This window comes from Drosophila tropicalis, unplaced genomic scaffold, assembly GCF_018151085.1.
Source record: "Drosophila tropicalis isolate 14030-0801.00 unplaced genomic scaffold, ASM1815108v1 contig_1190, whole genome shotgun sequence".
Taxonomy (NCBI): Eukaryota; Metazoa; Arthropoda; class Insecta; order Diptera; family Drosophilidae; genus Drosophila; species Drosophila tropicalis.
This window is the reverse complement of record NW_027172561.1, coordinates 575,424-811,143: the sequence shown is the minus strand read 5'-3', so window position 1 is coordinate 811,143 and position 235,720 is coordinate 575,424. Positions and strand designations below refer to the sequence as shown.

Here is a 235,720-nt window from a genome sequence, read left to right as displayed (position 1 = left end):
CAGTCTATCATTTTCTAAGGACATACAAAGTCAAGGGCCTAGCTTGGGCTTGTCTACGTCCTTGTCCAAAGTTTTGTTTGATTTTTAGTTTTAATTAATGTGAATTTATGTTTAAAATCCTTAAAACTTTTTTATATGTATTTTCGTATTTCATGATTGATTTGTCCCTTATGCGTGAGTACTGCTTAATATCGCAAGCAGTTTAGTTTTGCAGTATGACATACAGTAAGAACGACACTGCTTGTTGTACTTCCGTTCCCCATAAACACTGCTTCTGCTCAACAAAAGATAACCAAAGAAGCAGTGCCCAGTTTGAATCATCCCAATCAGAGACAAAAAACAACAAAAAATTAATGCAACTTAATTTTTTTCTATATATATTTCAGTACCTAAGTAGTTAGGATATAATATTTTTCATGCTTAAAACTAATTAACAAAATAATTGCAAAGAAAAAAAAATTGGCTTGAAAAAAAATTGGGCAAAAAAAAATGTATGTATGTTTGTTTGTATTTAAGTATAAGTTGTTACGATACTGCACACTGAAATCACAACCAAAGGCCACAAAGTGAACTATAGGCCATTTATTTAGTAGGCCAAAATGGCTGAAATGCTAAAACTATTCCGTTTGGTGGAAGTGGTGGCCCGAGGGGAACTTGTCGGTGTATTTGTATTCGATGAAGTGCTCGAGGCGCTCGAGGAGCTGGCACTCGACGATGGTGTCTCAATGGGACTGATTGGAGCTGACAACATCAGCTCGGAGGCTGCAATTGCTGGAACTGGAACTGCCGGCCTGTTGTAGAGAGCGGCCAGGGGCATTATTGGTGGCATGGCCGCAGCGAAATAGGCATAGCTCAGCGGATGGGCTGGATGATAGGCTGCTGGCGGAGATGATGGTATGGGACTGGAGGCCTGGTGATAATAACTTGGCGATTGGTGTCCTTGCGAGTCCTGCTCACAGTCCTGACGTTGACGTTTGGCTTGTGGCGAATCACAGCTGCTCACACTGGAGCCATCATCGCCATCCGACTCCAGAGTGGAGTGCGAGGAGGAGTTGTTGGAGCTGGTGTTGTTCAGCTTGCGTTTGCAACGCGATTGTCCCGACTCGCGGAAGCCTTTGGCAAATGGATTATTATCGATCTTCAGCTTGGTGATGCGATCGTTCTAAAAATAGAAAAAAGAGAAGTGGAGATTTTTGTTTAGTTTTTCGGTTTGTAATACGATAGGAGACGGCGTCAGTGAGTCGTTGCGAAAAACCACTTGAGTTCACACTCAATAACAATATCCTCTTCTGTCAGTCTGTCTGCTGTCACTTCGAAAAGGCGACAATTTCTTAGTCCATTAGTGTTTGTTCCACCTCCCCCTGCAGAGTCTTTGTCTGGGTCTGTCCAGTCCTTCGATCTTGTTGAATGAAAGCTGAGAGAGAGAAAATCACCCACCTGATAGGCTGTCACGGCGACAAATTCCGTTTCGGGAAAGACAAACGCCTGCTGCGGAGCCCAGGGCAACTGGGTTAGTTCACTGCTGCGTATGATATGTAGGCGTGGCTGATACTTATGCATGCTGGCCAGAACAATCTACAGGAATGGAGCAAACGACCATGATGATTAGCCAACAATCCAGTCTATACAGAGAGATAGATTCAAAACTTACATGTCCGTTGCTGTCTAATGTATTATTGGTCAATTTGACCTTGTTGAAGAGCAATGCCTGCGATTGCCAATGGGCTCCGGTGGCCGGGCTATCTGGATGTAGATACATGCGCTGAGGACTCTGTGGTTCGGCACCCCCCGGCTGGCACCCACTGGGAGCCAGAGAACTTGTAGCGACAATCGCCAATGGGTACCATTTCGAGTAAAACGCAGTAGCTGGTCTCCTCCTCCAGCCCGCTCAGAGAGACACGCATCGAAGGGAACATGCGTCTGTTCAAAAGAGAAGGAAAAGTGAAGTTGATAAAATACTGCGTACATAAATCAAGGTCGCATATAAACGGGGCGGACTGTCTATTATTCATTTCTATTCTTTTGTACCTTTTCTTTTTTTGATTTGTGGCTTTTTTGGGCCTAACAAGTGTGTAATTATGGAATCAGAACAAGGCAAGGGCAGCATCGGCGTGGAAGGCGTTGCCGCAATATATCGATTTAAAAGGTAACGCAAACACAGTTCCTTACTGCCCTATACCTTTGGATGTACACACACACACAATGGACATGTAATTAATTGTGATTTGAAAAGATCTCGCTGAGGCCTGGCGCCAAGCAATTAGACAATATCTCAAGTCAAGTCAAGTCATCTTAACGGCTTCCAAATGTGCCACTCAATGCATGTCTAATGAGCCGAGAAAGTGTCTCTCGGGCTCCAACAAACTCGGACTTGGACTCGGACTTGGACTCCCAACTTCGACTCATAATTATGTTAATTTTCTTTCCCAACTCCAAGCTGCTGCTGCTCGGTAGTCGAAATTTACTATCAAAACTGTGCTCGTCGCTACAAATCGTAGACATAATACACACATATGCATATCTCCAAGACAATGTGAGACCATTGTGTGGGACAAAAACGTGTGAAAAGCGCAGGTAGAACGATCAGCAGCCCCGCAGCCGATCTAGCTGAGAGATCAGCTCACTATATAACGTTCCGTTTTCAAAAAAAAAACAACTCTCGATTGTCAACGGCTATGAAGAAGAGATTTTTATGAGCTAACCGGCGCCAGGTCGTCGTCGTCGTCGTCATCATCTTTCCCATCTTTTCTTTTTCATCTTCTTCGACTGAGTCGACCGGCACTTGTTGCACTTGTGTGTGGAATGTGTGTATATGCCTGTGTGTGTGTGTGTGTGTGTGTGTGCTCCTGCTGCGTTTTGAATTATCGCTAGGCGCCACATTAGGCCCGGACCGACCCGGGTTTAGGGCCCTGGCAAATATTTACTAGGCACTTGACTTTTCAAGTTTGTTGAAAAACTCGCTCGGTTTTTCTTTCTATTTGCATAGGATGCACACACACACACACACACACATACACATTGAAGGGCAACGCGAAAGATTTTATTTCTTGTGAAAATTGGTGAAAACTCCCTATATATGTATGTATATAGTTTATCTATATAATGTTATATCTTACCTGCCACTCTTTGTGATGATCATTTCGGTACCGATCTTGTGGAACTGTTGCCACAGATCGTTATTCTCCAGTTTGGCTTCAACGCCCGGCAATGAGGGGCGGCTGGGCAGCATGATTTGCGGCTGGGGCATGTTGAAAGGCGGCGGCAACATAGCCGGAAAGGGATCTGACAGCACAGAAGAGAAGAGAAGAGCAAAAAAGTTGTTTGGTTAGTTCGTTAGTTTGACATGGACTTTCAGCGGGAGAGCAATCGGAGGAAGATCTACCCAAAAAGATGGTGAGCTTAGAGCTGGGAGCCGGGACTCTCCGAGCCATGACATGAAGGAAGACATGCCATAACAATTTACATTCAAATTCAACTCTTTTAGATGAAAAATTATAATTGCTGCTGTCAAGGGCATAAGCATATATCCTAATTAAAAGTTTGATAACCATCTCTCTTTCTCTCTCTCTCTCAGTTTACTATATATAAGTTTGCCGTCGGCAATCACTGATAACTTACCTGGTATACGCTGCATAATCTGCTGACGATATAGCTCATGGGCCAATTGTTGTTGCATTCTCATATCCATTAGTTCATGCATGGAAAGCATTTTCAATATATTTTCACTCGGGACGACTTTAACAAGAAAAAATAATACAAATTATCCCGATCACCCACACACACACACACAGACAATCTCTTTGCTTCTGAGACACTTCACTTGAGATTGATCTTTTTCAATGTGTTCAGTTTTTTCTTTTTTCTCTCTTGGGAACGATGCGCTCTTGGGTTCTAGCACGCACGAGGTTTCGCAACGAACTGATCTTGAGTTGATCGACTTTGGTGCTTAGCTCAATGTGCGTCGTAGCCAGTTTTCAGACCGATCCGGCCGATCAGCCAGCTACCTGCCAAACCAGTTTATCCACAGACCAATGCTAAGGTCGTTGCCGATTGGCTGGGGAAACGACAAGGCAGAAAGCACCATATATTGTATTCACTCTAACAACGATCTGCGCGCCATTTTGTGGAGAGAAAAACGAGAGACTGGATCTTCTGTAGTGGCGAAGTTAACGCTTAGCACTGTTGATTTTCATCAGCCACACAGTTTTTCTGCGCCGTTGCCTTCACAACAGATCGGTCTACACCTCTCTGCCTCTCTCTGTCTCTCTCTCTCTCTTGATCTATCTGCTTCTGTCTATCTCCTTTGGCTGGGATGGCTGATGATCGTCTAAAGGCACTTTGCCACTTGAATGTGGCGTAGTTTGTAATTCAGAAGTGAGATTTTCCACAGTGTGTGCCCTCTGTCTTCTGTCCCAGCTGCTGCTGCTGCTGCCGTTGCTGATATTTCTTTCTTCTCGGGGTTTGCTTTTTGGAGCTGTCGGAAAATGTCCATTGGCATTTCCATTGCAGCCGTCCGGGTCCCTTCCGTTTGGCATGAGTATCTGTATCTTGAGTCCGGGCATATGCGTTTTTTTTTGTTGCCTCCCCGCCTTCTCCTTCTTCGTTGTATTCCATCGTGTCTTTGTAGTTTCTTTCTGTGGCATGTAATTAGCCCCTGTTAGGTGGGCCTCCATCTTGCCTTTGCCGGGCATTGTCTGGGCCTTTTTGTTGTTGCTGCTCTGTGTATTTATGTATTTTATGCAGACAGGTGAAACATAAATTTCATTTGGTTTTGTTGATTGCCCGCTTTGGAATTTCGACATTTGCCTGCCTCTGTCTGCCAGAGATTGTCAAGCTAAAATACATTAACAATAAAAATGTATAAAAAAACACACACACACACACACACACACGAAAAGAAAACGATTAAAATTAATACATTTTGTAGCTAACAATTAGTTCCATTAATTAGCGATTCAAAATTATTGACCAAATTTGCTTCCCAAATTCAAAAGAGATTTGCTTCCAATAATAGTTTAATTATTTTCTTGAATATTTTTCAACTGTCAAATCTAATTAATTTTATAATCCATTGAGAAGTCAGTCGATCCTATCCTGAGCAGATATGTCCATGAGAGGATCTAGGGATATAGCAGTAGATCTAGAGAATGCAATAGACTGAAAAGTTGTCAATAAAATTATAACTTTACGTATGCCTTTTGATCTAAAAATGAGTTATAAACAAAATTAGCTTCGACGATTCTTTTTCAAAATTTCTATATATACATTGCATACATTAGGGGGCAAAGTTCTCCCATTTCACAGCCTCTGATATGCCACTGAGAAAGTAGCAGCTCTTCTCATGTCTTTCCATAGTTAATTAGATTTTCTAATACGTTATTTTACAAAGAAAAAAGATTAAGATTGCGACTAACTTTACTCCTCATAAGGAAGTCGACAAATATTTTGCATTCATTGGTTTCTTAAGAATGATCAACATGGTATAGTCCTTTTTATTCACAATGTTAATAAAAGTAAGACCATATATTTTTATTTGACTTAAGGGACTCCGTCATAGGATCTGAAATGCATTCTTGATACCCCCAAGTTAGATTGAAATTCTTTGTTTGAGCACTTCTAAAGCAAACGACAAATTTTGAAAACTATTACAATATAATATAACAATTTGATTGCAAAGTATTTTAGGCAATGAGTTGCCTGGTTCCAGCATGATGCTAAGGGTTGGATTGGTTAGGATACCCAAGGACAGCCCCATTCTCACTTTGGGCTAAGCCTAAGGCTTTAGAATTTCAATCATTAGTTATAAGGCTTAGGAGAAATCTCTACTTTATGTGAAAGCTATAGATTTCTATATCGACATCTCGCTTAAGATGTCTACTCTTCTAAGGGTACTAAGGGCAGAAGCGAATTCGGAAGTGAATTCGGGATGGTAGATTCCAACAATTTAACTGGTTATTGGAAAAGATTCAGATGAACGATCTATCGATCCCAACTCACTGAAGGCTCATCTCTTAAGGGTCTCGCATTGCTAGGTTTTATAATTAAAGTACTTAGTTTAGGCAGCGAAGTGTCAGAAAATGTCAGTTGAATTGTTTTCCTGCATGTGCACATGCTCGATTCAAGAAGTTTTCTTTGTAGCCAACTCGTTTTAGGTTTAAACTTAACTTTTAGCATCCCGCTCTTATTTGGCATTGATCTTGAACTTGAATTAAGTAAATGGCTAACTTGAAGTTCTCACAATCAGACAGCGCCAGAGGAGACAAATCGTTCCCCGAGACAACTTATACAACTTCCCTTGAATCCATTGTATCCCTTGTCTACATGGATATGTAATTTCGAGCTTGAGTTCATTGGCAATCGACTAGAAAGAAAGTTGTTTCGAAACTAAATTGTGTCTCTTGGCTGCTCTTCCCTTAACACTCATTAAGTTTGCATTTCGTTGGCATTTAGCACGTTCGAGACGGCATATATCCGGGGCAAAAGATTTGAATTTGAATGCAGCCAGCCGCCAGTCGTCGGCGGCGATGACGACGACGACAACGACGACGAGCAATGCCAAATGGTCGGGCGCCAGTGCATCATAAAAACAGAAACAACAAGAGAAGGAGGAAACAAAAGTAACATTTGTGTGCGCAAAAAGAATTATAAAAATATATGGAGGATAGAAAATATTTGAGCTAGATATGTCCAACAAAAGATTGGAAATCGAGAATGCTTCACGCCTGCACTGAGACCGACAAAGGACTCGCCCGTGTATAGTCGGCAGCTGGGGACCCGTTAGACAGATACACAGATAGATAGGTTCAGGTGTAATTGCGTCACTAAACGATGCATGGCAAAATGTGACTGACCCAGCCAAACAGGGGATGGTGATGGTGACAAGTGTCGGAGGGACATAGAAGCGGCGACATTGGTCCAGCCCACAAAGTGACCAACTTGCTTCTGTCCTGTCGCTGTCTGTCTCTCCGTTTCTGTCTGTCCGTCTGTCTGTTTTCTTCTTCTTATTTTTGTGGCATGTAGGCGGGCATCCTCTCATCTCGCTTAAGATGTTTGCCTGGTCAAGGTCCTTCTTAGCTCTACCTGTTCTGCTGCTGCTGCTGTCGCCAAATTGAAGTAATAATTTTCTATTGTCTCTTGTCGCGCCTTCGTCTCTCTTTTTGGTAATAAAAATCGAGGCGAGCGCAAAAACAAAAAAGACGCGAACAAGTGGCCCATAGAAGTGGCAGGAGCAGGAGGCTGCTGTGGAAGGACTTTGCTCAAGTAGTCCATGGCGCCACTCTCTCCTTCGCCCTCTCTGTCTCTGTATGATGTCTCCAGGTTTGATGCTGTAGCTGCTTCTTTGTGAGTTTGCTATCTACCGCCATGAATCTGCAGATGTTGAACGGTAGCTAGGAGGATAAATGGATGGCAGCAACGACCACGACGAGGATGACGACGACACATGTCTGTTTAAGCGATAAGATTGGTCGACTACCTCATCGAGAGGGCCCACATATAACCCGAAGACATAACATGTCAAGCGTTTGCATAATTAAAATATTCAAAAACTCACTCACATTCATATTTCAAAGGCAAATGAAAAAATCATATAAGTATATACAATATATTAAAAGGCCATCGTTGGCTTATTAAAACCCATAATCAATGAGACAGGGCAATAGAAGGGGCCTGCTTACATGGCTAACATATCAATAAATCATGGATATAACCCTAATTAACCCAATACACACACACACACAGACTGTATATCTCTTGTCACCTGCTGAAAAAAGATTGTAAAGATCGCCCCCAAAAAAAAAAAAACCTACAATTTAGACAAAAAGACATATACATACATGGGCCATCATAAAATAATATAAATGATATAAACGACACTGTCTGCGACTAATAAGGCGTGGCACAATACTCAAGAGCCCATTTCCAATACCAATAATCCTGGGAAACGGCATAAGCATAAAGATGCAAACTGGATGATAAAGTTGCCCAGTGAGATAAAGAGAAAGAGAGACACAGACACAGAGAGAGAGAGAGAGGGTGGAGTAGGGGCATGGACATAGGCGCCTGCAACTAAATGCTAAACGAGTTAACTCGCTGATAGAGATCTTTACCCTCTGCTTTTCCTACGTTCACCTTGTTGTTGGTCTTTTCTCTCGGATCTCCGATAAATACTAAGCCGCAATATGCTCAAGGTGCGCTGAGCATCATTAAAAGGCAGATCCAACCCAAAAACAAAACCAACAACTGAGTCCCAAAAAATAACCAAGTAAAGACCCAACGATGATTTAATTTTCCAACACGCTTTCTACCACACCAGCATGAGTCGTCCGTCTCCGTCTACGTCTTTCCGTTTCTTTGGCTTTGGTTATGGTTTTTGGTTGTGTGTTTTTTTTTTTTTTTGTGGAATGATCGATGGCCTGTCGTTGAGATGATCACTTTCTGTGGCTGCCTAGCGGCTACTAGTTGAGATACTTAACGATGAGCCAAGTGGAATCGCCGTCTCCTCTCCATCTCCATCTGCATTTTTGGTCTCTGATTCCGGCAGACAGCATAATAATTTGTTAAGATGTTTGTACAATCGAACGATCCGATCCGACCAAACCAAACCGAACTAAACCGATCCATTGATCGATCAAAGAAGAAAAATCTTTCTCTTCTTTCTCTGCATAATATTTATGTATATTTCTCACGTTATGCAGCTCCCAGTTGGATATACCTACCTACATATGTATATATGTGTATCCCCCTCTACAAGTGCTTTTTACAACTACTAATAATGATCGCTTTCCTCTCTGTCTCTCTCTCTCTCTCTGTCTCTTGGTTTATCTGCTGTTATCAGTAGCTCGGCATCTGAGAACATTAAATGGCTACTTAAGATACATTTTTTCTTCTCAGCCATGGTAGGGGGCTGGGCGGCAAGCTATATCGATTGCAATAGAACAAAAAACTTTGCCATATCGATTACACACACACACACACACACACACACACATAAGGCAAAAGGCGGATGGTCGGTCGATCGGGCAATTGACCTGAACCACCAAAAGGCGCACAGAAGTCGAACTGTGTAATTGATACCCAACGATCGTTTTTGCCAAAAAAAAAAAAAAAAAAGAAAGAAGAGGGGCTTTGTCGGCTTATACTGTGATCTTTGGTGATCTTTGATCTATGATTTGTGATTTGCTATTTGCCTTTTCGTTGGCCATTTGTCAGTTGGGATCGTTGGGGATTGTTTGGCTTCATCCGCCATTCGCGGCTGGCGGATGATGGTAAGGTGGGCAAGGCGACTCATTGATTATGCCACTCACAGCTCGCTCGCACTAATTAAAATAAATTCTGTCAGACATTCTCGTTTAATTTTTTCGCGCACCTTCGCGCATTTGGTATGGCAAATCGTAACGAATCACAAAACTCGAATAACTGCCAAAGTTGAAGCGAGAAAACAAGCAATAAATACGTCAGCCAATACGTCAAACGCAGAGAGACTCATTCCCCGTTCGCGATCCTCGATGCGATGGACAATTAAAAATGCACATTATTAATTAGTTGTTATAATTGCATTTAAAAATCCATTAATATTTATAGAATTCATAATAAATAATGAGGCGCAGTCGCGACGCCTCTAAATGTCAAAACAGTCGGCGGTAGCAAACTGGACAGAAAGACGGATTGACCAATGGATGGATGGATGGATTGTTGGTTGGCTGGCTGCTTCGAGATACACTGGTCCACAGGACCATGCCCAAGTGAGAGACAACTGACTAACTAATTCTGCCAAAATTGGCAATTTATGCGAATGGCAAGTTTGGCAGGTTATATACCTGATGCGATCTGGACTGATGCGATGCGATGCGATGTGATGTGATGTGTGTGGCATATACTATATATAGAGACACGATAGCCATATTATATTTGAAATCGAGTCACAATCGCGACAACCAAAATGTTTGACAAATTCTTGCCAAGAATCAGAATATCAAAAACTAAACAAAGTGAGTTAGGTGTCTCGAACGACTTTGGTATACCATGCACTAAGTGAAAGACCAAATGAATGTTAGCAAGGGTAAGATAAGCCGCCGATTCCCCCTCTGGCCTAATTTTCCTATTTGATCAACTTGATCCGACGACCCGAGTCTACAAAACAATTTTACGTGGTTATAGCTCTAATAGTCTCCCTAGGTCTAGATGTTCATACGGACAGAAATGGCTACATCAGTATACTACATATACCATTCCACCCACTGGGTACATGGTATAAAAAAAAAAAAAAACTCAAACAAAGACATAAAACTGGAATGCGAACTCCACAAGTGGAGCATATTTCTTAATAGATGAATTTGGTCAACTGACAGATCTGAGGCTAAGGAAGTGATCGGTTTTGCCCCGTTCGAAGGAGAGAGAAGGACCTTTAGGATAACCCGGGAGGAGTGAAATAGAAATTAGAAGATTTATAACTACATTTCTATTCCAAAAGTTATCTGGCGAGCAGTTCTCAAAAAATGCCCGCTATAAAATTGTAAATTGCAAGTGTTATTTCTCTCGAATTGAGATAACCTTAAACCTGGTTATGCGAAACTGCAACGAATTGTTTATTGAATTTATTCAAAACTCTCACACCTGATAAGTTCTGAAATGTACCTGGGAAGGAACACAGTTGGTCTGAGCCGCCATCACTTGGGAAGACAGAGCATTCTCACTTCAATATGCATTTCTGAAGACAGGAGAATAAGAAGATATCGGGAGAGTGGGAGAGAGGACTATGAGTGAGAGAAATGATTGTAGAGGAGATGGGGGAGGATGTTTATAAATATTTATGTCTCGTCATTGAGACCAATTTTTTATAACGCATATTAAATTGTAAATTAAAAACAAATTTTTGTTGACTTTTCTACACTCCACTGAGAGGAGTTGTTATTGTTCCTTTGGTTGTTGTTGTTATGTGTTGTAGTGATATATAGCATAGGATATGGTTAGAGGGGATGGAGGGAGTGGAGGGAAGGGGTGGTGGTGGTGGTTATATGAGCATGATGGGGTATCACAATCAAAAACCTCGAACCCATAATTAAATTTTAACATTTCCACCTTTTTGTGTTCGCCTCCAAACGATGGCAAACGAATGATTCTCAGACCAGGATGACCCACGCTGTTTTCTCGTATACCGAATTTTTGTATTCTATATTGATAGAGGGAGAGAGGTAGAGAAAGAGAGAGAGGGAGAGAGAGAGAGAGAGAGAAAGGGTGAAATATATCACTGGCGCCAAGTTACCGCCCGCTGTGCCCCAATGTGGTAAATTTTTTATTGCAGCCGTTTAGGCGATCGCTTGACAGCCCAAGGATATCAATCAAAAAATTCTCTTTTTACGACATTAACAACAAAAAAATAAAGAAACGGGAAAGAAAATTGAGGAGAAGAAAGAGAGTGGTGATCATAATAATAGTAGAAGAAAACGGTTAGAGTGTGGGTTTTAGCTTTTTTGAAGGGGGAAAGCGTTAATATGATAATATGCACCTTCAACGCATTAAATCTCTTTGTTCTAACTAGCTTAAGGAACCTGCCATCGCCTTTGTTGGATTGAGCATTCTCTTTTTGTGTTTTTGTTGGTTTCTTTTTTATGAAATAAGCAATTAAAAATGAATTTGGGGGCCCCCAGCATGCTTGGAAGTTGACTCTTTAATGGCCAGCATTTAATTGGATTTCAATGTTGTGGGTCCTTTCGTCTAGAGATTTATATTTAAGCGTCTGCGATAGTAAACAATAATTAATTTCAACATTTATATTGGGGAGTTGATTAACCTCACTCAGCCCGGCCGGACTGATAACCGAACGCAGCGAGAGAAAAAGTGCCCTGACTTTATGACTTGATGTTTGATTGAGTTATGACACAACGAACCAACTTGTCACAGTGACGATGATCGTATTTCCACTTAGATGGACATGGCTTTCGCATGACCTCAAGATCAAATGATGATCCACCTACTTTGCTCTGGCTAACCATTAGTCAATCCCCTTAACTAGATAAATCCATTTGGAATTCAATCCCAGCTTCGAAACGAAAACACACTGAAGACACTGGATCAACGCCTACTAAAAGAAGAAACAACTCTTCTTTATATAATTGACTGGAAGGAGACAAGGAATAATGCAGTTGGTCAGTTGACGAGACTGGCGACGACTCGAACGGCGCGACGTCTTCGGACACGCCCCTGTCTCCCGATCTTTTGAATCGATGTGACTCTGTTTCTGTGACTGACTCACACCCTCTTCTTTTCGTTTCACGGGTCGAAAACGGTTTTAATATGTGAATGCGTTGATTGCCTCTGCTTTTTAATAAAATGATAACTTTTAGACCAGACAAATATTTCATTTCCTTTCCTCAACGATGGCTATGGCGACTTTGAATCGCAGGCCTTACCACACATACCTAACTACAGATATGCCAGGGGCGTATCGCAAATAAGAGGGGGGCCTATATATACCTAGATATATACATAGACTAATGTAGGGAGGGATGGCCCGTTATCCTTTTTCTATGAGCCGAGTAATATTGAATCCTTCCTAAATTGAATTTCTATGTGTAAGTGCCCCTTGGGCCCACTTTGAATGCGGACCTGTGGCATATTGAGAAACCCAAAAGTTATCATACAAGTAACCAAAACATGGAATGACGGCGAATGGCAGCAGCACCAACAGCGATCGCAGTCCATGAATGATCACTTTCCAGCACAAATTGGAGACTGGTCTGAACGTATTTGCACCTCTGAATTCGGTGTGGGCAACAGCAAAACCAAAAAAAAGATGAAAACAAGTAACTTGGCTCAGACGGACGTTAGCGCCAGTCGGCTGCCAGAGAAGGGCCAGACAGTGGAGCTCTGAGCCACAGCAGTCGCAGCAGCAGCCTCTGCATTTGGAGTTCGGAGTTCGTGCGTGCGCCGTATCACCTTCACCTTACCTTACCCTTGTTTCTTCTTCTTCTTCATCATCATCTTCGTTTTGGTTTTTTGGTATGTGTGTGGCATGGTGTGGACGGGCGGTGGCAAGATCGTTTAGCAGCGCAACGGCGCACTTCATTTCATCCCCCCTCCCCGCCAATCCCACATCATACATACATACATACATACATTCTCCATCGAAGCATATGTTTTAGATGTTGGCCTCTTTTCTGTTTTTGTTGGTTCAGTGTGTTCGCATTCCAGCCAAATTTGCTCGCAACATGTAGAAATTGCTGCTTATTTGTTCGTGCCCATGTCCATGCCCATGCCCATGCCCAATTCCCCTGGCCTCTTGTTGCAGTTGATTTCAGATTATATGAGATGGGGCCATTTCCGAGGCCGAGTTCGAGTCCAAGTCCGAAGCCTGGCGCCAGTTGCTGGACTGCCCAAATGTGGCGTTTAATGAAATTTCCCCACATTTTGTATATTATTATTGTTGTTGTTATTGCTGCTGCTGCTGTTGCCGATGTTTTGGCTTGTTTTTTTGTTTTTGGCAGAGAGCGAGAGGAGAGAGAGAGAGAAACCCTCGGGCTTACGAGACTATATAGTTAGCCATATATGTTGGTATGTATGCGGGTCTCTTGCGTGTATGCCAAACCGTCCAAACTCCGTCCTGGAGTAAAGCCAATTTTTGGTAAGTTAAACGATGTTGTTATAGGTCTTTTAAATCACGTTGATTCATTGTGAAGATCCGAAATCCAGAAAACCCAAAATTGATTTGGGGCTTCACCAAAGGAAACAGACTATACTCTCCTTAGCAGTTACAACATATTCAGAGTCAGGGCTTTAAGACTAGTTGGTTACATTAATGAAATGTTGATGGCCTAAAGTCGTTTCGTTTACAAAGTGTAAACATTTTAAAATCACTCAATTTTTGTTTTCGAACCCAGGAATCTATGGAATTTCATGATTAGGGTATGTTGGTGGAGATGTGGAGATGGGTGGGGGTGGTGGTGAGGGGTCGATCTAAAGCAGTTTATAGCCACTTCGTTGTGGTCTCACCAATTGCCATGTTTGTCTGCTGTTGGCGTTAACGAGACTTTTGACAGGTTGATTCATGCTCACGTCTGGTCTCTGACCTCCTCTCCGGCACCTCCTCGACTGACTTCCACCTTCAACTGAACTGCTGCCCCAAAACTGCTGATTGTTAACCATTTGTTTGTTTTGTCTTATGGACGCTCTTGTTTTGGGGAGTTAACCGAAAAACAAAACCCAAGAAAACCGAACAAACGGACGAACGAACGAACGCAAAGAGAAATACCATACAAAATACATTTTTATTAATGACCCCAACAACGGCGGTCGCCCCACACACAATTGCAATGGGCGCCAAAAAGGGCCACTAAGACGTCTCAAAGGCCGAACCATGGACGGAACTAACCACCAGCATTCAGCATACGGCTCACATGCACTGGGGGGCAGAACCGCAGCGCCAGTTTTTGAGTATGTGTTGAAATGTGGTAATTTGTCTCGCTTAGAGATGAACGATATGTGATATGGATGGAGGAGGAGTAGCAACAACAGGAGTACACATACATACATACATCGATACTAGATGGTGGTGGTGGCCAAGAGAAGAAAGAAAGAATCTGCTTCTTCATTAATAAAACATTTGTTCGCCTGAAGTGTAAGAGCAAAAGCTTTTGACTGAGAAGAGCAGAGAAAAAGGGAGAAAAACTAACTAACTGAAGACATGTTCCATAATTCATAAATGCCAACTACTGGTATTGAGTTTTTGTCAATAGTCAGAGATTAGAGGCCCACAGCTAGATTCTGTCAAAGCCCTTCCCCCCAGGCTCCATCCTCTCTCATCTCTCTGTCTGCCTCCCCAACCGTTGGCATATGTATGTTAGCTAGACAAACAATAAATTTCACAGCTTAACGCGATCGCATAATGAGCTACGACGACGATGACGACGACGATGAGGACTGAGAAGAAGAAGTTGCAAACGAGCAAACAGACCAAACGCAGCTCCAGCACCAACATCATCAGATCAACGGATTCAACACTTCCAACACATTGCTAACTGCCCATGATGATGATCATCATCATCATCATCATCATTATCTTGGTGACTGTTTGCCTAGTCCGCAAGACTAACTGATTGGGAGGCTACGTGTTTTTTTTTTTCATGGAACTCTGACTGCCCAACGACTTCAATAGAATTAATTTACGCCTCACGATAGCAACTGTTGCTGCTGTTTCTGTTGCTGTTGCTTTTGCTGCTGTTGTAACAGTTATGCAGTAGCTCTATAGCTTGTGGACAGCTGTTGTTGTTGTTGTTGCTCAGGTTATTTATAAAATTTATCAATATTGTTATTACTTACGGGAGGAGCAACAACAGCAGCAGTTAGAAAAATATTTGTGGTCCAAGGTGTTAAAATTCATTTGCATAAACACTTGAAGCGTTGTCACGGCTCATTTGGCCAGTTGGAATGAATGATGGAGTGGAGAGTACACAAAAATCGACAATATATTGTATTCAATATACACTTGTTCAGCATTTAGTGCCTAAGATTCAAATCCTTTTGCCGAAATGAAAGCAACTGAGAGTGCAACAAACTTTGACCTAGTAATCTCTAATTTCGCTTCAGAAAGAGATCCTTGCTCGTGGGGTTTTAATCGATTGTCGTGAAATGTAAAGCTAAAACTGTTTGTTCATTAAACTTGTGAAATCAATAGTTTGACCATTGGAGGGACATCTACCCTATGTCTATCTAAAATGACATTTTATTACCTAGATCCATCTTATCTTTGAAAAAGAGGCGAGAGGGAAGTTTTCATTACTAAAACTATGATGTCACCCCAAAACTGTTTGAATTTCAACAACCAGTAAAGATCTTCCCCCCTTAGATAGATCTTCCACTGGGCTATAATTTACTACTTTGTGTTAACTTTAACTTCATTATTAAAAAATGTCTTCAGGGGGTCTTATTTTTTAGTATAAACTTGGCATTGTTTCACATAGTTTTCTTGGAAAAACAATAACAATGGTTTTCCATGTCGAAACTTTTCTTTAAAGTTCACATATTCTATTATCTACTACACCTAATGATATAACAATGGATGAAAAAACAAAATCCGAAAGAAGAGCAAACAGCCAAACAGTAGGCATCCCCCAGGATACAATAGAGAGGTAATAGTAAATCCCATTACACAGCAGTAGCTCCACGCCTCAAAAGAACAGGAAATGTCTTTCCCCCCTACCTCGGGGAGAGTGTCGGCTAAAATATGTTAGAACTTCACACTAAACCATTGAAAAAGTGCGGCATGCCCAACGCCAAAACACATACAGGGAGAGCGACAGACTGAGCCCTTATGGAACCCTTGGCACTTGTCCTTGGTACTGAGATTGGTAGCGGCATTGACCAAAGACAGCGAACCAATTTGGCTTAAAATTACGCTACACTGATCAAAAGGCAGCTGCGCCTAGATAGCGAAACGGCGGGATGAGGATGACGAGATGCCTCGGTGAAAGTGCACTGACGTGTGGATCTCATGATGATGATGATAAGCCTTGGTCTGTTGCTTGCCATTGATCTCACCTCTAGTCTCATACCTGAGTGATCCATTTTACAAGGCAACATCACTCTAGATAACCGACAAAAAATCTCAATGTCTATCTCCTATCCTTGGCCTGGCTTGTCAATTGGGCGGACAACGATATTGTTATGCTTATTACACCGACACAGCTACCGAAAGTAGGCACTCTCTCCCTCACTCTCTCTCTCTCTCTCCCTCTTTTACTCCTCCTACTCCACTCCATGTCATCCATCCACACTACTCAGCTCTGTTCGGTGTATGTAGGAGGCATTTGGAAGTTCTGACGGTCGACCGACTGGGGATTATCTCTTTATCAGTCTTAATCTCAAGTAGTTAATAAAGTGCGATGCTTTGTACTTCAACCGCTCTTGCCCATTGTGTTTGCCTCCTACCAAAGACAGTCGACGACGAAGACGACGACAACGACAGGGTCGGTTCCTCCCTGATGAGGTATATATTCCTCAAGTGTGCGCCGATGCACATAATCGTTTGTGGTATGCCGAAAAACAGAAGAAAAAACAGAAACCAAAACTGGGAGAGTAAAAAGCATTGACGGGAGGGGGCGTGATTATCATAAAGGTAAAAAGTATATGAACTGGGAAAAGAAAGTAGGGTCAGCTAAATGCAGTGAAATGTAAAGAAACCCGTATGATATCTTTTCGTATATTGCATTTTCGAGAAACTTGGACTGTCCAAGAAAGAATCGCACCATATTGACATGAAGTAAATATAACTCTTTCAATCCTTATCTATAAGAAGCAAAGGTTTGCAGGTTTCGGAGGTTTGTGTTTCAAACTAATCACATATAAAATATATAGGATATGTCTTTAAATGTTTATATAGGTCGAAATCGGGGCACAGCTGCACAGAGGAGAGACCAGAAGAAATTGTCTTCTTAAGCCATAACAAAAATCCATAAGTAATTGCATGTAGGGCAAACAGATGACAACATCCCTTTCTTAAAGGGATCTGTCCCATTGCCCCCTTATCTTGTTTGCTTATTCTTCTTCTTGTTGTTTTTTTTTTTTTTTTTTTTTTTGTCGACAATGGCAAAATGATTGTTATCCTTTAACCAAACCTCTTGTGGTAAACCCAAATCCACGCACAAACAATTTAAGCGAAAATTGTTTAAGACAAAAATAAACGATATACAAGAAAATCTGGTCACAAAATGTACGCACATGTCCCCGTTCTCCTTCTACGTTCCCAAATACCCAAATTCCAATCTCTTTTTGAAAATCCTTTGAGCAAATCTTTTGCGACAAACAAAATGCATATCTATCTTTAAGGGAAATGAAAACAAACCGACAGATGAAAATGGGATCTCAGAGGCTGCGACAAAACTATGAAAACAAATTGCGCTTTGTTTCAATTATACAAGGATTACATGGCCCGGCGACATGCGGAATAGGATTCACAGTGAACAAAGTGAACTAGGAATAGGAACCAAGAATGCCCATCTCAAGTGGCTCTAGATATGGCGGCAGCGGCGACGACGGCGGCATTTAAACAATTTGCACTTGATTTTAAGTAGGTGATTTCTATTATGCGAGACATTAGCTGTCATACAAACGCCCTATTCAAACCTAAGGGCCAAGCATCGACCGACGGACGGACAGACAGACACACAGACAAACCTTAAGACAGAAAGACAGACCGATCGAAGCACTTGATTAGCATATGAATACTTCAAAAGTGCTTCACATGTGGGATGGTGGCGGGTCATAAAAATCTCAAGTACCTTTGGCATTATGCTCATAACGCCATGGAAGCACCAGCTAGCCATCCCTCTCTCTCTCTCTCTTCCCTTCTCCCTCTGGATCTATGTGAGTCTGTAGTAATAGTAATTGTAGTTAGTTGTCAGCTACAGGTAGGTATAATAATAAAACCGCAGGTCTTACAGCTTTACGCATTTTACGGATTTTCCTACAATGCTCGTCAATGGTTTTTGGTAGCGGGGAAATTCGCTGGAAATTCCTAACCAAAGTCCAGCCACCGGCCAGTCAGCCAGCCAGCCAGTTGATGTGCCATAAAATTATGGCGGCTCATAAAATTCATTAATCGCTGCTAAATGCGCGTCATTAGTCAACATGCGGCGCAGGCGCATTGCACTTTTCCAGGAAGCACTACACACTACCACGCCACAGGATCTCCCATATCTTTCTCCTTGTCTCTCCTTCGTGAGTGAATCTCCCATCTCTCTTGCTCTCTATGGCTCTGCGTCTCTATGGTTGTACGGTCTAACGAGTTGGGCGACAGGGCGTCGCGTGAAAATGGTGATTAATGTTTTTATAGCGTGGATTTAATATGGAACATGATGTTGTCTGACTGCCGTGTATGTGTATGTGTATGTGTGTGTGTGTGTGTTTACAGGTAGCCAAGATCCGAATGGGAATCGCAACTGGAAAGTCCCTAACAAGTGTGATTGATAAAGAGCGTTGGGTTTTCTTTTCCATCTCTTCCTTTCCCTCTAGAACGAGGGCCGAATTAAATATCCTAAAAAACTTTAAATTCGTTTTTCTAAATGAAAATAATCTCTGAAAACGTTAAGAATCTGTTTAACTCTTAAAGTTGTTAAAGTATACTGGCTTCTATCTATAAAATTCTTCCCAAACTACAAAGTTCAGTACATGGCAAAACTCTCAACAACTGTCGACAATTGCATCATTTATGAAACTTTATTATCCTCCCAGTTAAATCACTGAAAAGTGTGATAAAAATGGGAGAGATGAAGGTCCCTTAAAAACAGAAATCCATTCCATTTGATAGTCTCCCCTTAAACAATTGACATATTTACTTATAAATTTTAATTTGAATATTAAAAATGTTTATGGAAATGATTAGTTTAAGATAAAACTACATACGATCGCGAACCAATGCGTCGTATACGTAATGCATTTTCCAGTAAGAAAGAGATACCAAATGAAAACATTACATTTTCTTCTTTCCTACACATGACAGCTAATTAGTTCAACAAATTCAATAATTAGCCAAGAATTTCCACAATTTTCTACTTCTTGGACGAGAAAATTTTGGTTAATTTCATTTTAATAACTTAATAAATGAAAGAACTTTCTAGAGAAACGAATTATAATGACAGACACAAAGCAAAGATATAAGTTGATAGCGAGATGGAAGGGCGACTGGGGAGAGTCTTAAGCTTTAAAGTTATCAGAAGAAACAAAAAAAAAAAAAAGAAAAGATGCAGTGGCTACAACAACAGCAACAGTAGAGGCACTTCAAACTTGATTCCGGTCGACAGTCTCTCTTCCCAGCAGCAGCAGCAGCAACAACAACAACAACAACACAAGACATTAACGAGAGAAGAATTAAAAGGTGAATGGTGATGCGGGCAAAACGGGGTGTGAGGTACGCTTGAAGTACAACACCAAAAAATGTGTCTACTTCATTCATAAGATTTTTTAGTGGCGCCTGGCGCCAACATTTTTCACTTGCGTGCAGCTATCGTCATCATCTTGGATTGGAGTAGAGTAGAGTAGAGTAGAGTGGCATGGAGTGGAGTGGAGTAGAGTAGAGTGCCATGGTTTGGTTTGGTGTGGTTTGGTGGCACTCTGTGGCCTCTCGGTGGTTGTGTGGAGGGACGCATGCGCTTGGCTGCAGTTCGAAGCACTTGACTTGCAGTGCCAACATTTTCATTAAGTCAGACCCGATTCCCCCGCCAGCCCCTCGAGATTGTTGTGTTGCGCTGTTACGTTTGAATGCATTTCGTTGATTTAGCGTATCGCTCATAATTTGTTTTTATGGCTTTTGCATTAGACTCTTCCCTTCTTCGGGGGGATGCTGGTGGGGAGGGGTGAGTTCAAGCACGAGACTGATAATAATAATTATGATAATGAAGATGATGTTGTTCTTATTGCCCAGTCTTTTAGCGGCAGCTGGCCATGTTTTTGCTTATCGAATTAGAAATGGAAAGTGCCATCCTCCAGCTGCGGCTGCTTCGGCCACACACTGAACGCGTGTCGCCCCATAGTTTGGTGATAAGCTTGCCCACTCACACCCGCCCATTGTGTTGTTTATAATGGAATTTTTAAGGCCACACAAACACACACACACACACACACATGTACATATGTATGTATATTCAAAAAGATTTCCATTTTAACCAATTGTATTGCCAATTGCCAAAAAAATATCAAAAAAAAAATCTCTTTGTCGGAGCATGATGTTAATTTTAGTACAAATTCAATTCGAAAATAGCCCAAAATAATAAACATTTATCATGGAGAGAAGAAAAAAAGAGTCAAATGAAAAATATTCCACCTCCAACCCACGCAAAATATATACGTGTGTGTGTGTGTGTGTGTTTTTAGCCAAGTCATCGTTGCTAACTATTAACAGATCGAGAATGATGAATCTCAGAGTCCAAGTCCAAGTCAAACTCTCTGTCTGATTGTAGGTCTGGGTTTCAGTCTGAAGTTATGAGCCTCTTCTCAAGCCTTCTTGTCTGACTATCTGACTGACTGACTGACTGATTTTCGCCTCACATTTATGGGTCGCTGAGCCTCCAAAGCATTGGCCTATTGACAAATTCAATTTGAATGCTCCACTGGACGGACGGATGGATGGATGGATGGATGGATGGTTCAATGGATGGAGGGTGTGGAGTATTGTGCGGGGGGGATGCCAAAATCTTGGGTTACCGTCCAGTCAGCTCGTCTGCGGCGGCTGCTGCTGCTGCTGTTAAATATTTTTGTTATTTTCGTATGTAAATCTTATTTAACGACTCTGTATGAATTCGTATGTAGCATGGATATATTTATTGTGCCGTTGATTGAATATGCAAATGTATTTTCACACGTTCCCGGCCGCCGTTCAGTGCCGCCGAGGCAGCAGTCAGCAGACAAAAGTAAATATGGTCAGCTAGAGGCTTGAAAATCGCTGGATGGTTTATATAGATGGATGGATGGATGGATATCTCCACTCTAGACTGTTGATTTAGTTTCCTCTTATTGTTCAGTTTTCGTTTACAAATAACATGCATTACATACACACATACATACATATGTATGTATGTACATATGGATATGACATTTTGGGTGGCTTCTGTCTCTGTGCTTCCTCCGTTTGTTTTTCGTGTCCCTCAACCTTTTCTATACCCTTTTAGAGGGCAATGCAGAGAAGGAGATGTGTTTGACCCCATAAGCTATAATGTAGACAAAAAAAAAAAGCTATTGGAATCACCCCAATTTGGTGTTGAAGCTTTTTATTAACTCAGTTAAATAATATGTGAAAATCGTTCGGATCGGACCACTACAACAAATAGAGCTATCCGAAAAATCGGTGAAGGAGTCGGTGCATCTTTATGAAAAAGGGTGTTGAAATGGTTTATAATGTACACCATCATATCTCCAAATTTCAGTAAGATCGGATAAATAAAGCACAATTTATGGACAATATAAATCGGCTCTGCTCAAACGCTGCCAACAACCTACTAAGTCTTTGCTCAAAATGAGCAGAGCAAGCGTGCCGATCACTAAAACATACATTCGTATGTACATACATATGTGTACACATTCAAAGGACATAGGGATATAGAAAGTGACAGAGTAGGAGCTAGAAGGTTATGTACAATGTACATACAACTAAGCCTTGAGAGTCTAATTTGAGACACAAAAAAGAAGTTAGGGTATACAACTTTCGGCACTTCTTTGATTCATACATATATATTGTTTTGGTCTACAGCAGACAGCGTTGCAGGTGATAATGGGAGCTCCCAAAGTGCGGAGCTCTCGCTCAGAAATACACACACACACACACATTCACACCCAAATCTCTCACGTCGTATAAAAATTAATATTGCCTAATAAATCTGTCAAAAATTATGGCTAACTGGTCAACCCACGCGATAAAGGCATTTCTCTTACTAAGCATTATTAAAAAAAAGAAAAAAAGTGTATAAAAATGAAAGCACTTTCATCAATACTCTAAAGTTTTCTAAACATTTTTAAGTACTAATAAGGCAATAATAGTACCTATATTTTAACAACACTTGTAGACAGTTCACGCGTTGTTTAACACTTTTAATTATCCTCGCCTGCTCGCTGAGAATCGTTCCTATAAAGTGTTTCAAAAGTTTAAAATATTTAAAACCATTTTTGAAAATTATTTGGTCTTAAAGTTTCTTGTTCTTTCAGCAAGTCTATAAAGTGTGTAGCTATGAGAATATCTAGGACTAGGAATCTTCTCTTGTGTTTTGGAATCGGATGAAAGGTTTTCGGTTGGCCATAAACTCGTTCGGGTTTGGAGGGTATTTTGTGAAAAAGAAGAAAAAAATCACGGATTCACGGCTAAGAGGGGCGCGGCTGTTGCGATCACTGGGCAACGGTCAGCGGTTGAGAGAAGATACATATACTTTTTTTCCCAGACATTTACCTGTCAAATGTTGCACTCGCACACGAAAATGATGGAGTGAAGAGTTTTAATTTTATGACGCAGCAAAGGAGGAACCAGAACCATTCAACTAAGACAACTACAACAACAATTTTGTGGACGACGTCGACGACGACGATGATGGCAATGGCGATGGCGATGATGGCGCCAAGAAATTAACGAAATGCGCCATAATAACACATGGCTATATGATGCAGAAGTTGAAGAAGAAGGAGTCGTAGAGAAGCAGAGAGTCAGCGAGAAAGAAAGAGGGAGAGAGATATGAATCCTATAAATGTACCTTGATCCTGTTGGTATAGACAACAAGACCAAGGAGTAAGACCGCATACTTCAACTATAACCGAACTGACCCACACATGATCATCATAGTTCCCTGCGATAGGTGGGCGTTGTCCAAAAAAGAAAAAATTCCCAGAGTTCCCAGAGTTGTGTCCAATCTATTAACTATGCCAGCTAACTTTATTGTTATCTATAAACAGCATCGATCTTGTTAGCTTCAATTAATTGGCTGTGAAAGGTTCGATTCATTCAATAAAACACGAAATCTCCTAAACTCAATCAAATGCAAACAGCCTCTCAACACTTTCCCACCGGCAAACCAACGACAAGAAAACTAACTAACTAACTAACCCCAACTTCAGTCTGAGAGACTCAAGTCAAGTCCATTGACATTCGGACTATGGTCTGTGCGCATGCGTATCCCCGATATAATAACTATCTATAAAAACCGATACAAGATCAGTATCTAACATACATATAAATTGCCGCAACCGCAGCGTTACGTTTGCTTTGGATTGGATTGGATCGGATTGGATTGGATTGGATGGGTTTTCATGGGGGATTCATGGTTAATTATGCTCCTGAAAAAAAAAAGATACATAGATAGAAAACAAACTAAACATTTTTACGAGCGAAATTTGTAATCATTACCACATTCATATGCAAATGGGGCACATGTATCTAGTATCTCTCTATGTTGTCGCTGTCTCCCTCTCTCTCTTGGGTGACTATCTCTATCTCTATCTGGTATCTGGTGTAACTGGTGTATAGCATCTGTTGTTGTTTTGGGGCAGCTGCTCGAACGGCAGCTATGCGTCTGTCGCTTCTGTGCTGTCTTGGCCTTTGTTTAGTTGTTAGTCGTCCCCCTTTTAGTTTATATCGTTTTTGTTTTTTTGGTCTGGTGTTAAAAGTACCGTATTGTTTGCCATATATAACCACCAAACCAAGTTTCCCTCCCTCTCTCTCTCTTTCGTATCCCCCTTTCTGTGTGTTTCTCAGTCTGTTTTGGTCTTTTTTTTTGATAACGAACGCGCAGTGTTCGCAGAGGCTAATTTATTAAAGACTCTTGTTTTATTTTTTTCATTGTCTTAAGGTTTCTCTCTGTGTGTGTGTGTGTGTGTGTTTGTGTGTGTGTGTGTTGTCAACCAAAATCCAAACATAAATTTTCAATGCGACAAGTTTTAATTTCTTCTTCTACTCCCGCTTAACCATCTAGCCCACCATTCCCTCCATTCAACCACCAAGCTCGTCTGCTCCCCTCCTCATCTTTACTGTAGATTTCTCTCTTGGTCTTTGTCTCCTCTATCTATCTCTCTAGCAGAGCCCGGTAGCTACTGAGGTTGTGAAAAAGCTTAAATTTTAATCAAAATTAGATCTTTATCTTCCGCAATTTATTTGCCTTTTAACAAATATTTTTCAAGCTTTCTTACCTTCATCAGTTTCATCTTCTTGTTGCCTTCTTGTTGTTTGTTGCTTTTGCTAACTCTTATTATGTCCATAATCTCTTTGGGTTGGTTTTTTTTTTTTTTCTTTTAGTGTATCTCATTGTAAATATTTAAGCTTTTGACGCCTCACATGGGCTCACTTTACTGGCAAGCTCCCCTCCTCTCTCTCTCTCTCTCTCTCTCTGTATTTGTATCTCTGCTTAGTTGGAATAGTGCAAGTAGCATAAATTGTTTTGTGTTTTGTCTTAGCCATATTACCGCCATTGAGTAATGACTATGTTCTGTTTTGTTGACTTTGCGCCATATTTGTTGCTGTTGTTTGCTGTGTGTGTGTGTGTTAGTGTGTGTGTTTGGGGTATGCGTGCCAGGTTGCTCTTACATGCCCTATACATTGGGAGGTCGGGGTTGCGGCTGAGGGGAGGGTTGTGGTTTGGCGTGTAACGCGGTTGCGGCGCCAACTTCTACTTGTGGTTGTTGTTGTTGTCTTTGGAGCCCTTCATGGTGTGAGGGGAACTGCTAGGGGGGGGAGTGGGAGAGATTAGCATTTTAAATTGTAAAACAATGGAGATTAAATTAAGATTGGTTGCTAAATAATTGACAACGTTTTGTTGTTAACCCACTCTCTCTCTCTCTCTCTCTTAACCCATGTCAAAATATTTATCACCATTTCAATTTAGAATACCTATTTATAAATTTATCTTAATCACTTGGCTTCCAATTCTAATTTAAATCAAAACTTGTGTTCTCCAAATTAGTTTCTATTAATTTCCGACACCCAAAACTCTAATAAGGCTTACTTCCGCTGAGCTGCCTAAAGTTGATTAAGATATTAAGCAGTTGTTAAGTAGTTCCTAAGCAGTTAGCTAGCCGGCATCTTTTGACGGGCTCGAGAGAGGCTTGCACGAGGCTCGTTTCGTTTAGCTAAAACTAGTATTTGCCTATTCCAAGGACCAGGTGGACATTGACATTTGGTCCCAATAATCTCTTCAAATGCTGACCAGATCTTTATTCGCCTCACATGAAGCTCCTTTGTAACCGATCGACAACTGTGCCCAGTATGTGGTAAGCAGTTCAAACATTTGAGTAAATAGAGTTATTCATTCGAAGAATACTCTAAACAATATAGTTAAACTCGAGTGTACTGAGTACTCTAGTTATAAATTCATTCACTCTGGGACAGATCATTACCTAAAATATCTAGATAAATTATTTACTGACATACTACGAATACATTCATTCACATCATGACTATATTCATTCATATAATTAATATGGAAAACATGCACTTTGAATATTGAAAGTACTGTTAGTTATTATACCATACACCCATAGGGTAAAATGGTATATTAAAGTCGCCAAGGATCAGGATCAACAGCCGAGTCGATCTAGCCTTGTCCGTCTGTCCGTATGAACACCTAGATCTCGGAGACTGTAAAAACTAGAGCCACCAAATTCGGTATGTAGACTCGTGTAGTATATAAAGTGATCAAGTTTATTTCAAATTTTTGCCACGCCCCTTTCCGCCCACGCAATATTAAAAAAGCGTTCATATCAAAAACTATTCTAGCTAGAGACACCATATTTGGTATGTATATTTGCTTAGTAAATGCGCACATTATGTATGTGTAAAGATTTTGCCACGCCCCTTTCCACCTCCGTAATTTGAAAACTAGAAAACTCGATTATCTCACGGATTTTTCTACCTTATGCAATCAAATTTGGTACACTTAAATTTGATACTAATATCCAGACAAATGCAAAATGACAAATTTTATTAAAATCGGACAAAAAATAATCGAGTTATGCACATAAACGTTTTTTCATAAGGCAGGAGTTGGCCGTTGGCTGGTGGGGGCGCTAGGGTGCTCGTATGCTTGAGTGAGCGAGATAACAAGAAATGCTTGTAAAAAGCATGTGAAAATGCATTCGTTTAATAAAATTGAAATATTTGCTTTACTGGTGTATACATAAGTCGGCGAGGCGACTTACTTAATTTATTGATTAAAAGGATCGTAAGTTTGGAGTGTTCTTGAAAAACATTCGACTGTGTATTCGGATAACCATTTTACTTGAATTTAACTATGAGTATGTTTTTAAATGTATTCGAAAAGTTCAGTTTTAACCCTTCTTTTTGCTTTTACGATTTCGGACGTCATTTAAACATGCTTCTACTATAGATGGTAACTTGACCAGTCAAGGAGTTCTTTGTTAAAAGGTCCTTGAACAGAATGGTTCAATTTTATACCTCACTTGTGCAAAAGGGATCGAATCATGTCGAATTTTATGCATTTTGAGTTTTCCATTTGAATGTAGTCCATCATTTCTGGTCATTTGGTTCATATGTATTAGTTAATAATAGCTTCCATGATTCCCAATTATTTTAGAAGGGATTAACAGTGTCTTTGAAAAATGACAATTGAATTACAAGACACTTAAGGTATTTCTCCCATTTACATGGTTCCTACGCCCAAACGGTATCCGGCGGAAAGTCCAGCGCATTCCTCTTACTGAGAAAAAAACGATAAGATGATTGTAAATAGGGAGTAAATTTTTACTTGGTGCTTGGCGAATTTTACCTATTTTTAGTTCCAACCGCTTTGCTTTCTAAAATTCACTGTACTTACACTTATGTGGTGTGTGTGTGTGTGTGTGTGTGTGGTGTACACAATGTCGCTAAGAATAACAATTTTCTCATCACAACAAAATTCCAGTTAATGCATGCGCCAGGGCATGATTACAGATTACGAGAAAATTCGTAGAAACGTTTGCACCATAAAAGCGAAAGTCTTGACGCCATTAAGGCACTTTGAATGTGGCTCCTCAAGATCTGTCTATTTACTCTGGCCATGGCAATCAAGAATAGCAAGTGTCAACTATGACTAGTGCCATGAGTACACACAGAGACAGAGAGACATGAGATAGAGGCAGACACGCATAAGTGAGGATGGAGAGACGAGCAATGGGCTAATCAAATAGAAATATACCAAATAGAAATATAATCAGACTGGGGCGCACTTACACTTACATATGAACTGTCGTCTCCTCCTGCCCCCCTCTCCATCACCATCTCGTTCTTGCTCTCGCTCTATGCATTTGGATATGCCATCATCATGACGTACAAATCTTGCCTAGCCAGAGTGCCGCGCCATGCTGGATAGATAATGGACAAAGCCAAGTACATACATACATAGTTGTTGTAAATGTAGTTTAGAGAGAGAGTGTGAGAGAGAGAGAGACAACTCCATGTTGTTGTCACGAGATTAAGGCATTTCCTCTTTGACGCAAGCGCTCAAGAGTTTGTTGCCGTTGCTGAAGGTATTGTAATTACGCACTCATGCCTTGCCTTGCCTTGATCCCTGATTTGGACCAACAGCATCAACTTTGCCGAGTCCAGCTCTGTCCAGCTAAACGACAAAAATTACCCCGCGGGGCAAGTCGAGACGAGCCACTCAATCAAAGGTAAATGCCGACATTGCCGTTGCCGCCAACGCCACAGCCGTTAAAAATAAGGTAGCCAAAGAAGCCGTCAAATTGTTACGCATAATGGATGTTTTTATCGGGCGAAATGATTTTTCTCTCTCCCTCTCTCTCTCTCTCTGTCTCGTTATGTCTGTCTCTATGTCTCTTCTGTTATTTTTTTTTTTTGACTACTGGACTTTGCTAGAGTTTTCTTCTTCTTTTGTTATTGTGCCCAAAACCTGGCAACTGGCAACTGGCGGCATTTTGCCGCATTTGGCTTTGATGTCAACAGACTTGGCCATTGAACTTTATTCCACGCTCGCTCATCTCCATTTTCTTAATGAAATGCATTAAAAATTTCGAAAATTTGCCTAAATTATATAGCCTCGTCTAGATGGATCGATCAATCGATATATGGATGAATGAATGCTTGAGATAGATGAGGCCCGATGCCAAAAAAAAAAAGAACCAAAAAAAGTTTTGCTAAAAAACAAAACAAAAATCGAACTAACCACAAAAACGAAAACAATGAAACATGAAAACATCATTTGAATAATCGAAATCGTTAGCAAAAAAAAAGACAAAAATTCTTAACCATAATTAATGAAAGGTAATCTATAACCGATTTCTGATTAACTTCACTGAGTTCCTATGAGATCTAACGAGATCAATGACAACCGATTTCAAACTTTTCAAAATTTTAACTAAACCTTTAGAAACTAAAATCTAATTTATTCAAGTTTTATGACCAAGAATGATATTTGCAAATAGGATCTTAAGTTTATTAGGGTCAAAGCGTTTAAAGGTGATCATCACTTAGGATAATCTAATTATATTAGCATTAAGGACATTAGCTCACAAAAGTATGCAGTAATCCCTGAATTCGCTTTCTATAACATATAAAGAAGTTTCGGAACAGTTATGAATACAGTTGCATACCTAAAGGGGCCTAGTTCCGCCAATGCATTATATATTTCAGTTTCTATGTGTGTATGTGGCCTTTTAACATTCGCCAATAGTTTATAAAAAACAATTCCAACCATAAAAACAAACACCTCATTTGAATCCATGATCTTGTTATGTTACACATGCCATTAACACGCATCTTTCACCCCAAAAAGTGCCAGCTCAATGAGCTTTGAAGGTAAACAAACAAATATTATTGTAAAATAAGCGAGAAAGAGAGGGAGAGAAATCAAATGAAATGAAAAACCAAAACCTTAAATATGCAGATTCTCACTCACTCACTTGAAGGCAAAAACCAAAACCCAAAGAGCCCCTAAAACAAAGTCACAGCCAGAGCCAGTAGCACTTGAAACTTGAATATTATATTGTAATAACTCAAGGGTCTACACCAACAGAAGCGCCTCTCAGCGCGTCGCGTCGCCAGCAACTTTAGCACTTTACTTCATTTTTTATACTCTTTGTTGGCAGGGTATATGTCCTAGTCTTTGTAAGAGCTTTCCAAGTTATAGTGGTATCTATCTATCAATCAGGAATCATAGATAAATGAAGCCATCTTTACCACATAGTGGCCCCTGATCTAGGATCTGAATAGGAACAGACATGATTTCGAAACATCACTTTGCTAGGGTATAGAAAATTCGTTGATATATCCCTTGACTTTTGGTTTCTTGTTTCGTGGAGTTGAAGTCTGAAAAGTAGTATGTAGATACAGGCCAAAGGGACAGAAGCTGAGACTGACGATGAAGATGGAGATTTTAGGCCGTATTTGCTTATGATAATTTGAGAGCAAACAACGATCGAGGAAAAGGCTAAATCTTTTCGAACTTGAGTCGTGAATGTGCAGAAAAAAAAGAGAAGTTCAAAAATGAAACACACGATTAAACACCTCTCAATTATATGTATGTGGGGTGACTTCACAGTGTTTTTTAAGGGAATGGGCAGCGAGGGGTTGTGGGGGACAGTGTGGGGAGGGGGAGGGGGCTGGTTGAGAAGATTCGGAGGTGGGGTGAAAACCCATTGAAAGCTGTTAAGTGGGCTGCCCATGGACTCAACTCACATGATTATGATGCCGACCATGCCTCCTTTCGGACCGCAAACCAGATGGAAGAGATGCTACTGGTTGACTATGATTTAGCTGTTTTTTACCTTCCTGCCTCCCACCCCCGGTGATCCCCCCTGACTACTTGATGATTGAGTCACTTAATTTGCATACTAAAGTAGATTTGCATTCCGAGGCAGCAATTTCAAAGGTATTGAAGTCGATCTTCGGACGTCGTGTTGTAACAATGGAACAACGAATCTACGTCAAGTGCTAGGCCGTTAATAGTCTAGGGCCAAATCACAATACATCAATTCACAATTTTGAATGAATCGAGCCTAAGCTAAAAGTTTAAATCAATAATCAATTGCGCATTCGTTTCACTTAAACGCTTTATAATAATGAACAGAAAGAGAAAAAATTGAAATGGAATGGAATACCCTTGGTTTGCTTATATTTTCCATGGAAAATTACATTACCTTTCAATTGGTTTTTTATTTTATGCTAATTTTAATTTGAACAGCCGTGCGAGAAAAAGGCTCGTGCTTATCTATCTAGCCGCTTTAACTACAGCAGCTCTTCAGACAGTTTAGATTTGTTCAATTTCGCAACAGCGGAAAGACACTGAGAAAACATATTTACAATGTGACGATCGATCGGAAAAAAGAAGGGGGAATCTTCTTGCCCGAGACCAAGGCTGAGTCTCCAGACGGAAACTAAGACGGAGACGGAGACAGAGACCGCGACCGAGACTGAGGCCGAGACCTAGTTGAAGGTTGCAAGTCATTTGTGTCTATAGAATATGAACAAACCGATAAACAAGACTAGAATTCCACAAACGGTTTCCGAGGAGAACAAAGTGCTACTGAAAGAGTGCAAACTAAACAAGTACATACATACATTCATACATAACGTTTGTATGTAAATGCAATATATGTATATACTGAGAAAAATATGTTATGATCAAAGGCAGACTACTAGCTAGCTAATTGCGGCTACTACTTTAGAGCATTTTGTTGTTTTTCTTTTCTTCTATCAGCCGATATTTCCTTTCTTTTTTGAGTCGAAGAGAGAGAGAGAAATCTGCCCACCTGGTCACCACCAAGGGTGTCCAGACTACATAAAGGAAGACAAATAGATCTTAATATATAAACTACAGCCAACTAAATATTAGCTAAATAGGAAAAGATACATTTTTGTAGTAGAGGAAGAAGAAAGGAATCTGGAGCAGACTACAGAGGGTAGGAGATTGTATTCAAAGGTTTGTACAAGGTGTTGTTAGTAGAACATCGACTGAAGTCTGAAGAGACAGTGGGATGGGATGTCTACCCAGAGGGTAACTCGAGTCAATAACTCGGACGAGTCTAAATAACAAAAAGTAAGTTCTGAAACCTTAACTAACTAAAGGAAGCCTACTAGAATACGAGGACAAATTGGCATTCCGATCCGAGCTTAAACCACGAAGAGGCTTTTGTACAGATTCAACATTCACATAGTTACCATTACCACTTCCAAGTTCAATGCAGTACACAAATCAAACATTAAAATAGGTAAATAGGTAAGAGCGAATTCCGCCATTAAAAAAAGGGAATCGTTCTTGGATATCGAAATGATCTGTTTGGCGGGGAATGTTAGCGATGATCTGACGATCCGACACCGAATGAAAATATTGTGGACTTTTGCATATGCGCTTTCATCCTTTTTTTTTTGTTATAGGGGGAAAGCATTGAAAGCCGAAAAGTGTGGGACTTGGTATCGACCTTGATTAGAGGTCACCTAGCCGCACGAAAACCTACCCTACTTCCGTCTGCCTCTCGCGGAACCAACGCTGAAGTTATTACTTGACGAGGGGAATATGGCATGAAAGCCTCATCTAGATACTCATCTAGAGTTTGAATTCTGGCTGCAAGGACTGTACGATCACTGCAGCTAGGTGGCTAACTGCGAGCCAACTGTTTTGCGATTATAAAGTCATTGACTATATATGGCCTCCGAATGCCTTGGCTTGGCTCTTCCCGTTCAGCAACGTGGCGAATCGACAGAGCGCAGAATGGGGAGAATTTACTCTCCCAAAAAGGATCCCAGAACGATTTATCACCAAGCAAGTGCTAGATCCGCCAATGTATTCTATTTTCTAGATCCACCTTTTAACACGAAAAAAAAGTTTTCAGATTTTATTCTGAGTGATGGAAAGGACGCCTCAAATAAGTTTTTTGAAGAGCGTAGGTAATTGGAAAAAGATATTCAGTTGGTCAACTGAAGTTCATAAGGACCTTAATATACCATTTGTAAAGGATGAAATAGCTGAGTCTAGTGTTAGATATATTGACAGACTGCACAACCACCCCAACTCATTAGCTCTAAGTCTATTTGATAATATAACAACAAGAAGACTACAAAAATTACATATATTAAATCTTCCAAATAGAATTTAACTTTTGTAATAAATATAAATATAAATATATAAGCCAAATAAAATGAAACCCTTGTAAAAATGCACAGACACATGTATAAATACCTAAGTGGATTTAATTACTCATCTGTACAACTTACAATTGGAGTTTATATACAAAAGTTGACTCAGTGGAGCCGACTATTCCTGTTGTGTTTTATGTATCTCCAAATTTACTGAAAGTTGGTGAACACCGACAGAGCGATCTAAAGTCAAAAAGGACAAAACCCACTACTTATATCTATATAATGGACTATGTTTATTTTAAAATATTAAAACATACAAATATTACATGAAATATCCTAGTTCAGCTATTAGTCCCTAACGAGCTGACGATCAGTCGAGTCCTTTGTGAGATGTTTTGCAGTTGAGAAAAAGTGGTTTCGAGAAATAACGCAGAAATAACTTCCTCCAAGCGCAGGACTATCCAAAAATCATTTTAACCAAATATTCTACATAAGTTATAGATCCGATTAATTAAACAAAATATATATCTATTTCAAAAAGTTTTCGTATAAATAAGAAATCTCAATGATGTGTTCGGATCTAGGATTTTTTCTCCAAACAAAAAATAATTAATTTCTATGCATATAAGAGTCAAGATCCTCGATATATCCTAATACCCAAGGAGCCTAATGAATGCTTAGGATTGAAATATTGTAACTAAGTAGAAGTAATTTGTAGTTTTTGCGATAATATTTGCCCTAGAAGATAGCAACTATACAGAGATATGGTGATTCAAGTGTCAGGAATGCGTTTCTCTAGTTACGTCTGCGATTAGGCTGGACAGGACTGTCGGCTACCTGTTGGCCTCTATCGGCAATAGCCAAACGGAAGTAAAACCGAAAAGCATTAGTCAAACAGCAGGCAAAAGAGAGTTTAAGAGGCAACACCAATTAGCTTGGTGCTGACAAATTGCACAGCTATGGGCGAACCAAGACCCAGACAACAGACAAACTCAAACCCAAACCCAAACCCAGACCCAGACCCAGACCAGGAACCAAAAACCAGGATTCTGTCTAATTGTAAAAAAATAAAGGAAAATGAAAACCGGAAACGTGCGCGACCAAATGTGAAAACGCGAAGCATAAATTAATGCAGACACACACACACACACACATTTGACCAGAACGGAGGGGGAAAGGAATTTTTGGGCTAAATGCCAAGCTGCTAATAGTAAATTAATTTCAGTCGCCTTATCGGACATCCCGTGCCTATGAAAATAATGGGATTTGGATGTGTCAGGCCAGCAAAGTGCTGTGTAAATTGGCTTTTTTCTTGGCTAGAGAAGGTCTCCAGAAATTTCGCAGTAATGCAAACATAGATAAGACCGAAGAAGTAGTACACTTCTCCTTCAGCGGAAGTGCTATCTCAATGTTTGTCCACGAGCTTAAACCGGAGGCAAACACGAGACTTTTCTTATGGAGTAAATCACGTTTGGGACACCGCGAAACCGAAACCGAAACCGAAACCGAAAAGCAAAAGTTATTTATTTCAAACAACTACCACACACACACACACACACACACACCTAAGTAACTATCTTTTGTCAAGGTTAAAGTTCAATTTGGTAAATTATATTAATTAGCTCAAATTTGTACCGACGACATGCCGTTCCGTTGTGTTTTTTCTTCTTTTTTTGGTTTTCTCGAACAAATGTTTTGCCAGTCTCTCAAAAAGGTCAGAGCAGCTGCTGCTGCAACAACAAAAACATGACCATATCTGTTAACCGATAAAGATACTAGAGTACAACATACATAAGTGTGTTTGTGTGTGTCCATCCGTGTGTGTGTGTGTGTGTGTGTGTGTGTGAACTACTTATAGTAAGTTGAAGTCATCTAAAACCATTCGATGCAGATAGTTATTCACTAAATGTAAGTAAACAATAACTATTACAGGGTATAGATACACTCTAACAAACAACAAAACGACAAACACTCACACACACACTCACACTCATCTGAGAGTCTTTCGAATCGTCGACGGCAATTCAAGACAAGAGGACCACCATGATGGCTGTGAGATGGCTACAAATGGACAAAACATTAATATATGTATACAAAACCAACAAAAAAAGATGCCAAAACGTAAAATACAACAACAACCATCTAGAAATTCAATCATGATGATGATCATAATTAAAAAGGCAACACAAGAGGGTAAAAACGTAAACGCCAAAAGCAGGCAACATACAAGAAACATTGATGTTGCCTCCTCCGCGCTGACTGTGCAACTTCGCACTTCAAAATTAAACACAATTAGACAAGGAGAGAGCGAGAGCGAGAGCAAGTGAGAGACACTGAGCAAGACGTGGGCGGAGTTACATATGAAAGTATTGAGGAGACCCTGCCTAGTGTGATTTTCAAAATGGAGGTGCCAACACACATAGAGGGAGACAGCTAGCTGGCTGGCTGGCTAGGCAGAAGACCAGACAATCTACAGGCGGTTCAGCCAATGACGAGACGTGTCGATCTTCGACAAGAGGAACCACCAACAGCCGCAGCACCATCTCGATCGGCAGCAGCGGCGGCGGCGGCGGCGACGCAACAGGCGACGCAGGTAATGTCGATTTGCAATGGCTTGGCTTGGTTTCGTTTCGTTTCCTTGGTTGTTTTTTGGTTGAACAAGTCAAGCTTGTTTTCGTTCTCAGCTCGATCTTGTGGCAAATGGAACTTGTTCAGTTGAAATGCGAACTTGGCGAGCGCAAGACACAACCGTCGGCGAAATAAGACACGACAGAGCAAAACAGAAGCGAATCATCAACGAATTTATTTTACATCAACATACATACATATTTTTTTTTTTGCCTATGCATTGAGTCGAATGCTTTGACACCATCATAATCAAATTAACACCCACGCACCCACATAAACGAGAGGGAGAGAGAGAGAGAGAGAGCGAACTTAGCTGTGATTTGCATAATTAACGCTAATCAAAGTTTTCATTGTATGCGCCGTGTCCCGTGCCTCGTCTCGTGCCTTGCCCCGTCGATCCCTTGTTAAGCTTTTTATAATCTATGAGCGATTGAGTCTGTGTGTTTCTGTGTGTATTAATGAAACAATTGTGCAAGTGACAAAAGTTAAATAACAATATTTTTTTTAAGTGTGAAATATCTTTTGCTCAACGTAACCCAAAAAAGATAATACAAAGAGGGGAAGCGGCGGAGAAGTAGAGAAACGAAGCACGATGATCACCATGAACGAACTGGTGGATCTGCGGATGCAGCAGCACTTGGCCCACGAGATCTATCGTCAGCAGATAATGCAACGTATTCCAGGTGAGTTGGACATCAAACACACACACCAAAATGTAAATGATTTCAAAGATTACTCATACGCACCGTACAACCCTTATTCAGTTCTTTGGGTTCATTAGCATTAATGGATCGTTAACATGGACGGACTTAGAAAACATTTTCGGGAAGGGAAATTCAGATTTACGAAGACTTACTTTTCGAAAGACGCCAGAAATTATACGGATCTCCTTTGGATCCGTCCATGATCGTTATTGTATATATTATCTGTTTGAGGTGAATTCGAGGAGTTATATTTGATTGACTTTGAGCGCGCGAGCGACTTTGATTCACAATTTTTATGATCCATCATAAAAAAATTGTTGTACTCATTAAATTACGGATTCACATTACAACAATTGTGTTTGGTTCCTAATTACAACAAAATCGAAAAAGGCTAAAACTTGTTGTACACATTAAACAATATTTCAAAATGGAAAGACATTGATTAAGTACCAACTGATCGAAATTTGAACGTAAAACATTCAACTAATTTGAAAATTTCTGAGGAACCAATGTAGAGACCCTTTTAAAATGTCATTCTTATAGTAACCAGAAGATCATAGAGATCACTTTGCACTCCCGAATACTCATTTTGTGGAGCGTCTATCCATTTTTTATACGATTTTTAGAAACATGTTCGACTTGGAATTCAATTCACTTTCTTCTTACAAGGGGAACTTCACCGATTTGGATGAATTTTGTTAGTGTTCAAAGCAATTTTTCAAAATACACTTTTGGTGCATTTTCTCAATAGAATGACCAACTCAAAGCTATAAATTAACTCATTAAAAGTCTTTGCTAGCATTAAAAATCAAATAAAATCTGAATTTAGGAACGAAAAATCAATATATTTTGCCGCTTTACTTGAAAGGAAATTAGTAGTAGAAATTTCCGGTATTACGGTTTAAAAGTTTAAGTCTTCAGTTTAGCAATATTTTGTAAAGACTTTGTTTGAGGCTCTTTAATCCGGTCCTGAAAGGGAACCAGATCTCAGAAAACATAACATCTTTGGAACAATAGTAGTTTCGGTTATAACGGTTGATTGGTTTAAATATTTCCTTTAGCTGCTCTTCATTAATTTTAAAATGTATTGAAATTCAAATTTGGCACAGAACCGACACATAATATTTGCGAAACTCATTTAGCAGTCTTAGTAGTTTCGGTTATAACGGTTCTTTTAGAATGTATCGAAACTAAAACGTTGCTCGGAATCAAAAGGAAAACTAATTTCACTTACATATAGGATTCTGAGCACTTCTGGATATTTCCAACGACTAAACTAAAGTTCAAGAGTGAAAAGGATTTTGAAAAAGGATTCCAAGTGTTTATCTCAATGTTTAGAAGGTCCAAGAAGTACCTTCAAGTGCTCATCGTACACATTTTGTATCTCTATTTTGCATAGTTTTTTTGTTTAAAGCGCAGATTGCGATTTGACATGGAAACTCCGTTTCTTATTAATCAATAAACATTCGTGATTTCTCAATAATATGCCGTAAACGTGACTCTTGTTGATCGACACAATTCAATTTTGCATCTCTCTGGTTGTTTTTGGATTCTATAATCGAGTGAAATCAGCATGAGATGACGATGAAGATGATGTATTTCTAGAACTATTTAACACCTCTAATTTGGTTAAAAACTGTGACTCCAATGTTTATACAATCTCTTGACAATTCCTACAATTTCATCAGCAATAATAACTTCGATTTCTATATTTATTAGATCCGTTTCCCCCCATGCTGCCCATAGCCATGCCACGTCACGTGATAATGCCACCGCGTGTCACATTACCCGGCGTTGAGATGACATTGCAGAATGATGATCTGTGGAAGCAATTTCATCAAATTGGCACAGAAATGATTATCACAAAAAGCGGCAGGTAAGTGTTTGATGTATAGCATGATGATGGGGGGAAAATTGAGGAGGCGGAGGAAAGAGGAGTAGGAGGAGGAGGACAAACAGAGAAAATTCGAATGATGCATTAGCACGAAAGTGAAAAATAATACACATAGAAACATTGTAGGGCAAAGAAAACACACAATTGACTGACGATTGTAGAGAGCCGGATGCCGAATGCCGCCGACGACGACGCCGCTGCCGCGGATGAAGTTGAAGATCATCATAGGCTAGGGCTAGGCTAGGCTAGGCTTGGGATAGGACTTGTTGGGCTGCTGTTAAATGCTCATTAGATGCAGGCGCCTGCAAATTGTTTACAGCGTTGTCGCGACAACAATTTTCACAGGCAAACAAATGCGGAAGGATGGAAGGATAGATGGATGGATGGATGGATGCCGAATGGCAGAATGTGAAAATATGTGTGTTTCGTTTTCCGTTTTCCCGTTTTTCCGTTTTTTTTTTTTTTTTTTGGTGAAATGTCAGGTACACTGACTGTAAATTCTCCTCGTTCATTTCCCCTTACTATCTAGAGCAAGGCGTAAAGTGAACAAGTTCAGTGTCACTTTGCGTGTCCACCAGAAAGCAGATAGCTCGAAATCAAAGCCGTAGCGCCTAACAATTTAGCCTAGATAGCCTAAAGATATGTCTAGAAGAGAGATGCACATTGGAACCCATCTTGCATGTTGTATCTATCAGATGATCAGTATGTAACAACTACCTAAAAGTGTCCGGCACTTGTTCAAATGTGCGTAAAGTGGCGTCATCGTAATTTATTGTAGGCCGACTATGGACGCAGAACGCAGTGGGACGTCCGCTGGGTTCGACTGTCGGCTTTCCTTCTTCTTCTCCTTGTTTGTGTATATACATGTGTGTGTGTGTGTGCCCCGAATGCTGGCATAAATCTTAGCGTCAAGGATACTTTGTCGTCATCTTTGTTGCTTTTAGCGTTTTTATTGTGGCGCCTGTCTGAAGGCTATGGCAAAGGCAGCAGGCAGAAAAGAAGGAATACAAAAAACCAACAAACCCGAATTCAAAATTCGAAATGCAGGTTCCTTTATTCTGCATTCGATGGCAAAGTGTAAGTGTGTGCGTGCGTGCGTGTGTGTGTGTCGTATCTGTCGGATACGTAAGCGCATGCCGCGTTGACAATGACCACAGCTTGTCGACAGATACGAGCAATTTCACACTTGTCTCCCATGCGCACGAGAGAGATGCCCAACCGGCGATAAGCATTTTGGTCAGACAAGCCTATTAACCAAAACTTTTGGGGCTCCCGACCCCAAGATGAACGTAGACGATCGACAGTCGTATCATTTATGTTCCTTAGTACTCATACTACCTCTAATACATATAGCTACTCGTATATATACACACACACACATGCACATATAGTTAGTTGTATGAATTATTCATTAAAAATTTTGTATTTTTATGTCTCAAAAATGTTTTATGAGCCCCACCATGCAACTGTGGAACAGATTTCTACTTCTACTATATACGCCCCGAATGCAATCGATTTGAATTTTTAATGATTAGGCGCCAGAGTGCCACCGAATGATCGGCCGATCGATCCCAACCGTACAGTTGGAGGCCCATGGGCCACCACTTGGTGGCGCTCATAAAAACTAATTAGTTGCTTGTCTGGTTTCTTCAGTCTTGCCACTTGTGACCCATTCAAGCATTTTGGGTGGTAAAGCGCAGACGACCATTAAAGATAGATGATAGAACAAAGCGTATCATTTAATGCATGAGTTTTGGCTTTTGGGTTTCGGATTTGGGCTTTTTGTTAACCCAAAAGAAAAGTTTAATAAAATGACTTTGTCACGATGCTTTTAGCGTGTGGGCCACAGGAGAAGGGTCACATGGCTACCTGAATCTTTGTGTTACTTTCAAGCCACAGCCATTGGATAAATGGTTGCTATATTTAGAAATGAATCACCCACAATCTGCAGCAACAATATAACCCATGCCCCGAATCCAGGCGGATTAGATAGTGGCCAGTGCCGGATTAGCAAGTGCTAAGGGGTTATCAAAGCATTTTCGATCACTAAAAGTACCAATGATGTCTTTCAATCTGCCTTAAAATCTCAAGAAGTAGGTGGAATCGCCAAAGACAATTTTCAAAAGGAACTCAAATAAAGGCATACTGTCTTAATCCGGCACTGGATGCGCCCTGGCCCCTTTATCGAAGGCCTTATTTGTCTGTCCTTGCACCTGCTTAGCGCCAACCTTGCATGCCGTCAAACGCCCAAGCGTCCAAGTGTCCAAGTGGCCAAATGCCCAACATGCTCTCGTTCTCCTCCATCCATCCGTCTGTCCAGGCAGTGCTTCTGGGTTAATTATGCAGACGCGCCAAAGATATCGATCTTAACAAATCGTTTGTCAAAAATGCACGAGTCAGAAGAGAGAAGAGGCCAAAAAAGGCAAGAAGCATGTTGCCAAAAAGCAACAACAAAAAACCAACAACAGCCAACAAATTGAAAATGAAATTCTAAACCACACAAATGTCGAAATATTTCCCCCTCTCCTGTCTGTGGTCTAATGGAATTTAGCCACAAATAAACCCAAAAGAGAGGTGGAAGGGGGCAAAACGAAGAACGAGAAAAAACAACAACCCAGAAAAGGAACCAAGCAACCAAATTAAATGTAAGCAAACCAAAACGCCACAAAGTTCAATTAATTAATCATCGGTGCGTGTGGAGAAAAACGAAAAGAAAAAATAAAATCATTGCCAAAAACAAGGAAGGAACGAACTAACGAATCACTTGTGCTTCTCCATCTCTCTCTGTCTCTGTCTCTGTCTCTCCCCCTCTCCTTTTCTCTCGCCGCGGCTGGCGCCAAGAGCCGTGACCACCTGCTGTGCCTGTGGCAGGGTTTCTACTCCGAGATCCTTGTTAGCACAGAGTAAACGCAGGGCAAACGATCTCCATAACGATCCTACAATTCTCTCTCTCGCCCTCACTCTCCCTATCTCTCTCTCTCTCTCTCTCTCTTTCTTACTGTCTCTATTTGTCTTGGACTAAGAGGCTAATTATATGGCGCATGAAACAAGCCCAAGAAAACTCACAATTAAATATTTGTTACGCCCACAATACAATAATAGTTCGGGAGAAGGAGGAAGGTAAAGATTGATAAAGGGAGTCCCCTTTGAATTTCCATGACTATATTTGAGTATTTGTTTTTTGTTCTCGATAAACATGAGATTGTTGTCTTAAAATTTTCCTGGATTTCCTTCTCCCTTTATAGACGCATGTTTCCTTCGATGCGATTGAGTGTCGCCGGCCTGGATGAGGAGACCAATTATTGTGTTCTGTTGGAAATGGTACCCATTGGCGATTGTCGTTACAAATTCTCTGGGTCCCAATGGGTGCCAGCCGGTGGAGCCGAACCACAGAGTCCTCAGCGCATGTATCTGCATCCAGATAGTCCGGCCACTGGGGCCCATTGGCAGGCTCAACCGATACTCTTCAATAAGGTCAAACTGACCAATAACACATTGGACAATAGCGGACATGTAAGTGAAGTCAAAGCTTTGATCTTGTCTCCAATTACAGTTTTACTCTCCCTCGATCTCCGTGCAGATTGTCTTGGCCAGTATGCATAAGTATCAGCCGCGTCTGCATGTCATACGCACCGCTGATCTGGCGCAAATACCTTGGGCCCCACAACAGGCTTTTGTTTTTACCGAAACTGAATTCGTTGCCGTGACAGCATATCAGGTAAGTGAGAGGGGGAAAAAAACCATAGCATAGTGAAAGGGGTTGAATGTGTCTGCGTCTGTCCGCTTTTTGCCAATTCATTGAGCATTGAGTGAGTTGAGTGCACTAATTGGTTAATTTTCGGCAAACGTCGATCGCTCACGCCGTGGGTAGCTTGGCCAATGTCTTAAATTAGCATGATACGCCCTTTGTCTAGGTTAAGGATTGAAAATTGAGGTCCGAGAGGCAGGCAAGAAGTCATCAGTTTTCTCTGTGTTGTTTTAGGAAGTTGGATAGCCACATCCTTGTAAATTTGAGCGCCTTGCTGTGTTTTTGTCTAGGTCTAGGCCCATTGACAGGCGACGCCAGTCAGCCAGTCAGCCAGTCGACACAGTCGGCTTCTAATTAGCGTCGTCACAAAGTTGTCAAGTCATGAGAAGGATGACGTAGGACGGAGACGACGTTGAGGGCCACTTTTCGACTTTCGACTCTCTGGGACTGGTGTCAAGTGGCTCTGTTACTTAACGCCAGCTACTGGACGCCAGTTTCCAGTCACTCGCCTTGTCTCTCACTCTTTAGAATCGTCATATTTCACGCAATCTTGTCAACTGTATTTCTCTCGTTTCGTATCATTTCGTTATGTGATTTTGTTCTTTTCTGTTTCTCTGTTATTTTGGATTTTCACAGAACGATCGCATCACCAAGCTGAAGATCGACAATAATCCGTTTGCCAAGGGCTTCCGCGAAACTGGACAATCGCGCTGCAAACGCAAAATGTCTTCATCGCCAACAGATGAAGATCAAGATCAGACGCAATCGCAGTCACAGACAGGAATCGGAATGGGTATAGGTATGGGTATGGGCATGGGTATGGGAATGGGTATGGGAACGGGTTCGGGTTCGCTTGACATGTCGCCAACGAAATCGAGCGAACAAACAGCAAACAGCGATCTGGATGGGCCGCAAATTAAGCGCCTGAGATCAAATGGTTCCGCCAGCTCCTTATCATCATCGCTGGATGGCAATGGGCAAGAGACTGGCGCCAGTTCCAGTTCTCTTGGTCTCAGTTCACCTCCACCACCGCCGCCTCCACCGCCATCGTCCTCGTCGTCATCGTCAACAACAACAACTTCGCTGCCCCCCATCTTGGGTCATCGCAATTCCAGTGTCTTCATGCAGCATTTCCAACAGAATATGCAAAGCCTATTGCGACCTTCACTAGTGGATTTGGCCTGCACATACCTCGGACGATCCCCTCATCATCATCCTCATCACCAGCATCATCATCGTCATCAGCAGCAAGAGTACAATGGAAACGTCCCCCTACAATCGCCCCTTTATCCATCAGCGTCCATTTTGCAAGCTGCCTTACCATCACTTCCTGCTCTGCATGCATTGCCGCAAAGTCACATTTCCGGTGAGGCAACATTGCAGCAGCATCAGGCATCTTCAGATGAATCAGTGACAGATGAACTAGAACTGGATGTGGGCAGCGAAGCAACGGAAGAAGCAACAACACCAACTCCGATGCCCGCATTGCCGCAATCGTCAACCGGAGAACTGCCACCGGAGCCACCTTCAACGAGGAGGAAAGGTTTCAGCATTTCAGCCATTTTGGGTGGCAGCAGCTAAAGATGAATCGATCAACTGCGATTCCTTGCCTATTTCCTCTTCTTTCTCTTTAGATTTTTTTTTTTTTTTTTTGTTTTTGATATAAGAAAACATGTACAAATAAATATATTTAGTTAAACAAGGCCTGATACAGTTTAAGAGTTTTTTTGTTTTTTTTTTAATAATTATATTCTTTTTTTTTACTACCTACTTTTTTTATAGTCTTAACTAATGTTTAATCTCGAAATGATTTTAAAATAAATTTTAAGTTTGATAAGTAAAAATTACAAGTAATTGCAAAACAAAGAAATATTTAAAAATATAATTGAGATCTGCTCAGAACTTTTGTATTTTAATTTTGAAAATGGGTCATGAATTTTAGTCTAGATCAACTGTAATGGAGTTTCCAAGGGTAGGTCACTCTATGGACTCTCTGTGGAAGAGTAAAAGTCAAGGTCATCTCTATCGGATTCTCAGATTTGATCAAATCAATGAGAAACGGCTATAAAGTCGGGTCAATATCTACTTTATTAGTGGAATAGATTCTTTGGGGACTTCCATTGCTTGGAAGACGTATAGAAAAGTCAAGGTCATCTCTATCAAATTCCCAAATCATATCAACAAAGGGTGAAAAGGTTAGTCTCTAGATTTACTTCAATGCAATGGGGACAAAACTGATGTTTATAGTTAATCCAAAGTGCATCATCAGTTTTGTGGAATTAAATTTTTGATTGGCTAATTATGGTTGGGTAGTTCTCTGTCTACTTACTAACCTGCTGCGTCCAACTTCAAAGCCTCAACGCCCACAGTTTGCTGTAGGTAAATGAACATGTTGCTTGGTGGATGAACGAACGAACAACAGTTGGCATTATCATTGGCCCATCTATAGACAGAGAGGCAGACGCAGAAGAAGTTAAATCACAACTTCCGCTAGACATTAATCCCAACCAATTTACAAGATAAACGCTAGAATTTCAACAACATCATCAGCAGCAGCAGCAGCAACAACTTTAGAGGCAATGCAGCATCCATTAGCCACACACACAAGATGGGAGACTGCCAACGTCTAAGGGCAGGGAGGAAGGGAGGGAGGGTCCCTACTGAACTGGCCAGAACATAATTTGTTTGCAATTAAATAGCTCGACAAGGCATGAAATTCGGTTGCAGCCCTCCTACTACTACTAGGTACCACTACTCACTCTCTGCATTGGCAATGGCATCCCTAGAGAGTCATAGGGACTGTAAAATATTTATGAAATGGGCAGAGACTGAGACGAAGCAGAAAAAGAAAAACACACAAAAACATAGAAAATAGACAATTTGTTATGTAAGTTGGCTGTGGATCTGTTGTTCTATGTTAAATCTCTAGTGCAAGAGAGCAATCCGCCATACGGAACGAACGGAGCCAATGATGAAGTTTACGATGACATGCGTCACCACCCACGTCTCGACGAAAGGGAACTCCAGTTGGCGATGCCAAGGGATGATGCTACTGAAAGGAATGGAAGGGCGTGTGCGTGCAGAAGTCGGACAGACAGACGGACATCGTCTGGGCCCATCAGGAAAACAAACAACCATTTCAATTTACCAGCACATCGATTTGAAAATTCTCTCCTTATTGTTGTTGCCCAAGGGACTGCGGTTTTATAGAGTCACATTTAAAACTAATTTACCTACATTATGGATTACCATCGGCCAATAGCAGACCTGGGGATACCCTCTAACCAAACAAATTGTGGAACTTAAGTTGGATCTTGCAGAGGCTCTCTGATAACCCCATCCACGTGACTGTGATGTCCCTTAACTTTAAGGATAACTCAATGCAGGATCCCCTGAAACTAAACCTTAAGCCGGTGTTGGATTCAGCATAGATTTTATTCTGATTCTGACCTCTGTCAGAACTTCAGGATTTGAAATGAAAACTTTTTTGGCCAGTTTCCAAAAAACGTCTGTTGGAAGTCTTTCCAACCAAGAATTACGCCTATACTTAAATAGAATTTAGTCAATCAAAGGCCTTTGAGAAGTTTGCCTGTATATACACCGCGTGTCATCTCAATATAGCCAACTTGGTCTAGCAGACAGTTTACAGGGTATAAGAAATAAGAAATTCAAACGGGTGACAGATGTCGATCGTGGCCTCGACTCCTCTTGTTCCTCCTGTTCCCTGTTGGCCATTCCCCCTTTTCTGTGTGTATGTGTGTGTGTGTGTGTGAGTGTGTGTTGACAGGCGCAAGGTTGTTGTAAGTGTAAGTGCATTGGATGCCTCATTAAATGGTTGCCAATGGCTTGGCAGATGTCGCAGGTCTTTGGGATAATTAATGCATTCTGGCTGTTGCTTTTTACGCTCAGCCACATTTCATTTTCGTTTAATTTTTATGAAATTAGATACACTTTGCTCTTGCAACATTTTTTTCTTTCTCTGTTGTGTAAACAATACATTTTTGGGGTTGATCGAGAAGTGAGGGAAACAAGTATTTCTCCTAAATGAAAGATAATTAGTTTTATATATGTATGTAGGGGGAAATGTAAGAGGGAGGGCGGTGCTAATGAGTTGGAAAAGCATTTCACAGTGACGCGCACGCGTTTCTCTTCACCCCCCTCTCCCATAACATTTTCCATTCACTACTGAAATATAGAAGGTCCCATTTCATTTCCCTAATTTTCATGGAGATGGAGAAGAAGAGAGATAGAGAAGACAGACTTGAAAGCCACACAAATCCTATACCCTAAATATCGGCCCCGATCTTCGATCCTTTTGTGTGTGTGTGTGTGTGTGTGTATGCGCCCGGCGTTAAGCAAACACAGTAGAGTCCTCGTAAGAACAATGCGAATGGTACTTGAGTTTTTATTGTTGGCCATGCAAATATATTGGTAGCCAGGAGAATGCAACAAAGCAAGGCAAAGAGAATGGTAACTGCTTCCTTTTTTCTCAAAAGGCATGTCGCCGGTGCCAAGCCATAAACTGATTCATTTGGCCAAAAGATGGGCTCATTCTCTCTTGCTCCCTCTCCCTCTCCCTATGCCTGTCTAACGGTCTACCTTATTTAAGCCATGCGGGTCTTTAAACTAGAGCAGAGAGCAAAAATAGGCAACGCAAATGAGCTCACATGTGGGCCAAACGGGCCTAAACCCATGTATATGAATTAGGATCACTTGTGGGTTGGGTATGGGTTGGTACAATTAACAAAGCGTGTAATTTCTCAAACCTATCGTGTGAACAATGGCACAAACAATTAGAGGATAATGAAAATCACCCACCCACACACACACACACACACATACGTAGTCTACCTACAAGTATGTGCGTATGGATATGCAGATCATTCCTTTCTTTCGTCTCAAATGTTGGCAGGAAACAATCAAACCAGAGCACACACAATGGCCGTCGTCAAGTACGTATGCACATATCCTTTTGAGGTTTTAGTTTCAATATCCTCAACCTGGGCATTGTCTATTTGTCTTTGTGTTTACAAGCCTATTGAGTGCAAAATGCAGCAACATATTGTTTTGCCATATAATTTGCATATATATTTATTTATCTCCCATCCTCCTTCAAGCCGAGAGGAGGGTAGAGAGCCCTTCTCGTCTTACCTGTTGATAATATTCGAAAAGGTAACCACAAGATTTCCACACAGCTTTCCCCGATCAACCACTTCAAGTGAAAAGGATGAAAAAAAACCATTTGCCCAAAGGCCAAGAGAGGTAAACCAATTGTAGTCAATCTGATTGCTAACGTGGTTTTTAGTACAGATAGAACGTAGAAAATGGGTTGCCCCGTGCCGATCCCCCGCTTTCAGAGCCAGGATCAGATATTTTTGATCTCTACATTTTGATAGTTGGAGTAAGTCATCTTAAGAGCGAAAAGCGTCTCCAAGTATTTGGCCACACATAAAGTTATTAAGTGAGTATTATTTGGCTAGGGTTACCTTACTAGCTTATCGTTAGTAGTAACCCTGGTCTTTGTGGTCGATATACTTCGACAACTGCCTATCCACATCTCTATAGATCTGCTATCAAATTGACAAACGTTCACAATTAATAATTGCTTCTGAAAATGAGTATTAATCTGGAAATTAATTTTAAGGCTCTTACCTTGAACTCGTCGGATTCGTCGATAATGTCCATGGACGATGTCACTATCGTGAATACCAAGACGTCATCATGGGGCAACGTTCCCCGTAACGCTGTAAGTCGGAGAAGGAGAATGCATTTTCAACTCGAAATTGATTTGCTTATCCTTTATTTTAGACGGATGCCAACCAATCGGAGGAACAGATGAATCTATTAGCCATTGCTCAGATGCCCTTAAGTAAACATGAGTATACAGAATTTTGGATTAATTTGGTCCAGGACCAACAGAAGATGGAGGAGGACAACGTAGATGCCCCTGAAATGCCGAATAATTGGTTTTTGCACAAATATTTGGAAGTGAACGATTCAGAGGGGGCATCCAAACAGCTGGAACCCGAGAAAGATGTCCTTGATGTAGGGAATAATATTTATAATTCACCTTTCCCCCATAAAGATGGATGCTTCTGATCAGGATCTGTCATTTTGACGATTGTGAACCATTCGAACAATATTGAAAAATATTAATAAACTGAATATGCAAGATAATGCTACTAAATAATGACTATCTCTAGTTTTTGGGAGAGAGGGAGAAAGGTAGAACGAAACACATCTAAGCAACTGTCTATCAAAAAGACATAATATCACCAACGTAGCCAAAAAAAGAGACAAAAAAGCAAAAACAAGAGAATGGGAACCGAACGACTCCAAATGATTTCATTGTGCTGCCGATAAAATTGTCGCCAGCGAAATATGTGGCCCATGACTTTGATTTTGGCCGCCACAACATTAATTTCCAAGGAAATTACACATACACGAAAGGAGGGAGCAAGCTCTCTTCTCAACTCTCCTCCTCCTCCTCCCCCTCCACCACTTCCACCTCCAAAAGAAAAAAAAACTAAAAACTTTGCTTATCTCCGCTCAAATATCTCCGAGCCCCAAACCAGGTCGTTCGGTGCTCATTTGACTTTGACATGCAAACATTTGGGGACTGTGGACTATGGACGGTCGTTGGTGGATGGCGAATGGTTGGGACCTGGAACTGGGCCTGGTCTTAGGCAGGCTCCCCCTTCTAAATGAGAATTCAATAAATTTTAGCACAAAACAAAAAAAAAAGCCTGCAGCAGCTTCGGGCTCCAGTCGCAATCGCACAATGAGCAGTCCCCCCCAAGCTTCACCCCATCGCAGCTCTCGATCCACTTTAGCCCACCAATTTACCTACCAACGAGCCGCCGTCGTTAGTCTTTTGGCGACGTTTAACATGAATATGCAGTGTGGCTAATGTGGAGCCCATAAACACTTCCAGCGGCAACATGAATGGCCCGGACCCCCTGCTCCACCCGCTCTGCATCCGCACCGCAAGACCAAAAAACAAAAAATAATAATAACAACAAAACAGATGTTTGTATTCGTGCCACTAAAACAGGTTGCTGCTACAGCTACGTGTGTGGGTATCATCATCCTTATCCCGCGCTCTCTCAATCTTTCTCCGCCTGTATCTCTCTCTCTCTCTCTCTCTCTCTTGGTCTTTCTCTCTTGTGGAACAATTGTTTCTTAACGCGAATTGAAATGAAATGCCACCGTCGAAGATTGGCAATTTGGCCAATGCATATGTATATACAACTGACTCGCTCTTACTACAATCTCACTTGAATGGAGGAAGCTTGCCTCGGCTGGAGGATCGGATCGGATCGGATCGAATCAAAGGAACCGCCTCATTTCCGTTGACCGTTTGATAAGCTTTTCGTACATGTACCTAGGATGTGTGAGAAGGCTCTCGGACAATTGCTAACAACTACAACGTGAAAACATCAATTACATTTTAAAAGCGACATGGGCGGGGGAAGAAGAAGCCGAGGGAGCTAACTGGGATTGTGTTCAGTTTCGGAGACGGCGACTGCGACTACTTGCCAGGATCGCTGGCGATCGTGGCGCTCAATCAGCACATTTAACTTGGCGTGGCGCCAGCGTTTAAGATGCGGCTTGCTCTGATCTGCTGATAAGCCCCAAAAGACCATGTTGTCGTCGTTATACATAAGTATAATGGGATGAAGAGAGTATTAAATGGCCGATGAAGAGGAGGGGGGAGCCCCACCAGACCCCAACTCAGAGAGATAAAGAGAGTGAGGAAGAAAGAGAAAAAGTTCGTCTGCTTCTCCTGCTGCGCATTGAGAGATTAAGTTGGTAGAGTAAACTGGTTTATTAGAGGGACGGGGCGGGGTGGTAGGGCTGTTGGGGTTTCATGTGGGAGATATGAATTAAATGAGAGCATAACATTGAAATTTAAATCGAAATAGAAAGAAACCAACAAGAGAATACTTTAGTTCTCTGAAAAAGGACAATCCCTCCTTCATTCCCTCCCTTGGGATGGGGAACAACCCGTAAAATGAAAGACTTTTGCGCAAATTCTTGTAAATATTCTTCCCTCATTTTATTTACACCGACAATAAATCCATTACGAAATCATTTAAACAATTAAAATTGCATAATAAATACAATAAATACTGATGGGCAAATACCTGGAAATCCTAATTAACTGCAAAATATCACAATTTAACTAACTAGAGATACTTAAGAGACTATGGCAACTAAACGCTAATTAAATGTATAAGGCACATTCGCACAGAAATGGGAAGAGGCGAAACTGTTCAGCCGGAGACATTTGTTCCTAATATGTCCGAGATGCTGAAACTGCTGCGTTTGGGCTTTAGAAATGGTGCGACATCGGCGGCAACAGAGGAGCCAGTCTCAGGTGTGCCCGTTGAAGTGCTCACCACATCGACAAAGGCATCTGTCTCGGCGGCTATAGATTTGCCACTTGACGAGGATATTGACGAGACGGAGACGGAGGATGGCGAAGAAGCTGGCGATGGCGGAGTGTAGGCCCAACTTGGATAGCTGGCAATGTGTCTGGCATAATCAATGGACAATGCCGTTGTCGATGTCGCTGAAGATGACGATGATGATGATGAAGGTGTTGGCGGGGCAGGCAGCGGCAGTTGGTGAGGTGGTGGTAGATAGAAATTGGCCTCCAGTGTATCGAGCAGATGATAATGACGCTGCATAAGGTCAGGTTGAGTAGCAACTAGCTCGTCGGCAAAACGCAAACGTTTAGCAGCCACTGATGATTGCTGCTCCACATGGATGGATGATGCAGCAGCAGCTGCCACTGACTGGACTGATGATGCAGATGCCGATGGAGGTGGTGGGGAATCGTTTAGCTTACGCTTGCAACGCGATTGGCCCGACTCACGGAAACCCTTGGCAAAGGGATTATTATCGATTTTCAATTTGGTAATGCGATCATTCTGATAGGCGGTCACGGCAATGAATTCGGTCTCTGGGAAGACAAATGCCTGCTGTGGGGCCCAGGGTATTTGAACCCGATCAGCGGTGCGTATGACATGCAGACGCGGCTGATACTTATGCATACTGGCCAGGACAATCTACAGAGAGAGAGAAAGAGAGAGAAAAGTCAATAAGTTTCTAAATAGATTGGTTTTCACATCAATACTCACATGTCCATTGTTATCCAATGTGTTGTTGGTCAATTTGACTTTACTGAATAGCAATGCCTGCGATTGCCAATGGGCTCCAGTGGCCGGACTATCTGGATGTAGATACATGCGCTGAGGACTCTGGGGTTCGGCTCCACCCGCTGGCACCCATTGAGAGCCAGAGAACTTGTAACGGCAATCGCCAATGGGTACCATTTCCAGTAGAACACAATACTCGGTCTCCTCTTCCAAGCCACTCAGGGATACTCGCATCGAGGGGAACATACGTCTGAAAATAATAAGAGAAAAAGCCATCATTATTATTATGAATGTTAGTGACACGATTTTCGATGTGATAAAGAGTATTAAAAGGCTTATCGCAATCTTGTTCTTCTGCATTCTATGTCGGACAGCGAGATAAGATCTACTCGAGATGAAACCAAATACACACACACTCACACACTCACATATGTATTAACATATGTACATATATACACACCTGCCACTCTTGGTAATGATCATTTCGGTGCCTATGTGATGGAATTGCTGCCATAGTTCGTTGTTCTCCAACTTGGCCTCTACGCCCGGCAATTGGGGCTGAGGCGGTGGTGCCGGCGGCCCGGTCATAAAGTGTCCAGCAAAGTTTGGCAAAAAACCACAAAGTGGATCTATCGAAAAAGAAGAGACAGAGAGAGATTAGCTAAAGCCGACGGCAACTTGCTGCCCCAATTATTTACCTGGCAATCGTTGCATAATCTGCTGACGATAAATCTCATGGGCAATTTGCTGCTGCATACGCAGATCATTAATATTTGGCATGGCTAACATTATGGTTTTCCTTTTGTTATTCAAATTTAACTGATAGTTATAGTCGAAAAAAAAAAACAAACAAACAAACAGTCAATACTGCGCTTCGAATTAAATGCTTTAAATTGGACCGATTCCAAAGCGAACTGTTCACAACGCTCTTCAAATTGAAACTGTTTCGCCTTATGGCAAATGCTCACACTAGATCGATTCAACCAGAATCCAGTCGGTTCAGTCGGTTCTCTGTCTCCGTCTCCGTCTTCGTCTCTCCCACTTGCTCACTCACTCCACTTCACTTGCACTCTGTGAAATTGTTGCTCAGGTAGTCGCAGTCTCGCTCAACCTGTTTCTCATGATCGCCCAAGTGGCTTTCCAGTTAGCCCTCTCTCTCTCCCTCTCCCTCTCCCTCTCTGTTATTTTTGCTTTTCCAGCATTGGTTGTTTTGCCCTGATCGAGATTGTTCTGTCGTCCCGCTCTAACGCTTGGCGCGTACGCCATTTTGGTTATTTCTGTTCAACAAGTGCGAGTTTAGATTGGAGGTGCGGTTGGAGTTGCTGCAATTTGATGACCACAAATCAAAATTAGAATATATTCTAAAATACAGAGATTTGTATTAAAGCATGTAATGTCATGTTTTAGGCTAGACTTTAATCTGATATTGGCTCTCTAGAGCATATTCAGTTTCAAAGATTGCTTCTTAATTCCCGAAGAAGATCATTTACTTTGTGAACTCATCAAGTTGGGTCCAATCCACGCCCTGACTCGAAAAATGGTTCAGTTCACCAAAAAAACCCCCCAAGTTGATTTTATTATATCTTCAGGTGAGAGAAATAATCAGTAGGAAAAGAAAAGTGTTATACATGGGCGAATCCAGGGCGAAGGAGACTCTTGACTCTTTTCGATACCTTAAACCTACAGTTGATGAGTTGACGAAGGGATCTTGCAGTTTCGATACGTTCTAATACTGTTAAAAGGTCTTTATCCCAAAATCACTTAGACTACTAAGCAGAAAATCTTCAGTTTTTAATCGGACCCTCTTATATTTCCTAGTTCCGTCCTTGGTGTTGGGTATACTCGGTAGGAAAGCGTTGGTTTTGAGTATATATTAGCAAAGATGGAACATCCTGTAAATAAATTATTACCAAAGGATGAATGAGAAAAGTCTTAAGTTCTTTTGAAATTGGAGAAATGTTTTTTGCCAATTCTATGTTCAAATTTTATTCTCCTTGGAAGGAGAAAATGATTGGAAATCATTTCACATACCTGCTTATTCCTTTCAAAGGGGATCCTCAATATTAATATTTAATGTTTTTCCAGTTTCCAGTCAACTCTAGTGCCCAGCAATCTATGTAGACAGTTAAGTGGGAACCCAAAATCTCAAATGTTAAATCTGATTGTGAGAATGAATACGAAAACCGCTATTACCATGATCATGGTCCTTAAAACATCTGTTGAAGTACTTGACAGTGTTATCTTTAATCAGCATGGTACAAGTTGCCACCGCTACCGTTTTTTTTACATCCCAGGGACCGATAGAGTCTCTCTCTCTCTCTCTGTCTCTTACTCTCTCAAAAGATCTCAGAGATCCGCCTCTTTGATAGGTTTGTCCTAATCAAACGTTTAAACGACACTTGAGGCCAGGGAAAGGGGCCTAACAAATTGCCTGGCGGCTCGGAGAACCGTTAGAAGGATATCAAACTGGCGCCAATCGACTGTCGCCTCCGCGCCACTTGTCACTTCTTGCCACTTGTGCTGGGTCCCAGCAGCCTCGATGAACATCTCGGCGTCAGTGTCGGCAAAAATTCACAGGCAAGTCATAAAAATCATCACACTTTGTCCCAGCCGAAGCCCCGTCGCAGTCCCAGACCCAGGGATGCTGCCATCCTTGGTTGGGAACAATGGGAACCAACAAGCTGGCTGGACTGCTTGTCGTTGAGATGTGAGGTTTATGGCCTCACTCTCGCACATCGACCGCCGACTGTTATATAGTCCATGCAGTTTTTCGAAATTATTGTTATGATTATTGTCTGTTTTGTGCTCTCAAAAACAAAATTTGTTTTTGTTTGCCATTGTCTGGGCCTAGGATGAGAGATGAGAGATGAGAGATGGCACCGACAAAACCGCAAAAGGACACTTTGGGGGGTATGGTCAGGAGTGCTGGTCGGATCGGATCGGATCGAATTGGGTTTACATAAATCTAAAACGTATGTAAACACACATAAAATGGGGAACGGCCGGACATTTGGACGGACGGGGAACTTACTTACTGATCATCAGCTCACATTCCCATTAGTCATAAGTCAGCTCAAAAGGGGAAAAAAGAGATTTCCGGTAATTTGACTACAGAATATCGGCTTTTTGCATACTCTTTTACTTTTTTCGCTACGCAATATTTTCGCTTATCCTGAAAAATGTTAAGTGCACTTCCACTTCCTTTCATTTCCTTTCGTTTCCTTTCCTTTTCTAAACCTCATCTTTGTCGACCCTTGCGGCATGTGACTCAGGGCAATTAGCATTGCCCAGGAGCTCCGAGTGTCCCGGACCCAGACGGATTTGTGTCATTAGCGCGCGTGTGTTGGTTTTCCTGACTGTAAGTATTTTGTTGCCTCATTTTCATTCATTGGCCGGTCTGGAAAATCCCGGGGAAATTTGAGTATCGCTTCACTAATTGCCTCTGTTTGTTGGCTGGTAATGTGTTTGTTATCTTTGAAAAAGCGATTAAACGCCAATGACCATTGCATACATAAGTACGTACATACATATGTAAGTTTATATGTAAACTGTAAGTGTATATACATATTTACATTTATGCAGATAATTGGATGGTCGATCTCGATAAAGGCGCAGATTCTGTGAAAATGCACAACATTTTGATAAAGGACGAAATATCAATTATATGACCATCATGCGTATCGATTTCTCAGTAATTTATAGAATTAAATTCTAATGAAATATTACTCATTAGACAAATCGGAGTATTATAGCATATATGTACATATGTACCTGACTTTTACTTATTATTCTCAGACCAAAAGATTAAACTTATTCATCATGATCAGCAGACAATGTGATATATGTTTTTACATCGACTTTGGTATAAATATGTATGTATATTATTCAGTTCCCGTGTTGAATAGGTATATTTGAATCTCGATTTCGGCATGGAGTTTCTCGACTTCAGGTTACTGTAGTCGCGTCCTGAATTCAGAGGTTCATTTTAGGTGTACGCTTATGTAATATGCATACGTATGCATATATGTGGAGGGTCAGGAGAGGAGACCTACCTAAATCTTCAATTCTGTTGTTCTCGAGATCGAACCTCGACATGGTGCCATTTCCCCCTTGAAGCAATGCTAGAACGGAATTTTTGAGTCGGGGATAATTGATGTGGTTAAGAAATTATTTTTTTATACCTTCAGATCAGAGATTAATTGTACACATACAGAAAGAAGAAGCTTTCTTAATTCTTCCTTGCAAAAAGGGTATATCAATTTTGATCAGAAGCGTGCAACACATAGAAAGAAGCATCTCCGACTATGTAAAGTAAATATGTACATATATATTCTTGATCAGCACGAGTTGAGACAAGTTCATATAGCCATGTCCGTCCGTCTGGATCAACGCAAACTCCTCCTAGACCGTAAGAGCTACAAAGTTGTAATTTTGAATGTATGTTTGTATATGTATACTGCACAGTTTGAATGCATGTATGTATATCTCGGATACAGGCCGATCGGACCACTATATCATAGTCACGAACAATAAATTTTCTCAATAATTTTGTTATTTTCTGAGCCATTTATACCTATTGGTGGCTGTACCAAAGCAAGATCGGATAATTATATCAAATATGACATGGGACCTTTGGACCCATGATGGTACGATCGGTCGAAACCCTATGTCAGTTGTATGTAACTGCCGAATTTAATCAAAATCGGATACCTAAATTATATAGCTGTCAACTTAGCTTGAAGGCTGCTCTCTTGCCAACACTTGACTTTTTTATAAAATCTTTTTCCTCGTTGATGGCTATGGGGAAGGGGAGATTTTTAACATTATTTCGGCCCATTTTTAACCGTTTTCAAAAAGTCATGGCTGAGTTTCACATTTTTTTACCAAATTGACAAAAAATTGAGTTTTTCAGATTTCAATACAGACAGAAAGACAATATTTCAACTTGAAAATAAAGACATGTATTTTTAAATAGTCCAAAAATTGACTTTTTTGTCCTCACTCGAAAAGATAATCTGATATCACTTTCGAATCGGTTAAAATCGGGCATCGCCATTTGAACTGTCTCTTTCAGAAAACGCGAGAAAATTGACTCTCTCTACTTCTCTACTACTTTCTCTCACTACAGTCGTCGATCATTAAGCGCGGCTCAACCACATGGGAGTGCGATTCTCATCCCCTTTCCTCTGCCGCAGTTGTTGGGGCTGCATTGCCCCATTCGGCTTTTGGCGAATACTGCGTAAGTTTTAATTGATTATCGCATTTTATTTACTATTATGATGAGTTAATAGTCAGCGACTATTCAGTCCCATTGAAAGGATATCAATCAAATTGTTAAGCTTGCAAATTTGGATATCGAATTTCCAAGTCGACTCCAAAATTCGGTTCAGATCCGCCACAGGATTATCCAAACACATTCTCTTAATCAATTTTACAAAGATGATTTGTCATGATTATTAAGGATGATTAAGGATTGTCAACGACCAATAATCCATTCAATAGAGTATATAGAAAAGGGTTCCAGAAAGTAAACAAATTTGAGCATAATTCCAATCGCTTTATTATTGATATTTTTTCTTTTTTGATTTACATTGACATACATACATACATACATTTATAACTTTTAGCTTTTATGCATATGTGGGTTAAATGTTAATTCCAAACCGCGCATTCGCATACAGAATTTACACAGTGTCCTTTGCTAATACATATTTAATTTAATCATTATGTAGTGGTAGTTCAGCTTGGTAATTCTTGTGTACTCTTTGTTTAGTTATTTAATTTCATTTATTTTTATCACAGCTATACGTTTATATTTAAATTTATATTTATAATTATATATTGAAGGTTGGCTGAAATGGATTGTTGTGGTGGATGTTTCCTTCTCTTTTCATTATGTGTGGAAGCATAACGAATAGAATGACTTGTAAAATAATCTCAAAAAAACACATGATATGTGATAGCCCTTCCCCCACAAAGTGTTTGGATAGATAGCGCCTCGCTTACGATAGCTCGAATCCTGTATTACTGCTCACCGCATAGCGGAGTTTATCCCTCAGTGTGGACTTCTTTTGATAGTTGGGCAGCTTAAGCAGATTGAAACAAGTGGATGAGGTGGGCAGACGATTGAGTGGATCCTTTTTGCGTATGGTAAAGAAACCTCGTATGACACTGCCAATAGTATCACCAGTATCCTCATCGTCACCCACCTCGACACAGCGTATTGAGAATGGTGGCTCTAAATGGGCGAAGCCCAGAAGCGGAGGCTTTGAGCAACTGGTGACAAACTGTAATGAATTTAATTGAATGAACTGAAGCATACTAGAAATATCTGAGCCCTTACCTTTAAGAATAGTTTACGTTCGTCCTCAGTGAAATCCTTGGCTAATATGTCCCAGAGCCAGCCCACCACACGATGCGAATCATGGAAGCCTCCATAATACTGGGTATGCTTGCGCAAATCCCGCAAATCCAATGGCACCGTGTCACCTGATATCAGGCGCTGCAATTCTGGAGGCGAGAATAACGAAAGCCATTCGGGATTCACAATGCTGCGAAAGCCTCGATTGAAGGCCTGTGTCTGTTCACGTATCTGGGTGTTCATATGGAAATAGGCCATATAATGGATATAGACCAGTTTATTGTGATCGTTAACCACCCGCGCCTTGCCACCCGGATGCAATTCATGTGTGACTATTTTTCCCATCACATCTTGATCCACTGAAAAAGTCAAATTCAAATCGGCCACATCCTGCTTGTAGTGCTTAATAAAGGTCAGACTGCGATATAGTTCATTATCCAGAGAGGGCAACTCGTCCATACAGGAATAAACTGCCTGCTGGGTCTGTCCCAAGAGCTGTGAGAGAAAGAATGAGGCAAACGGTACGTCGACCACAATGCCCTCGTACACGGCTTTGCCGAGCATTCGACCCACAAACTCAAAGAGTTGCAGATGATTGTCTTGGACATAGGAAATGGGCGATGGATATAAACGTTGATCCGATGTGGTTTTAAATAAATTCAACGATGGATCAAACACTTTCTTAATTGTCTCTTCGAGAAACTCCTTAAAAACGCCATCCTGATCAATGCCCGCCTCATGCAGTCCCTGCTGATTGATAAAACGCACCCGGATGACTCCCTTTAGGGCCTGGGTGGGCTGTGCGGCCAACTGACGATAACCATCCTCCACAATACGATCTCGATGTATCACTATCAGAGCAGATCGTGGTGAGGCACAAGCGCTCTCAGTTAGACCCATTACAGCCTTCTCGTTCTGTACGAATTTGCGAAATAATTTTACACGATCCTCATGCGGAATAATATGTGGCATTTTAGCCAATAGCAGCATGGCGTTTCGTTTGGCCTTCTCCAGATCGTTAATAAACGTTGAGGGTTTTACTTCGGGTATTAGCCAGTGATTGGGTGGGGTAAATGGTCGACGACAATCTCGGCGATAGAGACACAGGAGAAGAGTGTGCAGGGATACAAATACTGGATTCTGTACAATATTCTTACCACCTACAACTGAGATAATATACTTGTTAATATTGCAATTTGTGGGGGATGCATCTGAATCAAAACTCACCGAGAATATTATCGTTGATTAGCTTAAAGAGTATGTTGTTAAGAAAATAAGTTAACATGACATAATCGTTGAGACGAAACGGATTCTGCTCTGTATACATTTCGTATTCATCCAGAATTCTATAAAATGAAAGAGAGAAGACAAACGTTAGCTGGACAAAGAGTCCTCCTCCCACCAACTTCTACTTACGTCACGTAGTGAGTCATGCAGTCACAGAAAAGCATTAGCATGGCTGTTTGTGGTTTTTGCTGACCCACCTCACACTTCAGCAGCTCCAGATATTCCTTCATGCCACAATTGGGACCTAGTGAGGTTAACAGCAGCCAAATATCATATAGAACATTATCATTATAACAAATTCCCGTGAGAATGTTCAGTTTCATTTGCGACAACGTGTTGAGAGCTGCATAATACATGCCACAAATGCGTGCCACTTGCAACACCTCGGGATTGTCCAGTTTGCGCCATTGCTGCTTGCTTGGCCTGGATGACATGTTTACACCACGCGTTGAGCTACGTTCTATTGCCCGACGCAATAAATTCGAGGTGGATGGCTGCTGCGGCGACTGAAACTCAATGCGTTCGTAATTTAAATTAATATCCTTGAGAAGATCGCCCAAGAGAAGCTTGATGCAGCGACTATCCCATAACATATGGAATTGCTTTTTAATTAATGTCACATTCTGGTTTTGTGCTGGCTCCGTGCCTGGCGTATGCCAACCCAGAAGCTCGTGCCATTGCGTGAAAACACCTTTGGTGGCCACCGTGTTGGGTATTAATTCCAACAGTGCGGTGGCCGTTTCCTTAAACACAAAGATATGTTAATGCATTGAAATCGAACATTAGAAAATAACTTAATGAAACTTACAGTCAATAAGGGATAGGCGAGCATCTTGGATTCCGTTTGATTATCAATATTAAATAAATTAACAATATTGCCCAAGAATGCCAGAGATTTTGTACCTGGCATGCTGGCTCCAAACTCATCGAACCACTGAGGATTCTGCGATATGTCCAGGGCGCGTTTAAGCAGACCCAGACTGGTGAACTGCTCCACGCATTGGGGAACACTCTGATGCAAATGGTATATTAGTGCCGGCACCGATAAAATTTCTGAAAGAAATTGTGATAAAAGATTGCGACTGAAATCGCCATCGATCAGGGGACGCAGACAGAGTGTTATAATGGCCACCAGGGTCACCGGTTTCACGGACAATTCCTCCCGGGCAGTGCCCTTGAGAAGGATGAGCTGAAATAACACAAATAGATATCATGATAATCCTTCCTAAAACACAACAATTAATTACCCTCATGGTCTTGTAGAATTCGTGTTGCACTAGGTGTCCCTGTATGTTGCAGCAAATCTTCTGCATGGCCGGTTGTAGTCGCTCGAATTGCGGGTTCCTTAGTATGGCCCAAGATTTTGGTGCTGTGAACACTATCAGCGTATGCAAGAAGAGGGCAAGTGTGATACTGTCGGTATGATTCTCTGGCTTCAACTCTGGCACTAGCTGCAGGCAGTGACCTAGCAATAACTTTATATGCCCGATCCATGGCAAACTGCGCTCTTTATGCAAACACAGAACGGCATACGATAGCTTGGGATTTTCCGATTCCATTGCTTTATTAACGTAGCGGCAGATAGCCTCCAAACGCTCACGAAACTTCTCATCGCCCTTGCCCAATTTGATTTGGGTTAGATAACGACGTAGCACTGGATAGACATTTACGGCCAAAAGCTCCAAATCGGCTCCATCCTGATCACCGCTGCCTACGAACAAGGCATCAAAATCCTGACTGTATATAGAATAGGTAGAGAATTAATTGTATTGTGGGTGGTTCTGGTTTGCGATAATAAGTGGTGGAAAGGGAGTGGGAGTTGAAGAAAGGGGAGCCTACTTACATGATTCTCTTTTGGTATTTCCTGCGAACTGTATATGCTCTGAGTGTAGACTGCAGCAGGATAGCTGCTTGTTCTCGACGCTGAATCAAGGCTCGTTCCTCCCTGGCTGCCTTGGTCTGCTCTAAAAAACTACTCTTCTGCGATTCAGTTTGTGCAAACATTGCAGTAACGGTTTGTTTTCTGATGTTTTCTTTTACGTATTGTTGTTTGTCGATGGGATATTTGTTATTGTTGCTTATGCTGCTGATTGTGGCGAACAAAATTGTTTGTTGTACTATTTTAACAGCCCTATGCACTTAAACATTTAGAAGATTAAAGCTTTGTAATCCATTTTCTATCATGCATTCTATGTAAATAGACTTTTACTTTTTTACCAACAATTTTCATTGTTGAAATGTTTATGGTTGGTATTTTCTAGAATTTTTTCTGCATCAGCAGTGTGACCATCAGCTTTTAAGAGCAATTAATTAACTTTACTAAATTGAATTTGAAACATATTAGTTAGTATTTAATGAATAAGGCATTTATTAATTTGATTTTAAATGTCTGTTCTATAATTGTTGAACAAATCTTTAAAAAAAAAATTGTTTTTAAATTTAACGGACTTTTTCGATAGATATTTTTGATAGCTCGCTGATAGCTTACCGATAGCTCGTGTTATCGAGTGTGACCAGCGTCGAAAAATGTTAGTGGTCTATTTGGCATTTCCAACGTTCGTCGCGTGAAATTATAAAAATTAATAGTTAATTTAGTTGCTGAAAATATAAAGTGAAATGCGCATAGATTGCCTAAAAGCATAACAAAAAATTGACACAATCGAGTGCACCGCGACCAGAGTGAATATGTATTGTGTCTACGCCCAAAAAAGATTGAAATGTCTGGCCCAAAAAAAAAGAGCAAATTTAGTATGATTTAGCAAAAACAACAAAAAAAAAGGCAAGCTGAAAAAAGTGCTCATGAATAATACAGTCAGACATATATACATACGCAGACAAATACATATATCTGGCAAAGGTGAAAATTATAAATTCAATAAATGTGTGCTCTGATAGCATATCAAATTAGCGAAATATGCTCGAATTTCGTGTTCGGCAATCAAAACTGTGAATTGCAACAGAAAATAATTTCAAGGTTTGCAGCAGCACCAGCAGCAGGCGAATAGAAAGCAAAAGGTAATTGAAAAATAGAACGATTTTGGCACAAGCGCAGTGGTGACCCCAGTAGAGATGGCGCGGTAAGGCGGATGGGGACAGGTGTGGGTGGGGCGTGATTTTTGGGGGCCGAGTGGCGTGTGTGTCTCTTTCTCCTGTTCTCTCTCTCGCTCTCTCTTCGTAAGTGTTTATGGTGAAAACAACAAACATTCCTCCGTCCCCCACATACTCACTGCCCATCTAACAGCAGTAGCAGCAACAAGAACAACGAAAACGGAACGGAAAGTGATTGCAAATGAAAACAATTGTGATAGTGACTGTGTGCGTATGTGTGTTTGTGTTGTCTGTGTGTGTGCATCGATGGCGATGGCGAATAATAGCAAGAAGAGGAAGAGCTAAATTTCAGTCAACTCAGTAGAGTCTACTGCCTTGTAATCTGCTCTTGTCTCCTCTCCCTCTCTTTTTCACTCTCTCTCTTTCTCATGTAATTTGCCGCAATTTTTGCCTTATGTGCATTCCGCTGTGTGTCAGACACACACACACACACACAAGGTCTTCCCCCAGTGTAGCATCCGACTGTGAAGAAAAAAGGCGCGCGCTCTCATCATTGCTCCGTTTCTTCCCGTTTTACTCTCCTTAATTTCTTCTTTCCCTTCATTTTTTTCATGTGTTTCCTTTATGTTTTCTTTTTGTGTAAGCTCCCACCATTTTTGCTGACGCCAGCGCCAAATCATTCGCAATCATCATCCTCCAACCCAGTATGCCTGTGCCTGGCCTGGCGTGCGTTTGCTTGCTTGCAGTTTTATACCAATCGTTTTAATAGAATCGAGATTCGTTCGTTCGTTCGTATATTCTTTTGCACTACCCTCTTCCTCTTGTTGCCCCAAAGTGTGTATGTGTGTGCAATAATATGTTGTGTATTTATTTAAACTAAAGATAATAAAATTTATATTGTGCCAGCGCGAAATAAAAAAAAAAAGAATTAAACAAAAACATGCCAAACTCAGACGATCGCGCCTGCTGAAAAAATCAACGAATAAAATAACAACAAAAACAACTACAGGGGCCCAACCCAACGTCCGCCCCGATCATCATCGTCCCTCATTTTTGTGTGTGAGTCCCCCAGTTATTGAACTTTGACAAATATCTGCGCCAGGCAGGCAGCCAACCAGCCAATTCGACAGCTATTATTAAATATATAAAATTGGAAATGGCTGAAGCCGGTTAAATTGATGAAAAGGAATTTGAAAAATATACAGTAACGTCGATCAGAAAAGATCGACATAACCTCAACAGCCTACCCCTACATCATCATGACCCATTTACCCAATTGCTTAAATACCGTTACTCAGGAGTCGAAAGTTGGAAATTATCTTAATTTTTATATCAAGACCCCACTAAAGTGCAATAAGTAATCGTTTAACTGTGTGAGTTGAACATCTGCTGTGCTGATGTGTTTGTGTGTGTGTGTTGGTGTTAGGCTTAACAATTAAACAAAAATGTATCAGTGAATCCGTAAATCAGTAAAATTCCTCAACAGTAATTGGGCCCGTTATGTTTTAATGCTTACTAACACACCCGTACGTACACATATACACTGCATTATTGAGAGCTCTTTGGCAAGCTTTAAAAATTATAACAGTAGATGATGAAAAAAAAAAAAAAAATATCGAAGAAAGTCGCAAAAGCAATAACAAGAAAGAAACAAGCTTCGAATTGAGCACACACACACACACAACTATGAACCACATACTTACATACATACATATAGCAATGGAAATTACAAAATGAAAAGCGGCAATTACAAAACCTAACCAAACTTCTTGTAAATTTTTAACTTACAATCAATCTCCATTTTGAACCCCATCTTTTTGGATTTGATGAACAATTTTCTTGAAGTTTTGTCGCAATCAGAATCAGAAATAATAATAATAGAATCTAAGTTAAACTAACATTATATTCCTATTTTTGAAACGCCCTTCAAGAAAACACCTGTTTTCGGGTTAAAATATTAAATCAGATGTTAAATCAGACTTAACTTAAATCCAAAGTCTCGAGCTCTTAGGAAGATCAAAATTTAATCAATTTTCTTGTCTCCGTCAAAGTGGTATTTCTAAATTTACATATGTATTTACATGTGTACATACATACATACATAAGTCTTAATGTATACATACATACATATGTACCTATATAAAATACATGTATTATATATGTTTTTATGTATATATACAACACAATACTTCTTATGTATACATATGTATGTATGTATGTACATATATGCCTAACAACACAATTGTTTATTGATTTATCGTCTATATGGGATCTGACGGGCTCGCAGCGTCACTCACGCCATCAAATCAACGCCAAAAGGCTAGTTCGTACCAGTCGAAGGTGTTATATATGTATGTATACCTACATATTTGTTATTTATTTACTTTTCTGATAAGAAGAGAGCCAGAGTCAAGCAGTAGAAGGCAAAAAGCCACAAAGCCCAAATCCAAATCAAATTTCAGACCTATGAGATTCCCCGGTTCCATCAGTTCTCATCAGTTTTGAGTCTCCAACAACAAGATCAACATCAGCGGACCATGCCAATGCTAATTTTCATCTGGCAATTGCAAATTGTGGTTGCTGTTGTTGCTGCTACTGCTGGGATTGTAAATTTAATAAATTAGCAACAAAAAGAAAAAACAAAATTGATTTGATTAACTTTTGAATATTGTGTGTGTGTGTGCATGTGTGATACGCATTGGACTTTTATTATCACCCCAGCAGCAGAGGCAGTGAGTAACAAATGGCGACAAATTCTTGGGGAAATTTGTGATTTATGATAATAATGATGGCGATGATCATCATCACGTGACACGATTCCACAAAAGAGGGGAACTCCTTTCATCTTGATTTTGCAATCGCCATATGTACCTATACAAGTATTAATCCCTGCAAGTTTGGCCTGCCTATCGCTGCATCCATTGAGGATATTTAGTTAATGAAATCGACTAATCCATTTATGTATATATTATTTCCTTTTTCTTTTGCAGAAACTCAACCAAAACGAACGGGAGGTGAATCCTCATAAAATAAATTTAATAACAACCACAAAGAAGAGCAACAAATAGTTATAACAAACTATTAATTATATATAGTTACATATATATAAATATAATCCCAAAAAAAAAAATAAACATAAAAGCAAGCAACGACATGAAGTACAGCACTGGTATAGACAACGCTCTGCCCTCCAGTGGCAGCAGCAGCAACAGCAGCCTCAGCGCCAGCTCCTCCAATTTTCCGTTAAACGAAATGCATACATCACATAAAAAGGAGCCAATAATAGCAACAGTAACAGCAACAACGACAAGTGCCGCATCCACAGCCATGACCTCAATGGTAGCGGCCACTAAATTACCCACTAATGATCCTACATCTACATCATCTAATTCCTCCAATCTTCAATCACAACCGACAAATGCTCTGTTTTGCGAGCAAGTGACCACAGTGACCAACCTTTTTGAGAAGTGGAACGATTGTGAACGTACAGTTGTCATGTGCGCCCTGCTCAAGCGTCTGAGATATCCCAGTCTCAAGTTTCTCCAGTATTCCATTGATAATAATTTGACACAGAATCTGGGTACCTCGCAGACGAATCTAAGCAGTGTGGTCATTGACATCAATGCCAATAATCCGGCATATTTGCAGAATCTATTGAATGCGTATAAAACATTTCAGCCATGCGATGTGCTGGATGTAATGTCGTCGTCATCATCGGACAAAGATTCGATGCCATGCTATGGCAGTGATTTTCAGATAACCACAACAGCGCAATGTGACGAGCGGAAATTGTACGCCCGCAAAGAGGATATATTGCATGAGGTTCTGAATATGTTGCCGTTGCTCAAGCCAGGCAATGATGAGGCGAAACTCAGTTATCTGACCCTAATCCCGGTGGCCGTCAAGGACACCATGCAACAGATTGTGCCCACCGAATTGGTTCAGCAGATATTCTCTTACTTACTCATTCATCCGGCCATTAGCAGCGAAGATCGACGCTCGCTAAATGTTTGGCTGCGCCATTTGGAGGATCATATTCAGGCAGCTGCGGCTGGCATTACGAATTGTAGTTACTTTCTACAGCCATCGCCATCGCCGCAGGTTGTACAGAGGGGAAGCTCCTCGGCAGCAAGTCTATTGTCGGCAGCCTCATGCTCATCGTTGGCCTCCTCTTCGCATGGAAATGGCAGGAGCAGTGACTGGCAGACAATAGCCCCGCCAACAAAACTCCAACAACAACAGCAGCAGCAACAACACAAACTCACGTCCGGCAGCGATTGGCGGGGCTCGAACTCCAATGGATCGATCAATCCACTCTGTGATAATTTAAATGGTATTACCCTGAACGAATTAGGTTCTAGTCAGAATAGCTTAGGCTTGTCACTGGAAAGTAGCTCCTCGCTGGTCAATGGCGTTGTAGCAGGAGCAGCGGCCGGCTCCATATTAGGTCTGAGTGGAAGCGATGACCATGACACATCATTCAGTAAGAATGGTACGGAAATCCTCGACTTTGAACCACTGAATGAAGTTGGCAGTAGTAGCAACGTCAGCGGTGCCAGCGGCGGCGGCGTTAGCAACACCAATACCAGTCATCTGTGTCCGCCCCAGCAGCAGCAGCAGGTCGGTGGGGATATAGTTGACATAGACATACTCATCGATCATTTGCAGGCAGCTGCTGTTGCTGCTGCTGCTGTGCCCGCGCTTTCTTCTACACAGCTTTTGCAGCCACCGTCTTCAAGTTCAGCTAGCCACAATCCGCACCCACATCCCCATTATGCATCCATACTGATGGGTCATGCGGGTGGTGGTTCTGGCTCAGGGGATCAGTTTGGTGACGTCAACCGCTGGAGCTTGGATAGCAAAATAGCAGCTCTAAAGACTCGTCGATCGAATAGCTTGACCACTCAGACCATTTCCAGCTGCTCATCATCATCGAATTCCTCAGTGATCACTGTGAATGACAATTGCTCCAATTCCACCGAAAATCTGGCGCAGTTTGCCAACAAGCCAAGAAGTTTCTCCCTCTCCATTGAGCATCAGCGCGGTGCTTTGGCCAATAGTGGCTCCGATACACGTCTAGATGAGTTCAAGCCGAGCTACATAAAATTCCAGACTCGTAATGTGGGCATGTCCGGCATTGGTCTGTGGCTAAAGTCACTCCGTCTCCACAAATACATTGAACTCTTTAAGAACATGACTTACGAGGAGATGCTTCAGATAACCGAGGATTTTCTACAGAGCGTTGGTGTGACCAAAGGAGCCTCCCACAAGTTGGCCCTCTGCATTGAGAAGCTCAAGGAGCGTGATCACATTCTCGGTAAAGTGGAGCAGGATTTGCATACAGGGCAGATGAAGCTCAGCACGGCAGTCGAGGAATTGACCAACATTGTGCTGACACCGATGAAACCTTTGGAGGCAATCGGACCACCAGAGGAGAACATTGCGTTGCGTTTCCTAAAGGTAATTAACTTGGTTAGCAATGCCTTGCAACAGGATCCGTACTGTGTCCAGGACGATGACACTTTGGGCGTCTTTATGTGGATACTTGATCGTACCATACACAATGAAGCATTCATGAATCAGGCCAATCAGCTGAAGGAACTCAAATTTAAACTATCCAAGCTTAAGATGTCAATGGTTCCCAAGCTGCATCATGTGAAAACCACCGGAGGAGCCACAGGTGGCGGTAATATTAATAAGCCCAGGTAAGAGAATAAATTAAATTGATTTAAAATTAAAGATTGTAATAATATACTTTTTTAATCTTCGCCCTAAGGTGGAATGGCAAAAGTCGTAAATGTGATCCAAAGAATGGCAGCAACGATCGCATCAATCATCGCAAGAACTCCAATGATATGTTGAATTTCTCTTTAAGCTGTCTACAGCAGCCGCCTCCTCCACATCAGCAACAACAACAACAGCAGCAGCAACAGTTTGACTACAATAACGGCTACGGAGGACCGCCTCATCAGCCGCAGTACAAAAGCTCTTCTTATCCCAGCTTTCAGCAGCAACAACCGCCTCCGCAGGGCAATAAGCCGCATCATCACGTCCAGCAGATGCAGCAAATGATGCAGCAGCATAACCATTTCCCAGCATTACCCCAACACACACCGCCACAGGCTCATCGTCGTTCGCTGAACAATCTTATTGTGGTAGCTGGTGGTCCTCAGCAGCCTCAACAGCTGATCTTTAAGCCAGGTCAGGGTGTCCTGACCAATAATAGCTCCAATGACAGCAGCAACTCCCTACTCATGGATAGAAGTCATCAACGCAAACCTAGTCTTAATGGTCTAAGTGGAGGTGGTAGTGGGGGAGGAGGAGGAGGAGTCAGTGCTGAATCGCAACCAAAGAAAACCATGGCCGCCGTGGTGATGGTTAGTAATAGTCAGCAACAGGATCCCAATGATCAGCCGTCTCCGCCACAGATTCTAATTAACAACAATAACAACAATGTGTTGAACAACAATTTAATTAATCAACAGCAATTGCAATTGCTGGCAGCAGCTGCCGCTGCTGTCGGCAATGGTAACTGCCTCTGTCCAGGTGTCGGTGGTGGTGGTAGTAACGGAGGTAGCAACGGAAGCGGCGGTGTTGCATGCATCAACAATCTCTGCCAGCCCAGTAACAATATTAATTTAGGAATGTCAACAGCGGCCCATGAATACAAAATGAATGATTTCAAGAGCTTGGAGCAGCTGGAGACGCTCTGCCGTCAAATGACTGAACAAGCCATGAACTAAACGAAAAACACAAACCAAACGATTTTTGGTTCTCGACTTGAATTTTTGTGCATTGGCTGCCAGCAGAGATCGATTTAGAAATATATGTTTAGTTTAATAGTTCCCTCCTTTCCGCCCTGTTTCTTTTTAGTTGTTTTGTTTTACTTACGTATTGTAGCTCCTATGTGGTTCCTCTGCCCCCTAAAAAGAACTCCACTTTAAGATCATTCGATCTGGGGTGGAAACAAAAAATAACAAAATCGAAATTTCGCTCTGTACTTTCAATTTGCAAAAGTTTTAATACATTTTGTCCGACGATAAGCCGATATAGACCAAAAATAAGTTAATGCCCCGTGCTTACATATTTATATATGTATAGACAGAATATCGTTATATTGTGATAATATTCAATCATCCTAATTTTGTAATTGTTAAATCGGTTTTCTGTTGCCTATCGAACATTCGTCATGTATTATGAATTGAAATTCAGAGCGATTCTCGTTATGTTTGCTTAAATGTGTAAAGTTTAATTTTAATGAGGGTTTTTTTTTTTTTTTTTTTTTAATTTTAAATTTTATTTTGTGTATATGTTAAGAGCTGAACTGGCTGACAACGGCTGGCCGTTAAACTGACAGATCTTTAGCTGCTCCTGATTCCAATGAAACCTTTTTTTCTTCCTCATTTCCTTCTACCACAAAAAATCTGGTCAGAATTCAGCCAGTTGAGCCAATGTTATTTAAAGTTTAAGTTTATTTTGTAAATGTTGTCGCCATTTGTAGTTCAACTAACACTCACATATACACAAAAACCACACATACACACACACACACACTACAACACAATATAACCTTCTTTCTATATAGGAAAATTTGGCCAAATTTGATCAACATTTTACATTATTTTGAAAAAATTCGACGCCAAGATGAAGAAAAACGACGACGACGATTACAACAAAAGCAACACCTATTACAACACTAAAAAAAAAAGCAAAATATAGATCGTTTATATAGTGAAAAACAAAATTGATATATAATGAACTCTGCATCGTGACCATGAGACTGACTAAGATTACTTTTCGCAACTTAAAAAAAAATGGAAAAAACACAAAAAATTATTAACAAGAAAAACTAAAACAAAAAATTAACTAAAATCTAATTAAAACCGTTAGCAGAAAGAGTAGGTAACTGGATGGATAGGATGTTGTGGGAGGGAAAATCTATGTGCGAATCAAAACTTTGCTTGCTGAAAGGAATGGAATGGAAGAAGATGGCATTAGAACTAGATGAGAAGATGTCACATAAGAAGAATATGTTTATAAATATACACCAACACATACACATAATTTATTTTAAATTTATCGGAACATGATTGCTGAAAAAAACAACAAAAACACAAGAAAATTGTAAAACGTTGAACAAAAGATGAACGTTAAAAACACAAAAGAAAACAAACAAAAAAGTAATAACTATAAATAATAAATGAGAACGTTTCAATGTTTATGTTGAAGAGAATCGGATCTACATATTGTATTTTGTAAAAGAAACAAATGGAAGCCCATGTACTATCAGGCAACCAATATATCGTATGATGTACGCGTATATATATGTATTATATACGATTATTGTCTATAAATGTAAATTGATTATAAATGTTTCTTTTCTCGCGTTAGTCAATTGTTTTAACATGTAAAATGGCAAGCCAATAGATTATGTTGTTTTATATATAATGCTATACACAAATTTATGTTTATATATATATATGCAGCTCTATTTTTGGTATATATAGGTGAAGACCAAATGTGATATCGGATTAATTAATTTCCAAACACATCGAAGATAGATAACTCTGTTATGGGGGTTTAAGCGATTTCAAATGAATGAACACATTTAAAACACAGTCAAAGATATCAAACCAGCCCAGAAATTTGGTCTATTCTATATATTCACATTATAGAGATGTATGTATGTATATAATTGATTGTTTTTTTTTTTTTTAATGCAATTTATATATAGGTATATATATTTATATATGTATTTGTTTCAATTTATCGACGGGCAAAGCTGAAAATATGAGTTGGAAAATTGGAAAATCAGCCAAAAAATATTTATAATAATTACCAATTAAGAAGATTAAAGCAAATGTTTAGCTTAATTTATGATGAAAATGATATATATATATATATATATATATATATATATATATATATATATATATATATATTATTAACTTGTATATGAAATGATGGAACGAAATGTGTCTATAAGAGCTAATTTTGTTCAGTTCCATTTTTGTAGCATGGTCGTAAGCCTTTCTCTTTATTTTTTATTTTGTTCATTTGGTTTTGTTAACACACACACAAACACACACACACACAGAAGCATATTTAAATATGAATGTAAATGCAGTAACCAAAAAAACAAAACAAGCAAAAGCGTTGCAGTTGCTGCAACCAAACAATAAACATAATTGTAAATTACTATAGCGAGTTCAAAAAAACAAAACAAAAATTAAAGTTCAACTAAGTATGTATTAAAAATGAGAAAAATGAGCATATATAGAGTCAGTCAGTCAGTCAGTTAAATAATAAATGTAACAACAATTTATCAAATGTGAGCATAAACCAAGCGTGTACCTACATACACATATAGATCATACACACACAAACACACCACCCACAACCTACACACAATAACAATACATACAAATCTATATTTATTTTAAATAAATAATTTCAACAATCGAACAAACCCACATAAAAATGAAAAATAATAATTAAAACGAAATCAAACAAAAAACCAAGATTATGTCAAAGCTTTCATTGAATTTACATAACAACGTAGGTTGCCATGCATTGCCCCTCAAAGTTGTTTGGTGGCATACAACAAAGTCGGGTCGATCTCATACATACAATAGAATAAAGTGAACCCCTGGGGATTGACCACTGAACACTGACACACACAAAATTCTTTAATAGAATAAAATAATAAATAAAAGTATATTATTTCAAAGCAAAATTGTACAGACATTATAATATTGAAAGTCGAGTGAAAAATGCATAAGCATCGCTATAACAATGTCCAGGTGAAGAGTCTGTCGAATGGCCTGATGAAGGGGATTGAGGAACAGCAGCTACAACCCGACAATGGGCATAACAATGTCGAGCGTTTACCCATGTGGCCCAGTGAACGCATTGCGCCTGGAGGAGCTGGTGCCTTTCACAGCGCCAAAGTGGAGTACAGCAAGGAGACAGCTGATTTAATACGATGTAAAGTTTGTTACATTCCCAATTGGTTTTACTGCGAAGAGATGTTTGAACATTCCATTCCCCTTCCCCCATTCCCCATCCATTTATTATTTAGTGCTAGTCAAGGAGTCCAAGATGTCCATGTTGATGCGTAAGCAAATTGATGAGACTTTACGCAAAGGTGAACCATTGCCTTTGCCCAAGCCGCAGCGTCCGAATACCAATAACGATCCCGATAGAGAGACATTGGCCATTTTGGAGCGAGCTCGGAATGCCAAGCGTAAGAATCTTCGCCAGATTGTGGCCAGCGGTGCCTATAACTCAAGCTACTATCGTCCGCCCACCGATAATCGTATGGTCAATGAAAAATCCAAAGCGAAGCTACAATTCACAATGGCTGGCACGCACCTACCGGATCCGGCCATTAAGCCCCAACGTCGCCCTCGCGAGGAACGGCATGTGTCCGAGGAAGATATCATCAATGAATGTAAGTTGGATTACCAATTGGGCCCTCGGATATCGTACAGTCTGTGTGTTTTTGTATCTTCCTTCCAGTGCTTGATCAGATCAATGAGCGTGCCGAGTGGTTGACCGAGATGGAGGAACTTGGCCAGGGTAAGAAATATCGTCCTGAGATTCGAGATCAAATTGCCGAACGTTTGCATCGCATACGGGCCTTGGAGTCCAAATTGAAAATGAAGTCGGAGGGCGGTTTTCGTTTTGTGGATTAATTGATTTCTTTGATCGCTTGTGTTGATGTGTTAGCATATGTTAAACAAAAAAAAAAGAAATAATAATTATAATAAATAAAGAGTTTAAAACAAATTCAAGACAATAAGTAATGTCACGCTCTTTCTCTCTCTTTCCTTCGCGTATCCCATAAACTATGCAACACCTTTTTTCTACACATCTTTGAATTACGGTTTGCGGTGGGAGGCGGGGAATGATATTTATAAATTAAACACAATCAAAGCTCATCATGCATTTAGAGTGAAGTTTAGCACATGCAGAACAAAAAGTTAGTATTCATTTTGATTAATATAGCGTTTATTTAACTTATTCGCTGTTGTTACATTCATAATTAAAGATTAAATTTCGTTTACAAGGAATTTGTTATATTTTTGTAGTTTTTGCCTTTTTATTTTTGTATTTTTGTTTTTTTTCAAATGTTTTAACTTAATCTGGCACACATTTAATACATATATGGTACATTACACACACACATTTTTAACAATATAAGAAGCCCAAAACGCAAATACTTTTCATGGTTCTGTTCATTAGAATTTGGCAAAATGAGCATAAAGTACAATAGTTGGAAAATTCATGAGATTTAATTTAAATTCATCGAATAAATTATTGGGAGTATATTAATAGGTATAATATATATATATATATATATATATAAATATCGGCTATATGTTTGTATGTATGTGTAAATCATCTGTGCTGCTCCTCCTACATACTACAAATTGTATATAGATAAAATGTAATGCTCCATTCAAAAATAGACACATTTATGTTTTTGTTTGTGTTTTCCAGTTGTGCTAACCTTCTACTACATTTCGCCTCAGCCCACAGTTTGTCCCCCTCTGCAATAACTCATGTCATAGCTAGCTCATTTAACAGGATGGCATATGGCAGCGGAATTCTCCAGCCGCCTCCGCGAAACGATTACGGATCAAATAGCCGCTTATAACCTCGGCAACCTCATGTGGACGGTCCTCGTGGACGGCATGGCCACAACGGGCTAGAACCTGCATCTGAAAGCGACCCTGCATTTGGCCCACAGTTAAAGTGCGATCAAGGCCATCAATACTGGCCAGTAGCAACTGTTTGGGTAAGCGCAAATTCAGGAACTTCTCGCTAAGCCCGGAAAACCATCCCACCCAATACTTTTCCGACTTAGATAGATCAATACGCCAGGTGTAACTGAAATGATTGAATGCAAGAGGTTACATATGCAAAATAAAATGACAATGAGATTCAGTTGAAGATTACTTTTTAGCTGCATCTGTCATAGCCTTGGTAGTGATAGGTTTCTTAAAGTCCGCACTGCCAGCCGCTGCTGTTGCACCTTCACCACTTGCATCAGTATCATCGCCAGTTTGGCCAGTTTCCTCATCCTCAGAAATGCTAAACGGATTGGGGAACATACTAGTGTGGTGGGCCTCCTCCAGGACATCATCGGGCAATGGCAGGTCATTCGTTGCCAGTTGATTCGTTGTACAGCTGTCAAGGACAAAGCAAAAGCGATGAATGCAATCTGCATTAATCCATCAGATTTACTTACTTAATTATCTGCCCAGGCATCGACACTTTGGCACTGTCCACATTACGAACTTGTCCACTGCGTATGCACCATTCGATGGCATTGGGGATGCTCTGAAAGTATTTGGGACGCGATCGTAAAAAGCTTTGCATGCTTGCTAAAGCCTCCATGGCCGTTCCCTCAACTACATCGATGACAGTGATCCCAATTAGATTGGGCACCAAAGCCATGTGAGCGAAATGCACGGCAATGGCACCACCCATTGAGTGGCCCACAACGTAGATTTGTGGCATATCCTCCGGATAAAGTTTTGTAAGTAAATCGCCAATATCCCTAAGTACAAGAAGAACGATACCGAGCTAGCTAGCAACAGGGAACAGCTTTAAAACCAAAGGAAATGCCACTCACTTGGCCAACGTATCCGCCGACAGGTCATCCTCGTCATCCACTTTGCTATCCCCGTGACCCCTCAAGTCGATGCACAAACACTGACAGTGTATCATGCGTGTCACTTCCGACTGGAAAATTAAATAGAGTGCAAAATGAAATTATGCTCCCATATAGACGCGCGCGCACACACACACAGCTACATACACAAAAGTGAGCCCAGGTAAGAGCCGAGTAGCCTCCTCCATGCAATAACAACAACACTGGGCCTGACTTTTCGGGCTTCTTGGTACGATAGACGCGAAAGGTGCGCTGCTCGTCTACCTTGACGTCCTCCTTGTCAGCAAAGAATTCATTCCACATGCCCGGTTTGTAGTCACGTATGCGTGACTTTTTAAAGGAATCGCTGTAATTGTAATTGCAAATTAAATCCCATTTGTGTATCAATTAGATATTGACACTTGACGTTACGCCACCTCCACCTTCGCCCCCTCCCGCTATAACACCACCAATCAACACCATCAAGCAACAGCATCATTGGCATTGAGGGGAAAAAAAAACTTACGCTCTTCCGATTCGCCCACTTGGAATTGTGGGAGGCAATTTGCCCTTGAGGATTGTACGTTGTAAACTTGACATTGCGCTCGATTGTCTGTGCCGCTGCAGTTTTTGGTCCTGGTCCTGATAGCTAAGGTTCACTCTCCCATTCCCAGCAATTTAGTCCTACTGCAAAAAAAATAATAGTGTTGCCTGAAGCTGAATTGAGATTCGAACAAGTCTGGCAACCCGTGTAGGTATATGTGTGACTGTAGCTTTCTCGTGTGTAATAATAGAAAAGCCACAAAAACTCAACAGAAAAAAAACAGATTCTAATGACAAAATTACACTAATATGATATACAAAAATTGCAACGTGACATTAAAACAAATCGACATCATATGACTATAGACAAGAACTAATAGATTTGTAGTGTCTTTTTTATAAAGATGTGGCAGCATTGCTAATTCAAATTGAAAAGATATAAAAGACGTTACTTGATAAATGCACGTTACATATGTACATACATACATATGTATGCTTATCTTATCGGCTGAATAAACATACAAAATTGTGCATCAGGTCATTAACTTATAAGCACAGAGGTATGTAAATACTGGTGTAAAAAGCAACCGGTTTTTAAGTTTTGTCATAAGTATAGCATTTAAAAAATATATTTTCTATCGAATAACTGGTTTCATTTCCAAAAATGTTGCATCTGCAAGAGGAAAGTAACTGAATTTCGACCGAAGATGCTATGAGCACGGCCTACATACATATTAATTATTGAGTCTATGTATGGTTGTATGTGTGCTGATAAGGAAAGCCTACACAAGACGGACTAACTCAACTAAAAACTCAACTAGCCCGGGCTATTCGTACTTAAAAAGATTCTGGACGATATCAGAAATTAAACAAAAGCGGAAACACTTCGTCGAGAATTGTTCAGTTTTTTATTGGAATTCGTGGCGTTCGCATCGAGAATTAGAACTCGGCTCCTCCGATAAGACATATTCAAGTGATTCAGTTTAATAACAAAAACAATTAATAACAGTCGTTTTGGTATGTACTATAAATAGTGGAATTTAGAAAGCAACAAAGCATTGACATAATTTTTAAATCGATAAATTAAACCGCCAATTATAAAACTATGGGCAACGCTAGCACCTCAGCTGATATCTCAACTCTCATCTCTCTTTCACACACATTCTTGCCGGCAGATTGCCTTTTTGTTGTTGTTGGTTTATATTTGCTGCTACTTTGCTATTCTTTTTCAATTATTGCACATATTTGCATCAATTGAACCCAAGTGTAACAAAACTACGCTTCCCCATGCGATAAAGATGTTAGTTAATCATATTTAGTGTGTTAATAGATGATTTGACATTGTGATAAGGTACAAACATGGTTGATAAGCTAATTTTTCGCAACCCTTCAATGTACATACGTACATATGTATGTATGTATGTACATAAGTACATACATATGTATATAAACAATTGCATACATATAGGTATACATATGTATGTGTATTTGTTTACGTGTTTTTGCGCTTTTAATGACCCGAAATGTTTATTAAGGTTTAACTGGTTACTGCGACACGTTAACATCCATTTGTGAAAACAACAAAGTTTCGATTATTAAAATTTGTGCATACGTATTTTCAGTTTACGATGACATCGAAGGCAAATGGCAATGGAACTGCCCAAATTTTGGGCGATGAGGACGTGGCCAAAATAGCACTGCAATTAGACAATAAGATTTTTCAACGATTCCAGGAGTTGGGAACCTATTTTAAGGATCAATATGGCTCAAAGCCTGAATTTTATGTCCGAGTCCCAGGACGTGTTAATCTCATAGGCGAACATGTTGACTATTGTGGCTATTCAGTTTTACCCATGGCTTTGTCCACGCAGAGCATAATATTAGCTGTTGGTCCCAATCCCGTGGAGAGTCAACTACAACTACGTAATCTTGATGAGGCCAAGTTTCAAGGATTTGATTGTGATCTAAAGAACTTCAGGTTAGTAAGAGATTATTATCAAAGAAATATATCTGTATAAGTTGCTTACTTTTATATCCTACTGCAGCATTGAGCTACCCAAAATTGGTGGTCCAGCGTGGTATTTGTATTTCCTCTGTGGCATCAAGGGTGTCCAGGAGCATCTGGGGAGTAAGTGGCAGCCTCGGGGTATGCGAATTGCCGTTATAGGCAATGTGCCTCTGGCAGCTGGTCTCTCTAGCTCCAGTGCCATGGTCAGCTCTGCAGTATTGGCCACAGCCAATGTGCAAGGCATGCAATTGGATCGTAAGGAGCTGGCCTCCATATCGGCCAGGTGTGAACAATATATTGGCACACATAGCGGAGGAATGGATCAGGCCATTGCTTATCTGGGGAAAGAAGGATGTGCCCATCACATTGAGTTCCATCCGAAATTGAAGGGCACTCCGGTCACATTGCCAGCAGGCAAATGTTTTGTAGTCGCTAATAGTTTGGCACAGAAAAATAAGGCAGCCTCCTCGGACTACAATGAACGCGTAGTGGAGTGCCGTCTGGCTACTCGTTGGTTGGCCAAGTACAAAAATCTCAGCAATTGGCGGAATTTCACACGTTTCATTGACCTGGAAGAAGCCTGTGGTATGGACAATGCCACATTTGAGGGGCTGATTGAGCAGCAATTAACCAAATCGATTTATACACGATCAGATATATGCCAAGAGTTGGGTATAACTGAGCAAGAGCTTGAAACGGATTTCTTATCGGCCAACACCCGTCATATGGAACAGTTTAAGCTGCGTCAACGGGCCCTTCATGTCATACAGGGTAAGTCTCTCAAGTATCTAAATATTTTTTGTCATAAAAGCTTTTTTATGTGAAATCTTTTGCAGAATCTGGTCGAGTAGCTAAATTTCGAAAAATATGCGAGCAATTGGCTTTGCGATCAAGTGAAGAGGATGTCAAGCAGCTGGGTCAGCTTATGCGTCAATCACACCAAAGTCTACGTGAGCTCTATGAGTGCTCGCATCCAGATGTAGAGCGCTTGATTGCCATATCTGATAAAATGAATGTTAGTGCACGTGTAACAGGAGCTGGGTAAGTTAGCCACTAGCCTGTAATAATCCAAAGTCTTCAATGAGAGTAAATGAAGGAGAGAGTATTTCGAGAACAGGACAAATAGCAAGTAGTTCGAGTAATAGGTCAGCATTAAAGAGAATGAAAAGGCATGCACTAGATAAGTAAAGAGTGAGGGAGAGAGACAAGAACCTGATTTCAAAATTGGTGTCAAGCTCAGTTTCATTTTCTGACCTTGAAGCTAGGTCACTTTTTGTTTTTGGGGAAGTCTATGAGATGTAAATGCCCATAACTGATCCTTATAAAATACGTTTACTAAATAAAGTATATGCAACTCTCTCTCTCTCTCTCTCTCTTTTCTTTCTCTTCTTTCTCTCTCTTCCTTTATTGTTATATTTGAAGTTATTATTGCAATGTTTCTTTTCTCTTTCTGTTTTTCTAGATGGGGCGGCTGTATTGTGGCCATGTGTAATTCCATTGATGCAGCTGAGCAGTATATCAAAGTGCTTAAAACTGATTACTATGCCCACTTGCCGGCTCACCTTTTGGAGCGCTATCAGCCAAATGATTTCAATGAGGTTGTTTTTGCCACATTTCCCGGCAATGGGGCCGAGTTGATTGTTTAATTGTGGATTGCAAAAAATCATAAAAAAACCTCAAAACCTAAGCAACTTTATCTCTGTATATAAACAAAAAAGATATATATTGATTGTGTGTATATAAGCATAGTTTCGTCATAATCTTTAGTCATTCCACACACACATACACATATATATATATACATATGTAATCCTTGTGAGAGAAAACTGTCTGGTTTGCTATTTATGTACAATTTATTAACAATCTTAACGAACTAGAATACAACAAGGCACATTTGAAATTCGTAATTTTCATTATTCTTATCTGCGACTCAGATATCCTGCATTTTTGAATAGCTTGTAGACCTGCTCCCTTGGTATTTTCTCAGCCTCACGATCGATTACAGCCATTTCTTTTCTAGTCAGCAGCGATTCCTTGGCCAAGTTGGCAGCAATAACCGGATCATTGTAGAAACGTGAACTCTTTGACAATTCCGCAGGCAACTCGGACTCCCAATGGGCATTTTGCACAACAGATGGATGAGCATCGGCTGTGGCATAACCCTGATAGGGTGAGGCAGGCTCATATGCTGAACGCTGGCTGTTGGCCAAAGCCTGATGATAGAAGAATTGACCCTGGACAGGCAAGACACTCAAACTCAGTGACAGCAAAGATATCAACAAGACTGCAACAATTTGATGGCAAGAGGTGGGCAACATGGCTCTAAAAAATAGACAGAGGAAATGAAGCCAAGACATTATAATGGGTGAACAGGAGGGCTGATGAGAGGCTGTTGGGGTGTATGCGAGCTGCTGTGTGGGGGGATTGTGGGGGTCAGATTTGTGGGGTAGATTTACGACCGTTCGATAGACGGTAGCTGACACTTTTAATCTACAAGTGGCGGCCCACCTGTCAGCGTCGTGCGTCATAAATTATTTACGGGAAAATCAATTATCGCTCACATGGCCAAGTGGAGCCAGCGATCTTTGGTTAACGTATACATACATATGGCTTATCCATGAACTTTTTTTTGTTGCGACTCTCAAACTGGCTTGTTTTTTATTGATAAGACTCGGACATTTGGCGAACTTTTAATTGTTAAACCAGAAAGTGGTCCAATTTGAACAATATCAAAAAAGCAGCTACAGTAGAACCTCACATTATTGCAAAACCTTGCCAAACCCAATTGTTGAATAACATTCAAGGATATTTCCTTAGTTGTTTTTTAGTTTTATAATCTTTTAAATTCACTTGAATCGCATAAGTCGTAAAGATCCATCACATAGTCTACTTTTGGTCTTATTTCGATTTCATTCCCGACTGATCACTATATGCCAATTATTTTTAGGGCCTTATTTATTGAGCCTTCAATGTATATGCGTCGTAAAACAAAACAAAAAAAGTAATAAATAAATGCATTTACATAGTCAAAGTCCACAAAATGTCATTTAGTTTATGTAAATTATATGAAAGCCAATGTCAAGGTTATTTGATTTGGTAGATAAAGACATGATTTGGGCGATCGTTTTGGTTGGATACGCCCACACGATTAATAATGCACTCACACACTTTTGGTTTTTGTTTTTCTATTTTTATTTATATATTATTATAATCCGATTTTAACTGTAACTGGAACACCTGGCTGAAGTTGTTGAGGCTGTAAACTGATCATAGAATAACAAGGTAGCGAACTTTTATGCTCTAGCTGTTGAATGCCACAAAAAGTAAAACAACAAGAACAACAACAACTAAAACAACGGAGAAACAAATAACTCAAGCGAGCAACTTTGAGTTGAATCGAATTCAATTCGTGGGGGGGATAAAAACCCACTCAAAATCAAGAATGAGCCAAAGTAGTCGAGTGTCGAGTGTTTGGCTGTGGCTTAGCTGCCTTAAATTTTTATTAAATTAATTATGGTGCTTTTAATTAGTGTTAGTGCACAATTGAGCTGACCTAGGCCTAGGCAAAAAGCACACATTTTTAAAGCAATTAAAATCAATGATATAATATATGTATGTATATAATATATTACTTCTCCGTCTCCGTCTCTCTATTTATTTTTCTCATGCTCCACAAAAATGCCCGCCAAAAAAGGTCAGATGCGGACACAGATGATAGAAAGATAGAGATACAGATACATACACTTGCAGATACAGATACAAACAGAGACAGATACAGATACAGATATAAAGACATGTCGGGTACATATGTATGATTGACAAGTTTATTTAGAATCCGAATCTAAATCTGATTCCGAATCCGAGTGCTAGCTTGGCGAGATATATGTACATATGTATGTATTTTTGAAAGTGCTGTTTGACCCTGAATATAATGTTGAGTCTTTGACTTTAATCGGGGCAGTCTAGTGGTGCGTTCCGCGAGGAGTGGCTGGAGAGAGGGTCGGGAGGAGTGGTCGCTTTGAACGTTAAGTCTTTGCTGGCTGCACATGTTTGACCCCAATTTGCTCTGGTCGTACGTATGGACGTTTGTTTTGGGGTTGTTCAACTACATCGGCCGATCAGCAGACAGCAGTCAGCAGGCGGAAGCTGTTTGCTGGGGCGCTGCTGGACATTTTGCTTTGGCTTTGCCCTTGAACTTTCCTCATCATCTCTTACTGGTGCGTACGTACATACATATATCTCGATTTCTAGTTGGTATTTACATATGTATGTACATTGTTTGAGACTTTGTCTTGTGCTGTCGTTTGTGTGTTATGAGTTAGTTTGTTTTGCTTTTTTGGGAGCGGTTTGTTTATTGGCCGTGGCAAATTTTGATATTTAATAAATAGCCATTTAGCCAATTTTGTAGTTGGATATTAAATAAACAAATCGCTGGGGTCGATCCATTGTTTCAACTTCATTTCTGAAGGAGATTTTTCTCTGCAGCTGTTAATGAGCGTGGTCTTTGAACTTTGCTAATTCAAATCAGCTGATTCCCAACCATGACGTCAGATTGGGATAATAAGGATATCATGTGTAAGTACATTGGCATTGAATACTAATAGAAACTATTATTTAGCTCAACTTTCATAAAAATTACTAAGTTTACATTTTGATTTTTACTGAAATGTCTGGGGAATACTCTGGAACTATTACGGGGGAAAAAGCAATTGAAACTGGGCTGTTAAATGTAGAATTTGTATTATATTATAGCCCCGGTAGAATTCGATTGTTCGAAAAAACTTAACTGTCAACGACTTTTTTATCTTCCCAGAAATTGTCATACACATTATTAATTTTTAGTTCAGTAGAAGTACCCATGACGATTTTAATCAAGATCGGAGAGGTATATCATATAGTTCCCAGATTAGCCGGGTTATATAAATATAAAAATAAATATAAATATACATATATATATACATGTATAAATAAAGTAAGTAAGTCGTCTCGCCGACTTAAGTATACCATGCACCAGTAAAACAAAAAAATTTGAAATTTCTAATAACAAATGCCTTTTAATAAAAATAATAATAAAAAAATTATTTTAATAAAAAACCAGAGGGCCGGGGATAACTTCGACCGCGTCAAAGTTTGTATACCCTTGCAACTTTTTTGGTAACTCTTTTCTTACCTATTAGACATCAATGTGGAAGAACGTTTTATCTAAAAAGGCTTAAGCTTGAGAAAGAAAGGCCTACAATCATAGGAAATAACGAAGATATTGATCAAAGTCACTGTTTTCCACCGATCGTTCCTATGGGAGCTAAATGATATAGTCATGCGATCTTGATCAAATTTGGCACAGTCGTTTATAGGCTTAATAAAGTCTCTAATATTAAGTTTCACGATATTAGCACAGAAAATAACGGAGTTATCGAGAAAAGTCACTGTTCGTGACTTTGGGGTTTGTATGGGAGCTATATGATATAGTGGTCCGATCCGGCTGAATCCGAGATATACAACGCCTGCAGTATATACAAGCCTAGGTGCAAAATATCAGCTCTGTAGCTCTTACGGTCTAGGAGGAGCTTGCGTTGATCCAGACGGACGGACGGACGGACATGGCTATTTGAACTCGTCTCGTCGTGCTGATCAAGAATATATATACTTTGTATGGTCGGAGATGCTTCGTTCTATGCGTTGCACATTTCTGACCAAAATTAATATACCCTTTTTGCAAGGGTATAAAAATATTAATAAAAAAATGCGAATCCCATGCTTTTTACAAGCGTAACTGAGAGTCTCGCTCACTCAAGCATATGCGCACCCTAGCGCCCCCCACCATTCAACGGCCAACTCCGACCCTCATGGAAAAATGTTTATATGCATAACTTGGCTATTTGTTGTCCGATTTGGATAAAATTTGGTATGCTGCTGGATATTGTTTTATATCGAATTTAAGTGTGGCAAATTTGAAGGCATAAGGTAGAAAATTACGGGAGATAATCGTAATAATTTTTTCAAATTACGGGGCGAAAAGGGTCGTAGCAAAAATTTGAAGGCTCTATCTTTTATAGTCTCCGAGATCTACTTGTTCATACGAACGGACGGACGGACATGGCTAGATCGACTCGGCTGTTGATCCTGATCAAGAATATATATACTTTACTCGGAAAAGCTTCCTTCTGCTTGTTACATACATTTTGGCGACTTTAATATAGGTACCATTTCACCCTATGGGTGCATGGTATAAAAACTATCATAGTAGTAAATTTCATAGGGATACTCCAACTTCTTCACCTATTTTTCCTATATAACTATATGATCCAGTGACCTGATCCTGACGATCTTTATACTTTATCTCACCCAGGTTATAAGTAACTTAAATATCAAGTTTCATCCCAACAGCTTTTAAAGATGGCTGCGTGAAATTGATTTGCACAGACAGACGAACAGACGGACTATATCGATGGCTATATCGATTCTCATGCTGATTAAGCATATACATATGTATATACCTTATAAGGTAGGAAACGTCTCCTTCTGTGCGTTACATACATCTGACCAATTTTATAAGGGAAGGGTTTAAAAAACAAAATAAGTTGAATTCAAATTAAAAAGGATTTCCATTTGGCCAAACCTTTTGCTCAGCTTCTCGAAAGACATTCCAGGACCTGGTGTCCTTAGTTGATGCGGACAGACAAGGACTTCCATCTGGCTGATGGATATCCCGCTCATTCTTATAATGATCAAGTTATGAGTACTTTTCCGTTTATTCGACTTCTAATTTTCCATGTCGCAAATTGTACCAAGTGGCCAAAAAAACAACTACATATACAGAAATCATAAAATCCTTAATATCTTTGTACCAAAGATAGTCCTTTATGATTGGAACTTTTGACAACACCTTCGTCCTTTTTCTATCCTTTAAAGAAGTCCCGAGATATTTGGCGACTTTCCTTAAACCGAAAACTCTTTTTATCTCAACTTCCCGGAGGACGTTCCAGGATCCACAATGACAGTCAATGCGGTTCTTTAGAAAGTACAATCTTACAAAAGGATTTGATAGTTGCCTTCAAAATGACCAAGTTAAGAGGACGTTCATGAATTTTTGCTACTTTTTTTTAGCCATTTTTCGACTAACATCCTTACAAAAATTCAAGCCATGTTTTTGGAAGGATATTAAAAATCCTTGAATCCTTGTATTAATGATATGCCCTATCAAAGTCGGTTAATGTCCTGCGATATAGTATCGAGAAAATTATCCTTTTTTCGTTGTTTAGCTCTAAAGACCGCAAATCCTGTCGCAGGACGAAAAGAATTCGGTTTTTAGGATGTCCTTGATGATCTCCGACCATTTGCATCAAAAAAGGTAGCCTCATCTAAGGATACAGGACATTCCAGGACCTTCTGTTGCCAATCGATGGGCATGGTCAGGGACTTCCATCAAACTAAGGAACATCCAAATCATTCCCAAAACGGACGAGTTATGAGCTCTTTTCCATTTCTTCGACTTGTAATTTATAGCTTACACACCTAGATATTTGTAGGCATACTTTTAGGGTGAATTAAGGTCTGGCCTACAGGAACAAAACGAAAGTGAAGTCAAACGCATCCTTTCATCAAGGACGATAATCCGTTAAAAGGATATCTTGAAAGTCATGCAGAGAGCTTAAGGATTCTAAAGTTTCCCAAATTTGTTGACCCCGTTGTTTAAAAATTCAAATGCCCAGAAGTATGTTACACATTTTGGTAAAACCTTAAAAGCAGCCGCCTACTAATAAATTCTGTTGGCCTGGTATTTTATTATTTCTCCAGTTTACAATTCGCCTTGAAAGGGGAAGTTTCGTCATTCGAAATGCCAGCATAGGAAATAACGAAGATAGTGATCAAAGTCACTCCTTTCCACCGATCGTTTCTATGGGAGCTATATGAAATAGTCACCCGATTGTTGTCACGTTACTTTATATGGGCGGAGATGCTTCTTTCTATGCGTTACACACTTTTGACAAAAACTAATATACACCTTTTGCAGGGGTATAAAAAGGTAACAACTTTTTGAAATAAAGTCCTGCGGCAAATGACAACCGCACCAGCAGGTACAATGACAGGCTGCGGACAAGTGCAAACCGTCTGGCTAGACACCTTGCAAGCCGAAGGACCTTCCATCCAATGCATCACCTGACGATGTTACGCTAAGTTCCTGTCTTATTCATACATTTTAATAAACAATACTGTTACAATTTAAAACAAATAACCCATATAAATATAAATTTATGTAAATAGCAACACTTTGTTTTTTAGATTAGGAAATCACTGCTATTATTACTAGTTTGGCTTATTATATTGTGTCAAGCTAAAAGCTTTGTTAGGATCATTTGTGAATCGATAGAGATATAAGGACATGTCACTTACATACATATGTATGTATGATTGACAAGTTTATTTAGAATCCGAATCTAAATCTGATGACGAATCCGAGTGCTAGCTTGGCGAGATATATGTACATATGTGTGTATTTTTGAAAGTGCTGTTTGACCCTGAATATAATGTTGAGTCTTTGACTTTAATCGGGGCAGTCTAGTGGTGCGTTCCGCGAGGAGTGGCTGGAGAGAGGGTCGGGAGGAGTGGTCGCTTTGAACGTTAAGTCTTTGCTGGCTGCACATGTTTGACCCCAATTTGCTCTGGTCGTACGTATGGACGTTTGTTTTGGGGTTGTTCAACTACATCGGCCGATCAGCAGACAGCAGTCAGCAGGCGGAAGCTGTTTGCTGGGGCGCTGCTGGACATTTTGCTTTGGCTTTGCCCTTGAACTTTCCTCATCATCTCTTACTGGTGCGTACGTACATACATATATCTCGATTTCTAGTTGGTATTTACATATGTATGTACATTGTTTGAGACTTTGTCTTGTGCTGTCGTTTGTGTGTTATGAGTTAGTTTGTTTTGCTTTTTTGGGAGCGGTTTGTTTATTGGCCGTGGCAAATTTTGATATTTAATAAATAGCCATTTAGCCAATTTTGTAGTTGGATATTAAATAAACAAATCGCTGGGGCCGATCCATTGTTTCAACTTCATTTCTGAAGGAGATTTTTCTCTGCAGCTGTTAATGAGCGTGGTCTTTGAACTTTGCTAATTCAAATCAGCTGATTCCCAACTATGACGTCAGATTTCCGACATAATTTGTGCTGACGTTAACTCGAGAAGTGTTTCTAATTGGTTCTGACTGCATAGTTGGTTTTTGTCCATCACGTCCAGATGTGAAATTTTGGAGACCTGGGGTTGGAAAATAGACACCCAAAAGTATACTATAGAAAGTTTGAACAAAAATCATCAATTTTTCTAAGCGATTTTAGAATATTCTGTGTAAGAAAATTAGTTCTTGTTTGCACATATAACTAATAAACAATGTGGAAGACGCAGCAACTTCCCACAATTCTTTAAAATTTGAAAGCAGACAAAATCTTGGAATTCCTATAGCATACTTTTTGGTTCAAATTTTACTCATAGAAACATATCCAGAGTGTAAGACACTCCATTACAACTAAGAAATAACTCTTTGATACTTTGCAAATTTCTTTTCAATCAAGCCTAATATATTAATAGGATAAAATAATAATGTTTTTAGTACAATATTATGCTTAAATCGTGGAATAATATATTGCGAATAAGGTTATTTCGAATAATTTGAAAGCATTTTTTTTCGAAATCCTGATGTGATAGAGAAAAACTAAGTACAGGGCCGTGATCAATTACTATAGGAGACCTATTGAACTTAAAACACTTTTTCATGACCTCAAAAATGTCGGCCTGTGTAATGTTTCATTTTCTAAAATTTTAAACAAGTTACAAATACGCAAAGTTAAGAATTTTGCATCCTCATGGTTAGATGGAAACTGCAATTTAAGGAATCCTTTAACAGATGAATCTACCACGTTGCTGCCCTCTTTGTCACATGACTTTATTGATGGCCTTCTAGGCTTATCTTTATCCCAAGTCAATCCCGTCTTAAATTCTAATAGAAAATCGTTAGATCTTATTTTTGTATTGGATTCTTCTTATTGTGAGGTTTCTAGGATCGAACCATTTGTTCTTCCAGAAGACAAATTTCATCCTACATTAAATTTAAAAATTGATTTGCCCATGCTTTCACCATTACTTGGTTCAAATGAGTTACCTCTAACTAGGTGCTTTCGTAAGACTGACTTTGCCAGCCTTAATGAAAACATTGCTACTACCGATTGGTCTTATCTGTACAATTGTAGAGATATGAACTCAGCTGTTCGTTTTTTCTATGATACTCTGAATTCACTCTTTGATATTTGTGTGCCTCTTGGTAGGCTGGAGCGGCTTAACAAACCTCCCTGGTTCTCTCGTGAGTTATCCAATTTGAAAAATGTGAAGACACGATATTATAAGAAGTTTCAAAAAACACGTCGTTCATCAGATTATGCTCTGTATACAGTCGCTCGTTCAAAATTCATGATGCTTAATACACAATGCTATAAGAATTATCTTCAGCGGTGTAAGCTTCAGTTTTCTTCTGACCCTAAACAATTTTATAACTTTGTTAATTCTAAACGTAAGACCTCTGTGCACCCATCTTTTTTGTCTTTTCAAAATAAAAAAGCAAGCACTGATCAGGCAATTGCCGATATGTTTGAAAGTTTTTTTAAAAAAAAACTATTCCTTAACGGAATATCGAGCAAGTCCGTATCCTTATCATTTAGAAAAGACTAATTGCATTTTCAATCCAGTGATTGATGAAAGTTCTCTTCTTAGCGAACTTAAACTAGTTAAACCTAATTATTCTCCGGGGCCAGATGGTCTACCTAGATGTGTACTCAGGTTCTGTGCAAACGCATTATGTAAACCCATGTTAAAATTGTTTCTATTGTCTGTCGAATCTTCCTCTTTTCCATCTATTTGGAAGGAGTCGTATATCATTCCTCTGCATAAAAATGGCAAAAAGTCCGAAGCCTCTAACTATAGGGGGTATCTCAAAATTGTCCGCTATTCCGAAAGCTTTTGAGAAAATTATAACTTCTCAATTGCAACATTTTTGCAGCTCTATTATTTCGCCATCCCAACATGGGTTTGTGAAACGTAGATCTACAACCACTAACCTTTTAGAATTTACATCAGTAATTATCAAGGGGTTTAAAAATGGTAAACAAACTGATGTAATATATACTGACTTTAGCAAAGCCTTTGATTCCGTTAATCATACCCTATTACTTTCTAAGCTGAGCGACATTGGGTTTCCACCCCTTTTCCTTTCTTGGGTTCGTGAATATTTAACAAATAGAAAACAGAAGGTACTTTTTAAGTCTTCTTTTTTCGCTTCCATTCCTGTGACTTCTGGTGTACCTCAAGGTAGTCATCTTGGCTCTCTGCTCTTCACACTATTCATTAACGATCTTCCATCAGTCATTGTTCATTCGCGTGTGCTTATGTATGCTGACGATGTCAAGCTTTGTCTTACTCATAAAGATACAGATTCATTTAGTCGGCTACAAGCTGATCTTAAAAACTTTCAATCCTGGTGCCAGTTTAATCTACTAAATCTTAACACTAACAAATGTAAGGTAATGACTTTTTTCCGTAACTCTCCCCAACTGGTCACTTATTTTCTAAACAATAGCCCTTTAGAACGTTTAAATAATATAAATGATTTGGGCGTACTTATGGACCATAAGTTAAATTTTAACACCCACATTTCCACCACGGTCGCAAAGGCCATGAGTGTCCTGGGTTTCATTAAAAGATGGTCAAAAGAATTTGATGACCCCTATACAACTAAAGTTCTTTTTACTTCGCTTGTCCGTCCTATTTTAGAGTATGGATCTTGCATTTGGTCACCTCAATATGAGTCGCACCAGATTAGACTTGAATCCGTTCAAAAGCAGTTTTTGCTATTTGCTCTTCGTGGCTTAAGCTGGGATCGCAATGTCAATTTGCCTTCGTATTCTAGTAGACTTCTCTTGATTAACCTTCCGTCCCTAACTAACCGTAGAATTATGCTTGGTGTCATTTTTATGCACAAGCTCCTAATTGGTGATATCGACTCGCCTGAGTTATTAGCTCAGGTGAATCTGTCGGTACCATGTAGACGGAGTAGACATCCTTTGATACCTTTATCCCTTAGTCGTTGTTCTTCTAACTATGCTATGCATGAACCTTTTAGGGTCCTCTGCTCTGATTACAACCTTCTATTCCCTGTAATCAGCTCAGAGTTTTCTATTAATATGCTTAAAACATCTATCCTATCCCATTTAGTTAATAGATAGCTATAGAATTATTTGTTTGTCTGTTTTTTCTATTGTGTATTTGTCCACGCGATTCGTGCCGTGCGTTATACGGCTGCACCCCTCGGTCGGTCGGGTGGGAGGTGGGCAGTTATCTGCTTGGGCTCGCGCGTAACAGGCTATGTCCTGGTGTCGTAGGGGCCACTTGAACGTACTGCGCATAGTATCGTCAACGTCCGCTATAAGAATAAAATTTATGTATATTGTACAGGTAAAAAAACGAGACGGGATTCAGAAAGCAAATGTTACCTTAAGATCGCATTATGGTAGCCTTTATGTAGTTAATAAGTTTGAAGTGGTCTACTTGGCATTATCCAACAAAAGTATGGACCTTACTTATACAATTGTGTTTTCCTATCCTTGATCGAAAGTTGTGTGAAAAAACTGCCTTTTATTTGAACTTGTCGTTTTCCAAGTCAGGATATTTGAAAGATGAAAAAATCAATCCACCGAATGTTATAGAAATGACCGTTCAATAGAATTTTTCTGATGAACATAGCTCTATAGGAAAAGCCTTACTCGTTTTTCCTCCATTAAACTGCATCAATGATTAATCGAAATAAAATGATTTGAATTGAGTTGACTTGAATGCTTGCCACATTTGAATACATATCTTGAATGCGTACTCAAATCAGCCATTCTTTCAGCTATCGAATTTTTTGCAAGTCGATATCCGGAAAAGAACAACAAATTTTCGTATAGGTACGTAAGTATGGATTATAGATAAAGACTTTGCATTACTTTTAATGGAAAAAACTGAGAACATAACATATGCAATCTCCCCTCAGGGCGTTGTTTGTTTTTGTTATTTTTGCTAAATTCATTGAATTTATTTACTTGAATTCATGTTCACAATTTACCTCGACCCACACGCAGCTGGGTGGGCTATGCAGTTATCAAGGACGAGCCAATACGATTTCAAGTGCACGAATTTGTGGCACAATGCAAACGACTATGAACCACATGCGGCGTATGAGCAACCACATCCGTTGTACCTACATTACGTATACGAATCGGTGAATGCATGCTGAGTGAAAGTGCGCCCGTGGAGAGGAAAAGTGGGCAACTAGAAGTAAGGTTAACCTTGAACCAGAGAGACAAACAACTAGACATACACACACACACACACATGCACATGCACATGCACATGCATAGATAGATAGATAGAGAGCAAACCCTGGCAACATGTTTACCTACAAAGTCTCCATCCAGGTGGAGACTGACAAACGCGTTTGTCTGTGTGTCTGAATAGCTGGCTACCGGCTTTCAAATTCAATGAAAAGAGAGCAAAACCAGCTGCCGCTAGACACGGGACTGTGTATGTGTTTTCTCAAGTGTGTCCACATGAGTGTATGTATGTGTGTGTGCGGTGTGTGTGGGTATGTGGTGCAGTGCTTCTGAGTGCATTCTCTGGCGGCTTCTCTCATTGCACTTGGATAAACTGAGTCAGTTCGTTTTTGCTGTGCAGTCCGCGCGGTTATTCTGTTTGCCAACTTCTGACGCATTTCGCAGAACTCTGCTAAAACACAGAACACATAAAAACAATAAAAAAATTGTCAGAAGAAGTAAAATTATAGTATTAATAATCATATCTTATAAGTGACCTGCATTCGATTCGGTGTCACATGTATAGGGCAAAGCCAAATCAAAAAAAATGCTGCAAATGCAGAAATTGAAATCTGGCACACAATTGGGCAATCAGAACCATTCACAGTTAACCATCGACAGCCAAGTGCAATGGAGGCGAACGCTATGGCAATGACCCAGCCCACGGCAACAGCAGGAGAAGGAGGACCTTCGAACGGTGCCATGGCAATGGCCTTAGAGTCATTTGACATCTGTCTAGTCGATGCCAATGCCGCCGGCTCCATTCCGAATCAATACGAGGAGAATGTCGATCATTTGCGTAAATTGTTTAGTCAAAACAATTTGGTATCCTTCAGCATTGCCCACATTGCGTGCAGTGCGGGCAGTAGCAGTGGCGATAATTACATGTCTGTGGTGAAACGTGTGACAATCAGCAAGGCAAATGATGAGGAAGAACAGCAGCAGCAACAGCAGAAGAAGCAGCAGCATCAACAGCAAGATCGAGTACTGGCGTCCAGCGAGAAGGGTAAATAACCTGTGGGGAGGTAGGAAGAGGCCTCCTCCACTATTGTTTCGTGTTAACACCTATTGATTTTATTGCCACATACATACATATATGCATACATACCCTGTAATGAAAAAGAGTATATGGATAATTATTGGCGAGTAACATGAAGTTCCGCAGCTAGAAACATTGTCCAAAATACGTTTTTCTGTTTCTCGGCCGACTAGCAATTTGTACTTTAGATCGGAATTTGCTAAAATGTTCACTTATTAACATATATTTATTAAATGTTTCAGCATTAGATGTCACAGTAAACTAGAGTTTGAAGTAAAATGTATTCAACCTTCTGTTTGTTGGCCGAAAATGGGATTAAATCCCATTTCAATTGGTGAATGTCCTGTATCCATATTATGCAACTGTGTGGTAAAATTTTAGGGTATCTATTAGCAGATGCATAGTTAAGTCTTTACATCTGTATATATGTATATTTTTTGTTGTATTTGTTATATGGCGTCGGCGGCGGCGTCAAATGGCCTTGTTCCACGCGTTCTAAATGCAATACACCCATACGTATACGTAATATATATATATATATATCTATAGGCATACATTTGCTAAAGGTCAGGACGCATACTCCCATACACACTCACACACATATGAAATAGAGAGAGAGAGCTGCTGGCAGAGAAAGAGAAATAGAGAGAGAGGGAGAGAAAGAGAGCGAGCTCGGGCTCTCACACATATATACACACACACACACACACAAGGCCACCCATCAGAAATTTCATTCATAAATTTTTATAAACAAAAAACAGCTGTTTGCCGTGATGGCGCTCTCTCTCTCTCTCTCCCTCTCTGTAGTATTCTCTCTTAATATCTCTTACCATTCCATTTTAGTCACTGTGATTATCAAACGACAAATTCCCAGTCTGTCGCGACGTCAGCTTTACCGTTGCGAGGAGGCCTTTAGCAATGAGATTAATGTCTATCGTCATCTGGTGCCTGTATTACGTCGCTATAGCCAACATCAGTTGTTCCCGCTGTGCCATATTGCCGACACCCACGACCAGGGCGAGAGTGGAGAACCGATTATAGTGCTGCAGGATCTGAAATCTTTGGGATTTCGCATGCAGAATCGGTTGGCCGGCCTGGAACTTCGCCATTGCCTGCTGGTGATGAAGGTAAGTGAGTAAACTACCAGAATTCCAGAGTAATCGCCATTGGTTCATAGCGGATTGTTGTTGTTCCAGAAACTAGCACAATTACATGCCGCTTCCTTGGCTGCCCAGCAGCTGGAATCGTTGCATTTCGCTGAGAAATGCGGACATATGAGCGAGATTGTATACTGCCAGCAGGCGGCGGACTTTTATTCCCATATATTGGACACATCGGTTCAGCAGGCCTTGGATAGTCTGCATTCGTCCAATGCCGATGGCAGCCTGACCACACCCATACGCCTCATTCAGCAGTTGCAACCCAAACTGTTTGAGCAACTGCAGCGGCAAATTAATGCAGCAGCCGAGTCTCCTCTTAGTGTTGTGTGCCACGGTGATCTGTGGGTGAACAACATCATGTTTAGATCCCAGCCCGAGGAGGCCATCTTCTTTGATCTGCAGGCAATGCGACGTACATCGCCAGTGTTTGATATACTGCACTTTATATACACCAGCACAAGGAGACAACTGAGGGATGTGCACACAGACACCATGCTGGCTGCCTATGCCGAGGCATTGGCCCGGGAACTAGGCCATCAGTTAAGGCACACACCGGCGGCAAAAGAACTGGCTGGGCTATGTGAAACATTTTCGCTGCAGCGACTCAGCGCCGAATATGTGCGACAGGTGCACTACGGTCTGGCCATTTGTATGTGGATACTGCCAGCGGTCACCTTTGATCCCAATAATTTACCCAATCTCGATGTGATAAGCGAGCTAAATCGCAACGGCAAGGAGATTAAATGCACCCTAAAGCTGACACCGGAATATCATTTGCGTATTCGGGAGTTGGCCATGGAGTTCTATGAGCATGGCTATCTGGAGGAGATGCAGGCGAAATTATGAGTATTTATAAAGCAGGGAATGCAACCTTTCTACAACCTTTAGAAACGAATTCAATTGACAGATAAATCGATAACCATTATAATACCTCCATACCATTACGGAACCGATACAAATATAATACATAGATGCAGCAACATTCATTTAGCCTACACGAGTAATACATAAGCTTTGACTTGCTTTCCCCCAAGCTGCTGGTGCTTGAACAGATTTGAGCCCGATCAGAATCCGATTGATTTTGAAAATTAATCCGAATTAATAATATATTTTTGCTATGATAACCAAAATGATATTAGTATACCGATATGTAGAGTAACCGTTATCAATTCGGTTGCATTCTTTGATTCAAAGTGATGTAGTATTAGTTTATCAATAAATTGATTAAAAATATAACTATTGTAATTGCTTTGTGTGTGTGTCTATTGGATGTTTAAACTTTTGCAAGGATACGCCATCGGTCTATTGTAAAATTCTTTATTACCAATAATTGTTCAGTTTGTTGGAACTCATAAATCTTCGGTGTTGACATAGAAAAAAAATAATATTTTGTTTATACAATTGCCGCGCGAGTAGTGTATATGTGTATGTAGAAAGCCAAAAAAACAAATATAAAACAACAGACTAATTCCTTAGCCTAGACAAAAAGTTGTCTGAGGGCAACATTAAATGCGTGGAATCCAAAAAAAAGCAGATAAAGAGAAAAAAGGCATTTCGAGTGAGGAATCTCTCACTTGTTGCCGCCGCCGCCCCAACCCAAGAAGCCTTTAACGAAGCCCGTTATGGAAGCGCCCTTCTTGCCAGATGATTCCAACTTGGATTCCAGTGATGGCAATTCCATGTAGTTCATTGCCAAATCAAAGAACAGGGGTTTGCAGGGAATGGGTTCCATATCTGGAGTAAGTTTGAACACATTTGGTGTCTTGGTATGAAGCGGCTGATCCTCCTTGTACTCTGATAGACGCTCATAAAGCGGTTTCGTTGTCTTCTGGGATTTGGTTGAGGAGCCACCGGCATCCTCCTTTGTGTCATCCTCCAAAACGCTGTAGGCGTGGGCCGAAAACTTGCAGCTATCGATGGTGGATACAACTTGTTTGAGCTCCGCCTGCATTTGAAACTCTAAGGATGATTTCCCTTTCAGAGCCTCAGTGGCATAGTTGGAAGCCCGCTCATAGAGAGCCACAGCTTCTTTCCATTTCTTCATGTCGATGAGCGTGAGAGCAATGTAATAACAGCGGAACGCCTTAAATGTAATGGCCAAATTGGCAACTTCACTCTGATACTGAACATCCTCCTCCATGCCGGCGATTTGCTGCATTTCTGTCACATTCTGCAAAATGATCTCATAAAGGCGGGCCAAATCTTGAGAGCGAACACGTTTGCCATCACCAACGATTTGGGATTTCTGATTGGGATCATCAAAGTTGAGCTTGGCCTGAGAATCGAAACAAAAGAGGATTGGAATGGAAGGATTGGAAATTCTTGCTTCAATGTCTCACCTGGTCCACAAGGCAAAGATTACGTTGGAGAGTCCGGCTATGGCGTATATAACTCAAATAGGCTAGCAAATATTGCACGCCAGACACCGTTTGGCCGGTCGTCAGTGATCGCAGTTTAGGATCCTGTTTAATCTCATCCCTAACCGCCTGAATGGCATCCTTGCAGTCCATAAGAATACGTTCGATTAGTTCAATCTTGCCGTCTAGTTTGGTTGTCTTGGCCAGGGACTTGTCTAGCTCCTGGGCACTAAGTAGGAACAGACGCACCTTCTCCGGTCGCACAGTAACCTTTCGTCCACGCCAGTCGATTGTCTGCAGGCCTTCGCTGCTTTCTGTCTTCGTTTGGCTAACCAGCACATCAAGATTTTCGAGTACTCCCTGGGCACGCAGCTCGAGAATCTCATCGATCTTACCTGCGCTAGCTCCACCACTAATGTTGTAGGCACAGTAACGGAGATTGGGCGCAAACTCATTAACCTTGGCACGATACAGTTCCTGCTCATCATCGGGTAAGGCCTTGGCCAGATTTTCATAGACTACCTGGGCGCGTTTCAAATGCTCGCCCGCCGACTTCCAAAGCTGCAGCTCAAAATGCAGAGTGCCATGCATCCAGGCTACATAGGCTTCACATTCCAGCTTCGTACGGGCGTCAAAAGCTTCCGACTGTCACAAACAGAAATGGAAAAGGTAAAAAAAAGTACATACGCATCAATACCATTTATCAATCTTACATTGCACAACTCTTGCAATTGCAGAGCATAGAAACAGGCCCGGCGTAACTTGTTGATCAAATGGAAGCGCTTCCGTGGCTCCGTGTTCGCCTCTTGCTTCAGCTGCATGGCATAGGCCCAGGCTCGCTCGGAACTGATTAGAGGAATGTGAATAAAGCGCTCATCAGCTTTTTTACCCGTCAATTGGGTAAGGGTCACATCACGGCGTTTGAAGTGCCGCTTGTCACCCTGCGGATACTTCAATGCCTTCCGGAGACGTCGAATGCGACGCGTGCAGTATCCACGATAGCGCTGATAGTCACCATGCCGCAGACCATGCTGCTGCTGTGCATCCTTAATCATGTGCAATACTTCGGGCAAGAAAGCAATAGTGAAAGTTAACATCCGTGCATTGAAGTTAAACTGCAACTTGTCACTGGGGACAGTAACTCAGTACTTACTTTCGACAGTAAAGATTTTCGGTGGCTCCACCACGGCTGCTCCGCCATCAGTTTTCTCCGGATTTTCCCCATTATTTGGATTTTCTTCGACCATTTTTCCCCAAGCAAAGTAACTAAGCAAACCGACGACGTGTAAAGAGCTGGATATGGGAAATAATCCGATTAGTCCAGCTATCGATACTTTTTATAATTTTTGCAAATCATCGATTTACGTCGAATTTTTTTTTTAAGTTTAAGTACTGATATTACACCGCAAATGAAAAAGTTTAAAAGAGTGTTAAATTCAACGAAATTTGTTGACAAAAATGACAGTTCACCTTTGTTTCGATTTAAATGAATTCTGTTTGTTGACTAAAGTGACAGTGTGACCATGGCATGTCATGCAAACTTACGACAGTTGTCCATCTCGAATAAGTAGTATCGAGTTCTCCTTTTGAAACTTGTTAGCTGACACGCAAGAGCGTGCGTTCTGCCTGTTTTACAACAATTTCGGACTAGTTCGCAGGTAAATAGACATCGATTTAGGACGAGAGCGGCATCTTTAAAGAGGTCAGCGTTCCCTATATAACAGTGCGTGGCGATTTAATTCCTAAATCAATTGTTTTGATCAATATTTGAGGTTATACTTTCACTTAAATGCTGCATGCAGCACCCTACCCCTCTTATTCATTGCTCACCTTGCTAAGCAGCAGCGACTGCTGCTGCACTGGTTTGTTCGAAAGATTTGCAACGTTGACACTTGGTTGAAACACACATGTGACAGACAATTTTTTGATTTTCTATTAATTGCTATCTTTCAGCCATGTCGCGTAGAAAAGACAACGAGGAGACAGACAAGCAGACCCGTATTGCCATTGTCAGCGATGACAAGTGCAAACCAAAACGGTGTCGTCAGGAGTGCAAGAAATCCTGCCCAGTGGTGCGCATGGGCAAGCTATGCATTGAGGTGACACCCACGTCTAAGATAGCCTCATTGTCCGAGGAACTGTGCATCGGTTGTGGTATCTGTGTCAAGGTGCGTACGAACTCAATATTTACCATTGCCATCATGACTTAATGTGTGTCTATTACCTTGCAGAAATGCCCATTTGAGGCCATCACAATCATTAATTTGCCCAGTAATCTGGAAAAGCACACAACTCATCGGTATAATAAAAACTCCTTTAAGCTGCATCGTTTGCCTATACCGCGTCCGGGTGAAGTGCTTGGTCTTGTTGGCCAAAATGGTATTGGCAAGTCAACGGCCCTGAAAATCCTGGCAGGCAAGCAAAAGCCCAATTTGGGCAAATTCGCTAGTCCACCCGATTGGACGGAGATCCTTGCCTATTTCCGTGGCTCAGAGCTGCAGAATTACTTTACCAAGATATTGGAAGACAATTTAAAGGCTCTAGTTAAGCCGCAGTATGTCGATCAGATTCCAAAGGCAGTGCGTGGTCAAGTTGGTGAATTGCTGGACAAAAAGAATGACCTGAATATTCAGACCAAGATATGCGAGATGTTGGACCTGTCGCACATACGAGACCGTGACATAGCCCAACTGTCTGGAGGAGAATTGCAGCGATTTGCCATTGCCACTGTGTGTATACAGGATGCGGATATCTTCATGTTTGACGAACCGTCTTCGTATTTGGATGTCAAGCAGCGCCTTAATGCTGCCCTTACCATACGCTCGCTGCTCCATCCCACCAAGTGAGTACCCAGCGCCATAAATATTACGATTTTATAATTGTCGTCTTTCTATTAAAGATTCATTATTGTTGTGGAGCACGATTTGTCTGTGCTGGATTACCTGTCTGATTTCATTTGCTGCCTTTATGGTGTTCCTGGTTGCTATGGAGTGGTCACTATGCCCTTCTCTGTGCGCGAAGGCATCAATATTTTCCTAGACGGTTTTGTGCCCACGGAGAATATGCGTTTCCGCACGGAATCCCTTACGTTTAAGGTCTCCGAATCAGCTACAGAAGAGGAAATTAAGCGTATGAATCATTATGTTTATCCATCCATGGTCAAGACACTCGGCAAATTTGAGCTTACTGTGGAAAAGGGCCATTTTAGTGATTCTGAAATTTTGGTTCTGCTCGGCGAGAATGGAACTGGAAAGACGACATTCATTCGAATGCTTGCTGGAAATCTGCAACCAGATGGTGAGGTGGAGCTGCCCATGTTAAATATCTCGTACAAACCGCAAAAGATTTCCCCCAAATTCCAAAACCATGTACGTCATTTATTGCATGACAAGATTCGTGATGCCTATGTGCATCCGCAGTTTATAGCGGATGTTATGAAACCCATGAAGATTGAAGAAATCATGGATCAGGAGGTACAAAACCTATCTGGTGGTGAGTTGCAGCGTGTCGCATTGGTTCTATGTCTGGGCAAACCAGCAGATGTATATCTTATTGATGAGCCTTCCGCCTATTTGGATTCCGAGCAACGTTTGGTGGCTGCCAAGGTTATCAAGCGGTAAGTTGTTCTTCGTCCTCAGCCATTGTGTAAAGGTTTTAACGATTTAATTTTCGTTTGTTTCATTTTCAGTTACATTTTGCATGCCAAGAAAACGGGCTTTGTTGTAGAGCACGATTTCATTATGGCCACCTACCTCGCTGACCGCGTCATTGTGATCGAAGGTCAGCCCTCAGTCAAGACCACTGCATCTACGCCACAATCGTTGTTGAATGGCATGAACCGTTTCCTAGAATTGCTCGGCATCACCTTCCGTCGCGATCCCAATAACTTTAGGCCGCGCATTAATCAAAATAACTCTGTTAAAGATACGGAACAGAAGCGTTCCGGGCAATTCTTCTTTTTGGAGGATGACGCTTCGAATTAAGACACACACACACGTATATATTTTCAGTTCCGTCATCCGCCGTCAACAATACAAAAGATTGAACTGGACAACTGGATTCTTTGTTAATTCTTCTCTTCTACCTTCTCCTTTCTTCACTCTATGTTAATTTTGTCCATTTTTCATTTTTTTTAATCAACAATGAGCCCAGAAATTCGTTTTCACCCTATTTTGTTATTGTTTTTTTTTTTTTCAAAGACAATTGTACAATCGCCAACAGAAGTAAACTTTTTATATACGTATTTACAGCAAAAACAAAATAAAGCAAAACCTAGCAATGGTTTTTGTCAGCAATTGCAGGAGTAGTTAAAAACAATAAATTAATTTACTTTATAGAAAACGGCAAATGCATCGATGTGTTCCTATTTCCATCTTGCTTAGTGAATGTTAAGGAAACAATATGAATCACATAGATTATAGTTGCTTCCAAGAGGTAATATCCATGGAATCCTTTAAAGCTATATATTTATGTATATATGGAAGGAATAATTGACAGGGGTTGTTTTTTTTTTTTTTGCTGCTTGCAAATTAACACATATTTATTGCACTTAAGCATTCTTGCAAATTTACACTCAAAATACGCACAATAGAAATAAAAGTATGTATATACATACACATATACAATATACATATGTAAGGACTTCTCTGTTGATTCTCAAAATATGATCACAATGTGAAAAAAAAAACACAATGCCATTAATATTAACTACAAACATTTATAAATATTTATGTACCAACGCATGCATAGCATAATTAATTAATTTCCGTTTCGGCTATTCTTCATTTTACAATGTTTTCAGTTTCTTTTTTTTTTTTTTTTTTTTTTTTTTTTTGGTTTGTTTTTAACTTTTAAAGCTTACAAATTTATGCGATTTCATTAAACATTTCGAAAAAGGCAAATCTCTTGAGATTACAATACTAAAATTTGATCATTAAACACTGAATTAAGGTTAGTACCGTATGTATAGATAAATATTCAATTTTGAAGACTTATATATTTAAAAATTCCATAAAAGTACATAAATGCGTCAAAAATTGACTCAAAATTAAACATTTGATAGTTTGCCATGTGCCATGTTAGTTTCACTTTAGTTTAGAGAGCGCAATTTGCATGTAAAGAGAGAGAGCGTAGTTATGTAGCTAATTATATACATATATATACCGTTTTTAGAATGAATCTTTGATTCAAAATCAGATCCAAATACAAGTATAATATTACAATTACATTTTTTCAGTTGTTCAGCACAATTTTGGTTGTAAATGGAACTTTTAGACTTATTGCAATATAAATAATGGATATCGTAGATATATATAGTATATGTATATATGGACTTAAACTAAATTCAAACGTATCAAAAATATGTGTGTAAACGTGTGAAAGAGGAGTTAGAGAGATTGTTGCAGCTTCTGAGGTAGCCATCCATCTATGCAGATTCTGCATGATGGTTCATGAGTGTGGAGACTTCTTGGCTAAGCTCCAAGGCCTGTTTGCGCAGTCTAAGAACCTGTAATGAAATGTTTAACATCTAGCGCTCTATACGTAAACTCCAATCTCTAACTCACCTGAGTTCTAAGCTCCTTCTCGCGGGTAACCAGTTCCTGAATTTGAGCCATATTACTGATCAGGCTACGCTGATCTACCACCCAACGTAAATAAAGTTCTCCCCACAATTCCAGGCTAATAGGAGCCACAGATGGCCATATGACATTGGCATTCGGTTCATACAAAGGATTCAGCAAAGTTTGTAATACATCTGGCCGATTAAGATAGGACCAAAGGCTTGTCGTTCGTGTATGGATTTTTAAGTCATGTCGTTCCTTCTCTGAGTCGCAGAGAAAAGTGCCATATTGCGAGAAGTAGCTGTGCTCAAATAGTAATATCAACAACTGTGTGCTGAATTCAAAGCTGCACGGAAACTGTGTGAACAATTGGTAAATACAATCCAGGAAGAGCACGAAGGTTGCCCCAGAATTTTTGTTGCGCGTCTGATGTGGCGTATAGCATGCATAGCGATGGCGTGAGGCAAACGGATGACCCGCCTGTATCCATTCTCGTTCAATCAGTGCCTGCAAACTAAACTCCAGATGATTAGCTCGTAATTTAAAGGTTACACGATAAGATTATATGATTACAACATACCCCCCGTACAGTACGGCAATCCGGATTGAGAATAATCTGTACCAGCGATGTAACAATCAGAGTTGAGTCTAATCCCTTGGCGCCATGTACCAGTACCGGACTGCCCTCTTGATCCAAGCACTGAGCTACTACACATGAAGCATTTAATGAGTTTAATACCAGGCTCATCCAGCCACTGTTTTCAAGTCGAGAGAGCCATTTGTCGGTGCTGCAGCCTATATCATTGCAGGCCTCTATCAGCTTGGCATAACTATCCAGTATGGAAGCAGGTGAGCTTACATTTCCAATCGATCGATTTACTTTCTTCCACTGAGAGTAATGAAGATCGGTTTCCGTATTGGATTTCCCCTTGCCCCAAGTATCTACAATGAATCCCTTTTTGCTGCGCCCCAAAACTAAGTTGAGTATGGCCTCATCGGCGCGACAACGTTTGATGCCTTGTATGGACAAAGGCTGAGAGCTTCGCATCAAAGTGGCCTGGAATAAAAATTGAATTAAGCCAATCAAATTATGGCTTGCATCTAACTTACGCCATTCACGTGTCTGTAGCTGAGCATTGGAAACCGTCCACCATCGCGAAACGTGGCAGAAAGAGCAACCTGCTCGTCCGTAATTGCTTTAGGTACAATTAGCGTGGCGCCATATGTCGGGCAAACGCTGAAGTCTTTGTTAATGTTCGTGAGGCGCCATTCGCAGGACGGCAGTATCATAGTGGTTCCTCCCACTGTCAAAGCGGCTGCTGCATCCAGCGCAAAACCGTTTTGCAGGGGGTGGGGTATGCCAACGATGCTGTTGCTGCTGCCTGCTGTTGCACCCACAGATACACATGATGTGGATGGCAAGCAAATTGCTATGTTGGCCACATTGGGAGAAGATATGCCGCCCATTGCACCCACACCATTAATGAGTTTGGCAAATTCCAGCTCTGGTCTGCAATGAATACGCATATATTTGTAATTATGTAAAGAGAGAGGCTAATTTTTAGTTACCTAAACATAGTATAACCATCCTCCAATATGGAGTACATCGGTCTGTAAAAGAATGGATAGTCCAGCTCTGGATTTTGTATGGCACTGAGCGCCTCCAGCGATGCAGCAACATTAAAAAACTCTTTAGCGTACTTTATCTCCAAAGAGATAATTCTCAAATCCTTGCACTTAAGTGTAATGGTACCACCCAGGACAATGTTTTGGCCCATCGATGGTTTCTTCTCCACAGAATCGATATTCTTATGAAGTAACTGAAAGTCAAATACAGCCCAAAATGTTAACCAAACGGAGGAGAAGATCACATAATTAAATTAACAAGCGACCACTTTACGCTTCATTAACTGAAGGATAAAGCAAAAGCAAAATAAAAACAGGAGGGGGAAGTCTCACCCATAATTCTTGGCTGTTCTCCTGCCTCGCACTAAGCAACAAATGATGGCCCGTTATGCACAGGGTGCCCTCAACTGTTGCATTTGCCTGCAGCGGGTCATGCAGAAACACCCCATCCAGCTTGGGTGTTTTTATCAGATCGGCAAACTCCATGACGCGAATATAATTCGGTGCCCAAACCTAATTGGATGAGCCGGCCACTACGGGCTGTTCAATATGATTCTGTTCACACTAATTAACTTTTTGCATTTTACTCTGCTGGTGCTGCTGGTGTTGTTGTTGTTGTTGTTGCCACTTGATTGCTTCTGCCGCCCCTTGGCAACCCCTTTCACAAACGCCTTGTACCGACAACAACACTCAGCACAAACAGCCGTGTGGGCGTCACAGTAAAAAGAATGGGCTATAATTTAACTGCCACCAATGTTGCTCAATACTGTTACTCCAGCTCTGTGGGCACAAACATTTTCCAAGTACTTTAATCTGTATCACCCACATCCGCCATTCGTATGTGATAGCATTTCTTCTTGAAACTAACCACGGACTTTTGTTTTTGTTGACGTTTTTTAATAGCTCTGGCAACACAAATTCTTACCGAGTGCTGCCAGACATGCCAAGGCCCGCAAAAAATATACGAATCATAAACTACTCTTGGTTCGTGCCCTCGAGCCAGAAAATAGAGTAATTTAGTCCTTTAGCGTTATAAAAAATTTTTTTATGACATACAATTTAATGTCATTTCATCTGGATACCATTTAAGACCGTTCCAGCTTTCGGCAAGGTCCTTCAGGGGTTCCTAAAAGTATGCTATACATTTGAAACTTATTAAAATAATCCGCCTTGTATGCATTTACCTTCGCCTCGTATTTCATTTTTTCTGAAGAACAAACGATTGGCCCAAATATTAGTTTTCCTAGTTTCAATGGAAAATATCACTTTCCAATAAGAAAGTAGACATAAGATCGTTGAAATAATGGCAGAATGACATATTCTCCAAATTAAGTGCTTTGAAAATATTTAAGAAATTCCTTGTGATTTTTAGTGATTAGTGATTTCAGGGAATTTTTAGTAATTTCACTTCCATTTTAAAGAATACTTTGTTTCCAAAGGATTATCTAAAGTCCTATTATTGCCTGGTTTCCCAAGGAATTTATCAAGACTTCCTGGCATAAATCTTTAAAGCCACCAATTTTCTTCATCTCGGCCGAAGTCAAAAAAAATGGTGGCTAAATTTAATTTGAAAAACTTCTGATAACAATTTTTGCACAAGTACCTGTAAGGAAGTTGCTATCAAAATAAATTCAAGGTTGTTTTTTTTTTTTTTGTAATTTATAAAAATACAATTTAATATACACACATTTGAGAAGGATAAAGTTACAACATAAAAAAAATCTTCAGTAATAATTTTTGTCTCCTATTGATTGCTTATAAAAGATTAGGCCACAAATTGCTTTTAATAAAAACATATTCAAGCAGCGGCGTGCATGGAAGTAGGAGTGGTAATTGGAAGGGAGATTGTTGGGTTGAACAACAAGTTGGAATTAAAATCCACTCATACATTTCCACGCACACACACACATACACACGCAAGCACTCACACACACATACATATATATAGATTATAGACATACACACACGCACACACACACATACACATAGAAAGAGAGGGACACATATCATTAAAGGGAAGATATACCCTACAGTCTATTCTATTTATTTTTTAAGCCCATTGCACGATTAGAGGCACGACCCAGGAAGATGCCCATGAGGAATATCAAGCCTGTGGCAGTCATCAATATCACAAGGAAAAATTTACGAGCCGGCGAGTTGGCCACTTGTTGTACCAACTGCTGCACATCCTTTGGCGGTTCAGCCAGTGTGTCATCCGCATTGCGAAACATTTCAATGCGACGTTGCAGCTTGTCCCGACAATCTAAGTCCAGAGAATTAGGGGTGTCCTTTAGCAGAGTGCGCAAGCAGTTTAGCTCTAGAAATAAAAGAATGCATTAAATATGATCAAATTAAAAAAAAAAAACCTTTTGTTACTCACTGCGTCCATTTCCGCTGGTCACTTTGGAGCAATAGCGCAACAAATCCACTGTGCAAGCTGACTCCAATATGGGATCAACATGAATATCTGCCTTAGCTTCGGCTATAAGTGTGGCCACTTCCACTTTACATTGACGATTGATGATTTGTTTTTGCAGAAACGCCGACTTTAGGCATTCCGCCACCTGGCCATGCTCATCGGCGTCCATATTTGCTTTGCACAGCTCCTGAATTTCTGATTTACAAAACAATTGAAGTAATGGATTCAATTTATAATTGAGTGCCTGTTCTTGTAGAATTTTAATCATCTCCTGGGCACAAGTTTCATCAAGAGCTGATTGACGAAATTTATCCTTAAGACAGTGAATCACCTGAAAGAAAGAATGGAATCGTCAATTCATTAATAAAGTGACAATTATCTTTCATTGATTCCCAAGGTTCGATAAATTCATCCCGCTGTCGATTGAACCCATCACTTGCTTGCCTTTTAATTGTGAAGTAGTAATGCTCTGAATCTTGGATAGGCTTAGATTTACCTAAGCATTTAGCACTATCATTAAAAGGCCGTCAAAAACAAGCAAGAGATAAGAAAGTCACAGTGATTATGAATCCAAATACCGATAAGAGTTGAACGCGTGAGACACAGCCGTCTAAACCAAATACAATCTTAAAGGTATAACACTATGACCCAGAGTCCTAAATACTATTGTACAACATACTAGTTTCATGAATTTCATGAAATTTGCGTTTACTAATTTAGTAATTCTCGTTTGTTTCAACCTTTTCGTGCCTTTTCTTGGTATCACGTAGTCATCACTGTTCGGTAAAAGCCATTGCGCTTTTTCAACTACTCAGGTTGTTGGGCTCATGCTTACGGTTCAGTCAATCATTGGACTTTGCTGTGATGCGTAGACGCTTTGTATACATGATGTTAACCGCTTGCGGTGTGTTGAGTGCGGTCCTGGTCAGTTTGCTTGTGATCTCGCTCAGTACATCTCGGGCAGATGCTGCAGCTCCAAGAGAGACAGTTCTCCTTGCTTTGGCCAACAATCAGGGTAATGTGCTAGGCAACTATGATGAGACAGCATGGACAGGTCAAAGGTTCATGCAATTTCGTGGTATTCCCTATGCAGAGCCACCAATTGGCTCATTACGCTTTCAAGTAAATATCAATAGTCACGTTGCCTAATTACTTTAAAACAATATGTCGAAACATCTGTTGATAAGTTTTTTTAAATGTTAATAATGACTCGATTTGCTAGCCACCGGTTGCTCGGAAGGCCTGGTTCCCCGAAATACTTGACGGTTCGACCTTTGGACAGCGATGTCCAGTGATAACGCATATTGATGGCCAGTTATCTGATGCTCAGCTGGAAGATTGTCTTAATCTCTGCGTCTACACCAAGAATGTAAGTGAGGGAGAGGTTGTGAGATTTAATTATTAACAATTGACACAACAGAGACACAAATATTATTTCAGCTCACAGCTCGTCAGCCGGTGATGTTTTATATCTATGGCGGTGGCTTTTACAATGGCTCCGCTGAGGATCATCCTCCACACTATTTGCTCGAGGAAGATATTGTCCTGGTAGTGCCACATTATAGAATTGGCGCTTTAGGTTGGCTAACAACCCGATCGAAAGAGCTACCAGGCAATGCTCCGATCGCTGACATTATTTTGGCCCTCGATTGGGTACAGCAACATATACATCTGTTTGGCGGAAATGCCGATCAGGTGACCATTGTTGGTCAAAGTGCTGGCGCTTGTGTATCTAGTGCTCTGCTCTTGAGTCCTTATCGCTCCGATGAGAATCTCTTTCATCGTGCCATTGTTCAATCGGGTTCCATATTCGCTGCTTGGGCAACTAACCCTAATCCATTCGCACAGGCCCAAAGAATTTGCCAGGCCTTGGGCTGCTCTGATACCTGTGATTCCGAATGCCTGCAATCGGCAAGAGTTGTCGATATTCTACAGGCAACGCAATTGGAACGCTTTTCACCAATCACAGGAGATTTGATGGGCCTGTTGCCACGGGAAGCCAATGAGTTGATCAAGACCTATAAACGAAAAGTTCCTCTGCTAACGGGATTCACCGAGCACGATGGATCATTTGTATTAGCAAGTATGTTGGATTCATGTTGTTGTCCATAATGTGTTTAGACCATTTACTATAATCCTTGTTCTTTATAGCCTATTATGATGTATTATCTGCCCAGATGGCAAACATAAGTTCAATGACTGTGCGGCAGTTCTCGCAAGGATTAATTAATACGATGAATGATACAAGTGGTCTGACAGATAATTTACTCTACCGATTACTCTATACGCCAGAATTGTTACACAGCCACGAGCATAAGACGGCACTGCCAAGTTATTTCGATGTAAGTCCTTCTCAACCACACAACCAAACTGCGAAGTTAATTATTGGTGCTCTTACTTGCAGCTGACAACCGTAACTTATATGAAGTCTCCAGTGATCAGCTTGGCCACCAAACTGTTTGCTCGACAAACCGATGACACGCCAATTTATGTCTATAGTTTTGAATATGAGGGTGATCACACACGTTTCGGGTACGAGCTCGGCAACTCGCATTATCCTTTTAATGGCGGTGTTCATCATTCTAATGACAATATCTACATCTTCGCCACCCATCATTTGGAAGAGGGCAGTACAGATATTGAGATAGCCCGTCAAATGATTGAAATATGGACATCGTTTGTCATCAATGGAGAGACCAAGCATTTGAGGCCTTTGAGTGGCGCCGAGGGACCATATAACCGCATTGACTTGCAAGTGGAAAGCGCTAACGATTTGCTACAGACGCTCACTGCCACAATCGATGATCCCAACAATGGAAGGCTCCAAAGAGACGATGTCGATTTCTAGAGTTAAGCTTAAGCTTATACCGCATGCATAGCCATAGTCAAATAATAAATTGCTCAATCAGTACTCACCTTGCCATTGAGTTCTTCATTGGGTAAAGCTGTGGCCACAATATTCGAACAATATTGATCAATATTCTTGCCACAGGCACTCTGGAGCGACGGATTGAAACGATAATCGGTATTCTGTTCGATCATCCGATTGACGACAACCAAATGACAACGCGGATCAAATTTGGGATCATCTTTGTAGGTTTTGAGGCAATCTAAGAGTTTAGCTGAATCGTCATTGGGGCAAAATTTGTAGATCATATCCTTGCACGTATTAAGTAGAGTATAATCTGTACCGCTGTCACCCAATTCCGATTCCTTGATCAAAAATATGGCATGATGACAATCCTTACCTAAATTGGGTGTACGTTGCACAAGACATTCAAGCGCCTACAATAACGAGTTGAAAATTAAAAACAAACAAAATTAAATGATTGGAGTAAAGAATAAAACAATGGAACAAAGTGTAAGTTTGGATGTGGATCGAAGGTATTTTTCGGTTTTTGCGTTTATCTAGATGTTTGGATGACTTGCATTTTTTGTATTCACCTGACCAGGTCCATTATGGTCATTACAGTATAGCTGCAATTCCTTTTTACAGGCATTACTCAGTTTGGGGTCCAATTGTATCGTTTCTCGCTGCTGATAGAGTTGCGATTTCACCTGTTGCCTGCACTCCTTTGGAATCTGATGGCGTTGTGCCTTAATGGTATCGTTACGCATCACCTCACTGAGACAGGAGACCACCTCGTTCTTTGTTACACTGGCAGTGCAGTGTCGTGTAACATAGGGACGACATGCCTCCTTGAATTTTGTGGTAAAGTGATAACTTTTCAATGATATAATCTGAAAGTGTTCAATGGCTGCACGACAGCGCAAATCCTTTCGTAAATCGGCATCATTTTTATGCGCTATTAGGCAGTCCATCATATCGCCTAATCGAATTAGAGAGAGGGTGTAAGAGAAAGTGTAAGAGAAAGCGTGAGAGAGGTATTGGCTTAGCAATTATAAATAGACTTCATCTTACCATTATCCTTGCCACTTTTTAATACATCGGAACAATGCTGCTGCATGGCATCGCTGCACACGTTCATAATGACTGGATTCAGTTCCACATGGGCGGCTTCCTCTTCGGTGTATTTGATAACCACAGTCTTGCATTCCTGTTGCAGTTTTTCCATATTATTTTGCAGGCACTGCATTTCCTCACCCTTCTCGGTAAGAGCCGAGCAAAACTGCGAAAGGTCTGTCAAACAATAGTCCTCCACCTCAGGCATTAGATCCACGGAAATGGCTCGCTGTCGCATCACTCGTTTAACTTCCTTAAAGCAATCCTTGCGCAATGTCTGATGCTCATCCTCGCTGTAGGCCATTCGATGTAGACAGGGCAATATCATTGGTCCGCGTTCTGGGTCCATTTGCTGCGTCTGGGTGGGATCATCGTACCACTGTCGCTTGGCTTTGCAATATTTAATGGCATCGTCCCGGCAATGTTTGTAGAGCTGAGGATCCAGCTTAAAGTCTCTGGCCACAAAATACTCAATGATAAGCAAAGCCTGTTCGCATGCGGGCAACATTGAAGGTGATCCAATGCGCTCCATAAGACAACTCATTACCCTTGCATCGCCGCCCTCCACATCTTTGCATGAGGCATCTACAACTGGCTTGCAGGCTTGCCTCAGCACAGGATCAACACGCCAATCTTCGCCAGCATCGCTGACCTTAATAAGTTGTTCCAGTCCCCTCTGGCATTGCGCAGTTACTCGTCGCTGGGGCTTTCGGGCTCTTACATGAGCCATCAGACAATGGATAATCTCGCCTCCTGTTGCCGACACCATACCATTGACCATTTGAGCTTTATGTTCTTCGGGACAAAATTTTGGTATATCATCGGCACAGTCATTAAGCAGCTCTGGCGACAATTGATAGTCGGACATCAGCATACGGCGATGGTCACTCAATTCGATGAGACACTCTGCAGCCAATTTCGTGCCATTCTTGGAAACGGACTCTAAACACAGCAATATCTGGGCCAATCTAACTTGTTTGTCTTCACTTACGCCGCGGCGGCAATGATTAAGTTTTATATCCTCCTTGCAGGCCTTGGCCAGACCATGCGAGACTCTATAATCCTTTCCCAATTGCACATCTTGCAAAGATAGCTTGTTCAAACAACTCTGAGTCATGGCCGGATTGTTTTTGTGCCTAACCAAACATTTGAAAGCTCCAGGTGAGCCGTTTTTCTCCTGCGGACACAGGGCAGATAGGTCTGCGGAGCAGGATTGGAACAATTGCCACATGCCATGTTGCTGCTGTATCATACTGATGGAGATTTTACAATTGGCATCAAAGTTATTATGTCGACTCTCGACCAGGCATTCCACAGTGCTTAGCTGTGAAAGTATGGAGGGCAGGTGTTCCACATTTAGACGACCGCATTGTTGTTGCTCCACCAGTGGACCGCAGGCTAAATAGAAATCTGCCAAACTGGCAGAGTCCTCACCCAATACCTGGTGAGCCCGCCTTAAATGCTGTTGACAGGTATTCGATTGTGGCAACCTGCTACGCTCATCTTCGAGACAGTTCCACAAATCCACTGAGTTCAGGCAGCTTTGAAGCTTATGCTGCTCCTCTGGGCAATACATTGGCAAAAATGTGTGTTCAATCCACATGGGCATTTGCAACTGCCGTTGCTCCAGCCAAATGGCATGCTGACATGATTCTGGTAAAGCTTCCAATTGACTGGAGCTGAAACTCTGGACACATTCCAGCATAGATAAATTGTCTAATGTATTGAAATGCGAGCATAATTTCTTCAAGTCCTGGCAGGCCTTGTGATCGACAAGACTATGCTGTAGCTGGGCCAGACTTGCGTCAATGGAGGCGCCGGCAATTCCTCCGATCAGCACTCCAAAAAGAAGAAATAGCCAGCGTAGCTTCATATCGAACACCGCTTTGATTCGGCTCGACTTGGATTTTGCTTGCGTAAGCTAAAACGAAATCAGAATACGAATACGAATACAATTCGTAGCAGCAACAACGCATGAAAGAATCCTCTCCTCCAGCAACAACAACAACGAAATTGAGTAATGAGAATGCAGTTCAGAGAAGGCCGGTTGAAGTTAATGTTCCAGCGATTTCCCTTGGGTAGTTAACATCTTATCGTAGATATTTCCTCTTATTGGTCAGTTGCTACAATAACAGCAGTAATTATTCCTTTTGGAATTCACAAAGTTTTGGTGGCTTTTCACAGCATTTATTTCGTTTTTCTCCTCTCTTGTTTTATTTTGCCAACAACTTTTTGTGCCTTTTCAGGGAAATTTGTCTTTCTGGTATTTTTTCTTGTTTCGATATTTTTCGGCTCCCACTATTTTGATCCACTGTATTATCGATATCAATACTGCTGCGATATTTTTGCAGCACCAGCTGTCGACACTCCTCTTAATATTGCTTTTACTTAATTTTCCCAAGTTTGTTTAATAAAAACATAATAAAATTAAGCATGGCTCACCTGCGTGAGACCTCAGACAAGGCACTAAAGCTATTGCGCAGCTTGCCACGCGTGCAAATCGGTAATTTGCGGCCCAATCCCAATTCCAAACAGAATGTAAGCAGTGTCATCTTTCTCTGACCGGTTAAATAACATCCCAATCTTTTTTAGGATAAACGTGGACGAGCCCAGCACGGTGGTGATAAGCACGGCGCTGGCAACAAGGGTTCCGGACAGCGACAGAATTTTATGCGATTGGGTTATGAGACTGGCAATCAGCCATTTTACCTTCGTTTTCCATATGAACCGTATTACAAGGGCCATCACATGAGACGTCAATATCCGAAAATTTCTCTGCTGCAATTGCAAGTTCTTATTGACACGAATCGAATAGATATAGGCCAGCCTATTGATCTAAGCACATTGTGCAATTCGGGCCTCCTTAGGCTTAAGCCAGCTGAAATGGAATATGGCTTCCAGTTGACCGACGAAGGATTGGATAATTTTAAGGCCAAGATAAATATAGAGGTGCAGCATGCCAACGAGTCTGTTGTTGCGGCGATAGAGCGTAATGGTGGAGTTATACGTACAGCTTACTACGATCCACGCAGTCTCCATATTCTGGCCAATCCCCAAAAGTGGTTTGAAAAGGGTGTACCTATACCTCAGCGAATGCTGCCGCCCCAAGATGCTGTCGCTTATTACGCTGATGCCAAGAACCGTGGCTACTTGGCCAATCCTGAAGAGATCAGCAAAGAACGCTTGGTCTTAGCCCAAAAGTATGGCTATGAATTACCAAAAATTGAAGACGATCCCAATTATCAGATGTTGACCGAAGCCAAAGATCCGAGACAAGTATTTTTAGGTCTGGAACCTGGCTGGCTAATCAATCTGGTAGACAAAACCATTATTAAGCGCAAAAACTGATTGTTAATTATGTTAATTTAATTATGATTAAATACATTGTTTGCCTTATTCCTTAAATGAATACCTGCTTGGCCGATAGATTCTCCATAAAGGGTTTGACCACCACACTAGTCGCAAAGCAAAATATCAAGCCGAATGTTATGGAAATGGGTAAGGCTGGTAAAGCCTTACGCCAAATGGCCAAGAGTAGCAATGTCAAGCATAGACCAATCAATATAGCCACAAAGCAAGCTATGGTTGTGGTCCAATCACCATAGCTGGAAGCTTTCCCCACCAGCACCGAGTAGAAAATGAAGTCTCCAAGGCCCAGTTTGATGCCGCCTAAATGGGCAGAAGACCAAAAATTAATTGAAACTATCTTTAATATGGAAGTTCGTTAAACTTACGCTCTTCCTGTACCTCGCCTGCTGACAATCTATTATCGGGCGCGGTCACTGTACGATATTCATGAGAACGCTGACCAGTTCCAGTTTGTGTGCTCTGTACTTCAATCTGGCGACGGGCCACACGCTCGCTAAGATTTGCTGACCATTCCTGTGTAAATCCTGCTGCCTCAGCTGAACACATCAAAAATATAATTTTAATTAGTAAGAGATATTATGATGCAAAAAGAATGTTAAATGTTTTACTAGCAGCGTCTTACACCATATGCCAAGGAGCCCGAAAAACATAGGAAAGCATGGAAAATGAAACTTGACAAAAGCAACAAACATGAAACAGAAATTCGGTGCTCCGAACTTCTTTCAATACCCTTTAAGCACGCGAATAGGTCTATTTACTTTAGACATGTAGACACAACATGAAAGTTTGTTATTTCAAAGTTTTCTATCTCAGATTAAATTGCCCCTTTTTTACGTTTGGAAAAACGATACAAGTTTCGGTATCCACATTATCATTTGCTTTAACAATGTTCAGGGATTTTTGAAGACACCAGCAGACACACGGAGACATAGGGATACGGGGCTTACAAGGGTACAACAAAGCAATTTACACAAAAGAAACAAAGAATGTGAAAAAAGATAAAATCATAATAAATAAATGGTATAATTAATGCATATGTACCGTTTCCACGCAAATTGGTTTTAAAAGTCACAAGTGGCATACCTTCAGTTGCCAATGCTTGATTATCATCGGTTAGTAATGCCTGGTGCTGTGGATGCTGCTGTTGTGGTAGCTGCTGGTGAGGAGGAGGATTACCTGAAGTTGAAGTGCTGCTACCGCCACGAGCTGTAGCTCCAGTCTCTGGGGAGGCCAACGAATTTTGTGTGGCTCTTGTTGTGGTTGTGGAGTTGCTAGATGACGGCGATGAAGTAGTCGGCTGCTGCTGCTGTGGTGTGTAATGGGTACCCATGTAGGTATAGATGACAGTGGCTATCAATAAAAGAAACTATTTGCTATCTATTTCAAATTTTGTGCTCGATAATGCTTACACGAATATATTAAAGCGGGAAAGATTTGCTCATTACGCTCCTGAGCAGTTTCCACCAATATGCGTAGCGGTCCTCGGGGTGAGAGCACCGCTATGAGATCTGCAATGAAATGTAATTGGGATATATTTAAGAGCTTTATGACGCTGAACACATACCCCAAATGGAAATAGCTGCCAAAACTGCCCAAGCTGTCCATTCTGGTAAATATTTGATAAACACCAATGCCATCAGGGCAGCTACAAATATAAGATAGCCCTGCTGGAGACGCAGCGGACCCTGCCAATGTATAGCCATCATGCCGGCCACACCAAAGTTCCACATTATTAATAATGCAGTGGGATAATCCATGGGAATGTTATATGCTCGTAGCAGTTCCCTAAAAAATTATCATTAACAACGATAAGAGAAAAGGATTTTACAACCTAACTGAACTTACTCCAAATACAAATAGGTAAAAATAAACAAAAGCATGAAAGACGAGAGTATAAGCCATCCATGTATAACTCTATAGCAGCGCTTCTTATACAGAACAATCAATAAAATTGTCATTACTACGACTACGCTCATCAGGATTAACGAATTGGCCAGGGCATTCCAGAGTTTCACGCTTGGTTCAGGGGACAACTCATGGAATGGTGTATAGAGGCTACAAAAGAAAGCCAATGTTAGTTTAACCAATATTCTTTTCGTGTACAACTTTCACTTACAGATAGACCTGTGTGCTGGAATAAAAGCTAATTGAGTTAATGGTGGCCACCACCACCAGCATACACAAAGAAACCGGCACGAAAAGTTTAATGACATGTTGTGCGCCGTATTTCAAGCCTTGTTCTTCCTCTAGCTCATTCTGATTGGGATTTCCGGAGCCGTCACCTCCTCCTCCGCCGCTTAATCTGTTCCTAATAACAACATTGGGCACTGCCAGTATGGCCTTTTAAACAAAAGTTCAATGTTATTAATATTTTGTGTGCTTATACTTCGAAATAAATTCTTAACCTACTGCATCTGGCTGATCTGAATGTTCCTGATGATTGCTGGAGGATGAACCATAGTTTTGCCGTTTCGGAGGGCGCTCCAAACGCTCGCCGCTACTACCCACGCCCACGTCCGATGGTGACCCAACGGAAACCGATGACGATGAGGTGGGAAGATTAACATGGCCATCCATGAGCGGTGTGCGTTCGTTCACCTCCTGTTCGATAGATTCCCGATTCGAGGCCGTAGTTAAGGCTGGGCAATCACTTTTAGTTCTGTTAGTTCCCTTAAAACTAGTTTTCTTTTCAGACAATTGTCAAGCTTCACAATGGAACTTTTCCAACACTTTATCAGCTGAGTAAGCAGGCCTAGTGTGACCATCTCTGTGCATTACAGTGATTTCAAATTTACAGCAAACAGCTCGTTACTTTCGTAATCTCAGCAGTTATCAACACTGCGGCCTGGTTCCAAATTAGCGGGACGGACTTAATACATTATTTTGTTGTTGGTTTTAATTAAATATTGTTGATAAGAATAAAAACAAGAAAATGACTTGCGGTCTTTGCTTCGATCAGGGAGATGCCACCAGTACAGTCAAATGTCTTTTAAACGCTTTGGAGTCTATTAAGGCTCATGTCTTGAGTGAGTTTCCAATTTGCTTTAAATTAGTTTTAATAATTAATTATCTTTTGTATTCTCCTTACAAAAGTGCTGCAGAAAACATATTCCAATGATGCCAAGACCATAAGCAATTTGCAAACGCGCAATGAGAAACTCCACAAAGCCTTGGAGCTCAAACAGAAACAAATAGACTCAAGGGTTATTTCCAACATTCATGTCGACAAGAAAATGAAATTTTCACCAATTAAGAAGACTGATTCGCCATTGCCACAAAGTCAAAATTCCTTGAACATGAATATAGCAATAAATAGCTTCAAAATTTCTCCTTCTGATGATGAGTTGATTGAAGACGAGGATGAAACCATTGCAGAGACTGAAAGTGCTACCAAACGTACACCCCGCAAACTTTGCCGCAGGTTGGAAGTGAAAAATGTGGAGAATGTGCAACCCGAGATTAATTGGATGGGGAAGACACCAAATAGTCAATCCCTCAACAAGTTATCTTTAACGAGGCGCAGTTCCAAGCTTAAGCAAACACGTTTACAATTCCAACCCGATAAGCAAAGTCAGCAGGAGGCAATAGAGGAAAGTCCCAATCTATTTACGTCCCTCAAACAGGCCAAGCAATCACAAACGCGTTCCCTACTTCAAAAGTAAGTGGATACAAATTTTGCGCGCAATCTTTAAATAATTCCTGAAGTTTACAGAAACGCCAAAGACAACGACTTCGCCTCCAACAAAGACAGCAGCTGCAGCAGCAACAACAACAACAGCGGGAGCAACGAGAGCAGTATCATTAAGACGACGGGACAACAGCCGTATTTCGATCTGGAGAAGCTTGATGAGGATGAACTGCTGAAACTGTCTGAGCAATCCATGTTACCGCCACCTGCCACATTACCAACGATAAAAACATGCAACACTACCTCAGACAGTTTGATTCTATTGACTCCCTCTAGTCAGGACATCGTCTTCTTAGACGATAGCTCTGATGACATTAGTAATTTGGGAACAATGGACCTTATGGCCGAGGTTATGAAAGAAGATCAAACAAAGGCCTTAGAATTGTATGAGCAGCGTATGATTCAGCAACAAAAACATAAATCATCAACTGCTACAAGTACACTTGATCGTCCTTTAACACAAAAATGCGTTAAAGAGGAACCGCAATCACAGACTGGCCTGGATGTGGGGAATGAATCTACCAAACTGCCTGAAGAAATTGAGAGGTACATCTCGGATGATGTAAAAGAGGAGGGAAAAGCCAATGAATCTGCTGAAATGGCGAAGGATCCGTTTCCCCGTCCACTAATGATAAAGCAGGAAAAAGAATTGACCCTAAAAGAAAAATATAATATTGAATGCGAGGAATGTGAAAAGGTTAGTTGACATTTCTTTTCTTTACTTCTTGTTAGATTTAGTCCACTTTTGAGACCACATTAAGCAAAATACGGACTTGATTATCTTTCTTTTGTAGCTTATCAATTTTATGGGTGCCAATTTGAATGAAGAAAAAATACGAGGATATCTAAGCAGATGTCGTCATCAGATTAACGCACCTTTGACTCCGCCTGGCTTTTGGAATCCGCTAATGGTATCCCTGGCCCCAGACGATCCTCGTAATGAAGTCTTGATAGACACACGATTCAAATCAAAGGACCAACAACAAGGACAGCAAAAATCAAAGAAACAATAATGTTGCTATATCAATTTATTTAGCATATCGTCGAAATAATAATTTACAAATTTCCACGTTTGGCCTGTTCAATTTCAATTGCCGTAAATAAGGACTTGAAGTTGCCGGCACCAAAGCCCTGAAAAAAAAAATAGTTTGTTAATATTTTAAGTTTAAGAATAAATAATATATAAATATTCCTATTTAGCTAAACTTACATTATGATTGTAACGTTGAATGACTTCCAGGAAAAGTGTGGGTCTATCCTGACAGTTCTTGGTAAAGATCTGCAATAGATAGCCATTCTCATCGAAGTCGATCAAAATGTTTAACTTCTGAAGGATTTTCATGTCTTCTTTGATCTTCGTGCGACTATGCGCCAACTGCTCCTGAAGAATCTCATAGTATGACGACGGAATGGTCAGAAATTCCGTGCCACGTGCCTTTAAATTGCTCACAGCCTGTATAATGTCGTCCGTATTCAAGGCAATATGCTGTACACCGGCTCCGCCATAGTATTCCACATATTCTTGAATTTGGGACTTCTTCTTGCCATTGGCCGGCTCATTGATAGGCATCTTAACAGTTTCCTCATAGTTGGCCATAACAATGGAACGCAATGCCGAGTATTCCGTATGAATTTGTGAATCATCGACAGACCAGAAACGATGGAACTGCAAAATACGCTCATACCAAGAGGCAACACTCTCCATTTGCAAATCGGGCTGATTACCCACAACATGGTCAATAAAATTTAATTTAGTCAATGGCAAACTTTGCAACAGAACATCGGGTACAGCACGCTGGAACCCGGGCAAGAAATCCCCAACGTAACCATGACGCTCCACAAAAGTGTGCGTGGTGTCGCCGTACTATAACACACAATGACAGAACATGGAACATTGGAATGTGGATAATATTAGGAAGATCCCCTCTAATCTTACCGTCTTAATGGTAGCGAATTTCACAACTCCATTTTCATCACTTTCCTCCCATATATCGCGTACCACTTCAGCTCCACGAGCCACTGCCAGACTAAAGATGGCATTCAAATCTTCTACCTCAAAGGCCACATCTTTGACCCCATCGCCATGTTTCATTAAGTGCAATCCATGCTCTTGCTCATCCGGATTGTAGGCCGAAACGAAGACAAAGACAATTTTATTTTGACGCACAGCATGCTTAGCATAGCGACGCTCTCCCGTCTCCAATCCCTGATAGCCAAGTGGTTCGAAACCCAAACGAGTGGTATAATAGCTGGCCGCCTGCTTGGCGTTACCAACAAAGAATGTTAGATGATCAAAGCTTAGGAATTTGCCGGCTTCAGGCTGTCAAGAAAGTAAGAAGAGAGCCCTTTAGAAGATCGAAATGAAAAACACAATTTTTATCACTCACTTTGGTTCCTCTGTCAGTATAGCTGGTCTGTTTTTGGCAATATCCGAAAAATATATTAAAGTTATAGATATTAAATTCAACAATAGAAAAAACTTGATTATGATTATTTAATTAAACATATGTATATAGTTTAATTCGGCTACTTTTAATTGATGGTAATGAGATAGCGAATCAACTTCATGGAAAATTTACCATTATCACTCAGACTCAATTTATGCAAATTTTCACCTCACACGCGTTTAAAAATTTGATTTTAAATATAACGTCGATCCGTGATCCGTCTTTGATCTGCTCTTACACGATCTTCAGCAAAGTAAATCGATTTCGAACTTGTATTGGCCGCTTTATATAGGGCCCAGATCAGGTGAATAAATCCTGTATTCATTTAAATATAAGCCAAACTAGTATTTTGTTTATTTCAAAATTGGAATATCTTAAGAATCTGGTTGTTTTTGTTGTTCTTGTTGTTTACTCGAGAACAGGTGGCAACTGCTGCTGCTGCTGTTAGTTAGTTAATAAATTTATGCAATTTCGATGTTGATTTGTTTATCAATCGTCATGAATTGCACAATTTAGCCGACTCGGTAACAACAAATGAATTCGCCTTAAACAACATGTATGTATGTACATTTCTATGAGTAGGAATTCTATATTATCAGAAATGTTCCCAAAAATAAAATACAACAAATTTTACCCTCTTATTGCCGTTAGAAATATGTGAAAACTCATTATGCAAAATGTTTTTTATATTTAGTTTAAATGAAATATGCATGAGCCAAGTCAAGTTTGTCAAGTCATCACATTGAACTTGATTTCTGTTGCGAGCCCCCCAAAACTCTATATTTTTTTCTCCCTCTCATTTTTTGAATACCATTAAAGTGAATGGAATGTAATGGTATATTCAATTCGAAAAATCGTGTATAACATTTGTCTGAAAGAAGCCACAACTTTTTAAGTATCATCAAAATATTTCGAATACCTTAATTTAATATTCATATTCATCGGCATGCCCGAATTTCATAAAAATTGGCTAAGTACTAACCAAGTTACCCTACCCAAAAGAAGGGATTTACTGGGGCCGAGATAAGCATGCAGAAAACGAATTCGGTTTTCATTAGGTGCATGGTATAGCAAAGTCGTTTAGATGACTTGACTACCTTATTTTGAAGCTAATTGTCGATGAGCTTAACCAGTTAGAACGGCGAAGCACTATGAATAAATAGAGTGTTAAGTGTTATCGTTCATTTTTGATGTTGTTATTGTTCCGACTTATTGTCATTGGCCAAGTTGTTTTGCATGAGAACACCGAAAGTCCCGGCGAAACGATAAACAAACAATGTGAGCAAAGCGAAAAGTCGGGTTCCACCTTGGCACACGCCTCTCGTTGACTTATTCAAATAAACAAATAATTTGTAATTCCTTCTTTATGTCCGATTTGTGATATATCTATCACAATCAATAGATAACGCAATGCATTTTCTTCTTTCTCATTTTTAATCTTTGGTTCTTTTCAAATTATGATAATAAAGATTTGACTTGCGAAAAATGAACTCTCAATCAGATATGCCTCGATATCTCTTCACTACTTCTAAAGTTAATCGTTTTGTCTTATCTTTGCAAGGAGGAAACATTTGTCCTTTTCGATGCAATTCCATATGTATATATACATATGTATGTATTTGCTAGTGTGGATGATTATCTTTCAATACAATTTGAACCCTTCTGAGCTCGTTAAACATATTGTTAATAGCTTTTGGTCCCCCGCCTGCCCCTAGCCAACTAATGATAGTCTTGCCCTGTCTGCTTCCTAATAAGTCAATCATAATAAATGTCAAGCATTCAATTGGCTTCGTGCCAATGGCCCCACTCGACCATATTATCCACCACCCCCATCCCTAACCCACTATGATATGAAATGAAATGGCCAGAAGAAGACGGAACATTGTCTGAGGCTAATCATTAATGCTGAGAGAGCTAGTTGAGTTCATGATTTGTTGCTTATACGCCATGTGTTCTCAACATATTTGGGGCATCAATCGATTCGATGAGGACTGAAAACGAAACGAAACGATTGCCAAACACCTGACACAAGACAAATGATCTGGAGTATAAAAACCAAGAGAAAAAGTGATCCTACCCCAAGTCATGGCATTCCATAATGGCAAATGGTATTTGTCATCATCGTTTGGTTCTCAGAAATCTATTTTGCTCCAAAGGCAGGTGTCTTTCAAAAACTTGATTTGAATTGACCGTTCGGTCAACAACCATTAACTTTCGTTGGCCTGTTGCTTAGTTAAAAGGATATTAAGTTACCTACCACCTTTTGCCTTTTGTCTCACGGTCACTGTCCTGCGGGAGGGGGGAAGGGCATACAGCACTGCCAGCATTAAGAAGTTTGCATTCTCTTGAATTTCCTGTTATATGTACGCACCAATGTGGCCTGTTGCTTGGTGAAAGGATATCAAATTTCCTTCCCTGGATTGTCGTCTCAATCTTATGTGAGAGGGTACACAGCACTGCCAACACAAAGAAATGTGCTTTATCCTGCTCTGTTAACTCATTCGTGGCTCTCTGTTAGCTCGTTTGCTCGGGTGCAACTCTTAAGGGTTGTTCGGTAGTCAGAATATGGACAAGACAAAGGATATTTTTGTGGGTTTGTTGTTGCCATAGTTGCCGCCGCAAGTTCATTCATTCAGTCGTTTACTCGTTCTTATTGCGCTTCCAATATATAAAGAAAACCTAAGACCAAAATACTGTATAATAAATTTAAAAATTGTTTATTTTATTTAAGAAACATTAAAAAAAAAAAATCCAAAGGCAAAAACCAAATGTACTTGAACTGTCGCTAAAAACTAAAAATCATTTGTCGCCATCTCGTCTTCCACCTCTCTGCCTCCGCCCGGTCATATACGTGGCGCCCCTTTAGCTAGTTTTCCCTATACCCTTACAAAGGGTATTATGAAATTGGTGAGATGTTTGTAACGTAGAAAAGGATCCCATCAAGTTTACATATACATACATACATATATTCTTGATCAGCATGAGAAGCTGAGTCTAGTCCGTATGCCTGACCGCTTACAATTTAAAATCTATTGAGATAAATATTTTGCGTTTTTATTAGCTTTGTGAAAGATAGTTGATAATTGTTCGAATCGGCCGACTATATCGTTTAAAGCTACACGGAAAATCAGTGAAGGAGTTTAAGTGTCTTTATGAAAATGACTGATGAGGGAGTTTTCACTTTAAAACATTATCTCCTTGAATTTCAAAAAGATCGGATAAATAGAACACAAGTTATAGTCAATATATGTAAATTGGCTCTGCTTAAATGCTGCTTACAGCGCTGCCAACTGCGAATAATCACACACACATACAAGAAGCAGCGTTACACACACTGTATGTGTATGCGTGTCGATCAGGGATACATTTACAATCCTTTCGAACTAGAAAGAGACAGAGTGAGAGTTGAAAGGAGCAAGGCAAGGGTATTTATGTTTCGGCTTGGCCAAAATTAGCTTGATTGATATTTTTGTTTTTTTGTTATTATTGTGGAAAAATTTATGCTCTGACAAATTTGCGTTTGCAAGCAAAGCGATTAAAATCTTTATGTAAAAAAAAGGTCAAACTAAACAACAACAACAACAAACAATATACAAAACTTTTAAAACTTACAACATAAATTCCACTAAACAAAAAATTGAAAGTCTTAAAAAGCATTCTCTAGTTAAAAGTATTAAAAATAGTCTCATATCCCCCCTCCCACTCTCTCCCTCTCTCTCACTCTCTCTTTCTATTGCGCTCTCGCTTTTTCGTGATATTGTGATATTATTATGCTTGTTTTTGTTTTTTTTTGTTGTGTTTTTGCGATTTCGTTGATTGATTGGTCAGTGTGAAAATGATCATAAATTTTAAGTGATTAAAACAAAAACAAAATTGCCTTGCCAATGGCATAAAATGCTGAAAAACTGAAATGAAAATCTTGAATGTACATATATTGAAATTTCCCAGTGCTTGTAGAACCAACAGTTTGAGAGTCATTTGCTAGAAAACTTGTTTTGTTTTGGACAAGATCAAGGGTTGTTTTTGTATAACCCAAATGGAAAGAGTTTATTGACTTGGAGATACCCGAAATGTCTTAAATAAGGGTGGAGCCACGCCTTCTAGCACCTAAAAGTGGGTGGTGAGTCTTAAAGACATATGTAAGTATAAACGATAGTCAATGTTAGATCAACTTGTCTAATTTAGCAACTAATTTCTCCATCTAAACTAAATTGTGTGAAACCAAAAGTTTTGGAAAATCGGCAAAGCCAATATATGTATGTATGTACATACATACATACATATGTATGTATACATATACATACAGAAGGTAACGATGACCTATATTTAACCTTAATTTAGTTAATATTACCAAATAGTTTTTGGCGAACATTTTTGCTACATGTATGCAAATTACAAAAAGTAATTGAGCTTGCGTGTCAAAAAATCATCTTTGCCTTTCATATTGACGCGCCCTTAGTGCATACACAATACAAATACATACTCATACACATACACATACATGCATAGGTGTATATGGGGGAAATCCCCTCTTTGGGAGCCTGTTTACCTTGACACGCTTCTCTCTCCATCACAATTAAAGTCCTTATGGATTAAGTCATTTATTTGGTTACATTTCTTTTTCTTAGTTCTTTGCATTTTTTCTTCTCATTTTTATAGTTTTACCACTGAACCACAAAAGAAAATACAATAAGCTCACCCAGAACGAAACAAAACGAAATGAAATGAAAACCATTTTAATAGCCCCAGAAAGTAAAGTCCATAAAACGTTCGCATTTCAAAACAAGAGACGCCTGTCAAAAATTTTAATGATCCACCACCATCCAAAGGGGGGGGGGGAGGGAGGATGAGGTTGTGGCAAGCACCACCAGCAGCAGCAGGTTGCAGTTAAACAAATAAACAATAGATTGCTCTGAACAACTTCTTATTCCACTCTGCACATTGTTTTAAATGTTATTTTTAAATAGAATAAAAAAAATATATATTATGAAGCCCAGAGAAGATTTTCTATGCTTATACATACACAGGGTCGGACTTACACGGCAGGAGAATAAGAGGGGGGAAGAGAAAAAGGACAAGACATTAAAGGGAAAATGAAACCACATTGGATCGAATTCCATTGGATTCGTAACGAAAATATAATACTTCAAATGTTATTTTCCGAAAGTTGGGGAATAATAATAATAACACTGCCCAACAAAATATCTGTTAATATTGAAGTTCGAATCGCTAAAGTTCAGTTTGGCACAGTACAGTTTGAACCCCCAAGTAACTAAAGTTAAGTTTTACTAAACTCTCTTATGTATTAATATACATATACAGAGATACACACAAAAGTTCAACTGTATACGTGTAGATCTACTAGATCTAGGAAATCGAAGAGTATAATTTATTCATCCAAGATTTTAAAGATCTATCTATAGGAAACTTCTTTAAAGAGGTAGATATGTATATAGTTTAACTAATCTGTTAAACTTTTAATTTTGCCCCTGCACTTGTATTGGAGCCGATTAAAGCTCTGATTTTTTGACTATAATTTTTGGGCGATTTGGCCTGAAGCCGTTTTAAAATGCTCGTTTTTCTTAAACTGCGATGAAAGTACATTGTATTAAAGTTAGTTAGTTTTTAAGGCCTCTCAAATTTGATTTTGAAAACTTAAAAGCAACAAATTGTCAAAATCAATTCGATACAACAAATACAAAACATTCAAGTAAATAACAAGCACTAACTAGTTAGTATACGACAAGTAGTTAATCTCATTCTCCAAAGTTACTCTTATCTAGGGCCCGCATTATATACAATGCGGACCTGCTTTTAATGCATATATGTACATACGTACATATACGTTGAGGTAGAACCTATGTATGTATGTATCTATTTAAAGGGATCCCATTCTGGGATGCAGCATCGTCATACATTAGGTAGGCATAAATTATAAAAATATTTCAATGTGTGTCAGATATTGCCGGTTCGGTATGCTATAAGGTATGCGCCATTTTGGTTCTGCTTGATTTTCAACAAATTACTGGAAGCTTATTAGGTGATATATTATTAATGGAGCATTTCCCTCATGTGTGTGTGTGTGTGTGTGATGCTTTTGGTTTTTGATAAAGTTGTGTGATGATAGCTGGCGCTAATTCATAGAGTCTCTGTCTGTATATGTACATATCTGTCTGTGTGTGTGTGTTTGTGTGTATTTGGGTGTGTGTTAATTGACCAAAGTTGTTATAAATGTTTATGCAATTTATCTCTAGATGAAAATCAGTTTATTTGAAATTCGATTTAATCCTAAAATCTAAACTGAAAATCTCTCCCTTTCTCCCTCTGTAAGTTTTCTTGGAATGCGATTATAAGGAAATAAATAAACTGACTCAATTCAAAGTGTTCTATGAATACTATCTTTGTTTAAACCTTATCAACGACAATATTTTGCTTTGATAAAAGAAAAAAACACCTTACATGATCCAATAAAGGTTAGATAGAACCACATACACTCATGGTCAGATTAATGGGTGTGAGCCTGAAGATTTTGGAACTGTCTATATAAAAATTGAGTGGGAATAATCAGGCATCAGGCATACAAAATTGGTCTGGATATAAAAATTAGTGTGTTTTGGGAGATAATTTTTGACAAAAGGACTTTTGTTTTTAGAATAGGTGATAATATTGAAGTAAAAGTGAATCTTTTCGTATGATGGAATAGGTTTATGGCATTCATTGTTCCCAAATCCTCAGGTGAAATAAAGTCAACTCTCTAACTGATTCGATGTCAAAATGTAGTATAGAAACTGAATATTATGGTGATCAAGTTTCTACCACTTCTGTATGTGTGTACAGTGAAAACTCGCATACGTGGACAGGCCATGGTTACACTGTTTTAGTCTGCTGCTAGAGTCTTCACTGTATTTGGTCAAGTTGCCCTTTTTAATTGGGCCAAGCTTAGAAGATGATTTGAGTGTCTCAATCTTTTAGTAGAGTTCAAAGAATTTTTCGTAACTAACTGATAAGGCGTTTCTTCCCCACCCCTCCAAAAGCCCTTTACCTGCCCCAACACATGGCACAGTGCAGTGGGGCCATTATATGCAGCCAACTCGACGACCAGTCCCTCAGAGAGCCAACGGCGGCGGCGGCGAGAAGTTCGAGAGCAAAATGAGCGCCAGAGTCGTCCGATAAGCAGTCAGGCAGCCAGCCAGTCAGACCGTCAGGCACGCCAAAACGAACCGATTTGTCAGAGTAAATTTGCATAGCTTGGGAAACGGACGTAGTCTGATTTTCCCCGATTTCTGTGCCGCTCGGCAAAACGCGAGCAGATCTGTTGTAATCTTTCGTTTGTGGTACGATCATAATTTCTCAGAGTTTTCCCCCAATTTCACATTTAGTTTTTCTTCTTTTTTGTGTGTTCGGTTTGGTGCAACATTTTTGTTTTTTTTTTCTCTTTGTTAATTTATGATCTGCTTTGAATTGAGCTGACTAATAAATTACTTACAAAAAATAACCGAAATTCTTTGATAATTTATCAGAAAGAAAAAGTGAGAAAAGAAAAACCTCTGGAAAACAAAAATTGTGTGTGTTTTTGACAATCAACAAAATGGCAATTGAAATTGAAATGAATCAAAGATGGTTTTTAATATATGTTTCAACAAATGGAGTGACAAAAAGTGACAAAAAATGAAGTTTAATTAAATAAAGAAATACAAAACTTAAACTTATCAGAAAATCCTTTTCAAAATCTAATAAGATTATAACTAAATCAAAAACCTTTAATAAGTAGGTAGTTCTAAAGCTCAAAACGTTTTAGTGTTTTTTTTGTTGTTATTGTTATTATGTTGAAATTGTAGACACATTTAAAGCAAAATAATTTCACTTTAAATACTATAAAAATAGCTAAACAATTCAGCTGTAAAGTGCTTGAAACTAAAGTAATTCATCTGGAAAACTATTCCAGAGATACACTTGTGTGTGTGTGTGCGTGTGTGTGTGTGTGTGTGTATTTGTATGTAGAATTTCAATATGCCAAACACGACCGCATTTTTTTCCTCTTACAGATTCGTATCAGATAACACGACAAACAAAAAACTATTACTACTAGGTCCTACAACAACAACGCACAAACTAAAACAAAATACTAAATTAATGTGATAATCGTGCAAAAAAGCAAAAATCAAAATTAAACCTAGAAATAAAATGTATGTTGAAATGGAATTGGAGTATCTTGTAAAGGATAATGCCACACAAAGAATATATCAATGTGGATCACATCATCATCATCAACTAGATCATCATCATCATCATCCTCAGAGCACGACAACATTCCTATACCTGCTGTTATTATTACTGAGCTGCATAAGCCTCACATTGGCTGCTCCACAGACCTCTTGCATATTGTGTGACAAAGATGATCTGCAGGCAAAGGATCCACTCAATAGTGAGACATACGAGGAGTTCACTTTCGATCATCAAGTATCCAGACAAGAGGCCATTCTGGCGCTGAGAAAGTTTAATGAGAGTAAGCTAATTCCGACTCTGAGCCGATTTCAGTCTATATTCTATACATACTTCTTATAGCACATGGCCCAAAAAATGCCTGCAATTCCATGAAATGTACTCCCGATGTACTAAAATATTGCCTTGGACCACAGGTAGAGAATATATACATACATAGTTGTTTTGCTTATGTCTAAAACTAATAATTTTGTAAGAAAATGTTGTTCTAAGCGAAAACGAAGAAACAAAAAAGAAAACCAACCATTTTTATTTTCCATTTTGCAGTTCATCAATGATCATTGCTGGTGCGAGCTACAGCATAGAGACGGTTAGTATTTACTCACAGAAACAAAAGAAAAACAAAACGAAAAGAAAAATCTTTGATATTTATGCATTTGCTGTAAGACTCGTAGCACATGGCCTGGCCTAGGCCAGCCCGAACACCACCCACTTCACTTCTTGGGGAGCTTGCCGCCCCACCACGCCTCCTAACCAGAAGACAAACAAACAAATCATTATTGTAGACAAAGTCTGCAAAAATTATTACCATTTCTGTGTTGGCTATTTTCTCACAGTAAACAACGAAATTGCTTTTGTTCTTTCTCTGTTTTTGTTGGTGGTGCCACTAACCCACTGAAAGAACGAATCAAAACAGCGTTCTAGGTAGCTCTAACTAGCCCCACACACGCCATCCACATGCATAATGTCCCAGAGTTGTAACGCAACCAGAATAAGCCACAAAAGTATCTCGAAATGTGGATCCGGGGTTGAAGAGATGCTTCTTGGTCATAGTAGCACGTGGTCGGCCTGCCTCATGCCGATGGCAATGAGGATGGTGACCCATGCTAAGCTATGGTGGTGCGGGACGGAAGTTGTTAAAGCCCTGATTAAACCGCATAGTTTATTCCCGGGCACGCTTCATTGCATTGTTGTGCAGCTGACAGTGAACACTCTCCCAGTGACTAGTGAGTAATGCCAGAACATAATGTCTTTTTGGGAAACATGCTTCTCTCTTTAAGTATAAACAAAGTTCTGATTATGACGTATTAAGTAGGGATGTAAGACCTTTTAGTAACGTCAGCTGAGATTTCTCTGTTAATTTTACACATTTCTTATTTGTGTATATTATAAATTCCAATTTGATTTCTTGGGCCCAATAAGGTGAATCCATTTCAACTGCTCACTTACTCACATGTTCAGTTGCTTACTGACTCACTCGATTCTGAGTTTCCCTAACCATTTCCTTTCTAAAAGGCGATAATACTCGTTCAAAAGGAACAACTAAACCAATGACGAAGTAAGTAATTATTTGAGTCAGTGATTAAGAATGAACAAGACTCTTTAAGGTGACAAAGAGAACCACAAGAAAATATAAGGTCCCCTGTATATCCTGTATGTTCGAAATTGTTGAATGAAAACATCTCAAAGGTTTATTTTTCTTTTCAATTAGCTAGTTATTGACCATATAAGATTATCGAAGGTCTGGTGTAGTCTACCCAAATCAATGTAAATCCATTGTAGCGACTACTCACTGTAGTTGCTTTTCAGTTATGCCTAATGTCCAAGCGTTAGTTTATAAATTTTGTTCTCTTACTTGTCGTTTGGCTGCATTTTGTGGGTATGGCATCGGCGCTTGGAATTTTTGTAGTTATTGTTGTTGTTTGTTTTCTACACACTTGAATGGTTTTCTTCAAGGCATATCCACAGTTTTTCATTTGTTTTCCAAAATGCACCCGCCAAATGCCTTTTCAAATTGTTGTTAAAAGTGCACTCATTAGATTTAATTTGTTATTGGCTTGATTGTAGGCGGGTTTCACTTAGATTTTCTTTTTTTTTTTTTCATTTGTGCGAAGGTTTCAATTATGGGAATCCCCTATAACAAGCAAAAAACACAATTCCAAGAACAAATTCGCAATGGGGTTTACCTCATGTAAGTATGTATGTCCTGTTAAATTGTGCCCCGTTTTTACTTTTATTTTTATCATGTTTATATAAATTTTGTTTGTACACATTATCGCTTTATTTGGCTCACAAAATGTGGGGCAAACTCAATATTTATTATCACAGAATTCAACCTACTTCGCTGTAACAAACGATCAATCGAAATTCGTTTTCTGCTAACCCAGAGATCTGTAATTAATGAAATATTCTTCGAACAGTTTAACCGCAACAGTTGTCTAAACGTTTTAGTTTTCAAGCAAAAAGTTGGGGTATACAGATAAGCTTTCTTTTATTAACCCTATCCAATGCAGCTTTCTGCGAATTCTACCTTATCGCGACTATAAATATTTACACAGCAAACTCCCTGGATGTCTGCCGATATATGTATGTATGTACATATAGGGTACATTAATTGTAACCCAAAGTCGGCTATATACAGGGAGAAACATTTCCGCTGACTATTAAACATTCAGCATCATAAAAAATGGGTTTTTGTAACTGTTTTCGAGATACTTATCAATTTGTACACACAAATCTTAAAAATTTTGATTACTTTCTGGCATTGCCCATATATAGAGAGGCTCCCTCCCAAGGCAAGAGTGTAGAAAGAACGATCATTCGTTCAACTCGAGAGACATATTTGTCCGCTGACTCCCTCCACGTAAGAAGGTAGAATCGATATGAAGGACGTGTTGGGCATATTGATCAATAACAGACAAAAGAAAACACCTGCCCAGTGAGTGAATGAATGAAGTGCTGACCCAACCCACCCACATAGATATACATACATACATACATACATACATAGATTGTCCACTGGGTGGCTAACTTGGAAGTGTCGTGTTTATAGCGCCAAAAAACGAAAAAATAAATAAATATTTCCATAATTTTACGCAATTAAATTTAGCGGACAGAGTGCCCCGCAGTTAATTTGAATAGATAATTTTATTATAATTTGAAAATGATAGTGAAAAATGTGATCTATGATTCACTTGGCAGCGTCAATCACAATTGATTTATTATTAGATCATTTCTACTAAATACATATCCATATCTTTGGCTGGGTATCCTTGCTCTGTCTTTAAACTGTCTCGAAAGATTAATAACAATTTCAACTGTCGATTTGCATTATACAATACAATAGACAGAGCAAGTCAAACGCGAATAAACAGCAAACAAAAAAAAATAGGCAATAATTATTTAATTGGATAAATATTTGCGACACGCAGTAATAACAATAGAGAAAAAAAGACTAACGAGAAGCAAAAATTTCATACTTTTAAAACGTTGAGTCGACCTTTGAAATACCCATTAAGAAGAATAGAATATAGAATATATATTTTCCATGAATCTCCTTAGATGAATCCCCACTCTCTTCTTTGGTTTATTTTGGTTAATATTTCAACTGATTTCGATTACCAATTCCATTGAAATGAATATACCCTTTCTTGTTTGGCATCTCTCGCTGTAAATTGTACCAAAATATATATATATGTCTATAATTTATAGACACGTTGACTTTTACATAAACAACAATATCAGGCAAAATATCCATACATATAACCTCCTCATGGTTCGATTTTAATTGGGATCGAGAGAACAAAACCAACCAAAATACAATATCCATATGTATACTATATAAGTATGTATATTTAGAGCCAATACATTCGATATATAAACACATACTATTTTATTGTTTTCCGTTTCAACTTAAATGCAATAGACATAAATTTCATATTTTAATTATTTTGTTTTCAAATGTATGGAAATATTTTTTTTATTGGTCAAAAATGTTTATTGATCTTTACTAAAATAAATATGTATATTAACTCAAAAATGTGAGGGCCCTGAGAGGTTCTTGAGATCTTTGTATTGATATGATTGACACGAACAACTGAAAGTTGTTCACTAAATATCTAAAGATTAGAGTCTTAACATTTGGCCTTTGCTTCGATCAAAGATTTGTATATATATTTTCCAATATGCGGCTGCTCAATATATTGTGTTTTCTCACATCTTCCAGAGGGTCTGCCCTATGTGCCCCATATCTGTTATGCCGGCGAAAAGGTCTACACATCTTCGGTGGGTTCGTGCTTTCACTTTGAAGAGGTGAAAGAATGTTGTTGTGCCAGTGCTCTGGCCAAAGAATGTAAGTAATCTTATGATATATACATACATACCTAAGTATATGTATTATGAGGTATATAAAAATCTTTGATATATGTATATGTACACATGTTTTGGGCGGGGGATTAACAATGCTTTGCTAATTTTTATAACGTAAATAGATCTCTCGATTTCCACACACAGCGAAGGCGCCGATAAATAAACAAATCAAAAGAGAACAAATTCAAATCATGATAATTATATTTAGTTTATAACGCTAATTGAAATTGCTCACTCGGATGATGATTTGTTTTTTTTTTTTCCTTTCTTTCTTTTTTTTATTCTGTTGGCTTTGAAAGACCTTTAAATCATTATAGTGGGAGGGGGACAAAGTTATTAACAACAACGGCAACAGCAAAATCTGTTTTCAGTTTATAACAAAAAAATGTGTACCATAAATTTTTGAAACTATAAATTGTAGAACAGAGTGTTTCCAAGTATTTCAAGTTATAAACAGAATAGAACCATACAGAATGAGCAACACTTGCCCATTAATAAATATACATAAAGAAATATGACTGAAGGTGGCAAATAAATTCAATTTTAAGAATCAATACTTGCAGCTGATCGTTAATATTAAGTTCTATATGTGTCTAGAGGGAAATTACAGAGTAATTAATACTTGCAGAATTATAACAATAAATATAAGTTCATCGCTTTCAATAACGAATGAAACTATTGTTCGCATATGTCATGGGCCAGGATGTTCAATTACAAAAGAAGAAGAAAACGTATAAATTTAAATATTCATTTGTTTACAGGGCGCCATATTTCGGGTAAATCGTTATGCTGTTGTCCCACAATATTGCTGATCGTTTTGGTCTCCTGTTGGTCTCTATTTGCCCATCGGACAAGTTGGCGAAGTTGAAGTCGTATCTTGCATTAATGCTGATCTGGATCCTAAGCCTGATTGAGGATCACCAGTCACCAGTCATAGTCATAGTGTTTTAGCGAGGAAACCAAAACCAAGGGAAAAAAAGAAGCCCATTTTTTTTTTGTACTAAACTAAGTGTACTTAGTTCAAAGCTGTCCAAAGACCGATCAATAAATGCAAATGGCTAAGCATTATACAAACATGATTTATACATACATATATATATATATATTTAAGTGTTAATAAATACAATTTTCTGTTTCATTATCTTTCGTTTTCTAACACTAAAAACTAAAAATCCTTAGGCTCTTTACAAAAGGACAAACAAATTGGACAACAAACCTGATAAACAGTTCCATTCTTTGTTCTTGTTCTCATCTTCTTGTCGAGAGACTTTGAATTTAATTTTTTCGGTTTTTCTTCTTTTTTTTCTGTTCTTATAAAAAAAAATTCGTTCCACTAAACCTTGAGTTTAGCAAGTCTATAATCTCCTCCTTAATTATCAGCTACTTAGCTCATAAACTAGTTCGATTATTAAGGGTACGCTGCAAAGCGTTCACACAGGACAAAACGTCCTCATAATCCTTTGACCATTCTCTTAAATTACGTTCCAGAGTCTCTAAGCGTGTCTGGCCCAATCGAAGGCCGCCATGCTTAATGGCCGCATAACAAGAGCATGCCAGCAATTTGAAACACTGTCGCCTCACAGTATTATGGGCATGACTCTCCCAGTTTGGTGTACTGGCCACACACTGCCAGGCCATACTGACATAATCGACCAGAGCATCCCAGTGTGTGGAGTCATGCAAACGCTTGGCTTGCGTTTGGAGAAGACGTTTAAATTCATTTAGATGCATTGAGGCCTTCGAATAGGCAGCGGCATCTGTTTTCTTACATAGGCGAGAGGTGGGTAACGATTTGAAAATTAGTCGCTTTGCATAGTGCAATTCCTGTTCCATGGCACTAACAAGTAGAGGATGGGATAGATTGAATTTTTATACCAAGTATAGAGGAGGTCATATACACACACACACATACCTTATATCTGGCATGGGCAATTGTCTTCGCATTTGCTCCTCATCGCTGCTAGTATTTATATTTTTTACAATCAAATCGATCAATTGCTGTTGTGACAAGCCTTGCAACAGGCTGGGTAGGGATATATCGCTATTTGTCTGAGCTATGGGACGATCATCCATTTTTAACTTCTTCACTATGGGTGTTCCAGGCCATAACTGTTGCTTGGTACTGCTGCTGGTGGCTATTTTTATGGGTGAATATGTCTCCATGGGCACAGGTTCTGGCGGTGTGCTGCCCATGGTCAAGCGTTTTCGTGGTGAACTACGTAATATCATACCGCTGGTAAGTTGTAGATTTTTGGTAGGAGTACGCTGGAAAGGACTACGCAAAGTAGAGGCTCCGCCACCACCCACCCCACCCGTTCCGCCGCCGTTGACCTTATCCGGCGAGAAGGTTGTGGTAAAACGACGACGCCCACGCTGTCTTATAACCAGCTCGTCCGGCGATGGCAACGGTGAGAAATTGAAATCACCACCCACACCCAGGGTCAATCCTCCTCCGCCATTGGCATTTGGTGTGTTCACTATGGCCGCCGGTGTTGGTTCATCGGGAGTCCGGCGATTGGCATTTGTTGGTGTGTTGGCCATCCGTAATGCCTCCAAGCGGTCAGGAATCTCGGCCAGAGCCATACGGGTCTGTAACGGTGTGTTCATGGCAACTGTTGTGGTGTTTGAGAAAACAACAAAGATGAATGACGATTGTATAAACATTCCTTCCGTGTTCCCCGCCCACAGCGCCCCACTGAGTAACATTAGTACTTACCCTTTGGAAATGCCTGAACTTGATAGGTGCCTGGACAAAATGCCTGCTAATTGCTCGGGATAGGGAATGGGAATATCTATATCTACGATGGCGTCTTTCTAACTCGACTGTTGCAGTCTCCCTTGCTATTTAATTGTATTTTGTTTAGGAATTGCGCCAATTTAGTTGGGTGCTGCCACTGAACTCGCACAGCACTGCCAGATGTTGAAAAGACGTTTCCCAAAATCGATATTAAATACCATGTTAGAAAATCAATTCGGATGGACTTCTATCCAAAGATATTATAATTTGGAAAACTGACATTATCATATGAAATGATATTTTTAATTTCGCTGAAGCGCCTCCGACGAAAAAAAAGTTTGTGGTTATTTTAATTTAAAAATGGCCACTCTAACTAAAATAGTCCATCACTAAAAATCAGTAATCTGGCAGCACTGCTGTTAACCTTTGAATCTTTCGTTCTTTTGATTCACACTTTTGTCAGGCGAAGACGTCTGAATTTATTGAAAATAAATATTAAATCTGACTTAAAATCTAAATTTATAAAATGGTTACTTGACTATCCATCGCAAGGTCATTTATGGCCCATAACTCTGGAAAATATTTACTTTTATGATGAAAGAAAGCCGCTCGATGAGGCAACATTTGCCCCACGTGGTTTATTAACTTCATACTTTTTACCTGGTAAGTTAACATTTATTTAAAATGTGCTTAATACATACATAGTAATTAATGATGACAACTTCATACCCAAAGCAGAAAAATAATGTTGAAAATCTATTTAACATGCATCACCATCTGATCAAACACCAATTCTTTAAATACCTTCAACAAAGTTTTAAGTGTCGATTATTAATCTATGCAAATGTCATTTTGTTTTCAGGAGGGCCTACCTAATTGGTACTAGGAGTATGTGAAAACTTTGCAGAAATCAAAAGGAGGACGGGATTCCCCATTTCGAGGTTAGTTTATAAACTTTTCATGATGTTCTTCTCTATGGCAAACTCAAATGATGATAATTACATACACCAATATCAGAGAAATTGTGTTGAAATCCTTTTTAACATGCATCACCATCTGATTGAGATTGCCAAGAACATTATATTATAAGGAAGAGGGGAAAGAGATTTGATCCTAATCCATTTATTCTTCTTTACAGTTGGAGACCATTGAAAGGTGTATTTTCCCAATGAAATGGACCAAATACGTAAGTTGATTTACATATTTATAGTAGTTTAGCTTCAATGATGACATTTTTACATAGTAAACAGAGAAATTATGTTGAAATCCTTTTTAACATGCATCACCATCTGATAATCTCCCAAGTCATTAGTTTTATTTTCTTTGTCATTAATATCAATATCTAATCAATTTATTTTCACATTTTGTTTCAGGTTCCATTTGCTGCTGCGCCATTGAATTAGCTGAATATGGGTATATACACATTATTATCAAATAATAATAATAATAATAAAAAAAAAAATGATCATTTCTTTTATTTAAATATACAAAAAAGCAATAATTCAAATCAATCTTATATAACAACAACACTTCTTGCAATTCTTTAAGACTTGCACTCAAAATCTTCTCCAAAGCCACAATAAGCTAAGGGACAAGAATTTCATTTGGCTCCATCGATGCCAACATGTGGACCCACCACTTGGCTCTAAGGGGTCTTTGGTTCCGGAGGCCTTTCTCACACCTGTGCCACCTTGGAAATCTCGTTTCTTTTTAAAACTCTCATAGTACCAATCCATGCCATCTTTGCGATCCAAGCGATCCACTTGAAGTAAATCCAATTCGCTTCTCTTTTGAGCCAACAAATTGTCATTCCCAGCAGCAGCAGCTGCCTGTGCACTCGGCGTAGTCCGTTGGTATTCCTCAGCTGTCGGTTGAGTTAATTGTTGTTGTTGCTGGTAAGGAGTGTACACTTTCGTTATGGTGGAACGACCACCACCACCGCCTGCCCCACTGCCGATCCGTAATGGTGGGGGAGGGGGTCGCGCTAACGGCGCAGCTGTGGTACTTGTTGTTGTGGTTACCCACGATTGGCTTTTCTGTATCTGAGCCACATGCTCTTCGGCAGGTGGTATCAAAAGTATTGTCTCCGCTGTGGTCGTCTGCACTATCAGAGGCGGCGGACGCAACAATGTTACCGATTGGGCCTCCAAGTCTTCATCATCATCATCATATTGGGATCTATAGCCACTGTGCTCTTGTGAGCCACTTGATGACGAATCTCTTGCTGGCATCTCTGTGGTGGTGGATGTTGTTGACGTCGAAGTCATGGTCGTTGTCGTCGTCGTTGTGGAACTAGTCGTGGCTGAGGTTCTAGTGGTCGTCGAACTTCTAATAAGAGGCAACTGGGTGGTGGTTACATCTGTAGTCATTTCGGTTACTTCATAGGTGGCTGAATCTGTGCTCTCATCACTGCTAGTTGGTTTGGGTGGTGGACCGGCTAGGGGTATGAAAAGCCGATCACTTGTCGTTGGCCTTGAGATGGTTGGCCGTGCGGTTATATTCACAGCTTCTATTACACCGCGTCGCTGTTGTGGATCATGGACAGGCATAAATCCACCCACTTGAGCCGGAACAATGGGTCGAAAGCCACCGCGTTCAATACTAGATGGCTCTCGAAAGTGTGTAGTTGTGGTACGAAAGATACCCATAGTGGTGGCAGCTGCTCCGCCACTGCTTTCATTACTCAACGACTCCTCGCCAGAGTTTGCAATATACCGATTTCTGGCTAAATTCTGCTGCTGCTGCTGTTGATCCTGTTTATGCTGTTGCTGTTCCTTTAAATATTTCTCGAACTCCGCACTGTTGGGCTGATACATTCGAGTCTTGGCCCGACCACTAGGTAAACTTATTTGAGCCATGCGATGTGTGGCAGGCATTTGGTCATCATCGAGAGCAGTCCCATCTGTACGCTGCTTGCGTCCACGTTGGCCAAATCCAAAGAAACGACCCAAACTTAAACTTGGTATGGGATATCCGAAGAATGTGAATGGTGATCCATCAGCAGCTCCACCTGCACCGCCCTGCTGAGGCCGTCTATTAAAGTATTTGGTATGGAGCAGCGTTTTATTGAGATTAATACTCTGACTGGAACTAGGTTTCAGTCTATTGGTGGAGGTGGTGCTACTGCCATCCAGTGGGGCATCAGTTGAATCAACATATTGATCGTAAAAGTATTCACTCTCACCCACCAAAGGCCTTTCGCCCGTTGGCCGAGTTGCCGCCTCATATGGGATCTCACATTCATCGTTAAAATCCTCGGGTAAATCGCGCTGAAAGACATCGCCATGCTCATTAAGAAGTGGCAAATGGTTATTATTATTGTTGTTTGCCTCCCCCTCGGTGCGCTCTTCATTCTGATCAAAGCCAAGGCAGAGACTGCGTTCCATGCGAGCAGCTCTCAACAGACGACCATCCTGACATTTGGGTCCGGGATATGGGAAATTCGTCTCCTGTAGCCACACTGAAAGCCACTGCATCTGACAGTTGCATTCAATGGGATTGCCTGCAAAAACAAAATGAATATGAGTGATACAGATAAGTCCTGGAGAAACAAATAATCGTACCATCAACATCAAGGATCGCAATGTTGCCTCTCAAATTGCGGAAAGTTCGCTCCTTAATCGTTCTCAATTGATTATTACGCATCGATAGAACACGTAGCCTCGGCATGGTCTCAAATGGTGATCCCTAATTGATAGGTTGGGTGGCATAAGACTGATTCATTCCAGGATCGAACTGGCATCAGACTTACCTGTATACGACAAATCTGATTGTCATCCATTTTCAGTTCCACCAGCCAACTGAGTGCCTTCAATGGCATGGTCGAGACCAACTTAACACCATTTGTGGATAAATCCAGGACCTCCAAATTGCGCATACTTCTCAAACCGATGTTTTCCATATTCCTAAAGTGATTGTTCGACAGATTGAGAAATACCAAAGAATTGGCATTGTGAAAACTCTCGGGAGAGATATAACGTAGTTTGTTGTATTGAAAATGTGAGGCCAATAGATTGGGTAACTCCTCAAACACATGATCCTTGAGCTCAACCAATTTATTATCGGCCAAGACGAATTCCTGCAGATCATTGAGAGATTTCAGAGCACCGGGTTCCACATTCCTGATCTCATTGCTGCTTAAGTCCAAGTACTGTAGCTTAGGTAAATTCTTAAATGTGCCCTGTTGAAGCTCGACGATTAGATTATTGGAGAGACGAATCTCGACAACATTCCGCCAACCGGCGACAACGTCCGATTGTATGCGGGATATTTGATTGTAACTCAAATCAATGTCTCTCAGGCTATGTAGATGACCCAGGCCCACCGATATGTCCAGTAGGGCATTACCCGACAAATCCAAATATTCCAGAGATCTTTGCGTATCAAAGGCAGTGGGTGATATGCTACGTATAAGATTCCTGGAAAGATCCAATTGCTCCAGACGACTGTTGTTGGAGAAGAAATTATCTGTGATGGATTCCAGCTTATTGGACTGCATATTCAGATTCCTTAGTTCGGCCAGAGGCAACAGGGAGCGCTCATCGGCCAGATTTAAATGGTTGTCCTGCAAATGAAGCAATTCCAGGCGTTGAATGCCCATAAAGGACGTATCCTCCAATTGGGTTAATTGATTCTGGGCCAAACTCAGTACCCTCAATTGTGGGGCACCATGGAAGCCGTGACGTGGCAATTGCTCAATGCGATTCTGGCTAAGATCGAGCATCCTTAAATTGGGCAGCTGCAAAGTTTTTGTGGCTGCAGCTGGCAAAGAGCCAATTTGATTACCCTTCAGAGAGATACGTTCCACAATCTTGGGTAGACCTGGTATCACCGTTGGCAATTGATTATAGCTGGCATCCACCTCGAAGAGTCGCTCCAAATGTGAAAATGTCCCGGGATGTATGTTGGTCAACTCATTGGAAGATATATTCAAAGTTTCCAACAGTGGATTATGCCGAAAACTAATGGCAGCCAACTCTCTCAGACCATTCTCGCTCAGATCCAAGCGCCTCAGGGATGGCAACCCAGCCAAGAGTTGTGAATCCACTTGGGTGAACTGATTCTGAGCCAAATCCAAACCCTTCAGCCCCGGCAAATTCCAAAAGGGCTTACCCAACTCCGATGACAAGCTGTTATTCCGCATCCGTAGCTCTCTTAAGGCTGGCATGGCCATTAGAGCATCACGTTCAATCAATCTCAGTTGATTGTTGTTCAAATGCAATTGCTCCAGTGTCCCGTGACCCCTCAACGAACCGAATGGCAGCTCACTTAGCAGATTGCCACTCATGTCCAGAAAACGCAGCGTTGGCAGTGAATCCAAGAGAGCTCGCAGTCCCTCCACATGGGAGATTTCATTGTTATAGATATGCATCGACTCCACACCCGAATTGCCCGATGTTTGGAGCAACGATTCCGGATGAATGCGCCTTATTAGATTATTGTGCAAATAAATTGTCTTCAGCTGGGGCAAACCCAAAAATGCTCCATATTGCAGTTCCGTAATGCGATTATCGTTCAAATGCAACTCCGACAAATTGGGCAAATCGACAAACGATCCCTCATCAATGACATTTATGATATTGTGGTCCAAACGCAACTTCTTCAAATGCTCCAAGTCCTTGACAATCCGTCCTATCATGCCCACATCGCTGATCTGATTGTGCGACAATTTCAAACTAACCAAATTCGGTAATCTGCTCAGAGAACGCAAATGCAACCAATTCAGTGCATTATACGAGAGATCCAAATTCTTTAAGGAAATCAAGTTATCGAATAGACCCGATTCCAGGCGTGTCAGACCCGATCCCCCTGTTATATGGATATGCTGCAATTTGGGCAAATGCCTGAAAATCTGCGGTGGCAATTCAACTAACGACAATGTCTGTACACTCAAATAAGTGAGGCTCAGGAGGCCAGAGAAGTCGGGTAGATGCTTCAATTCCTCACTTTGTATCGTTATGGCCAGCATATTGATCATGCCATTCAAACTCTCTGTGGGTATACTACGCAGTTGTGGCTCCACTATGAATATCTCCACCAGCGAATTCTCTAGCTCATTCAGCCAACCATTGGAGACCCGTTCAATGCTGTTGTAGCGTAGCATTAGTCTCACTATCTGAAGATTGCCAAAAAATCGACCAGGCAAGGCTGGCAATTGATTATTTTCCAGGACCAATTCATCGATTTGACTTTTAATGTTCCTCTCCACAGCCTTCAGGCCATCCATTATCTGTGGCAAATTGCTATGCGAGCACCTGCAATCAAATGGTTAAATAGTAGATACATCCAGCAAGGCAAACCCCCCTTTGATTGTATTTTTACCATATTTGTATCTCCTTGCCACGCAGGGTACAGCGACAAGGTAGTATAGCCTCAGAGGGAGGACAACTGTCAGCTTGGCCCAAACTCGTCCAGGTGAACAGCAACAGAACTAATATGGTTAGCAATAACATTTTGCTAAACAAATTCGATGCATAACTGTAAAAAATTTCAATTCCAAACATTAATCTTTAATAACCAAAATAAAAAATTAACACTCTAAAGCTTAACAATGGCATTGGAAGAGGTTTGAAGTGAAACCCAGGCAAAGTCTGGGGGGTCTGAACACCTCCCAAAATATCCACATACATATGTACATTTTCATATCTTTACGTCAAGAATAGTTAAGCTTGAAAAATCCTGCCAAAATAACCGCTTCCAAAGTCATTGAATTTTCTAAGCCAAAAATCTTAATTTTCTGATTGGACACCCTCCGAAAATATTTTCTACATTTCTTCATGTAAAATCTCATCACAATTTCTTCTCCCGACATTAACAAATTTTAACTTGAAATATTTGTTTAAGTTTTAAGAATATCGTCCTAAAAGAGTTTTTCAAAATACTTAAATTCTGAACCGTAATACTGAACCGGACGCCATTAGGTCGAAACTAAATCTAACGCCGGGTTTAGCAGCAGGAAGTTTTTTTTGTACCCGTACAGAAGTGTGCAGCGGACAGGAAGAAAGCATCTCCGACCATATAAAGTATATATATTCTTGATCAGCACGACGGAACGCCGTCGATCGAACCACTATATCACATAGCTCCCATACAAACAGCAAAGTCACGAACAGGTAAGTTCGTTATTTCCTGAGCTATTGTCGTAAAACTTGTTGTTGGTGAGTTTATTACACCTTTAAAGATCGGGTAACTATATCATATAGCTCCTATAGGAACAATCGGTTGGAAACAGTGACATTCATCAATAACTTTGTTATTTGCTATGCTAAGATTGTAAGGGTATACAAACTTCGGTCATTTAAAACAAAAATAAAAACACAATTTTTCTTTAAGATTTCAGAACTAGTTTGATTTGTTCAAAGTCTGAATTCATTGGTATCCATCAAATATTCAATTAATATACTTGGTGATATAGAAATCATTGCATCTGGCACTTAACAATTTGTTAGACTTCATATAAGGATTCCCTTGACTCTATCGACTTGGTATCCCTTCGTGGCCAGCACCAAAATTGGTAGGAACATAGCTGAAGGTGAAGGTGTCACGAGACACAGCAACTCAATCTGTGACTTTATAAATCTTTTCTAAGCAGTTAAGAAATAAGAAGATGAAGAAGATTTTGGTATTACGTCATAAGAATATATTGATGATTGATTAGAAAGAATGGAAATCTTTTGGAGAAATGGAAATCTTTTTGGCCCTAACAAATAGGCCCTAAGTAAATAGTTACCCAAGTAAGAACTAACTTGAAATCAAGTTAACACGATTACGAAAAACAATTGACAGAGAGGGGGTTTTTTTTTTGGCAATCTTAATCTTGTTGATAGTTAGTTAAATACTTAGTTAGTTCAACGACATAGTACTTGGTGTTGAAGACTTGGTTTATCTGTTGTTCGAAATTAAAATCAGATCACAGCGAGACATTTAATTCTTTTGAATTATTTATTAGTCACTTGAAGTGATTAGATTTTGTGTTTGTTAGATATTTTATTATATATAGAATATATAGAATTTATACAAGCCTCAGGGATTTGGGAACACCTGGTCGTTTGGCTAGTAGAATTGACGCTTTTTCTTACGTACATTGAACGAAAATTGTTTAGTTTGACCATCTCATCCACATAAATTATATGAAATACAATTAGCTAAAAATAGGGCCAAAATTGAATTCTGATATAAGCGAGAATCAAAGAAAGACGGCAATGTGTGTGGGGTCTAAACGGAAAGGCTTTGGGTGTTTGCCATAAACATAAACAGTGGTAAATCATGGGAGACATTGGTCAATGGTATCAGCAGCGCGACCAAAGGTGATAACTTTCCAGTTAACTACATATATAAGAGGGCCGCAGCAGGTAACCGAAGAGCATTGTCAGTGCTTTAGTTCAGTTTAGAATGCGTTCATTGGTGATTGGTGTGCTTTTCGTAGTCCTCTGTGTGGGGCTAAGTCATGCTGAGACGGCGGAGGAGGATCTCCTTGTGAGTCCTAGGTATTGCCTGAAGGAGATAAGAAAATCCGACGAACGTATACGCTCCCATGGCTATCCGGCTGAGACGCACGAAGTGACAACCGAAGATGGCTATGTGTTGACCCTTTTCCGTATCCCCTATTCCCCCAAGCTGAAGAACCAGAATGCACAACGTCAGCCTGTGTTCTTGCAACACGGTCTATTCAGTAATTCCGACTGCTTCCTCTGCTCGGGTCCGGATAACTCTTTGGCATATCTGCTTGCCGATGCCGGCTACGATGTCTGGCTAGGCAATGCCCGTGGCAATATCTACTCGAGAGCCAATACCCTGATTTCGTTGAATAGCTACAAGTTCTGGCACTTTGATTGGCATGAGATTGGCACTATTGATTTGCCCGCCATGATTGATTATATCCTCGATTTGACTGGCTACAAGCAATTGCACTATGCTGGACACTCGCAGGGTACCACTGTCTATTTGGTTATGCTGACGGAGAGACCTGAATATAATGCCAAGATCAAATCGGGTCACTTGTTGGCTCCCTGCGCCTTTTTCGAGCATGGCAAATCGTTCATCTTCAATCTGTTGGGTCCTCTAGTAGGTACACCCGGTGGTATTTGGAATCAATTGCTTGTCGACTCGGAATTGATACCTCACAACGATCTAATTAATCGTGTTGTGGATAATTCCTGTAATGCTGCCTCAGCCATATGTAAAAATGGTTTCATGCTCTTTGCCAATGGCGGCTATGAGAATGCAAATGTGGTAAGTTATCCCGCAGATTGGAACAAGTCAGAAAAGCCTGGCTACATACAAATCGATATACTTTCAGTCATCCATGCAAGTGTTGATCGAAACACATCCGGCCGGCTCGTCCAGCAATCAGGGTATACATTTCCTTCAGCTATGGGCATCGCATGAATTCCGTCAATACGATTGGGGCACCAAGAAGAACAATGAACTTTATGGCCAGGACTTGCCACCAGACTACGATCTTAGCAAAATCACAGCCCCCACGCATTCCTATTCCAGCAACAATGACGCCCTTTGCGGACCCAAGGATGTCGATACTTTGGTCTCTAAATTCACCCATTTGGTAGAAGATCATCGTGTGCCCCTGCAGAGTTTCAACCATTTGGACTTCATCATTGCCAGGAACATGAAGGAGCTGGTCAATGATCTGATTATCGACAGAGTGCAGTCCTATGACTAAATACACTGATAACGAAATAAACGGAGAACTGCATAAAAAAACTGTTTAACCTTATCTCCAAGAATTCCTCAGACACAAGATTTCCATGACATGCACCCTCAAGTGCTTTAGTCTGCATTTAAATTTATGGCACAGATTTGTCTGTGATTAGATAGACAAGTAGTCTATATGGGGCCTAAAGGCAGTCACTCGTTCCGTAGACATTTTTCAAATTAGATTACAATTGACTCTTCGAAAATTGCACCATAAATTACTAAAACACATTTTCCAATTAGAAATCCCCATGCAAAATCAAATGAAACTGAAATATGGGTATTCAGATTTTAAAAACAAATTACTTTAAACTGCACTGCCAGCAAAATATACATATTTAGAGACTCACAATGAATACGTCAAATATATATAAATATATGTATGTATATACAGAAATAAGTATTTCAATTTGTATAGTCAAAGATGATTCCCTTTACTTCCAATTAATACGCCAATTCATCACTTAAAAAAACGCATTCACGAGATCCTGGAAAGTCCTACAGAAAGCTGAGATAAAAGAGCCTCTTTGCTTAAATGAAACATCAATCAAGCAACGGTATCCCGCAAGTTCTTTGAGGGATCATGATGAAAGTGGTTTTGAATAACTCTTATAATAAAGATTTACTGAAAGCAGTCCTCGGTAGATGAGTTGTCTAAAGGGCCCAGTCATTTAGGCAACTGAACAACGAGGATCCGGGTTCGAATCCCAGGCTACTATATGGAATCTATACTATGGATGTAGTTTTCGTCTAACAATAAGCCGAAGGCCTTAGTTGCCAGTTGTATCTCGCTCACTCAAGCATACGAGCACCCTAGCGCCCCCACCAGCCAGCGGCCAACTCCGACCCTTATGGAAAAATGTTTATATGCATAACTTTGCTATTTTTAATCCCATTTCGTTGAAATTATTATGATATTTATTATTATTATTATTTGGTATTTTGCTGGATATTAGAATCAAATTCAAGTGTGCCAAATTTGATTTTGATGCCGAGTATATATACCAAATATGGTATCTCTAGCTAGAATAGTCTTTGAGAACAACCCTTTTTTATACCCTTGCAAAAAGGGTATATTAATTTTGGACAGAAGTGTGCTACGCCTAGAAGGAAGCATTTCCGCCCATACACCTCATGGATCATGGGACCAACTCTGTATAATTTTGTTCCGTCGGATTTCAAGTAGGCGGATGACTAGAGGGAAAAACAATTTTAAAACCGAAAAAAAAACCAAACATCATCCAAGTAGGCTGGTTTATGACCAAAAAGTGCCAGAAAAAGGCATGCCAGAAAAAAAATATTCATTCATAGTCAAGGAACCAGCAGAGAAAAATCTGAAAAACACAAACTAAAATATATATTTTCTAAAATGTTTAACCTTTTCTTAGTTTTTCAAAGCGCTGTAGAGCCGGAACCAAAACTGCGGTGGGAGTCCTTTGTTGAAGAAGCTGAGAATATCCTGGAGAAATGGTGGTTCGGACTAGCACACTGTGATGGCGAGACGACTCGGTGCATATTCGGATACATATTCGTACTTGGATTCGTATTTGCCTGGATCGTCTTTGAGATATATGTATAAGCAGTGGGTAAGTGCAAAGAGAGAGAGAGAGAGAGCGAGCGAGAGAGACAGAGAGGGATGACACAAATTTGTTATTTGTTACAGACAGGGAAACAAATCAACATAAGGAGGAGCTTCTGGTTCCAGATGAACCGTATGTCCGTAGTGGAACTTGACCAGAACCATGATGCCGTATCCTCCGGAAATCAACGCACGATTTCGGCCCAGACTTCAGTCTCATTGAAGGAGAAGAACTTTTCATTGTGCGTCCACAACGATGCTCCACAGTCGGAGGAGCAGCTGGACGACACCGAATCGGAGACTTTGTCGGATCCCATAATCAAGCCGACCTATACTAAAATGAAGACTGATTTTGATTTCTTTGATGCGAAGGCCAAGACGATCAGAACTCGCGTATTCCAGTCATGGTTCGTGAGGCTACGTACCCCGAAAATAAAATTGACGAAGAAGATCAAACGTTTCTATTAAGAATTTACCGGAAGCCATCATCATTATTATTTTTCTTTTCTTTTGAAATTATGTAATGTAAATGATGTATGTAATTGTGTAATTTTCATTTTACTACCCCACACATTTGGAATCCATTCAAAATTATTAATCACACTTGAGCAATGTAAAAAAATCGTAAAAAAAAAGTTGAACTGAAACTAACTTGACTAACTTCAGATTTGGGTCGGAAGGAGAGAGATGGAGTGTGTCTACGATCGTAAGGAGTTTGAAACCGTTAAACCGTTTTGGCAAACAAACCCTTTAAAGCGTTTTTCCACTTTGAAGCCCATTGGTAAGGATATGCAAGGATATACAAACGTTGACGCGGTCGAAGTTAGCCCTCGCCCTCTGGTTTTAATTGCGGAGGCGGAAAAGGGCGTGGCAGACATTTGAAATAAACTTGATCACTTTACATACTACACGAGTCTGCATACCAAATTTGGTGGCTCTAGCTTTTACAGTTTCCGAGATCTAGGTGTTCATACGGACAGACGGACGGACATACGGACAAAGCTAGATCGACTCGGCTGTTGATCCTGATCTAGAATATATATACCTTATGGGGTCAGAGAAACTTCCTTCTGCATGTTACATACATTTTGGCGACTTTAATATACAATTTCTCCTTATGGGTGCATGGTATAAAAACCAGAGGGCCGGGGCTAACTTCGACCGTGTCAAAGTTTGTATACCCTTGCATCAATGTGGATAAACGCTTTATCTAAAAAGGCTAATGTTTGCGAAAGAAGTGCCTACAATCTTAGCACAGGAAATAACGAAGATATTGATCAAAGTCACTGTTTTCCACCGATTGTTCCTATAGGAGCTATATGATATAGTCACCCGATCTTTGTCAAATTTGGAACAGTCACTCACAGATATATTAAACTAACAAATGTGTAATTTGAAAGCAATCGCGTCAAAAGTAACGAAGCTATGGACAAAAGTCAGTGTTTCCAACCGATTGTTCCTATGGGAGCTATATGATATAGCGGTCCGATCCGGCTGAATCCCAGTTATACAACTGTTGCGTTGCACTCTTCTGACCTCAATTAATATACCCTTTTTGCAAGGGTATAAAAAAAGCTGTGTTATTTCCTCTTTAGCTTCAGCTAATTGTTATTCTCAACTAGTTGAAGCGCTGAAGTGCTGATTCAAGGCTTCTTATTGAAGTCTATTGATGAGGAGAAAATACAAATGAACTACAACTTGATCTATTCGAGATGAGCTGAAAATTAGACTTCTTTAATGACTACTTTATAATATTCCAAACTAAATTTGAATTCCAATGAAATCAATGTATCACAGGTTCTGAGATACTTCTACATGAGTGAGTAATTTATTCAAAACGAAATCGAAATCAGTTAACTGTGATGGCCTCTAGAACTAGAAAGGCCTAGTGATTGTGAGAAAGTTTTCATTTTAACTGTTGCATCTTAGCCAAGTTGCAAGTGTTATCAATTTCTTACGCACATTTTAAATGGCTCATAAATTTCATTATGGTCAGGTGTGTGTTTTGTGTGTGGCACAGGAAGTGTATGTTGTTGTTGTTATTTGGCTTGTGCAATAACTGAACAAAAAGAGAAGAAGAGATATATCCAAAGACAGAGTCTGAGTTTCAGTGCCACTGCATAAGCTGCGCAACTCAAACAGAAAAAAAAAAGAAACTCTTCTGTTTTTTTGTTTCGTTTTTTTGCGCCAAGAAGCGTAACATGGGCCTTTTCAACGACGAAAAATTTTGTAATCATTTAACAACGAAAAAAATAGAAATAACAGACAGCTGCAAAATCTATGCTATGCCATAGAGTGAAACGTTGAGTGTTTGGTTACTTTGTTTTGTCTTCTCCTCCTACACGGAGAGCTCTCTACGCATGCGCACACCGGAGCCAGCCAAAGCAAATGCTGGAGCACTGCCAACTGGGAGATGGGAGCTGGCAGCTAAGAGCTGAGGCGGGAGTGTTTTAAGTTGGAGTTTACATCAAACGAACCTTGAAATTATTGTCGTTTTCATCATCATCATCATGCTTCTTCTTCTTTGTGTGATCGTTGGATCTCGATGTAAATTGTTTGCAAGTCGTTTTTGGGAGAGGAGAGCTGAGCTCTTCTTTTTTAGTAGCAGGCGCAACTAAGTGTGCCTTCCCATCACCCACTCGCCCACCCACCCATCTGCTTTTCCTCCATCTATGTACAAAGATCTGGGAGAGATCTCTATACATGTGTGTGTGTGTGTGTGTGTGCGACAGTTTCACCCATGAGACACTAAGCTCTGTTTTCTATTCAGTTTAATTAAATAACTGTTTAGTTCTAACATTAAAAGTTAGTAAAATAGATTAAAACGGGAGTTTTCTCTTTAAAGAACAATATTAGATCTAATCACAATTACAAAACCTTCTGATTAAACTAATAGCTACTAGGGTCTTCGATGTTTTGATTACTTTACATATTGTCAATAAAGTTGGAGGGGAAATGGGGAAAGGAGTGGAGAAACTCTAAGGGTCTCTAAGGAATAGCGGGCTTCAAGGCTGTGTAAATTTCACAACTTATTCATATTAAAATTGAAAAGAAGTATTCAATCCATTCGTTTCTTACTCAATCTCAAACAGTGTAGTATCCAGTAATAAATAAAGTATCCACTAACTGAATAATTGGGTAATCCAAATTTATATATTTTACGATTTATTTTTATTTTTACACAATAATATTTAATATATTTTGTATTATCCCAAAAAAAAAACACACACACACTTCACTTTAACTTGAGTTTAGTTTAATTGAAGAAATTTCATTTAATTTTGGTTTGCAAATTCTTCAACACAAACATAATGGGGAAAAAAAAACAAATTTGTTTATATTTTTACACAATTTTCGGAATTTTCCTTTGATGTGCTTTCGAACCGTCTCGTTTGGTATGCAGGCGAAAACTGATATTACTCAAGATTTCTACCATAACTATAAGCTTCCTGCCCTGTGCAATATTGGAGCTTGGAAGTTGGAGTCGGAATCGCCACACTTGGCTGAATTCCACTCCAAAAACTGTTTCGTTTTGCCTGTGTGTGGGATGGGGGTGTGGATGCCATGTTGTGTGTGAGTGGAATGTAAGCAAGTGATCCGAACTGTGACCGCAGAAGCCACCAGCGGCAGCAGCGGCAGAAGCAGCACCACCGGAGACAATTGGATTGGGTCTGGTCAGGTTATTGTCTGCGACGAGGTTAGCCTTATAATGAAATTGCAAGTGAAATTACTAGAAGAATTATATGAGGAAATTGCTTGTGGCAAGTTAAGGCCAAAGCCAAAATGATCTTCAAAGTGTCCATGGAATCTCTATAGAAAACGTGTCAGTTACGCCATTGGAAGCCAGAAAAATGGGATTCCCCGAGGGCGAAATATTTGTGGTATTATTAAAACTATTTCATTTAAAGAATAATCATTGAATTTACAAGATTTACAATTACTTTAAGTATTTAATTCTTTAGGCACATTTCATTTCATTCACTCTTTCGAGCACTTTCACTCTTTGTGAAACACATTTTTACCTAAAACTTAGCTATTTTTAAGACAATTTTTTTGAAATTTGATATGGAAATAGACATTGCTAATTATAATTAAAATATCAAATTTAATAACGATAGATAATATATTGCGCGAGAAAGTCTCTATATTTTGGATGTTCCCTGTGGAGGACATTACAAAATCATTACATATGTATATACCCATGCTCATCTGTCCTTCATGACTTCAATTAAAAAGCAACTCGAATGAAACTTGTTATTTAAGCTTTTTATTGCCTAATTAAGAACAAGTTTGACAATTCCTCGGATCAAAACACTATAGCAGATGTTTATATGTCAAAAAATCCATCGATAGAGCACTTGAATTTGATTTGTTGATAATTGTGTTTAGAAAATGAATGACCAGTAAATGTCGTCCTGCCAGCTTTCGACGTTTCTTTTGACCAAAAGGCCCCCTTTTAAGCTGGACAATAGTTTACCGCAGTCTTTAATATTACAGTTAGACATGAAGTTATAGATCCATGTAATCTAAGATAAACTGCATACCAAAAATGTTGAATTTACCCCCAGAATTTGTTTTGTATGTAATTCTTGAGGTATTGGCCGTTTTACGACAGCAATTTATAGTGAAATACTTTTTTCTCGATCTACGTATGAAAGTAAACTGAATTTCCCGTCGAATGATCCAGGTTTTTTAAAAATCCGGAAAAAATGAGATAGCTTTCAACGTTTCCCATTACTAAAAAACTGGGTAAACAAAATTCGCCATCCATGCATGCAAAGAAAGAGATAGAGGAGGCATGTAAAGAAAGGGTATTCGAATTTCGGTGCAGCCAAAGTAAGCCGCTTTCTCTAAACGCGACTACATACCAAATTTTGAGTCTGAAGCTAATATAATATCCTTATCTAGGTAGGTAATAACAAGAACAAACAAACATGGCCAAGTTAAACTTGGGTTCTTGGTGCTAGGAGACGGAACAGCAGCTTCCTTTAACCACATGATCCATGCTCAAAGTGATCTCACTTAGCTTTAATTTAACTTAACAAACCAAAAAGAAAATCAATTACAAACGAAAAGTCTTTCTTTTCGCTTTCATTTGAAAAATGTCTGTCGTTTCCTACTTATGTGAGTTTGGCTTTTGTCTGTGTGTTTTTTCTAAATCAAATTAAAGGCCTCATAAAGCGCTCAAATCGTAACCATAATTTCTTTGGCATTACATAAGTAAAACGTCGCCAACGGAGACGCTTGGCTGATCTGGTCTGGTTTGTTTGGTGCCAACTGCAGCCAGACACATTAGTTTCCCTAAACTATGTATATAGATACCTAAAAAATCCATATACTTATATACATATGAACGCACTTGTATACGAGCGAGTGAAAATTCTTCTTAGCGAAAAGAGACACAAACAGAAATAAGCACAAATATTATTTGAAAATTCTATAAATAATATTTACTTCAAGTGCGAAAATGAAATAAAAAAAAAATATTTATTATAATCCATTTTCAAGGCCATTTTGGCCGCAATGCTGGTGGTCGAGTGGACTGCTTAATGTAGCACCCTGTATTCCCATTCCACTGATAACAAGATGCATACCGATTGCATTTACATACATACATACATACATATACATGTGTATTTATGTAATTTGTTCATTATCAGATCAAGTTACACGTGCGTTTAATGAAGTCTGATTCGCATTAATTATTGGGCTCGACTCGTTCTTAATTAAATCTGTTCGCCTAAAGTTAATAATCCCTCCAAACTTTGACCATGAAATTCAATTTCATTTCGTTTGGCAAGGTTAATCTGATGTTGGGTGAAAAGACCTACACACATTTGGACACACATGCATTAGAGTATTGTCATTTGAATGGGAATTTAAACAGATATGATGATCAAAGCGTGCAGATTTAACTAGACAATACAGGGTGCTCATTTTGGATACAAAATCTATCTATTTGAAAGGGACTTTGAATCCAAATTTTCGACTATGTAAATTATAATATCTTATTTGTATCTTTACAACTTTTACAACGACAGGCGCGTCTAGAGCTGTAAAAGGTGGAAACTTAGCCCCTTAAAGTATGCAATAGGCATTGTTTTCAACAAATTTAAGACCTTTTTTTATGCCTTGTACTAAAAAATTGTCCGCAGACAACGTTTGCTTTGAGAATTTATCCACAGAAGTGTGAAAAATTTCTTTACATGTTTTTAAAGAACGAATTTATCGACTGCTTATTGCATACTTTAAGACACAAAGTTCCTTCCATTTTTGCCTATGCTTGTGCTTCATTCAATGTTGATTCAGTTACCAAAATATAGTTCTTATTGTTAGTAAAATAGATTAAAACGATTAACTTATATTTTAAATCTATAAATTTACCAAATTTTAACCGATTTTTTAATACTTTTGTTAATGGTTTTCAATTCAATTTAAAATTGAAACGTTAATCACGGTAATCAAATAACCCAAAACTTTGTGAATCGGTAAATTTTGGTCCCTTTTTTAAAAATCATAAGTTTTTGTTTAAAATTTTCAGAAAAAACATTACTTTTCCGAGTCGTTTTCTAACTTTTACATTGAAAGATGATCTTTGAATTTGCATTATGACCCCGAACACTTATATTTTTATGGTTTGGATTGTTATAGGCCCCGCCTAAGATTAATCCGGCACTGTTTAGTTAGGATCAACATCTAAAGAAAATGTATGTATTTTGAGAGTAATTAAAAGAAATTGATTTGCCTAGTTGGTGCCCCAGATTTACCATATACGTATATATATATATATATATATGTATGTACGTATAAAAAGCATTCAGCAAAAAAAGGGGCTTGTCCTGACTTTACCTGTTGCAAAGAAGACCCTGTAATGCCAAAAATAAAGCAAATGTTGAATTGATGCGAACCCATTCCCCTTTCTTCCCTCCCTTTTGCCTCGCCACACAATTCCATTCATAGACAAACACCGAAAAGGAAACCCATTTGTGTGACTGAATGTGTGTGTTTTGTTGTTGGTATTGTCAATTGCCAGGCCTCCTCCACGACCAACTAACTAGTGTTTTGCCATGGCGACAGACCCCTACTATTCCCGATCCCTGGGCCCTCCTCCTCCCTCGACCCACCTCTCTGGCTCCTTCACCTCTGTCTGATTTTGCTTTATAATAAAAATTGACTTGCTGCCAAGTCAAAAAGCAACGAATGCCTCACGCGATACGTACTTATTTAGATGACGACGACTACGACTACGATGATGATTATGATGGGTGATGGTGATGATGATGACGATGATGATGATGATGATGATGACGATGAAGGAAAATAAAACATATAGCGGAAATTTAGTTAGTGCGTTGGAATTTGCAAATTTCGAAATCAGTTGAAAATTGTCACTCGCTCGCGACGCTTTAGCTCATAGATATTCCTAGGAAAATGTTTCGAAAATGTTTGACCAGTTTGGCTCTAGTGAAGCCATCACAAACTCAACCATATGCTGCCGCTGCCGCTGCTGTACCTTCTGTGTTCAATCAATTGTTGTTGCAGCGAAAAGTCCATCAGTTTCCTGTAGCAAATAGGCCACCAAAGATTCTCATCACAGGTCGGTGAACTGGTGGATGGCCAGCCACGTGTTGTCATTTCTAGCATAGATTCTTTTCTCTTTTTGGTTTTTTGTAGGTGGCCTGGGACAATTGGGCATCGAGTGTGCCAAATTGTTACGCTCTCAGTATGGCAACTCGAATGTCATTCTGTCGGACATCATTAAGCCAAGTCAAGCGGTTCTCGAGAATGGGCCATATATATTTGCTGATATTTTGGATTTTAAGGGTCTGCAGAAAATTGTTGTGGATCATCGCATTGATTGGTTAATACATTTCTCAGCTCTACTCAGTGCGGTGGGTGAACAAAATGTTCCACTTGCTGTCAGGTGAGTCTTCACTTAGGAGAGAGAGAGAGAACTTTTTTGACCATTTTCCCCCCATCGCAGAGTCAACATTGAGGGCGTTCATAATGTGATTGAGCTGGCCAAACAATATAAACTACGCATTTTTGTACCCAGTACTATTGGTGCCTTTGGTCCGGATAGTCCACGTAATCCTACACCAAATATAACGGTAATCCACACAACATGTTTGTTCAATAAATGGTTGTTGGAGTTCATCATGTATCTCCCATTCTCTTAGATTCAACGTCCTCGAACTATTTATGGCGTTTCCAAGGTACACGCTGAACTAATTGGTGAATATTATTATCATAAATTTGGTCTAGACTTTCGATGTTTGCGTTTTCCTGGTGTTATATCCAGTGATCCACCAGGTGGTGGCACCACAGGTAAATACATACATGTAGAACTTTCCCCAAGCTACCTTTCAAGCTTTATTTAATCCAATTTCCGCTCAATTGTTTGCCACTTTAACCTAAACCAATGGGCATGACAATGACAACTCAACTGAAGTGACTCAAGTGGATGACTTAGTTTAAGTTTAGCATACATACTACGTATGAAGAATGTGGCACAAGGCAATTTACCCCATAAAACAAAATAGAAAGGAAATTTCCCCCCACTAACTAAATGAAACTCTTTAACTTGTTAATGGACGAAGGAACGAACAGACTGAGAGACAGGCCCCCCAAACAATTGATCGAGAAATTTACTTACCATTTGTCCAATTGGCAATTTCTTTAGATTATGCTGTGGCTGTTTTTCATGAGGCTCTGCGTCATGGTAAATACACCTGCTATCTGCGTCCCGATACACGTTTACCCATGATGTACATTGAGGATTGTCTGAGGTGAGTAGATACATACCTGGATATAGGGCTTATCCCTTTCTGATTTGTTCGACCCATTTGCAGAGCTCTATTGGAATTTATGCGTGCCCCCAATGAGCAGTTGAAGCGTCGCGTCTATAATGTTACCGCCATGTCCTTCACCCCCGAGGAGCTGTTTGATAAGCTTAGCAAACATGTACCCAATCTTCATGTGACCTATAAGCCTGATAGTAGGCAACTAATTGCCGATGATTGGCCACAAGTATTTGATGATTCGGATGCACGACGGGATTGGAATTGGCAGCATAAATATGATTTGGGAAATCTAGTTGATTTCATGGTCAAGGATGTGCGTGACAATTACATCAATGTCGAGAATGAGGAGCAACAGACCCTGAAGATATAAGCCCTTTGCGAGCAGACCGAATCCAAGCTGCACATAGTATTCTTAACTCAAAATCGAATTAGAAAACGTTGCATTTAAATTGCATTTACCCCTTTCTCAAGTAATGTACAATTTATGTTTTATTTTTGAAAATATATGCATGCATATACCACAAAGAAAATCAAGTAGTTTTATTTATTTTTCTAAATTTTTCCGTGTTTTTTGCACTTACATTTCGTTAGAAAGGATTACATTTTCCTTGGGCGGAGACATTGGTATACTTACTTAAAAGTTAGTCAAGGGACCAACAACCCAGGTTTCTTTCCCCTTAATGGATGTTAGCCATCAGTCCGTCTGTATGAACACCTAAACCTCGGAGACTACAAGAACTACAGCCACCAGATTTCATACCAAGATCCGTTAAGTATAAAGGCATATCCAGATAATTTCCAAGTCTCATTCTTCTTTGATATTTGGTATTAATCGAATCATTTTGACTCACTTGTTCAGTTTGCTCATTAACACTTTTGTTCAGTATGTACTCATTTTATTTTTTATTATTAAAGGATGTATTAGTAGCAATCAAAAGTTTGCAACAATTGAAACATGTCCTACCAAAGACAGAGGATTGGCTTGCATCCACAATGACCCATATTAGCAATATAATTTCTATAAGAAATCCTTTAATCAGAAACAGATTTCTGCTTGCTTTAATTTAAAACAAAGTAGAAAGTATTAAAAAAACATGAAAACAATTCACGAATCTTCCAATAAATCTTTGGTATAATTGACTACATTAAACTCATTCACTCCATCAAATCAAAAGGACACTAGAATAGATACTATTATATACACTAGTCGGCATAAGTATTTTGACTAAATTAGTTCTGATCTCAATACTTTCTAAATAAAACCTGATGATTTCGGTTTATGTTTTTAATTAGGAAAACTTTGCAATGCATTCTGGAATAGAATGATTTCTTGTTTACAGTTTTTTTAGGGCTATTTCTAACTATAACTTGTCTCAATCCAAATATATGAATTTAAATTTTTTTTACTCAAAAAATTTTAAAATTCTCAACTAGTCATCAAGATATCTTAAAGTGGTTAAGTACAAAACTATAGTTGAAATATTTACCAAATAACTAATAAACTGAAGCTCAATGGTATTTACAAACATATTGTAAGAAACTTAATCCATTTGATTTAAACGATTCCAAGTCGAAAATACATGTTAGGCGACAGCATAAGACTTCCTAAAAGTATCTAAATCGACTAGAACTAGAACAATTTGTTAGCTATACAACTTACTAGGAAGAGAAATGTGTCCAATACAATAGACGGTTAATATTCTACGAACGTTTCTCTTAACGATTCTACAAAAAAAAAAGTTTATTTTTCAAAGCTATTTATTACATTTCATTAAACTAAAACTAAGCACCGGTTTTTTAAATTTGTTTTCTCTTTTAATTGATATGATTGCTTACACGTTAATACTTAGGTTAGGATTTAGTTACAATGCAAGGATTACGTTTGTTACAAAAACAATATATACGTATATGTATATAGGTGCTTACTATATACTATATAGACAACCCCAGTTAGTTTTGGTTTGTAGTTAGTAATCTAGATATCAAACTCTTCATGCTCCCCGCTTAGCATATCGAAGTGATGCAAACAACCGCCATGCGTGGCTATATATAAATCCGCCTCATCAGAATCAATAATTTGGCTATTCTTTAGGGGCTTTAAGGCAGTTGGATCGGTTGATTGTTCGTCTGTGGGGTCTGAGTCTGTAAACGAGCAGATAGAGTAGAGAGAGTTTGTCTATCAGTTTTTAGTTTATTGATTTCTTTATTTTAGTTCTTTCATTTTTTTTTGATTTCGTATTTCAATTCAATTCATTTTTTTTTCGAGATCTTTCACAAAGTGTTTGAAACTGCTAGAACATGTATATTTACGTTTTCACTCTATCCCCATATATTTTACATTGGCTTAATTTAAAAAAATATAAAAAAAAAAAAACCATTCTAAATCAAATGCATTCCATTTACATATATAGGCCCAAGGATTTAAAATGAAATATTTTTAAAATCTCGAGCTATACAGGCGAATTTGAATAAAATGCAATTTCTGAATTACTTTTCATTTTGCTCCAGTTTCGAAATTCTATTAAAATGCATGAAACTGAACGAATGAGGTTAATTTTTTTATTTTTCTAGACAAATTATTCATTCTTGATCCCGAAAAAGCTTTCAACTATATTTCTTTATAAAGGCAATTGGTTGCAATTGCAACCTAAACAATATTTTCAATTGGCACATCTTGCTGACGTGGGATTATAGCTTACGTTGCAATAAACAGACTTTCTATAATCCGAAAAAAAAAATGTGGCGCAAAAAGAAATATTTAACCCTTAAAAGGGCATGAAAAGTTTTCCCTACTCGAGTGAAACTGTATATGGTCTATATTCACGTAAGATTCACGGGAATTCTATATATGTGAATAGGTAGGAGAAAACGAAGATCTTAGAATATGGAGGGTGGTTTGATATAGTGAAACGAAAGAAATATCTAGCACTTATGAAGAATCTTAGGCTAAATTTATAAATCCATTTTTTTTTTTTTTGTTATATAGTTACATACATCATTTTGTAAGAGTTTTTGTCCCACACTTTGTGAAGGATTTTCGAAGCCATTTTGAAACTTAAGTTTATATTGAAATATTGCCATTCTTTTAGTTAGTTAGTTTAGTTTTTTTGATTGCAATCGATTTGGTAACTTATACTGAATATATTTTGTTTTTTGTTTTTAAGTAGTTTCTTTTGTTAAGTACAATGGTATATAAGGTAGAGAATTTCATTTGATTAAACATTTATCGTTCTTGTTTTTGTTTCTTATTTATCGTTTTTGTTTTTGTACAATGAGGCGGCTTTTTTGTTTTGTATATTGAATGTGTTATTCTGTTTACTTTCTTTGTTTTAATGATTGTGTTTCTGTTTCAGCTATTTTAACAATTTGAATGTATAATAAAGAAAGGGACAGAGAGACGCATCGTTTGGTGAATTGTTGCTGAATGTGCGTATGTGTCTGTGTGTGTTTATGGATGTTTTTGAGTGCATTTGTTATATACATTTTTAATATATATACATATAAATTTATATGTATATTTGTTGTTTTTTGTATAAATGAACTCTAAATCATGTGCGACATCATGCAACGACTCACATCACGGTTAGCGCGATGCAAATGACCTTGATAATGCTGATGTATACTCCGTGGTGCCTGGAGCTGTTGCTGCTGAAGCTGCTGATGCTGCTGCTGCTGTTGATCCATATCATAGTCCATTAGACAAGCCTGCGTTCCAATTATTTGTGTGGCAGGTAGTGAAAAGAAATCTGTACAAAAACAATAGAAAAAGAAAAATGAGAAGAGAAGCAAACAAATAGAAAGGAGAGCATGAAAGCTCGATTTGTAATCATCGGAATCATTAATCGATGAGAACACGTCGTTTTGCCCCTCGACCACCTCCTTCTAACCGTCCGGACACTGATGACCCAATTGCCGTTTGTGTATTAATAGACACCAAAAACAAATGCAGGCAATCAAAAGCATTGACAACCAGGGAAATGTTGTTGCAATTTGTCTTGTATTATCACGAACAAAATGTTTCTAAATGATAAGTTGAATTTCTATCAAAAAGCTTATTCATTTAGTCAATAAATATAAATGGCTAGTTTGGCTGTCTAGAAGCGATCTACATATGTAGGTTTCCAGTGGCGGATCTACAGGGGGTGAAAATGGGGTAATTCTCCCCTCCCCACACCAAAGCAAAATCCTACTAACTTTAATTGAACTTTCCCACAGGTCGATTTAAAGAATTGATCCCATATTAAGATTAAATATCTATAAGGGTATACAAATTTCGGTGAATTTTGTTGTACAATTTTAATACCTTGTACCTTACATTTGATTAGAAATGCTGTCAGGGGGACCCCTACTACTAAAAGCGATAAGAAATAACACTTACAATTAGTGCAAATAGGAAGTTTACCGGGAACTTGAGAGCGTTGCGAGAATATGCGAAATATACAAACGAACTGTCAGAAACGATCTGATAACAATTGATAAAATTTTTAAATCTTTCACAACTTCTAAAAGATTGTTTGATTTTAAATAAATATATTGCAACGAAAACTTTACATGTGTTTGTAGTCACTACAATCGTTTTGTTTGTTTTGGGGAGAAATGAGTGAATGGAAATGGCTTATGGCGCAACACAGCAAGGAAGATAGAGAGACAGTATCCCTGTTGCTTATCGCGTGTCTCGGCACTGATAAGCCGCTTATGCTACAGGTCAACTAAAATGTGAAAATAAAATGCAACGACTTAAATATACCTATTACATACTCGGACAAATGTGATGTGGTCATGATGGGGTATAACAGAAATGTAGAGCTAATATTATAAACTATAAACCCCTCTCTTACTACTCTTTGACATCTAAATCTCGCCAATTAGCATCAACCTAATATACTCGCTGACTTTGCACTCTTTGTGGAGTACAGAAAAAGTAAAGAGAAATAAATCGCCCCACAAACGAATTTTGTAATGAAAAATTTACGAAATTTTCCACGCAACATACGCGGCGCGTTCGCTCAATTAAAGTCAAGGCCGCGCAGAGAGACCTAAAAACTAAAATTACACATTTAATTGTTTTTCTTTAAGTTTTCCTTTTCGTTTCAACTTTGTTTTTCAATTTTAATTTCGTTTTTTTTTGGTTTTTTTTTTCTTTTACTAGGCATATTTACCGTTGCAATATTGTGCTGCCAGATCGGCATCAGTGTCATAGCGGCAACGCTTGATGGCAGAGATATAGTTGTCCATGTCCATTGAGGCGGCGGTGGCATCGGCGTCGGCATCGCTGCCGCCGCAACGTTTCTTACATCGATTAACTGTTGTAACTGGCGGAGTTACAACTTCTGCCATACATTGCTCCATTGCATTGTTGTTGCTGGTAATGTTATCATTGTTGTTATTGTTGTTGTTATTATTATTGGCATCATTGACAAATGCATAGCCATAGTAGCCATTGGAGGCAGACGGCACAGCACGTGGGTTGAACGGATCCGTCATTCTGGTGGTTGGCACCATTTCGAAATTGGCGCCCGAATCGCCATGTGCCCAGCACTCGAAATTGGTCAAGACCATCCTGATGTTTTGATATTGCGGTTTGAACTTTTGGAGGTAGTGGAAATTTACCAAAAAAAAAAAAAAGTAAAACAAATAATAGATGTTTGACTGACCGACCAATCAACCTGACGACTCTGACTGTACGCGTTCGTTCGCTCGTATTTTATGTAGATATAGTATATACTTTTTTCAAAAAATTACTGCACTGCAGCAAAACAAGAACGAACAGCGAACCAAACAAAAAAAAAGGGGGGAAATGTAATGAAAGCTAAATCGAAGTAAAATACGCAATAAAATGTTGAAATAAATTTAATTAACAACACACACGGCACAGCAGCAAACGCAAATGGAGCCAAGCGCAGCGACGACGATGACGGCTGATGTTAAAAATAAACCAATAAGCAAGTTTTTGTCTTTAACATTTCGCGGCATCCGCTTTGATACGCGTCTTCGTCACGTTTACTTTGCATTCTCTTTTGTATTTCATATATCGATAATAAAACCCAGTGTTGCTTAAATGCGGCTTAGCACCTTCGAACTGGTTCACTTTGCAGCACCAGTTCCAATCTTCGTTTATGTAATAATTTTATAAAACAAATTAAAAAAACAATGAATGAAAGTTAGTATAATTAAGAGTAATTTTATAATTTAACAAATTTACCTCACCTGTTCTTGTTAGGCTCACGCAAATGCACCAAATGCAATATTCACTACACTGCAATTGATTATATACTGATTATACTGCTCTTTCGCTCTTACACTGGACTTATACCCTGTTGTCTCTTTCTCTCTCAGCCACACACTTGTTCTCTCGCTTGCACTTTGACTCTCCCACTCGCTTGCTCTCTCAATCGCACGTTCTGTCTCCGTTTCTAGGTTTCCATTGAAAACCACATTAAAATAAAAAAAAAAACATTCAAAAATAATACTGTTATGCTTTTAATTGCAAATGAACTAGACTTATTTGGATAGTAGTATAGTGATGGTTCAAAGGGCTATAAAAAGAACTAGTTCAGTCCTATCGCTTCGAGTAATCGAGTACGCAAAGTCATCATGTGATTGGCAATGGGAAACGTATTCGATACTGACGAAAAGGCATGTCAAAGCAAAATAGGAAAGAAAATAAATAAGTTTAATAAAAATATTGAATTAACTATAGCAAAATGACGAATAAAAACAAAAAAGGCAATGGAGGCAACGTAGGCAGTGGAGTCAATGGCAATGGCAGCAGCTCAAAGTTGGCCAAACAGCGTTCTCAGGTAAGCTAGTAAATCGAGGTCTCACTGCACAGCCGGCTATTTATTAATTTTCACATTTACAGGACTCCCAGGACTACAGTTCTTTTAAAACTGTTTTATTTTATTGTCTACTAATTGTATTCCTCCCCGTGATAACCTTCTTTCTAATGAAAGGTTTCGTTTTGGATCGTTTCTTTAGCATGTCGGAAATCAAAGTAAATATTGCATCTGCAGTAGGTGCTGTGGTTTCTCTCCATTTGGCCCTGGGGCTTTACATATATCGGGCCTATTTTGGAGCACCTGGCTCAGGATCGAAGAAGTTGGACTAGCTTTCTAATTTAGCTAAAAGTACTGTTAACCATTTCCATTTAAATAATTACTGCTGTACATAGAACTGGACTGAGCATGTGAGACGGGGAGACATAGTGCCAGATGGAAAGAGAGAGAAAGATTTGTTGTGCGAGGGGACCGTGTAGCTCCCACTAACTGTAAATGTAATCGTTTTCCCCCATTACATAATTCTCGATAACAGACAAGTCAAAGGAAAATTCACACTTTCCTCTTTTCATAATATTGTTGTATGTATAATTTGTATTAAATAGACAAAAAAAACGTAAAATAGATTCATCAAATAATGCGCGGATTAATTAAACACAGTCAAAACTTAGTAAGAAATTACTCATGGACCGAGGCGATAAAAAACATTTTGCCGAAACCGCGCAAAAAAATATATAATTTAGGCGCCTGCTTCGAGTTACAAGACATCAAAAAAGTAAGATCAAAAGAAAATAAGTATTATGCAAAAAAAAAAAAAAAACTCAAAATTCAGAACTACATAGCCGATCGTTAACCGTTTTAAGTTTAAGTTACACCACTCGTTCTATGTGAACGGCAAACAGTGAGTCGAAGAGTTAGCTGACTAATCCTTTACACAATTGGCGGAGAAACTGTACATTTGAACAACAAGTTAAGTGTTTTTTGTCAACGCACATTATATTCTAATTCCAATTAATCTTCGTTGTACATACAAAAGATCAATAAGAGTCCTTTTACACAATATACTAAATTCTAAGTAAAAGAACTTGTTGAATTCACTGTAAGATTCACAGGTGTTGTTAACTCGTTCTCTGTTAACTCGCTGTGCGTGCTGTTAGTTCGATGTGAGCTCTTATATTTCAGTTCGCTATTTGATTTTGTTGTTTTTGTTTCCTTTTGTTGTGTGCCCCTTACACTTTCCTTCTATACCTGGAATAATGTTGAGTTGTCAGTGCAAATAAGCCAATACCAGATACCAGACGTTCTCGGTCTGCAATTGATTCGAACCACCTGTTCGCATCTGTTTCCGCCCACCCAAACACCCTCCTCAAAGCTATCCACCAAAGATGTTGCTAAATAAATTGCCACAACACATAAATATGTGGAACGTTTGCATGCAGGCTGCTCTAATAGCCACACTGACCATTACGGGATCGAAATCTCAGACAGATACCGGAGATTATTTAGTTGGACGCAAGCAGGTGCAGCCGCGCACTGCCATATGGAACTCAAATTAAAGTCTTTTTTCTACCTTCTGTGTTTGCCTTGCAGACTTCCTACAATCCCAGTGAGCTGAGCGAATCACAATTCTTGGAGTACAGCAATCTATCCGACAAACAACATCTGCGTGAAGCCATACGGAATATACTCATACCCCGAGTGGTTGGCACTGGGAATCATAGTATTGTGCGTCAGTACATTGTCCAGTCTCTCAGGGATCTTGATTGGAAGGTAGAACTGAATAGTTTCCATGACACGGCACCGATAGTGGGTGCCTTGCATTTTCATAACATTATAGCCACATTGAATCCGAATGCGGAATCATATTTGGTATTGGCCTGTCATTATGATAGCAAATATATGCCGGATGTGGAGTTTTTGGGTGCCACCGATTCGGCAGTGCCTTGTGCCATGTTATTGAATTTGGCCCATGTGTTGCAGAAGCATTTGGGATCATTAAAGACGGCGAAACGTAGCCTTATGCTCCTCTTTTTCGATGGGGAGGAGGCCTTCGATGAGTGGGGCCCTAAAGATTCGATATATGGGGCACGGCATTTGGCTCAGCGTTGGGAGAAGGAAGGCAAATTGGATAGCATTGATATGTTGGTATTGCTTGATCTCTTGGGTGCACCAGATCCGGCATTTTACAGCTTCTTTGCCAATACAGAATCTTGGTATATGCGCCTGCTGGCCCTCGAGTCCCGTCTGTCGAGTCGAGGATTGTTGGAACAATATACATCCAGTGGCGTGGCACCACGTGATCCTACGCGTTATTTTCAAGCACAGGCCATGCGCTCTTCCTACATTGAGGATGATCATATACCATTTCTTAAACGAAATGTACCCATACTACATTTAATACCCGTTCCCTTTCCAACAGTCTGGCATACGCCGGATGATAACGAAAGCGTGATTGATTATTCCACCACGGACAATTTGGCGCTGATTATACGACTCTTTACTCTCGAGTATTTGTTGGAAAAATCGTAGTAACTGAGAATCAAAAAATCCCCGTTAAAATACAAAACAAAAACAAAATATCAATTGGAACACGGCACACAAAACGCAAAACCCGAAGGGCCTTATCACACTATTGACCTGCTTTATCTAAAATCTGTAACCTATTGCCTACTATTGCCCATTGTGGATTCTATGTCCCCATGTGTGGATCTTATCTTGTTAACTGTACTTATTGTGAGACGATATTTTTATAAAGAGGGAACTATTGAAAACAAAACAAAATATTCAAGAAGCTAAGTTCGGCTATGCCGAAGTTTATATACCCTTGCAATCCTTGGCAAATATATTTTTACATGTTGAAAATTCTTGTTTTGTAAATCAATTTATCAATACACAGAAAAAAAAAGGGATACTCAAACTCCACCTATTTTTTGAATATCACTGTGTGATATAGTGTTCCGATCCGGATGTTTTCATACTTCATCTCACCCATGTTATAAATTGCTTAAATACCAAGTTTCATCCTATTAGCTTATGTATAAGATGGCTCAGCATACGCACCGACGGACGGACAGACGGACATGGCTATATCGACTCAGCTTCTCATGCTGATCGAGAATATATATGGGGTCGGGAACGTCTCCTTTTAAACTTCTGACCAATTTCATTACACCTTCTGCAAGGGTATAAAAACTATGCATAGATATACATTCATACATAGATAAAAATATTGTTAAATGTATATCCATATGTATATTATAAATGTACATTTTTGTCTGTATAAAATAAATTTATCTTAACTTTACTTTTATTTAAATTAAGCGTCCAAAATATTATTATTATTATTTCCTTTTTTTGTTTTGTTGTGGTTGGTATGGCATAAGTTTTGTAAATTATCTTAGGAACTAGCTAAAATCGTCAAAAAAAAAATACTAAAACATAAAAAAAGGGCCTCTTAGCAGTTCTCGGCCAATTCCGGACTGGATTTCGATATGATAAGTTTGGGTAACGACTCCTCCAGAGCCTGGAGAACGACCTCTTGCTTATTATCCTCCTTGCCATCAGCCTTGTCAACCTTCATCAATTGAGAGGCATTCAATTCTTGAGGTTTCTCCACTATGACCACACTCAATTCTGCACATGACTGTGATTTGGGACAGCAGCTGGCAGGTTTGTTGGTCCAAGAGGAGGAGGAGGAGGATGAGGACGGCATTGCTGGCTGACTACCGTCTGGACATTGACTTATTTCTCTCAAATCGGAACGTGAATCCCGACAACAAACCTTCTCGGCACATTCAGCAGCCTGACACTGCATCAGGCATTCCAGCGAGGCGGAGGCATTCTTGTTTGTCGATGGATAAAATTCCGGTTGTATGGTCACAGCACCAATTCCCTGATCATGGAAATAATTTCGCACTTGTTCAATTATCTTTAAATACAGTTTGGGATTCTGGAACTGTATGTGTATGGTGGCCACATAACGATGCGCAGCCAATTGCCATATATGCAGATCATGATAGCTAACAATTTCCGGGAATTTGGTGACCAGAGTGCGTTCAAAAATCTCCAAATCAATCGAACCGGGTATAGTCTGCAGCAGAATCAGGCAAGACTCTTTCACTGCAAAAAACAAAAGACAAATTCGAGATTAAATCCAGGACTTCAAAGTTGCTATCGAGCGTATCTGTACTCACTGTATGGATAACTCAAGGACAGCAATAGGACACAAGAGAATATCGATAGGACGGGATCAATAAATTTGGCCGTATGCTTCTCATCCTCGGCCACATAGACGATGGCAGCGCAGACAATCACAAATATGGTACTCGATACATCGCGTAGCATCTCAACGGCTCCCTGACGCTTGGTGGTTAAATAGACCCCGTTTTCGATTTCCACCTCCAATTCCTCACGCAATTGACGATCATTGCGAGATTTGCTCAATTGTCTTTGCATCGGCTTAAGCGACACGTCCATATTACTGGACATGGACCGTTCGAGGACAACATTGCCACCGGGTGTCAAATGAAGGAAACTCCCCTGATGCAGGGTATAGCCACCAATTAATAGATAGGTCAGTCCATTCAGTATAAGACCAACAAATCCCAACATCATCACTTCAATGGGTAAATGCATTGTATCCTGGTGATCGATATGAACAAGAGTCTGTAGAGCTTCCACCACCAGGGAAAAGGATAAGGATGCCAAAATAATGAAGACTATCAGCATGGTCAATATATCGATGCGAGCCCAACCGAAGGTATTCCTCAGCTTTTGCTCCCGACTCTCACGTTTGTTGGCCAATTTTTGTTCCTCGGTTTCCGATAGTTGAACCACCACAGTGATCTTATCCTGCGACGAGACATTCGATGATGGCACTGACTTTCTTTTATATAGAGAACGCTTCTCCTCCTCTTCTTGTTTCTTTTTGCTATGCTGTAATGAAACACAGATAAAAAGAAAATGTTGCAGTGTTTTTATGTATGTATGTATGTACATATATCTTTTGGCTTCAGTGAAATTTTTGTCAAATGGTTTTCAACTGTTTCCAATTTTCTTTGTTACTGTCGTTGCTCGTCATGCTTTCTAAGTTCCCAAAAAAAACCAATGCGCCAGGCTAACTACAGTCAGGTCGAGGTTTATATACCCTTCCTGCTACTCTTTCTCTACCCATGACTAGATGTCGAAGTAAACAACCCCTATTTCTCTATAAGATCTTTAAGTTCCCTAAGAGAAGGTCCTTAACACCTAATTCCAAATAAACGGATTTTGGAAGAATATTTAGTTATTTCTCAGAAAAGTTGTTTAATTAAATGTCAAAACAGTTTACTTTTTTTAATAATTTCAGGATATTACCACTTAGTTTTTGATCTATAACTCTAGTTACGATCCAGTCGAGTTCGAAGAGTATATTGAAAAGCTTTCTAAGTCTTCGAAGAGTTTAAGTTAATTCAGACAAGCTCTCCGCACGAGTTCGTGATCAAGAAATAATATATGTACCTTAAGATGCTTCTTTCTATGCCCACTTCTGACCGAAGTCCATGTAACCCCTTTTGAAAGGGTATAAAAAGACAAACACGCTTTAACCGAAAAAAAAAAACTGTTGCCAACTATTTTAACGCTCCGCTTAGCTTGCTCAGTACGTTCATTCATCGCCAACTCTGATCGGTTTTTGGGATTATGATTATATAACCAACACTCACAATGCCTACGATTGTGTGTGTGTGTGTGTTGATTTTTGTGGTTTCTAGCCAAGTTAATATATTATAATTTTTTTTTTTGGTTTTTGTTTGTAAGCTCTTCTGTCACCTTTGTGATTTTTTATTTCTCATATTTGGCTTTGTCTTTTGCGAAACGTGCTTGGCACGCTTTCCCATCAACCCACACCACACACACACACACACACACACACACACACACACACAATACACACTATTTATACGATCATCGGATCAGAGCAACAAAACCTTAATAATAATAAAAAAAAAATTTAAAACATTTACAAAATTTGCTTTGTCATAATTTTTGTGTTTATTTTTTTTTTTTTTTTTTAATGATTTGCATTTGAAATCCTCGCTAAACTGGGTCAACTGAGATGAGAAACTTTTGGGTAAAATTCAAATCTTTTAAATGATCATTGACTAATTGTAAGATTAAAGATCGCCAATGATTAATAATGATTATATAGAAGTTTGAAAATCATTTTCAATTTCAACAAAACTTTCAATCTGCAATCTCTATTTCTAAACAATTTCAAAGGTTTTATGTGTATCAGTTTAATTATTGAATATAACTTTCGACACGGTTATTGAAAAAAATCTTCCAAAAATGCGTCAAACTTTAGTCTTTGAGATTTTAATGCAAAAATGTAAGATAACTTTCTAATAAGAAAATTGAAATATGAAAAATATCAGAATTAAGGACTCACAATCAGAATTTTTCGCGAAAATAGTCAAATGCAGATTAAAACATATTTTTCTAACTTGAAAATAAACACATGAATATTCGCAAAATTTATTAAATTTCAGAATTTTTAAAATAACATTTTTGTATGTAGCACGTAGCATTTACTAAGCCGGCACCAAAATCTTGGTATTCAAACAGATGGGCTTGGCTAGACCGGCTCGGCTGTTGATGCTGATCAAGATTATACTTTTACACTTGGTTTATGAAAAAGCTTTCGTCTGTGTATTACCTCACCCATTTTCGTTTAACCAAATGTTGAGTCCAAAATTTTTTATATTTTGGTTTATTCTAAGAAATAAAATTCAATATTTTATGGCAAATCTTTATCTTTTATCAAATTGCCATTGAATCTGCTCTCGCTTTCGCTTTCATATGATTTTCGATACCATGCATTGAGTTACCATGCTCTGGACGACAATGCAGCAAGTTTTAGAATGGAGTTTCCTTAATTTCAAAACAATTATTTGAGCTGTTCCCAATTGATTTCGGGATGACAGATCAGTGACGGCCATTCTACAAATCCAAAATACTGATTTCACTTTTCATGTCTAGCCAAAATTCTCTTCCATTTTTTTACACTTTTCATATTACTTTTCACTTTAAGCACTGCCGCAAAGATTTTCCTCGAGCACGAATTTGGGATAAGAATATTTGGAATAAGTCTTTTATACTCAAAATCGGTCCAGACATGTGAAAGTGGATACCTCGCTCTCACTCGGTAGATTGACGGACTACGTTCGACAACATGTACATACCTATGTATATTAGTCTTGCTCACCGGAATTTCCCCTACTAGGAACTTTGATCTGACGCCTAATCTCATGTTAAAACCAGTAAACCTTTAAAACTACAAAAGGCAAAAGCACTATCCATAAATCGAACGGCCCGGCATATATTTATTTCCATTTTAATTTATCTCGATCCTAACATATAAGTTTATATCCATTTTGTTTAATATATACATACATATATGTATATATTTTTAACATCAATTTATAAATATTTGTATTCGTTTTACGCAAATATTTTTACCATCCAAATTCTCCCTTAACTATTCAGTACACTTCTATTCGTTGCAGCTGTAGACGGAGTTTCCAGGTGTTAGTATTGAGAATTGGGATGTTCTGCTCATAGCCATCTATGCCAACGAATTACCTGAGTCCACTATCCTGTTGTGGGAACAATCTGTCTCAAACAAGACGATTGTTATCGTATCCTGGATGTTACCGAGGACCATTAGTCGACCCCGAGCATAAAACCTTTCCTTCTCGGCTCCCGCAAGCCCACCGCGAACTTGGAGGTCTAAGCTTTCCCCGCAAAAGCTCAACTTAAGGTTTCGTCCTTGCAATCGGGAAAATAACTCAATTATGTCCGTCCTGAGGCGACTCCTTTGGTCAATTTCAATTGTTTGTGTCTTTGGTCATGTCAGAAGATGACTTTGGGTTATCGAATTCAAATCATTAAAATTAATACAAATTAAGTTTTGTCCAATTTAGACGCTTATAAGCATTGTAGTCATGGTATCCCCTTCCCCCCCCATGGTTACCGTATTTTTAGTTAATTGAACAAGCTGTTAACAAAGTCTTTATCTCTTGTCGAACGTAAATCACAATTTGAGTCACATCCTGATAGAACAAGCTGTTAACTATAGGCATTAACTAAGCCTAAAGGCAACATTTTTATGTTGATAAGAGAAGGGAGACAGTGAAACCCAAGTCCACATCATATCATATCATATCACACGTGCTACATACATATACATATGTACATATTTACATACCTATGTATTTGTATGTACATAAATATGTGTTTCTTTCACAAACACCAAAAATGCAATAAAAATTCCCATAAGTTATAAATATTGGGCCTGGTAACAACAGCAACAACAACAACAACATTATGAGCTGAAAAAGGAACCTGTTTTATATTATTTTTTTTTGTTTTTGTATTGCAAAAATACCAATTGAAAGAGATACTGCTCCAATATGTACGTTTGTATGTATGTATAATCAAATTTTGGTATGAGAGTTCAATGCACCAGAAAGCACGCGACAGACCCCAGACAAATCCCCATCCCATACACATTTTTTTGAGTTTAAAAACTTGTTGCTCCACTTACCTTAATTGTTAAAATGCAACCAGCAAGTGCAAAAATATTGCACAACATGTGATACGAGGACATGAGCAAAGTCAATGCATGGGTTATATGACTGAAGACCATTTGGAGTAGAAAATAGCAAATGGATAGCACCAACACCACATAGAGGGGAATGGGCTGGCATCGCTGTAGGAGATCTTTAATCGGCATTTTTGTGTTGAACTGGGCTGTAAACCAAAGAAAAGCACAAAAATTAATTGATTAAATATTTGAAAACGCAAAAAGTATACATATAAAGATATATACATATGTATGTATGTATGTATGGATGTACATTCAGGTGACACAAATTGTCAACGAACTTTATTTTTTGTTTGTTTGTATCGATTAAAGTGCAACCTCACATGAAATGTTGATCATAACAATTGACACAATTTTGTGTTAAATTTAGATGATTGGGGATCCTGAACTTTAAGCCAAGAAAACCCACTAGAAGCCATAGAAAAGTTCATAGATCCTAAGATCCAGAGAACGTATCCCTGCTGGATTCTAATAGTATTGAAATATGGAAATCCAAACCCATAGAAAAATTTTGGAGGTCTGATTTTGTTTTTACTTGACTAGAATACGTATTACGTATAACTAATGCAAAGATTCCCCAATCCATCTGGGTAAGATTAAGAATTCATCAATATTAACATATCGGCGGGGGTAGAGAATCGCCAGACTCCCCCTGGATCCATCTATGGTTCCATTCATTTAAAAATAAAGTTATATTTTATATATTTCTTAAAAATATTTTGTTAAAAAATGGCTGCTTCTCTAATTTGAATCCTGACTAACAATAGGTCCTTGCTAGGATCAGTACTTAAGATTAGTGTTGGGTAAACATTGTTTACTTGTTCTTGTTTGGAAGTCAGCCAACTCACTCATTTTGTTCACTTGCTCACTACATTCCAATTCAAATGCTTTATTTACTGCTCAGTTGATCAGTTGCTCACTGAAATTGTTCAATTGCACTGCATCAAAACATTAACTTGATAATCAAATCAATTTGTTTAATATTGTGAATGATAATTTATGATTTTTGGTTAGTAAGCAAATAAGAAAATGTGAGCAAAAGTGAACAATTGGAAGAGACCATGTTCACATACTCCACAATATTGAAAGGCCTCTAGTATTTCACACGATTTCTGGGATATTCCTCTCCGGTTTTGAAATAAAATGTCTACTTTAAGTCAAATTCTGAGTTATTTTTAAAACTAATAGTTAATTTATTCCCATCTGGGACAATTACTTGTCTAATTCAACTTGCTGCAAAGTCGACAACAAAAATTTCTTAATCTGAAAACATATATGAACATGAAATTATAAAATAAGGAAGTTGGCAATAAGGAGGATCCCCTTTTGTCCCGATTCACAGACAAAGTCAGCTCAGGCAAGGGAATGGACTTCGAAGTGATGACTCTCTAGCGATAAGCTGAAAAAAGTTCTTACAAGATTGACAAAGAATACGTAAGGATTCCTCTAGAGAGTAGTTATTGAAATATCCTATGATTAGGAACTGAAGGGCTTTGTGAATTTTAAGCCAAGTTAAGAAATACTCTTGAGTTTCATTTGGTTTAATATTGCTGTGAAATGTCTTCGACATGACTTAACTCCTATAATTTCAATTACAGGTACTTTCCTTCACTTTCAGTTTGATACGAAAAAACACTTTCCATTTGATTTCGCTGCTTTCGGTGTGTTAAACTGTGTCAAGTTCAAGTTTTGCATTTCTATGCCTTGGATGGGAAGGGGACGGGGTTAGATGAACTGTCTTTAACCCATTTAAGGTTCACACCTTATGCCAGCTGCATGTGCCATATGGTAATCATGATGATTATTCTACGTGTATATATGGCCAAGAGTTGTGCGCCATCTCCGCCCATTCCGCCTGGCTGACTGCCTGCCTGGCATGCAAATGTGTAGATGAGCTTAAGAGCTACTGGTTACCTGCTACCTGACTATCGAACCGATTTACCTGTGACATTGATGTAACATTACGTGATCAGCGTGACCAGTTTGAGCCCGAAGGTTAACCCTTTTTATGTGGGTAATTATTATTTGTGGATAAACCAAATGGTTCATTAGACTACCACAACGACAACTAAATAGAATGTGCGTATGGAATCTAAAATATGTTTATGTTTATTTTCTAGGACAAAGTCGTTAAGAACTAGTACGTTGATAACGAGTGTGTGTTTGTGTTATCTCCTCATTTAATTGCAATTCTAGCCATATTCTAGAACAAGTATCTAAAATCATGTCTCCTACCTGTACTTAGTTAGCTATCAACTGAGATTATTTCGAAAATCCTTCAACCCGAAAAACAACAAAAAAAGAGAACACGTTCTAGATAAAGTGTTTAGATATGACTATCTCAAAAGATATATGTGACCTTTTTTTAAGAAACATTCAGCCATAAAAATGTTACCATTTACAAAGTCTTAATCCTGGCGGACATTTCTCAATATAATAGAAAAAAGATAATAATAGATATCATAAAAACTTGGATGGCGTTTGCAAATTTCAATTTTTCAAATTGCCTGACTGAACTGAATTACGAGGTTAGTTTAATTTCGTCGGATTCCTATACCGTTCAGAATAACAAATTGTTTAGAATGTTAATGAGTCTCTTTGGAATCTACTTTGTCACGATTTGTGTAATATTATCCCATCATCATCTGATTAATATCTAATTCAAATCAATTTGGCATACTAAATGCCTTTTTCCTAAGTCTTTATATAGACAATTCTATCGATTTGGCATATCGATTTAATCAATGATGTAATCCACATTTCGAACTGTCACACGTGGGTGTCGCCGTCGCACCTTTTAGTGAATTATTTTACAAAAACCTTATCTGTTTTTTTTGAAACAATGTTAATTGGAAAGAAGCTTAAACACAATGCAATCCAAAATCTAAATGTGGCGCCTCCGGGGAAATAGATTTGTTTCTCTCATAGAGAAATATACAAAAATACAAATTAGTCAAGTCGATGGAGAGATATATGTACATATAATGGGATAGGCAACACAGGTAGCCACCCAGGGATTGTGGCACCCCCCCTCCTCAACCCCTATAACCATCATGTAGTATGTATGTACATACATATGTATGTAGTATCTATGCACCTGTTAAATACACGAATCAACTTAGTACTAACTGCGAATACATCTGTTGTTCCATTTGATCGGAGCTAAACGTTCATTTCCTCAATTACAATTCATTTTCATTGAAGATACAAGAGGTTTGTAGTTTATATGGGGGAGGGTAGTGTATGTTTGTATGTAGATAATAAAAGATAAGCCACGCAATCAGACAAAGGAGAAAACACTTCAAATCATTTTAGTTGCCATGTGGGTGCATGTACATATACATATATAAGTACATATCTGTACTATATAACGCGATAATCAGTTTAAGCCATATTATGTGGAGAAACAAAATCAGAGAGTTAAAGTTTAGCCCATTTATTGCAAAAAGATCCGGGTTTTTTAGGAATTTATACACTTCATAAATCTCAAGTCAGTTGACAGACTCAATTGAAGACTGTCAATTAGATCAATGCAACAATTCGTCACTATAGAGGTACACATACATATGTATGTACATATGTATGTATATACATATGTACATACGTCGTATTCCAATTCAAAATCTTGGCACATTTTGTTTTTGTTCATTTGATATTACTTTGCCTGCATACAAATCACTTTTGTGTGTGTTTTGTTTTCTGCTTTTTTGGCAACACCAAATTGTAATTTGGAAATGGATTTTGTAGGTAGATCGGTTGTAGTAAAGGGGTCCCTGGCCCGTTTCGTCTAACCATTTTGAACACGTCGACAAGGTCGCTTCCTAGGCACAAAGCTATGAGCTTTAATGTTAGTATGCCTATGGAATTTAAGATTTACTACTACAATACTATGTATTTGTACATACATAGTATACATATGTATAGACAACTACATACATTGTTTCGGTGTAAACATCGATAATATTAGGTGGCAATATTACAAACATATGTACATATATTTTTGTGTGTACATACATACATACATATGTATGTATGTACTATTCTGCTGTCGTTAACAATTATCAAATGGATGAACATATTTGAACAAGTTTTTGCATGTGCGAGACAAACCACATCTATGGCTGATAACGAGATAGCTGTACTTACACATTTACAGATATGTATGTATGTACATATGTATGTATGTACATATGCATGTATATAGCCCTTTCTCTCTCTCTCTCTTTCTATCTCTCTTTCTCTCCATATAACTTTCTTTGTTTCCTCTTAAGTAACATTGTTTTGACTCTATTATGGGTTCTTTCTCACTGAGCTAGACAAACAGGTTTATTCAAGTCCTTGACAGATGAAAAAACAAAGATTACCCTACAAATTTAATTCAAATAACTAATCTTAATACAAAAAAGGTAAACCTCTTAACGATTTGACAGACTAGTCTTATCCCAATTATTTATGTATGTATGTATGAACTTCTTGAGAGTGGGTGAGGACCTTGTTCTTTTATCTAATCACTTGGAGTGCGCTGCTTTAATGCAATTTTTGAGTTAGGTCAGTTTCTTTTATTGTTTAAATTAGATGAAGGAATTTGCAATGCAAACAAAACCATATTTCTATTAAAAACTAAACAGGCTGCTGCACCTGCACATATTTTGCAACACGTTAATTCCACTAAAATTATAAAAAGAAAACAATAAAAAAACACCAGCAATAAACCAAAAAACAGTATTTTAATTGCATTTTTATGGAGCCCGATATACGTGACACCAAACCAAATCCTTTAAACACTTTCACCCAACAGATATAGATTTCGATATCTGGTTTAAGCATATTAGAATATCAACGTGAGCACAGATAAAAAAATATAATAAAATAGATGTATTATATAGGAAAAAAGACACACAATAACCATTAAACAAAACGCTAACAAAAACACAAACAAAAAATTAAATTAAAAATAAAGAGAATACAAATTGAAATTGAAATTGTTGAAAATTACATTTAATGAGGAGGGCTTTAACGTTAGAAATCCCGCGAGCCCCCTCAAAGTAATTGGCTTTAGACTTGGTTGATTCTTGACCGATTTTCAAGGTTTAGTCATATTTGCATTGAATCAACTTTTACATAAAAACTCTCAAAGTAGCGTTATATTTTGTTGTTGTTCACCTCCTCTTTACAATTAAAAATAAATCCAGACATATGCTTTAATTAGCATTAATTTAGAAAAAAATATAACATTTATTTTTATAACGCAAAAAAATGATGATTTTTCGGTGCCAAGAGCTGCCCGAATCACTTGCTAAATGGTTCAGTCTATATATAGTATATATACATATATACATATATATTTATATACTCATACAGATAGATATATCAATCTATTGATTAATGAATAATTTAAGGTGTGTTTCTCTTTGATTATTTCAAATGTTATCACTAAAGAAAAATAAGCTGGAATTCTTACACAAAATTTGTATTTTATATTTTGACTGTTTGTGTTGATCAAATGGTTTTTTTTTTTTTTTTTTTTGTTTTCCTATATGTACATATACATAGAATTTTGATATTTATTTTTAGCACAGCATTTAGTTGAAATTTTATTGTTTTGATTTTTATTTTCAGTTGGTTGGTTTTGATGTTGTTCAAAAATTTGTTGTGTTGGATCACCCACGAGAATTAAAGCCTTCGATTCAAACGATGTTAGTGGCAGCGCGGCTCAAACACGAATGAGAAGATCGAAGAGATATATGTGGAACCCACAACCACAACAAAAACCGATGTACGAAACTAAGGAGGAGAGACAGCGAAATAGCCGGCAAATCAAATTCAATACGAAAAAAAATTGAAAGTGAGCGTAAAATTCGCAGCAGTGTGTGGGAGAGAGCGAGATCGACACACAAAGGAAAATACAGAGAGAGATTAAGCAAGGTACACCACACAAGAGAGTAAGGGAGTGAGGAATAGCAAATAAGAGAGTGTGAGAGTGGGTGAGACCTGAAGATAGTAGTAGGCGTTAAGCGTTATCAGGAAGAACGTGTGCTGATTAATTTGCAAACTTTCCTCTTTACGCATACCCTAACGCAGTAAAAAGCCATTTTTATGTGTGCTTAATAATAACATTTTGTACAAAGGAGATCTGGACATAACCTGGCTAAGATTTATTGGCGAAATAATATGTTTCAAAAACCATAAATGCATGTACCTTTTAAGTGATATGCCAATTTGTGAGGGTATTAAAGTTTCGGCTTACACGAATAGTCCTTTTTTATCTTTGCCTATGTATGTATGTCCAATATGCTAATCTCTTTCTAATTTGTTATTATCATATCATAAGTATGGAGGGTCGCCAATGAGGTTTAATTTATGGACTTGTGAGTGTCCCAATTTTTACCTAGTTAGAGGAATTTTTGATGTTTTATTTTTATTATTTATTAAGTCCACTTATCATTTGGTATAGCAAAAACGTATGTATTGAATTTAGGTAATGTTCACACTTGAGTAGCGCGTTGGCAACTGTTTTACTCTGTAGCTTCTTTTACGCCACAAAAACAAAAGGTTTCTTTTGGCTTTTAGGCATAACAAATTAAATTTTACTCTGGACATAATTGCAATTAGAGCAAGCCATATTAGATAAAAGGCCAGGGAAGTGACAGCGAGCAACACTACAGCAAACTAGAGCATTCGACGCTTAAGAGTAGCTATAAAAGTGTTTAAAAATAGGTAAATCAAATGTAAGATAAGCAAAGCCAAAGAGCGCCAGCCTTACGACCGTTGGGCACTTGAATTTAAATAGTATTTTGCCAACTGTCTGGCAACTCGAAAATTAGTCTGCAACTTATGCCGATGTTTTAACTATCGTCTATAATCTGCTCATCACTAATTGTTGCTGGTCCGGTCTTACCATACGGTCATATGGTCACACTGCTTGCCAAAAAAAAATATCAGGGCAAAATTTTTACGTAGCAGTGAACCAAAAAATTCCTAGCACGGGATTATTAATTCGTAGCATATAAAAGGATACGGTGGTACAATGGCCGCCATAGTACTAACTCGCAACATGCAGTTGGCCAGTAAGTTCACTTCGGGAAACGACCAAAACTTAGTTGGCCGAATTATGTAATAATTTTAATATTTACTGTTTAAATCTCCATCTGTGGTACAGAGCACCATGGCAGCGGTGTCGTGGGAGTGCTGTGCCTGCGTGGATATGCTGCTGCTGCTGAGGATGCTCCACGCCCGTTGAAGACCACCAATCCGGCTGCCATGAAACGGGGCACTGGCGGCAGAAGCAGTTTCAATGGAATTGTCGCTACTGTCTTTGGAGCCTCCGGCTTTGTAGGTCGCTACGTGTGCAACAAACTGGGCAAATCAGGCACGCAAATGATTCTGCCATATCGAGGCGACGATTCAGAGATTATACGCCTTAAGGTTTGCGGCGATTTGGGTCAAGTTTTGTTCCATTTCTATAATTTGGAGGATCCAAAGTCAATAAGGGAAGCTGTTAAGCACTCGAATGTGGTAATCAACCTAGTTGGACGTGACTATGAGACCAAGAATTTTAAATTCAAGGACGTGAATGTAAATGGTGCCGCACGCTTGGCCAGGTATGAGCAATTAACATGATCCCAAGATTTGTTTTGATTTCCAACGGATTTCTTCAGCATCTGTCGTGACGCCGGTGTGGAACGATTCATTCATTTGTCGTCGCTCAATGTAGAGGCCAATCCGGAGCCTTTGATCATCAAGGGCGGAAGCCAGTGGCTGAAGAGCAAATACGAGGGCGAGTTGCGAGTGCGGGATGCTTTCCCCAATGCTACAATCATTCGGCCATCGGACATCTATGGATCGGAGGACCGCTTCTTGCGCTACTATGCTCACATTTGGCGACGTCAGTTCCGTTCTATGCCGCTATGGTACAACGGCGAAAAGACAGTGAAGCAGCCTGTTTTCGTATCGGATGTGGCTCAAGCAATTATCAACGCCGCCAAGGATCCCGATTCGGCTGGTCGTATCTACCAGGCAGTTGGGTAAGTTCAGTCCTTCCCGCAGCGATGATGGTACACCACATTTCCACCACATTTCTTTTGCAGGCCCAAACGCTATCAGTTAAGTGAGCTAGTCGATTGGTTCCATCGCCTTATGCGCAAAGATCAGAAACGTTGGGGCTATCAGCGTTATGATATGCGCTGGGACCCTACTTTTTTGCTAAAGGCTAAATTTACCCAATGGATTTGCCCAGGAGCCCCGATTGCTGGTCTGCATCCTGATAGGATTGAACGCGAGGCTATCACTGATAAGGTCTTGCCCGGTGTGCCAACGTTAGAAGACTTGGGTGTCCAGTTGACCACCATGGAGGAGCAAGTGCCTTGGGAGCTACGCCCCTACCGCGCTGCTCTCTACTATGATGCCGAATTGGGTGAATTTGAGACGCCATCGCCTCCCAAATCGATCGAGGGTCGCGAAGAGCTTCGTTTGTTTGCTTAAACGATTGATTGTTATATTGTGTGAAATTTGTAGTAAAATCAATAAATATTGAAGACGATGATAATGTTTTCAGTGTATTTAATATCGTTCATGTAACTCCTCAATTATATATTATTCCCCTAAAATCCAATTAAAATCCAAAGCACTTTAATATCGTCATTGCGATATATCCCTCTCGCTCACTTTAATGACGAATGGGTCGTATGAAATCAAGCTCCCAAAATTCGTTACAACTTAAATTGAGCAAAGAGCTCTGTTTTTAAAAAACTATTTTCGAAATTTCCAATCCTATACTATATTTGGCAGTTGTAAAAAGTAAAATTAAAGTGACTACAAATATAAATTCAAAAAACTGACTGCACAAGCTGTTGTATAAAAAGGTATTTAAGACACTGTACAATCATGGTCACACTAAAAAGTTCATCGATACACTTTAAGGGAATTTCATATGTTCCTTATTCTGGGCACACCAACAATTGTAGTTGTTGTTATTTTCCAGGTACATTCTGTCGGTCGAAGAGCTTTGGATTCCTTTTTGGCCGCATTGAAAGCTTTCTGCAGGCACCAGCAGTTTTTCTCAACGATTTTGTGCTCTCGTGTTGTACGGAAAACTGTTGTACGGAAGAATTCGATTAATTAAATACATTTAATTTTTGCTTTTAAGTTTTCCTCTGCAATCCGCGGGGGGATTATTATTCTTTTCTTTCCTTAAAATTTCTATCTCTCTGTGTCGGTTTCTTCTCTTACCGCTTCAAGACGACGAGTGTGTGTGTGCATGTTTTTGAGTGCATCTGTGTAAGTGAGAGTAATGAAATAAAATGAAGTGAAGTGAGTGCCGACTGTGTTAAAGCGCAAAAATAGAAATTTTTTGAAATTGTGTTAAAACAGTAAACAAAAAAAAGAAACAGCACCCAAAAAAATATATGTCAATTTTAAGAGAACAAAATAAATGTGTTAAAAAGCAAGCAAGAAAAGTAATTGCTAAAAGTGCCGTTAGACCGCAGTGTTCGCATCAATTTCATAACAGATAAATCGATCAAAGTCAAGTCCTACGACGACCCCCCAACTAACATCACAAGCGACGCCGCCGCCGTCGTCATTGTCGGCAGCATTAGTAGCAGCAGCATCAGCTGTGAGGAAAAGCTTTTAATAGCCAAACATAGAAATCATAAGCAAAGGTCAAGTACCAGGCAAAAGAAAAATCAGCAGCATCATCAAAAGAGGAAGAAGCAGCAACATCAGCATCATCATCGACCACCTCTTCCTCCTCCTTCTCTTCCTCCTCTTCTTCAAGATCTTTGTAGTGACAAAACCAACAACAAAAGTCAAAATCAAAATAAATTATTTTTAGAACATTTACGCGACTCGCGTCCCTTGATTCAGTTTGTTGTTGTCGCTGGTTCCGACAACAATAATAATAAAAATATTACTAAGAAGAGTAGTTATATTAACAACAGCCACGCCTACAATCAGTACTTGCGCCAATATCCTACGCCACGCCCAGTTGTACGCCCACGTTTACCGATTAAAATTTATGCTTTATATCGTCACCTCGCGTTCGGTTCCCCGTGTGAACAAGTGCAACAGCAACAGCAGCTGAGGCTCGCTGGTGAAATTCAACTGCTATTGCTGCATTTCCGTTTCCGTTTTCGCATGTTATTCGCTGAGGTTCCGGCTCCAGCCTCAGAGCCGCCCCCAACAACTGCGGCTGCCTCAACGGCTGAGCTTATTGCAGGTGAGTTTATCAAACAACAGTTCATTTCTTCTTTCTCTCGGTCGCTCACTCGGTATAACTGCTTGTTCTTTCTTGTTAACTGTTTTTCTTTGGCTTTCTCTCTATTCCTCTCTAAAATGCAGATGTTTGTTCGCTCTCTCTCTCTCTCTCTATCTCTAAATTCTGTTTAACCCATTACGAGTTTATCAAATATCAAACAATTTAAAACATATGTACATATGTATACATACATATGTATGTATGTATGTTTGTATTATTGAATGCGATTTTATACAGCAATAATGATTCATTTTAGTTCAATTTTTGTTCTATTACGGGTTATTCCCGTACTGTTTGTAGAAACATATTTCTGGTATTGATTTCCATAAAGGAAAATTACAGAAGTTGGTCACCATTTGACTCATAAAGAAAACAAAATTGTCATTATTAAACCAAAGTTATTGGAAAAGGACTTTAAACTAGGGGGGAAAAAGACTTATACAGGAAGTAAAAGACATTTTAATATGATTTAATTTAGACCTGTCTAGTTGGGGTCATTAGTGGTTAACATTTTTAGTCTAACGTATTGACACTTCTGCCGGGTTCGTTGCCATCACTAAAACTTATGTATGTATGTATGTACATATAACAAAAATATATACATACATACATGCATATGTACATATCAACGACCGCGTCTGTTTTTATTTTGGTTTGCTGCTTTGAATGTGCGTCTGTCTGCATTTTCCAATTTTCTTTATTTATTTATAAATGTTTTTATTTCTGCGCGTTTTTTATACATACAAACATACATATGTATGTTCATATGTACATACATATGTATGTAGAGAATTCTCAACAGTTTGTTGACTCTTACGTAAGCATTATCATCATAATCATCACCTTCATCTTGATTATCGTCATGATGGTTGGTTGTTCTTGTTGGCAAACAAACATAACATAAAATTGGCAAATTTTTTATTTATTAACAACAATTGCAGAATGCTTAAAATAGTCACCACAAAATCTCGCAATAGAATTAGCTTGCCAAAAGATTCTTTCTTTTTTTTTCCTTTGACTCAAAAAAACTTTCCATTAGCTCTTGCGGCGGCGGCGACTGCGGTCGAGGGCGTTTAATAGGGCGTTAGAGATCCCCATAAAAATCGACGAAACACACTCCGCACTACATACTACATTGTATGTTGGCAAAAACAAAAAATAAGAAAAACACGTGCAAGTCGAGTCACATACACACAATCTCTCGTTGGGCCCTAAAGAGAGTAAGCTAAGAAGGGAGAAAGACAAACATACATACATATGTATATATGTATGTACATATGTACATACATATGTATGTATAGAGCGAAGCCCCATATAAATACATACATATTATTTAACAAACATATATGCAGGAGCGGATTTACATAATTTCAAACAAGGCACACAGATAACAACAAAGATAAGCTTTTTTTCGAGCAGATTAAATTATTAACTTAGTCTTCTTTACTGCTCTTTGAAGTCCGCTCCCGTATAGAGCATTTGTCCCGTTGCCATATCCAAAGAGAGCAAACATGCATACATACATATGTATGTATGTACATACATACATACATAAAAAGTGCCTACCTAGTCAACTTTTGCCGGTTGTGTCTGGGTTTTTCTGCCATCTGCTCACTCCACCCCCCTCCCCCTTCCACCCTTTCAATCGCAGGCTTTTTTTCATTTTTCTTTATCAAACTATTTTATGTGAGATTGAAAAAGAGAGAACCAAAGAGATAGAGGGAGAGAGAGAGTCATATAGAGAGGGGGAGACGACTCATACACACATAAAAAGTGTGAATATATTTTTTCCAATTTGGTGTTACTTTGTTGCTACACTGAAAAAAATCGATGAGACCTTGACTAGGCCTAGTCAATCAGCAGCTGCTACCTCCCCTCTCTCTTTTCACTAATTCACTATCTCTCTCTCTCTCTCTTCCTCTAGCTTATTTGGCATGCCAAAAATGTTGTTAAGGCCATTTAACTAGTTGATACTGAACATATCAGGAAATCTTCCAGGCTATGCCATTGAACCTGATCGAAAATCATTATCTTGAGACGAATTGTATTATTAAGTGCGTGTTGCTAGGCGTTTGACCATCGAACACGTTTCGCAAAAATTCAGCTGCGATAACATTTTGACCTTTTTTTTGACGAAAGTATTGAGAGAGGAAGAGGAGGAGAGCGAGAGAACCTTTGAGTCGTGTCACTGATTTTAAAATTGAATGAAATGTATCTACATATAGAGTCGTGTCAAATATTTCCTACTTTTGTCACTGAACTCTCTCAATGCCAAGATAGTCAAATTTTTCAACAGTAATATTTTATACTCTTCATAAAAATAGAAAGTAATTAGATGAAAATGGAACACTCTACATAATCTCGTTTATATAAAAGCCGAAAACATTTGAAAAGGGTGTATCGTAAGTCACTGTGCCCTTACTAACTGCAAAAAGTTTGCTCAGAGAGCGAGCGACAGTTTGCGAGAGAAATAGACTGAAAGAGAGAGGGAGAGTAAAGCATAGAACCCGATTAACTGTTGCCGGCACAATTTGGCTTCGTCTTCGGTTTCCCCTCCCGTTTTCCCCGCCATACCCCTAAACCCCACCACACCTCACTCAACTGAAGTCGAAAAAAGAAGCAATGGCAAAAGCCTAGGTCTCTGATTTCATTTCATAAGTCCACGTCGTGGAGATCAGTTCGGTTAGTAAGTGGAAACCATAGAGAATTTTAAATGAACGGCGATCCTTAACTTGACCACTCCCATTCCGCCTCCAACTTAGACCTGAACATGAATACATACATATGTATATTAACAAGTATTTTGTAATCTTTCATCATTTCAGGCACAAGTCACACCAACAAAGTGGAGATAATGGAGGTTATGAAGAAATTAGATGCGGATTTGGTAGCTCTATTTGCCGCCGAGCCATTGATGGAGCATCAAATGAAAAAGAAACAAGAACTCTGGCAGCAGCAGCAGCAACAACAACAACAACAACACCACCAGCAGCAGCAGCACCACCACCACGAAAAGCAGGAGCAAGTGCAGCAGCAGCAGAAATCGGAGCAACTTCAGCAGGAGGAAGAGTTGCAAAAGCTTCAGATTTATAGCAAGGATGATACTTTGCACCTATTTAAACAATGCAATGCTCTGCAATTGCATTTGGAGGCTTTAACTTTGCAACCAAAGGGAACCGAACGCATGGAACTGCTTCAAACTGAAATTCGTCCCATTTTTACTGTGGAATGTCAATTGTCGCAAGAGTTAATTAAATTGGTGGAACGTTATCCCATGTTCCATGTCATGCAATTTGAATCGGAGAAATTCCAAAGTTTAACCCAATGTACACGTTTCAATCAGATGGCCCAGCGTGAGGTGCACCTTGATCATTTGTCGTCGTCATTATCATCATCCCAGGTGGATGAAAATGATGAGAATGATGGCACTGCTAAAACGGAGAGGGAGGAGGCTATGATGGGATTCGGTTACATTGATTTCACTGTCTGGTGGCGTGAGCCAGGCACCTGTCTTAATGAAATGTTGGGCTTGGGTCGTCTTCAGCTCAAGGAGCTCTATGAGGCATCGCTGCTTGAGCAATGCAAATGCATACCGATTAAGAGGCGTGATAATCACTTTGCTAGTCTTTATCTTAAAATTAGTTTGCTCAACAATAATAAGAACACCAGCAGCACCACCGCAACCACACCCACAATTAGCAGCAACAACAACAATGTTGATGAGAAGGAGCAAACTCAAAGCAACAACAACAACAACACCACCACTAGCAGCAAAGGCAGCAGCAGCAGCAACGACGACAACAACATCACCACAACGAACAAATCATCTGCTCCAGGTGAATATATATGACTAATGTCCGGATCTGGACAACAGCAAATGCCACAGCAACTGGTGCCACAACAACACGACTACAAAAACAACAGTTCCACCACCACCAACAACAACAACAATTCCATCACCACCACCACCACCACCAACAACAACGACAACAACAACAACAGCCACAGCAGCAGCAACTGCAATTGCAATTGCAATAATTGCTTTTGCCACACGCTGCTGCTCCTCCGCCCATGCCCTCTACAATTGTTACTACTATTATTGTTACTACTACTACCACTACTACTACTACTACAACTAGAACATCACCAACAATTTCTCCTTCATAATTTGCACAATAATTCTTTTGCCGTTACATTTATGATCATCATAATAATTTTAATTTTAAATTCAAAAATAAAATCTCTTAATTTTTTTTGTGATCTTGCAAATGAAGAAAAAAAAAACCAAACAAAAACAACAACAAATCAAGCAAACAACAAAAAAAAAATCCCAAAAACAAACAAATTTGTTTCGTGTTTTTTTATGTTCTCCTTTTTCCTCTTTTTTTGTTACTTCTTCATACAGCTGCTTTTCCTTTTTTTCTTTTTTTGTGCTAATTGTTTATGTTTGTTATAAATTTAAGTTTCATATTTTCTTTAGTGGAATGACTTATGGCCACCACCTTGGATACGCTATACAGATATTCTTCGAAACCCATTTTTTTACCTGGAATTCGAAATGGAATACAAAAAATATTTAATCTATATATACATACATACATACATATACATATCCATATAACGCTTAAACAGTAGAAATTCTCTTCTAGACATAACATTGAAACTGAAGATTTACTTTATTTACAATATGTCTTTCGGGTTCTTTTTTCGTTTCCTTGTATGTTTGTTCTCTGCAATGAATGCAATTCAATTTATGAATTGCAAACGTTTTGAAGAGATTATTTTTGGAGTTTTTTTTTTTTAAGTTTTGTTAATGTATATTTTATTAAGATATTTATTTATTACCGCTTTCAAAATACATTGTGTGCGCTATTACCACTATGAGTTCCTTTGTCAGTCATTGATTATAACATATACATATACACACACACGCACACCCACACACAAACAGACATGTTCCTTTTAGACGTCACGCAGTCTTGTAATCAGTTTTGTCCGCTTCCTCGCTATTGCACAACACTCTCTTATTTTCTCTCTTGCTGTGTCTCTCCATCTCTGTCAGGAGAAACATGGGATGAGCACATGCTTAGTTTCGTCCCACTCCTCATCATTTTTAACCACTTGGACCCGATTGACTTGTGCAATCTTTGGTGTTCCGGTTCTGCTCGAATGCCCGATCGATTGTCTGCCCATATACTATACATACGTGGATCAGATTGTCTGTCACCAAGCCTAGCGATAAGCAACAGCAGCTGCTGCTTCTACTGCTGCTGCTGCAGCTGGGGATGGGGTCAAGGTCCTTTTAAATTCGCTAATCAATTTGCTTACGTATTTTTTCTATTTCAGTTAACAACAACAACAGTAACATCTCGAGGACTTTGTCACCCAGCAGCCCACAGAATCTGAATCAGAATAATACCAAAGCTTGCTTGGATAATATTAATTTCATGGCAGAAACCACTAAAGTCCGTCTCCTACGTGGTTACATTTATGCCGGAGAATGGCGTCAATTATGTCCAAGCAATATAGACCAATGCCAGGAGCTCTCACTTGAGCCATTTTGGCAGCCAGAGCCATTGGTGGCTAAATCCAATGAACAGGCAACAGGATTCGAATTGAAGGAACATTTCGCCATCATAAATGACGATAGATTCCTCTCGAGTGTGGAACGGCAGGAGTTACTTATGGACCTAACTCCATTGGGAGGTCAGGTGAAGATGCCTTTGCATCAATTCTATATAGCCTATAGAGATGCCAGTATAACCAATCATTTGTGTAAGGGAAAGGTAAGTTGTCTAACAAATCCATAGTCAATTAGTTTCTCTATTATATCCTTTTGGTCTCTTCACAGCTTCCTGTGATCTCCATAGATGGTTGGGCTCCCATTATACACAAGCAAACTCAAGTGCAATTGGGTGAGCTAAAAGTGCTCTTGGCCATAGGCAGTGAAGCGCAGATAGCCCAATTAAAGCAATTGCGTAGCTTTGAGCTGGATAATCAGCTGAAGCAACCACTTGCCGGTGGATCTCCATCTTCCTCATCATCATCATTAAGACGAACCACCGATTTATTGGATATGCTGCAAAATGCTTTGACTTCTGCACCACCTGCCGCCCAACCAGCAGCAACTGCTACGGCTCCATCTCGTTTGCAAATCACCACTAACAACAATTTTCGCTTTATATTAAACATTGTGGGAGCTGCTGGTCTGCCGCTCAATCCTGGCTATGGCAAATCGTCGAAAAAGCAGGCTAAACGCCAGGCGGCCGCCAACAAGCGATTCCCACCAAATGAACCACCAAATACCTATGTGACCTTTCAGGCTATAAATGCAAATAGCTCCACATATAAATCGCATGAGGGTTTAGTTTATGCCACGCCCATAATTGAGAAATCCACAACCCCACAATGGAAGTCCAAGTTTCAAGTGGAAGTCAGTGGCGATTATTTGAGCAATGTAAGTAATCCATAATCCTTTACTGCCAAACCTCTCATTTGTTTATACGATTCTCTCCAATAGCAACAAAAATTGTTCATACTCAAGCTGTGGAAGAAGGCTAATCTCAGTTCCGGTGGCTGCAGCACCACCGAACCCACTCCCCCTTGAAGATGCCATAATAGGTTTCGCTGCCTTGAATCTGGCTGGCACTGCAGCAAATGGCTGGCATAATATTGTGGATTTCAATGGACGTGTCGTTGGTGGACTAGAGGCACATGTAGCAATGATGGAGGCTCATCCAGGAAACAATATTACAATGGATTCCACCATTGAACAGTTTGAGCAATCTTTGGAGCTATCTCATCTTCAGTTGGGTCAGGCTATTAAACGTAAATTTACCGAATTAGAAGAAATCTCTCAGAGATTACGAACACGTCTGGTCGATGTGACGGGTGAATCCTTGAAATCACCTCAATTCGATGTGAATGAGGCACTTGATAATTGGCCCAAAGCAGATGAAACGGATGGAGATGATTTGGTTGCTGATTTTGAGCGAGCCCTGCGCACACCGACACCGACGCCATTGTCAACGCCAACATCATCCTCTCCCCCACACCAGGCAGCTGGTGAAAAGGAATAGCCCCGGCTTAGTCTAGAAATTTTCTCTCTTCTCTTCTTCAAGTCTCGATGTTGTTATCTCTGACAAAGGCTCAATGCTAGTTATAGTAGTAGTTATATATAAAAAATTAATTAATATATATATATATATATATCTATCGGTTATGTACTTAATTTGGCATCGTGAGTTTTTATGTGGCTGTCAATAATAGCATGAAGTCAAATCTAGCTAACAACGGTCACCAGGCGATCGATCGTAAGATGTTAATTTTTTTGTCCCTTTGTTTTTCCTTTTTTCTGAGAATCAGAGTCTAGTTCTCTAGGCCAGATTCAACTACCCAAATGCGCATATACACAGTATAAATATATATATACATATATTAAATTTGTATTAGTTTTGAAACTGTGTTATTTACCTAAGTATTTAGTCATTATTAATTAAATTAAAAATTTAAATAAATCAAATTAAAAAATTACAAAACAAAACACAAAGCCTTGCTAATAAAAAAATGGGAAATTCTGCAATAGTCAAAATTAAACAACTATAACTTTGACAGATGGTTTTGGGTAAATTTTCAAACATAAGCAATCGGCCATTAAATGATTCAATTCAGGAGTCTCGATCTTATGGATTTATTTAAATATTCTAAGATCAAATTTAACAACAATTTTTGGCGGTTCATTTTGAATGGTTTTTTTTTGCCATGATAAAAATAATTTGGGTTGCATACTTCTGGGGTTCGGTTATAAGTTGTTTTAAATTGATTCGCACACTGGAAAAAGGTTTGTTTTTATTATAAAGAAAAATAAAAACAGTAAAAGTATATCTAGAAAAAGAACCTTTTTCTTAAATCAACACTACAATTGAAATATGATTCCATTAAAAAACAAATAAATAAAAAGTACAAACTCAAAATTTAGCTGCCAAGAACTTTCTTGGTTTAAAGTAGTTAGTAATTAAAATAAACAAGCCAGTTTTCCGGGCAGTCAATAACCGGAAATCCATAATATGCGGGATGAAGTTGAGTGTGTACTTTTTTCTGATCCGGGATAGCAAATAATTTTTTTTCTTTTCTAAAATAGCAAAACGTATTCCAGATTTCGGGGTTTTTGGTCAGCAATCAAAATATATGTATGTTTAAACTATTTGTTTGTGAATTAATATAAGGATACGAACTTTCTCGTTATGCCTCTTATCCCGACCGTTTCGTATAATCGGGGTCCAATATTTTGATTGACATCTGTAACTGATCCCATTGGTTTGTTTATCTACCTTATTTGGGTTTAAACAGATTTTACTGGGATAATTTCTTCTAGATACTTGTTCTTCTTCCGTTTTTGACAGATAATCCCCCCTAATTCTCAGCGTTTAGGTCTCGCCTCTGACGTGGTCTGCATATGCGCCTTACTTTCGTCTTGGCAATACTTTAAAATTGGTTAACCATTGACAAAAACCCCAGAATTTTTAGAACCAACGTCGGCCATTCATAATATTCGTAACTTTGGTTCCCTCTACGAGCTAACTAAAACTTCAAATAACAAATTCAAATCGAGTCGTATAAAGTGTTTTTGTTTTCCACTTTTTTTTGTTTTTAATACATATTGAAAAATATTTTTAATATAAAAAATTATTACAACTATTGTGTTTATGTGTTTTTTTGTTTACAGGGTACTGGGACCCTCTTCTTCGTCTTCTTATACACATATCGTGATCGTGTTATCGCCTTTTCTATATACTAGAAATAAACCAAACGCTTTTTGCGATGCCACAACAAACAAACAAAAAAAGATGATATAGATGATTGAACTACAATGTAATCTATAGATATATGTGTTTATAGATGTATTATAAAATGTAATATTATCGATGAAGTTTGGCGTGTGATTGGATTTATGTATCTCTATATTATTTATATATATATATATATATTTATGTATATGTGTATTTTATATAAAGATATTGTTTTATCGTCTATAAAAATCGTAAAGAAATTATTGTGTTAAACAAAACAGGAATAAAAAAAAAAAAAAAAGACTTCCCCAATCCTCAATGAAATTTAGCTTCTTGCTAATATTTTGATCTCTTAAAAATTAAAGATTAAATTTGATGAGAAAATTGTTCAAATTTCTACTGATGAGCTCTTGGAATACGTTTGGCCTATATAAATATATATATATATATTATATATGTATATGTATAATCCGGTTTGTTTTTCTGCATACATCTGATATAGACAGATATATTTGTGGGTGTTTGTGGAACGTAACGTTTCTTGTTTTGATGTGCATATTGAAAACAAAAAATAATGTTTCCTCTTTCATTTCCATTTTCATCTTCATCGTCATATTCATCTTGTTGTTGTTGCTGTCGCTGCCGCTGCTGCTGCTGTTTTTGTTGTTTATTATGGCATATTTCAGTCAATGACCACACGGGTAAGGAGTATGCCTCGCTTGCTCAGCCACAATCTATAAATGGAAATCATAAAATGCAATTATTATCAATGAATTCATTGAACCTCTCCTCTCTCTTCGACACACACACACACAATCGGATGGATAGATTTGTGTCGTGGACGGAGGTTTTGGGATCAATTAAATTACCCAAAGCCAGCGCCAAGCAGCAAGGACAGGACATTGGTAAACAGAAGCGAGTAGAGAATTTCGCGGGAGAATATAGATTGGGCACCCAGACGCTTTAAGCGTATGGAATAGCCACCTGGAGTCGATTTCTTTTTCTCTTCATCACCATCAGATTCGCCAACATTTTTCTCAAATATCCAATCTCTGCAAAGAACAATGAATCATAATTGAACAATATAGACAATGGCCAGTCAAGGATCATCTAGTATCCTTGCAAAAGTTGTGAATGCATAGACAAGGCTATAAATTATATACGAATTTAGCTTCTGTTTCAACTCTCATAAAGCACATTTAATAGTAATGGCATCAACCAATTTTGCTATATCTACACATATTGCCGTGTCTTTGCAATGCTGTTGTTTACATACTTTGGTGGCTTTTCATCTACTACTCCGCGATTGTTCCAATTCTGCAACCAATCTCCATTGTCTGTGTTTTGTTTATCGCCAGTCTGAAAAGTATATAAGTCATGGTCACTATTTGCATTGATGCATTTGTGAAGTTACTTACCTTAGTCCAATAGTTAATATAAACATTTCTAAGCTCATCATCTGGACAGAGTTCCGATTGTGGACTATTTGGTGGACTTTTGGGGCTATCTCGTGGTGTGTCGCGTCGAGAACTGGCCAATGATACAACACGGCTCGATTGATTCGATTCGCGTTGGGCCTCACGCAATAAACGCAAATATTCCTCACCATTATTAAATGGCAATGGGGTTATTCTGTCCGGACTCTTAATGCCAGCCATGGCAGCTGTTGTGCTTAGCTCAATCCAAGATTCTATAAATAAAAGTAAAGCAAAAAAGCAAATAAGATTTTTTCCTTTTTTCGGTAAATTTATAGAGTCCCTAACTAAAATATTTGACCTTCCTTTTAATCCTGCTACAGCGTCTAGAACCTTATCTTACTGCATGTGCATTTCCATTGATTCAAGTCGTATATACAAAAAATAATATTGAAAACAAGTCCAAAAATATACAAAAATAATCTCCCCCCTCCCGCGCCACAGCTGCTGATCCCATTGTTTTCTTCTTTTATTATTTTTTTTTTTTTGGGTTGTTTGTTTAAACGTATGCATGTAGCTAGATATGGTATTTTGTGATTGTGTGTGAGTGTGTTTATTTATTTTTTTTTTTTTTCGTGGCCCATCGATAAGGCAAATAAAAAAAGAAGCCAAAGGGGGGCCATAGCACTTCCTATACACCCTATATGTGAAATAGATCGATCATACGATCATTTAATGAAATTCGCTATTAAGCTATATGATATAGTGATTGCAATGAAAATTGAAACTTGATACCTTTGTTTCCACGCAGGATAATAAATGCCCAGAAGTTTCACCACCTGCAATATCATTTTACGCCAATATAGATGGATGTCTGGCAAGGGTATTAAAACGGACATATGTCTACAAACTGGTCGTTCGTTTCGCTTTAACCGGAGCAGAGCTTCACTCATTTTTGTTGTTTAGTCTACATATAAGTATGTGCACACTTATCAAAATTTCATTTTCAAAATACATAACACACAACTGGCGGCTGACTGGCTGATTGAATGATTGCCCGAATGACAGACTGACTCAATGAAAACGCGATGCAAAATTACATGAGACTACAACAGGAGATGGGGTGATAAGAAGCCGCCGCGTGTAGATGAAACACTAATTGTATGGCAAATCAATTACAAAACTTTGAATTTAGCAATTCTGCTATTTATTTTATATATGCATATGTATATGTACATGTGTATATAGTATATACGAGGGCAGTCCGATAAGTACTAAGCCTATAAATACATATGTACATACATATATGAAAAACGAAAATCTAGAGAATGCGGTGGATGGGGCAGCAGTTCGTTGCCCAATTCGACCAATTTGACCATGGCGACGGCAGAGGTGTGAGCCGGTGCAGTGTCTGGTGAAAGAGAACTTTTTCTTGACCAAATAGAGCCGTTTTTTCTTCGATTCAGCGTCGAATCGGTTTAATAATTCAGTATAAAGTGTTTGTTTTGCCCTTCTCCGGCTAGTCGATGTAGATCACTGTAGGACAGTCTTCGCCTTCTTCGAAGCAGATTTGCCTGGTGAAGTCCACTGATTCGACTGTTCCTCGTCTTACGATTACGCTTGTTGTTCAAAGTGAGCAACCGCGGCAAACGTTCGCGCCACCAGCTTTAAATTTCAAGCAGAGCATAACCCAAGCGGTCTTTCGAGATACCTTTTCGGGGCACGTGGGCGTGGTTCAATAATAACCAAAGTGCGACCACGTTAAAGCTCGTTGAACCAATTTTTGACGGTCGCCATGGAAGGAGAAAAGCCACCGAACACGCTCTTTGATTTCACTTCGCCATTTCCTTTCCAAAAACAAGAATCGAATCACCGATCGGTATTGCTCTTTTTCCATTTTTCTAAAATCCGTGGACACGCTCGCTTCTACACGGAGTCAAAACAAACCCATTAATTCGATTCGACAGAAACTTGGAGGTTTGTCGTCTATAAGATGGTTCTATCAGAAAATAAACTTTTCTTGCGATAGTGCCGCCATCGGGCGGTGAGGCAAACTACTTATAGGGAAACCCTCGTATATTTATTTTTTATTCACTACTCACGTGGCAGACCAATCATTATGAGAAATGGCAACTAAATGAAGTAAAAGCTGACATATATGGGCATATTTATGCAAGTAAAAAGGAATCCTTCAAACAGGTACACAGCTCAAACAGGTACAAAACATGGACGTAGGGCTAAGGGAACCGAAATCTGTATTATAATTCGGCAAAAGAGTACCAAAGGAAGTTCTCATTACTTCCTTTGGCTTAGGTCTATGTTTTGTACATATGTATGCACATCTGCTACCAGGTGATGGCAGGTAAGGATCAAGTGGAATTGTAAATAAATATTCTTGCAGATTTTTCTTTGCTTCTGGTGAAATCATAAAACTAAAGTCCCAAAGTCTGGTGCACCCTCCCTCTACAATCATTAAATGCACATCTCTCTCTCTCTCTCTCTTTCTTTGCCTCTTTATGTTGTAGGGAAACAGGTAGGTATATGTACATACATATATGGAACAACGGTAACTGCGTTTTTAGGGGGTGGCAAAAACCAAAAATCAAACTTGGCTTGCTGTGACTCACGGCACGTAGGCCGCTATTACACGCTCACTTACTCTTGCTTTCTCTTTCACTCACTCAATCTCTTTATTGTTCGCTCTTTGTTTGTATGCAAGCCCATTGAACTCCAACAAATATTTTTTTTTAAATAAATTTATTTGTTAATACGCCAAAAAAAAAAAAAAAACGAAAAATAAACACAAAATCAGAATAATTGACACTAAGTCGCAATTTCTGGAAGCTGTGGGAAACAAGCACAATAACACAACAAGGGAAAATACTTTTTAAAATATTAAAAAAAAAAAATGCCGCCACTTGACGTCAAAGCAGATAAAATAATGAAATAAAGTGCAAGAGACATGAATGAAAACAACATACATATGTACATACAGATTAGGGGGCAAAGGGGTCGGTGGGCTAAGTAATATAGAGTTCAAGGCGCAAATGACAGATTGGTAGGGAGAGTAAACTGGTAAACTGTTGGTGGAATCATGTCTTTGTTTTTATAGAGAAGTTTTCTTGCTGCTGTTGCGTTCGATGTCTTTTGTTGTTGCACAGTAAGAGCAAGATAGAAACAGTTGGTGTGTGAAAGAGAAAGGTAGATCAAATATGTAAACAATAACAAAGACAACAAAGCAAAGCCTTGAAACGAACGAAACAAGATGCAATTGCGGATAAAGAGCGACAAGAAGAAGAGGAGGTTGAAAAACGAACAAGCGAATGAATCTGAGTCTATTTATAATCATCCGACCAGAACCAGGAACGGGTTTAGTTGTTTACTGTTTACCATGCGAAATCGGTAAAAAAAAAAGCGGCGGAACAAACAAACACGACAAGAATGAAAATGGTACGACAAAACTAGAATAAGATGCAAAAAGGGAATGGAAGATATTTGAATAGAGTACAACTTACCACCCAGCAAATCTTCAGTGGATTTTGGTGTTGTAGACATTTTTTTCAGTTTCTGCCTAGTGTTGTTATTGTTTTATATTATTTCAAAAAGAGATAACTTGTTTTTGTTGTTTGTTTCAGTCAGATTAAACCTCCTTTTGTTGTTGTTTTTTGGCCCTTGTATTATTGCACGTCTCCGTATGTGTGTATGAATGAGCGTGTGTGTAAGAAAATGCGTCTTAACTTGGCGTTCGCTTTTTTGTTGTTGTTCGCTTTAGTGTTTAATGTTTGAAATATTTCTGTATATTACAGAGTTTGATGAAATTAATTTTAGTTATAGTTGCTCTCTTTGTATTAATTTAACAGTTCTCTTTGAATTTAATTTTTAAACTATTTGTTTTACTTTCTACGCACCGCTTTGCTAAGCTTAATGCGTAGTAATTCAGCGGACTGTTTTTGTTTCAGCGAATGTTTTTGTTGTGTTTGCCAGCTCGTAGCCTCAGAGCTGGGAAATGCAAAAATCAGTATTGGGTAACGTCAAAATTTGGAAAAAGGGCTAGATTTAATTGACCGTGCTGGTAAACGTTGGATTAAGTTTCCACTAGAGCTGCCAGAAAATTCGATTTAATTTCCATTTTTCCGTTAATAAAAAATTAAGTATGGGACTTATATCGAAAATTCAAAATTCTCTTAAATATTTCAGCAATATTTGTACACCATTTTTTGTTCTGTGTGCCCAGGTTTTGAAATACCGACTTATCGATAGGTATAACGATTAACAGCGTTTAATGGCAAAATATTTGAAAATTTACTGCATAATACGGGAATCTACATATGTGACGTTTAATTTAGCGTGTTTTCAAAAACAAATCAAATGTTTGTGTATCACTTTTCGCCACATTCCTAACAAAATAAAAATTATTGCCTAAAACTATAGTCTTGGGTGCTACATACAAATCCTTCTTTGGATCATATTGAGCTCGGCCCAGCAATTGCAGGAATTCATGGCGCTCTCTTAAACGAAATTCACGTGAGGCCAGTAGTTCGGGATTTTGTAAAATTGCACTATGAGAGAGACCCATGGTATTATGAACATAGCTAAAGCGTTCCACTAGATCGTCAGGAGCTATAATTAAAAAAGTTTTATTTACAGATTTCAGTTTAATAAGACTGTCTTGATTTTGACTTACGTATCATCATGAGACGAGGCTTTTTTACTACCAGATGGCTTAACTCTTTACCATCAAAACCCATCTCTTCTCTTAGAGTAAATATAGATTTCCTTATACTTTCCATGCTATAGGTGATCACGTTGGGCTCTCTAGTGGCCAGCAAACGCAATTCGGACCCACTCAAGCGAAATTCCTTTTGAAAGAAGCCCAAACGGCGGTCCACTCGTCGTGTAGAGAACATCAACCAATAGGGATTTTGTGTTAGAATACGACTTCTCGCTTCGTCAGTGAAATTTTTACTTTTCAAATACTCCACTCGTGTCTGTAGGACATCAAGATCCACTTTGAAGAGCAAAGGATTCTTACTGATTATCTGACCAAAGTCACTGGGTGATACTCCTTGATCCACAAGGAAAGTCAGAACCGGCTTCACATTTTTGTCAAACTCCAATTCTAGCACAAATTGGCCCAATCCTTTGCGTCGTTCAATGCTATGTAAGTCGACTCCCAGACTAAGAAGCTGCTGCAGGGTGTTGGAGTTATTTACATGGGCAGCCAAATTAAATGTCGGCACATGTGCCTCACGTTGCCCGAATTCTGGTGGTGCATCCAAATCGCTGGGTGTCGAGTTGGGATCAGGTGGTTCAAGATCTTTAGTCTGGCCTACTAACTGTCTGTTGGAAGGCGACTGTTGACTCCGTACATCTTGTATGTGTCGCACTTCTTGTGCGTTTGTCCTGAGTTTTGTTGCATTTTGCAAAGGTTTCAAAATATTACGTATAGCTCTTGCAGAAGCAAACATTGTTGCTGTGTGACCAAACTGAAACGTTACATGTTATCGATATGTTATTGGCAACACTAAAAATACTGAAAAAATACTACGCTTTCCCATTAACATTCGCGGGTGTTCAAATTATAGATATGTACATTTGAATTCCATTGATTAAATTACAGTTTGCGTTTGGGTGAATTAATAAACAATAACTAAGCGTATTAAATAACTATCTGTAACGCATCGAAATTTTTCTCAGCTTGTTTATTGCGATAATTAACGTTTCGTTTGGAACTATGGCCATCACTGGAGCAGTGCTCTTCTATGGCTTCGTTTAAGTCCGGTGGCAAATTACGTCGGAAATGATTAACACTAGTTTATTTGCAATTTCGGTAGTTTCCTTGTCGCACATCTCCGTGTTGGCAGCACCGCCCATAATAAGAGTTGGTGCCTTGTTTCCCAAAGCCCATGGCAAAGAAAGCTACTCAGAGTTGGTTTTCAGATATGCGGTGCACAGACTTAATCGGGATAAAAGCCTCTTGCCAGAGACAACACTCACCTATGACATTGAATATGTCAGTCAATATGATTCCTTCCAAACAGTACAGAAAGGTGTGTGAATATTGTACCTGAAAGTTATAGAGTTGCAAATTTAATTTAATCCTCCCCCATTTAACGCAGTTTGCAGTCTTGTGCGAACCGGAGTTCAGGCTCTATTTAGTCCCACGGACTATGTCTTATCCACACATATCAATTCTATATGCGATGCTCTGGATATACCAGATATAGGAAGATCACCCCAAGACTTTTCGATCAATGTACATCCCTCGCAGCAATATGTGAATCATGCCTTTATCGATGTCATCCGTTATCTCAATTGGACTAAATTCGGTATACTCTACGAAAAGGAATATGGTAAGCAATTTGAATTAATCAAAATGAACAGTATCTGATTTTGGTTTCTCAAGGTATTGTTAATTTACATCAACTGTCGCGTTCGGTTCAGGCGGAAGTTCACATACGGCAAGTATCCCGTGCGGCATATTTATCGGTATTGAATGAGTTTAAGAACAAGGAAATCCATAATATAATTATTGATACAAATTCGGCTGGGATTTCCATATTATTGAAAAATGTAAGAGCACCTAAATATGTATGTATGATGTAAAAAAAGTTTAATAACGTTTTATCTATAGATTCTGCAACAGCAAATGAATGAGTATAAATATCATTATCTATTCACAAGTTTCGATTTGGAGACATTTGACTTGGAGGACTTTAAATATAATTTTGTCAATATAACAGCATTTCGTCTGGTCGATGTGGGTGATGTTGCCGTCAAGGAAATTCTAAAGGATATAGAAACATATGGTCGTCATATTTATCAACGTAATAATACCAATGAGCATTCGAGAAAGAAAACCATTGAGGTGGAGATTTTTGTTTCTCTGTGGTAATTGAGATTTTGGTTTTTTCATAAGATTTATATATTCATGTAGACGGAACCCGCTCTGATGTTCGATTCGGTCTATGTATTTGCCATTGGATTGCAGACCCTAGAACAATCTCATACACTCTATCTGTCAAATTTAACCTGTGATGATGAAACACCCTGGAATGGAGGTCTCAGTTTAATAAACTATATAAATGCGGTAACTTATCTAGTGTGCCGATTCTCTAGAGATTCCCTCTAAGTTTTTTTTTGTTTTCATTAGGTTGAGTGGAAAGGACTCACTGGGCCCATACAATTTAAAGAAGGCCAACGAGTGGAATTCAAATTGGATTTAATCAAGCTGAAACAACATTCCATTGTGAAGGTGGGGGAATGGACACCCCAAGATCATTTAAATATCACAGAACCTTCACTATTCTTTGAGGCTGGTTCCATGAATGTCACTTTGGTGGTTATAACCATATTGGTAGGTACACACTATAAAAACAATGGAAGGTTATATCAACTAGTGGAAAAATTTATATAATTTCAATTAAAGGAAATAATATAAATGTATTAAAACAAATCTAATTTTGTAAAAGCTTAAAAAAGGATATTGAAACATTTTGTTTTGAGTTCTTAAGCTTAAACTTTTACCAAACAAAAACAGGTGAAAAATGTGTAGCATACTTTTGCGATGTTAAAATATGAAACATATTTATTGAGGAAAATTTTAGATTTTTACGACTCCCAATTTCTAATATGTACATATATACATATGTATATATTTTCTCTAGGAAACACCTTATGTGATGATGCATTATGAAAAAAATTATACTGGGAATGAACGTTTCTATGGCTTCTGTGTGGATATATTAGAAAGAATATCGCATGAGGTTGGTTTTGATTACATTTTGGATTTGGTGCCAGATCGGAAATATGGAGCCAAAGATCCCGAAACTGGTCAATGGAATGGCATGGTGGCCCAACTAATGAAATATGTAATTACCTACATAAATCAAGATCAAATTTTATTCGACATACCTAATTATAATATCTAATTTGTTTATTTTAGAAAGCCGATTTAGCTGTTGGCTCTATGACTATAACGTATGCCCGTGAAAGTGTTATTGATTTCACGAAACCCTTTATGAATCTTGGCATAAGTATATTATTTAAGGTACCCACGCAAGAGCCAACAAGATTGTTCTCATTCATGAATCCATTGGCCATTGAAATTTGGATATATGTCCTGGCTGCCTATCTAATGGTATCGCTGAGTATCTATATTGTAGGCAAATTATCGCCAATTGAATGGCGAACAACGCATCCATGTGATTTGGATAATATAACATTGAGTAATCAATTCTCATTGGCGGATAGCTTTTGGTTTACCATTGGCACATTGATGCAACAGGCATGCGATGTCTATCCGAGGGCCATGTCGACACGGATTATAAGCAGCATTTGGGGTTTCTTTTCATTGATTATTGTTGCATCGTATACAGCCAATTTGGCAGCATTTCTTACCACCGAACGCATGATAAACCCCATTGAGAATGCTGAAGATTTGGCCAGTCAAACAGAGATATCGTACGGCACATTGGAGAGTGGTTCAACCATGACGTTCTTTCGCGATTCCATGATCGAAACATATAAGAAAATGTGGCGAAGCATGGATAACAAAAGGCCATCGGCATTCACAACAACCTACGAAGACGGCATCAAGTAAGCTATAGTCTGCAACCATCTCCCTCCCAACTCACATTCATTTAATATTCTTTGCAGTCGCGTTAATCAAGGTAATTATGCCTTTCTAATGGAGTCGACCATGCTGGATTATATAGTGCAGAGAAAGTGTAATCTAACTCAAATTGGAGGACTTTTAGATACAAAAGGTTTGGCTAACAACTGATTAAGCGAGCAACATTGAATACCCAAAGTACAACGTGTTCTTTTTGTTTAGGCTACGGCATAGCGACACCCAAGGGTTCACCCTGGCGAGATAAAATGTCCTTGGCCATATTGGAATTACAAGAGAAGGGTGACATACAAATGCTCTATGACAAATGGTGGAAAAATACCGAAGAGACTTGCACGCGTAAAAGTACCAGCAAACAATCGAAAGCAAATGCTCTGGGTCTGGAGAGTATTGGTGGCATATTTGTGGTTCTAATTGCTGGCGTCACTGTGGCCATGATTGTGGCGTTCTTTGAGTTCTGGATACATTTTCGCAAACAAACGAAAGCCATGCCGGCGCCCATTGTGGAGAAGGCAACCTGTCAGAGTCTCACCGATGGCGGTCAAGTGGAGCACAATTGGATTTATATGCCACCATTGCGTTCCGTTTGGATTGAGATGTTCGAGGAGTTGCGTTTTGCCTTTTGGTGTACAAATAAACGACATAGACCCGAATTGAGTCGCTTCTGCAGTGAGTGTCACATAAAGCAGACACACAATCATATTACTAACATCGATAAAGATCAAAAGCCTAATAAATAACACAAACCAACATGATTTTTGGTGACTTTCATGTGAATATATTTTGTTGGTTCGGAATATGCACTCGGTTTTTGACCATCACATCCAGACTTTGTAAAATCATAGAGGTAGGCACCGAAAAGTCTACGGACTTAAAGATTTTTTTCTCTAAATTTTTAACAGATTTTAGAAAATCCTGGTTAACCAAAATTGCCCTTATTTGCAAACATTACTAATCAGTAATCAAAAATCTTCAACTCTTTAAGGAGATATTCTTGTTTGGGAGGGTGTTTTTTAGATCCCTTTTAAAAACAAGCATCATTTACGTTCCTTTTTTTAGTTAAAAACAAAACCTTTTTTTTAGATACGAGGGCTTTTTAAAAAGTTATCAGCCTCCAAAGTTAATCCAAAGGTATCCTGCTGGCGGCGGGTTAAAATTGAACCCGGCGTTAGATTCAGCATAGATGTAATTCTGGTCCCGACCTCAATCATAATTTAAGAATTTCTTTTTATGCAGTTCAAAAGAAGTTGTTTTGATCCCTTTGGGGATTATGACCTTAAAATGTTGAACGAGAGATGTTTTAGACCATTATAAACGATTTGAATGATAGCAATCTTGAGCAGCAAAATTTTGAATTTTTATCCTTGAATTGGATTTCATTCGATTTTTATTGAATTTTTGCATAAAACTGATGCACATTTCGTTTTTTTGTTTGTTTTTTGTTTTGTTTTTGTGATATGCATCCTTTTGCATCACATTTAAATTTACATACAAAGGGATTGAACATATTTAGTTTATAAACATTATAATCCATTTAATAATAATCATAATAATAGAATAATAATAATAATAATTTGCATTCGTATTACTGCTGGCTTTTGTGTATTGTTTTTTTTGTTTTGTTTTTGTAACTATTTAAGTACCACAGCATAAAAGTCGTTCCAACAAAAATATGATGGCTTGCATATACAATACAATACATACGTACATATCCAATGTATGTATATCTATATAGTAGATAGATGGATTTTTTTTTGGGTTTTTCTTTTTTGGTGTCTTTTTTTTGTTTTGTTTTTTTTTTTTTTTTTTTTTTTTTGTTGTATTCCTACTAAGGGGCACTACAGGGAGAGAGGGACACGGTTGACGGTTGGGGGAAAGGAGGTGGTGAAAAGACATTCATACAATAATATATTTCACATAATAGATCTAGAACGTGTGAGTGTGTGTGTGTGTGTGTTTAGGGCGTTTACAAGGGAGTGGTGTCTCCTTCTTACTACTCAACATACATACAATTATTTAATTTTCTTATTTTTGTTTTTGTAATGCTTTTTTGTGTTTTGTGATTTTTTGCTTTTGTTTTTACATTTAATTATTTGGATTCTCTTCCTTTCAATTGCCGATCCTCCTTTTTTCGAGGTCGCTTTTTGTGGACTAAACTTTTGCGCTATTAAAATGAAATCAAAAAAAAAAAAAAAAGAATAATAATAATAAACACTAACTCGCTGTTTCTGTTTTTATGTCTTGTGTGTGTGTGCGCGCGGGACGAGAGGGTGGAGAGGGGGTTGGGTGTAAGTGGTAGTCCTGTCCATCCTGTGGTGAAAGGCAGATCCCATTCGTCTACAACATATTTACATCGATGAAGCGCAATCCCCCGCCAGCACTTAAGCCCTCCCTCCCTACCCCTACCCATCGTACTATCCACAAGTTTTCTTCTAGTAGAAGAACAACAAACGCTCCTGTGCCGATGCGGATAGCAATCGCCAGGATCGCTTAATGCTCACATATTGAATGAGAGCCCTTATGCTAATTAGAAAACCAAAAGCACAAATTAACCACCACAGCCAAGAGTTCTCGTGCGATGCCAAATCCGTTGAATGTTTGACGATTAGCGTCCATTTGGCCAGCGATAGACCAAATCCAGATAGTGCCCCATAGCGTGCGGCAATTGTGTGACAGAAACATGTTAGCATTAGGAAGCCAATCCAATTGAACAGAAATGCCACAATGAAGGCCGTAATGAACATAATATCTGTGCCAAGCAGATTATCCGTTGTGGACAGGCTATTCTCCGGATCACTGGCATCGATTGCAATGAATGTTAGAGCCGGCTGTGCCGAACGCACTGCAGCAGCACCATCGCGCAGCGGATTGGGCGGCAGCAATGGATTCGGCGGTGGCGGCAATTGCTGTGTCGACGGTAGCGTTAGAAATGCGGGCGGCAATTCACCATTCAATGATTTCTCCATTTGCACTTCCTCATAGGTGGGCAGCTTGCCATGGACATCCTGTGGCACATCGACCACACCGCAGACCACAACATTCGATGGCTCCACTCCAACCATACCGATGCCACCGCCATTATGTGTGGTTAGACCCAGTGATGGGATTTGATGTTGCGGTGGCGGCAAAGCCACCATCACATGCTGTCCGTTCGCCTCATATGGTGGTGGGGCACTGAAATCGGCCTTTGGTGGTCCCAACTGATCATCGCCAGGTGTACCAGGTTGTTGTGGTTGCTGCTGCGGCAGCGACTGTTGCTGCTGCTGCTGCTGCTGATGATGATTGTTGTGCGGCATGTTTGTGATCTGCAAGGGATTTGAAAAACATGGAAATTACAATTTTAAACATTAAAATTATCGTGCAAAATGTTTTTTCAGTTTCTATGCCATAAGAATAGTTTTTCAGCTCAAACAAGTCTTCGCTTTGATTAATAGGTATACATATGTGTATACCCTGCAGTAAGAGGAAAAGCAATCCAACTGACTCTCATACACACATAAGGTAACTTTAGTAGACAGCATTTCTTTTCGACTACGAACAGATACCAACTACCAACAGATATTAGTAAGAAAAGGCATTGCTAAAAAAAAATTTTTTTAAATTTAAAGTTTACTTCCCGTTCCTCTCTACTATACGAGAGTCTACATATTAAATTTAAGTGGCTTAAGTTCTTACACTTGTCGGGAACTATTAAGTGTGGTACCCATTGCTTTTGACCAATAACATACCTTTGATATAGCCATATTTAACATTCTTATACAGCTTTGTTCAGTTTAATGCTTTAATAAGGATTTTAGCTATGCACACTAATATTTTGTGACTATTATTTTTCAATATTAAAATCGTCAACTGGCACTCCCTTCTCACTATTCGAAAATAGGTGTAATGACTGTTTTCCCAGTAAACTAAAGATGGTATTATATGTTTTTGGGTCGTTTGAACGTATAATTCTTTGGTCCTAATTGGTCTCTTTTCATGGAAATTGACCTTTCTAAAAGACTAAAAAGATTTAAAATTCTTTTCACTTAATGTAGTTTTGTACCAACTTCAAATAGCTGTTGATAAGGATCTTATGAATTTTATTGAGGTATTTGATCTTATCCTTGACTTTAATGAAATTGAGTCTTTCTCGGCCCATTAAAACATCTCGATATAATTATATAATTTAACATATACTAAATTAAATGCAGAAAATTGATTTAATTTCAATAATGTCTGTTTTGCTCGCTTAATATTTGTCATTTAAGCTGGAGACCAAGATTACAAAGAGTTGGAGGCACATAGGGAGAATCCAATGAGTTCAATATATGATATACATTTCATTTAATGTTTCCCAATAATGTGGTTTAGATCAGAATATTAGGAAATGGAAAAACAAAAGAACGGACACAAATGTTTTAGTTTTTATGTTTTAGTGCTCATATTGATTTTTGTTTTGTTGTTCTTGATTGTTTTGCTTTTTTATTATTATTAGTGTTAAACATTAATAGTTTACGCGCATTTTATAATGAAATATATATGGTCGTATATTTATATATATGTAAATAAATAATTAATAAAATTAATTTAAATAGGCGGCTAACTGCCGATAAAATTGCATTGCATTAGATCTATTTCTCTCGCTGTTAGCTGAAAATTCTTTCGTAATACTTCGGCACGGCGTCGATTTTTAAGGCACTTGAACAAAAAATTAAATAAATTTCGTTTTGGTTAGGTCTTTAAAGGATTAAAAAAAAGGATGATAAACAAATTAAAAGTTAAAGAAAAAACAGAACGGAACAGTTGAAATAAAACAGAAGATAAAAAACATCAAATGTTAGACATTCGTATTTCTTTTTAGTTAGTTAGTGCCTAATGCGATTTGAGGCCGAAATCGATTGATAATGAGCCTCCTCCAAAGTCAGAATCCTGCAGGGAGCAAACGGTCGTCGTGCTGGAAAACGTAGCGATTTCAAACCATCCACTTCATCCATTCCATCATTCTGACATCCAGTTAGACCGCCTCCTCCATTGCCATTATGCTGCTCTGTGGCACTGTCGTGTAGTTTTAGTTTCTGTTGCTTCTCATGCCGCAAATAAAGGACCACACAGCACATGGCCATGAAGAGCAATGCCAATGTGGCACCACTCACAATGCTGGCCTTCTCGAGCATCACACGATTGCGTGTGGGCAAATAGGAGCCATCAATCTCCTTATACTCGCAACGTGGTCCCATGAAACCCAGGGCGCATTCACAATTATAAAGGATCTCATTGTGGATTTCCACCGTGAAGCAGGTGGCATCGTTTAGGCAATACCAGGCGGCATATGTGGGCGGGCAATTGAAGATGGGGAATGTAATATTTGGACGTGATGGTGTCGTTGGTGCACTAGTGGTTGTAACAATCACATTATCGGGCGGCAGAGAGTCACTAGACGCCACAGACGCTGTTGGTGGCGGCGGTGTTGGACGAGGTTTCGATATGGCACGCGAGGAGCAGGCATCGCAAAGCGTCAATAGGCAAGCTGCATAGCCAAACAGCAGAAGCAGCAGCAACTGATGGTAACTGGTTTTTTGTTGACGATCTCTCATCTTGATTAACGCATGGCAGCGGCAACAAAAGGAATGTGAGTCAACAAGTTGCAATACAATTTGGATCCTATCTTTTTTTTCTTTACTCTATTTTGGCTAGTTTTGGGCTGATCAGGACGGAGAGTGTTGTGGCTGGCAAGGCGTGGGCGTGGGCATGAGCTTGGGCGTGGCTGTGTGTTATTGGTGTTTATTATTTATTTTTGGTGCTGCTGCAAAACAACAAAAACGAAAAAAAGAGAACAGAAAGCAAAGTGCAATTAAATAATCAACTCAAAAAATTTGTCATAAATTTTCTCTGTATGTGTGTGTGTATGTACATATGTATGTTTGTTTGTTTTGTGTATTAGTTGCCTGCCTGCCCTCGCCCTCGACCAGGCTTCTCTCCACTCTCTCGTCCCTCCAGCAGCCTAAGTAAAAAAAAAAAGAACAAAGAGCAGCTCATTAATTACACAAGGTTCAATACAATTTTATTTACCTGGTCAAAATCGAGAGCTGCTGTTTGCTCAGTTTGTTTCACACACACAAATACGATACGTATGTAAGTACATACAGTTGCGAACTTAATAATAGCACCACTTGCTGAGGTAATGTGTTCAAAGGATTCCTAGGCTTATTTTAAGGTTCTAGGAACATGTGAATACGTTTTTGAACGTAAAATACTTTCTACTAATGGAAGCAGAAAAAAATTCTACCAAAATCCAACGTTTTCAAAGATTTTTACAAAAAACCTTGATATACTCAAAAAATACCCGAAACTAAAAATAGCACCACTTTACAAATATTTACTCAAAATTAAAAAATAGCAGAAAAAAACAAAATTCATTAACAAGTTATGATCAGATATTAAAAATAGTATTAAATAATAAACTTTATACTTTGTTGCATTGCCCTTATTGGCAATAACCGCAGCACATCGTCCTGGTATTGAGTCAACCAGGTCTTGACAGCATTTGACCGTTATTTTTGCCCAGGACTCCTGGATTACTTCCCAACACTTCTCAATTTTTGTTGGTAATGAAACAGCAACTGCTTTTTTAATATCAGACCAAAGATTTTCAATGAGATTTTGGTCTGGTGACTGTCCCAGCCACTCAATTAAATTCAGATAATTCGCTGAGCACCACTTCCTGGCTTTCTTACTGGTGTGCTTTGGGCTGATGTCCTGTTGAAAGGGTCATATTAGCTGTATATTATCCTCAGCGTATAGTGGCAACACCGTCTATAAGATATTTACATGAACTTGCTGATCCATAATCGATTTGTGGACTGATATGTGACCGACACCATAATAAGACTAACAGCCCCATACCAATGACACTGATTCTAGACTCTAGGGTGAATTTGGAGTTGAATTCCAGGTTCTGTGGACGCCAGACGTATGGTCTATAGCCTTTTCTACGATATTTTACAATTTTATTTTCATCAGTCCATTGTACGTTCCTCCAGTTTTGGACAAGCCAATTCTCATGATCTTTGACCAACTTAAGGCGATTGGCATTATGTCTAGCGTTCAAAAGTGGAGGCTTTCTTCGACTGGAATCTTTTGAATTGATCTTCCGGAGGTAGTTGCGAACAATTTGGACCCTAGTTTGGGGCTGAAAGTCCTTTTTAAGATCTGTTAGAGCCTTAAAAGAATCCTTATTGCTCTCTCGCATTAAGGGACCGACTTCTTGCTGCTTCAGTCTTGGCTTTCGTCTGCGAGTTTAAGGCTTCTGTTTCAAATAGATCGGTATTCGGATCACTCTGTTGGAAGTACCAACCAGTTTTCCATCTTCAAGATCCGATTTTTTCTCCAAAACCTGGTTTAGGATGACGTTTCGCTTTTTTCCCGGGGCAGTGTTTTCCCCGACCCATTATATCTAAAGGTCTCGGATATTTTGTAGTACTGTTGCTTTTAAAATCGACTTTGAACCAGGGACTATTAAATATGTGTTTTTTGCTATGCAATTCTGCGAAATTTAACGGTATTTTGCAAAATACTGCAAGTGGTGCTATTTTTAGTTTCGGGTATTTTTTGAGTATATCAAGGTTTTTTGTAAAAATCTTTGAAAACGTTGGATTTTGATAGAATTTTTTTTTCTGCTTCCATTAGTAGAAAGTATTTTACGTTCAAAAACGTATTCACATGTTCCTAGAACCTTAAAATAAGCCTAGGAATCCTTTGAACACATTACCTCAGCAAGTGGTGCTATTTTTAAGTTCGCAGCTGTATGTAGAAATTTATACATATATCTTCTATAAATATACACTCTCACTTTATACTCGAAAAGAAAAACCAAGTTCAATGCGCACACCACGGGGTAATAAAAAAAGGGAAACAACAAAACACATCACTCCCGCTTCCATGGAGGATAGAAGTTAACACTCTCAGTGTGTCACACTCCTTCTCTTTCTCCCTCTCACACCCACACCCACTTTCGCTGTCTCGCTTTAACTTTGTTCACTCTCTTTATAATTAGCCAAGTACTTTATTTAATTAGCCAACAAAACAACATTTGAAGAGCAAAAAAACAAAAGCGTCGATCAATGAATACCCTGTGAATAATATCCATTTTTAGATCTGTTTCTTACTTATTTCGCAGTTAAAAAATATACCTTAATGAGAATAAAAATAGCCTTGAAGATGCTATTTGAGTGAGGCAGACAGTATGACTGCAGAACAACCGAGTTTCTGGTGACCCCGTTCAGGGCTTTAGAGTGAGTGAAGCAAGTTTGAAATGGGAATTTGATGTTCTTTTCTTAGTGCAAATATAACGGTTCTACGGTTCTAACGGATTTGGGGAAACTCTCAGAGAAAAATCGTTGCTTATCATTACGAAAACTTGGACAAATATTAAATACAACAAGGTAAGTAGCAATGAAAGTGACCCCCGTTCCCCTAGCTTCTTCAAACGATATGCTTAAACAAAATGAAGCAAGTAAGTCGACTCGTCGACTCGGGTATACCATACACCAGGTGAAACAAATTTTTTTAAATTTCGAAAACCAAATGTACATATGTATGTCTATTAAATTGTTTTTACATGTTTCATAGTATGTGCTATCTCGCTCACTCTACGAACACACGAGCACTCTAGCGCCGCTACTAGCCAACGGCCAATTCTGGCCTTGTGGACCGCGTAGTAAAATACGTTCATACGCATATTTTGCATGTTTCTAGTCCGATTTCAATAAAATTTGGTAGTTTTGTAGAAATAGATAAGATTAATTAGTCTGCCGAATTTGAATGCGATAGTCAAAAAACTACAGGAGAAAATCGGTTTTTTTCTTAATTATGAAGGCGGAAGTGGGCGTGGCAAAATATGAAAATATATATACTCTGCGCGAATACTAAGCCAGTATACATACTAAATTTGGTGACTTTAGCTTTGTTTGTTTTTGATAAAATCAGTTTTGTTTGATTTGCGGGGGCGGAAGTGGGCGTGGCAAAATTTTTAAATAGCCAGTTTCTGCGCGTCTATTAAACTAGTCTGCACACCAAATTTGATGTCGGTAGCTGTCATAGTTTTTAAGAAAATCAGTTTTATGTAAATTCCGGGGGCGGAAGGGGGCGTGGCAAAAAGTTTAAACAATTAGTTTCTGCGCGCCAACTAAACGAGTATATAAACCAAATTTGATGTCTCTAGCTGTTATACTTTTTAAGAAAAACAGTTTTATGTGATTCCTGGGGGCGTAAGGGGGCGTGGCCGAAATTGCAATTAACTCTGAACATGTGCATACTACACGAGTATACATACCAAATTTGGTGGCTCTAGCTCTTATAGTCTCCGAGATCTGCGTGTTCATACGGACGGACGGACGGACAGACGGACATGGCTAGATCGACTCGGCTATTCATCCTGATCAAGAATATATATACTTTATAGGGTCGGAGAAGCTTCCTTCTGCCTGTTACATACATTTTGGCGACTTTAATATACCATTTCACCCTATGGGTGTATGGTATAAAAATTCTAAAAGTGTTTCAAGGCCTCTCTTCTATTTGGGCCATGTTATTATCAACTTTTATGAAGAACTGCTTTTTGGTTGTAATAAATTGCGTTAATCTTCTTTAAATTTACGAATGTTATCTTAGACTCGAACAAATTGTTGATAATTTGACTGCTGGAGAACAAAACAAACTGATAATTTGCATAAATTGATATATTTTGTATATAATATATCGAAGTTTTTACAAAGGTCATTCGACTAAATGTGAGTTTTTGTTACCTGTTGTCAGCTTTTGTAAGGCCTTGAACTAAATTTTACTTCGAGGAGAGTTTGAATTTTATTTTGGTCCTAAGCAACAGCAGAAACAGAAGCAAAAAGAAAAGATACTTAAGTTGACAGCTAAATGAAAACGAGAAACGAAGAGCCAACCAAGTAAGATGCCTTCCATCCTCTTTTCTTTTCTCCTCCTTTAAGTGTCGTCGTCGTCTCTTTCTGTCACTCAAAAGAAGTGCAATTAAGTTGACCTTTTAGCCAATTGAAATGAAAACCATGTGAGGAGAAGCAGCGAACAATCACTGAATGGACAGACTAAGGCAGCAGCCAAACCACGACACAACTAAAAATAGTTGAAATCAATCAAGAAATTGCGTGAGTGCCCAAATACATACTTACATATGTATGTATGTACATAAGTATAGAGGTGGAGGTAGAGGTTAGGCCTAATTTCATGCGGCATGCAAATGCGCAGTTTTTTGTAGCTTAACCACCAATGGTTGTTATGTGTGAGTGTGTGTGTGGTTGGGTGTGTGGGTGGTTGGTTTGACTAGCTGTGTGTGTGACCAATGAGCTAATCAACAATGACGAACTGACTCTTGGCATCTACGACTTATTTACTTAACTAAAGTTGTCACGACTTGACTAAGAATACCTAAGCGAAGGTAACAAAAGTAACAAAATTATTTAACAAACACAACTACAAGAAGTCAATTAAGCCAAAGAAGGCAGCTTGACCTCTATTAATGAAGGGTATGCCTAGTTCAATGCACTTGTAAAACAAAATATGTATAATGATAACAAAAATGGATCAATCAAATGATTCGATAAATAAACAGGAGCTCAACTTGAGATGTTTTAACAAATTCACTGGAAAATGCAACCTAAGATTGCCTAGGGAGTTTCTCTGGAAATTCTAAAGTAAATATTGAATTGGTGTAAATTTAAACCAATTTCTGGTAAAAGTTATAGTTAACCACTAAATATCACTTACACAGAACTCTTTCATCCCCTTCAGAGAGTGATTCAGGTGGATATACTTCCTACTCCAACTAACTGCGTTTTACAAATAACGATCGCTCTTCTCTCTCTCTCTCTCTCTCTCTCTCTTTCCCCCTGTTATATCGAATACTTAGAGTGGGGTATAAGAAAGGGAAAATTAAATGAATGCCTGATTAGGAACGCTTGCGCTCGATCAATCGATTGATAAAGCAAACAAGGGCCCCGGCGCTAACTTTGACCGCGCCGAATTTTGTATACCTTGCGCGTGTCTTTGTTAATTCTTTCTTCCCTATAGCTGTCTATGTGGCTTAGGCTAGCGCATGTAGCATGCTATTTTATGGCCTGTTTATTTGACAGCTATATAATATATGTTGGAGGAGACGTTATCGTTAATTTAGATTTGTATATTATAATTTCTTATATTATTTGTTTAAGATTATTGGAATTTCTACCACTGTATTTACATTAAAATGTTCTAAAAGCTTCTGTTACATGGCTCATGAAGAGCTTCTAACTCATGAAAACGAAATATAAAAATGACTTCTTTCTGGAATTCGAAGAGGAGAAGACTTTTTTTTCCTTACTCCACTCCACATACTATTGAGCATTGGAGTTTTGTACCATCTGCAACTGGGCAGATCAAACAATATAGTTTTCCGATTTAGATCAAATTCGGCACATTTATTAATTGGTAAATGAAACCGGCAAATATTAACTTTTATGATAATCGAGTCAAAAGAAACGAATTTATTGATTAAAGTCGTTGCTTTCGACCGATCGTTCCTATAGGAGCTATATGAATTAAATATAAAATTTGGCACAGTCATTTGTATATATGAACTCGTCTTGTCGTGCTGAGCATGAATATATACATATGTTTTTTATGGTCGGAGATGCTTTCTTCTAAGCGTAGCACCCTTCTGACCAAAATTAATATACTCTTTTTGCAAGGGTATGAAAACACATGATAAAACCGTGAAGGTGTCGGGGGAATATTATGGAAAGTGTTTTATGGATGGATGGTCCGCCAGCCATATGACTCAGAGAGAGGAAGACGACAACAGAAAAACGAAACACACACACACACATACAACAATTGAAATATTATAAATTTTGCACGAAATCGAAACGATAGAAATTATTATATGAGTAAACGAAGGCCACTAATACAAAAGCGGATGTACATACATACATACATATGTAGGTAAGTAGGCAGCTGGAAAATAGAGTTAGGTACACCTCTACCTAATGTGGAGTGAAGTAAAGTGAACCAGGTAAAGCAACGCAAGTGTTATGGCAGTTGTTGCTGCTGTGGGGAAGAAAGCCATAACAAAGGCCTTTGAAAATTAGCCAACAACGCAGTTTCATTTTTGCAATTCGAGTTGTGGGCCTGGTTTTATACTACACACTCAGATTGTTGTTGATAAGACGACAGATAGAGAGAGAGACAGAAAAACGAAATTCGAGAGCGCGTGGACAGCAGCTGTCTAATGCAACAACAACAACAGAAGGAACAGCAGGTGCGGTAAATGTGTGTAAAGGTAAAGCGAAAATAAGACTACAGTAGTATGCAGCCATTTTTAGTGCAAGGTCCTCATATTCTTTTCTAGGGTAATTAGGGGGTCGCTGATGACTTTAGTTTCTATCTTTAAGTTCTTGTTTTCGAGATATTTCAGAAAAATTCATTTTCCGAGATACCAGAATTAATATATGTATATATATTGATATTTTTTTTTAAATCGTTACAGCATTCATTATGTATTTCTATGGATTGCTGAACCTGGCAAAATCATTACTTTTCGAATATTGTTTTTTCTCCTCGCAGACTTTCCCAATTAAAGACCAAATCAACCTATATTAAAAGATTTAACTTAGTAGCACTCGATTTTGTTCATATTATTATTTTTTATACCGACATAAAACATATAAGATATGTATTACCAAAGGCAACATTTTGAACTTAACTTTAACGAATGACGAAATTACAATTATATTTCAGACTGAAAATGAAGCATTTTCGAATAGTTACAATAAAAATAAGTTTAAATGGCAACTTATGGATATTTTTGAGAATGTTAAATACTAGGCAAACTTGTTGAAATGATTGAAAATGAAAAAAATGCTCATCAATATGTATGTTTTTTTTTTTTTGTAACAAGTGATAATTGATGGATCGCTGAGAAGCAAACAGAGAACTCCATTTATTCGGTACATACATACATACATATGCACCTTCGGGCCCCTCCTCACCGCTAAAATATTGTCTAAACGGCCCTGTATGTATGTGTGTACATGTATGGTTTGTGTGTGTATGCAGCTGTCAGCTTATAAACCAGTTAAACGGGACCAGGCCCAAACAAAGAGAAACAGAGAGGGAGATAGAGAGAGAGAAACGAGTGTGAAAGAGAGGGAGCGAGGATGCAGATGAAGATGCAGCAGCAGCAGCTAGATTGTAAGCGGAAACTGTCTCAAACGGCAGTTCCTCCGACTCCACCTTCACTTAAACGATCCCCCACCAACCTGCCGAATTGAGTATGTCTGTGTGTGTGGGAGGAGAGAGAGAACAAGTTTCTTAGAACTCCCCCTCCTAATGCTTGTTGCTATACGGGTAAGTGTGTTGTTATTGTACAAGGGCAAATGAATTAATTAACTTGTAGAAATATGAATTAAATAAACAAGAATTTCTCGGCACACACACACACACATACACATGTGAAAGTTTCATTCACGCAGTGTGAAATTTTTTAGCACCTTGGTCTGCTTAACATCCCAATGGACAACAACGAAAAAGTTAACTTTATGATTATTATTAATTTGCTAAGCAAACACACACATACGAACACATTCAACTTAAGCTCTCCTGGAGTGAAGAGGGATAGATGGGGGTAATGGCAGAGTCCCTATTTCTATTTCTGGGGCTCTCCTCTCTTTCTCTCTTTTTTATGTTCTCATCAAAATTTGAAATAACTTTTAAATCGAAATCGAATTTACACGATTTTCATTGCATTTTGGTTCATTTTTAGTTTTTATTCTATTTATTCACCTTTATTTTTGAATTGCCTCTCTTGTGCGCAGCACTCTTTGGTTGTGACTCTCTCTCGCTTCTGCTCCTCTCTCAGTATTGATTTGCCACAAATTTGATTACAGTTGTTGCTGCTGCCAAACAACACTTACACATGCACACCGAATACTGTTTTGTATTTAGATTATGATTATTATTGGCAAACTTAACCAATCACAATTAATACACACGTTTCGATTTAATTCTGAATTCAATTAAAATTAAAATTTCGAAATTTTCACTCTTCTATTTCGTATGGAACACAAAAAAAAAATGCACCAAGCCAGCGAAAAAAATACAACGTTTCTGTCGCATCCAGTGATGGAACTCTTATTTGACATAAACACAATCGATATCACTGAAAATTTAGTGATGGCCAAATTGATTGCCTTGAGAGATGGGAACCTAAGATATTTCTTGACAAACCAGCAGTGAAACCACAAATGTAAATAATAAACTTGCCTTGATTAGAGGTAGTATAATTAACTAACCTAAAAAAAAAACACTCCTTGACACTGATTGTGAGATTGCTAAAATGTTATAATGTAGGGTGGATTTGTATCCAAATACAGAATGGCTTTAATATCCCTTCACCCAATTTATATAAACTGCATAAGATTGTAAAAGCGAGCCCAGTGTCATAAGGGCACTCATATTGGGCGATATATTGTCGGTTGAGCATCTCTAATTTATCGATGCCGACACAAAAACCTGTAAACAACGACGTGGACGTAGTAAATTTAATTAATTGTAGCTAATATAAACATGTTGAAGGTTTTGCTAATCTTCCTAGTGGCCATTGGCGTAAGTAATTATATTCTACATTTTCCAATTCGATTGATTCATTACCCTCGTCCCCGATTTACAGTACCAACAAATCCATGCAGAATTCACAGCCGCCGATTGCCGAGAGCTCGGTTTCATTAAGGCCCAATTAATATGCTCCAACTGTGATAAGCTCGATGATTTCGGCCTCGAGACACTTAAGTAAGGTTTAACAAAAATGCAAGTAGACTCATTTGTTTGACATTCTTCTCATCAATATCCGCCCACCTTTTAGGCCACACTGCAAACAATGCTGCACACAGGATCAGGAACCGGCGTCTCAAAGAACTTATGCAAAGGCTATATTAGAGGTTTGCACATGCAAATTCCGCGCCTATCCTCAGATTCAAGCCTTCATCCAAAGTGGACGTCCGGCAAAATTCCCCAATTTACAAATTAAATATGTTCGTGGCTTGGATCCCATTGTCAAATTGTTGGATGCCAGTGGCAAAGTTCAAGAGACCCTCTCAATAACCAAATGGAATACCGACACTGTTGAGGAGTTCTTTGAAACCCATCTGGCCAAAGAGGGCGCCACCCCCCAGTAGCGGAGGGGGCAAGAGCTCCTACAGTGTGGTCGAAGATGCCAATGATGATGATGATGCGGATTATTTACGTACGAATAGAATATAAATTGGAAAACAAAATATACATGTAGAAAATAACAAATGATAAATCAAAAGACTCATATACACACGGTTGAAAGAGAGTGAGAGTAGACATACAAATTGATGCATCACACAGTGTTAGAGTAAACAGAAACAAGATCGGGACATACTCACAAATTAATACAAATTCTTGTTTAAGGTATTAATCTGGAAAAAAAGTCAAGGACTAACACAAATGTATAAAAATCTAAGCAGTAGTCTATTGTCATTCTATTGGTTATCCTTTCCACTGCAAGCTGATCTTTAAATTATATGTACATATTCATGTTTTTAAAAGTGTGTCTTAGTTGGAGTCACTGTTCCTTTTCTTCCTGTGTCTCAAAGTTCTCATACCGAAACCTAGTATTTTTTTTATAAATTGTAATGCATTTTTAAATATGATTCTTATAAATGTTTTTCCACTTAACTGTTATTACATGTACATATGTGTCTGAAATGTGAAAGAGAGGGAGAAAGAGAGACAGAAACGAGCTTTTGCACAAGAAAAGCTCTTGCGACTGATGATAGTACAGTTTGAGAGCCACTCGTATAAACGAGTTTCAGTTTACTGCAATGCGACGAATATTATTTTGTTTGATTCATAACATAAATTAATACAATTTATTCGTTGTGTTATCTTATTATCGATTGGAAAACTACCCAGACCCGCAGAGCCAGACCAGCCAACAAAAGCCACAACAATGTGTGACTATTGTGTGTGGCATTAAGACTTCAATTGATTGACGAATATGATCGCTAGTTAATGCCATGACGGAGGTACATACACATACATATACATAGGTAGATATGTACACATATCTTGCCGGTACTTTACCCCCCGCCAAAAAGCAAAGCCATGACGTAGTATAAACGCCGCCCCCCGCCATCACCCTTTACTCCTTTCGCATTGACATCGTGTTGTGGTCGCCATTGAATGGTTGTTGGGGGAGTACGGAGGAAGGGGGTGCAAATATTTGATCAGTCTGTTTAAATAATAATTGTTGGTAAATGTTAGTGTAAATAATAAATTCAGTATTTTTTTTATTTATTTTTTTTTTTATGGCCCGCCAAAATGTTTTTTGATGTCTATTTCCGTTAAAGCTGACGCGGAACCCCAAGCTTACGTCCAAAGCCAGAGATTAGGAGAATGCATGATCTAGGTAGAGAACATGGCAACTATAATGCATACGAATATATTTCTATATATGTATGTATGTATATGTTTGTATGTATATGTATATATATGTATTATCTCTCAATCGCTTGTTTACGAATTCCAATTACAATGCATGTTTCTATTTGTATTGCTATTATTTGCTATTTTAATCAAAGTTGTCCTTCCTCTCTAGGAATTTCAGCACAGAATTTGCTCTAGAAAAAGCATCCTTAGATGATAAACATACATACGGACATATGTACATATGTATGTATTTGTTGTATAACAGACCATTTCAAATGAAATTTCGCAACGAATTGTTGCCTTACATAAAAAAAGAGAAGAGCGACTGCCATCTTGACAGTTAATTTGACAGGAAGCGACACAACTGTGCTTGCAGGTTTGGCAAATAAAAGAAACGAAAAGTTTGGAGTATACGCATGTGCATCAGGTAAAGTCACGTTGCAAGACCCACTGCTTGAAAGAAGAAGAGTTACCTCAACAATCTTTCAATCCTTCTGTAGCTTATACATACATATGTACATATTTGAAGCTTTAACTGTGATTCAAAAATGGTTTTGATAACATATTTTTAAAAATTCAAATTGTTTGGTTTTTGTTTTTTGTTAAAGCATGACTCATTTCGTGTTTTGTTTCTGTGAGTATGTTACTAAACACATTTTTAGAATAATAGTGTTTGATTTTGAGCCACTATGCATACTTTGCTGAATCTAAAATTAGTAATTGACTTTAGCTTGAATTATAAGTAAATAATACTTACAATGCTTTGTCAAAGTATAAAAAGCACTCTACTTTGTTTAATTTGAAATGTTTTTGCACCACTGTGCACAGTATGTCTTAATTTTCGGGGGGCGTCGGGGGCCGAATACCCTTTTCTATTTTAGCGCCCTTGAAGGCGGTCGGCGATGCAACCAACCATAATATTACATATGCCAAACCCAATCTCAATCCAATGCTGCGTATGAGTTATTTTTAGCGGCTGCTATCATACGCACTCACACACACACACATACACAATGGGTTGGGATATGTGGCGATGATAGCTAATGGGGGGTAAGGTAGAGAAATGCCTAAAACATTTGCAGACACACAAATGACACGCCTACATAATAATGGTCACAATCAATACTAATTATTTCCATTATGATTATTCCTATGCATATTGCATTATTTATTATTTTGCATCAGTCGATGTTGATGCCATCTTGTCTCTCCCTTCCTCCCTTTCTCATTCAATACTCTATCTATCTGCCTGCATATATACCTATATCTATCTCTATCTGTCGCCCAGTAGAACTTATCAATTGTGTGCCATAAAAAAAAATAGAAGGGAAACTGGGTGCATTCAACTGCAGCTACAGAGAGAAAAAAGAGAGAGGGAGAAAAAGAGAGAGAGAGAAAGGCAGAAACTACAGGGAGCAACACAAAGTCAGGAGGTTGGGAAGGAAAGAGGGAGGGAGGTAGTAACCACGTAGTCAGCTGGAATGTCGCCCCCAAGTGGTGTGAGCTGAGGCTGAATCTGAGAGTTTGTCTCTTAGCTGGAACTGGACTAACCACTGTTATTTTTGTTGTTGTTATTGTTGTTGGTCCGATTGTTTCTCTCGTTCTTGTTTGCTGATAACATTTGCGCCTTTTGTCGAGCTAGATAAGGTTCTCCATTCCTATATGACGCTATCGTCAGGGCGTCATCAATGCGAATTATCGCCTCGACTATATCTAATAAACATATATATACATATGTATATAAAATTATATAGGTATAGGTATAGTTATAGTCATAGTATATACCCATACCCACATAGCGGAGTACGCACTTGGGCGATTTGATTTCATGCCATTTTAGCACTTAATTAAGAAACAACACGAAAATAAAAAACCAAACACTGAAAACAACTAACAATCTCGTTTTTTTCCAACCCACCACCCCCCCGCACAACCCCACGATTCTATAGCTTTCAATCTGTACCACCTATCTCTTTCGATCCCTCTCTCCCTCTCTCTGCTTGTCCCTATTGACTTGAGAGTCGCATTGGTGGTACAGTGATATCTCCAACTACGACAAACTTACGATCTTAGTATGAATGACATATTATAGTGGATACACAAACACGATCTCTATTCGTAAGAATTCCATCAGACGATCATACCTATAATAAAGTATGCATGTCGAAAATAAAGCGAATATTGTAAATATATTTTCCTATAACTAAAGCTTATGTTAACAAACAATTGATTGTACTTACCCAATATAATGTTCTGTGGAAAAGTTAGTCATCGTTCTGAATGTATTTATCTTCTTCAGTCCACTTACATACATATATGTACATACATATGGCTACGTTGGAGAATGCAAATGAAAAGTGAAATATTTATGGAAGATTAGCAAATGGAATTTATGAAATTTATTTAGCCTTTAGATTTGTAACTGAAAAAGAACGAATGAACGATAAAGAGACAATGGAAGAAGTTTTGCCTCTAATAATGTAAAAATTTAGTTAATTTGGTAAGAAAAGGGTTATGACGATTCCAATGGACTGAGTGATCTGACATCAAAAAGGCATACAATACTTTTTCTATTTTAAATATTGGAAACTTAACAATTGTTAACGCATTTAAACAACATTTTATGGAAAATCAACAAACTTTGTTGTTAAATTTCTGCATTTCTTGCAAGATTTGTTCTTAGCGTGGTTTTACTGTATTTTGAAGGCCCCCCCCTCTCACTATAATTGCCGTTTAGTTTTTGTCTTAATGGTGTTTTTTTTTTTGTGTTATTGTTATTGTTTTTGTTTTTAATTTTTTGCGCATTGCCCTTCTACACACTTTAATTTGATTCTCTTACTAGGTATACGAAAAGTACTTCTATATATGTACATATGTATGTGTGTATGGGTGGGGGTATGGTGGGTCTTGCCCTTTACCGTTAGGTGGAAAGCTTCTTAGCTTTGAGCTTATGGGCTTTTGTTGTTGTTCCTGCTGTTTGGTATCAGCTTTAATTGGTCGAGGGTGGCAGCTCGCGGCCAAGTCAAAGTTCTTCTCTCCCACTCTCGGTCATCATAGCATCGAATGGTTAGTTTCCCCTTCTTCCAATCTCTCTCTCTCTCTCTCTCTCTCTCTCTCTTTCGTTCATCCCTCTACACTGATTAGTTGTACAAGTTTCATTTCAAAAATTGAAAATAACTTGATTTCTTTTGATGCTTAGTTAATTTATGAATAACTGGAAAGACAACGACGACGCACAACATCTGTTCAAATATGAGAAGACGAGGGCTAAATAGCTAGCTTAGATAGTAAAGAGACTTTCAGGGGGGATAAACGACTGTAACCAGTTGCCCTTTCATTCTAAACAGGTGAGAGAACTTTTTCTCCCCCATTGAAATGCATATTTTATCAATTCTTTTCGCTATGGCCATTTACACCTGCTTTCAAAAGTTCAACCATGACTTTTAAATTGATGCGATTTGAATGTTTTTCTTTTTCTTGTGGAATGTCAAAAAAGAATTTGACAAACAAAAAAACACATTTTATCGTCCAACTTTTGATAACAAAAACAATTTTGCACACAATTTTACTTTGCAAACTAACCATTTCTATTCTTAGACTTACTTTGGTGGAACATTTGTTTTGTTCTGTATGTGTATACTATATCCTCAGTTTTATTAATATCGAGAAACCTATTTATCAAAAAGGGAATCCCAATGGGGGAAAACCAAACTTTGAATTTCTTAGATAATGAAATGAGATTTAAAACAAAAAGGTTTTTTCATTCAGGCTCAGTAAGCAATAGGTTAAGATTGAATATGAATTGGTCTAAGCTCTAAGAGTTTAAGGATCAGCTTTGGAAGCGATTACATGGTATCCCAATTGCAATAACATGTGAAAATATGTATGTATGTATGTATGTACATATGTTTGTAAGTAGTGTTGCTGGTGCCTAGGAGCCAGAGCTCAGGCATTCCAACATTGAACTTTGCTACTAAATTTAGCTCAACAAACTGCGTCGCGCGCTTATAAGCTGCTCAGCAATTAATAAATGTTTTGTCGATTTGGTTTTTTGTTAAAATAAATATTCGTATTGTTGTTGTTGTTGTTGTTATTATGATTGTGTTTGTATTTTGTTAGTTTCGTTTCTTTGCTCACTTCTTGCTTTTACATAATTTTTACGTGCAATTATTTGATTAATTGAAATGCACGCGACACCACGTAGGAACATGCAAGATAAATAGATGAAAGAGAAAAGAAGGGAGAGGAGGGGCTGAGATTGGAAAAAGAAATGATTGTCATTTGATTCTTGGACTTTAAAATAAAATTTGAAAATTTATTTGAAACAAATAACTGTGTTATTACATTGAATATGGTAATTATTCTTAATGATCTTAATCCTCTGGTTGGTTGGTTGGTTTCATTTCATTTAAATTTATATATACAAATATATATATACATACATACATTCATATGTATATATACATATATTTATATATATAAATGTAATTATATATTACATACACAATTACTTAGCATTATAATGTATAATTCATAATTAGCATTACTTGTTTTTTTTCTTCTTCATTTTCATATCATCGCCTTTTACATTTTTCTCTTTTTGTTTTTTTTTTTTTTTTTATGCAATTTTTGTTGTTGATTTATATTCTCTCGTAACACAGCAAACAAAAATGTTTCCTTTTTGTTTTGTTTATTTTGCGCGCATCGCTCATCATATAAATTAAAGTTTTTGTTTTAAATTTAGTTTATTTTATTTATATTTATATATATATATATATATTTATGTAGATTTGTTGTTGTTTTTTTGTGTTTTTGTTGTTTTTTTTTCATTTAAGTTTAGTTTTTTTAGAGCTAATGTTTTACATCAATATTAAAAAAAAGGAAAATGTTTGTTTTTTAGGGTATGCAAAAAAAAAAAAAAAGAATTTTGTTACTATAGTTAACAATTATAAATATATATATTTATATATATGTATATGTTTGTATAAGGTTTCTGGTACTTCAAAAAATTTAATAAAACATTTTTCGCTTATTTGCACTTTAGAAGCATTTATATTTAAGTAAGACTCAATGATTTTTGTGTGTTTTTATATTATTTATACACAATAATTATTATATTTAGGCATACCATTTATATATATATATATATATATATATATATATATATATATAGAAGGTTTAACATTGAGAAAGATTTCATTATATGCAGATTTATCAAGTTTTCTTGTATGGCCATAAAGCTTTTCCATTTTCTTGTTTTTTTTCTTCGTCGAGTAGAGAAATAAATTGTAAAGGTTTTTTTGAGTTTTTTATTTATATATATTTCCTTTCGATTCATCTATATCTAAGTGATCAGTCAGTAACGAACATTTTAGATAACCCACAGCGGATTATTGATCAATTATGTTTATGATTATAAGCATTAGATAAAAAAGTCTTAACTTAAAACTTGATCTTAAACAATCGCCCTCGAATATCTCTCGAATAAAGCTTAGATCGGACAACTATATATTAATTTCTCTCAATATTTTCCATAGATATTTCAACATAGAATCGAAAAGATATTTATATAAATTTCGGCTTACCGAATTCCTTTTATGGGATTTTATTTTTATCCTTTTGTTTTTTTATTTAAGGGGATATTTTCACCTATCTAGATATTGTTTGTTTTTTTTTTTTCTTTTCTTTAGGGAATTTTGTAAAAAAATTTTTATTTTTGAGTAGTTTCATTTCACTTTTTTGTTGTTGTTTTTGATTTGTTTGTTTGTTTGTTTGTCGTGTTTTGTTTTTGAGACAGATGCTGTTCAGAGAGAACCACACACAATCCAAAAGAAATGTAAGTAGGTACAGTTGTGCTAGAAAATGTGGGACACAAAACAGCGATCTGTAATTAACTATATATTTAGCTAGATATACATATACATATACATATATATATATATATATATATGTAGGCCGATGTATATACTCGTTTATCTTGTTGGGTTTTTTTTTGTGATACTGCGTGTTATATGTATGTATATATAAATCTGTTAATGGGGGGATTTTGCTTTTGGATTATTATTCGAAAAGTGCCAGGATGAAACACTTTTTAACATATGATCGTATAGATTAAGATTTACAGCTCAGGAAGGATCGGTATTGGTAACGGTAAACGGTGTTGGTATTTATTTTATTGGTATTGGTATTTATTTAGCGGTCTTATTTCCTAATAATTGCTTCGACGGCACGTTTTTTTTTTTTATTCTGGTATTTGGGTTTAAGAAGTATGTGAAAAAACTGATTTGAATTAAGGAATTCTCTTTAATTTTTGTCGGGGTTCTCCAGATAACATTTTTTTTGCTTTGTTTTTTTTCTTCAGTAAATTTTGGTCATAGGTCTAAGACACTTTTTGGTTTTTGTTTTTCTCTCTTTTGTTTCTCTTAATTCCCTTTTTGAGTTGTTTCTTTTTTTATATTTTTATTTTAGATATTTGTTTTTAATTTTTGTTATGTACAGAAAAATTAGAGCTTTCTTTATATAGTATATACATATATGTATGTATCTAAATAATTATCTCCCTTCTGACTTATGTGCGTAGTTAAGTAAAAATCTGAGACTCGCTGTAAGTTTAGTGGATAGTTATAGATTGATAGGTAATGATGATTAGAAGGTGGTGGGGGGCGGTAGGCGTTTGTGGGGGGAAACGTAATTGGAGTAGAGATGCAGAGTTAGAGGTCTAGTAATGATATATACTTTGATTTCGAATATCGAGAATAAATGAGGCGATTTTCACTCGCAAATATTTTGCATTAGAAAACACCTTTAGCTAAAGCTATCGCCGTTTTGTTATCGATTACTGATATCGGTTACTGCATCTCTAATGATTACAAGTACACTTATGCGGTCGCAGGGATAACAACAATATTTGTTTTTTTGTTTTCTCTTTTTTCGATTAGATTAGAAGAAAAAGTTACGCACTTCGTCATCCAAATCACTGGAATCAACCAAATGATCTCGTTCATGGTCATGTTGATCATTATCATCGATAACACCAGGATGCACTAGTAGCTCGATTATTTCGAGATCCTTTTTATTGGTTGTTTCACTTGTTCTGCTGCTGCTGCTGTCATCGTTGCTGTTGCTATTGTTCTGCTCGGGATGAAGTACCTCTGCCGCCGCCACTGCCACATCAAATTTCACCTCCTCAAAAGGTATCCTCGAGCAGAACACCGCTCTCGATGGCCGCAACAGCCTCCTCATAGTATCAGTTAAGGTCGCGACGAAAGCTATCCTCAATGTTGGGATCGGCAATCATAATGGGATTTGGATCGGATAATATTTGTAAGCCAGCCACATCCATTGGGCCCAAATCTAAATCGAGTGAATCGAATATCTCACTGGTTGAGGAATAATCGCTGAATATAATTGATGGTATATTCGCCTGTTGTTGTTGCTGCTGGTGGTGATGATGTTGCTGCTGCTGCTGGTGTTGTGCCTGTTGTTGTTGCTGCTGCTGGTGATGTTGCTGGTGATGTTGCTGCTGTTGCTGCTGCTGGTGATGACTAATCACCACTTGAACATTTGAATTGCAGGCGGGCGAACTAGTAGATAAAGGTGAATTACCTCCATGATGCTGTGGCGAATGCATAGGCGAATGATGCGGTGAATGATGCAACGATAGGGACAATTGTTGATGTGCAGATGCCGATATATTGGGTATGGGTATGGGCAACGGTGAGCTGCTGCCACCGCCACAATTTAAAGGTGAGGAAGGAAGAGCATCCGTAGAACTGGCACCACCACCACCACCACCACCACCACCACCACTACTACTATTGTTTGCTCTGCCATTGTTATTGGTTACACCGTTCCCTCTTTGGGTACTGCCATTTGTGCTGCCGCCATTGTGCGTAGTGACTCCATCCTGACTTGATGTTCCATTGCCCCCACCGCCGCCGCCACCACCACCACCATTACTGTGACTATTATTATTCAGATTATTGACTCTTCTCAGATTATTATCACTATCTGGACTGCCACTTAAGTCATTAAAGTCTAACAGCTCTTGTTGCTTATGATAGGGACCGTTGGAACCATTGGTTAGGATCACTGCACCACCACCACCACCATTACCACCTCCGCCGCCGCCACTCACTGGACCACCATTACCGCTGACTTCACCAGGTCCTTCAACCCCACAGCTTCCAGTCTCATTGAATTCATCAAATTCCAGGCCAACATAGCTATGGGCAAATGATTGCTGCTCTGGCGATGAATTGCTGTCACCTAGGGTGAAATTCTCAAATGAGGGATTCAGACTGTTGTAGGAGCCATCGAATTGTGGCTGTTGCTGCTGGTGTTGTTGCTGCTGCTGCTGATGCTGCTGTTGCTGGTGGTGATGTTGCTGCTGGTGATGATGATGGTGATGATGATGATGCTGATGATGTCGTATGGGACTGGCCGGCGCACTTGTATGCAAATCACTGCCCGATACACTGCTCAAGAGACCCGGCGATGATCGTGGACTAGGCGGTTGTGGTGGCTGACGATAATCCGTTAAATTGGCCGATGACGAATTTGTTGATCCTAATGTGGGCAGCGGATTGAATGTGTTCACCGTAACGGGGGCTTGTGTTGAACTATTTGTGGCCAAATTGGTAAACGATAGATGAGGTGAGGCGGCTGCGGCATTGGCATTGGCATTGGATGTGGGCGAGTGTTGTTGCTGATGATAGGGAGATCCAGGACCACCGCCACCCCCACCTGAACCTCCTGGACTAAACGGACTGGGCGATTGATCTCTATCACGTCTTTGATTGTGCGGTGACATTACAGGTGATAATGTTTGCTGTATTTGTTGCTGCTGTGACTGTTGTTGCTGTTGCTGCTGGGGGGCATAATGCTGCAGGGCGGTGAGATCGGGCAGGGAACCCGTATTGGCATAGTTGGCTTGCTCCTGCAGCGGTCTAAATAGATTTGGGAATTTGGCGTTATATGGCGTTGTCTGTTGTTGTTGTTGTTGCTGCTGCTGCTGATGTTGGTGCTGCTGCTGCTGCAATTGTTGCTGCTGCATATGTTGCTGCTGTTGCATCTGTTGTTGCTGCTGCTGCTGCTGGAGTTGCCGCTGTAATTGATGCTGTTGCAACTGTTGCTGCAGCTGTTGTTGCTGATGTTGCAATTGCACTTGATGCGGCTGCAATGGCGTAGGTTTCCTTCTTTGTGCTTGTGGACTAAAACTGCGTCCTATGTGCTGCAGCGGCGAGTGAGATCGTTGATGGACTCGCGATGTCTCCTGCTGCTGCTGCTGTTGGAGTACATTTCCCTGTTGCTGCTGCTGTTGCTGGAGGTAATTGGCGTGCAGCGAATTCATATCGGTGGCAAAACCAGTTTCCGCTTGCACTGCCATATTAAGACTTTGATGCAATGCCGAATCTGAACTAGAGCGACGCCACAGGCTCTCTGTTGTGGGTGGACCAAGAAAATTGGGATTCATTTGGCCATTGTCCATGGTCTGTGATTGGTTGCCGGTGCCGCTGCCATATGGCGAACGATCTTGTTTACGTTCTGATGGTCGGCGCATTGGCCCAACACCGACACTACGTCCACGACTTTCCCGATGAGCTGTGGGTGAACCTCCTCCGCCGCCACCGCCACCTGCTATGCCATCTGGTGAGGCACCACCACCGCTTGCTCCACTACCCGAGCCACTGCCATTATTTCCCGATCCGCCTGGCGATGGATTGCTGACTACCTGTTGCTGTTGTTGCTCCTGATGTCCCTCCATTATCTTTTGATGCGTAACTTGCGTATCATCCATTTTTGTGGCATACACCTCCTTCATGATCCTCTCGAATTCGGCCGTGCCCTCAGCCTGTTTCTGCTTCTGCAGGGCAATCTTCTCACTAAATTTACGCGGATTGGCCATTATCAATCTGCAATTAGATATGGAGAAAAAAAATACATAATGCTTAATACGACAAACATTTTTCTTTTCTTTTTTCAATTTTTTATAAAATCTTGGGTAATACCTAATTAGCGTTTGAACAGGTGTTTTACAGCGAAACAAAAAACAAAGATTTGTTTATGACAGTGGGCGGAGAGAGGAGGGCGCATAATTTTCTTAAAAATATTGTTGATCTAGCGTCTCAAATATGCTTAAAGCATTCCTATTCATTGTCGAGTTACATGAAAAATTAAACAAGATTAACGAGATTTCAGACTTATATGAGTTCAATGACCTCCCCCCTTTAGGACCCCATCCACCAGAGTGAAACTAACTTGTAAAATTTCAAGGTTAATTTTACCCACAGAGACTAGTTAGTTTTATAGAAACTGGTACATTCCCTTAAGGATACATGGGTTTACACAGTTTTTCATTAATATCTAACCGTATCAAGTGAAATATATAGAGATAACGATATCTAATTTCGTGAAAAAACGTTAAAATTTCACACTATAATATGATCGAAAGAGTTTTTCTTTTGCACACTGAAGGAGTTGCACAACTTTATTTAAAACAGAAATCCTTCTTCCAATGACAGATTTGCTTTTAAAAATATCATACAATTTTTAATAATTTTTTGGTAATTTTTACATTTTCATCTTTAAGGCATGACTGACAGTTAATACCCTTCCTTAAGGCGCTTTGGCTTACAAGAAAAAGAAGAAACGTAAAGCGTTTTTTGGATGTCGAAAAGAACTTAATTTTCCATAAAAAATAATTTAGATGCTTAAGATGATTTTACTATACATAGAAAAAGCCTAGATAAGAGATGGGTTTCCAAAGGTTTTTGCACGAATTGAAGAACCTTCTGAGGATTTCTACAAGTCTTTAAATAAATAAATTTTGAAAATACAATAAAATCAACAGTATCTAATCTAAGCGTTGATTTAGCTGAATACCATTTCAAATCATTTTAAAGAAAAGGGAAACTCTATTTTGAATATCCAAATTTCTCTCATTTCATTCTCATAAGTTTTGCAATGCTTTCAAAAGTCTTTACTTTTGCAAAAAATGCCTTAGGTCATTTGTAGTCAATATTATGATGAAATTGAAGTAGATAAAGAAACATTTGCATGGCACAAACCTGAGAATTGTATAAGTAACGATTCTGATAACAGAAGCGTGTCGTTTCATTGCATTGGAAGGGTGTGTTTTTTGAGTTGAGATACATTATTATTGATGTTAAGAGTCATCAATAACTGGGAGAGTTGAAGTTTAAAAACGCAGGTTTGTGAGATATTTAGAAGTTTGTAAAATCCTTCGAACATTTTAAAACTTTATTTTGCAGTTCGAAAGATATGTACACTAACGCAATAGAGAGGTAATAATAATGTCTTTAGACTTAAGGGTATTGAAACTTTGGTAAGACAAAAATTAGCTTCCGGTATTGTTATTGTCTAACTTTGTCGTCGTTGTCTGCTGACTGTTTTGTATTTTGGTTTTGGTTTTTATCAATTTATCAGTCAGCCGAGCAGCGCCTCTAGCCCAGTAACTGATAAGCCAGATGGTTGTTGGCTGTGCGGCGGTGCCCCATAAGCCAGTCAGCCTAGCTACATACAAAAGACACAGTCAAAATCGCCTTTTGACTCTCTGTGGTGTGTGTGTGTGTTTGTGACAATGCGTCGTAGTAGAGTAAAATATGTTTGTCCAATTGCTGCCCTGTGTCTCGGAATTGGCTTCCTCTGCCTTTCCCATCCTAACTCTCTATCGGTGTGTGTGTTACCATATCTAGCAGTAGGTCTAACTCTGTTACTGGAATCTATCTCTTAGTATATTCTCTCTTTCTAACCAACTATCTGTATCTCTTTCGGCATTCGTTTTCAATGCCATTGCATAATGAATCCGCGCGAGATATATACATACATACATATGTATGTATGTACAAATGTAAAAAAAGCACACACAAAAAAAGGCGGGAAAAGCATTTAAAAAGAAACATTGCGAGCAAAGTAAACAACACGTTTATAGTTCTTTAGAAATTATGGGTTTCCCTTTGCCCCTCAAACCCATCGCCAACGTGCTCCTTCATTCCCCACACTTATCTTACTGGAACTCGGCTTTCGATGAGACAGTCGGTCGGTCAGTCGGGCGGGCGGTTGGTTGGATGGTGTTGAAGGGGTCGGGAGAGAGGAGAGGGGGAAGCAGCTGCATTATGCAAATGTCTCGAATTGCGTAGCAAACGAAATAATTTTTGTGCATTAATTTATTCCGGTTCCGTCGCAGTACAAAGATCCAAAAAGAAAACAGAAAAAAAAAATCAACAAATACACGTGAAGGGCATTTAAAAAAAACAGTTGATCTTGGATCTGTGTTTCATTTATGAAGATATACATATACATACATATATGCATATGTATATTTTGCTGCTGGAGAAGAGATTATGCTCTAAATATTATCGAGTTAGGTTTTGTGTAGACAATTTGTTTTTTTTTTTCCAAACCAGTTTCTGTATTTCGAATCTGGTCGATGTCGTTCGTCTGTCGGCCTGGTCGCTGGCTAAGACTTTGTATTTTATTTAAAATTTTATTACTTTTTGATGATGAGCTGGCTAATATATGAATATATATACATATGCGTGTGTATGTGTTTGTGTGTGTTTTGTGGTGACAAGTCAGCAGTTTGTACCCAGATACAATCTAACACGAAACCTGAACCTAACCAAAAAACCAGCCTTCTTTATCTTTGATAAAATATGCGAAAACTTATACCCATACTCAAATGTGTATACATCCCTCCCACTTCCCTTAAACCCAACCCTTTCCATTACACACATTCTCACAATGAAGTCATGAATTCTCTTATCTAAAGTTTTGGCGGACCATCCATTGATGAATATACATAAGTTGAACACCACGCCCATTGAGGGGGGTAGAAAAACTATAGAGTTTTGAATAGTCATAAATGGTCGGATCTTACAATGCAATGAAAATGAAGATCGCATTGCGAACTGATTCTAGAAATTTTAGCTTTGACTCAGGTTGATGTTAAGATTCATCAATAACTGGGAGAGTTGAAGAAAAAAAAAGAAAATTTTAATCCTCTTAAACTGCTAGCATTTTCTTGATAGACAGATTTCCTTCCCTGAAATGATCGATTGTACCAACCAAAGTTAGATCCACTTTTGACTTAAACATAACACCAGAGGGCCGGGGCTAACTTCGACTGCACCGCAGTTTGTATATTCTTGCAAGTTTTAGGCTGAAGCAAGTCTGCTTATATGACACCTATATAATATAGTGAGCCGATTTCGATCAAATTTGGCATTGCCATTAATAGGTATATGAAACTGAGATAAGTAGGTCCATATTTTTTTTCCAGTGGCGTAAAAATTAACGAATTTATTAATTAAAGTCACTGTTTTCGACCGATCGTTTCTCTAAGAGCTATATGATATAGTAGTCCGATCCAAATAAATTGCAAAATTTCAGCCCTGTAGCTGTAACGGTCTATGAGGATTTCGGAGTTGGTCGGAGATGCATATTACTACACTTCTGACCAAAATAAACATATCTTTTTGCAAGGGTTAAAAAACTGTCTAAATGACAAATTTGGCTTAGAAGCTCCAAAAATTGTTATAGTAACTATACACTATATCGTTGAAGCGTTCCGATCGACAACCATTTTTATGTTGAAAGTCGGACACGGGTTATAAAAGTATACATATATACAATACAATATTTTATGCAGCCGGACATTTTTTTAAAGAAGAAAATTTACTTTTCCCAATATATTATAATAATTTTTTAAATAAATAATATTTATTGGTATAATTGGGATTAACTACCATGATTAACTCGAGTAGAATGTTGTTCGACTTAAATCATAAAGTCTTTAATGTGGGAAAAAGTTCAATATTTGAATTAGAAATCCATTAATATATGTCATCATAACCTTAACCGGAGGGCCGGAAATAGTTGCGGCTGTGCCAAAGTTTGTATACTCTGACAAATTTTTCTGTTAAGCTTTTCTTACATATTACATATCGTAATCCGATTTTAATTAAAATTTTCAGACTCATGGATGATTGTATGCGTAGATGTGTGTCAAAAAATATATAACATTGGATAACTATCTTGAAGAAATTCGGCATACGATACTTTAATCTGACCAAAATCAATATATCCTATTTGCAAGGTATATAAGAAGCGACTATGGAAGGTTATTCGTCGGTTTTACTTTACAGTAAATATCATATACAGTGGTGGTCAGCGTGTAAGCCCCTTTTTTTTTTTGATTTTAAATTTGATTTTCTCGGCTCCTAAGAAACTTAATGAAGAAATTTTTTCAGTTATTTGTTGGTTATTGTATTTAGAATCTGACACGTAATTATTGTCATTCCAGCTTTCGACGTTTTTTTTACAGGTGCGTTTGAAAAAAAGCTCCCCCAAAATGTTTGACAATAGTTTAGCCCGGTCATTTCAAAATCTTTAATATTATAGTTAGACATGTGTATTCTTTGAAAAAGTTGTAGATCTAGGTAATCTAAGATAAACTGCATACCAAAAATTTTCATTTTAGCCCCAGTATTTATTTTGGGGCCTATCGAAATTTCGGGATTTTGTATGTAATTCTTGAGGTCTCTTTGTTTGGCGACGTTTTACGATACCAATTTAAACTTAAGTATTATTTTCTTATTCTAAGTATGAAAGTGAATTGAATTTCCCGTCAAATGATACATGTTTCATAAAAATCCGACAAAAATTAGATAGATTTCATCGCCCATACTTAAAAAAAAGACTAGAACTATCAAAATTTCCCACACATTCTCCGTCTCTTTCTTTGCACGCATGTATGGGAAATTTTGCTTACCTGGTTTTTTTTAAGTATGGGCGGTGAAATCAATCTAATTTTTGTCGGATTTTTATGAAACATGTATCATTTGACGGGAAATTCAATTCACTTTCATACTTAGAATAAGAAAATAATACTTAAGTTTAAATTGGTATCGTAAAACGTCGCCAAACAAAGAGACCTCAAGAATTACATACAAAATCCCGAAATTTCGATAGGCCCCAAAATAAATACTGGGGCTAAAATGAAAATTTTTGGTATGCAGTTTATCTTAGATTACCTAGATCTACAACTTTTTCAAAGAATACACATGTCTAACTATAATATTAAAGATTTTGAAATGACCGGGCTAAACTATTGTCAAACATTTTGGGGGAGCTTTTTTTTTCAAACGCACCTGTAAAAAAAACGTCGAAAGCTGGAATGACAATAATTACGTGTCAGATTCTAAATACAATAACCAACAAATAACTGAAAAAATTTCTTCATTAAGTTTCTTAGGAGCCGAGAAAATCAAATTTAAAATCAAAAAAAAAAAGGGGCTTACACGCTGACCACCACTGTATGTACATAGATATGGCTACGTGACACGAACAATATTATCCGATACGTCGGGGCTGATAAAACAAAAAATAGCAAAGATTACATACAATTTGAATAGCAATTTCAAGTAGTTTTTGTAGTATTTTTAATTGGGTTTGATTACTTATTTAATTGGCTTAGATATGATCAGATTTGATTACTTATGGGAAACTTAATAAATTTACGTGGAAATCTAAATGGGTTTTAGGCGGCACAGTGGAAAGTTATGGCCAGGCTCGTGCCAACCTTCCCAAGGGCCCTACAGAGGTTCTAGAACATTTCTACATACATAGGTTCATCAATTTAGACAATTTTTTTTACCGGCTGATTCTAGTAGAACCAGCTTAATCATATGTACATATGTATGTATGTATGTATACAGTGGTGGTCATCTTAAATATGGTAAACATGGTAATCTTAGCTTTTTTTTTTTTTTCCACAGGTGCATTTGAACTATAAGCCCGAATTTCTGGCTGGCCAAATATTTAAGTATGAACTTTTTAAAAATATTCCAGATCTAAGAAAACTATGATAAACTGCATACCACAAATTTCGAATTCATCCCAAACATTCGATTTAAATTAAAATTCTGATTTTTTTTTTTTTTTTTTTTTTTTTTTTTTGCCTCTATTTTGCCAGTACTTTTTTCTATGAACTACGAAAGAGTGAATTGAATTTCCCGGCGAATGACATATGTATTTTATTAAGTTATTTAGAACTAAATTCTGAAAATTGAAAAAGTCAGAAATTCGTTGCAATGGTGGTATAATTGGTAAGAAAAAAAAAGTGACATGGTCTGGCCTGAGAAAGTCTTCTAAAGGTCTCCTGGGACACCTGGAAATGCACATCTAGTTAAATTTCGTTTAACTAATAAAAACTGATAGAGTTCTTGTATAACTTTTAGTTATCAAATACCCACAACAATTATTTAAACAAAAGTAGTGTCAATACAGCTTTTAAAGTTATTTCAGCAATTAATATATTAATTTCTATTAATTTTTCAAAGTCTATAAAATTGTTGAACATAATTAAAATGTTTGTAAAGTCTCTTTGTTGTCCCTAAACTGAAAATATTAAATAATTAGAACCATATTAAAGAAAAGTCTCTCTCGATCTCTCTCTCTCTGGGTTGAATCAGAAATGGTGGGATGGATGATGACTAAGTGGAATGCCTATTTGGATGTTAAATCAAACCAATTTGGGCTTCCAAAATGCCATTGGCAGTAGCATAGAAGCTTGGCTTGGCTTGGCTTACTTAATTTGGAATTCAGGCGTCGTCATTATCCTCAAATTGTGTGTCGATAAGAAGGCAAAGCACGCCCCAAGATACGATTCATAGGTTCTACATTACACTGGGCGCTCTATTGTTGTTATTGTCGTTGCTGGGCCGAACGGAAATATTCCCACGAATCGATAATCACATTTAATAATGATTTAATAAACTATGAAACGATAAAAATTACTTAGGGGTCCGCCTCCCACCTCTCTGCCTGCGGCACTTTTCCCTTGGCATACTACAATGTATCATTCCCCCCAACCTCTTTCTCGCTATCTATGTCTCTCTCTGTTTTTCTCTGCGTTCTGCTTTTTCTCTTTCTCTCGCTATGTCGATGTGCTGCTCCTCCTGGCTTATCATTTGGTTTTTATCGGCGCGCGCCATGGAATTTTTGAATAATTTTTTTTCTTTCATTTTGTTTGTTTGTTTATTTGGCGGGCTGAAAAAATTCGCTGAAATTCGCGGGACAAGAGGCGACACCAGAAAAAAAAGAGACGTTAAAAAGAGAAACAGAAAGAGAGGAAGAGCGCAGCAAAAGAAAGGGGGAATTGAAGAGGGCCGGATAAAAATACCGGAAACAAAACATATCGCACCGCAGTTTCAATACCCTCTTTTTAAGAAGCGTATGTTCAACTAAATGCTGATTAATTTGAAGACAATGACAATTGGTTACATTAATCATTAAAACATTGCATAGAGAAAATTAGATTTGAAGTCTTTTTAAAGACGGGCTTGACCATATAGGAATGGGACAAATTTGCCGGAACGATCATGAGGGAGAGAGAAGAGTCTTTCTATATAAATACATACATATGTACATATATTACCAGACGAGCTGATGTGCCAAAATTAATGATTCATACTATAAAATATCCTGAGATACATCCATAATCGATTTAGGTGATACATATGTACATATGTATGTATCCTTCATTTTTTCTGTCACATAAACTCTGATAACTTAAATATACCTTTTGTTCTTTTGTAGAGTAAAACATATAGCAAAGTTGAAGTCATCGGGTAATACCAAACATCTAATACCAAGTCTTTCTATGTATGTACCTATAAGCAACTGAAATCAAAGATTACTAAAATTCTATCTCAAAGATAGTTCTAGCCGGCTTTGAATAAAAAAAAATGTCCTCACATGTAGTGGATAGTTGTGATAGATAGATAGAGGATGAATACAGAAGAAAGAGAAGACGGGCGGGGGGATAAAGTGGAGAATCGGGAGGGTGTGTGTTTGGTCACTGTACTTACTTGTTAAAAGCGCGCTGTGACAACAACAGAAATTCCTCCGCGTGCCGCGCTCTCCTCTCCTGACACACACACACACTCTCACTCGCTCGCACGCACTCTCTCTGTCTCTCTCTCGTTCGCTGGGGCCGCCAACCAAAAACTCCAATTGGAAGAAGCTTTTTCTCTTGCTCACTCTCTCACTACCTTTGCTTTTTCTTCTCTGTTGCTCTTTCTCTCTCTTTTCAGGTTTCACTTAATTGAAATATATTTCTGTTTCTGTTTCGGTTTATTATTATTATTTTTTTTGATTTCTAGAAGATTTAAATTATTTTTTTGGCGCTTTATTTCTGTTGTTGCTTTTTGCTGTGCTTTTTTGTTGTTTTTTTTTTTTTGTGATAAAACCAGATTTAAAATTTTTAACAAAAACAGAAACACCGAATATAAAAAAAAACACTCACACACACAAAAAAATTAAAAAAAATTGATTTCTAAAATTGGTTGTTCACTCACTCACACAAAGCAGAACTGCGACGTTGTTATTTTTATATATAAACTTTTCTTTCGCTCTTTTTTGTAGTTGTTGTTGTTGTTTTAGCTGCTGTTGTATTTTGTATTTTTGCGCTCAGCTGGTTGGCACTTTTTTTTATTTTTTTGGTTACCGCACGCCGTCAAATTGAATTTTTTTTTTTTGATTTTTCGTTTTCGGTTTACTTTTTTGTTTTTTTTTTTGTTCTCTCACTTTTTCTGTGTTGCGCCTTTGACCTCTTTTCACACCAAGACGTCGACTGCGACGTTGGAGGAGACGTCGGCAGAATTTTTTTTTACAATTTGTTGCTGCTGTTATTACTGGTGTTATTGTTGTACCTCCTTTTTTATTTTGTACATTTCCTTGATATATAACTACTGCATAGAAATATATATGTACATATAATATATATATATTGTATATAAATGTATGCATGTATGTATGTATAAATATGTATGTATATTTCGATTTGCTCCGATTTGGCTTTTGTTTTTCACACACATACACAGAACACACACACATGCACACAACACACACTCACACTGGCGCACAGGTACACTACAAGCACATTTATTCAGGGGGCGGCGGTGATGCTGCTGCTGCTGATGTTGCCGACGAAGAGGGGAGTGGTGGCGGTGAATAGATTGTGCACAACTCACTTTCGCTCTCTTTCTCTTTCTATTAAATCTCTCTCTCTCTATCTGTTTTAACCTTTTTCTTGTTGTTCTCGTATTCTTGTTTTATGTTATTTTCGTTGCGTTGCACTCGCGCACAAAACTTTGCTGCCATGCTTCTTCTTCCTGTTCGCCTCGCACATCTTCGTCTACAAAAAAATTTTTTACCCGTGGCCTGCTTAAAAAATTTAGGTTTTTTTCGACGGTTATTCTACGTGGTTTAAACAATTCCCGGCTCTTGACATTTGACTAGCTGTTGCGTTTTTTAATTTATTTCGTTTGCATTGGCCCAGCAACTGCGCAGCGATGCTTCAATTCACAATTTTTATTGCACATTTGTTTTGTTTTTTTTTTTTTTCCTTTACTTTCAGTAAGTGCTGAGAAATATAACTAGTGTTGATCAGTGCAAAAGGCACAGTGCTGTATAGGTATGCCAGACCGAAACCGATTGCCTAGTGACCAGCAATTATCGAACACATGAGCAAGTAGTCGATAAGTTCTCAAAATTGCGTTGTCGATTTTCGATAGGTTTTGCTCCGAAATGTCGATTTTCGATAGGTTTTGCTCCGATAATGTCGATTAACCGATAGGTTTGCTCCGGAATGTCGATTTTCATCTATCGATAAAATGACTAAAATATATCGAATGTACTCCCGTCGTTATCGGTAACGCTGCCACCTTTTTGTATTTTGTATGTTAACGTATGCCGCCAGATTTAAAATGATATTTGAAATAGATAGATGCAAGTAATATTAGTTTGTTACGAAGTTGATTTTATTATATGTTTAATCAGAGGCCATAATGCAAGCTATATAATATAGCTGTCAGATTTGGAAAAAAATCCAGAATTATAAATTATTATGTGAAATCGCAAAGAAACCAAAGTTGTTTTTTATTCGATTGCCCATAAGGAAGCTATATGAAGCTATATAGTAGTTTACACTATCAAATATTCATTGTTAAGTTAAATTATGTAAAAAATGTAAAATATTAAACGTAATTAAATAATCTATTAGTATTGTAGTGAAAAAATGTTTTTTCTCTGGTTAGATTATGGTAACAAAGAAAGTGTTAATCCTTTTAAATTGGTTACTATAAAAATATAACTTGTACACAAATAACCAAAATAACTATTTAAGAACGTTCATTAAAAGATGAATATAGAAAAAAGGAGAAAAGATTCTAAAACAAATTGGTCATGTGTAATAATATTATTGTAAAAATAATTTTGTACCATTTAAATTGAAATATTCGTCATATACACAGACACATAGCTGCCTGCCTGTCTTTCTGTCTCTCTGTCTGCTTGTCTGTCTGTATGAGTGTCTTTATGTCCTTGTACGTACGCCTGTTTCCTTTTCCGTTAACATTTTGTGTCTGGTTTCCGGCATTTCTGTACGCCATTTAAAATTGTTTTCCCCGATACGAATCTCTGGCAAAAATTTTCGTATGGTTTCGCTTCGTTTCGTTTGGTTTTGGCTTTGGTTCCTTCATTTTTCTTGCCTTGAATTGCGAATTGGAAGCAAATTGGCGGCCTCGGGGCCAACATTTAAGGAGAGAAAAAGAAGAAGCCAACAAAAATAAGGACACACCAAGCAAAAGCAGCAACAATATGAACAAGGTTCGTAGGTAAAGTAAAATGGCTGTCAGAGTCATTTCCAGAGCTGCTAGCATGGCCACTTTTGCATGTTTCCTTGTCCACTTCAAGGGGAATTTCTTTATACCTCTCCCTCTTAGTCTTACACTTTGTCTTTTTGGTTCTTTCTCTCTCTCTCTCTGTCTCTGTCTCTCTCTGTCTGCCCTACTGGCATTGTTCTTAATAGCCTTTCATAAATATTTGTACGTTTTTGGCTGCTTTATGTGTGCATAATTCATTCATCAAACTGTCAAATGAATGTCAAATCTAATAGGAATAAAGAAGAAGACCAAAGTAAGTCCCCCTTTGAAATGTGCTCAATTATTGAAATGAATTAGTGGTCGTTCACCATGGTCAGCATAGACCAACAAAAAGGGGGACCTTAGAGGCGCCTTATACTAGCTTAAGATCTTGAATAGAATATAATTTATTTTTTATTCTATTAAACTTTGGCTACTTTGAGATATACATATGTATGTATACATCGATTTCCAGGAATCTCTACGCTCATGGCAAATTGTTGGCGAAAGTTTTGTGTGCTTGACCCAATAGCTGACTGCCATTTAGTTAGCCTTCCATTAGTTGATTATGATGAAATACTTGCAACCATACTGACATACATACATACATATGTATGTGTGTATATGTATATGTACAAATATCTATCGATAAATACCAAATATGTATTTCATTGCATTTTCTAAGAAATATTCATATAAATTCTAATTTAATTTGAAAACGAGGACTTGAAAACGGAGGAGCAAGACCAAATTACTACCCCTGACCTTCATTTGCCACCATTTTGGTCTACTCGGCTTCTGCCCAATTATCAAAAAAGCCCTCCACTCGTTTTTAGCACCTCTCACAACCGTCTTACTCCCCCGCTCCCTTTCTCTCTGTCTCTCTCTCTCTCTCTATCTCTCTTTCTTTTTGGTAGTAATAGAAACAAGCCAGGCATTTAATTAGTGG

General features: G+C 38.8%; 37 protein-coding genes, 2 long non-coding RNA genes and 3 other non-coding genes across 59 annotated transcripts; 22 read left to right on the top strand and 20 right to left on the bottom strand.

Moving 5' to 3' along the window:
- Positions 1–586: 586 nt before the first annotated feature.
- On the bottom strand, positions 587–3,804 carry Doc1 (Dorsocross1). The gene is given in 6 exon segments (XM_068293300.1): positions 587–1,162; positions 1,438–1,575; positions 1,652–1,789; positions 1,791–1,920; positions 3,117–3,282; positions 3,619–3,804. Coding segments are annotated over 6 exon segments (1,239 nt in total). The 5' UTR covers positions 3,710–3,804.
- A 31,964-nt stretch (positions 3,805–35,768) lies between these two features.
- On the top strand, positions 35,769–43,103 carry Doc2 (Dorsocross2). The gene is made up of 6 exons (XM_068294455.1): positions 35,769–35,859; positions 37,600–37,756; positions 41,020–41,287; positions 41,355–41,492; positions 42,159–42,586; positions 42,638–43,103. The coding sequence occupies exons 1-6, from the start codon at positions 35,769–35,771 to the stop codon at positions 43,101–43,103; spliced, it is 1,548 nt and encodes a 515-aa protein (XP_068150556.1).
- Positions 43,104–49,739: 6,636 nt separating this feature from the next.
- Doc3 (Dorsocross3) lies at positions 49,740–51,526 on the bottom strand. Its single transcript, XM_068293303.1, has 4 exons — positions 51,385–51,526; positions 51,147–51,315; positions 50,669–50,936; positions 49,740–50,596 (listed from the first exon to the last, which is right to left on the bottom strand). The coding sequence occupies exons 1-4, from the start codon at positions 51,473–51,475 to the stop codon at positions 49,799–49,801; spliced, it is 1,326 nt and encodes a 441-aa protein (XP_068149404.1). The 5' UTR covers positions 51,476–51,526; the 3' UTR covers positions 49,740–49,798.
- Positions 51,527–56,245: 4,719 nt separating this feature from the next.
- LOC137579698 (ubiquitin-protein ligase E3B) lies at positions 56,246–60,588 on the bottom strand. 2 transcript variants are annotated; one of them, XM_068293487.1, is made up of 7 exons: positions 60,178–60,588; positions 59,582–60,071; positions 59,143–59,523; positions 58,464–59,077; positions 58,275–58,393; positions 57,030–58,207; positions 56,246–56,973 (listed from the first exon to the last, which is right to left on the bottom strand). In XM_068293487.1, exons 1-7 carry the CDS (start codon positions 60,336–60,338, stop codon positions 56,689–56,691), a joined length of 3,228 nt encoding a protein of 1,075 aa, XP_068149588.1. In that variant the 5' UTR covers positions 60,339–60,588; the 3' UTR covers positions 56,246–56,688. The 2 variants fall into 2 exon arrangements, with proteins under 2 accessions (XP_068149588.1, XP_068149579.1); XM_068293478.1 differs by having other exon boundaries at positions 57,030–58,213; positions 60,178–60,586.
- A 293-nt stretch (positions 60,589–60,881) lies between these two features.
- On the top strand, positions 60,882–69,843 carry smg (sterile alpha motif domain containing protein 4 smaug). 3 transcript variants are annotated; one of them, XM_068294082.1, is made up of 4 exons: positions 60,882–61,349; positions 64,373–67,087; positions 67,159–67,759; positions 68,968–69,843. In XM_068294082.1, the coding sequence occupies exons 2-4, from the start codon at positions 64,536–64,538 to the stop codon at positions 69,007–69,009; spliced, it is 3,195 nt and encodes a 1,064-aa protein (XP_068150183.1). In that variant the 5' UTR covers positions 60,882–61,349; positions 64,373–64,535; the 3' UTR covers positions 69,010–69,843. The 3 variants fall into 3 exon arrangements, with proteins under 3 accessions (XP_068150183.1, XP_068150188.1, XP_068150179.1); XM_068294087.1 differs by lacking the exons at positions 60,882–61,349; positions 68,968–69,843 and adding exons at positions 62,073–62,441; positions 67,956–68,364 and having other exon boundaries at positions 67,159–67,922; XM_068294078.1 differs by lacking the exon at positions 60,882–61,349 and adding an exon at positions 62,076–62,441.
- A 481-nt stretch (positions 69,844–70,324) lies between these two features.
- LOC137578967 (UPF0193 protein EVG1 homolog) lies at positions 70,325–72,173 on the top strand. The gene is made up of 3 exons (XM_068292607.1): positions 70,325–71,369; positions 71,464–71,835; positions 71,904–72,173. The coding sequence occupies exons 1-3, from the start codon at positions 71,156–71,158 to the stop codon at positions 72,077–72,079; spliced, it is 762 nt and encodes a 253-aa protein (XP_068148708.1). The 5' UTR covers positions 70,325–71,155; the 3' UTR covers positions 72,080–72,173.
- Positions 72,174–72,377: 204 nt separating this feature from the next.
- Positions 72,378–74,761, bottom strand: LOC137578873 (protein phosphatase methylesterase 1). Its single transcript, XM_068292483.1, has 6 exons — positions 74,570–74,761; positions 74,212–74,410; positions 74,026–74,135; positions 73,639–73,950; positions 73,347–73,577; positions 72,378–73,277 (listed from the first exon to the last, which is right to left on the bottom strand). Exons 1-6 carry the CDS (start codon positions 74,641–74,643, stop codon positions 72,968–72,970), a joined length of 1,236 nt encoding a protein of 411 aa, XP_068148584.1. The 5' UTR covers positions 74,644–74,761; the 3' UTR covers positions 72,378–72,967.
- A 702-nt stretch (positions 74,762–75,463) lies between these two features.
- On the top strand, positions 75,464–78,494 carry Galk (N-acetylgalactosamine kinase). 2 transcript variants are annotated; one of them, XM_068291760.1, is made up of 5 exons: positions 75,464–75,603; positions 76,209–76,564; positions 76,632–77,365; positions 77,431–77,635; positions 78,057–78,494. In XM_068291760.1, exons 2-5 carry the CDS (start codon positions 76,215–76,217, stop codon positions 78,238–78,240), a joined length of 1,473 nt encoding a protein of 490 aa, XP_068147861.1. In that variant the 5' UTR covers positions 75,464–75,603; positions 76,209–76,214; the 3' UTR covers positions 78,241–78,494. The 2 variants fall into 2 exon arrangements, with proteins under 2 accessions (XP_068147861.1, XP_068147855.1); XM_068291754.1 differs by lacking the exon at positions 75,464–75,603 and adding an exon at positions 75,776–75,937.
- Positions 78,429–79,841, bottom strand: LOC137578121 (uncharacterized). The gene is made up of 2 exons (XM_068291772.1): positions 79,759–79,841; positions 78,429–78,916 (listed from the first exon to the last, which is right to left on the bottom strand). The coding sequence occupies exon 2, from the start codon at positions 78,910–78,912 to the stop codon at positions 78,514–78,516; it is 399 nt and encodes a 132-aa protein (XP_068147873.1). The 5' UTR covers positions 78,913–78,916; positions 79,759–79,841; the 3' UTR covers positions 78,429–78,513.
- A 10,508-nt stretch (positions 79,842–90,349) lies between these two features.
- On the top strand, positions 90,350–93,167 carry LOC137579092 (uncharacterized). The gene is made up of 3 exons (XM_068292787.1): positions 90,350–90,994; positions 91,871–92,154; positions 92,224–93,167. Exons 1-3 carry the CDS (start codon positions 90,619–90,621, stop codon positions 93,031–93,033), a joined length of 1,470 nt encoding a protein of 489 aa, XP_068148888.1. The 5' UTR covers positions 90,350–90,618; the 3' UTR covers positions 93,034–93,167.
- Positions 93,168–93,488: 321 nt separating this feature from the next.
- Srp68 (signal recognition particle 68) lies at positions 93,489–95,910 on the bottom strand. The gene is made up of 4 exons (XM_068292775.1): positions 95,698–95,910; positions 95,258–95,607; positions 94,527–95,189; positions 93,489–94,462 (listed from the first exon to the last, which is right to left on the bottom strand). Exons 1-4 carry the CDS (start codon positions 95,789–95,791, stop codon positions 93,758–93,760), a joined length of 1,812 nt encoding a protein of 603 aa, XP_068148876.1. The 5' UTR covers positions 95,792–95,910; the 3' UTR covers positions 93,489–93,757.
- Positions 95,911–96,100: 190 nt separating this feature from the next.
- pix (ATP-binding cassette sub-family E member 1 pix) lies at positions 96,101–98,892 on the top strand. Its single transcript, XM_068291950.1, has 5 exons — positions 96,101–96,202; positions 96,498–96,712; positions 96,776–97,386; positions 97,444–98,160; positions 98,233–98,892. The coding sequence occupies exons 2-5, from the start codon at positions 96,500–96,502 to the stop codon at positions 98,525–98,527; spliced, it is 1,836 nt and encodes a 611-aa protein (XP_068148051.1). The 5' UTR covers positions 96,101–96,202; positions 96,498–96,499; the 3' UTR covers positions 98,528–98,892.
- A 628-nt stretch (positions 98,893–99,520) lies between these two features.
- Positions 99,521–102,613, bottom strand: LOC137578268 (myotubularin-related protein 9). Its single transcript, XM_068291965.1, has 6 exons — positions 102,065–102,613; positions 101,675–101,925; positions 101,216–101,615; positions 100,686–101,162; positions 100,109–100,624; positions 99,521–100,050 (listed from the first exon to the last, which is right to left on the bottom strand). Exons 1-6 carry the CDS (start codon positions 102,215–102,217, stop codon positions 99,970–99,972), a joined length of 1,878 nt encoding a protein of 625 aa, XP_068148066.1. The 5' UTR covers positions 102,218–102,613; the 3' UTR covers positions 99,521–99,969.
- Positions 102,614–103,482: 869 nt separating this feature from the next.
- Glg1 (golgi glycoprotein 1) lies at positions 103,483–110,360 on the bottom strand. Of its 2 annotated transcripts, none has more exons than XM_068292404.1 (5): positions 108,073–110,360; positions 107,580–107,980; positions 107,067–107,435; positions 104,112–104,481; positions 103,483–104,048 (listed from the first exon to the last, which is right to left on the bottom strand). In XM_068292404.1, exons 1-5 carry the CDS (start codon positions 109,985–109,987, stop codon positions 103,771–103,773), a joined length of 3,333 nt encoding a protein of 1,110 aa, XP_068148505.1. In that variant the 5' UTR covers positions 109,988–110,360; the 3' UTR covers positions 103,483–103,770. The 2 variants fall into 2 exon arrangements, with proteins under 2 accessions (XP_068148505.1, XP_068148513.1); XM_068292412.1 differs by having other exon boundaries at positions 107,595–107,980.
- Est-Q (Esterase Q) lies at positions 104,993–107,065 on the top strand. Its single transcript, XM_068292424.1, has 5 exons — positions 104,993–105,272; positions 105,373–105,519; positions 105,591–106,233; positions 106,302–106,492; positions 106,555–107,065. Exons 1-5 carry the CDS (start codon positions 105,015–105,017, stop codon positions 106,996–106,998), a joined length of 1,683 nt encoding a protein of 560 aa, XP_068148525.1. The 5' UTR covers positions 104,993–105,014; the 3' UTR covers positions 106,999–107,065.
- A 99-nt stretch (positions 110,361–110,459) lies between the features above and the next one.
- Positions 110,460–111,523, top strand: mRpL15 (mitochondrial ribosomal protein L15). The gene is made up of 2 exons (XM_068293331.1): positions 110,460–110,652; positions 110,707–111,523. Exons 1-2 carry the CDS (start codon positions 110,548–110,550, stop codon positions 111,460–111,462), a joined length of 861 nt encoding a protein of 286 aa, XP_068149432.1. The 5' UTR covers positions 110,460–110,547; the 3' UTR covers positions 111,463–111,523.
- Positions 111,463–114,216, bottom strand: Psn (presenilin). Of its 3 annotated transcripts, none has more exons than XM_068293313.1 (8): positions 113,893–114,216; positions 113,600–113,823; positions 113,329–113,538; positions 113,048–113,268; positions 112,893–112,991; positions 112,525–112,833; positions 111,849–112,019; positions 111,463–111,783 (listed from the first exon to the last, which is right to left on the bottom strand). In XM_068293313.1, the coding sequence occupies exons 1-8, from the start codon at positions 114,058–114,060 to the stop codon at positions 111,515–111,517; spliced, it is 1,671 nt and encodes a 556-aa protein (XP_068149414.1). In that variant the 5' UTR covers positions 114,061–114,216; the 3' UTR covers positions 111,463–111,514. The 3 variants fall into 3 exon arrangements, with proteins under 3 accessions (XP_068149414.1, XP_068149422.1, XP_068149426.1); XM_068293321.1 differs by having other exon boundaries at positions 112,567–112,833; XM_068293325.1 differs by having other exon boundaries at positions 112,660–112,833.
- Positions 114,217–114,335: 119 nt separating this feature from the next.
- CtIP (CTBP-interacting protein) lies at positions 114,336–116,370 on the top strand. 2 transcript variants are annotated; one of them, XM_068292063.1, is made up of 4 exons: positions 114,343–114,509; positions 114,577–115,141; positions 115,196–115,868; positions 115,966–116,370. In XM_068292063.1, exons 1-4 carry the CDS (start codon positions 114,416–114,418, stop codon positions 116,182–116,184), a joined length of 1,551 nt encoding a protein of 516 aa, XP_068148164.1. In that variant the 5' UTR covers positions 114,343–114,415; the 3' UTR covers positions 116,185–116,370. The 2 variants fall into 2 exon arrangements, with proteins under 2 accessions (XP_068148176.1, XP_068148164.1); XM_068292075.1 differs by lacking the exon at positions 115,966–116,370 and having other exon boundaries at positions 114,336–114,509; positions 115,189–115,428.
- Hpd (4-hydroxyphenylpyruvate dioxygenase) lies at positions 116,182–117,866 on the bottom strand. Its single transcript, XM_068292087.1, has 5 exons — positions 117,751–117,866; positions 117,559–117,585; positions 117,108–117,491; positions 116,382–117,035; positions 116,182–116,302 (listed from the first exon to the last, which is right to left on the bottom strand). Exons 1-5 carry the CDS (start codon positions 117,751–117,753, stop codon positions 116,228–116,230), a joined length of 1,143 nt encoding a protein of 380 aa, XP_068148188.1. The 5' UTR covers positions 117,754–117,866; the 3' UTR covers positions 116,182–116,227.
- A 6,874-nt stretch (positions 117,867–124,740) lies between these two features.
- LOC137579652 (uncharacterized) lies at positions 124,741–131,350 on the top strand. Of its 3 annotated transcripts, none has more exons than XM_068293430.1 (6): positions 124,741–124,952; positions 125,989–126,124; positions 126,184–126,257; positions 126,388–126,430; positions 130,067–130,192; positions 130,971–131,350. In XM_068293430.1, the coding sequence occupies exons 3-6, from the start codon at positions 126,213–126,215 to the stop codon at positions 131,075–131,077; spliced, it is 321 nt and encodes a 106-aa protein (XP_068149531.1). In that variant the 5' UTR covers positions 124,741–124,952; positions 125,989–126,124; positions 126,184–126,212; the 3' UTR covers positions 131,078–131,350. The 3 variants fall into 3 exon arrangements, with proteins under 3 accessions (XP_068149531.1, XP_068149525.1, XP_068149530.1); XM_068293424.1 differs by having other exon boundaries at positions 125,664–126,124; XM_068293429.1 differs by having other exon boundaries at positions 124,832–124,851; positions 125,664–126,124.
- On the bottom strand, positions 131,289–133,171 carry LOC137579646 (uncharacterized). Its single transcript, XM_068293418.1, has 3 exons — positions 132,926–133,171; positions 132,122–132,821; positions 131,289–132,046 (listed from the first exon to the last, which is right to left on the bottom strand). The coding sequence occupies exons 2-3, from the start codon at positions 132,814–132,816 to the stop codon at positions 131,599–131,601; spliced, it is 1,143 nt and encodes a 380-aa protein (XP_068149519.1). The 5' UTR covers positions 132,817–132,821; positions 132,926–133,171; the 3' UTR covers positions 131,289–131,598.
- Positions 133,172–133,366: 195 nt separating this feature from the next.
- Positions 133,367–134,423, top strand: LOC137579789 (uncharacterized). Its single transcript, XR_011032888.1, has 4 exons — positions 133,367–133,609; positions 133,809–133,887; positions 134,085–134,132; positions 134,320–134,423. It is a non-coding gene; the product is annotated as an uncharacterized lncRNA (long non-coding RNA).
- On the top strand, positions 133,649–133,735 carry LOC137580927 (small nucleolar RNA Me18S-Um1356). Its single transcript, XR_011033041.1, has one exon. It is a non-coding gene; the product is annotated as a small nucleolar RNA Me18S-Um1356 (small nucleolar RNA).
- LOC137580920 (small nucleolar RNA Me18S-Um1356) lies at positions 133,926–134,016 on the top strand. Its single transcript, XR_011033039.1, has one exon. It is a non-coding gene; the product is annotated as a small nucleolar RNA Me18S-Um1356 (small nucleolar RNA).
- LOC137580933 (small nucleolar RNA Me18S-Um1356) lies at positions 134,161–134,243 on the top strand. Its single transcript, XR_011033042.1, has one exon. It is a non-coding gene; the product is annotated as a small nucleolar RNA Me18S-Um1356 (small nucleolar RNA).
- Positions 134,424–134,502: 79 nt separating the features above from the next.
- atk (artichoke) lies at positions 134,503–139,398 on the bottom strand. Its single transcript, XM_068292853.1, has 4 exons — positions 139,268–139,398; positions 136,698–139,200; positions 136,510–136,633; positions 134,503–136,448 (listed from the first exon to the last, which is right to left on the bottom strand). The coding sequence occupies exons 1-4, from the start codon at positions 139,396–139,398 to the stop codon at positions 134,503–134,505; spliced, it is 4,704 nt and encodes a 1,567-aa protein (XP_068148954.1).
- Positions 139,399–141,301: 1,903 nt separating this feature from the next.
- mag (magro) lies at positions 141,302–142,666 on the top strand. Its single transcript, XM_068292494.1, has 2 exons — positions 141,302–142,177; positions 142,245–142,666. The coding sequence occupies exons 1-2, from the start codon at positions 141,338–141,340 to the stop codon at positions 142,623–142,625; spliced, it is 1,221 nt and encodes a 406-aa protein (XP_068148595.1). The 5' UTR covers positions 141,302–141,337; the 3' UTR covers positions 142,626–142,666.
- Positions 142,667–151,637: 8,971 nt separating this feature from the next.
- Positions 151,638–153,570, top strand: Tdh (L-threonine dehydrogenase). The gene is made up of 6 exons (XM_068293381.1): positions 151,638–151,833; positions 151,911–152,160; positions 152,221–152,347; positions 152,417–152,564; positions 152,920–153,025; positions 153,089–153,570. The coding sequence occupies exons 1-6, from the start codon at positions 151,668–151,670 to the stop codon at positions 153,408–153,410; spliced, it is 1,119 nt and encodes a 372-aa protein (XP_068149482.1). The 5' UTR covers positions 151,638–151,667; the 3' UTR covers positions 153,411–153,570.
- Positions 153,571–154,994: 1,424 nt separating this feature from the next.
- LOC137580883 (uncharacterized protein DDB_G0289917) lies at positions 154,995–159,069 on the bottom strand. 2 transcript variants are annotated; one of them, XM_068295024.1, is made up of 3 exons: positions 158,200–159,069; positions 156,643–156,786; positions 154,995–155,182 (listed from the first exon to the last, which is right to left on the bottom strand). In XM_068295024.1, the coding sequence occupies exons 1-3, from the start codon at positions 158,597–158,599 to the stop codon at positions 155,016–155,018; spliced, it is 711 nt and encodes a 236-aa protein (XP_068151125.1). In that variant the 5' UTR covers positions 158,600–159,069; the 3' UTR covers positions 154,995–155,015. The 2 variants fall into 2 exon arrangements, with proteins under 2 accessions (XP_068151125.1, XP_068151136.1); XM_068295035.1 differs by having other exon boundaries at positions 156,617–156,786; positions 158,200–159,068.
- A 576-nt stretch (positions 159,070–159,645) lies between these two features.
- On the top strand, positions 159,646–160,440 carry LOC137580897 (vacuolar ATPase assembly integral membrane protein VMA21 homolog). 2 transcript variants are annotated; one of them, XM_068295053.1, is made up of 3 exons: positions 159,657–159,676; positions 159,741–159,840; positions 159,903–160,440. In XM_068295053.1, exons 2-3 carry the CDS (start codon positions 159,745–159,747, stop codon positions 160,146–160,148), a joined length of 342 nt encoding a protein of 113 aa, XP_068151154.1. In that variant the 5' UTR covers positions 159,657–159,676; positions 159,741–159,744; the 3' UTR covers positions 160,149–160,440. The 2 variants fall into 2 exon arrangements, with proteins under 2 accessions (XP_068151146.1, XP_068151154.1); XM_068295045.1 differs by having other exon boundaries at positions 159,646–159,840.
- Positions 160,441–160,453: 13 nt separating this feature from the next.
- On the top strand, positions 160,454–163,132 carry isoQC (iso Glutaminyl cyclase). 2 transcript variants are annotated; one of them, XM_068295006.1, is made up of 2 exons: positions 160,454–160,591; positions 161,407–163,132. In XM_068295006.1, exons 1-2 carry the CDS (start codon positions 160,454–160,456, stop codon positions 162,343–162,345), a joined length of 1,077 nt encoding a protein of 358 aa, XP_068151107.1. In that variant the 3' UTR covers positions 162,346–163,132. The 2 variants fall into 2 exon arrangements, with proteins under 2 accessions (XP_068151107.1, XP_068151115.1); XM_068295014.1 differs by lacking the exon at positions 160,454–160,591 and adding an exon at positions 160,991–161,336.
- Positions 163,044–174,956, bottom strand: ZnT77C (Zinc transporter 77C). Of its 2 annotated transcripts, none has more exons than XM_068294995.1 (4): positions 174,849–174,956; positions 168,401–168,606; positions 164,010–164,751; positions 163,044–163,935 (listed from the first exon to the last, which is right to left on the bottom strand). In XM_068294995.1, exons 2-4 carry the CDS (start codon positions 168,587–168,589, stop codon positions 163,271–163,273), a joined length of 1,596 nt encoding a protein of 531 aa, XP_068151096.1. In that variant the 5' UTR covers positions 168,590–168,606; positions 174,849–174,956; the 3' UTR covers positions 163,044–163,270. The 2 variants fall into 2 exon arrangements, with proteins under 2 accessions (XP_068151096.1, XP_068151087.1); XM_068294986.1 differs by lacking the exon at positions 174,849–174,956 and adding an exon at positions 173,922–174,168.
- A 400-nt stretch (positions 174,957–175,356) lies between these two features.
- Positions 175,357–176,999, top strand: ND-39 (NADH:ubiquinone oxidoreductase subunit 39). Its single transcript, XM_068292185.1, has 4 exons — positions 175,357–175,527; positions 175,620–176,061; positions 176,119–176,484; positions 176,548–176,999. Exons 1-4 carry the CDS (start codon positions 175,488–175,490, stop codon positions 176,939–176,941), a joined length of 1,242 nt encoding a protein of 413 aa, XP_068148286.1. The 5' UTR covers positions 175,357–175,487; the 3' UTR covers positions 176,942–176,999.
- A 281-nt stretch (positions 177,000–177,280) lies between these two features.
- Positions 177,281–179,910, bottom strand: LOC137578605 (uncharacterized). Of its 3 annotated transcripts, none has more exons than XR_011032715.1 (3): positions 179,533–179,910; positions 177,689–177,732; positions 177,281–177,552 (listed from the first exon to the last, which is right to left on the bottom strand). It is a non-coding gene; the product is annotated as an uncharacterized lncRNA (long non-coding RNA). The 3 variants fall into 3 exon arrangements; XR_011032716.1 differs by having other exon boundaries at positions 179,559–179,910; XR_011032713.1 differs by having other exon boundaries at positions 177,281–177,732; positions 179,559–179,910.
- On the top strand, positions 177,935–186,264 carry LOC137578591 (uncharacterized). Its single transcript, XM_068292186.1, is given in 6 exon segments — positions 177,935–178,676; positions 181,541–182,551; positions 184,062–184,501; positions 184,567–185,172; positions 185,236–185,319; positions 185,321–186,264. Coding segments are annotated over 6 exon segments (2,697 nt in total). The 5' UTR covers positions 177,935–178,594; the 3' UTR covers positions 185,795–186,264.
- Positions 186,265–187,326: 1,062 nt separating this feature from the next.
- Positions 187,327–192,880, bottom strand: BNIP3 (BCL2 interacting protein 3). Its single transcript, XM_068292181.1, has 5 exons — positions 192,435–192,880; positions 188,923–189,194; positions 188,781–188,863; positions 188,374–188,556; positions 187,327–188,238 (listed from the first exon to the last, which is right to left on the bottom strand). Exons 1-5 carry the CDS (start codon positions 192,472–192,474, stop codon positions 188,187–188,189), a joined length of 630 nt encoding a protein of 209 aa, XP_068148282.1. The 5' UTR covers positions 192,475–192,880; the 3' UTR covers positions 187,327–188,186.
- mTerf3 (mitochondrial transcription termination factor 3) lies at positions 192,570–194,423 on the bottom strand. Its single transcript, XM_068292179.1, has 2 exons — positions 193,604–194,423; positions 192,570–193,539 (listed from the first exon to the last, which is right to left on the bottom strand). Exons 1-2 carry the CDS (start codon positions 194,385–194,387, stop codon positions 193,262–193,264), a joined length of 1,062 nt encoding a protein of 353 aa, XP_068148280.1. The 5' UTR covers positions 194,388–194,423; the 3' UTR covers positions 192,570–193,261.
- A 114-nt stretch (positions 194,424–194,537) lies between these two features.
- On the top strand, positions 194,538–198,301 carry Ekar (Eye-enriched kainate receptor). The gene is made up of 10 exons (XM_068292178.1): positions 194,538–194,969; positions 195,039–195,272; positions 195,326–195,492; positions 195,554–195,787; positions 195,857–196,009; positions 196,073–196,276; positions 196,587–196,790; positions 196,865–197,517; positions 197,578–197,687; positions 197,756–198,301. Exons 1-10 carry the CDS (start codon positions 194,720–194,722, stop codon positions 198,289–198,291), a joined length of 2,745 nt encoding a protein of 914 aa, XP_068148279.1. The 5' UTR covers positions 194,538–194,719; the 3' UTR covers positions 198,292–198,301.
- Positions 198,302–198,899: 598 nt separating this feature from the next.
- Ndfip (Nedd4 family interacting protein) lies at positions 198,900–211,514 on the bottom strand. Its single transcript, XM_068292198.1, has 2 exons — positions 211,373–211,514; positions 198,900–200,856 (listed from the first exon to the last, which is right to left on the bottom strand). Exon 2 carries the CDS (start codon positions 200,845–200,847, stop codon positions 199,984–199,986), a length of 864 nt encoding a protein of 287 aa, XP_068148299.1. The 5' UTR covers positions 200,848–200,856; positions 211,373–211,514; the 3' UTR covers positions 198,900–199,983.
- Positions 201,969–211,509, bottom strand: Krn (Keren). Of its 2 annotated transcripts, none has more exons than XM_068292203.1 (2): positions 211,373–211,509; positions 201,969–203,333 (listed from the first exon to the last, which is right to left on the bottom strand). In XM_068292203.1, the coding sequence occupies exon 2, from the start codon at positions 203,122–203,124 to the stop codon at positions 202,396–202,398; it is 729 nt and encodes a 242-aa protein (XP_068148304.1). In that variant the 5' UTR covers positions 203,125–203,333; positions 211,373–211,509; the 3' UTR covers positions 201,969–202,395. The 2 variants fall into 2 exon arrangements, with proteins under 2 accessions (XP_068148304.1, XP_068148305.1); XM_068292204.1 differs by having other exon boundaries at positions 201,969–203,330; positions 211,373–211,508.
- Positions 211,515–212,056: 542 nt separating the features above from the next.
- Positions 212,057–213,289, top strand: LOC137579064 (selenoprotein F). Its single transcript, XM_068292750.1, has 3 exons — positions 212,057–212,194; positions 212,259–212,377; positions 212,451–213,289. Exons 1-3 carry the CDS (start codon positions 212,156–212,158, stop codon positions 212,761–212,763), a joined length of 471 nt encoding a protein of 156 aa, XP_068148851.1. The 5' UTR covers positions 212,057–212,155; the 3' UTR covers positions 212,764–213,289.
- Positions 213,290–219,659: 6,370 nt separating this feature from the next.
- On the bottom strand, positions 219,660–233,529 carry Crtc (CREB-regulated transcription coactivator). The gene is made up of 2 exons (XM_068291783.1): positions 231,937–233,529; positions 219,660–223,956 (listed from the first exon to the last, which is right to left on the bottom strand). The coding sequence occupies exon 2, from the start codon at positions 223,947–223,949 to the stop codon at positions 221,289–221,291; it is 2,661 nt and encodes an 886-aa protein (XP_068147884.1). The 5' UTR covers positions 223,950–223,956; positions 231,937–233,529; the 3' UTR covers positions 219,660–221,288.
- Positions 233,530–235,720: the final 2,191 nt, after the last annotated feature.

Excerpts from the sequence above, each read along its gene's own strand:
- Doc2 (XM_068294455.1), top strand. The coding sequence starts at position 35,769 with ATGATCACCATGAACGAACTGGTGGATCTGCGGATGCAGCAGCACTTG. Across the intron at positions 41,493-42,158 it reads TTGCCGTGACAGCATATCAG|AACGATCGCATCACCAAGCT; the intron begins GTAAGTGAGAGG and ends GGATTTTCACAG. Across the intron at positions 42,587-42,637 it reads CCATCGTCCTCGTCGTCATC|TGTCTTCATGCAGCATTTCC; the intron begins GTCAACAACAAC and ends TCGCAATTCCAG.
- Doc3 (XM_068293303.1), bottom strand. The coding sequence starts at position 51,475 with ATGTTAGCCATGCCAAATATTAATGATCTGCGTATGCAGCAGCAAATT. Across the intron at positions 51,316-51,384 it reads GATTATGCAACGATTGCCAG|ATCCACTTTGTGGTTTTTTG; the intron begins GTAAATAATTGG and ends CTTTTTCGATAG. Across the intron at positions 50,937-51,146 it reads ATCATTACCAAGAGTGGCAG|ACGTATGTTCCCCTCGATGC; the intron begins GTGTGTATATAT and ends TATTATTTTCAG.
- LOC137579698 (XM_068293478.1), bottom strand. The coding sequence starts at position 60,338 with ATGTTTGCACAAACTGAATCGCAGAAGAGTAGTTTTTTAGAGCAGACC. Across the intron at positions 60,072-60,177 it reads AAATACCAAAAGAGAATCAT|TCAGGATTTTGATGCCTTGT; the intron begins GTAAGTAGGCTC and ends TTCTATATACAG. Across the intron at positions 59,078-59,142 it reads TCGCCTATCCCTTATTGACT|GAAACGGCCACCGCACTGTT; the intron begins GTAAGTTTCATT and ends TTTGTGTTTAAG.
- smg (XM_068294087.1), top strand. The coding sequence starts at position 64,536 with ATGAAGTACAGCACTGGTATAGACAACGCTCTGCCCTCCAGTGGCAGC. Across the intron at positions 67,088-67,158 it reads GGTAATATTAATAAGCCCAG|GTGGAATGGCAAAAGTCGTA; the intron begins GTAAGAGAATAA and ends CTTCGCCCTAAG. Across the intron at positions 67,923-67,955 it reads CGGCAATGGTAACTGCCTCT|GTAGCAACGGAAGCGGCGGT; the intron begins GTCCAGGTGTCG and ends GTAGTAACGGAG.
- LOC137578967 (XM_068292607.1), top strand. The coding sequence starts at position 71,156 with ATGCATAAGCATCGCTATAACAATGTCCAGGTGAAGAGTCTGTCGAAT. Across the intron at positions 71,370-71,463 it reads GACAGCTGATTTAATACGAT|TGCTAGTCAAGGAGTCCAAG; the intron begins GTAAAGTTTGTT and ends TTTATTATTTAG. Across the intron at positions 71,836-71,903 it reads GGAAGATATCATCAATGAAT|TGCTTGATCAGATCAATGAG; the intron begins GTAAGTTGGATT and ends TCTTCCTTCCAG.
- LOC137578873 (XM_068292483.1), bottom strand. The coding sequence starts at position 74,643 with ATGTCAAGTTTACAACGTACAATCCTCAAGGGCAAATTGCCTCCCACA. Across the intron at positions 73,951-74,025 it reads TCGGCGGATACGTTGGCCAA|GGATATTGGCGATTTACTTA; the intron begins GTGAGTGGCATT and ends TCTTGTACTTAG. Across the intron at positions 73,278-73,346 it reads ATGACAGATGCAGCTAAAAA|TTACACCTGGCGTATTGATC; the intron begins GTAATCTTCAAC and ends CAATCATTTCAG.
- Galk (XM_068291760.1), top strand. The coding sequence starts at position 76,215 with ATGACATCGAAGGCAAATGGCAATGGAACTGCCCAAATTTTGGGCGAT. Across the intron at positions 76,565-76,631 it reads TGTGATCTAAAGAACTTCAG|CATTGAGCTACCCAAAATTG; the intron begins GTTAGTAAGAGA and ends ATCCTACTGCAG. Across the intron at positions 77,636-78,056 it reads GCACGTGTAACAGGAGCTGG|ATGGGGCGGCTGTATTGTGG; the intron begins GTAAGTTAGCCA and ends CTGTTTTTCTAG.
- LOC137578121 (XM_068291772.1), bottom strand. The coding sequence starts at position 78,912 with ATGTTGCCCACCTCTTGCCATCAAATTGTTGCAGTCTTGTTGATATCT.
- LOC137579092 (XM_068292787.1), top strand. The coding sequence starts at position 90,619 with ATGGAGGCGAACGCTATGGCAATGACCCAGCCCACGGCAACAGCAGGA. Across the intron at positions 90,995-91,870 it reads ACTGGCGTCCAGCGAGAAGG|TCACTGTGATTATCAAACGA; the intron begins GTAAATAACCTG and ends ATTCCATTTTAG. Across the intron at positions 92,155-92,223 it reads ATTGCCTGCTGGTGATGAAG|AAACTAGCACAATTACATGC; the intron begins GTAAGTGAGTAA and ends TTGTTGTTCCAG.
- Srp68 (XM_068292775.1), bottom strand. The coding sequence starts at position 95,791 with ATGGTCGAAGAAAATCCAAATAATGGGGAAAATCCGGAGAAAACTGAT. Across the intron at positions 95,608-95,697 it reads GAAAATCTTTACTGTCGAAA|TATTGCACATGATTAAGGAT; the intron begins GTAAGTACTGAG and ends TCTTGCCCGAAG. Across the intron at positions 95,190-95,257 it reads AATTGCAAGAGTTGTGCAAT|TCGGAAGCTTTTGACGCCCG; the intron begins GTAAGATTGATA and ends TGTTTGTGACAG.
- pix (XM_068291950.1), top strand. The coding sequence starts at position 96,500 with ATGTCGCGTAGAAAAGACAACGAGGAGACAGACAAGCAGACCCGTATT. Across the intron at positions 96,713-96,775 it reads GTTGTGGTATCTGTGTCAAG|AAATGCCCATTTGAGGCCAT; the intron begins GTGCGTACGAAC and ends ATTACCTTGCAG. Across the intron at positions 98,161-98,232 it reads GCTGCCAAGGTTATCAAGCG|TTACATTTTGCATGCCAAGA; the intron begins GTAAGTTGTTCT and ends TTTCATTTTCAG.
- LOC137578268 (XM_068291965.1), bottom strand. The coding sequence starts at position 102,217 with ATGGAGTTTGCCGATCTGATAAAAACACCCAAGCTGGATGGGGTGTTT. Across the intron at positions 101,926-102,064 it reads AGAACAGCCAAGAATTATGG|TTACTTCATAAGAATATCGA; the intron begins GTGAGACTTCCC and ends TTTGACTTTCAG. Across the intron at positions 101,163-101,215 it reads GCTACAGACACGTGAATGGC|GCCACTTTGATGCGAAGCTC; the intron begins GTAAGTTAGATG and ends TTTTTATTCCAG.
- Est-Q (XM_068292424.1), top strand. The coding sequence starts at position 105,015 with ATGCGTAGACGCTTTGTATACATGATGTTAACCGCTTGCGGTGTGTTG. Across the intron at positions 105,273-105,372 it reads TTGGCTCATTACGCTTTCAA|CCACCGGTTGCTCGGAAGGC; the intron begins GTAAATATCAAT and ends TCGATTTGCTAG. Across the intron at positions 105,520-105,590 it reads TCTGCGTCTACACCAAGAAT|CTCACAGCTCGTCAGCCGGT; the intron begins GTAAGTGAGGGA and ends ATATTATTTCAG.
- Glg1 (XM_068292404.1), bottom strand. The coding sequence starts at position 109,987 with ATGAAGCTACGCTGGCTATTTCTTCTTTTTGGAGTGCTGATCGGAGGA. Across the intron at positions 107,436-107,579 it reads GTCAGGTGAATACAAAAAAT|GCGCTTGAATGTCTTGTGCA; the intron begins GCAAGTCATCCA and ends TCGTTATTGTAG. Across the intron at positions 104,482-107,066 it reads ATGAAGAACTCAATGGCAAG|GTGATTCACTGTCTTAAGGA; the intron begins GTGAGTACTGAT and ends TCTTTCTTTCAG.
- mRpL15 (XM_068293331.1), top strand. The coding sequence starts at position 110,548 with ATGGCTCACCTGCGTGAGACCTCAGACAAGGCACTAAAGCTATTGCGC. Across the intron at positions 110,653-110,706 it reads ATCCCAATTCCAAACAGAAT|GATAAACGTGGACGAGCCCA; the intron begins GTAAGCAGTGTC and ends AATCTTTTTTAG.
- Psn (XM_068293313.1), bottom strand. The coding sequence starts at position 114,060 with ATGGATGGCCATGTTAATCTTCCCACCTCATCGTCATCGGTTTCCGTT. Across the intron at positions 113,824-113,892 it reads ATTCAGATCAGCCAGATGCA|GCCATACTGGCAGTGCCCAA; the intron begins GTAGGTTAAGAA and ends TTTGTTTAAAAG. Across the intron at positions 112,992-113,047 it reads GGCAGCTATTTCCATTTGGG|ATCTCATAGCGGTGCTCTCA; the intron begins GTATGTGTTCAG and ends ATTTCATTGCAG.
- CtIP (XM_068292063.1), top strand. The coding sequence starts at position 114,416 with ATGACTTGCGGTCTTTGCTTCGATCAGGGAGATGCCACCAGTACAGTC. Across the intron at positions 114,510-114,576 it reads TATTAAGGCTCATGTCTTGA|TGCTGCAGAAAACATATTCC; the intron begins GTGAGTTTCCAA and ends TCCTTACAAAAG. Across the intron at positions 115,869-115,965 it reads AATGCGAGGAATGTGAAAAG|CTTATCAATTTTATGGGTGC; the intron begins GTTAGTTGACAT and ends TTTCTTTTGTAG.
- Hpd (XM_068292087.1), bottom strand. Across the intron at positions 117,492-117,558 it reads ATACTGACAGAGGAACCAAA|CCTGAAGCCGGCAAATTCCT; the intron begins GTGAGTGATAAA and ends CTTTCTTGACAG. Across the intron at positions 116,303-116,381 it reads TTCAACGTTACAATCATAAT|GGCTTTGGTGCCGGCAACTT; the intron begins GTAAGTTTAGCT and ends TTTTTTTTTCAG.
- LOC137579652 (XM_068293424.1), top strand. The coding sequence starts at position 125,803 with ATGTATGTTGAAATGGAATTGGAGTATCTTGTAAAGGATAATGCCACA. Across the intron at positions 126,125-126,183 it reads GCTGAGAAAGTTTAATGAGA|CACATGGCCCAAAAAATGCC; the intron begins GTAAGCTAATTC and ends TACTTCTTATAG. Across the intron at positions 126,258-126,387 it reads AATATTGCCTTGGACCACAG|TTCATCAATGATCATTGCTG; the intron begins GTAGAGAATATA and ends TCCATTTTGCAG.
- LOC137579646 (XM_068293418.1), bottom strand. The coding sequence starts at position 132,816 with ATGAACACACCGTTACAGACCCGTATGGCTCTGGCCGAGATTCCTGAC. Across the intron at positions 132,047-132,121 it reads TTGCCCATGCCAGATATAAG|TGCCATGGAACAGGAATTGC; the intron begins GTATGTGTGTGT and ends TCTACTTGTTAG.
- atk (XM_068292853.1), bottom strand. The coding sequence starts at position 139,398 with ATGTTATTGCTAACCATATTAGTTCTGTTGCTGTTCACCTGGACGAGT. Across the intron at positions 139,201-139,267 it reads GGCAAGGAGATACAAATATG|GTGCTCGCATAGCAATTTGC; the intron begins GTAAAAATACAA and ends ATTTGATTGCAG. Across the intron at positions 136,634-136,697 it reads ATCAGATTTGTCGTATACAG|GGATCACCATTTGAGACCAT; the intron begins GTAAGTCTGATG and ends CCTATCAATTAG.
- mag (XM_068292494.1), top strand. The coding sequence starts at position 141,338 with ATGCGTTCATTGGTGATTGGTGTGCTTTTCGTAGTCCTCTGTGTGGGG. Across the intron at positions 142,178-142,244 it reads GCTATGAGAATGCAAATGTG|TCATCCATGCAAGTGTTGAT; the intron begins GTAAGTTATCCC and ends ATATACTTTCAG.
- Tdh (XM_068293381.1), top strand. The coding sequence starts at position 151,668 with ATGTTTCGAAAATGTTTGACCAGTTTGGCTCTAGTGAAGCCATCACAA. Across the intron at positions 152,565-152,919 it reads ACCAGGTGGTGGCACCACAG|ATTATGCTGTGGCTGTTTTT; the intron begins GTAAATACATAC and ends CAATTTCTTTAG. Across the intron at positions 153,026-153,088 it reads TACATTGAGGATTGTCTGAG|AGCTCTATTGGAATTTATGC; the intron begins GTGAGTAGATAC and ends ACCCATTTGCAG.
- LOC137580883 (XM_068295024.1), bottom strand. The coding sequence starts at position 158,599 with ATGGTCTTGACCAATTTCGAGTGCTGGGCACATGGCGATTCGGGCGCC. Across the intron at positions 156,787-158,199 it reads GGCAGCACAATATTGCAACG|ATTTCTTTTCACTACCTGCC; the intron begins GTAAATATGCCT and ends GTTTTTGTACAG. Across the intron at positions 155,183-156,642 it reads TATACATCAGCATTATCAAG|ACTCAGACCCCACAGACGAA; the intron begins GTCATTTGCATC and ends GCTCGTTTACAG.
- LOC137580897 (XM_068295045.1), top strand. The coding sequence starts at position 159,745 with ATGACGAATAAAAACAAAAAAGGCAATGGAGGCAACGTAGGCAGTGGA. Across the intron at positions 159,841-159,902 it reads TGGCCAAACAGCGTTCTCAG|GACTCCCAGGACTACAGTTC; the intron begins GTAAGCTAGTAA and ends TCACATTTACAG.
- isoQC (XM_068295006.1), top strand. The coding sequence starts at position 160,454 with ATGCGCGGATTAATTAAACACAGTCAAAACTTAGTAAGAAATTACTCA. Across the intron at positions 160,592-161,406 it reads AGTTACAAGACATCAAAAAA|ACTTCCTACAATCCCAGTGA; the intron begins GTAAGATCAAAA and ends TTTGCCTTGCAG.
- ZnT77C (XM_068294995.1), bottom strand. The coding sequence starts at position 168,589 with ATGCCGATTAAAGATCTCCTACAGCGATGCCAGCCCATTCCCCTCTAT. Across the intron at positions 164,752-168,400 it reads GTTGCATTTTAACAATTAAG|CATAGCAAAAAGAAACAAGA; the intron begins GTAAGTGGAGCA and ends GTTTCATTACAG. Across the intron at positions 163,936-164,009 it reads GTCCTTGAGTTATCCATACA|TGAAAGAGTCTTGCCTGATT; the intron begins GTGAGTACAGAT and ends TGTTTTTTGCAG.
- ND-39 (XM_068292185.1), top strand. The coding sequence starts at position 175,488 with ATGGCCGCCATAGTACTAACTCGCAACATGCAGTTGGCCA. Across the intron at positions 175,528-175,619 it reads TCGCAACATGCAGTTGGCCA|AGCACCATGGCAGCGGTGTC; the intron begins GTAAGTTCACTT and ends TCTGTGGTACAG. Across the intron at positions 176,485-176,547 it reads CGTATCTACCAGGCAGTTGG|GCCCAAACGCTATCAGTTAA; the intron begins GTAAGTTCAGTC and ends TTTCTTTTGCAG.
- BNIP3 (XM_068292181.1), bottom strand. The coding sequence starts at position 192,474 with ATGTCTACAACACCAAAATCCACTGAAGATTTGCTGGGTG. Across the intron at positions 189,195-192,434 it reads CACTGAAGATTTGCTGGGTG|AATCTTGGATTGAGCTAAGC; the intron begins GTAAGTTGTACT and ends TTTTATTTATAG. Across the intron at positions 188,557-188,780 it reads GTAGATGAAAAGCCACCAAA|AGATTGGATATTTGAGAAAA; the intron begins GTATGTAAACAA and ends TGTTCTTTGCAG.
- mTerf3 (XM_068292179.1), bottom strand. The coding sequence starts at position 194,387 with ATGTTTGCTTCTGCAAGAGCTATACGTAATATTTTGAAACCTTTGCAA. Across the intron at positions 193,540-193,603 it reads GCCTCGTCTCATGATGATAC|CTCCTGACGATCTAGTGGAA; the intron begins GTAAGTCAAAAT and ends TTTTAATTATAG.
- Ekar (XM_068292178.1), top strand. The coding sequence starts at position 194,720 with ATGATTAACACTAGTTTATTTGCAATTTCGGTAGTTTCCTTGTCGCAC. Across the intron at positions 195,493-195,553 it reads TTTCCATATTATTGAAAAAT|ATTCTGCAACAGCAAATGAA; the intron begins GTAAGAGCACCT and ends TTTTATCTATAG. Across the intron at positions 195,788-195,856 it reads CGAGAAAGAAAACCATTGAG|ACGGAACCCGCTCTGATGTT; the intron begins GTGGAGATTTTT and ends ATATTCATGTAG.
- Ndfip (XM_068292198.1), bottom strand. The coding sequence starts at position 200,847 with ATGCCGCACAACAATCATCATCAGCAGCAGCAGCAGCAGCAACAGTCG.
- Krn (XM_068292203.1), bottom strand. The coding sequence starts at position 203,124 with ATGAGAGATCGTCAACAAAAAACCAGTTACCATCAGTTGCTGCTGCTT.
- LOC137579064 (XM_068292750.1), top strand. The coding sequence starts at position 212,156 with ATGTTGAAGGTTTTGCTAATCTTCCTAGTGGCCATTGGC. Across the intron at positions 212,195-212,258 it reads TCTTCCTAGTGGCCATTGGC|TACCAACAAATCCATGCAGA; the intron begins GTAAGTAATTAT and ends CCCGATTTACAG. Across the intron at positions 212,378-212,450 it reads TTCGGCCTCGAGACACTTAA|GCCACACTGCAAACAATGCT; the intron begins GTAAGGTTTAAC and ends CCCACCTTTTAG.
- Crtc (XM_068291783.1), bottom strand. The coding sequence starts at position 223,949 with ATGGCCAATCCGCGTAAATTTAGTGAGAAGATTGCCCTGCAGAAGCAG.